Source organism: Prunus mume, linkage group LG5 (assembly GCF_029339155.1).
Source record: "Prunus mume cultivar Tortuosa linkage group LG5, ASM2933915v1, whole genome shotgun sequence".
Lineage (NCBI taxonomy): Eukaryota > Viridiplantae > Streptophyta > Magnoliopsida > Rosales > Rosaceae > Prunus > Prunus mume.
In genome coordinates this window covers 23,253,897-23,490,217 of record NC_142702.1, presented here as the reverse complement: position 1 = coordinate 23,490,217, position 236,321 = coordinate 23,253,897, and the positions used below count along the sequence as shown (strand labels likewise).

The 236,321-nt window shown below is 37.3% G+C and overlaps 27 protein-coding genes, 2 long non-coding RNA genes and 4 pseudogenes across 61 annotated transcripts; 20 read left to right on the top strand and 13 right to left on the bottom strand.

Annotated features, from left to right (window-relative positions):
• Positions 1-3,625: 3,625 nt before the first annotated feature.
• Positions 3,626-4,881, top strand: LOC103342388 (uncharacterized). The gene is made up of 4 exons (XR_016127202.1): positions 3,626-3,980; positions 4,113-4,291; positions 4,368-4,482; positions 4,705-4,881. It is a non-coding gene; the product is annotated as an uncharacterized LOC103342388 (long non-coding RNA).
• Positions 4,882-6,409: 1,528 nt separating this feature from the next.
• LOC103342340 (DNA replication complex GINS protein PSF3-like) lies at positions 6,410-9,259 on the top strand. Its single transcript, XM_008245962.3, has 7 exons — positions 6,410-6,570; positions 7,158-7,259; positions 7,364-7,432; positions 7,516-7,616; positions 7,955-8,047; positions 8,735-8,874; positions 8,980-9,259. The coding sequence occupies exons 2-7, from the start codon at positions 7,215-7,217 to the stop codon at positions 9,087-9,089; spliced, it is 558 nt and encodes a 185-aa protein (XP_008244184.2). The 5' UTR covers positions 6,410-6,570; positions 7,158-7,214; the 3' UTR covers positions 9,090-9,259.
• Positions 9,260-9,302: 43 nt separating this feature from the next.
• On the top strand, positions 9,303-12,883 carry LOC103342389 (uncharacterized). 3 transcript variants are annotated; one of them, XM_089052945.1, is made up of 8 exons: positions 9,303-9,440; positions 9,559-9,669; positions 9,792-9,861; positions 10,002-10,441; positions 10,552-10,821; positions 10,929-11,165; positions 11,272-12,233; positions 12,362-12,883. In XM_089052945.1, the coding sequence occupies exons 2-7, from the start codon at positions 9,580-9,582 to the stop codon at positions 11,443-11,445; spliced, it is 1,281 nt and encodes a 426-aa protein (XP_088909071.1). In that variant the 5' UTR covers positions 9,303-9,440; positions 9,559-9,579; the 3' UTR covers positions 11,446-12,233; positions 12,362-12,883. The 3 variants fall into 3 exon arrangements, with proteins under 3 accessions (XP_088909071.1, XP_088909070.1, XP_088909072.1); XM_089052944.1 differs by having other exon boundaries at positions 9,402-9,669; XM_089052946.1 differs by having other exon boundaries at positions 9,402-9,908.
• A 1,675-nt stretch (positions 12,884-14,558) lies between these two features.
• Positions 14,559-18,397, top strand: LOC148917377 (protein NTM1-like 9). 3 transcript variants are annotated; one of them, XM_089051544.1, is made up of 6 exons: positions 14,559-14,799; positions 15,327-15,949; positions 16,136-16,429; positions 16,540-16,632; positions 16,745-17,654; positions 17,789-18,397. In XM_089051544.1, exons 1-5 carry the CDS (start codon positions 14,610-14,612, stop codon positions 16,904-16,906), a joined length of 1,362 nt encoding a protein of 453 aa, XP_088907670.1. In that variant the 5' UTR covers positions 14,559-14,609; the 3' UTR covers positions 16,907-17,654; positions 17,789-18,397. The 3 variants fall into 3 exon arrangements, with proteins under 3 accessions (XP_088907670.1, XP_088907671.1, XP_088907669.1); XM_089051545.1 differs by having other exon boundaries at positions 16,133-16,429; positions 16,760-17,654; XM_089051543.1 differs by having other exon boundaries at positions 16,133-16,429.
• A 3,685-nt stretch (positions 18,398-22,082) lies between these two features.
• LOC103342391 (NAC domain-containing protein 59-like) lies at positions 22,083-25,732 on the top strand. Of its 4 annotated transcripts, none has more exons than XM_008246014.2 (7): positions 22,083-22,190; positions 22,286-22,482; positions 22,892-23,439; positions 23,550-23,774; positions 23,879-24,076; positions 24,183-25,098; positions 25,229-25,732. In XM_008246014.2, the coding sequence occupies exons 2-6, from the start codon at positions 22,302-22,304 to the stop codon at positions 24,354-24,356; spliced, it is 1,326 nt and encodes a 441-aa protein (XP_008244236.2). In that variant the 5' UTR covers positions 22,083-22,190; positions 22,286-22,301; the 3' UTR covers positions 24,357-25,098; positions 25,229-25,732. The 4 variants fall into 4 exon arrangements, with proteins under 4 accessions (XP_008244236.2, XP_088909677.1, XP_088909676.1 ...); XM_089053551.1 differs by lacking the exon at positions 22,083-22,190 and having other exon boundaries at positions 22,207-22,482; positions 24,183-24,233; positions 24,746-25,098; XM_089053550.1 differs by lacking the exon at positions 22,083-22,190 and having other exon boundaries at positions 22,207-22,482; positions 25,233-25,732.
• Positions 25,733-26,966: 1,234 nt separating this feature from the next.
• On the top strand, positions 26,967-30,692 carry LOC103342341 (protein NTM1-like 9). Of its 2 annotated transcripts, none has more exons than XM_089053620.1 (6): positions 26,967-27,388; positions 27,798-28,423; positions 28,569-28,814; positions 28,925-29,017; positions 29,106-29,999; positions 30,138-30,692. In XM_089053620.1, exons 1-5 carry the CDS (start codon positions 27,193-27,195, stop codon positions 29,253-29,255), a joined length of 1,311 nt encoding a protein of 436 aa, XP_088909746.1. In that variant the 5' UTR covers positions 26,967-27,192; the 3' UTR covers positions 29,256-29,999; positions 30,138-30,692. The 2 variants fall into 2 exon arrangements, with proteins under 2 accessions (XP_088909746.1, XP_088909747.1); XM_089053621.1 differs by having other exon boundaries at positions 26,978-27,388; positions 28,572-28,814.
• Positions 30,693-38,294: 7,602 nt separating this feature from the next.
• Positions 38,295-45,259, top strand: LOC103342342 (NAC domain-containing protein 68-like). Of its 3 annotated transcripts, none has more exons than XM_016796755.2 (4): positions 38,301-38,648; positions 39,113-39,741; positions 39,851-40,752; positions 40,888-41,784. In XM_016796755.2, exons 1-3 carry the CDS (start codon positions 38,450-38,452, stop codon positions 39,995-39,997), a joined length of 975 nt encoding a protein of 324 aa, XP_016652241.2. In that variant the 5' UTR covers positions 38,301-38,449; the 3' UTR covers positions 39,998-40,752; positions 40,888-41,784. The 3 variants fall into 3 exon arrangements, with proteins under 3 accessions (XP_088908686.1, XP_016652241.2, XP_088908687.1); XM_089052561.1 differs by lacking the exons at positions 38,301-38,648; positions 39,113-39,741 and adding exons at positions 43,834-44,435; positions 44,548-45,259 and having other exon boundaries at positions 39,823-40,752; positions 40,888-43,084; XM_089052560.1 differs by lacking the exons at positions 39,851-40,752; positions 40,888-41,784 and adding an exon at positions 44,548-45,259 and having other exon boundaries at positions 38,295-38,648.
• On the bottom strand, positions 44,945-47,016 carry LOC148917376 (uncharacterized). Its single transcript, XR_016127050.1, has 3 exons — positions 46,747-47,016; positions 45,348-45,418; positions 44,945-45,241 (listed from the first exon to the last, which is right to left on the bottom strand). It is a non-coding gene; the product is annotated as an uncharacterized LOC148917376 (long non-coding RNA).
• A 945-nt stretch (positions 47,017-47,961) lies between these two features.
• LOC148917375 (uncharacterized) lies at positions 47,962-52,487 on the top strand. Its single transcript, XM_089052562.1, has 7 exons — positions 47,962-48,685; positions 48,957-49,441; positions 49,539-49,760; positions 49,858-50,154; positions 50,258-50,305; positions 50,507-51,775; positions 51,910-52,487. The coding sequence occupies exons 1-6, from the start codon at positions 48,046-48,048 to the stop codon at positions 50,630-50,632; spliced, it is 1,818 nt and encodes a 605-aa protein (XP_088908688.1). The 5' UTR covers positions 47,962-48,045; the 3' UTR covers positions 50,633-51,775; positions 51,910-52,487.
• Positions 52,488-53,221: 734 nt separating this feature from the next.
• Positions 53,222-60,858, top strand: LOC103342394 (uncharacterized). 3 transcript variants are annotated; one of them, XM_089053245.1, is made up of 8 exons: positions 53,234-54,041; positions 54,311-54,795; positions 54,893-55,060; positions 55,168-55,335; positions 55,443-55,610; positions 58,500-58,992; positions 59,105-59,152; positions 59,267-60,858. In XM_089053245.1, the coding sequence occupies exons 1-6, from the start codon at positions 53,378-53,380 to the stop codon at positions 58,692-58,694; spliced, it is 1,848 nt and encodes a 615-aa protein (XP_088909371.1). In that variant the 5' UTR covers positions 53,234-53,377; the 3' UTR covers positions 58,695-58,992; positions 59,105-59,152; positions 59,267-60,858. The 3 variants fall into 3 exon arrangements, with proteins under 3 accessions (XP_088909373.1, XP_088909372.1, XP_088909371.1); XM_089053247.1 differs by lacking the exons at positions 54,893-55,060; positions 55,168-55,335 and having other exon boundaries at positions 53,222-54,041; XM_089053246.1 differs by lacking the exons at positions 58,500-58,992; positions 59,105-59,152 and having other exon boundaries at positions 53,231-54,041; positions 59,267-59,630.
• A 738-nt stretch (positions 60,859-61,596) lies between these two features.
• On the bottom strand, positions 61,597-63,949 carry LOC103342344 (protein ARV 2). Of its 2 annotated transcripts, XM_008245965.3 has the most exons (9): positions 63,784-63,948; positions 63,634-63,681; positions 63,456-63,545; positions 63,280-63,325; positions 63,099-63,181; positions 62,870-62,964; positions 62,465-62,531; positions 62,284-62,356; positions 61,597-61,923 (listed from the first exon to the last, which is right to left on the bottom strand). In XM_008245965.3, exons 1-9 carry the CDS (start codon positions 63,868-63,870, stop codon positions 61,823-61,825), a joined length of 690 nt encoding a protein of 229 aa, XP_008244187.2. In that variant the 5' UTR covers positions 63,871-63,948; the 3' UTR covers positions 61,597-61,822. The 2 variants fall into 2 exon arrangements, with proteins under 2 accessions (XP_008244187.2, XP_088907608.1); XM_089051482.1 differs by lacking the exon at positions 63,456-63,545 and having other exon boundaries at positions 63,784-63,949.
• A 2,469-nt stretch (positions 63,950-66,418) lies between these two features.
• LOC103342345 (B3 domain-containing transcription factor NGA1-like) lies at positions 66,419-68,819 on the bottom strand. Of its 2 annotated transcripts, XM_016796775.2 has the most exons (3): positions 68,682-68,819; positions 68,327-68,486; positions 66,482-68,237 (listed from the first exon to the last, which is right to left on the bottom strand). In XM_016796775.2, the coding sequence occupies exon 3, from the start codon at positions 68,097-68,099 to the stop codon at positions 66,795-66,797; it is 1,305 nt and encodes a 434-aa protein (XP_016652261.2). In that variant the 5' UTR covers positions 68,100-68,237; positions 68,327-68,486; positions 68,682-68,819; the 3' UTR covers positions 66,482-66,794. The 2 variants fall into 2 exon arrangements, with proteins under 2 accessions (XP_008244188.2, XP_016652261.2); XM_008245966.3 differs by lacking the exon at positions 68,682-68,819 and having other exon boundaries at positions 66,419-68,230; positions 68,327-68,615.
• Positions 68,820-78,916: 10,097 nt separating this feature from the next.
• Positions 78,917-88,717, top strand: DCL1 (dicer-like 1). The gene is made up of 20 exons (XM_008245969.2): positions 78,917-80,186; positions 80,301-80,414; positions 80,576-80,786; positions 80,914-81,308; positions 81,388-81,619; positions 82,149-82,321; positions 82,451-82,573; positions 82,675-82,835; positions 83,040-83,273; positions 83,363-83,513; positions 83,597-83,779; positions 84,181-84,342; positions 84,427-84,522; positions 84,627-85,255; positions 85,933-86,033; positions 86,128-86,327; positions 86,402-87,313; positions 87,474-87,638; positions 87,762-88,135; positions 88,256-88,717. The coding sequence occupies exons 1-20, from the start codon at positions 79,065-79,067 to the stop codon at positions 88,431-88,433; spliced, it is 5,916 nt and encodes a 1,971-aa protein (XP_008244191.2). The 5' UTR covers positions 78,917-79,064; the 3' UTR covers positions 88,434-88,717.
• Positions 88,718-89,468: 751 nt separating this feature from the next.
• Positions 89,469-91,712, bottom strand: LOC103342348 (soluble inorganic pyrophosphatase 1). The gene is made up of 9 exons (XM_008245970.2): positions 91,571-91,712; positions 91,015-91,136; positions 90,890-90,918; positions 90,691-90,756; positions 90,489-90,596; positions 90,277-90,342; positions 90,055-90,175; positions 89,876-89,957; positions 89,469-89,693 (listed from the first exon to the last, which is right to left on the bottom strand). Exons 2-9 carry the CDS (start codon positions 91,130-91,132, stop codon positions 89,651-89,653), a joined length of 633 nt encoding a protein of 210 aa, XP_008244192.1. The 5' UTR covers positions 91,133-91,136; positions 91,571-91,712; the 3' UTR covers positions 89,469-89,650.
• A 1,316-nt stretch (positions 91,713-93,028) lies between these two features.
• On the bottom strand, positions 93,029-95,473 carry LOC103342349 (soluble inorganic pyrophosphatase 1-like). Of its 3 annotated transcripts, none has more exons than XM_008245972.3 (9): positions 95,428-95,473; positions 94,701-94,827; positions 94,534-94,562; positions 94,374-94,439; positions 94,182-94,289; positions 93,928-93,993; positions 93,720-93,840; positions 93,519-93,600; positions 93,029-93,387 (listed from the first exon to the last, which is right to left on the bottom strand). In XM_008245972.3, the coding sequence occupies exons 2-9, from the start codon at positions 94,825-94,827 to the stop codon at positions 93,345-93,347; spliced, it is 642 nt and encodes a 213-aa protein (XP_008244194.1). In that variant the 5' UTR covers positions 95,428-95,473; the 3' UTR covers positions 93,029-93,344. The 3 variants fall into 3 exon arrangements, with proteins under 3 accessions (XP_008244194.1, XP_016652253.2, XP_088909699.1); XM_016796767.2 differs by lacking the exon at positions 95,428-95,473 and adding an exon at positions 95,209-95,230; XM_089053573.1 differs by lacking the exons at positions 93,029-93,387; positions 95,428-95,473 and adding an exon at positions 95,209-95,314 and having other exon boundaries at positions 93,515-93,600.
• Positions 95,474-96,319: 846 nt separating this feature from the next.
• On the bottom strand, positions 96,320-99,374 carry LOC103342350 (Protein kinase superfamily protein). Its single transcript, XM_008245973.2, has 3 exons — positions 98,470-99,374; positions 97,769-97,852; positions 96,320-97,549 (listed from the first exon to the last, which is right to left on the bottom strand). The coding sequence occupies exons 1-3, from the start codon at positions 99,245-99,247 to the stop codon at positions 96,477-96,479; spliced, it is 1,935 nt and encodes a 644-aa protein (XP_008244195.2). The 5' UTR covers positions 99,248-99,374; the 3' UTR covers positions 96,320-96,476.
• Positions 99,375-101,703: 2,329 nt separating this feature from the next.
• Positions 101,704-107,246, top strand: LOC103342351 (Protein kinase superfamily protein). The gene is given in 14 exon segments (XM_008245974.2): positions 101,704-102,330; positions 102,483-102,600; positions 102,942-103,000; positions 103,365-103,432; positions 104,140-104,233; positions 104,326-104,406; positions 104,549-104,660; positions 104,828-104,882; positions 105,012-105,151; positions 105,154-105,321; positions 105,397-105,758; positions 106,083-106,371; positions 106,458-106,528; positions 106,651-107,246. Coding segments are annotated over 14 exon segments (2,106 nt in total). The 5' UTR covers positions 101,704-102,078; the 3' UTR covers positions 106,888-107,246.
• A 611-nt stretch (positions 107,247-107,857) lies between these two features.
• Positions 107,858-115,100, bottom strand: LHY (Homeodomain-like superfamily protein). 4 transcript variants are annotated; one of them, XM_016796765.2, is made up of 9 exons: positions 114,766-115,099; positions 114,381-114,412; positions 113,956-114,147; positions 113,757-113,868; positions 113,510-113,571; positions 110,288-110,521; positions 108,929-110,194; positions 108,613-108,804; positions 107,858-108,531 (listed from the first exon to the last, which is right to left on the bottom strand). In XM_016796765.2, exons 3-9 carry the CDS (start codon positions 113,992-113,994, stop codon positions 108,127-108,129), a joined length of 2,310 nt encoding a protein of 769 aa, XP_016652251.2. In that variant the 5' UTR covers positions 113,995-114,147; positions 114,381-114,412; positions 114,766-115,099; the 3' UTR covers positions 107,858-108,126. The 4 variants fall into 4 exon arrangements, with proteins under 4 accessions (XP_016652251.2, XP_016652252.2, XP_088907750.1 ...); XM_016796766.2 differs by having other exon boundaries at positions 113,956-114,412; positions 114,766-115,100; XM_089051624.1 differs by lacking the exon at positions 114,381-114,412 and having other exon boundaries at positions 114,766-115,097.
• A 4,018-nt stretch (positions 115,101-119,118) lies between these two features.
• On the top strand, positions 119,119-122,519 carry LOC103342354 (protein LATE ELONGATED HYPOCOTYL-like). Of its 6 annotated transcripts, none has more exons than XM_089052728.1 (9): positions 119,120-119,325; positions 119,684-119,738; positions 119,834-119,945; positions 120,145-120,206; positions 120,704-120,937; positions 121,030-121,071; positions 121,162-121,809; positions 121,892-122,083; positions 122,180-122,519. In XM_089052728.1, the coding sequence occupies exons 2-9, from the start codon at positions 119,700-119,702 to the stop codon at positions 122,288-122,290; spliced, it is 1,440 nt and encodes a 479-aa protein (XP_088908854.1). In that variant the 5' UTR covers positions 119,120-119,325; positions 119,684-119,699; the 3' UTR covers positions 122,291-122,519. The 6 variants fall into 6 exon arrangements, with proteins under 6 accessions (XP_088908852.1, XP_016652256.2, XP_016652255.2 ...); XM_089052729.1 differs by having other exon boundaries at positions 121,030-121,345; positions 121,589-121,809; XM_089052726.1 differs by having other exon boundaries at positions 119,119-119,325; positions 121,030-121,809.
• A 2,866-nt stretch (positions 122,520-125,385) lies between these two features.
• On the top strand, positions 125,386-127,842 carry LOC103342356 (protein DMR6-LIKE OXYGENASE 2-like). Its single transcript, XM_008245981.3, has 4 exons — positions 125,386-125,769; positions 125,851-126,098; positions 126,315-126,636; positions 127,481-127,842. The coding sequence occupies exons 1-4, from the start codon at positions 125,563-125,565 to the stop codon at positions 127,733-127,735; spliced, it is 1,032 nt and encodes a 343-aa protein (XP_008244203.2). The 5' UTR covers positions 125,386-125,562; the 3' UTR covers positions 127,736-127,842.
• A 3,062-nt stretch (positions 127,843-130,904) lies between these two features.
• Positions 130,905-132,880, top strand: LOC103342357 (isoflavone 3'-O-methyltransferase 4-like). Of its 2 annotated transcripts, none has more exons than XM_089053537.1 (3): positions 130,905-131,394; positions 132,289-132,353; positions 132,467-132,601. In XM_089053537.1, exons 1-2 carry the CDS (start codon positions 130,940-130,942, stop codon positions 132,320-132,322), a joined length of 489 nt encoding a protein of 162 aa, XP_088909663.1. In that variant the 5' UTR covers positions 130,905-130,939; the 3' UTR covers positions 132,323-132,353; positions 132,467-132,601. The 2 variants fall into 2 exon arrangements, with proteins under 2 accessions (XP_088909663.1, XP_088909662.1); XM_089053536.1 differs by lacking the exon at positions 130,905-131,394 and adding an exon at positions 132,025-132,183 and having other exon boundaries at positions 132,467-132,880.
• A 12,701-nt stretch (positions 132,881-145,581) lies between these two features.
• On the top strand, positions 145,582-147,328 carry LOC103342359 (caffeic acid 3-O-methyltransferase-like). The gene is given in 4 exon segments (NM_001293251.1): positions 145,582-146,036; positions 146,429-146,745; positions 146,855-146,919; positions 147,032-147,328. Coding segments are annotated over 4 exon segments (1,134 nt in total).
• Positions 147,329-153,906: 6,578 nt separating this feature from the next.
• Positions 153,907-156,892, top strand: LOC103342358 (isoflavone 3'-O-methyltransferase 4-like). Its single transcript, XM_089052418.1, has 4 exons — positions 153,907-154,376; positions 154,854-155,165; positions 156,537-156,606; positions 156,719-156,892. The coding sequence occupies exons 1-4, from the start codon at positions 153,922-153,924 to the stop codon at positions 156,890-156,892; spliced, it is 1,011 nt and encodes a 336-aa protein (XP_088908544.1). The 5' UTR covers positions 153,907-153,921.
• A 12,502-nt stretch (positions 156,893-169,394) lies between these two features.
• On the top strand, positions 169,395-170,383 carry LOC148917374 (isoflavone 3'-O-methyltransferase 4-like; annotated as a pseudogene).
• A 5,414-nt stretch (positions 170,384-175,797) lies between these two features.
• On the bottom strand, positions 175,798-176,641 carry LOC148917373 (uncharacterized; annotated as a pseudogene).
• Positions 176,642-184,073: 7,432 nt separating this feature from the next.
• On the top strand, positions 184,074-185,782 carry LOC103342360 (isoflavone 3'-O-methyltransferase 4-like). The gene is made up of 4 exons (XM_008245986.3): positions 184,074-184,599; positions 184,807-185,123; positions 185,223-185,287; positions 185,402-185,782. Exons 1-4 carry the CDS (start codon positions 184,130-184,132, stop codon positions 185,696-185,698), a joined length of 1,149 nt encoding a protein of 382 aa, XP_008244208.2. The 5' UTR covers positions 184,074-184,129; the 3' UTR covers positions 185,699-185,782.
• A 2,800-nt stretch (positions 185,783-188,582) lies between these two features.
• LOC103342362 (isoflavone 3'-O-methyltransferase 4-like) lies at positions 188,583-190,714 on the top strand (annotated as a pseudogene). Its single transcript, XR_514836.3, has 4 exons — positions 188,583-189,247; positions 189,707-190,025; positions 190,124-190,190; positions 190,307-190,714. The product of XR_514836.3 is annotated as an isoflavone 3'-O-methyltransferase 4-like (transcript).
• PSI-P (photosystem I P subunit) lies at positions 190,700-192,464 on the bottom strand. Its single transcript, XM_008245987.2, has 6 exons — positions 192,067-192,464; positions 191,748-191,851; positions 191,565-191,651; positions 191,337-191,399; positions 191,165-191,202; positions 190,700-191,033 (listed from the first exon to the last, which is right to left on the bottom strand). The coding sequence occupies exons 1-6, from the start codon at positions 192,230-192,232 to the stop codon at positions 190,976-190,978; spliced, it is 516 nt and encodes a 171-aa protein (XP_008244209.1). The 5' UTR covers positions 192,233-192,464; the 3' UTR covers positions 190,700-190,975.
• Positions 192,465-199,287: 6,823 nt separating this feature from the next.
• LOC103342363 (transcription factor bHLH70) lies at positions 199,288-202,083 on the bottom strand. The gene is made up of 4 exons (XM_008245988.3): positions 201,591-202,083; positions 200,466-201,182; positions 199,904-200,359; positions 199,288-199,654 (listed from the first exon to the last, which is right to left on the bottom strand). The coding sequence occupies exons 1-4, from the start codon at positions 201,621-201,623 to the stop codon at positions 199,568-199,570; spliced, it is 1,293 nt and encodes a 430-aa protein (XP_008244210.2). The 5' UTR covers positions 201,624-202,083; the 3' UTR covers positions 199,288-199,567.
• A 4,551-nt stretch (positions 202,084-206,634) lies between these two features.
• ZAT (zinc transporter) lies at positions 206,635-210,296 on the bottom strand. Its single transcript, XM_008245989.2, has 2 exons — positions 209,960-210,296; positions 206,635-208,356 (listed from the first exon to the last, which is right to left on the bottom strand). The coding sequence occupies exon 2, from the start codon at positions 208,354-208,356 to the stop codon at positions 207,115-207,117; it is 1,242 nt and encodes a 413-aa protein (XP_008244211.2). The 5' UTR covers positions 209,960-210,296; the 3' UTR covers positions 206,635-207,114.
• A 4,285-nt stretch (positions 210,297-214,581) lies between these two features.
• On the bottom strand, positions 214,582-215,580 carry LOC103343787 (Late embryogenesis abundant (LEA) hydroxyproline-rich glycoprotein family). Its single transcript, XM_008247424.2, has one exon. It carries the CDS (start codon positions 215,426-215,428, stop codon positions 214,733-214,735), a length of 696 nt encoding a protein of 231 aa, XP_008245646.1. The 5' UTR covers positions 215,429-215,580; the 3' UTR covers positions 214,582-214,732.
• Positions 215,581-216,649: 1,069 nt separating this feature from the next.
• Positions 216,650-221,221, bottom strand: PRR9 (pseudo-response regulator 9). 6 transcript variants are annotated; one of them, XM_089051490.1, is made up of 10 exons: positions 221,035-221,221; positions 220,682-220,954; positions 220,279-220,440; positions 219,991-220,121; positions 219,735-219,860; positions 219,144-219,318; positions 218,645-219,044; positions 217,986-218,151; positions 217,443-217,751; positions 216,650-217,126 (listed from the first exon to the last, which is right to left on the bottom strand). In XM_089051490.1, exons 2-10 carry the CDS (start codon positions 220,899-220,901, stop codon positions 217,013-217,015), a joined length of 1,803 nt encoding a protein of 600 aa, XP_088907616.1. In that variant the 5' UTR covers positions 220,902-220,954; positions 221,035-221,221; the 3' UTR covers positions 216,650-217,012. The 6 variants fall into 6 exon arrangements, with proteins under 6 accessions (XP_088907616.1, XP_088907615.1, XP_008245648.1 ...); XM_089051489.1 differs by having other exon boundaries at positions 220,682-220,875; positions 221,035-221,219; XM_008247426.3 differs by having other exon boundaries at positions 217,443-218,151; positions 221,035-221,217.
• An 8,428-nt stretch (positions 221,222-229,649) lies between these two features.
• Positions 229,650-232,848, top strand: LOC103343790 (beta-glucosidase 12-like; annotated as a pseudogene). Its single transcript, XR_016127060.1, has 13 exons — positions 229,650-229,838; positions 229,960-230,029; positions 230,127-230,185; positions 230,298-230,373; positions 230,662-230,739; positions 230,853-230,940; positions 231,032-231,287; positions 231,376-231,491; positions 231,597-231,814; positions 231,897-231,928; positions 232,036-232,138; positions 232,256-232,364; positions 232,489-232,848. The product of XR_016127060.1 is annotated as a beta-glucosidase 12-like (transcript).
• Positions 232,849-236,321: the final 3,473 nt, after the last annotated feature.

The window sequence follows — 236,321 nt, the reverse complement described above, 5'->3', positions numbered from 1 at the left end:
AAATTAGATATTGAACAACTGAACAACCAAAGGGTCGATTTGTCATCTGTCACGAATAGACCTCCACAACCTGTTCGTTGGGGACCAACATGAAGGTGGTCAGGTCACTCTTTGGAGACTCTGGCTTTGGTTGATTGTTTTGATTGGGAAGGAACAAGTAATTTTTTTAGGGTAAGGACAAACAGAGCTACTCTGGGATAGAACTGGGACAAGAATATTAAACATGAATAGAGAAAGCTGCAACAAACTCACAAGGCTATCAAATCCAATATGGACAGGCTGTTCACCAGCTTCAAGCCACTCCGCACAAGTGAATCTGGGGGTTCATAATTTGAAGCAAGGTCAAGAAAACAAAAAACAACAACATCAACCTTCGGTCCCCAATCTGCCAAACAAGTAAAACGTAGAGCATATCAGCAGAGATCTAGTAGACAGTAGATTGTGAAATTAGTCACATACATTTTTAGCCAACGATATTATCAGCATACTTTAAAGTGTCTACAAGGAAAAAAATAGTAAAGAGCTCTCATAGCAGATGCTGCACGTGCCCTGGACAAAGCAAAAATGATGCCGCACGGCTATACTTTCTAATTACATTCGAATATTTTAAAAGTACAGCCGAACGGCTATACTCTTTAGAACACGAAGCTTGCACTCGCAGAGGGCGGAACTTTCTCTCTCCACGCTTCGTCCTCTGGGTTCGGCACGAAAAAGATCCAACAAGCCTAGGCACCCGCCTAGCGCCCGCCTAGCCGCCTAGCCGCCTAGCGCCCGCCTTAGCTACCGCCTAGCGCCCGCCTGGCCGCCTAGCCACCTCCTATCCGCCTAGCCGCCCGCCTAGGCCGACTTTTCAGTTCTCGCTCTCCAGCATCCAAACGCATTCTCTCTCTCCCCTTGTCGAGAGCCTAATTTTGTTTAAACAAGGTCTTGAATTTTGTTTAGATTATAAAAGTCTCAACTCTGAAGTTGACTTCTTGTTTTGAGTTTGTGGACATAGCACAGATAATAGTATTTGTGAACAGAAAATAGCGATCTAAATTCCAACTACCAAGTGAGAAGAAAATCTGGGAACTTAAGAGGTGAAGACCAAGAGTGATTGACAGTGGATCATTATCTAGAGATCTTTATGATTTCGCCTACATTGCAGGCAGAAAATAAAAAGGCCAATCGTATTGGGAGAACCATGCATGCCTCAAGCCTGGCCAGGTGTCTCACATAATGAGTGATTGTCCTTTCCTCAGGGATGTTGATAGCTAAGCCTCATCATCGTACATGCCCTTATTTATCTTAACTAGTCTTCCTTCGGTTATAGGTACATTTGGTGGTCTATGTTGTACATGTTCCTATCACATTAACTTTCTGTTAACTTATCACTAACAGGGTTCACTCCCAGTGTTTTTCCGTTGTATTGATTTTTACTTGTCCTTTTCAAGTCACTCCTACCATCCATATTAATATTTTCATTCCCGCTACATGGTTGTGTTGCTCTTATGTGTGTCTAACACTTTGCCCCATAAAACTAGCTACTAAAAGAATTCAGAATTTATGATATCAGTCAGAAAGATTATAGAGTCTCCAAATCAGTTTTAACAGATGCCCTCCTTACCAGCTCTAAAACTGCATGAGTTCTCGTAGATGACATTAATAGCCACTCCGATAGGACAACTGAAACTTGGGCTATTAATTTTCTCTTGCTATACTTGCTAGATGATCTATAATAACAATCACAGAATCTATGTAGAAATCCTTTGCTGCAAGAGTTGATGACAGGAAGCTTTTGATAGATTTGATCCTCTTGGATATCCAAGATTTTACCGCACATGGATTAATCTTTTGCCCATCATGTAACTTGACTGTTTTATGGAGTTCCTGTATTTCAAGAGAAGCTGAATTTTGATTTAAGGGGAAGTTTAGGTGGGTTTTTAAGGGTAAATGACATTTCTGGTGGTTAAGTTAATAATGAGATAAATGTTAAAAAAAATTTGAGAATCCCTTGATGCGGTTTGTAGGTTCTTCCTATGAAAAATTCCTATAACCTTAGAAGGGATAAGATCAAACCATCAGACAAATCATATCTATCAAAATTATTTTAGCTTGACACTCTAGCAAAGGCTTTTTTAACACTTTGACACATGTTCAGTGCACTTTGACACAACTACTTTTCAGTCACTATTTCAGAGTATTGCTACTCGTAACTGTATTAACTATATGAGTCATGACTTGCTATTTAGTAATTGGATATTCTTCCTTAACATATGCAGGTTTTTCTGTGTTGAAATGAGACTGAACATGGTGGAACAAAAACAAATTTCATGTGAATAATGCCGTCCAAGTGTTCGGAATTGCAGCAAGATTTCTTTTTGAAAGCTTAAATGTCGGGAAGCGAAGTGTTGCTAACGTATAAGCGAAAGCGGCAATCAAAACAAATCCTGTACAGGGACATGAGTGCCGTAATTCACTTTTTGTTGCTCCCGATGATACTTCTTTAAGCAAACCACTAGACTTGCAAGTTCATTTGATTGATAAGCATTAATCAGAGCGGTGAGATTTTAGAAAGTTGGAACCTCCTGTTCACTTTTTTTAGTTTGTTTCATAGGGATATATGTTGTATGTCAATCATCTTTATGTAGATAATTTAATAATCCATCCTTCCCTATTTTTCCACTGAAGTTATGGTCTAGAAGAATGTTAGAAGACTTGAAGATCGGGGATTGAAGCTGCAGAGTGCATATATGATACTGCTCCGGCAACTTCACAGGCAATCCTGAAGCGATGGTCCCATGAAAGTGCTGGTGTTTCAATGTGCTTATGCTGGATACAGTATCTCTGTGCGGCTTATACTGTATAAATAGAAATTTTAAAAGTCTCGCCACTCGGCTATACTCTATAAATAGAAAATTTTCCCGTAAAGCCAGGTAGCTCCATAAATAGAAATTTTAGAGTATAGCCGACCGGCTATACCCCATAAATAGAAATTATAAGAGTATAGCCGCTATACTCCCTAAATACGATATATTAACAGTATTGCCGCTATATTGTATAAATAGAAATTTTAAAAGTATAGCCGGGCGGCTATATACTCTATAAATAGAAATTTCACAAGTTTAGCTGCCTTGCTATACGCCATAAATAGAAATTATAATGATATAGCCGCCTGACTATTCCTGCTAAATACAATATTTTACTAGTGTAGTCGCACGGCTATACTCGTGAAAAGTATAAAATTAGTTTCTTTACTTTTTTTTGGGCCCAGCTTCTATTATTTAATATATGGAATTAAGTGATATCTTAGTCTTTTTTAATTACTTTAATTATTGTTTCTTTGGTGAAAACATGGAATATTTTAAAGGATAGCCACATGGCTAGAACCCATAAATAGGTATAGCCGCGCGGCTATACTGTTTAAATATATTCGAACAAACGCGACGCTTGCACTCGCAGAGGACGGAACTTTCTCTCGCAGTCACTGCTTCGTCCTCTTGAGTTCGGCACCGAAAAAAGACCCAGCTGCCTAGCCACCCCTTAGCTACTACCTAGCTGCCTAGCCACCGCCTAGCAGCCTAGCCGCCTAGCCACCGCCCGCCTAGCCACCGCCTAGCCGCCTAGCCGCCTAGCCGCTTAAGGAGCAGAACATGTCATCAGATCATTTTACTTTTTACTAATATTGCTTACGCTTCTATCACTTATTGTTCTTTCTACCAAGCTTCTATTTTTGTGGATGGGAATCAATTTCATTGCTACTTGCAACTACACGCTAAGTGATCAATCTTAATATAATTGTTGTTTCTGCAGACTTTGAATAATGGCGATGTCTGGGCTCTTGATGTTGAACATGCCATTGGAAGGTTGCTCAATGCTTTCATTGTGACAAATCATAAAAACTCTCGCTTCTTCACATGCTTCCACAAACAAGGCACCCAACTACTCTTTCTCTTCTTCATTCTGAAATTCATGCTGTTTTAAACGTGTTGGTAGATATGGTAAGTTTACAGGCTTCTTCTGTTCGTGTACGTGATTAATATTAAATTGTTACTTCTATTAGTTATTGATCTTGCCCGACTTCACATTTACTTATTTTTCTGTGTTCAACTATGGTTAATTTTCCTGGGAAGTGTTGAAAGGCAAGTTCTCGTGAGAGATTATGATGCGGGAAAAGCAATTGTTTTTTACCAGAGGGTTTCAAATTTGAAGGAGGTTTGCACTTTAGATGGCAGTAGGATGTAAGCTAGAGATCCATGCCCTGTTCGGATGTTCCTGCATAACTGTTGATGAGCTGTATCAAGAAATTTCGGTATGTTCCTTTATACATTTGACTCCATAATGTATATTTTCGAAGATAACACCATCCTATTTTGAGTGACTACCAGAAAGTCCAAGTGGAGATTCAAGAAAGGGAAATGTCGCTGGAAACGTTTCAAGTCAGAATTGGTGAAGCTGAAGCAAAGACCAATGATCTCAAAGCATCATTTGAGAATCTGTGGGGTATGGTAACACTGTTCACCTTTCATATTAATTAGGTTCCACAGCACATTCTTCCCATCTTATTTGATTCTTTTTGTGATACTCATTTTATTCTTCTTTTAGTAGTTTAGAATTTAGATGAGCTATGTATATGCTTGTGGATACCTGGACAGCTTAGCGTTTTCTTTTGTTAGTCCCTTTTTCTCTTTCCAAGACTTGAAGCTCTGTGAGCTCCTTTTTTAGGTAAAGATGCCCCAGGATGCATCAAGCAGCACTGTTCGTGACACTAGAGGGCTTTCCGGTTTGATAGAGGTGTGCCTATCTGGCACATAATCAAACCCTTTTAAGCAGACTTGTGACCCTTCTTTGATTCAGTTGTGAAGAATGTTTGTTTTTCAGTCAATAGCTCATACAATATTATTTGATCCATCTATTTGAGGGAAGAAAATGTTTAATGTCCTCTCTCCAGAGAGAAGGCTTCATTCTTCCATCCGTCGTGGGTAACTTTCTCAAGATCTTAGGCCTAGGATTTTCTTTAGGAAGCAATGTGAAGTCGGGATGAAATCTATTGACTGCTGTTAAGATATCCCTTTGAAGGTGTCATTATGGACGTTTATACTGAACTAAATCTATCAGTTAATGTTTCACGTAGTTTCAATTAGTATCTTATTTCCCGGCATAAAGAAACTCAATTGCTTATCTTTCCAGAGATGGGATTCATTTACCTGCTGAAGGGAGCAAAATAGTGGTGGAAGAGATACTGAAGGTACTGAGGGAAGCTGACTGGAAGCCAAGCTTACACTGGAAATCCATGCCATTAGAATTTGCAGAGGATTCACCATATGATCTTGTTGCTGCTGATGGAAAGACAACATTAAATCCCTCCAGCTGGACATTTTATAGGGTGATTCAGTGGGACTAGTTTTGAGATTCAATGTTCCACCTGTGCTTGAATAGAAGATTGAAGTATCTATTGTTGCATGGAACACTACACTAATGAAAGAGCACAAAAAAAAAAGAAGAAAAAAAAAAAAAAAAGAGTGGATGTGATGAAGGGTCCATGATTTTATTTTTTATTTCCTTTTTTGCAATTGTTTTAGTAGCCTCATTGTTAGCTATAATTTAGTAAAAGACTTCGTTTGTAAACTTTGGCCTTTCTCTATCGTTTAACACATTGATAATTGTTTCTAGTAGCCGTGCGGCTATACTCTGTATAGCCGCCTGACTATACTCTTTAAATATATTCGAATATTTTAATGATACCAGTGCTACTAGAGAATAGTGATTTCCATAATTCTATTTTTTCTATTTTTTTTCTTCCAGTTTTTTGCTGGTGAATTCTATTTAATTATTCTAGTGAAATGTGAAGCAACGACATTACAATCTTCTAACTTACCTAGAATGGATATTATAATGATTCCAATACCTTCTTCTTCTATGTTTACTAATACACACACACATATATATATATATATCCTTTATTATGTATAACCCTCTCAGAATCACATTGATCATTATTTAAGCTGTTTCTTACTTGCTACATTCGTCAATTATTTTTATTCAATAAAATTCGTAATCAAATACCCTTAAAACTAGGAAACCGATCAACTAGGGGAATAGTTATCCGAGTACGTAAACATGCAAAATCATTGGGAATCACATCGAATGCAAATTGTAGACATATTACAATAATGGATAGTTAAAAATTAAAATAAATAAATAAATATAAAAAAATAAATAAATAAATAAATAAAACCCTTTGGGAACACTTACTATCATTTTTCTATGATTCAAAATGAAACAAATATTGTCTATATTAATATGCAGAATTCAATTCATAAACCAAAATAATAATAAATAAATCAATAAAGAAACCATAAGGTCTTCGTAACTAGATAGATACGTGCTCAGTTAAGCTAATCGGTGTCTGATTCGTGAACTTTTTGCAAATATGGTACACTGCGTTACACACGAATACCCCCTTCTTCTAATATTTTTGAGTTTCCCTCCTTCTCATTTTTGGATCTTCTTCCCTCCGTTTTAGTTAAATCTCTCTCGTCGGCCACAGATTTCACCCCCGGAAAAAGAAAAAGGGAAACAAGAACTCAGGTAATTCTGAACTTCGATGTAATTAATTTCAACTCTATATCGTCATTTCAGATTGGATTTTAGAGAATTTTAGTTCCATATTTTGGCTAGCTATGCGATGCTGTAGATTCATGGTCGGCTTGATCTGATTCTTGCTTTTAAACTTAGGATTAGTTGGATATGTATGTTTTACCAATTGAGTATTTGTGGGTTTTATCTCTTTTTTTGAGTTTTTAGTCTTTATCCTATACTCAGCCAGAGAAAGAAAGAAAATAATTATATACGCTTCTTCTATGAAATCAATAAGGTCTGCTTCTTGCCTGCAACTTGTTTGTCAAAATGCTTCATAGAGTCATAACTTGTTGATATCGGTATCCTATCAGTTTGAATTGCATAAACAAGAAATCTTGAATTCGTTGGTTCGATATCTCTGTAGAATCCAATTACACTTCGTAAACCCAAATGCAACTTGTGTCACATAAATATGGGAAATCCTAAGCAATTTAGAATGGTTCAAATACCTTTTATTGAACTACAATGTCAAAATTTTAGCCTTATATTCTGTATGTCATTTTGGGTTTTGGTGGCTCATGGATCCGTTGCTGCAGGATTCTGTCCTGGAGAAGGCAGGGAGCATTGTACGGAAAGTGGGATCTTTTCTGAAAATGGCAAGTTACTATGACATTGATGATATTCTTGTGGACGAACAGGTTAATTCCCGTCTCTTTGTATCCTCGAAATCTAAACTCCATTTGCTTTATTTACTTAGTCATTTTAATTCTGTATTCTAAACATGTTTGCTGTTTCCAAGCAGCGTGTCCCAGTTGTTTTCCAGCAAGCAGTAAATGGGGTTGATATTGATCCTAGTGCTGAAACCCATTGTGTAAGTGACCAGAGTGGATTTGGAGTGAATGGTTTTTGTTCAAAGGATATATTTTCTTATATCTTCTTGGGGCTGTATTTCAGGTTGAACCCGGTTCAAAGGTAGAGCTGCCTTACTGGCTTGCCCATGAGTTACACCTCAGAAAAGTAGCAAAGATGAAGGTTCCTGCATGTTTCAATCAAAGGTAATGATCTGTATAGGTTTATTTAAAAATAATTTATGGCCATTTTTTAGGGCTGAGTTGCAGGGAGATTCATTGTGGCAAGTGGTCATTGATTTTCAGTTATTTCCGTCTTTGAAATCTGATGTTCAGACATTTCTTCTCTGCATTATATTATGTTTTAATTGTCATATCATTGAATTTATTAGTTGGTACTGATCAAGCATAGTTGCTGCCAGCCTCCAGGCATGTGTTAGATTTTGGGGAAGGCATAAAGAGTGACTTATGTGATTCAAGTTCAAAGTTCAAAATTAGTGATTGGTATTACATATTTAACTCTTGTAGATTTCTTCTTTTGTCAGAACAAAACTGGAACTTGGGGCTGATGGTGCATCTGTGGATTTAAGATCTCGATGTCTATACTTCTATGAATTTGGATGCAAGATAGCACCGCTGTGAGTCTCTCTCCTACCCATTTCTTGTATACATAACTTGATCGGTGTGTTCTTTTTATGCTTTTCTTTGAGTTATATTCTAATAGGTGGATATTTCATATAAATGAACCCTAGTGTGGTAGAGGGTTGAGAAAATGGTATATGACAAGACTCCCATTCTGGATAAACTTTTTTCACTGTGAATTGTCATGATCTTGTTCTTTGTCAATTTGAAAATGAAAACTATCCCTGAAGTTCTATTGAAAATTCTGGTCAAGGGATATAAAACCCTGAGTTTCTCCTATGAAAGTCAGGTCTATACAATAGATTAATGTGTATACCTGACACACATAAGTAAATGAGAAAAAAGTCAAAAGCGAAAATAGAAAAAGAAAAACCAACATGTATAACGTTGAGAATTGGACATTTATTGATTGGCTTGGCACTCTTGGTTTAACATTTGGACCTTCACTTTGTAGACTTGGCCTAGTGTGGTTTATGATCTGGTAGGAGGGTATTTAGTGTTGACTTATGCTTCTTGTCTGAATCCAAAGAAATACAACCGGATGATTTGTTATCTGTTCTTGTTTTTGGGTGGTAAATTGGACACTGAACAATCTGCGCTGTTCACATGTACTATTTGTGGCCAGACAAACTGATTCTAACTAGTTTTTTCTTTATTTTTGTTTGAATCATTTGGATGGATAGGGTTGGTGATAGAGACATGGGATCATTCCTATTATCTGCATTTAGGACCAGGTATCAGAAAATCCTGGCAAAGGCACATAACGCAGCATTTACAGCACATTCAAAATTGCTGTCGTACTTAACAAAAGAAGAAACCAATCGTAAGATTTATATCACCCTACATGTTTTATCATATCTTTCATCACTGTCTCTCAAACTTCTTCTATATGAATGTTGACTCAAAATGGTTGCACACTTGTTTCTAGTGTATGAGGCAGCTCAGTCGTCAATGGCGGCCTTTAAGAAGTGGCGGATAGGTGGCCCCCGATTTGAGAGAGCTTCTGTACTTGGGAGGAAGAGGAAGGAAGCCAACTGACTAGTTGTATTGTACCCTCTACGCTACCTCTCATCTGATCCATCCTTTCTGAATCGTTGTCCCAATTTGTAATTTTTCCTACATTGGAAAAGCTAGTTGGTAATTTTGTTGAAAGTTAATGAGATCATTGTAATTTTAATTAAACATCATTATATAAATATTTGCACTTAGCACTACTAGCACGCACCTATTCATTTATCATTTTATCTTTAAGGCAAACAAAGAGTACGGAATTTATTCTTGATTATAATCAAAGCAAAGGGGGAAGAGGAGCATAAGAAAATAAAAAAGAAAGGCATCATAGGAAGTGGCTTGGGACGAAAAGAATAAAGAGACCACAAGCCATGAACAGTAAGTCCACCAAGAGTCAAGAGACCTCGGTCGGGAATTTATTAATACAACCTCACTGCTCTGCTGGATCTTCTCTGAAGCCAAAACATTTTATTATAATCTTATTCCAATTTTCCAGAACAGTTGAATTGAAGGAGGGATGAGCAGCAGTAGCAGCACAACGACAACAGAAGCATGGGTGCTGGACTTGCTGCCTGAGTTCAGATTCCGTCCCTCTGATGAGAAAATGGTGAACCTTTTGTGGAAGAAGATAAATGGCAAGGACTACCAAGTCATGCCTGAAATCAATTACAATCCTTGGGATTTACCTGATAATGAATCTATCCCACTTTTTTTCGCTTCTTGAAGCAGCTGATGCAGGGCAAGGCCTCCATCATTCCTGAAATCGATTTCTACAAGCACGAGCCTTGGGATTTAGCTGGTAATCTGTCTCTCTTTCTCTTCACTGCCCATTTTCTAATTTCCAAGGTATGATGTTTGTTTATACATAATCTTGATCAGTTGTTCTGTTGAAATATGTTGTTCATTACTTCAAGACCTGTTTTGTGTTGCATTTTGCAGGAGCAGGACTCATGTTCCCAGATTCTCCATATCAAGCTAGGACGTGGTTCTGCTTCAGCCGACCTGATTACAAATACGTCCACAGTCCTCGCCGCAACAGGCTCACAGAGAAGGGATTCTGGAAAATCACAGGCCAGCCACGAGAAGTGAAGTCTCGACAACTCTCCAAATCGCTCACTTGCAAAAAGAAGACCTTGACCTTCCATTTAGGTCGTCCGAAAAAGTCGAGCAAGACCGACTGGGTCAAGCAGGAGTATTATCTCACTCCAACTGACCCGGGTTCTAACCCCAATCAGATGAGTGGCCTTGTTCTTTACCGGGTCAAGTATAGGTCAGCTGACTATGAGTCTTATAATAACTGTGTGCTTGGAACTGGAAATCTTAATGATGGTGAACCTGGTGGCTTTGTTTCATCTGATTTTGATGATATGATTCAAGAGGTGCGTATGAATGTGCATTTTCAACATTTCTAATGTAAAATTGTAAATGCGGAGCACAAGAAATATGTCAACACTTAACCTTTGCTTGTTTGTGATTCTTAATCTGGCAGCCATGTGATCAGCAAGAACATCTGGATTCACCTTCTCCTCCTCCTGAGCCGCCTCGGCCACACCAGCTACCTCAGTTGGGAAATGTTCATGGTAGTACTGGTGACTACATTGCCTCTAATTCTGATAACCAAGCTGCTGCTATCCATCATATGATTACAGACGAAGAAGAACTTCTGGCCTACAAAGAGCTAGAACGTGTTCTTCTTGGCAGTGGCAATCCTGATGATGGTGACCTTCGTACCTGTGTTTCATCTGATATGCTTAGAGAGGTGAGACTTTTTAACATTTTCTGATGTGAACTTTTGATATGGAGCACAGGAAGTATATCAAAACTTAACCCTTGCTTGTTTTGTGATGCTTAATCTGGCAATGGCAGTTATGTGCTCAGCTAGGAGAAGATCTGGATTCACCCTTTCCTCCTCCTGGGCCACCTGAGCTGGGAAATGCTCCTGATGTCTGTACTGATGAATGCAGTAGCTGGCCAACCCCAATTGAGGATAATGATTCTTCTCTTCCAAACAAGAATAATATTCCAACCAATTATTACAGCAAACCAGTTAGCAACACAGCCTCTGACTTCGAGAATCAAACTAAAGATGAAAGGATTCCTGAGGTGAGAATCAACATGCTATTTGAAATTTTCATATATATACTTCTTAATATGGAGCACAATAATGACACCCAAACTTAACGCTTGCTTGGAATAATTCTTAATCCAGGTTTATTCTCAATCAGAAGAAAATCTGCAATCGTTCTTTCGTTCACTTGAGGAAGAGGATTACACATTGCCTTCCCCAATATTATACGTGGAACAGGGAGATGTTCTGCATGCCAATAACTATATTGGATGCAATGAGTCGCAATATGCGGCTCTTTTCCCACATAGTTCTTGAGTAACAAAAACATCATAAACTCTTTCCAATGACTACAACCTACCAAAATCATTGGAAGGGTTTATGATGAGGATGGTGGAGTACAACAGTGACACAAACACTGAAGTACTCCATGTAAAGATTATTTGCATTAGCCACTCCATTATGGTTAATGAACCAGAACATTTTATTTATAGGAGAATATCAAAGGGGACTTATAAACAACAAGAGCCCTTGTAAGAATGTGTCTCAAACTCACATTATTACAGACTGATATTCTCCTACAAATATTTCACAAATGACTTAAGTTACTAGTCTGTCACACACAGCAAGGGTTTTGGGCAATTATGTCCAAAATCTTTGATGTGTGTGTAACCCCAAAAAAAACAAAAACAAAACCAAAAAGAAAAGGGAAAAAAGAAAAGAAAAGAAGCAGCTGTGTCCCAGCATTCCCAAGTTTTGGAAACTTCAACCTTAATTGGTAGGTGAACTTGTTGGTACAAAGAAAGACCAGCAAATGCAACTGGTTGAAATGCCATCTGGAACTCTCTACCTTTCTCCGAATGCAACAAGTCCAGATGAAGTAAAGATGTCTTTTCTCAGAAGCAGTCTTTTGGAGATGGCACTTCCTCTATCAACACAAACTACAGATATTCCTCAGATCAGTAGTCTTCTTCAACTAGTATATCTATCCTACAAGTCGAAGAACACACAGCCTCCATATCAACCAATATCCATTCACGTCTTCGCTGCACACATGGGAGGTGCTCCTAGAAGAATCCAAGTGCAGAGTAGTATCACAACACAAGGTGAGAAGGAATCAAGCTGAAAACATGACTTTCTCACAGCAGTTAAATGAAATATGTTATAATGAAGCTTTGACATTGAGGAGGCCATTTGCTATTCTCACTCAACTGAATTTGATTTCTGTTTGCAGGTCAGGAAGCTGCAGCTCATTGTGTTGCTGTTCAAACCATTTGAAGCGGGCATGGAATGGGCAGCTGGCAAATTGAAGGGTTCTTTTACGTTCCTGGAAGCATCTCCTTCAAGCCGTAAACCAAGTTCCCCCATGGTACAATAATATTTCAATACCAAGTTCTAGTTGTATAGTCTTATAGGCTTGCTTTTGTTCTACAGTCATGATCATTATAGAAGTGGCGCTATACACAGAAGCTTCTGCTACATGGATGCTGGAGTCTCAGGTTACTATATTGGTATAACCAGACACTAGTGTGATGTTCTGGTTACTGATATAGAATCTTTGAACTCCATCCTTACTGGAGTAGTAGTTACTAGATACAGTCATTTCGAAAATGTACGATTATTTTTGTATTTGGAAGGTCTTAAACCTATCAGTGACCTCCTACCAAAAATTGTATCCTGAATATTGTCCTTGTGAATGTTGTTTATTTCAAACATTACAATGTTGAATGGAATATATTGTGAATTACTTCCTCTATTTTCGGTCTCATAATGTCTACTTGCCATTGCTCAGTGCAAATTTTGTCCTCTTTTCTGCTAATGTAGAACAAATGAATTAGCATCTTCCTTCCTCGCTCCAAAGGTCTGGATAGTCATCCGTTGGTAAATCTAATTTTGGTTTATTATCCTGAATGAAAAAATATATATTGGGCAGTTACTCCAATGTGATTGTATTGTAGGATAGTCGCAACAATATACGAAGATTTTGTTTTTTGTTTTTTTTTGTTCAAGCTCGTTTGATTCGAACCAGTTGTTACCACCGGCCAATGTCAAATTGTTGTAAATGAGTTTTGCCTTGGGACAATATTTTGGCTCCAAACTAATTTTGTCTAATTTGAGCTACTAATTTAAAGGTACTTCGCTCAACCTTATTATTATAAAAGTGCAACAAGATTTTGGCTCCAAACCAGTTGTTTCTGATTTGCTTTAGTGAACTAGTTATTAATCTAATAATATTTCTCTCAACTTTCTTATAAAATTCTTTAAAATCATCGGTATCTCAAGTTGTTTCTCTAATAAAAATTCTCTTTCATGCGAACATGGTAAGAAATCTAAATAATCATCTTATTTTGTGTGACGATAAAATCACGTGGGTATTTGATATGAGAAAACACTACTATAAAGCATATATAATTATTAATTATAACTAAATCATAAACTTAAGGACAATACTTCCCTCCTTATCATATGTGCATTTTTTTTCCCAAAAATATTTTTGTTTCTTACCTTTAATTATTCATAACTGAATTTTTTTTTTTAAAATTGGTTTCATCTATCCAGCAAACCACCTCTTTAGTTTTTCATAACTAGGCAAAGGAGGCATTATAGATGCATATTAATTTCGTATTCTAAAGTCTCTACAACTCAAAGTTTGCTTCATTCAAAAATGTGTATATCCTTTTAAAGAAAAACACCTCTATGAAGAAACTATGCCTACCAACATTGCCAATGGTAATTTTGGATGAAGGTGAATTGTTGGGGTTGGAGTTAGAAAAGTCCACAATAGACATAAAATTTAACTGAGGTATGAAATAAAAAAGGAAATTAGTTATGCTAATGAAAGAAAAGGTAAAAACACTTTTGAGGCTTTGAATAAAAACAGGACACATGTCAATTTATGGTTAGGCCACATTACTAGGTAAGAAGGAGTTCCTAAAAAGGAAGGATTATCCCAAACTTAAATAGATTTTGAACACCGCAGCGAACATGGAACGTGTAACGATGTCACGAACAATAACTTATGAAGAAGGTTTTGACCCATGTATCAAGAGTCTAGAATGTTCTTCTTCCCCCCAAAACAATGATTAACTGAAGAATAGAAACGTACTAAAGCTCAACTTACAAGAGGGGTCGATGAGATTCCCGCAAAAGAACAAAATATAAATTATAAAAACTAAAAATTAACGCGTGAAAGGGAATGAGTGCGTGGGGGCTGCCCTTATATGACCCAAGCCATGTCCTTCTTCAGTCAGGTAAACTTGAACTTGTATGAGAAGCTCATGGACTTGGGATCAATCATCAAACACATTGACGAAAACAATTATATAAAAAAAAAAAAATCATCAAACAAATAGTCAAAAGGACTAGTGCTTTGAGCTAGTGGGACCTGGTTAGTGTTTAGTGTTTATAAATACTTCACTCTTATTACTGCTTCCCAAAACATTTGAAAATCACAGTGCCAAAGTTCATAACAAGAAGGAGAGATGAGCAGCATCAGCACAATGGAAGAAGGGGATTCAATTCCTGTGTTCCTACCTGGGTTCAGATTCTACCCCACTGAAGAAGTGCTGGTGAGCTACTACTTGAAGAAGAAGATAGAGGGCAAGGACTCTAACTTCAGCCACATCATCCCTGAAATCGATGTCTGCAAGCACGAGCCTTGTGATGTTCCTGGTAACCCATTAATCTTTCTCACTTCTTCTTCACTACCCACTTCCTCATTTCTACTGGTACTATGCTTTTGTTTATATAAATTTATGATCATGATCACTTCTGTTGTCGGGTAGTTCAAGACTTGAAGTGGGTTAGTTTCAATATCTTGTTTTGTGTTGCATTTCGCTTTTAATCCTCTTGAAAGATCCAACCCACCTCACATTTCTGTTGTTCTGTTTTGTTGTATTTATGATCTTGTTCAGTTTTGTTGTATGAGTACTTCTGGAAAGAGCCAACCCATCTCACATACATTTCTAATGTTCTGTTCTGATTTTTGTTTAAAATTTATGATCATGTTAAATTTTTGTTGTCTGAGTTCTGGACTTGAAGTGGATTGGTTTTAAAATTTTCAATACTTCGTTTTGTGTCGCATTTGGATTTCAATGCTCTTGAAAATTTTGATCATGTTCAGTTCTTCTGTTGAGTACTTGAAGACTTGACGTGGTTTATTTGAAATTTTGAAAATTTTGTTGTGTGTGGCATTTCAGCGTTCTTTGAAGAGGCAGACTTTCCAGATCAAGAGATGGAATGGTTCTTCTTCAGCCAACCTGATTATAAGTACACCAACAGCACTCGCTGCAACAGGGCCACAGATCAGGGCTTTTATAAAATCACAGGCAAGGTTCGTGAGATCAAGGCTGGACGATCCAAAGTTGTGATTGGTAAGAAGAGGACCTTGACTTTCTACGAAGGCCGTGTGCCCAAAGCAAAGAAGACCAACTGGATCATGCATGAGTATTATCTCACCAACACTGAACTGGCCCAACTTGGTCCTAATACCAATCAACAGAAGGACTTTGTTCTCTGCCGCCTGAAGAATAAGTCAGCTAATTATAAGAAGCTGAAGGATGATTCAATCTGTGATGAATTAGCTGATACTGGTTCTGGTGGCGGCATTGCCTCTAATTCTGAAGATGATCAAGCTGCAGGAGCCGATATGATTTCAGAGCCATTAGAACATCTGGCCTCCCAAGAGGTAGGAGATGTTCTGAATGGTAATGGTTCTGGTCTGATAGAAAACAATGATATTTCAATCTGTGATGATGATCAAATTGATGCCTGGATTTTCTCCGATTTCGATAGTCAAGCTGCATATGATTTGCTTCAAGAGGTGAGTGTAATAGTGTTTTTTGACCCTTTTTTTATATGAAGTTGCTTATTCATGCTTTTTGAGCAATTTTTATATGAACTTGTTTATTCATGCCTTTGAACAATTTTTATATGAACTTGCTATTTTGGAGCAGCAGAAGCATATCAAAACTTAGCACTTGCTTGTTTGTGATTCTTAATCCAGCAGTATTATGCTGAGCCAGGAGAAAATCTGGATTCACCCCTTCCTCCACCACAGCCACCTCAGCCACCTCTGCCACAGGATTACTGCTTCTCCACACAGCAGTCACCATTATACACAAATCAGGGAAATGTTCCTTATGTCTATGATGCTGACTGCAATAGGCAGCAATCTCCGATTGGGGATAGGAATTCTTATCTTACACATAAGAATAATATATCAATGAATAATCAAATTGAACCAGTGAGCAACATTACTTATGGTGTCCAAAATCGAGCTACAGGTGGAAGTAATTCAGAGGTGAGAATGAGCGTGCTCTTTGAATTATGTTTTTTACATATGAACTTCCTTATATGGCAGAAGAATGACATCCAAACTTAACTCTTGCTTTGTTATGATTCTTAATCCAGGTTTATAATAATTCAACCAATGATTTCGAGGAACCAGTTAGCAACATCACTTATAATTGTAACAATGGAGCTCCAGATGAAAGGATTTTAGAGGTGAGAACGAGCGTGCTATTTGATTTATTATTATTTTAGAAATGAATTCTTAATACGTAGCACAAGGAGTACATCCGAACTCAACTCTTGCTTGTTCTGATTCTTATTCCAGGCTGTTAAATTTCAGGGCGACGGGCCAGAAGAAAATCTGGGATCACCCTTTGATCCATTTCAGCTACTGGATTTCACACTGCTGTCACCAATGAACTCAGAACTGGGAGATTTTGAGCATGGCAATAAACTATGTTGGCATGCAATGAGTTGTAATCTCTGATCTGGAGGTTATGACTCTTTTCCCTCAAAGTTCTTATATACAGTTATTGTTGACAAAGAATATTATTATCCTGTGAAGAAACAACCAACACTACTTTCAATGACTCTAATCTATCAGAGTCATAAGGAAGATTCTATAATAGCGGTAGTGGAGTGAGAAGTGGAAGGAAAAAACAGTGAATTACTAAGGATGGGTATTAGTTTTAATCTGCATTAGCTATACAAGAGACAGTGCAACATAGCTAGTGAATCGCAATATTTTACTTTTAGGAGAACATCATTAGGCCTTGTATACCCCAAGAGGTAACATCACCCTTGTTTACATTTCTGGAACTGGAGGCTTTGGAAACTTCTTCCTAGTTATGGACATCTATGTCCAGGACAAACGAATCAGGTTAACTAAGTCTGTTCTTGGTCTTTTGGGCCGTTGCTGTGTGTCGTCACAGCATTCCCAACTTTTGGAAACTCGAAGCTTGTTAGGTGAACTTGTTGGTCACTGGAAAGTGGCAACTTTTGAAATGCCATCTGGAACTTTATTCTCCTCTGGCGAGTCCAGGCAAAATAATTTGGAGACCATGTCTCTCCTGTCAACAGAACTACAAATGTTACTCAAATCAATCGTCTTCAAATAATGTACTCTCTTAATCAAAGGTCACACCATGCCTCATTATAAACCAACATCCGTTCATGTTCACTCATGGGAGGTGCTCTGAGAAGAATCCGACTGCAAAGCTGTATCACAAGACAAGGTGAGAGAATTAGACTAGAACATGAATAGAATTCTCGCTTTCTCACTGTAAATAAAAGCTCTTTTATTGAAGCTTTGAGGAGGCCATTTTCTATTTCACTCAACTTAACGTGATTTCTGTAACTCTGTTTACAGGTTAGGGAAGCTGCAGAGTATTGCATTGCTCTCCATCTGAAAACCAAGTCTTGGAAGCATACGGTTTGAAGCAGGCAACAATAGGGTTCTTTCATGTTCTTGGAAGCATCTCCTCAAAACAATTAATCAAGTCCCCAATGGGGCATGGTATAATATCTCAGTACCAAGTTCTAGTTCTAGCCTTATATTCAGGCTTTCGTTCCACGCTGCATTGTTCTGGAAGTGGCATTATACAGGTTCTGCTGCTGCATGGCTGCTGGAGTCTCGATGTATGTTACAATAACCAGACACTAATGTGATGTCTGTGGTTATTGGAATGGAAGTTTTGAGGTTCCATCCTTAATGAAGTAGTAGTTACAATCATGGTAAAACTGTATGATTATGATTGGTTTAAAACCTATGTATCACCTTCAGGCTGAAACGCCCAAACCCTAAGACCAAAAATTGTATTCTTGTAAATGTTGTTGATTTTGTTTTTGTGATTGGCCGGGCCTGTATCAACTGCCGCGGTCCTGTGCAGCATTCCTGCTCCCCTTTTCTACTGTGTCAGTGTTAATATTGTATATGCAGAACCTTTCAATGTTTGAATGTAATTGTGTATTATATTCTCTTTTTATATTTCAACACCCCAATGTTTAATATGTCTCCAAGTTGCAGAAACTTTGGGTTTTTCACAAAGTTATGGTGTTCAAGACTAGTTTTGCCTCCGAAAAATTATGTTTCATTAGGTAACCTATTACAAAAGGATGTTTCCATAAAATACTTCAAATCGATACAAGTAACATTTATGGGTTTTAGTCACATACGCGCATGGTTTTTCAACGTTGATTCATACAATTTCTAGATTTTCAAGATCAAAACTTAACAAAACTTTGAAGGCTTATTACTCTTATCAAATGAGCATTAAATTTTAAAAAATAGATTTAGAACTCCAAAAATTGTTCATCAAAAACCCGAAACTCATTTTAAGTAGAAAAAGACAAATAAATATTTTGAACTATGCTTAAAACTAAACTAAAATACTGAACACATTTTATAATTTAATGGTGTGTTTACTAATCAGGAATTGGAATTCTCATCAAGAATTGAATTCCACCTATGGATAATTCCTGCTTTTACTTCACATCAAGAAATTGAAAAGTAAGTGGGGCCCACACAAAATTAGGAATTGAATTCCTGATTTTGGAGGAATTCAATTCTTGGGTGGGAAGTGGTATTCTAATTCCTAGAGAAATAATCCATTAGGAATTCATCTTTTTTACTCATTATATCCTCACACAATTTTTAAAATTCCAAATATGTCATATACTTTAACCCAACAATGAGGACATTTTAGTAATTAGAACAACTCATACTCGAATTCCATATGATTTAATAAACAACTTCAATAGGAATCTGGAATCTAACTCCTCTTAATCCATGTGGTTTAATAAACAACTTCATTAGGAACCCGAAATCTAATTCTCATCATTCCAACTTATCCTCAATTCAATTCATCATAATCCAATTATGAATTAATAAACATGTCATAAATAGATTCTTAACATCTCAAATAATAATTTATGTATTAAGCTTTGATCCATGATCAAGCAAGAGCCCAAAAGGGTAAAAGCTCTCGATCTGATCCATGTATCAGAAGTCTAGAATATTCCAGAAATCTCTCGATTGCATTTTTTCCTCATAAATTCATGAGTAACTGAAGAAAAAGAAGATTACTAAAGGTGAACTTGCAAGAGCAGGTCGACAAGACTCCTCCAAGAATCAAGAGGACATAAACAAATATAAAAACGCGGGAAAAAACCGGATGGGACCCACTGGTGTGATAGATTGCAACACAAAACAAAGTTTGGTGCCACATTGCCAAAATAAATTTTCTAAAATTCGGCTTTATGAATAAAGCTTTGATCCTTCAGGCCCATGTAGTCGTTCGTTGCTACTTTTGGGTGAATAAAGCCTCTCTTTATGAATAACTCTTTACTCGTCCTCTCTCTCTCTCTCTCTCTCTCTCTCTACTTTTGTCCTCCTGAAAATGCTCTTCTTATTTTGGCTATCCTCAACTTCAATTCCAAAAACCACGTTTGGTATCCTACTCCCGTTTTGTATCCTACTTAAAAACTATAATTACTTTTAAAACACGAGTTTTCAAATATTGATTTTAATATTTAAAAACTTATTTAGTATTGAACTTTAAATTATTTTTAAAATTTAAAAATAAAAAATAAAAAAAATCAGAAACTCTAGATTCCCAAATTGAAATTTACTAAATTTGCATAAACTTTGGGGTTTTCAAAACAAAGTTATGGGTTCAAGCATAGTTTTGCCTCCAAAAAATTATGTTTCATTATACAAAATTATAGGTGTTTTAAGATTTGTGGATTGGTAAACTATTACAAAAGGATGTTTCCATAAAATACTTCAAATCGATTCAAATAACATTTATGGGTTTTAGTCACATACGTGCATGGTTTTTCAACATTGATTCATACAATTTCTAAATTTTCAAGATCAAAATTTAACAAAACTTTGAAGGCTAATCACTCTTACTTATCAAATGAGCATGAAGTTTAGAAAAATAGATTTAGAACTCCAAAAAATGTTCGCAAAAAACGTTAATATATATAAAAAAACGCCGGAAAAGACCGGATGGGACCCACTGGTGTGATAGATTGCAACACAAAACAAACTCTTGGTGCCACATTGCCAAAATAAATTTGCTAAAATTATCCTTTATGAATAAAGCTTTGATCCTTGAGGCCCAAGTTGTCGTTCGTTGCTTGCTACTTTTGGGTGAATAACCCTTTGGTCTCCTCTTTATGAATAACTAACTATTTACTCATCCACTCTCTCTCTCTCTCTCTCTCTCACCCTACTTTTCTCCTTCTGAATTTGAATGCTCTTCTTATTTTGGCTGTCCTCAACTTCGGTTCCAAATGGATAATAGGAAATTTAAGTACTCGTTTGGTATTCTATTCAAAAATTATAATTTTTTTTTTAAAAATATGAGTTTTTAAATATTGATTTTAAGATCTAAATACTTGTTTAGTATTAAACTCCAAACTATTTCTAAGATCTATAAAAAATTAAATAAATAAAAATCAGAAACCATAGATTCCAAATTGAAATCTACTATAAATTATTGACCTTAATCCACCTTGACAATGCTTAGCCACAGAAAGAACACCTTCACTTTGATGCCCAGTGAGAGAGAGAGAGGGAATTGTAAAACTTCCGTTTTAAAGTTGTTTTGGAGAAGAGCTCTGGGCTCTACCACATGCGAACTATGGCTTTAGATTCAAAAATTATTTTTGAATTTAAGAAAATGAATCCAAGTAGGATATCAAATGGCCCAAAGGATTCACTCATTTTCTTTTGGATTCTTATGCATGTCTTAGGAATTATTTAAGATAAAAGTTACTATGGGAAGAGAAGGAACCTTTTAAAATATTTTGAAGTTCTCTTAATGGAGAGAAAACTTAAAAGGCTCTGAAGTTGATCCATACATATTATACTTTAGGAATGTGCCTTGCTTTTTGTACATAAATAATCCATGTCCTTCCTTCTTCTGCACGATGTAGTAAAGCAAAGGGAAGAGGAGGATACAAGTCAAAAATTTCTAAAGTATATTATTATTTTTCTCACAAATGGATGAAAAGTTAAAATGCTTATTTATTGATATGCTTTATGTGCTTTGCTTATCATCTCACACAAAAAAATTTACAATGAACAAAGCCCTCCTTATCCTCTCTCTCTCTCTACTCCATCGCTTTATTCTACCAAATTCATCATGGCTTTTTGTTGCCCTCCTATATTTCTATTTGTTCCTGCATTCATTTAGGCTTCACTATTTGTCAAAGGTTTGTCTTCATTTCAATGGAAGTTTGCATATCATAAAGAAAAAAAAAATTCAGTCTACAATTACTCTCTCTCACCCTCAATCCAGCAAATTCAAAAAATTTAACATCAAAGCTAGAATTAAATTTTGTAACTTCATCATGGGTTTTGGGAAGGAATTAATTGCATTCCTAGTATATATAAATATCCCAAAAAGGTCCTAAACTTAACAGAAATTTTAACGGAGTTAGATGGAGGTGGATTACAACACTTTACAAAGTTCAGGTATTAAAAATAAAAATTAAAAGTTCAGTGGTAATGACGCACATATCTGAAAGTTCATGTGGTATTTATGTAAATTTCCCTCACAAAAAAGTTTTTGAGTGCTGTTAAATATTTTAATATTAATATTAATTTAACTTGAATTTTAAAATTTTATTAGATAAAACTACTAAAACGTCGATAACACGCCAGCAACTTAATCTTAAAGCCATGTACAGTAGAAGTCCACAAGAGTCAAGACTCCAGAGACCTTGGTCGGGAAGCTCAAGACTTGGTTTGTTGTGATTGGGTGAGTTTGTTTATAAATACAACTTCACTGCTCTGCTGCTTCTTCCCTCAAGACAAAACATTTGATTATAATCTTATTCCAATTTTCCAAAACAGTTGAATTGAAGGAGAGATGAGCAGCAGTAGCAGCACAACAACAGATGCATGGGTGCTGGACTTGCTGCGTGGGCTCAGATACCATCCCCCTGATGAGGAAATGGTGAACCTTTTGAAGAAGCGGATGGAGGGCTCCCAAGCCCGCCCCATCATCCCAGACATTGATTTCTACAATTACGAGCCTTGGGAATTAGCTGGTAATCCATTAATCTGTCTCACTTTCTCTTCACTGCCCATTTTCTAATTTCCAAGGTATGATGTTTGTTTATGCATAATCTTCATCACTTGTTCTGTTTATACATGATGCTTGTTGATCTATCTCACTTTTTCATCACAACCCATTTTCTCATTTTCAATGTTTGATTTTTGCGTATGCATAATCTAAGATCTTGTTCAGTTGTTCTGTTAGAATCCCTAACCCTAAACCCCAAATCCTAAACCTGATATAATCCTTTTATGTGTCTCAATTTTCTTCACTACCCATTTTCTCATTTCCAATTTAAAATTTATATCTATACATAATCTTGTTCAGTAATTTAGTTATTCATTACTTCAAGACTTGAAGTGGGTTGGTTTCAAAATCTTGTTTTGTGTTGCATTTTGCAGGACGCATGTTGCCAGACTCTCCATATCAACCTAGGATGTGGTTTTCCTTCAGCCGACATCATCACAAATACGCCAACAGTCCTCGCTGCAATAGGCTCACAGAGAAGGGCTTCTGGAAAATCACAGGAAAGCCACGAGAAATCAAGTCTCGACAACTCTCTGAATCGGTCACTTGCAAAAAGAGGACCTTGACCTTCCATTTAGGTCGTCCGTCTAAGCAGAGCAAGACCGGCTGGGTCAAGCAGGAGTATTATCTCACTTCAACTGCCCCGGGTTCTAATCTGAGTGGCCTTGTTCTTTTCCGCATGAAGAATAAGTCAGCTGACTATAAGTCTGATAATAAGCAGCAGCAGGATGTTGCAATCTATGATGAATCAGCTGATCCTGCTATTGGTGGCGACGTGGCCTCTAATTCTCAAGATGATCAAGCTGCTGCAAATCATAAGATTCTGGAGGCCGAGGCCGAACAACATCTGCTTGGAAGTGGCAATCATAATGATGGTGAACCTGGTGGCTTTGTTTCATCTGATTTTGATATAATGCAAGAGGTGATTATGAATGTGCTTTTTCAACATATCTGATTTAAAATTGTAAATGTGGAGCACAAGAAATATATCAACACTTAACGCTTGCTTGTTTGTGATTCTTAATCTGGCAGTTATGTGCTCAGCTAGGACTTGAGCCGCCTCAGCTGGGAAATGTTCCTGGTACTGGTGACTACCTCGCCTCAAATTCTGATAACCAAGCTGCTGCTATCCATCCTATGACTACAGAAGAAGAAGAACTTCTGGCCTTCAAAGAGCTGGAACGTGTTCTTCTTGGCAGTGGCAATCCTGATAATGGTGAACCTCATAGCTGTGTTTCATCTGATATGCGTCAAGAGGTGAGACTTTTTGAGCAGTTTCTGATGTGAAATTGTTGATATGGATCACAAGAAGTATATCAAAACTTAACACTCGTTTGCTTTGTGAAATCTGTCAATGGCAGTCATGTGCTCAGCCAGGAGAAGATCTGGATTCACCCGTTCCGCCTCCTGGGCCACCTGAGCTGGGAAATGCTCCTGATGTCTATAATGATTCTTCTCTTCCAAACAAGAATAATATTCCGAACAATTATGACAGCAAACCAATTAGCAACACAGCCTCTGACTTCGAGAATCAAGCTAAAGATGAAAGGATTCCCGAGGTGAGAATCAACATGCTCTTTGAAAGTTTCATATATATACTTCTTAATATGGAGCACAAGAATTACACCCAAACTTAACTCTTGCTTGGAATAATTCTTAATCCAGGTTTATTCTCAATCAGAAGAAAATCTGCAATTGTTCTTTCGTTCACTTGAGGTAGAGAACTACACATTGCCTTCCTCAATGTTATACGTGGATCAGGGAGATGTTCTGCATTCCAATAACTATATTGGATGCAATGAGTCGCAATATGCGGCTCTTTTCCCACATAGTTCTTGAGTAACAAAAACATCATAAACTCTTTCCAATGACTACAACCTACCAAAATCATTGGGAAGGGTTTATGATGAAGATGGTGGAGTACAACAGTGACACTAACACTGAGTACTCCATGCAAAGATTATTTGCATTAGCTATATTAGAGAAACACTCCATTATGGTGGAGTACAACAGTGACACTAACACTGAGTACTCCATGCAAAGACTATTTGCATTAGCTATTAGAGAAACACTCCATTATGGTAGAGTACAATAGTGACACTAACACTGAGTACTCCATGCAAAGACTATTTGCATTAGCTATTAGAGAAACACTCCATTATGGTGGAGTACAATAGTGACACAAACACTGAGTACTTCATGTAAGAATGTGTCTCACATTACTACAGAGTGATATTCTCCTACAAATATGTCACAAACGACAGAAGTTACTAGTCTGTCACCCACAGCAAGGGTTTTGAGTAATTATGTCAAAGATTAACCCCCCCAAAAAAAAAGGAAAAAAGAAAAAGAAAAGAAGAAGCTGTCTCCCAGCATCCCCAAGTTTTGGAAACTTCCGAATGCAACGAGTCCAGATGAAGTAAAGATGTCTTTTCTCAGAAGCAGTCTTTTGGAGATTGCACTTCCTCTATCAACACAAACTACAGATATTCCTCAGATCAGTAGTCTTCTTCAACTAGTATATCTATCCTACAAGTCGAAGAACACACAACCTCCATATCAACCAGTATCACAAGCCAAGGTGAGAAAGAATCAAGCTGAAAACATGACTTTGTCACAGCAGTTAAATGAAATATGTTATAATGAAGCTTTGACATTGAGGCTATTTGCTATTCTCACTCAACTGAATTTGATTTCTGTTTTCTGGTCAGGAAGCTGCCGCTCACTGTGTTGCTGTTCAAACTGAAGGGTCCTTTTACTTTCCTGGAAGCATGTCCTATGGTGGTATAATATTTCAATACCAAGTTCTATTTGTATAGCCTTAGAGGCTTGCTTTTGTTCCACAGTCGCTATCATTATAGAAGTGGCGCTATACAGAAGCTTCTGCTACATGGCTGCTGGAGTCTCAGTTTACTATATCCGTATAACCAGACACTAGTGTGATGTTCTGGTTACTGATAGAGAATCTGTGAACTCCATCCTTAATGGAGTAGTAGTTCCTAGTTACAGTCATTTCGAAAATGGACGATTATTTTTGTATTTTGAAGGTCTTAAACCTATCAATGACCTTCAGTCTGAAACATCCTACCCTTTTACCACCAAAAATTGTATCCTTGTTAATATTGTTTCGATTATCAGTGTATCCTTGTGAATGTTGTTTATTTCCAACATTTCAATGTTGAATGAAGAATATTGTGTATTATTTCCTCTCTTTATTTTCGGTCTTAGAATGTCTACCTGCCATTGCTCGGTGCAAATTTTCTCCTCTTCTGCATATAGTCATCCCATTAGATTTATCATCCTGAATGAATATATTTACACCCTTATACAATTATCAAAATTTATTAAAGAAAAATAAATAAATAAAATAAATATATATATATATATATATATATATATATATATATATATACAGGGCAGTCACTCCAATGTTATTGTATTGTAGGATAGTCCAAACAATATGCGCAAAAAAAAAAATTTAAAAAAAAATCGTTCTAACTCAGTTTGAATTGTATCGTTCCCACCTCGAATTGTTGTAAATGAGTTTTGCCTTGCATCAAGGTTTTGGCTCCAAACTAATTGTGCCTTATTTGTTTAGTGAACTAGCTATTAATTTCATGTATTTCATCAAATTGCTTTGTTATAGAAAAGCTTAAAATCTTCCCCATCTCAAATTGCTTTCTTAGAGCATCCACAATGATGCTCTCTATTTATTAGCTAAAATTTGGCTAAGAATATAAGAAAGCTATTTTTTGAGCTCTCTAAAAAATTTTAACTTCAACCATACTCCATAATTTGGAGAGTCATAAATGCTATAACTCTTTTTTGATTGGTTCATCTATATTAAAAAATAAAATAAAAATAGTTAACATTAAATATATGTTTGAAATACTCATTAAATAAAACAACATTAAATTATAGCGAGCCAATAGGAGTCCTTTCTCTCTCCTCAGATTTAGAGCTCCTAGAGCACTCTCTATTTTAGGAAGTAGATAGGGAGCGTGGTTGGAGTTGCATTTTTACGATTTCTCCCTAAAATTTGTCTAAAGAGATAATTTAAAAGCTCATTGTGGATGCTCTTATATCATGATAAATAATTTAAATAATCACTTTATTTGTATGATGATGAAATCACGTGAATACGATAACATGTCGATTGTAACTTAAATATGTTCTTAACACCGCATTGATATGGATGGAATGGAACGTGCAACGGCTGTCACAAACAATAATTTATTTTATATGAATAAGGTTTGACCCATGTTTATCAATCACCAAAACAATGATGAATTGAAGGATAGAAGAGTACTATCGCTGAACTTACAAGAGGGGTAGTAGATGCATGAGATTCCCACCCAAAAAAAAAAAACAAAATATAAAAATTAAAATTAGCGCGTGAAAGAAAATGCGTGGGGGCTCCCCTGCCCTGACCCAAGTCTTTGTTAAACTTGAACTTGTATGGGAAGATCAGACCAAAAAAAACATAAACTTGTATGGGAAGCTCAAAATCTTTGGATATATATATATATTATAAAATTCATCAAACACTAGTGAAAAAAAGACCAGTGCTTTGAGATTGTGAGAGCTGGTTAGTGTTTATAAATACAACTTCACGCTTATTACTGCTTCCCAAAACGTCTGAAAATCAGAGTGCCAAAGTCGATAAGAAGGAGAGATGAGCAGCATCAGCAGAACCACAATGGAAGAAGGGGATTCAGTGCCTGTGGTCCTACCTGGGTTCAGATTCTATCCCACTGAAGAGGTGCTGGTGGGCTACTACTTGAAGAAGAAGATAGAGGGCAAGGACTCTAACTTCAGCCACATCATCCCTGAAATCGATGTCTGCAAGCACGAGCCTTGTGATATTCCTGGTAAGTTGTAACCCATTAATCTTTCTCACTTCTTCTTCACTACCCATTTCCTCATTTCTAATGTTACTTTGCTTTTGTTTATATAAATTTATGTTCTTGATCAGTTCTGTTGTTGGGTAGTTCAAGACTTGATGTAGGTTGGTTTCAATATCTTATTTTGTGTTGCATTTCGCTTTCAATTCTCTGGAAAGAGCCAACCCATTTCACATTTCTAATGTTCTATATTTAAATTTACGATCTTGTTCAGTTGTGTTGTGTGAATACTTCTGGACTTGGAGTGGATTGGTTTTAAATTTTCGATTTCGATGCTCTTGAAATTTGTGATCATGTTCAGTTGTTCTGTTGAGTACTTGAAGACTTGAAGTGGTTGGTTTGAAATTTGAATGTTTTGTTATGTGTGGCATTTCAGCGTTCTTTGAAGAGCCAGACTTTCCTGATCATGAGATGGAATGGTTCTTCTTCAGCCAACCTGATTTTAAGTACACCAATAGCACTCGCTGTAACAGGGCCACAGATCAGGGCTTTTATAAAATCACAGGCAAGGTTCGTGAGATCAAGGCACGACGATCCAAAGCTGTGATTGGTAAGAAGAGGACCTTGACTTTCTACGAAGGTCGTGTGCCGAAAGCCAAGAAGACCGACTGGATCATGCATGAGTATTATCTCACCAGCACTGAACTGGCCCAACTTGGTCCTAATCCCAATCAGCAGAAGGACTTTGTTCTCTGCCGCCTGAAGAATAAGTCAGCTAATTATAAGAAGGTGAAGGCTGATTTTGGTGGCTGCATTGCCTCTAATTCTGAAGATGATCAAGCTGCCGCAACCGATATGATTTCAGAGCCATTAGAACATCTGGCATCCCAAGAGGTAGGGGATGTTCTGAATGGTAATGGTGATCATGATGAATGCACCGAGTCTCCAAATGGTACTGGTCTGATAGACAACAATGATATTTCAAGCTGTGATGATGATGAAATTGATACCTGGATTTTCTATGATTTTGATAATCAAGCTGCATGTGATCTGTTTCAAGAGGTGAGTGTAATAGTGCTTTTTGATAATTTTTTATATAAAGTTGCTTATTCATGCTTGTTGAGCAATTTTTATATGAACTTGCTAATTTGGAGCAGCAGAAGCATATCAAAACTTAGCACTTGCTTGTTTGTGATTCTTAATCCAGCAGTATTGTGCTGAGCCAGGAGAAAATCTGGATTCACTCCTTCCTCCACCGCAGCCACCTCAGCCACCTCTGCCACCTCTGCCACAGGATTACTGCTCCTCCACACAGCAGTCACCAATATACCCCTGTAGCTCGAATTCTTATCTTACACATAAGAATAATATGTCAATGAATAATCAAATTGAACCAGTGAGCAACATTACTTATGGTGTTCAAAATCGAGCTACAGGTGAAAGTAATTCAGAGGTGAGAATGAGCGTGCTCTTTAAATTATGTTTTTTACATATGAACTTTCTAATATGGCAGAAGAATGACATCCAAACTTAATGCTTGCTTTGTTATGATTCTTAATCCAGGTTAATAATAATTCAACCAATGATTTCAAGGAACCAGTTAGCATCATCACTTGTAACTTTAATAATGGTGCTCCAAATGAAAGGATTTCAAAGGTGAGAATGAATTTCTTTTAATTTTTTAATACGTGGCACAAGGAGTACATCCGAACTCAACTCTTGCTTGTTCTGATTCTTATTCCAGGCTTGTTCTCAGCCAAAAGAAAATCTGGGATCATGTTTTGATCCATTTCAGCTACAGGATTTCACGCTGCTGTCACCAATGAACTTGGAACTGGGAGATTTTGAGCATGGCAATAAACTTTATTGGCATGCAATGAGTTGTAACCTCTGATCTGGAGGTTATGACTCTTTTCCCTCAAAGTTCTTATATACAATTATTGTTGATCAGGAATATTATCCTGCGAAGATACACCAAACACTATTTTCAGTGACCCTAATCTACCGGAGTCATGGGGAAGATTCTATGATAGCACTAGTGAAGTAAGAAGAAGTGAGAAAAAAAAAACACCGAGTTAATGTATGGATGGGTAGTACGTTTAATCTGCATTAGCGGTACAAGAGAAACCTCAACATAGCTAGTGAACCACAATATTTTACTTTTAGGAGAACATCAATAGGGGCCTTGTATACCCCAAGAGGTAACATGACCCTTGTCTACATTTTTGGAACTGGAGGCTTTGGAAACTTATTCATAGTTGTGGACACATAGACATCTATGTCCAGGACAAACGAATCAGGTTAACTAAGTCTGTTCTTGGTCTTTTGGGCCATTGCTGTGTGTGACAGCATTCCCAACTTTTGGAAACTTGAAGCTTGTAAGGTGAACTTGTTGGTCACCGAAAATTGGCAACGTTTGAAATGCCATCTGGAACTCTATTCTCCTCCGGCGAGTCCAGACAAAATAATTTGGAGACCATGTCTCTCTCCTGTCAACAGAACTACAAATATTCCCCAAATCAATTGTCTTCAAATAGTGTACTCTCTTAATCAAAGGTCACACCATCCCTCTGTTCATGTTCATACATGGGAGGTGCTGTGAGAAGAATCCAACTGCAAAGCTGTATCACAAGACAAGGTGAGAGAATCAGCCTAAAACATGAAGAGAAACCTTTATGGCCTTCTCACTGTAAATAAAAACTCTTTTATTGAAGCTTTGAGGAGGCTATTTGCTATTTTGCTCAAATTAACGTGATTTCTGTAACTCTGTTTACAGGTTAGAGAAGCTGCAGAGTATTGCATTGCTCTCCATCTGAAAACCGAGTCTTGGAAGCATACGGTTTGAAGCAAACATCAACAGGGTTCTTTCAAGTTTGGAAGCATCTCCTCAAAACCATTAATCAAGTCCCCAGTGGGACGTGGTATAATATCTCGGTACGAAGTTCTAGCTCAAGCCTTAGGCTTTCGTTCTGCTCTCTATTGTTCTGGAAGTGGTATTATACAGGATCTGCAGCTGCATGGCTGCTGGAATCTCAATATATGTTACAACTTACAATAACCAGACACTAGTGTGATGTCTGTGGTTATTGGTATGGAAGTTTCGAGGTTCCGTCCTTAATGGAGTAGTAGTTACAATCATAGTAAAACTGTATGATTATGATTGGTTTAAAACACCCAAGAATCGTGTTCTTGTAAATGTTGTTGATTTTGTTTTTTTGTAATTGGCCTGTATCAACTGCTGCGCTCCTGTGCAGCATTCCTGCTGTATCAGTGTTAATATTTCTTTATTTAGAACCTTTCAGCGTTGAATGGAATCTTTTGTATTATATTATCTTTTCATATTTCAACCCCCCAATGTTGAATTAATATTGCTAAAATATGAAAACTATAAGAGAATATTTGTTTGTGGGAATTTTCTATGTATTCTTCTCCTTGTAGGAGGTCATATTTATAATACAACAAAACCTGAATGGGCAAGTAAATAATAAATTCCTAAATCTATTTACAGTAGGAAATCAGGAATTAAAGTAAATCAATTACAAATAAAATAGGAATCCTTGGTGTGTAAGGAAAGTAAGTCAATATCCACAAGTCACGCCAACACTCCCCCTCACGTTGGTGCATAGATGTCTCCAATGCCCAACTGATCTAGTGAATTGTGGAATGCTTTACTGGAAATCGCCTTTGTCAAAATATCCGCCAATTGATCCTCGGATTTCACAAAAGGAAACTGAAACACTTTAGCCTCAAGCTTCTGTTTGATGAAGTGTCGATCCACCTCAACATGTTTAGTACGATCATGCTGAACCGGATTCTGTGCAATGGCTATAGCAGCCTTGTTGTCACAAAAGAGATTCATTGTTGATGTAGGTTTATACCCAAGTTCAGTAAGCAACTTTCTTAACCAAAGAAGTTCACATATCCCTTTAGTCATGCCTCTGAACTCGGCTTCTGCACTGGATAAAGCTACTACATTCTGTTTCTTGCTCCTCCATGTCACCAAATTACCTCCCACAAATGTGAAGTAACCCGATGTGGATTTTCTATCTGTTACATTACCTGCCCAATCTGCATCCGAATAACCATCAATATTTAGATGACCATGCTTTGAGAACATAAGTCCTTTTCCAGGCGCAGACTTCAAATATCTAAGTATCCGAAGAACTGCATTCATGTGGTCTTCACTTGGAGAGTGCATAAATTGACTGACAACGCTCACTGCATAAGCAATGTCAGTCGAGTATGTGACAAATAGATCAATCTTCCCACTAACCTTTGGTATCTTTCTTTGTTAGTTGGAACTTGATTCGGATATTCTCCAAGATGATGATTCTGAACAATAGGAGTGTCCGCAGGTTTGCAATCTAGCATTCTGTGTCATCAACAAGTCCAAGACATATTTCCTTTGAGAGAGAAATATGCCTCACTGCGATCGAGCCACCTCAATTCCCAAGAAATACTTGAGTCCACCTAGATCCTTCATCTCAAACTCTGTAGCGAGATAGTCTTGTAGCTGTGATATTTCCTGTTTATCATTCCCAGTAATAATCATATCATCAACATAAATTATTAATGTCATACCTTCCCTTTCCGATGTTTCAAGAACAAAGTATGATCTGAGTTGCACTGTTTGAAACCATTGTTCTTCATTGCCATGGTGAACCGTCCAAACCATGCACGTGGTGACTGTTTCAACCCATACAATGCTTTGTAGCCTGCAAACTGTTCCAGTCTGAGTAGTATTATAACCAGGAGGAATGTCCATGTACACCTCCTCCGTGAGTTCGCAATGTAGAAAAGCATTCTTTACATCAAACTGGTGTAGTGGCCAATTCAAATTAGCTGCAAGGGACAATAAAACTCTGACGGTGTTTAACTTTGCAACTGGAGCAAAGGTTTCTTCATAGTCTATACCATAGGTCTGTGTGTACCCTTTTGCCACAAGTCTTGCCTTGTATCGCTCGATAGATCCATCTGCATTGTGTTTTATAGTAAACACTCATCTACATCCGATAGTCTTTTTTCCTCGTGGTATAGTCTCCAATGTCCAAGTCTGATTTTTCTCAAGAGCTTTCATCTCCTCTTTTATAGCTTGGACCCACTTAGGATCTTTCAATGCTTCAGAGACCTTGGTTGGAATATGGATAGCAGACAACTGATGCACAAAAGCCTTGAGTGGTTCAGACAGCTTCTCAGTAGATACATGATTTGCAATTGGATACTTGGATGTCTTGCTAATATCAGGTGAATAGCGATTTGGTGGCTTCCCACGATTTTGCCTGAAAGGTAATTGATATCCAATAGTTTTATCCTCTAAATGCACAAGTCTAGTAGGAGTACTTACCTCAAGGATATTCTCAGGAGATTGGTCTGTTGGTACTGTTGAGTTAGAGGGGGGGTCTTCATCTTGTTGTTCTGTATTGTCTGTAGGTGTGAGACTCGGATCAGAAATATCTTCGTATGGATCAGGTGGGTCAGGTAATTGATCGCTATGAATGGGCGATTGGTCGCTTTTCGGCAGAGAGTAATCTTGTGCTCCAGACTCGGGATGATCAATTATTTCTGTACATAGGAGAATTTCTTCGTTTTCCAAGTTGCTCCAATTCTGCTCTTCATTTCGTATCTCCCCCTGAAGCGTAGAATTGGATGATGGGTCATGGAAGAACAGCTCAGATTCCAGAAAGGTCACATCCAAAGTGACATAGGTACGTCGGGTAGGAGGGTGATAACAACGGTAGCCTTTCTGATGAGTGGCATAACCCACAAAAACACAACGAAGCGCACATGGATCAAGTTTGCTACGTTGATTTTTGTGGAGATGAACGAAAGCCACACATCCAAAGATTCGGGGTGTGAGTACCAAAACAGAGGGCAGAGGTCTGTGTTGCGCAAGCACCTGTAAGGGAGTTTTAAAAGTCAATACACCAGAAGGCATGCGGTTGATTAGGTGAACTGCAGTGACAATAGCATCATCCCAGTGATGGCGAGGAACATGAGCGCCAATCAGAAGTGCTCGGGCGGTTTCAAGAAGATGTCGATTCTTTCGTTCAGCAACACCATTTTGTTGCGGTGTCTGAGGACAAGTCGTCTCATGGATAATTCCATGTTGTTGGAAGTAAGTCTGAAAGTCATGATTGACAAATTCTCCACCATTGTCGGAGCGAAGAATCTGGATTTGAGCATTAAACTGAGTTTTCATCTGTTTGTGGAATGATTGAAACGGGAAAACACTTCGTTTTTATTCTTCAGCAAATAAAGCCATGTCATCCGTGTACAATCATCTATGAATGTGACAAACCATCTAACACCAGAGGGAGCAGTGATAGGTGAAGGTCCCCAGACATCAGAGTGAATTAACGTAAATGGAGTAGTACACTTGTTCGTACTCAACGGGTAGGGCACACGGTGACTCTTAGCCAAAATACAAGTATCACATGTGAAGTCGGAGTCCTTGAAACCTGAGAATAAATCTGGTATAAGATGCTTCATATAACTAAAAGACGGATGTCCCAATCGACGGTGCCACAACCAAATTTGCTTTTGTTTGCTATCAAAGGGATGCGTCACACTGTTAGCTATGCCAGGACTGAAGTCATCGACATAATATAGCCCCCCTCTCTTAGTACCACGACCAAGAATCTCCTTAGTGTGAATATCCTGAAGCAAACAAAAACTCGGGTAAATGAGTACACAACAATTCAATTGTTCAGTAAGCTGACTAACGGACAACAATTTAGTAGATAAAGATGGAACAAGTAAAGTATTAGACAGTGTGAGAGAGGATGAGAGTGCAATGCCACCCACAGGATAAGTAACGCCATTGACATTTGCAATACAGAGTTCGTCGAGGTTGTGTAGTATTCAGAAAATCATCGGATCAAACGTCATATGATCAGTTGCACCGGAATCAATTATCCAACTCCTGGAATCAATCTTATCGGAAGTATGGAATCCATAACCAGTACCATTACTGGTCGTATTGCATTGTCCTCGATCTTTAAGAGTAGCCCACCAATCGGGGTAGCCATGCAATTTAAAACAAGTCTCACGAGTGTGTCTCGGATCACCACAATATGCGCAATCTAGTCCATGTGTCGGTGTCGTTAGTCGAGAAGTCATAATCTGTGCAGCGGAAGATGCATAGGATATAGGTAGAGTAGGAATTCGGATCGGGATCTGAGCGAGTCGGGGCTAGAGTCGAAGTCGAAATCGGGATCGAGGTCTGAATCATAGACAAATTCGGGTTGTGGTCATCATCGGAGTTGGGGTCGAGATCGTCTTCGAGTCGGGTCGGGTCGTCGTCGTCATAGTCGAGGTCGGGGTTGGGGTCGTCAAAATAGGATCCTGATTCAGGATCAAATTCGGGGCCAAAGTCTGCATCTGTAGGAGCTGAGCCATTTGGGCACTCAACTCGGTATGGTTGGTTGAGAAGGAGAAAAGGAGTCGGCGGTGCTACCTCCATGAGGGTTGAAAAAATCATCAACCCCATAGCGGCGGGGGGGTTTGAAACTAGAGTCAGCAATTCCAAGATCGCCGCTCTGATACCATGCTAAAATATGAAAACTATAAGAGAATATTTGTTTGTGGGAATTTTCTATGTATTCTTCTCCTTGTAGGAGGTCATATTTATAATACAACAAAACATGAATGGGCAAGTAAATAATAAATTCCTAAATCTATTTACAGTAGGAAATCAGGAATTAAAGTAAATCAATTACAAATAAAATAGGAATCCTTGGTGTGTAAGGAAAGTAAGTCAATATCCACAAGTCACGCCAACAAATATGCCATTGTTCAGTTTTAAGAAAGAATGATCGGAAAAAAGTTGAGCTAAACGTGGCTCCAAGTTGCAGAAACTTTGAGTTTTTCACGACAAACCTATGGTGTTCAAGCCTAGTTTTGCCACGGAAAAATTATGTTTTCAATATACAAAATTATAGGTGTTTTAAGATTTGAGGATTTGTAACCTATTATAGGAGAAATCGAAGCTCAAAAGTGACAATTACAAAAGGCATTTGTGGATGTTTCTATAAAATACTTCAAATCAGTTTAAATAACATTCATGGATTGGTTTTAGTCATGGAAGATTCTCCAATAAGTATTTTAGTCACGAGAAATTCTCCAATTATGAATGCAATTCAACAGCCGAAATTAGAAATATATAACTAATTTTTAACTTAAATACATATTGGAGAATCTCCCTTTTGTGACATAACGCCAATACGTGCATGGTTTTTCAATGTTGATTCACACAATATCTAAATTTTCAATATCAAAACTTAACAAAACTTTGAACATGAAAATTTTAAATTAAAAAATATTTAGAAACAACTCCAAAAAATGTTCGCAAAAATCCGAAACTCATTTTAAGTAGAAAAAGACAAATAAAGATTGAATTTTTCAAATAAGAATGAACGCTTAAAACTAAACTAAAATACTCAACCTGTTTTATAATTGAAATAGATTCTTAACATCCCAAATAATAATTCTTTATGCATAAAGCTTTCATCAAAACAAAAGAAATTAACTCTTTAAAATAAAAAAAGATAATAATAATAATAATAATAAAGATCCAGCCGTGCGGCTATACTCTTTAAAAACAAAAAAAATAAAGTACCGCCGGGCGGCTAAACTCGTGAAGGTGTAAAATCAAAACTGTATAGCCGCGCGGCTATACTATTGGAAAACTGGAAAAAAATTAAAAATGTATAGCCGGGCTGCAATACTCTAAAAATAAAAAATAAAAAATAGTATAGCACAATCAAGTAAAATAAAAAAGTATAGCCACGCCATACTCTTGGAAAAAATATATTAAAACATGTATCGATACTCAATAAAAACATATAGCTAAAGATACAAATTTAAACGTATAACGCTTAGTATAGCCATTCAGCTATATGCTTAAAATAAACGATAGCCAATACGATTGGTTTTAGTCACGGAAGATTCTCAATAAGTATTTTAGTCACGAAAATTCTCCAATTATGAATGCAATTCAATTAGAAATATATAACTAATTTTTAACTTAAATACATATTGAGAATCTCCCTTTTGTGACATTACGTGCATGGTTTTTCAATGTTGATTCACACAATATCTAAATTTTCAATATCAAAACTTAACAAAACTTTGAACATGAAATTTTAAATTAAAAATATTTAGAAACAACTCCAAAAAATGTTCGTCAAAAATCAAACTCATTTTAAGTAGAAAAAGACAAATAAAGATTGAATTTTTCAAATAAGAATAAACGCTTAAAACTAAACTAAAATACTCAACCTGTTTTATAATTGAAATAGATTCTTAACATCCCAAATAATAATTCTTTATGCATAAAGCTTTCATCAAAACAAAAGAAATTAACTCTTTAAAATAAAAAAAGATAATAATAATAATAATAATAAAGATCCAGCCGTGCTATACTCTTTAAAAACAAAAAATAAAGTACTGCCGGGCGGCTAAACTCGTGAAGGTGTAAAAATCAAACACTGTATAGCCGCGCGGCTATACTATTGGAAAACTGGAAAAAATTAAAAAAATGTATAGCCGGGCTGCAATACTCTCTAAAAATAAAAAATAAAATAGTATAGCCGGTCGGCTACAATCTTGAAGTAAAATAAAAAGTATAGCCACGGCCATACTCTTTGGAAAAAATATATTAAAACATGTATCGTATACTCAATAAAACATATAGCGCTACAAGATACGCTTAAAGATACAAATTTAAACGTATAGCCGTGATGCGCTTAAAAACGTATAGCCATTCAGCTATATGCTTAAAATAAAAACTTATGACAGTATAGCCGCTCGGCTATATACGATTTAGATAATATTCTCTCTAACTCGTCATCCAATTTTCTTTTTTCCCTTGGCGAACTTCCAATGTGAGCGAGCGAGAGAGAGAGAGAGATTGGAAAACCTCAAGATAAAAAATGAGAATCCAGATATAGATAAATTTAATCCATCCAAAGCTGCTCCATCAAACATGCAAGAGCAGTTTCCCCTAAACCCTAAATCACATGCCATTAACCCCACTGTTAAAATGTATATCACATTCAAACACTTAAAATTCACTTTTTTTTATTTTTTTTAAAAAATCAAAACTTAAAATTCACTTTAAACTATCACTGTAAATTGAATTTAACAAAAGTATAGCCGATCGGTCATAACTTATAAAAAAAAAAACAGAACTATACGCTGCAAAATTAAAAAGAAAGTATAGCCGTGCGGCTGTACGCCTTAGAATTTAAAAATTAAAAACAGTATAGCCGGCCGGCTATACGCTTTAAAAATTAAAAAAAATATATAGCTAAGCAGCGATACACTTTTGTTTTCCCCTCAGAAGTCTAGAATGTTCCAGAAATCTCTCGATTGCATTTGTTTTCCCCTCAAAAACAAAAGCAATGATAAAATGAACTAAAACTACTGAAGCTGAACTTGCAAGAGCAGGTCGACAAGATTCCTTTCCACAGGACATAAACAAATATAGAATACAAAATTGAAGGGAAAAAAAGGACCGGATGGGACCCACTGGTGTGACGCAACGCAAGCCATGCCATTGCTGGTCACTCACTCGTTGCCAAAAATAAATTTTCTATGTGGTATTTGCACCCACAGGTGGCTTTATGAATAAAGCTTTGATCTGATCCGTTGCCTACTTTTGGATGAATAAAGCCTTTGATCTGATCCATGTGTCAAGAGTCTAGAATGTTCATGAAATCTCTCGTCTCTCGATCGTATTTGGTTTCGCATCAAAATCAATGGTAAAATGATGAAAAGAAAATTACTGATCCAAAAAGGACAGAAACAAACATAAAATACAATGAAAACGCGGGAAAGGACCGATGGGGGACCCACAGTGAGAGATGAACTTGTATGGGAAGCTCAAAGACCTGTGGAAAAAAAGAACAGCAGTAGTCAAAACCCTCCACAGTGCTTGCTTTGAGTGAGTGGGTCTTGTTTTTTTTTCTATTTTTTCTTTTTCTTTTTTTGGTCAATTGGGTCTTTGTTCAGTGTTCATAAATACAGCTTCACTCTGGTGCTGCTTGCTCACAGAGACAAAAACATTGATTGATAGGAGGAGGAGAGATGGGCGGCGGCGGCGGCACAACAGATGAAAGAGTTTCAGTGCCGATGGGCCTACTACCGGGAATTAAATTCTCTCCCACCGACAAGGAACTGCTTTCCTTTTACTTGAAGAAGAAAATAGCGGGCGAGGACTCTGAATTCAGCAACATCATCCCTGAAATCAATTTGAGGGAGCACGAGCCTCGTGATCTGCCAACTGGTAACCCATTAATCTTTCTCACTTTTTCTTCACTACCCATTTCCTCATTTCTAATGCTACTATGTTTTTGGTTATAAATTTATGATCTTGATCAGTTCTGTTGTTGTTACTGAGTGGCTTGGTTTCCAAATTTTGTTTTGGGAGATTCACTATTATATGCAGTTCGATTTCAATGCTCTTGAAAAGGCCATCTCTTTTCTCATTTCTAATGTACTATTTTGTTGTATGCATAAATTTATCATCTTGATCAGTTCTGTTCTTGTTGAGTAACTTGGTCTGTTATGTGTTACATTTCGATTTCAATGCTCTTGAAAAAAAAAAAAACCTAACCCTTTTCTCATTTCTAATGTACTGTTTTGTTGTATGTATAAATTTATGATTTTGTTTAGCTGTTGTGACTCACTTCAAATACTTGAAGGGGGTTGGTTTCGAATTTTCTATATTTTGTTTCTTTTGCATTTCAGAGTTCTTCTTCAGCGAACCTAATTACATGTCCCCCAACGGCGATAGTTGCTACAGGACCACGAATGAGGGCTTTTATAAAAGCACAGGCAAGCCTCGTGAGATCGAGGATGAACTATCCAAAGCTGTGATTGGTGAGAAGAGATATATGCCTTTCTACGAAGGTCGTGCGCCCAACCACAAGCTGACCAAGTATGTCCTGCATCAGTTTTCTCTCACCAAAACTGAACTCGCCAAACTGGCTCCTAATCGGGAGTTTGTTCTAAACCACCTAACAATTAAGAAGGGTTCAACTAAGGCGTGTAACCCTAAACCCAATTGTAAGAAGCGGAAGTATGATTCAAATTGCGATAAATTAGCTGAGCATGGTATTCCTGGTTACATCGCCTCCAATTATAAAGATGATCAAGCTGCTGCTGCTGCTAATATGATTCCAGAGCCTGAAGAGCATCTCGCAGATGAAGATGTTCTGCTTGGCAGTGAGAATCGAAATGAATGTGCCGAGTCAGAGTCTGCAAATGGTTCTCGTCTTATAAACAATAATGATAGTTCAACCCTTGCTGTTGGTTCACCTGGTGGCTGCTTCCTATCTGGTTATGGTAATGTAGCTGCATATGATCCTTTTCGTGAGGTGATAATTATCCTGCCTTTTGAACAATTTTTTTTCAATATGAACTTTCTATATCAGCTCAAGAATCTCATCAAACCTTAACACTTGCTTGTTATGACTTTTAATGCAGGTTTCCTTTCAGCCAGAAGTAAATCTGATATCACCCCTTCATCCATCTAGCCTACGGGATATTCCTCTGAGGTCACCAGTGCACACAGGACTACCGGGAGATGTTATGTGTGCCAATAACTCTATCCTTATTGGCATGCAATTATGAGTCGCAATCTTCAGATAATCTGGAGTTTACGATTCTTTTTCCCACAAAGTTCTCGAATAATTTCATTGGTGACCAAGATTATTATCCTGTGTAGAAACAACATGCACTATACTTACAGTGACTCTGATCTACTAGAGCCATTGGGAGGAGTGTATGATAGCTATAGTGGTGTAAGAAGTGAGAAGAACACTGAATTACTCCATGGATGGGTAGTAGGTTTTTTCTGCATTAGTACTGCAACATAGATAGTGAACCGCAACATTTTAGTTATAGGAGAACATCGATAGGGGCCTTGTAAACTACGAGGTCTTGGAAGGGTAGAACATCACCCTTATCTACTGGAGGATTTGGAAACTTGTTGATAGTTGTAGAAATTTACGTCGGACAGGACAAACGACACAGGTTAAGTCTGTTCTTGTTCTTTCGGCCATTGCTCAGCATTCCCAAGTATTGGAAACTTCAAACTTGTTAAGTGAACATGAGAACCACCGGCAAGTGCTAATGTTTGAGATACCATCTGGAACTCTACTCTTCTCTTCTCTGATGAGTCAGAATTTTTTTTATTAAAAAAAAAAAAAAAAGTCTTTTCTTAGAAGTAGTACTGTGGAGACCGCATCTCTCCCAATTGTCTTCAAATAGTACTCTCTTACTCATAGGACACACATACCTCAATATCAACCAGCATCCATTCATGTCTTCACACACAGGAGGTGCTCCGAGAAGAATCCGACTGCAAAGCTGTATCACAGGACAAGGTGAGTGAATTTGACCTGAAACATGAAGAGACGCCTTTATGACTTTCTCACAGTAAATAAAAGCTCTTGTATTGAAGTTTTGAGGAGGCTATTTGCCATTTTTCACTAATGTGATTTCTGTAACTCTGTTTGCAGGTTAGGGATGCTGCAGAGTATTGTTTTGCTCTTCATCTGCAAACCAAGTCCTGGAAGAATACGGTTTGAAGCAGGCAACAATAGGGTTCTTTCATGTTCTTGGAAGCATCTCCTTGAATCCATTAATCAAGTCCCCGATATTTTGGTAACAAGTTCTATCTCTAGCCTTGATACCCAGGCTTCCGTTCTAGCTCTAGCCTTAATACTCAGGCTTCCGTATTAGCTCTAGCCTTGATACCCAGGCTTCCGTTCTAGCTCTAGCCTTAATACTCAGGCAGGTTCTAGCTCTAGCCTTAATACTCAGGCTTCCGTTCTAGCTCTAGCCTTGATACTCAGGCTTTCATTCTAGCTCTAGCCTTGATACTCAGGCTTCCATTCTAACCCTAGCCTTGATACTCAGACTTCCATTCTACCCCTAGCCTTAATACTCAGGCATTTGTTCTAGCTCTAGCCTTAATTCTCAGGCTTTTGTTCCCAAGTTTCTAGCTCCACCCTTGTACTCGGGCTTTCGTTCCGTCTATTATTCTTGAAGTGACATCATACATGATCTGCTGCTACATGGCTGCTGGAGTCTCAATATACAATACAATAACCAGATGCTAATCTGACGTCGTGGTTAATCGTTTGGAAGTTTTGAGGTTCCATCCTTAATGGAGTAGTAGTTACAATCAGTGTAAAACTGTATGATTATGATAGGCTTAAAACCTATCTATCACCTTCAGGTTGAAACACCCAAATCCTACAATCAAAAATTGTATTCTTGTAAAGTTTGTTTTTGTAATTGGCCTGTATCAACTGCTGCGGCCCCTTTGTGTACTGTATCATCTGTGTTAATGTTGTGTATTTAGAACCTTACAGTGTTGAATATAATTTTGTGTGTTATATTTCTCTTTTTCATATTTCAATCCCTCAATGTTTAATATGTCATTGTTCAGTTTTAAGAAAGAATGATGGGAAAAGAACAGAAACAAATATAAATTACAATAAAGAAAACAAATAAAATCTCTGAGAATTTGGGAATGGGTTCTGCCGAAATGGAAGAGGGTTTGGTTGATTAGCCCAAAACTTGAAATCGCAATAGTAGCAAGAGATGGTAGAGAGACGAGGAGGCGATTATGGGTTTGATTTGAGTGGGAGTGAATAGGTAAAAGATTGTGATGGGTTTGAGTTAGACTTTTTGTGGAAGCCATGGAAGCCACTGTGCTTGCTTGCCGAGGAAGGGAAAGTAAATGAAAGGATTATTGGAATGAAAAATTTAGTTAGTGGAACAAAAAATATTGGAGCACTAGTTGAGGGACAATTTCGGTCGAAAACCTAAAAATAAATTTAGAACTCCAAAAAATGCTCTTGAAAAACCCGACAATCATTTTGAGCGGAAAAAAAAAATATAACAAAACTGAAATTTTCAAATAAGAAAGTGCACACTAAAAAAAAAAAACCTTCATTAATGGATTAACAACAAATGCAAATAACTATATAGACAAGACGAGTAAAAACTTGTAAGAACTACAATAATGATTGCCAATTTGAAATCTAAACCTGTTTTATAATTTAAATAGATTCTTAGCATCCCAAATAATACTTCTTTATGGATAAAACTTTGATCAAGAGCCCAAAAGTGCTTACTCAACTTCTTGGTGAGTAAAGCCTTTGATCTGATCCATGCATCATAAGTCTAGAATGTTCCCCTCAAAATCAAATGAGAAGGAGAGAAAATTACTAATCTCTCTGACCTTCCAAGAGCAGGTCCATTGTATTCCTTCAACAGGACATAAACATATACAAATTACAATAAATAAAAAAGGAGGGAAAGTACTGGATGGGACCCACTGGCGTTACTCAAGCCATGCGACGTCACTCACTCAGGTGAACTTGTATGAGAAGCTCAATTGGTTGCCTATAAATACAGCTTCACTCCGGTGCTGCTTGCTCACTGAGCCAAAAAACATTGATTGATATAAATCTTTTAGTTCACTAGGAGGATAAGGAGGAGGAGGAGGGATGAGCAGCAGCGGCGGCACAACAGATGGAGGGGTTTCAGTGCCGATGGGCCTACTACCCGGATTTAGGTTCTCTCCCACCGAAGAGGAACTGCTTTCCTTCTACTTGAAGAAGAAGATAGCGGGCGAGGACTCTGAATTCAGCGACATCATCCCTGAAATCAACGTGTGCGAGCGCGAGCCTCGTGATCTGCCTGGTAACCCGTTAATCATTTCAAATGTTACTCTGTTTTTGTTTCTATAATTTATGATCTTTAACTTGATCATGATCTTGATCAGTTCTGTTGTTGTTATTGAGTAGCTTGGTTTCCAAATTTTGTTTTGTGCTGCAATTAGATTTCAATGCTATTGAAAAAGCCAACCCTTTTCTCATTTCTAATGTACTGTTTTGATGTATGCATAAATTTATGATCTTGATGTTCATCAGTTATGTTGTTGTTGTATGAGTAGCATGGTTTCCGAATTTTGTTTTGTTCTGCATTTCGATATCAATGCTCTTGGAAAAGCCAACCCTTTTCTCATTTCTAATGTACTGTTTTGTTGTATGCATAAATTTATGATCTTGATGTTCATCGGTTATGTTGTCGTTGGTGTATGAGTAGCTTGGTTTCCGAATTTTGTTTTGTTCTGCATTTCGATTTCAATGCTCTTGGAAAAGCCAACCCTTTTCTAATTTCTAATGTACTGTTTTGTTGTATGCATAAATTTATGATCTTGATGTTCTATCAGTTATGTTGTCGTTGTTGTATGAGTAGCTTGGTTTCCGAATTTTGTTTTGTTCTGCATTTCGATTTCAATGCTCTTGGAAAAGCCAACCCTTTTCTTATTTCTAATGTGCTATTTTGTTGTATGCATACATTTATGATCTTGTTTAGCTGTTGTGTTGTTGAGTACTTGAAAGGCTTGAAGTGCGTTGGTTTCATATTTTCTATATTTTGCATTTCAGAGTACTTCTTCAGCAAACCTAATTACATGAACACCAACAGCAATCGCTGCAGTAGGACAACAGATGAGGGCTATTATAAAAGCACAGGCCAGGTTCGTGAGGTCAAGACTGAACTATCCCAAGCTGTGATTGGTAATAAGAGGATTTTGCCTTTCTTGGAAGGTCGTGCGCCCAAAGGCAAGATAACCAAGTATGTCATGCATGAGTTTTCTCTCCCCAAAACTAAACAGGCCCAACTGGGTCCTAATCCCAATCAGCAGAGGGAGTTTGTTCTAAACCACCTAACAACTAAGTCAGTGAATTATAAGAAGCGGAAGTATGATTCAATCTGCGATAAAGTAGCTGAACATGGTATCGCCTCCAATTATAAAGATGATCAAGCTGCTGCTGCTGCTAATATGATTCTAGAGCCCAAAGAGCATCTCGCAGACAAAGATATTCTGCTCGGCAGTGAGAAATGTAATGAAGGCGCCGAGTCAGAGTCTGTAAATGGTTCTTGTCTTACAGACAATAATGATATTTCGACCCTTGATGTTGGTTTACTTGGTGGCTGCTTCTCGTCTGGTTCTGATAATCTAGCTGTCAATGATTCGTTTCATGAGGTGATAATAAACTTGCCTTTTGAACATATTTTTTTTGTCAATATGAACTTTCTATATCAGCACAAGAAGCTTATCAAACCTTAATGCTTGCTTGTTATGATTTTTAATGCAGGTTTCCTTTCAGCCAGAAAGAAATCTGATATCACCCTTTCATCCATCTAGCCTACGGGATATTCCTCTGGATATCACCAGTGCACACAGGACTGCTGGGAGATGTTGTGTATGCCAATAACTCTATCCTCATTGGCATGCAATGATGAGTCGCAATCTTCAGATAATCTGGAGTTTATGATTCTTTTTCCCACAAAGTTCTTGAATAATTTCATTGGTGACCAAGATTATTATCCTGTGTAGAAACAACATGCACTATACTTACAGTGACTCTGATCTACTAGAGCCATTGGGAGGAGTGTATGATAGCTATAGTGGAGTAAGAAGTGAGAAGAACACTGAATTACACCATGGATGGGTAGTAGGTTTTTTCTGCATTAGTACTGCAACATAGATAGTGAACTGCAACATTTTAGTTATAGGAGAACATCGATAGGGGCCTTGTAAACCACAAGAGGTCTTGGAAGGGTAGAACATCACCCTTATCTACTGGAGGATTTGGAAACTTGTTGATAGTTGTAGATATTTATGTTGGACAGGACAAACGACACAGGTTAAGTATGTTCTTGTTCTTTCGGCCATTGCTCAGCATTCCTAAGTATTGGAAACTTCAAACTTGTTAAGTGAACATGAGAACCACCGGCAAGTGCTAATGTTTGAGATGCCATCTGGAACTCTACTCTTCTCTGACGAGTCTGAATAAATAAATAAAAGTCTTTTCTTAGAAGTAGTAGTGTGGAGACCGCGTCTCTCCCAATTGTATTCAAATAGTATACTCTCTTAATCATAGGACACACATACCTCAATATCAACCAGCATCCATTCATGTCTTCACACGCGGGAGGTGCTCCGAGAAGAATCCGACTGCAAAGCTGTATCACAGGACAAGGTGAGTCAGTTTGACCTGAAACATGAAGAGAAGCCTTTATGACTTTCTCACAGTAAATAAAAGCTCTTGTATTGAAGTTTTGAGGAGGCTATTTGCTATTTTTCACTAATGTGATTTCTGTAACTCTGTTTGCAGGTTAGTGATGCTGCAGAGTATTGTTTTGCTTTTCATCTGAAAACCAAGTCCTGGAAGCATACGGTTTGAAGCTGGCAACAATAGGGTTCTTTCAAGTTCTTGGAAGCATCTCCTTGAATCCATTAATCAAGTCCCCGATATTTTGGTAACAAGTTCTATCTCTAGCCTTGATACCCAGGCTTCCGTTCTAGCTCTAGCCTTAATGCTCAGGCTTCCGTTCTAGCTCTAGCCTTGATACTCAGGCTTTCATTCTAGCTCTAGCCTTAATACTTGGGCTTCCATACTACCCCTAGCCTTAATACTCAGGCTTTCATTTGTTCTAGCTCTAGCCTAGCTAATTCTCATGCTTTTGTTCCCAAGTTTCTAGCTCCACCCTTGGGCTTTCGTTCCGCAGTCTATTATTCTTGAAGTGGCATCATACATGATCTGCTGCTACATGGCTGCTGGAGTCTCAATATACAATACAATAACCAGACGCTAATCTGACGTCGTGGTTAATCGTATGGAAGTTTTGAGGTTCCATCCTTAATGGAGTAGTAGTTACAATCAGTGTAAAACTGTATGATTATGATAGGCTTAAAACCTATCTATCACCTTCAGGTTGAAACACCCAAACCCTACAATCAAAAATTGTATTCTTGTAAAGTTTGTTTTTGTAATTGGCCTGTATCAACTGCTGCGGTCCTGTGCAGCATTCCTTCTCCTTTTTTTTCTACTGTATTATCAGTGTTAATATTGTGTATTTACAACCTTTCTGTGTTGAATGAATTTTGTGGATTATATTATCTTTTCCAATTTTTATAATTTTGAGATGAAGGTAAAAACTCGTAAGAACTACAAAAATGATTGCCAATTATGAAATCTAAAACTGTTTTATAATTTAATCAGATTCTTAACATCCCAAATAATAATAGTTTTATGATTAAAGAGTCTAGAATGTTCCTGAAATCTCTCGATTTTATTTGTTTTCCCTTAATAAATGAACGAGAAAATGAAGAAAATAAAATTACTACAAGAGGGGTGGATGAGATTCCTTGAAAAGAACAGAAACAAATATAAATTAGAATAAAGAAAACAAATAAAATCACTGCTATCAAGCCTACGTTTTGCTTCACAATAATAACGCTATGAGAATTTGGGAATTGGTTCTGCCGAAATGGAAGAGGGGTTGTTTACCAATGAAGGTTGGTCAGAGTGGAAGGGGCTCTGGTCGCTTAAGCAAGTGGTCTCGGGTTCAAGCCCTTGTGGATGTAGAAAATTTTCTTGGGAGAGGTCCCCGCATATGCGCCTGACAGTACCTCGGAGGATTAGGTCTGGGCCATGCCTGGGGATACCTTGGGAAACCAAAAAAAGAAGAAGAGGGGTTGTTTGAAAGCCCAGAACTTGAAATCACAATAGTAGCAAAGAGATGGTGGTAGAGAGATGAGATCATGGGTTTGATTTGAGTGGGAGTGAATAGGTAAAAGACCGTAATGGGTTTGAGTTAGATTTTTGTGGCAGCCATGGACTGCTTGCTTGCTGAGGAAGGGAAAGTCAGATTATTTTTTTGGGGGGGTTTTAGATGATTGGGCATTTGAGTTTTTAATTTTTTAAATAATAATATTTTACTTTTTTTTACCTCTCTATTTAACAAAATATTTGACAGACTTTGATTGTATGACTGTTTTGATACCAAATGAAAAGTAGAAGGACTATTAAAATGAAAATTTTAGTTAGTGAACCAAAATGATACTGGAGCACTAGTTGGGAGACCATTTCGGTCGAAAATCCGAAAATCAACTTAGAACTCCAAAAAATGTTCTTCAAAAATCCGACACTCATTTTGAAGCGGAAAAAAAAATATAACAAAACTAAAATTTTAAATAAGAAAGTACGCACTAAAAAAAGAAAGAAAATTCAACTTAATTAATAGATTAACGACAAATGCAAATAACTAAATAGACAAGACAAGTAAAAACTTGTAAGAACTAAAAAGATGATTGCCAATTTGAAATACGAACCTGTTTTATAATTTAAATAGATTCTTAATATCCCAAATAATACTTCTTTATGGATAGAGCTTTGATCATGACTCATGAGCCCAAAAGTGCTTACTCAACTTCTTGGGTGAGTAAAAGCCTCTGATCTGATCCACGCATCAGAAGTCTAGAATGTTCGAAGGAAAGAAAATTACGCATCTCTCTGAACTTCCAAGAGCAGGTCCATTAGATTCTTTCAACAGGACACAAACAAATACAAAATACAATAAAAAAAAGGAGGGAAAGTACTGGATGGGACCCACTGGTATGACGCAAGCCATGCGACGTCACTCACTCAGGTGAACTCGTTTGAGACGCTCAGCTCAAATTTAGTCTTTTTATTTTTTGATCAAATTACAATAGGTGGCCTATAATTACAACTCACTCTGATGCCTTGCTTTCTCACTTTAGTCTCCTCCTTTCTGGGCCTCTCGCAGAGCTTTCTTCCATTTCCGCCATGGCTGCCACCACTGGATCTTCTTCAAGCTTTGCCGCTGCTGCTGATGACCCAGCTCTTGCTCTGCCTTCTGTCCTCAATGTGAAATTGGATTCTACCAATTACACCATTTGGCTGGCGCAGATCGTTCCTCTGCTCAGGAGCCGCCGCCTGATCTCTTTTGTCGACGGCACCAGCATTTGTCCTCCTGCGTTTCTTCCCGGCGCCGACGGAAAACCCACTAACGTGATCAATCCAGCTTGTGAAGACTGGATTCAGATGGACCAGTTGGTGCTTTCTTGGATCAATGGCTCCCTCAGCCACCCTGTCCTTGCTACTGTGGCTAGTTCTATCTCCGCCCGTGCTACCTGGCTTGCTTTGGCGGCTCTGCTTTCGACTCCGGTCCCGGTTTCTGATCATGGCACCGCTGCCATGGTAGGTTCTGGTGGGTGTGGCTCAGGAGGAGGAGAGATGAGCAGTAGCAGCACAACAGGTGAAGGAGATTCAAAGCAGATGGACCTGCCCGGGTATAAGTTCTCTCCCACCGGAGAGGAACTGGTTGGCTTCTACTTGAAGAAGAAGATAGAGGGCAAGGACGCAAAATTCAGGCGCAGGATCCCTGTAATCGATGTCTACAACCACAAGCCTAGTGATCTGCCTGGTAACCTATTAATCTTTCACATTTTTTCTTCACTACCCAGTTTTGCTATGTGTTTTTGTTTATTTATAAAGTTATGATCTTGATCGCTGCTGTTGTTGAGCAGTTTGGTTTCAAAATTTTGTTTTGTGTTGCATTTCGATTTCAACGCTTTTGAAAAGGGCAACCCATTTCTCATTTCTAATGTACTATTTTGTTGTATGCGTAAATTTATCATCTTGTTTAGCAGCGGTTGGTTTCAAATTTCCAATATTTTGGTTGCGTTGAATTTCAGCGTTCTTCTTCAGCCAACCGGATTACAAATACAAAAACAGCAAGCGCTGCAACAGAAGCACATATGAGGGCTTTTATAAAAGCACAGGCAAGGTTCGTGAGATCAAGGCTGAACAATCCCAAGCTGTGATTGGTAATAAGAGGATTTTGTCTTACTACGAAGGTCGTGCGCCCCAAGCCAAGAAGACCAAGTATGTCATGCATGAGTATTCTCTCACCAAGACTAAACTGGCCCAACTGGGAGCTCAAAACAATCAGCAGAGGGAGTTAGTTCTCTGCCACCTGACGAATAAGTCAGCAAAAGTTGCGAAGCTGAAAGATGATTCAATCTGCGGCGATGAGTTAGCTGAACCTGCTATTGTTGGCGAAATCGCCTACTCTAAAGATGATCAAGCTGCTGCAACTGATATGATTCAAGGCCCAGATGAGCATCTCGCAGACAAAGATGCTCTGCTTGGCACTGAGAATCGTAATGAATGCGCCGAGGTGAACTTCTGAACATTTTTGTTTATATGAACTTGCTGTATCAGCACAAGAAGCACTTCAAAACTTAACGCTTGCTTGTCTGTGTTTCTTATTGCAGCCGTCCTGTGCTGATCTTGGAGAAAATATGAATTCAACCTTTCTTTCACCTGAGCAGCTAGCAGCCACATCAGCCACCACACCCACCTCAGCCACATCATTTGGCGGCTTTGGTGTTGGTTCACCTGATGGCTTCTTGTTGTCTGATTTCGATGATGGCTTCTTGTTGTCTGATTTCGATGATGGCTTCTTGTTGTCTGATTTCGATGTTCTGTTTAAAGAGGTGAACTTTTGAACATTTTTGTTTATATGAACTTGCTGTATCATCACAAGAAGCACTTGAAAACATAACGCTTGCTTGTCTGTGTTTCTTAATGCAGCCGTTCTGTGCTGATCAGCCAGATCAGCCACCACACCCACCTCACCCGCATCAGCCATCACCCGCACCTCAGTCACATCAGCCACCACCCCCATCTCAGCCACAAAATTACTGCTCCTCCACACTGCCTTCAGCATCATGCACCAAGCAGGGAAATGTTCCCGGTCTCTATAATGATGACTGCAGTAAGCAGCTATCTCCAACTGGGAATAATATTTCTACGAATTATCACTATGAACCGGTTAGTAACACCGCTTATGGTGTTCAAAATGGGGCTACTGATGAAAGGTTCTCAGAGGTGAGAATGAGCATGCTCTTTGAATTATTTTTCTCATATGAACTTTTTAATTATGGAGCACAAGAATTACATCCAAACTTAGTGCTTTCTTGTTATAATTCAGGTTTATAAAACTTCAACCAACGATCACAATGAATCAGTTAGTTCAGAGGTGAGAATGAGCGTGCTTTTTCAATTTTATTTAATATTTTTATATGAACTTATCAATATGGATCAATGTTTTCAAAGTACATCCAATCTTAACGATTTTTTATTGCTTGTTATGATTCTTAATATATATATATAATTCCAGGCTTGTTAATATATTAACTTAGAAAAAAAAAACAAAAAAAGTAAGTAGAAAACAGAAAAGGCAAATATTGAAGAAAATCTGGGATCAATCTTTCATCCAATTCGGCCACAGGATTACACACTGCTGTCACCAAGGAACACAGAACTGGGAGATGTTATGCATGCCAGTAACTATATTGGCATGTAGTGGTGAGTCGCAGTCTCTCCAGATAATCAGAGTTTACGATTCTTTTCCCACAGTTCTTGAATGATTTCATTGGTGACCCGGATTATTATCCTGTCAAGAAACAACATACACTACTTTTAGTGACTCTACTCTACCGGAGCCATGGGGAGGAGTCTATGATAGCGACAGTGGAGTAAGAAGTGAAGGAACACTGAATTACTCCATGGATGGGTAGAAGTTTTATTCTGCATTAGCTGCTGCAACATAGATAGTGCAACATTTTAGTTATAGGGGAGCATCGAGGTCTTGGAAGGGTAGCACATCAACAAACAAATTAGATTCTTTTATTCAAAGCAGTACTTTGGAGACCACATGTGATGTAGAACAGCTTAGATTAAGCACTCAAACAATAGAACAAGAATATCAGAGGTCGAGGAGACGAAAACACAGCTTAGATTAAGCACTCAAACAATAGAACATTAGAACAAGAAGAATATCGGACGTCGAGGAGACGAAAATACAGCTTAGATTAAGCACTCAGACAATAGAAACAATAGAACATTAGAACAAGAAGAATATCGGACGTCGAGGAGACAAAAATACAGCTTAGATTAAGCACTCAGACAATAGAAACAATAGAACATTAGAACAAGAAGAATATCGGACGTCGAGGAGACGGAGACGAAAATACAGCTTAGATTAAGCACTCAGACAATAGAACATTAGAACAAGAAGAATATTGGACGTCGAGGAGATGAAAACACAGCTTAGATTAAGCACTCAAACAATAGAACATAGAAGATTATAAGAGATCAAGGAGACGAAAATATAGATCGAAGTTACGAAAGAAAGGGCAGAACAGTAGAACAAGAAGAATATCGGAGGTCGAGGAGACGATAATATAGATCGAAAGGACGAAAGAAACGACCGAAATCAGAGAACTAAGAAGGAAGGACAGAAATCACATGGTTTTAAGAGAAGGTTTACTCAATATCCAAATCTCTCCTGTCAACAGAAGCACAAATATTCCTCAAAGCAGTAATCTTCAAATAGTGTACTCTCTTAATAATAGCACACTCAATACCAAGCAGCATCCATTCATGTCTTCACACGTAGGGGGTGCTCCGAGAAGAATCCGACTGCAAAGCTGTATCACAAGACAAGGTGAGAGACTTTCAATTGAAAACGTGAAGAGAAGCCTTTATGGCTTTCTCACGGTAAATAAAAGCTCTTGTTTGAAGTTTTGAGGAGGCTATTTGCTATTTTCACTAATGTGATTTCTGTAACTCTGTTTGCAGGTTAGGGAAGCTGCAGAGTATTGTATTGCTCTCTTCACCTGAAAACCAAGTCCTGGAAGTATACAGTTCGAAGCAGGTGACAATAGGGTTCTTTTGTGTTAATGGAAGCACCTCCTTGAAACCATTAAGCAAGTCCCGGATGGGGCATGCTCAGGCTTATACTCAGGCTCAGGCTTTCGTTCCGCACTCTTCTGTTCTGGAAGTGGCATTATACAGGATCTGCTTCTACATGGCTGCTGGATTCTCAATATATAATACTGCCTCAGTTAGGGGGATTCCAAGCTAATCATTGACTGTGTAAACAAAGATGCCTCAGTTCCTTGGAGTATTCAAGTTCTCATCCAAGATATCAGTTTAATGCTCCATTTGTGAGGAGGTTTATGTGAATTATTATGTGTTTAGAGAGACCAACTTTAATGCTCTTGCGAATTTGGGTCATAGGCTTTTGCCGTCCAATTTGTGGGAACATTTTCCCTTTAATTTTGATCTTTTCGGGCTGGCGTACCCGAGAGGTTTCTGTTTGTAACTTCCTTTTACGAATGAAAAAAAGAGTTGAAATGCATTAAAAATTCTTCAAATTGAACTTGTTTGCATCAATGGGTTTGAGTCACAAATCGCCAAAATACACATAATAAACTTGTAATTTGGTTTTCAAACTTTGACATGCAACTTCCAAACTTTCAAGATGAATACCTAACAAAAGTTTGAAGATCGATCACTCTATCTTATGAAAATTTGAAAATAAATTTAGAACTCCAAAAAATGTTCTTCAAAAACCCGAAACTCATTTAAGGAAAACAATTCAAAATTGAAATTTTCAAACAAGAAGGTACGCACTAAAATAGATAGAAAAATCAACTTGGTTAATGGATTGGACTAAAGTGGAAACATAATGACACTAACATAAAATACAAAAACAACATAATGAAGGTAAATACTCGTAACAACTTCAAAAATGATTGTCAATGATCAAATCTAAACTATAAACTCAACCCGTTTTATAGTTTACATAGATTCTTAACATCCCAAATAATAATATTTTTATGAATAAAGAGTCTAGATTGTTCCTGAATCTCTGGATTGTATTTGTTTTCCCCTCAAAAGCCAATGAGAAAATGAAGAAAAGAAAATTACTACAAGAGGGGTGGATAAGATTCCTTGAAAAGAACAGAAACAAATGTAAAATACAATAATAATAATAAAAAAACGCGGGAAAGGACTGAATGGGACCCACTTCTACTCGCTCAGGTGAGCTTGTTTGGGAAGCGCAGCTTAAAGACCTGGAAAAATATGAAGTTTTAAATTTTTAAATAAATAAAAAATACGAGTCAAAATTAGTCTTGTTGTCTGATCAATTAATACAAGTTACTTCCACTCTGATGCTTCCTTCCTCACTCACTCACTCTGCCCAAAATCTCCTTTTTTCTTGGTGTCTCCTCCTCCTGCAGGCTTTCTTCCATTTTCTGTCATGGCCATGGCTGCTGACAAGCCAGCGCCTGTACTGCCGCCGCTCACAGTGAAATTGGATCCTACAAAGTACCCCCTTTGGTTGGCGCAGATCATTCCTTTCCTCAACAGCAGTGGCCTGATGTCTTTCGTCGACGGTACCGCCATGTGTCCTCCCGCCTTTCTTCTCGACGCCGACGGGAAACCCACCAACACGACCAATCCCGATTATGACCACTGGATTCAGATGGACCAGTTTGTGCTTTCTTTGATCAATGGCTCCCTCAGCCACTTTGTTGTTGCTACTCTGGAGGGTTCTCTCTCCGCCCGTGCTACCTGGGTTGCTTTGGACGCTCTGCTTCTTGGTGCTGAGCAGCAGGTTCCCACTCCGATGGTCTCGGTTTCTGATCATAGCACCGCTGCCGCCGCGGCTTCTCCTGGCTGTGGCTTTGATCATGTTGCTTCAGGAGGCAAGATGAGCGGCGGCGGTGGCGGCGGTGGCGGCGGCGGCACAACAGGTGAAGGAGTTTCAGGGAAGAAAGGCCTACCCGGGGTTAAGTTCTTCTTTCCCACCGAACAGGAACTGGTTGGCTACTTGACGAACCAAATAGAGGGGAAGGACTCGGAATTCAGGGACTTGATCCCTGTAATTGATGTCTGCGAGCGTGAGCCTCGTGATCTGCCTGGTAACCTATTAATCTTTCTCACTTTTTCTTCACTACCCATTTTTGCTATGTATTTGTTTATTTATAAAGTTATGATCTTGATCGATGCTGTTGTTGAGCAGTTTGGTTTCAAAATTTTGTTTTCTGTTGCATTTCGATTTCAACGCTTTTGAAAAAGGCAACCCATTTCTCATTTCTAATGTACTATTTTGTTGTATGCGTAAATTTATCATCTTGTTTAGCAGCGGTTGGTTTCAAATTTCCAATATTTTGGTTGCGTTGAATTTCAGCGTTCTTCTTCAGCCAACCGGATTACAAATACAAAAACAGCAAGCGCTGCAACAGAAGCACAGATGAGGGCTTTTATAAAAGCACAGGCAAGGTTCGTGAGATCAAGGCTGAACAATCCCAAGCTGTGATTGGTAATAAGAGGATTTTGTCTTACTACGAAGGTCGTACGCCCCAAGCCAAGAAGACCAAGCATGTCATGCATGAGTATTCTCTCACCCAGACTAAACTGGCCCAACTGGGAGCTCAAAACAATCAGCAGAGGGAGTTAGTTCTCTGCCACCTGACGAATAAGTCAGCAAAATCTGCGAAGCTGAAAGATGATTCAATCTGCGGCGATGAATTAGCTGAACCTGCTATTGTTGGCGAAATCGCCTACTCTAAAGATGTTCAAGCTGCTGCAACTGATATGATTCAAGGCCCAGATGAGCATCTCACAGACAAAGATGCTCTGCTTGGCACTGAGAATCGTAATGAATGCGCCGAGGTGAACTTCTGAACATTTTTGTTTATATGAACTTGCTGTATCAGCACAAGAAGCACTTCAAAACTTAACGCTTGCTTGTCTGTGTTTCTTATTGCAGCCGTCCTGTGCTGATCTTGGAGAAAATATGGATTCAACCTTTCTTTCACCTGAGCAGCTAGCAGCCACATCAGCCACCACACCCACCTCAGCCACATCATTTGGCGGCTTTGGTGTTGGTTCACCTGATGGCTTCTTCCTCTCCGATATCGATGATCTGTTGAAACAGGTGAACTTTTGAACATTTTTGTTTATATGAACTTGCTGTATCAGCAAAAGAAGCACTTCGAAGCACTTCAAAACTTAACGGTTGCTTGTCCGTGTTTCTTATTGCAGCCGTCCTGTGCTGATCTTGGAGAAAATATGGATTTAACCTTTCTTCCACCTGAGCAGCAAGCAGCCACATCAGCCACCACACCCACCTCAGCCACATCATTTGGCGGCTTTGGTGCTGGTTCACCTGATGGCTTCTTGCTCTCCGATATCGATGATCTTTTGAAACAGGTGAACTTTTGAACATTTTTGTTTATATGAACTTGCTGTATCAGAACAAGAAGCACTTCAAAGCACTTCAAAACTTAACGGTTGCTTGTCCGTGTTTCTTATTGCAGCCGTCCTGTGCTGATCTTGGAGAAAATATGGATTCAACCTTTCTTCCACCTGAGCAGCTAGCAGCCACATCAGCCACCACACCCACCTCAGCCACATCATTTGGCGGCTTTGGTGCTGGTTCACCTGATGGCTTCTTGCTCTCTGATATCGATGATCTGTTGAAAGAGGTGAACTTTTGAACATTTTTGTTTATATGAACTTGCTGTATTATTGTGAATTTTAGACAACCTAAAAAATGGAGATTATAAAGATTAGTCTAAACATAAATTATACGCGCAAGTGCACAAGGTAATCGTAATATAGTATGACAAATAGATGGTCATTCCCATGAGAATTGAGTTCAACTTCCAATTAGTCTAACCTAATTTACTTCACAAAATACTTTAACTACTCTAATTATATAAACAAGAAATTAAACACACAGCATGCTCACGTAAACAAAAAAGGGGTTTTTGAAAGAATGATTTAATTAACAACGAAATTAAAAGACAAAACAAGTAGAAAGTCATGAAACATAAAGATGAGAAATTCAAATTGATAAAAGCATTAGGACAATGAATTCACCACTAGTAATCTGATCTAGCCTCTTATTCACCTACATGTTGACGGAACAATATAAAGTATGAATTTAGATTATAATAATTCTCAACAAAATTGTTATACAACAAATTCACGTGAAATTAATGTAAATCAACAAACACAAATATGTAGAAATACTGACAACTTTAGTGATTGAGGCTCGCAACATCCTAAAGACAGATTCGCCCTTGCCCTTGGCGTCTATCTCCCTAAATTCAACAATCGATAATCCTAAATTGAAGCACTTCAATTTAAGACTATGGCGAACCAATTATAGATTTTGGGATTATCGATAATCCTCCATACGTTTTGCAAGGACTTACGAAGTAATTTACCAACTCTTCAGTAGACCTCCCCCACATTTAAGGTATTTGTAGGGTCTTTAACCTTTTTATACCTTAAAATAAACGTTACTCATCTATTTTAAAGAGCAAATTACTTGTCCATTCTTACACAAATATGAGATTACAAAGATAACTAAGCCACCCCCAACAATTCTCTTACAATTGTAATTGCTATTAAACTACCAATGAATTTTCATACCTTAAGAACTTAGCAAATTACATTTAGTGCAATTTTGCAATAGACCCCCTCATTTTCGGGTTCTCATCATTTGTGTAATTTTGTTACACATGAATATCCTCTAGGAAATTTCGAAGCCACTTTACTCGCCCCACCACCCTTGTTAAGGCTATGGATTCACATCCCACTGCAGATCATGCCAATCACTTTGTGGACTTCTTTATCTCAATTGAGAAATTCACTTAGGTACTTTGTCTCTGTCAAAGAACTAAAGCATTGTTTGAATCCTTCACGTACCACATAGTTCATGATAACGTACCTCAAGTACCTTAAAGTCACGACTAACACATCTAAATGGCCATATATCCAGGTTTGCCTGCGAAATAAAGAAACTAGATACAAGTGTTTCCCCACGCTTTTCTCATCATTTCCATTTAATGGAAAATTTCCCTTTCATACAAACCATTGTAGTTTGAAGCCTCACAATTAGAAACTTAATTCTACAAAATAGGGCTTTACCCCCACCATTTCAGTTGTTGTCTTTGTAAGACACAGAAATTTACCACGTTTCTGGTCATTTCAACACTACTTCTCTTCTTGGAATGCAAAATTTATATGAACAGCCAGAAGCCCAACGAATGGATTTAACAGCCTAATTTGGAGATTTTCCCAACTGTAAACCAAACATGCAGACATGATTCTAGATTGTGAAAAATTGACAGCCCACTTGTTTCAAGGCATGGCTATCTCATAATTCGAGTTTATCCTTCACATGTCGACCATGAATTTACCAACTAGTGAAACAGATACAATAAACTGATGTAATTCATGCTTGCAAACATCTTAATCACAACCCGGTACATGGGATTCAGCAGACACAACGGTTAACAAAACAAACAGTTAACTTGTTCAACGAGATGTGACCACATGCCCTCATCCTCAAAGTCAATTTGAAAGTCATATCAATTGTACTATTATGTATACTGTATATACATCATTTCGCATAACATCCAGCCCCCACCAAAATGTAACTTCCCATAAATAAAAAAAATCATAGAAACTGCGACAGTATGAAACTGTTCACTTATTCTGCTTATGTGGTTGGGTGACTTGGTTGAAATTTCAAGCCCAACAACAAACGTTGTAATATTTGAAGCATGCCTCAAATTAAGTATGTAAAATAAGAAAACTAGATTGTCATACTAGGGCTACATCATGCCTTAGCAACAGAAAATTAGTTACACATAATCATAGAATTCGGCATAAGTAAAAATATAAGGAAGTAAAAATAAAACTTAGTCAAATGTGGTACTCTTCCGACGTCTCCGATCTCTCTAAGTCTTTGCGTAACCCCCGAAGGAGTTGTTTCTCATGCTTAAATAAAACACCAAACATCTATTCCTACCCTAGCTGGGGATTTTACAGCAGCCCAAAAATAAAGAAAAACTTAATTAAACCATAAATCCAAAATGGGTAAGTAATTGACTCCTTTTCCTACTTTGACTGGGATAACACGTCAATTACTTTGAACACACACGCCTTGAGAAAAAAATCAGGAAAGTCTTGAAATAATCATTCTTCCACAGCAGCACAGTTTTGACGGGATTGCATCTTATGCTGACTTAACTTCAAAGACTGCTCTCATTGGCTGCTCCGAAAATTCTAGAAAAATTCCACAATCATCTTCAAGATCTTAGCTTTCATCTCCAATTGGTCTTGTACAAAAACTCCACCAAAAAGTCGTATTTCAGTTGAAAATCAATTACTTGCACTGGAAAGCTGAAAATTGAGAAAATAAAGTAATAAATCCTTTTTAAAGCAAATTCTCCTACAAAAACTTAGCATAAAGAGTACATAAATGTATAAATTTATGTGTAAATTTATGGACTTATCATGTATCAACACAAGAAGCACTTGAAAACTTGACCCTTGCTTGTCTGTGTTTCTTAATGCAGCCGTTCTGTGCTGATCAGCCACATCAGCCACCACCCGCACCTCACCCGCATCAGCCACCACCCGCACCTCACCCGCACCCACCACCAGCAGCAGTCGCATCAGCCACCATCCCCATCTCAGCCACAAAATTACTGCTTCTCCACACTGCCGTCAGCATTATGCACCAAGCAGGGAAATGTTCCGAGTCTCTATAATGATGACTGCAGTAGGCAACTATCTCCAACTGGGAACCCACCTCACCCGCATCAGCCACCACCTGCACCTCACCCACATCAGCCACCACCCCCATCTCAGCCACAAAATTACTGCTCCTCCACACTGCCGTCAGCATTATGCACCAAGCAGGGAAATGTTCCCAGTCTCTATAATGATGACTGCAGTAAGCAGCTATCTCCAACTGGGAATAACGTTTCAACTAATTATCACCATGAACCGGTTAGCAACACCGCTTATAGTATTCAAAATGGGGCTACTGATGAAAGGTTTTCAGAGGTGAGAATGAGTGAGCTCTTCGAATTATTTTTTTCTCATATGAACTTTTTTAATATGGAGCACAAGAATTGCATCCAAACTTAGTGCTTGCTTGTTATGATTCTTAACCCAGGTTTATAAAATTTCAACCAATGATCACAATGAATCAGTTAGTTCAGAGGTGAGAATGAGCATGCTCTTTCAATTTTATTTAATATTTTATATGAACTTCTCAATATGGATAACAATTAGTACATCCAATCTTAACGCTTGCTTGTGATGTTTCTTAATCCAGGCTTACTTTCAGCCAGAAGAAAATCTGGGCATTCTTCATCCATTTCGGCCACAGGATTACACACTGCTGTCACCAAGGAACACAGAACTGGGAGATTTTATGCATGCCAATAACTATATTGACATGCAGTGGTGAGTCGCAGTCTCCAGATAATCTGGAGTTTACGATTCTTTTCCCACAGTTCTTAAATAATTTCATTGGCGACCAGGATTATTATCCTGTGAAGAAACAACATACACTACTTTCAGTGACTCTAATCTACCGGAGCCATGGGGAGGAGTCTATGATAGCGATAGTGGAGTAAGAAGTGAAAGGAACACTGAATTACTCCATGGATGGGTAGAAGTTTTATTCTGCATTAGCTGCTGCAACATAGATGGTGCAACATTTTAGTTATAGGGGAGCATCAGTAAACCACAAGAGGTCTTGGAAGGGTAGCACATCACCCTTATCTACAAAACAAATTAGATTTCTTTGATGTTATTGGAAACATCTCCCTAAAACCATTAAGCAAGTCCCCGATGGGGCATGGCATAACATTTCGATTCCAAGGTCTAGCTCTAGCCTTATTCTCTGGCTTTCATTCCCAAGTTCTTGCTCTAGCCTTATTCTCTGGCTTTCGTTCCCAAGTTCTTGCTCTAGCCTTGTTCTCAGGCTTTTGTTCCAGCTGTAGCCTTATTCTCAGGCTTTTGTTCCAGCTGTAGCCTTATTCTTCCAAGTTCTTGCACTAGTCTTATTCTCAGGCTTTCGTTCCCAAGTTCCTGCTCTATAGCCTTACTCTCGGGCTTTCGTTCCCAAGTTCCTGCTCTAGCCTTATTCTCAGGCTTTCGTTCCCAAGTTCCTGCTCTAGCCTTACTCTCGGGCTTTCGTTCCCAAGTTCCTGCTCTAGCCTTATTCTCAGGCTTTCGTTCCCAAGTTCCTGCTCTAGCCTTATTCTCAGGCTTTTGTTCCAGCTGTAGCCTTATTCTCAATCTTTCGTTCCCAAGTTCTTGCTCTAGTCTTATTCTCGGGCTTTTGTTCCCAAGTTCTTGCTGTAGCCTTATTCTCAGGCTTTTGTTCCAGCTGTAGCCTTATTCTCAGGCTTTCGTTCCAGCTGCAGCCTTATTCTCAGGCTTTCTTTCCCAAGTTCTAGCTCTAGCCTTATACTCAGGCTTTCATTCCACACTCTATTTTGTTCTGGAAGTGGCATTAGACAGGATCTGCTTCTACATGGCTGCTGGAGTCTCAATATATAATACAGTGACCAGACGCTAATGTGACGTTATGGTTATTGGTATGGAAATTTGAGATTCCTTCCTAAATGGAGTAGTAATTACAATCATTGTAAAACTGCACGATTATGATTGGTTTAAAACCTATCACCTTCAAGCAGAAACAACAAACCCCTACAATCATTGTAAAACTGTATTATTATGATTGGTATCCTTGTAAATGTTGTTGATTTTGTTTTTGCAATTGGCCTATATCAAATGCTGCGGTCCTGTGCAGCATTCCTGCGGCCCTTGTGTACTGTATCATTGTCAATCAGTATTGTTTATTAAGAACCTTTCAGTGAATGGAATTTTGTGTATTATAGAGATTTTCTATTTAAACTCCACACTTCTCTTTGTTCACCCAAATACTTAAATCATTAAGCTGTAAGTTTTATTACAATGTAAAAAGACAAAAAAGGTCATCCAACTTAGTACTTAACACTAGTACATTTATTCACACACCACACCACTCTACATATTAAGTTTTAGAAAAATACAAATTCCTCACCACTCTTGATATTCTTGAGATCCGATGCATTGAAGCACCGTGTGCGACTAGACGATTAGGTTCCACAAAAGATCAATCGTGACAAAATCTCATGTATACTACAAATACTTTTGTTTCAAACTGATGCCTAGCACAAGAAGAAAATCTCATGTATCAGCCTTCAAACCGTTCCTTAAACTAATGCCTAGCACATACTTTTGCTTCAAACTTTCACCCCAAACAAAATCTCATGTATACTACAAATATTGTTTAATGATTTAAATATTGGGATGAACAAAGAAAATTATGGGGTTTAAATAGAAAATCTTTTTTATTTCTTATTTTTTTAGCTTGGGATGTATTTAAGGGTAGTTTAGGAAGATAGTGGGGTTTTTTTAGAAATTGAGAAAATTTAAATTAAAAGTTGGGGTGAACTAAGAGAAATGTGAGGTTTAAATAGAAAATCTCGTATTATATTCTCTTTTCATATTTGAACCCACAATGTTTACATGCCATTGCTCAGTTTTATGAAAGAAAAAAAAACGTTTTCTCCTCTTTCCTTTAGTTAGGGAGCAATTGGAGAGGAAAAATAACAAGAGTACTGATTTATGCACAATTCTATTTCATAACAGGGAGGAGCATACATCTTGTACATTTACACCATCACATTTTACAGCAGTCATACTCACACCAACACTGCCTTTGGAGGAAATGTTGATCTGTTTCTTCAAAAACAATTAATTTGAATAAACCGTTCAATACAGAGAGAGAGAGAGAGAGAGAGAGAGATTTTGAAAACAACACTGATCATCGATTTCAAAGTTCCCAACTCCAGCACCTCTGTGTGATCAAAAACTTTACCACATGAGCAGTGAAGCAGGCTGCTATACATCTACTCATAGCTGACTGAGTTATCACTGTTTCAAACAAAGAAGAAGAACAAAGGATATTCAGCTGCAGTCAGCTATCCATAGTTAAAGAATCTCCCACACAATAGGATTTAAGAAATACTAAAGAAAGCTAACATTTTCTAATGCAAACCCTCCACATCAAATCAAGGCTAAGCATCTATTTACATCATCATGAAACCATGTGTGTTCCTCAAAACTAAAGTAATCGGTTATATGCCTCTAGCAGAAAGCACCTTGCCATAACAAGTTGACTTGATATTTCATTGGTAAAAGTTGACACACATACCATTCTTAATTAATGACATATGCATTGATATTGCAAACTGTAAAAGGATGTCAAGAACTGTAAATACTTTATTATCTGACCTTTGAGTGCCACAGTGTTCGATGATAAAACAAATAAATCAATGATGAGAATCACAGAAGGACATTCCCAGACCTGTAGAACACCTGCTTAAATTAGATATGCTTTGAACCTAACCATGTATTCTTCAGTAGAGTAAAAAGATGAGATAAGGAAAGAAACTTCTGTATTTGCAAACCATACCATCATTGCAACAAGAAACATCTTGAAGTAACTTGAAATAAATATTGCGAGCAAAAGGTCTTTATACCTGTGCCAGAACAAACAATATAACACCTGCATGTTTCTGTGTGAACATATGCATATAAGTATGTATGCATGTATTGATTTGAAACAAAACGTTATAACACTACTAAAGGTCGGCTAAAAGAATCCTCTTATTAATCATTTAAGCCAGGACTCATGGGTGATCATAAATTGTCTTTTTCCTTATGTATTCTATATTCTTCCCTAAACTCCAAATTGTGGTCTCGAACCATATGATCAAACAGGCATGATTTCTCAGTAAGTGGTTATAAAGGGATGTCTCAATGAAAATTTTATGGAATATATACTGCCATCGTGAGAAGTATCCATAAGAAATGTTACCTGAGTGGTCTAGGGAATGTACTGAAAAGAACCCTCATAGAGAGCAAAAAGGTAGAAAGAAACATGATATTTCCAAAGACAACGTCCATCAGCATCTGAAATGGGAACAAATTTTTTTTTTTACTGACTAAAAACTGAAATGGAAACATTTTCAACCCATCCGTTACAACTTATCACAGATCGTGTTAGATGCCTGAAACCCAAGAAATCCAATAAACCTTCCACCAACCTTTTGAAATCTCCAAAGTAATGACGCGAAGCTCATGGACAAGCCCCACTCTTCCTTACTTCTTTCCAGAAAGAGACTCCTATCTTGAGAAATGTTAAGGCACCCAAATATGTATGTACATGTATATTTTCTAACAACGAATTTAAATAAATTTCCAAAAACATAATCCTGATATGGATACAAGCATCCAAAAGAAGAAACCCAAAAGTAGACTTCCACAATAAACCCTGCAAAGCGTGTCAAGAAAACAAATTACCAACTCTTGGGATTGAAGTTTTGAAGGCAAAGCATAAAACCCATAAACAAAAAGCTGTCTAGAGTTTTAGATAATGAGAAAGGAAGCATTTTTTTCAATACCTGAAAAGAAGGAGCTTGTGGGTCTATCACATTATAGAGTAAATGTGTATAAGCTTTGGTCTTGTGCAGAATTAGATCAATTAGAATAATCTGGCAGTGCCAACAACAACAACAACAAAAGTTTAAATTTTGTTGAATTTTAAAGAAGAAAAATGAAGAGATTCAGATATAAGCTTACTATGGGTTCGCATTCGATGTACTCATCTGCAACTGCCTTGCAGTTTCCCTATCAAAAGAAAAATCAAACTAAATTTTGTAGCAGCAGCAAAACTATAAATAAAAAATTAAATAAAAAGAAATTAAAACAGAAAAAAGAAGGAAAATTTACGCATTTCATAAGCCGAATGTTGCCAGGTGAGTATTGGACGAACAGAGTCGTCATGCGACCCCCGCACTCTACACATCTGTATTCCATGGCGCGCTCTGGCTTGCTTTCCGCCCCTTTTGCTCTGTCTCTCTCTAACTCGGAACACTTCACTTCTTCTTCTGTTACCAAGTTTGGGCTTTTGCTGATGTCTGTTTTGTGTTTGCGCTTAAGTCCAAGTCTTTAGGCCCATAGCCCTTGTTGACCTGTTTTCCTATTTCCTTTTTCCGAAACGGTGCCGTTCTGGTTTTATAGTGCTACATAAATCTGATCACAACCCTCTCTTCTCACCTTACATAATTACATTTTGATCTTAGTAAACAATCTTAAAAGAGAAAGCTGGCTAGACCCTATGTGGTCCATGCAATTTTTGCCTAATTAAAAAGTATTATTTTGTATACGTCTCAAGATAGATGAATATAATTTAGGCAAATGCGTGACAATTGTCTAGAATGAACCCATACGACAATCAATAGTCGATATAGATAAGTATGGATAATTGTGCTTGTGCATGTATATATACACCAGAGTTTTTCTTTCTACCTTAGCCATGTGACATGTTCATCATCATCCATTGTGCTTCCTAAGCCTAGGTTATAGGCCATAGGATGGGCACTCCCTGCAGGCCATTGCTATACTTGTTTACCAACTGCTGATGATGCATTTTCATAAATTTACCATGCTATATATATATATATATATGCTTTCCCTTTACATATGTCTCTCTAGATGAAGATTTTTGTACTTCTAAATTTAAACCCATTGCTTGACTTGATTTCCAGTTGAATCTCTTCATGTTTTTCCTCCTTCAACAAAAACAAAATTAGGGTTTTGATTATCATGTTGTTTGACTGGTTAATCCCATTAAGTGATGGATCATGAGTAACCCAGCAACGCTAATCCATGTTGAAGATTGAAGTTCAGTAAGATTAAAAACTGCATGCACATATTAGATTGGAAGAATATGTAAATAAATTTCTTCTGATATCACTGCAGCTGTGAAGATATAATCAAACTCAGTCGTTTCAATTATAAGAGTATTAGGTTATTTTGTGGCATCATACACAAGAATATTGTTAAAGTTACACTAGGATTGATCTTCATCGAAACCAAATTGAAATCTGAAAAATAAAAAGTAAAGAAATTCTATTATTTTATGACAATTAAGATTAATTTGCTGGGTTGCAAGCTTGCAAGTGAAGGCACATATTTATGTCAAACATTGAAGCACTGCTATCATCCCTTGGTATCATGTTCCAATTTCCTGTTAACTAGTGTAGTGAACATTTGATTAAGAACTTATTTCCAGGAAAATCATTGTTAAAGAGCAGTACTATCTGTGGTTACTGATAAACAGTAATTCTATTGATTACAGGATCCTGACTGACAGTACTAGTACTCTTTCAGAGTATAGAAGTTAATATTTACCCTTCCCATGCCTTTTATTTTTTATACAAGCGATAATCTATTTTAATCTAATCTAAATTATAAGAAGGGGGATTCGAATTTGGATACAGAGTGGGGAGCACATCCGCTCTATCCAACTTGGTTCAGCCCATGTCCGCGGCTTCCCATGCATTTACATTTACTTAATAGTTTGATCCTGTGGCAGTTTTTACAGATCAACTATTCTTTTACTACATTAATTAATTCATCTCTATGGTTCTAAGAAACGAAAAGATACAGGAAGTTTTTTAATAATCAGTAAATGACAGCTGCTAATTAACATGTGAAAGTGCAGGAGATGTAATCAATTAGTAGCTGATTTGACAAATTCAAAAGTGCATGCACTGTCAATCTCTTTCTATGTTGATCAAAAAAGTCTATATATAGTACAAATTCATAAAGCACGAGCTGCCTTAGTTTTTCTTTGTTCATTCATATTAATTGCTACTTCTGTTTCCACATCACAACTAATACACAATATATGATTAAGAAGTGTTAAGAATTACGATCTAGGAATGAGAAGGGGATTACTGAGGGGTGTGTTATAATTTACACCTAAAATCTACTGCAGTATCAAAGATAAAGTCAAAACTGGCTGCATGCTAAAGAGAAAAACATATGAATTACCAAGGTAAAAAGTAGGGTAATTAACGACTTGACCATAATGTTACTAGAAATTTCAATGAAGATAAAAGAATGTGGACTCTGAACACAGACAGATAGATATATACATATATGCCTTTTTACATCGCTGAGCTTTCTGCGCCTTACCTGTAAAGGGTGTGACTAATTGAGCTGCAGCTGCTGCAAGCAAGCAAGAAAACTAGAGACATTTTATACGGCAGATCATAAGAAACAACTTTTAAATTATTCATATCAAGCATATGCCGCAGTAGTGTGCTATATCTATGAAACAGTATAAGCAAGAGTTATCTTGTTTTGTAATAAAATTGATGAAAGATTTTGCCTTTCGAACTTGAACTTCAACCGTACTCTTTATGTTCTTTTTCACAACCAAGTAAATGTACAATCTTTGAAGCGGATCGAAGACTTTATAATCATCGACAAAATTATCAGCCTCCAGTCTTAGATGTGAAGTAGTGATGATCAAGCTAAGTTGGAGTTAATAATATAGATGTAAGGCAAAAGGAAATGCAGGTCCAATCAATTCTCCAATCAATTCGATTGAACTGCAAATTGACTACTAGTACAATGCTGTAAGAAAATGCTTGTTCACTTCGTTTGTAAAATATATTGTGCCAATTCACAGAAAATGAACTCGGCTAGCCTATAGCTTCTGATATATATATATTTTCCAAATAAAACGACAAGGAAAGTAGATTTTCCCTTTCTTTGAAAGGCCCTCTGCAGACTGCAGCTACACCATGTGAGCAGTAGGGGGCATCATTTGGGTAGCCTTAGCTGAAGAGAAGAGAGTGAACCCACCATGACTTATAATCTGTTCATATATATTTTCCTTGGCAGCAAATCATCAACTCTTCTAGCTAAGCTAGATATAGATAGCCTAGCTAGGGATCCAAATAAAACGACAAGGAAGTAGATTTCCCTTTCTTTGAGAGGTACTGATCTGCTGCACCTGTATTGGGCAGTGGTATTTGGTTGGCAACAATAGTATTGGGCAGCCTTAATTCAAGAGGAGCAGAAAGCGAAGAGGAAGGAAGATGATTATATGGTATTGCTGTTGAAGGCAATATCTGGTATTGATGTTCATCTGTTTGATCTTCTTCAATGTTTGGAGAACACTCCATGTTCACACCGAATAGCCTAAGCCGCTTACCGGTAGAGGCACCAGCGCTAGCTCCACTGGAACTCATCTTCCCATGTTGAACAAACGGCACAGAATCAATCACCATCGGATACTGATGGTGATGATGAACCACTTGATCCCTCTCCACTTGCAATTGATGATGAATCTGATGCTGCAAATATTGATGGTTCATGATCTGGTGGTGATGATGATGGTACGGATGATGAACATTATTGTTGCTTGGATGAAAATAGTCATGGTGTCTAAGAGGCATGGACATCATGGATGGAGGCGGCCGCTGAAGCGGGGAGTATAGCCTGCCTCCGCCTCCACCACATCCACATCTGTCATTGCAATTACCAAATTGTCCATGGTGGTGATGATGTGGCGGAGGAGGAGGAGGGGGAGGTCGGCGCCTCCAGTCAATGTACAAGCGGTCCTTACCTGAGTCCCCAACCCCGCGCTCAAACGACACAATGTCACCGGCATCCAGCTTCTTCTCCTTCACAAAACGGCTCCACCCTTTGGTCATCACATAGCTCTGGCTGCTGTTCCAGTAGGAGTACCTAAACCGCCACGGCTTCCCGGTCCGGTCTTGGAAGTTCAAGAGGAGGCCCTTGTCGTTGGCTGTAGAGTCTAGCGGGAAGTATCTCTCGGCATGTTGCTTGGGTATGACTAGCCGGTTGAGTTTTCCCACATCACTTGGCGTGACAACTTTGTCAAACATGTGCTCTCTTTCAGAGTTTGGAGGCCAATTGTTGTTGTTATTGGCTCCATCAGCTGCTGCTTGCTCATGGTTTAGTGATAGGTCCATGAAGTTGATGGCTTCTGGAGACCCATGATTATGTACAGCCCATGGCTTTTGCTGCTGGTACTGATGATGATGAGGAAGAGGAGGAGGAACAAAAGTGGCTTTGTACTTTGGTGATGACCCATAATTGCTGTTATTATAATTATGAGATGAAGAAGAGAACTTACTGGAAATTATATCCTCTTCCTCTTGATCTTCTTGATCTTGATCTTCCTTATCTGAATACCCTTTTTGATCTCGTTGCACAAACTCCATGATTGTTGATGATATGATGAGTTGAAATTAATTTGAATGAGATGGACTTGAACCTCTCCAATTTGATGATCAGCCTCTCTCAGATAAATTCACAGTGGATCATGATCTTATCTCAATCCAAACCCTACTGCCTGTTTACTAAACAAACAAAACTAATTACTAGTCAAATTATCAATGAGAAAATATATACAAAAAAATATATCATTATTGCAAGCATTTTTCTTCACCTGCAAATGCCCTTTTGAAAATTGTTATCTTTTAAGTACTTCTCAGATCTCTAGCTGAGGCCCTAAAGACCCAAAAGGGAGGAGAGAGAGGTCTCATTCTGAGCAGCAGACTGTAAAAAAGGGTCGGTGCCTTCCTTGACCAGGACAGAAAACTCAAACCCTAAACGTGACAAAATTAGCCATGGACGGCTTAACAAGGTCAGGCTACTTCTTGGTATTTATGTTGTCCAAGATAGCTAAAGCTATAGCATGTAGAGAGAGAGAGAGAGGGAGAGAGGGAGAGAGAGGGAGAGAAGGAGAGAGAGAGAGAGAGAGATGGATGTATTGGCCAAACACTAATTGAGTAGCTAATTACCTTCCTTGAAGCTTCCTTACAAGTATTTAGCAGTTACAAGAGAGAGAGGGAAAGCAAACATCAAATTCCGTCTACCATTTTTCTTCTTCAGAAGAAAGACTACTGGGAGAGAGAGAGAGAGAGAGAGAGAGAGAGAGAAGAAGAAATTTTATACGTAGGGGCCCATGAAAGGATGAGGTTTTGGGTCATGTGAGCTTGTCCTTTTGTTCAATAATTTTTTGGGTGCAAACTCTCTCTCTCTCTCTCTCTCTATATATATATATATATATATGTGTATATATATATATGTGTGTGTATATATGTTGTATCTTCTATGCTGCAAGCTAAAAGACCCAGAACCAGAGAAGAGCTCAATTTAATTACTGTAATGAACTTGACAATATTAATAATTATAAAGAGCTATTAATTATTAGCGGTATTTCTACTGTTGCTATAGGCCACTTGTACAAGTAGAGAGGACACGTTTGTGTATATATAGCTAGAAAGTTAGGTTTGGGTTTTTGACTTTTGGTGTCATTGATTGTGTGCTGGTCCTGCCACCCGGTGGGAAAAAAGCTTCATTAGCTAGCCAAGCCCCCAGGGGATGATCAGCGACACCACACTTGCATTGCATGCGCCTCCAAAACTTACACCATGTGGTCGGATAGGGATAGTCTCCTAATTGCGTACTAAATGCTTCATGACTTGTTTGTTCGCATCTATGAAACATAACTGGAATGTGATTGATCAGTAATTATACTACACATAATTTTACTCTTGCAAGGGACTCGCTAGTATAGTGATTTGGAGCAATTGTCGTCCCATGAAAAGTTAGTCCAGATCCGTCAGTGTAATGTGTGTGAGTTTACTATATTATCACCCCTCTCAATAGGAAAGATCTTTTTTAAAAAAAATGTGGTAAACCAATGGAAAAAGGCATTGATTGCAAACCAGTGATATCATTGAATCCCCATAACAGCTTGATAATGTGTGTGTATGTGCAAAACTCCTTTCATTCTTGTAGTTTAGACTACAATACTAACAAAACTATTAACTAACTATTACTGTGATCATTGATCGTATTTGAAGGAAAAAAAAGCGCGGCATACCAAATTTAGGTGCTCTTAATATAATTTACTTAATGGCTGCTTAAGTCAAATTAGACTCATAGCTAGCAATCTGTTGGTTTGGAAGCAGGTACAATGATCGCTTGAATATTTGTGACATATGGTCCAACTTTTCCAAGACAAAAACATATACATATATATATATATATGCTTTTGTGATATTAAGCAATTCCTATAAGTATATTCTTTTTAATTTTCAAATTAAAAGTCATCTACTAATTAATAGCAATAAAAGCACAATTAGATAGGAACTAATTTAATCTACAAATACATATATAACCATACATTTATTCTCTTATCTAGATGTCTGTACGTTATTATTGTACATATGCTATTGTAAATAGGTATGAAAGCAGAAAGAGATAGTACAAAATACATAGCGTCTACACGATAATAATGTCTAAATGTCCGTATAAAAGAATTTATGTATAACCATATACTCCCAATTTAGATCGGGAACTATATCCAGGTACGTGCCCATATTGGATTTTTGTGGTCCAGTTTTATCTTCGACATTATGGCTTGGACAAAACTTTGGGGTACCACATATATATATATATATATATATATATACTTTGTTGACCTTGAACTCGATTTTTCAAATTTCTTACTTCACCTTCCAACTCACATTTATAATGACCAGCCCCACTTCTTACTTCTTAGACCGTTGAAATTAATTTAGTCATACCCATCTTAATTTGTATGTTATAAAGTTTGGGCGTGTTCCCTGATTTGAAGTAAAGGAGAAGTTTGACATTTGTTATGAAGATGCAAAGTTAGAATCGACTTCTTCGTAATTCCTATTAGGCAATATACATGAATGTTGTTGGTTCAATATTTTAAATGTGATACATAAAAATCCCATTTCTGGTGTGATGAATTTGGAAAGGTCTAAAACCAATCGAATATTTAGGGTTGATTAAAGCGCTTAAGTCTTATCATATTTTTATTAATGGTCAATAAAGTTTCTTTCGTACCTTCGAGATTTACTAAAAAAAATAAAATTATATATTCTTAGAATAGAGATAAATAATTTTATTCCTATGCTAATATTCTTTTTTTTTCAAAAATAAAAAATAAAAGTAAACGCAAAGTACAAGTACAAGCATGTATATATTTATGGAAGTTATGGATGAAGGACTAGCCATAGAGCTAGCTAACCTATAGCATGTGCATTGTAGATCGCAGCACAAGAATTTTTCTTTCAAAATATCCGATAATTTTATATATGTAAAGTTATTTTGTTTACATAGAAACAGGTGGTGGTAATTAACTTTTACCGAGAATTTCTGAGGAAATGTCACAAGTTTCATCAAAGCTAGCCCGCCCAGAGAGAAGAAGAGGGTAGGGATGGTTGGTCATCTCTCTCTCTCTCTCATTTTTCTCTCTCTTTAAAGCTAAAGGCTATGAGAAGGCTATTGGAGTTGGGGACCTCTCTGCTTCTCTTCTTTTCATTTATTCATATATATAAGTGCACCTCTTATCTTATATATGCCGTGATGCTTTTAGATGTAGCTAGTTGTTGCTGCTGCTGCTCTCTTCTTATTGCACTATTTACCATTACTGTGTATGCATCTTTTGGACTTTTTCTAATTACAGTGATAATTATTAATTAGGGTACAACTGGGCATGCATATAACTTTTCTATCTCTACTGTACACTGCATCATCTACTGATATATATAGCTAAGCTTTCCTGCTTTAGCTAGGTTGAGGGCCTTTCAGAAGGCCTAGGGTTTTTAGGACCACTTGCATGCAGCAACATTACATGCCCCTCTCTCTCTCTCTCTAGCTACAGATCGACCAAACGAAACCAGAAATGCACCATATATATGTATGTATATATACAGTAAGGTACTCTGACTGCCTTACATATACAGTTGGCGGTTACCTTCCTCCATCATAATTCTGGTGCTGGCATTTTGTCCCCCCACTCCCCCCTCGGTCCTCACACTCATGTCACAATTGTCCTACATACTTATCCTCCTCCATCATTATTGTGGCTTCTGTATGTTGTTCAGCCTTGAAAACCTGTTAACCCATATAATTAACCTTCTTACTCTTTCATAATTTTTGTATCTACACGCCATCGCAATTTATAAATACCAGCTAAAATTAATGTGGTAGGTAAAATTCGACTCTCGATCATGAGAAGACCACTTGGTTTTATTCCAATCATGCCGCTCTCTAATGATTTAGATTTAGCATAATTAACAATATCCCAGTCAATAAGGATCGTTGCATTTTCTAAGGATTTAGTGTTTAAGCTATTACTCATGCACCCAAAGTACTGTGTTCGATTTTCTTCCTCTCCCAATTCTTCTGCTTGTATAAACATTACGTCCTATGATCTGGAATTAATCAAGATGCCCAATCAAGTTAGGGCCTCCTACATAATCAAGGAACTCATGATACATTATACTCAAAAGTCTATCATTTTATATATGGTTCCCTTTTGGGGACTCATTAAGAAACATCACCATTGATCGGTCTATTCATCGGTGATGATTCAATTGACCTCATTAATTTTTTTAATAAGGAGTTTTAGGTCTTCACCCTTATCATTTTCTGTTTTGTTCCTTAAGAATTGGGGGTAGAATGTTTGATAAAATACATGAAATAGGAACATCTAACTCTTCCTACGGGCAAGTCGTTATCTTCTTCATCACACCCTCAAATAGAAAAATTCCTCAAATCACCACTGAATTACCTCGTTGATCTCTATACCTTTCCTTTCTTAATCTTGTGGGACACTAAGTTTTTCCACCGCAACACACAAATATGAATAGTTTCTGTAAATTGTTGGCATTTGAGAGTGCAATTATATCCAAAATCTCATTCATATTAGAAGAAGTCTTGAGTATTTCTCTAGCTAATTAACTAATAACATATGGATTCTAAACTAGATGGTGTTTATTTATTTTATTTGAAAAAGAATGTCACCGCCAAATTATGCATCCATATATATATATATATATATATATATCCACATGATGATGATGATGATGATGAAAATGGGTACTGAAATATTGATGAAAGATCATGCCCAACCCAAGAGTCGATCAGTAGGGCTAGGAGGAGACCTCGAGGATGCTATTGAATAAAACAACACATATATATAATTGCTTAATGGGAGACACCATGTATGAGGCAAAAGTGGGACCCTATGTAAGGCAAGGGGGACACAACCGAATCAAACCAAAGAGGTTCTCAAGTGAATGGAAGGCGAGATTACCCAAATAATTCCTTTTAGAAATGTAAAACCCAGTGGGGCTGCATTTATAAATTTGCCGGCACCACACCTACAGCAGCATACAGCAGCAGAAGCATCAACTTTCAAGCAGCAGCAGCATATTGCTGTGCTGAATATCAGAACCCAGCCACCATTCCTTTCCTTTTTTTTCTCTTTAATTCTCTTTCTCCTTCTACAAAGTAAAGTTTTAACCCCACTCTAATACTCTATCTATCTGCTATATATACCTACTAATAATAATACTGTTCTCTCTCTCTCTCTCTCTCTCTCTCTCTCTCTCTCTCTCTCCACCCTGCCTTCTGAGAAACCGTTGGGCCTCTCAGCAGCTCTCAGGCTGTTAAGTCGCTTTCCTCTTCATTACATATGGCATGGCCCCTAGCTATCTAGCTAGGCTCATAGCTCTCCCTCCCTCTCATTTATTCATGTTTAATTAATTATGTGGTTATGCACGTTAATACATAATTATATATAATTAATTATCTGTAGTAGCAGTACTTTTGTATGTCATGCATGAGTAGTGTATATATTTTGACATCTTTTTATGTACCTTTTTACAGCATCAATTTTATATGTGTAGGGGAGCAAAGTTAATAATATATAGCACTATCTGCCAACCTGTGATCCTCATCTCGAATAAGGCCATGCCTTTTAGTTTCTTTCTTTATTCCAACTACTTGACTTTATATACAGTTCTTCCTCTACTGTATTAGTTGAAGGCTAACAACCCAACACAAACAAATATCACTGCTCCGATACATACAAGCATATATATATATATATCTGTCAGTTAATCAAAGTGTACCAAATCACATTATTGGTTTTGTACTCTTCGCAAGTTTATTTAAGAGTTCTTTTTAATACAAGCGATATTGGAGAGAGGGTTTTCACACAAGACTATGGGTCTGCAAATCAAGACCCTTTCACGCATCTGCAAATAGAGTGGTTAATATATATCTTTTTCTTTTTTCTCCATCCATGTCTTACAACTAATATTTACATACGGAAGCTAGCGAACCCAATTTAATTTTCCACGGCTGTGATTAATTGGTGGAATGGTGCAAAATTAATTAATTTACTGCGCTTAAAGGTAACAAATTAATTAGGGTTTTTAATTGTATAGGTCTTTGAACTTTACCTCTTAATTTGTCCCCATATTTATGTTCCTTGTGTGTGTATATATGTGGACATAATTAATTGGGTTTTTAATTATATAGGTTCCTGAATTGATTTTTTTTTTTTTTTGACAATTACATTTTTAACTCGACATGTAGTTGCAATGCCCTTCAATCTGACTGTTAATATAATAATTATAATTAAATTAAAATATTATAAAAAGTAGAAAATTAAAAATTAAAAAATCTCTCACCTCCCAAACCCTCAAAATTATAGAAGCCGATGATGTTCCTTCTTCTTTTATCCTTAGCTGCTCCTCTTGCTGTTGATCTCCATCCTCAGTGGCTTTTGCTTTTTTGGACTAACCTTCGTTACTTTTTTTGGCTTTTACTTTCTCTAAGGACTTGTATATTTGACCTGCACCTAGATTCTGGAAGTCCCATTAAAATCATCTCTTTCAGTCATATCCAAGACCCAGTAAAAATCGACCTCCCCTATACAACAAAAGTATTCATGTTATGTGTATTTTTTATGGCGAAGAAAAAACACAGGTGGAACTGTGGAAGAAGGCTTCCACAGATCTGGAAGCATGTGGAGTAAATGAAAATAGACAGATAAAGGTAATACAAAAAGGGTCTGCAATATGAAAAATCAACTAAAGACAGATGGAAATGAGGTTTGTGTTGTCAAAAGTCTGAATTATCCTTCTAATAAATGACTAAATTTAAATAAATAAAAATATTTGTCGAGTTAAATGATGTAATTGTAAAAAATATATATATATATTCAATTCAGGAACCTATATATTTAAAAACCCAATTAACTTTTGTCCACATATATACACACGAGGAACATAAATAAGATGACAAATTCAGGTAAACATATATAAACATATGAGGGGGTGCCCTCCAGCAGTAGGGTAGCTGCTGGCCCACTAAGCCCACCCAGCTACTTCCTCCTACTTAGTATCATCCTATATATACATTTTGATGTCCGCCAAAGTTTAAAGATAGGTAGGTCATGAAAGTTGAAATGATCACATCTATTATGTTAGCAGTGGTCCAGTCCAAGCATACGTATTTATAATGCTACTAAATTAATGCATGTGGATCCCAAATGGATGAAAAAGTGTACCATCATTATGAATAAGTCTATGGTAAGAAATTAAAGTGAGCAGCACCTGTAGGGAACAAGAATATATATATCATGTACAAAATATGCAAGATCAATCTTATTCCTCGTTCATGAAGTAGAGGGTAGCAATTTTCCCACTCTTGTTTTATTCGTTTGCACTTTTTTGTCTCGTTTTATTCCTTTCTGTCCGTTCAACGGAAATGTGAAAATTGTATGTCTTTTTTATAAAACACACATTTTTTTCTTTCCGTCCAACGAAAATGTGAAAATTGTATACCCTTTTCATAAAACACACATCTTTTTCTTGAGGTAGAAAGGGAAACTCAATTTGATATTTGTGTGGGTCTGCAGAGTTGCAGTATTAATGGACTTTGGTGGTCACCTGAAAATTGAACTTAATTCAATTCTATGACTACTATGTGCAATGAGAGCATGATCCATATGCAGGGAATTTTGAAAAAGTGGGTTGGGTGGGGCATGTAATATTTGGTTGGTTTCTGTCTCATGGTAAAGATATACCACCAAATTTTCTTTCAGCCTTTAACAGTACATAATATAAGAATAAATAAAGAATGTGTATAGTTTGTATCAAACTCCATTGTCATCTTAAGTTCCTTTTCAACTAGAAAAAGTAAACTAGAAACCGTCACAGGATTAATTCCGACATCCACCAACCAAAGTGCCTAACTTTTGGTTTTCTCTTCTCACTAATTGTTAAGTTTCTTTTTTTTGCTAATTTTTTTTTTGATGCAGTTAATATATAAGGAACTCTAGAGATATTGGACCTAATCATTAATTTTTTTTTATTATAAAAGAGATAAGTTTAGGAGAATGAGAAGCTACCTCATCCCAAGGCCGGGCATACCTTGAACCTAATTATTTAATTTGAGGTATTTGATGATATTGCGAAGCTTGTTTTGGATGCAATTAAGGATGCTAATGAAATATATGTAGAGATTGGGTCTTTTTAGAATTGAAGGAGTGATTAATTTGGTGGTGTGGCAAATTGAGTGTTTTTGGTGGGGTATGGGTGTGTGAGGCAGAATTATTATAAAGTTGAATAAGACTACGTGGAGGGATAATTTGGGGCTTAAATCATTGGGTTTAAATTCCGCACAAGAGAACAAAATATGTTAACACGTGTGAAATATTTTGCCTACTTACAAGTAAAAAATATATAGAATGAAGTGAATCTCCTATTTTCTTCAGTATGAGAGTAGTTATCTATATGCCAACGGTATCTGGTCCAGTAGAAAAGGATCTTGATTGGCATACAAGAGACCGCTGGTTTTAAACTCCCACGACACATTAGTAATGTATACGTGAGAAATCTCCTTGTATTCAACAAAACAAAACAAAAAAGCAGTTATCCATATAACTGATGTTATGTGTTCAAATTCCTCCTCAATTTCCCTGAAGGAAAAAAGAAACATATATCAAGATTTTTGAACCCCCGTGACTTTCAGGTGAACTTCCTCTTTTAGGTCAAGTGCCAAACATTTGGCCAAGAAACTTGGATTTCAAGACTTGGAACCATGTCCCTGTAGACAAAGATTTTGGGCCAATCTAGAGCGTATACATGCCGCCCAATTAAAGAGAGATATATGATGAAAGGCCGACTTGTTACCATATATGATGCAGTTATCCATGGGCCTCAAAAATTGTATATGCTCTATATATCTTTTAGGTGTCCAAAACTTAATGATCCAAAATAAAAATTAGTTCTAATTCTTTGAAATTCCAGGGATTAAAGGTAAAAAATTCATTAGTTTTCTTAGGTGCCATGTTTTTCTTGTTTTGTTGGCCTTTTGCGGGTGCCTAATGAGGCTTTATTGACCAAAAAGAAAAAGAAAAAGGGCATGTATAACCTTTTATGTATTTAATTTAAGCTAAGGTGTGATCAAAGATATGTATTATGAATTGCATGATTTAACTATAATTTTATCTTTGTAGATTTGCATTGTATCATCCTCTGTGCAATAAGTTTCGGAAAGCAAAGCTAGATTAATCAAAACTCTGCAACATTTATAGAATTTTTTTTCTTGTTAAATATTGTTTCTATACAAAGGAGACGAGCCTCATTTTAATTTAGGGACATTTTGGAAAAAGCAAAAGGAGAGAGAAAAATTTTAAAAGAAGCAAAAATGGACAAAAATGCCCTTATTTATTTTTATATTTCCTAAGGAATCCAATACATTTGCATGTCTTTGATTTGAAAGTTGAGTGGTTTTTTTGTCTTTTTGAAAAGGTTTGGCTTTTTCCAAAAGTGAAATTTTTTTTATGTCTAAAACCTAAAAAACCTTTTAATTTATGCCCTCAAGCCATACAAAAGTCAAAGCCGACTTTGATATGATGTGACTTCGAATGAAGTATAAATTTTAATTTTTGCCATTAAACATTTGATATCGATGTGTGGCATGAAGCATGATAATGACTAGTATATTAAAAAAAGTAAAGTTTAACATAAACAGTTTATTTTGATTTAGGCAGTTCCAAAATAGGCCAATCAAAATCCAACAAAATTAATTGCGTGTTGAATTCGAATTGGTAAAAGGATACACTTTATATTCTTATTATTATTTTAATTATAACTAGTTAGGAAATTAATTAATTTGACAAAAAAAAAAAAGAAGAAGCAAGAAATTAATTAAAATTAAGCTAATGTTTTAGTTGAATTCATATTTATTATAGAATAAATAAATAAATAAACAAAATAAACATGGAATCATAATAATGCCATAAAGATAGTGTAGATATTCCGGGATAACACTAGCATCCACTGCACAGAGAGCCTAGTCACGACCAGTCTGATTTGGGGTCCCACGACACAAAAAATCTGATGGGATAAAAATATTCAACCTGATCTAGGCAAATTATTCCCAGCTCCCCCACTATCTAAAACATACATCCGATCCGACGGTCAGGAAGTCCCATCGCCTTTGACTTTCTGAAGAAACAGTGCGGGGGCTTTAGCTTTACCCCCCTTGTCCGGTCCTCAATCTCCGGGTGGATTCCACAGACCACTGGACTTGGCGAGTGGTAAGTACAAAGTAGTGGAAAGTGTTGTCCAACTCGCCAACGAATCAGAACAACGTTGAATGTCCACGTGGCAAGTCACAATGAAAAGAGGAGGAAGAGGGGCAAAAAGGGAATATTAATTAGAGAGTAGAAAGAGGGCATAAAGGGAATTTCGAAAAGCATGAAAAGGGAAACCGTGTGTCTGTTGTCTCTGTGTCTTTGGCTTTGGCTACTGTCCTCTCTCTCTCTCTCTCCTCTCTGCTCCACTTCTCTCTCTAAATCTGAAAGCAGAGCAAAGAATCGAGAGCGAGAGAGCATGGAGCGAGCGTGAGGGTTTATGGTCTCCGGTCAAAGAAGGAAGAAGAGAGATAGAGAGAGCATAATAGGCGTAGATAGACCGTGGAATCTCAGAAAGAAGGAAAAAAGAATCCCAAAATCCAAAAAAAAAAAAAAATCGAAAACGAGAACAAAAATTGGTCATGGTCTTAATTAGGGTTCCTTTTAAAACAAACCCATCTTCTTCATCATTCATTCTGCGTCTCCGTACGGTCTATCCACTCCTCTCTTACTCTCCCTCTCTCTCTCTAACACTTTTTATCTTTCAATTTCAATTTCAATTTAATTGTTGTTGTTATTGCTAATGGGATTGAGCTTTTCATAGATTTATATACAATTTTACTATATAGATTGCTATACTTATAGATACTGATTATAGTCTGATAGATATAGCTTTAGTAGATAGCAGAGCTGTGAGCTTAGAATGGAGGAGGAGGCTAGGGTTTCAGGGAACACTGGGACTGGGAATGGCTCGGAGGCCATTCGAGATTCCTCCTACTGGCTCGATGCTTGTGAGGACATATCATGTGATGTAATTGGTGATTTGGTTGATTTCTGCGACGCTCCAATTGGTGGCCCTCCAGTGTTGGCTAACGGCAATGGCTGCAGCCAGGAGGAGGATGGTCTGGTGAGCGATTTTTTCGGGGGAATTGATCACATTCTTGACAGTATCAAGAGCGGAGCTGGCCTCCCCGGCGTGATTGATCCGAATTCGAATGCCAATGCCAATGGTGTTATTGGCAATGCTGCTGTGGAGGGTTGCTTTCAGAGGGAGGCATCCGGGGTTTCAAAGACGGTGGAAGTTAATGGCTCGGTTGGGCTCAATGGTGAAACCGGTGGGAGGAATTTGGATTTTGCTAATGGAGACACTAAGGGTGATCGAAATGGTTATCATAAGTATGAGAAGGGTAGGGGCAATGGGGTTGTGAGGAGGAGAGAGATGAATGGTGAAGATAGATGTCCCAAGAGGGTTGCTTTGGATAATGGCAGGAATGAGAGGTATTTTGCTTCAGGCAGAATCCAACATCACATGAGGGAGAATAGTTATAGTAGGAAGAGGCCTCGTGATTCAGAGGATATTGATTGGAGGGATAGAGATAGAGATAGGGATAGAGATCGGACTAGGAGAAGAGAGAATTATGGTAGCAATAATAGGAGGGAAGGTGGTAGAGATAGGGAGGCGAAGGGTTATTGGGAGAGGGATAAGTTGGGAACGAATGATATTGTTTTTCGAATAGGGCCTTACGAACCTGATCATAACAAAGAAGGGAAGATTACTGATGTCAAAAACCAGGAATGCAATGGGAAGGCTGAGAAGAAACCCGAAGAGGTTAAAGAAAAAATTCCTGAGGAGAGAGCCAGGCAGTATCAATTGGATGTTCTTGAACAGGCAAAGAAGAGAAATACAATAGCTTTTCTTGAAACAGGGGCGGGAAAGACACTCATTGCCGTTCTCCTCATCCAAAGTATTTGCAATGATATGCAAAAGCAGAACAAGAAGATGCTCTCTGTATTTTTAGTTCCTAAAGTTCCCCTTGTTTATCAGGTAATGCATGTGTAAGTTTAAAGACTTGTTTTCTGTTTATGTGTGTTACTTTCTTTGGTGCAATTTGCACATTTTGAGTTTATGCATTTTTTTTTCCTTCTTGTTCAATTTCAGCAAGCAGAAGCTATTCGTGAGCGAACTGGTTATGAAGTGGGCCATTATTGTGGTGAGATGGGTCAAGATTTCTGGGACACCCGAAGATGGCAGCGTGAGTTCGACACAAAACAGGTAGGTCTTACAGTTTCTGTTATTAGAACATGTAGTTTTCTACTCTTCTCATGTTCTGAACACTTTCACTTCTAATGCCTTTTTTGGGTATCATCTGTTGCTTAGGATAGTTCCTGCTCGGGCCTTGATTCTTGTTTACTATTTGATATTTTTCCCCCCAGGTTCTGGTGATGACAGCCCAAATTCTGTTGAACATTCTGAGGCACAGCATTATAAAAATGGAATCAATCAATCTCTTGATTCTGGATGAGTGTCATCACGCTGTGAAGAAACATCCATATTCTTTAGTGATGTCTGAGTTCTATCACACAACCCCAAAGGAGAAGAGACCGTCTGTATTTGGAATGACTGCTTCTCCTGTTAACTTAAAGGGTATTTTTCTTTTGTCAAGTTATGACATTACTTAAGATCGTGCATCTTAAATTCAACTCTAATTTTTTTCATGGCAATGTTTTAAATCACAATATATTGATGCTTCTTATGACTATGTTTGATTCAGGTGTTTCCAGCCAAGTAGATTGTGCAATAAAGATTCGTAATCTCGAAAGTAAACTAGATTCCATCGTTTGTACCATAAAAGACCGTAAGGAGCTTGAAAAGCATGTTCCAACGCCCTCCGAAATTGTGGTGCAGTATGACAAAGCAGCCAGCTTATGGTCCCTTCATGAGCAGCTAAAACAAATGGAAGGGGAAGTTGAAGAAGCTGCAAAGTCTAGCTCTAGAAAAAGTAAATGGCAGTTTATGGGAGCTAGAGATGCTGGGGCTAAGGAAGAGCTGCGCCAAGTTTATGGTGTTTCCGAAAGAACAGAAAGTGATGGGGCTGTGAACTTAATTCAAAAGTTGAGGGCTATCAATTATGCACTTGGTGAACTGGGTCAGTGGTGTGCTTACAAGGTACCAATTATTAATATATGTGTCAAGATTAGCTATTTAATCCTTTGTGAAACTGTTGCTCAGTCTGTTATTTTCTCAGGTTGCACAATCTTTCTTGACAGCTCTGCAAAATGATGAGAGGGCAAACTACCAGCTTGATGTCAAGTTTCAGGAATCCTACCTGAGTAAAGTTGTATCTCTCTTACAATGTCATCTATCGGAGGGAGCTGTTTCTGACAAGGAAGCAAAAGTAGCAGATTCTGGAAGTGCTGTTTCTTGCGATGAAAATGACCCTGATGAAATGGAAGAAGGAGAGCTAGCTGATAGCCATGGTTAGTCGGGCTGTTAACTTTTGTTAACTGTTCAGTATTAAGTTTTAAGAAATTAGATTTCTCGAGCTGCCAAAAAAATCGTGCTGGTCCTCTTTTGGGAGTTATTCATGACTTATGACAAGTGGAAAGTTAAGGAAATTTGTTTTCAAGCTATTAATAGAAGAAATAAAGTCATTGGTTAAAGTTAGACTACAGAATGTCAAATTATGGAAAATAATTTCTGTATGCTTGAAATTTAGAACGTATCCTGGACTGTTTTGGTGGAGGAGAGTTTTCTATCATCATTCTGCACATGAAATGCCCCACATCATTGAAGATCATGCATAAATAATTCTTATTTACCATGTAAAGCATTCAAGGGAAAATTACTTGAGCTGGATGAGCCTTCAATATGTTCCAGGGTTACGCAACTGGACCACAAACACGCTACGCATTTGCTGTGCCTATTTTTTGTCGACCATGCTCTTGATCATTAATGAGTTCATTTGATTGGCATTTCTTCTAAAGTTGCCTACTTGGTGTGGTGTAGTTGTCTCTGGTGGGGAGCATGTAGATGTGGTAATAGGTGCTGCTGTAGCTGATGGGAAGGTGACTCCAAAAGTGCAGTCACTGATTAAAGTACTTCTCAAGTATCAGCATACAGAAGATTTTCGTGCAATCATCTTTGTGGAGCGAGTTGTGTCTGCTTTAGTCCTTCCTAAGGTTGTATTTGTAATAGATTTTGTTCTTTTATTTTATTTTATTTTTAAAAATAGAGTTCATAAACATTGTTTCTCTGTCTTTATTGAATATTTTCAAGTTCCTCACCCTATAGTGTTTCCAAGCATGCAGGTATTCGCAGAACTTCCTTCTTTAGGTTTTATTGAGTGTGCAAGCTTGATCGGGCACAACAATAGCCAGGAAATGCGAAGTTGCCAAATGCAGGATACTATTGCCAAATTCCGGGATGGTCGTGTATGTATAAACGCCATGCACTACACTTTTGGACTAAATTGAATGGAAGGCAAAACTTTCATGGTTAGATGTTCTCTAATATAAGAATTTCTTCTATGTAGGTCACATTATTAGTTGCCACTAGTGTTGCTGAGGAAGGACTTGATATTCGGCAGTGCAATGTTGTTATTCGCTTCGACCTTGCAAAAACTGTTTTGGCTTACATTCAGTCTAGGGGTCGTGCTAGAAAACCTGGGTCAGATTACATCTTGATGGTGGAGAGGTACTTAGTTGCTTGGTATCTATATCAACATTTATATCAGTCATGATGATCTGTTTATGATGTTTCACATAAAATTGCTCATATTACTTGAACCTAATTTTTTTAAATGTGTGGGGTAAATTTGTCACTATACTTAAATCTTTTCATTATCTTTCATATGATATCAGATTACAAACTCTCTTTTCTTTTTTGGGTTCCTTGTAGGGGAAATCTGTCGCATGAAGCATTCTTAAGGAATGCCAGGAATAGTGAGGAGACTTTACGGAAAGAAGCAATAGAGAGAACTGACCTGAGTCATCTGAAGGATACTTCTAGGTTAATTTCAGTGGACACAACACCAGGTACAGTGTACCAGGTCGAGTCAACTGGTGCTGTTGTAAGCTTAAATTCTGCTGTTGGGCTCATCCATTTCTACTGCTCTCAGCTTCCCAGTGACAGGTTCTTCTTTCGTCAGAGTAATGTTTATGCTGGAACATCCAAGAATTGTAGCTGCATATTACTGATTTTTCCTTAAATCTGTTATTCAGGTATTCAATTCTTCGTCCTGAGTTTGTCATGGTGAGGCATGAGAAGCTAGGAGGTCCCACAGAATATTCATGCAAACTTCAACTCCCTTGTAATGCACCATTTGAGACACTTGAGGGTCCCGTGTGTAGTTCAATGCACCTTGCACAACAGGCATGCTTTTGTTCTTCTACGATCACGATACCTTTGCTTCACATCATCCAAGGATGTTGATTTATATTTTCCTTATCATGCAGGCTGTTTGTTTGGCTGCTTGCAAGAAACTCCATGAAATGGGAGCATTTACCGACATGCTCTTGCCAGACAAGGGAAGTGGGGAAGAAAAGGAACAGGTTGACCAGACTGATGAAGGAGATCCACTTCCTGGGACTGCTAGGCACAGAGAGTTCTATCCTGAAGGCATAGCTAATATTCTACAGGTTCGTTCATTCCGTACGCCATATGCTTTAGATTATCTTTGCTGATATTTGGGTAGGCCAAGCAATAATTTTTTTTAAATGTTTTAATTTCTTAAGGTTTTTACAACAATTCTTAAAAATTCTCTTCCTTCTTGTTGGGTTCATATTAATATATGTGTTCTGAAAAAGCAATCTAAAGCTTGGGACTATGCACTAATTGATTCGAAATATAAACCTCAAACCTGTAAAATGATCTGATTTGGAAGATATTCTTACTATACTAGACACTTAATTCTGTCTCTCTAGTAAAAAGCTAAGTATGGCAGTATCTGTGTTTAATACTTGCTGATTCTTGGTTGGAGGTTCCTCATTCTTACGCAGATGTGTTACATAATTCATAATTTTACTCTCTGGCATTTCAGGGAGAATGGATCTTATCCAGAAGAGATTTGGGCAGTGACTCCAAATTGGTTCATGTTTACATGTATGGTGTGAAATGTGTAGACGTTGGCTCTTCAAAAGATCCATTCTTGACTCAAGTTTCGGATTTTGCAGTTCTAGTAGGCAAAGAACTGGATGCAGAGGTACCTTATTTCCATTTGTACCATAAGCGTGATGATATTAATTTCTCCGCCCCCTTTCTTTGTTTACTTATTTTCTGTTAATAGGTGTTATCGATGTATATGGATCTATTTATTGCTCGAACCATGACTACAAAGGTGTCCCTTGTCTTCAAGGGTTCAATAGATATTACTGAAAGTCAGGTTAGTAATCTATTACCATTCTGGAGTGTATTTATTTTATAAATGGTTTACTGTTAGACTTAGAGTTACTGATGTTTAAACAAAACTTCAATTTTTGTGTACAGTTGGCATCCCTTAAAAGTTTTCATGTGAGATTGATGAGTATTGTACTGGATGTGGATGTTGAACCTTCCACCACTCCTTGGGATCCTGCAAAGGCTTATTTGTTTGTTCCTGTGGTCGGTGATAAATTTGTAGATCCTATGAAAGAAATTGATTGGGATCTGGTTGAAAATATAAATGGTGCAGATGCTTGGAACAATCCCCTTCAAAGAGCTCGACCAGATGTTTACCTTGGCACAAATGAGCGTACACTAGGTGGAGACAGAAGGGAGTATGGTTTTGGGAAATTGCGTAATGGCATGGCTTTTGGGCAAAAATCCCATCCAACCTATGGTATCAGAGGTGCTGTGGCACGGTTTGATGTTGTTAAAGCTTCTGGATTGGTACCGGATCGGGATGCCCTTGAAATGAGAAAGCATATGGATTTGCCCAAAGGCAAGTTAATTATGGCAGATACTTGTAGCAGTGTCAAAGACTTGGTAGGGAGGATTGTGACAGCTGCTCACTCAGGAAAGAGGTTTTATGTGGATTCAATATGCTATGATATGACTGCAGAAAACTCTTTCCCAAGGAAAGAAGGCTACCTTGGCCCTCTGGAGTACAGCTCATATGCTGATTATTACAAGCAAAAGTATGATACTCATTGCCATTCTAATTTGTCTGATGTTATTAGTTACTTTATCATGCCTTTCTAGATTTATTCTTCTAAGCCTAGAAGTTGGTTGATTCCTAATTGATAGCTACAATGCGCCCTAGCTTACGTGCTTGAAGAGGAGGAAAGCTAAGGTTGTGTTTGGTTCATGAAAGCATTCAATTTTCAGTTCCCATTTTCACTAAAAACTGAAAATCAGTATTTAAAAAACTTGTTTTCTTGTGTGAAAATGAAAACTGTATCCTAAAAACGAGGAGTAAGCCATTTTTGGGAAACTCTCAAAAGAATTTGAGAATTCTAGTATGGTTGGAAACATGCAGTTTCAGATAAAGACAGTCCCTTTAGTGTTCTTTAGTTTTCTTTTTTACCAACCAAACTTGTTTTAACAAATTTTATAGAAGTTTATGACAACATTTTTCTTTTTCACTTCTCTGGGTACTGAAAAAGGTTTTCATTTTCATGAACCAAACACCACCTAATCGTAATCTGGAAGGAAGTTTATTATTGTCAGGTGGAAAATTTGTGGGTTCATTAAAGAAATGTTCCAATAAATTTTCCAGTTACAATAGTTGTAAACCCTTACAGATTGGAAAAGCTTTCTTCTTTCTTCTTGCACAATAAAGGGTGCATTTGGCTATTATATCTTCTTTATATAGGTATGGAGTTGAGTTGGTTTATAAACAACAACCTCTAATAAGAGGACGTGGTGTCTCATATTGTAAGAATCTCCTGTCTCCTCGATTTGAACACATGGAAGGTACATGCTACTCTTTACCATTAAATTAGTACCTGTTTCACCTCTTTTTTTTTTTTTTTCCTCTCTTCTTTGAACTGATGAAGCTTTTATGTAGAACACGATGGTGAATCAGAAGAGACTCTTGACAAAACGTACTATGTTTTCCTCCCTCCTGAGCTGTGTTTAGTACACCCACTGCCCGGATCACTTGTCCGTGGAGCCCAGAGATTGCCCTCGATAATGAGAAGGGTTGAAAGCATGCTGCTTGCAGTTGAACTTAAAGATATAATAAATTATCCTATCCCTGCTTCTAAGGTATTTTATCATCTCTGGTTATTTATTTTAAGCGGCCATTAACTACTTGACTGATGTGTGCTGCCTATCTACAGATCTTGGAAGCCTTGACAGCAGCTTCATGCCAGGAGACGTTTTGCTATGAAAGAGCAGAGCTTCTTGGTGATGCTTACCTGAAATGGGTTGTTAGTCGATTTCTCTTTCTCAAATACCCTCAGAAACATGAGGGTCAGCTTACTAGGATGAGGCAACAAATGGTGAGTAACATGGTTTTATATCAGTATGCATTGAAGAAAGGACTTCAATCATATATCCAAGCAGATCGCTTTTCTCCATCTCGGTGGGCTGCTCCTGGGGTCTTGCCTGTCTTTGATGAGTATACGAAGGATGAAGAATCATCCTTGTTTGATCACGAGGATGGGCCTGTAGGTGAAATCAATTGCTCTGGTGATGCATATGAGGATGATGAGCTAGAGGATGGTGAGCTTGAGAGCGACTCAAGTTCTTATAGAGTCCTCTCTAGCAAGACACTTGCAGATGTTGTCGAAGCACTTATTGGAGTTTATTATGTGGAAGGCGGGAAAAACGCTGCTAACCATCTCATGAAATGGATTGGAATTGAGGTAGAGTTTAATCCTGATGGGGTAGAGAGCACACCGAAATCATCTACCGTTCCAGAGAATGTACTTAGGAGTGTCAACTTTGATGCCTTAGAGGTTGCTTTGAATATCAAATTTAAAGATAGGGGCTTTTTGGTAGAAGCCATTAGTCATGCGTCCCGACCATCTGCTGGAGTGTCCTGCTATCAGCGATTGGAGTTTGTTGGCGATGCCGTCTTAGATCATCTCATTACAAGGCATTTGTTCTTCACGTACACAAATCTGCCTCCAGGCAGGTTGACTGACCTGCGAGCTGCTGCTGTTAACAATGAAAATTTTGCACGTGTTGCTGTAAAACATAAACTCCATCTACACCTTCGGCATGGGTCAAGTGCCCTTGAAAAACAGGTTCTTCAGTTTCTTCCTCACCTTTAAAATTTTAAATTCTCGTTCTTGAATGGGGGAGCTGATAGTCTAGCATGGTTATTTTGATTTGTTATGGACTAGGCAGGTTAGCAGCAACTATGGATCCTAAATCCTAACTAGCGTTTTTGGATTGCGTTTACAGATTCATGACTTTGTGAAGGAAGTGCAAAATGAATTATCAAAGCCAGGGTTCAACTCCTTTGGTTTGGGAGATTGCAAAGCTCCAAAGGTTCTTGGGGACATTTTTGAATCTATTGCGGGTGCCATTTTTCTTGACAGCGGACGTGATACTGCAGTTGTTTGGAAGGTAGATCCCCAGTAGAGGCACATAGCTTGTTCTACATTTTATCTTTTCTATTTTCTTTGGTTATGAGTTGGGGGAACTGATACAGAGAATTTGTTCTCTTTCAATCTCTCTATATGTTTATAGGTCTTTCAACCTCTATTGCACCCAATGGTTACTCCAGAAACACTCCCAATGCATCCTGTGCGAGAGCTGCAAGAAAGATGCCAGCAACAGGCTGAAGGCTTGGAATACAAAGCCACTCGAAGTGGAAATTTGGCTACTGTCGAAGTTTTCATTGATGGCATCCAGATGGGAATTGCTCAGAATCCGCAAAAGAAGATGGCACAGAAACTGGCTGCTAGGAATGCACTTGCTGCTTTGAAAGATAAGGAAACAGCTGAAGCAAATGAGAAGGAGGAGGAGAATGGGAAGAAGAAGAAGAATGGTAGCCAAACATTTACCCGACAAACCTTAAATGACATCTGCTTGCGAAAAAATTGGCCCATGCCATTCTACCGGTAAGAAGTTCTGAACACATCTAGATAGGAGTAAAACAATTTGGTCATATTTTAACATTTTCTATCACTAGAGTCAAGTAGGTGGAATTCAACTGAATTAGTTTCCTGTTTCATCTTTAGGTGCGTGAATGAAGGTGGCCCTGCACATGCAAAGAGGTTCACGTTTGCTGTACGTGTGAATACCACCGACAGGGGACAGACAGACGAATGCGTGGGAGAGCCTATGCCCAGTGTTAAGAAGGCCAAGGACTCGGCAGCAGTTCTTCTCTTGGAACTTTTAAATAAGTTATACTCGTGATGGCATTGAAGGGTGGTGTTTGCAACTCTAGCATTGCTTTTGCCATTTTACCAGGAGCAAGCTGTAACTTCAACCTGATATGCCATATTTTCTGTATCTCAAGTGTTTAAAATGAACTCAACACATTACACGTGCAAGTCCAATCGAACAAAAGGTAGCAACTGCGAGCAGATTTTTTGTATCAACAACAATGTTTCGTATCGCTGTTAAAATGACTTTGGTATTTTATGCTTGTGATTTTGCCTATCCGGACCATGAAAGTATATGCCAACTGCTTTGAAGAATTTTAGTCCTTTTTCTTTTTCGATTTTCAGAATTTTAATCATTCAAGGGGTTTTGCACTGCTCGAGGGTGTTCAAGCACTACCTAATGAGTCTTGAAAATGCCTCAAGTGACTATATTTCTAAATCTTGAAAAAGGGAGCTAAAAAGTATTTCGTGTGAAAAAAGAAAAAGAAAAAATTCTAAATTTCCTGTGAGAGAGTTGGTGTGTAAGAATTTGGATAAGACTTGGTATTTGTCAGAGTGTCACATTACTCCCAAACCGCACCAAGATGGTGTAAAAACTTCAAATTGACAAATAGTACGTGCACTTTGACTAGGTAGGGACTTTTACTGCTTTTATGTGCTATTTTATTGTCAAAATCTGCTAGGATGGATTTTGACTAGCTTTAGCTGTCGCCAGCGCAGATTGATTTTCATGAAAGTTAATTCTCCATCAAACATAGGGAATTAGGAAAGGAAATTAATTGTAACTGTTAGACAAATTCTAAATCCAAGAATATTTCAAGATGATACAGTTCTTTTTTAATAGAAAATAAAAAATAAGGGATGGGGAGGGCAAGAGCTGAACTCTTGTCATATTGGGGTAAAATGCTTCAACCACGGAGCAATATATCCAAAACCCGTAACGTAAAGATGGATCAACTAACTCTTAGTTTTGTGGTACTTCTTCTCCCAATGTTAATAAAGAAAAAAGTCCATAGTGGATTGGAAAATACTAGTTGTAAGATTGATATCATAATAGAATACCCAATTTAAACAAATGAAAACAACATCCTCTAGCCATTTCCTTTCACTTTACTGATCAACCAAACAAGCATCAATCATAATCCAAAATACAAAAAGTAAAATTGGGGAAATTCTGCATAAAATCTTCCTCCTCTGCCATTGATAAAAATGACTTATTGTAATTAGTGGAAAATGCAGCCTGCATGTTTACCGCCTTAAGGTGTGCATTATGTACTCAGCATAAAGGTCCCTGTACCAAAACATACAGGTCAACAACTTCATCAAACTTGGGAAATGGGAAATGACAGGTAAAGGAGATGCTTGAATGATATGTTTGGATGCAGAACTTTCATCTCTTTCTTAACGAACAAGAAACATTAGAGCTTGGACCACCATGGCTCAAAAACTTGTGGTTCCTTAAGATAGACTTACATTGAGTACTGGATAGCTTCAAGAGCAGCGGATGCAGGCAAAAAGGCGTTTACTGCAACCTCTTTGTTCTCATTCTTCTTGTCTATGCAATATGTTAAGAAAAAAATGGTACTGTTGTTCAAATAGTTCAAAAACCTGAAGTAATGCATTAAGTTACAAAGTAAGATTGTGAAGGATACAGTCTTCAAAGAAGCGACGGATCTCAGAAAGGCGATGAGGGGGAAGGTCATTGAGTTCAGTGTAGTGCGTATACTCTGGATCATCAGCGCAGACTGCAATAATCTTATCATCTTTCTCTCCCTGGATTAAAAGCATAAAATCCATGCTTGTTAAAGTTTAGGGACAAAAAATTCAATGCAAAGAAATGGGAGAGGTTCAAGTTGAGAGGTTCGGAAGAGTACCTGGTCAATCATGGGCATTACTCCAATGGCTCTGGCTCGCAGAAAACAACCAGGAAGGACAGGTTCCTGTTTAATTCATCAATTTAAGTCAATACTTAGGCTCAAGAATTTTGTCCCTTTGACATAATGTTCCAACTTCCATCACCACTCAATGGAATTTGGCTGACAGAACTTTCTTAAAATTAGATGGCTATGAAAATCTGGCAAATCACCTGCATGATAACTAAAACATCCAGTGGATCATTGTCTTCACACAAGGTGCGAGGGATGAAACCATAATTGTGAGGATACACGACTGACGAATACAAAATCCGATCAACCTGAGAATTTATTTAAAGCATTAAGAACAATCTTAATATCAAAGTTGAGAAGATATGCAGAAAGTAATTGTGGAGCTGTGAACTTGTTTCATACCTTAATCAGTCCTGTCTTCTTGTCAAGTTCATATTTGACTTTGCTTCCCTTGGTTATCTCAACAACCTAAACCAATCCAGCAAACAGTTCAATATGCAGTATTTTATTGACAAACTTTTATGAATTCCCTCTTCTCACTAATTTTGGCTTAATGCCAAGTTTATGCTCGTTACTTGATGAAGTTTGAGGGGATACATACAACGTTGAAAAGGTGGGGTGCAGTAGGTCCTGCAGACAGCGATTTTACAACATGATTAGTTTCTTCCAGGACAAGAAGATAGCAAAGTAAAAAGTAGAGATTTATCATGGTCAAATCATATGTACCAATTTCAAGATCATGCCAAGGATGTGCAGCAACTGATCTCCTTGACAAAGATGAAAGAATCCTCTCATTTAACTTGGGAGCTCTTTGCGGTTTAGGTTCTTCGTTTCCTTCAGACATCTCTCTAACCACAGGCAGGTAAAAGGGTAAAAGGTAAAATGTCAAATGCAGCAAGCAGTAAATCAAACATGCAAACAACAAATAGGATACTGATCGAGAAACAATGAACACTTCAAAAAATAAGGAAAACTAAATTACCAATCTAAATATTGTAATTAAAAGAGAGATTATGCAGTGTGATTAGAGATTAACAGGTCAATTTAAATCTCTGTATCCAATCAAAGACACGTTTTTTAGATGAAAAATGTGTTGAACAAAAGTCCAAGCTTCATTCATTCATAATTTCGTTTCTTCCCAACAACCCATAAAAGACAAGATCGTGATTTACAAGATTAGGAAGCATAAACAGAAGACCTTAAAAAAAAAAAAAGGGTTCTGATTATAATCATGGTATATGACAGAACAAAATACAGAATCAGTTGAAGCGCAGAAACACACCTTCAGTGGCTGTTGCTGTTGGGGCTGCTGGGGTTTGATAAAGAAACTTGAAATTAAGAAAAGGGAAGATGGAATGAGCAAATGAGAAGTGAGAGCTATAAGGTTGGAGTGATTGGATGAATATAATAGTTATAGTAGGTGGGGAGGTAAAAGAGGAGAGAAAGGTGGGGTTGGTCAAAACTTTTGAGGCATTTTGCCTCGTGTCTGCCCATGAGGGAAGGTAGCTGCCCCCCTCACGTTGAACCTTCAAGTTTGTTGGTGATTATTATTATTATTATTTATTATTTATGTTATATATGAAAATTAAATTCATTAAGTCAAAACGAATCTCAGTATTTATCTAGCTAGTAGCATGAACATAACATGAGGATGTGACGCAGATTATAGCAATTCAGATTGGATCATTGGAAAGTTTCAAACGTAAAAATCCTCTTTTTAATTTTAATATTTGCACTACTTTTGGATTTCTATATACTTGTTTGCTGCCTATGTCTAGACTCTAGATCCACTGCTTTTTTAAGGTTCAGAAATCGAGCCCAACAGGCATTCTTTGGAAGGGGCTTGTCTTGCAAAAGAAATATTGGAACTTTGTTGTATATGGTTTAACACTTTGTGTCACTAGAGAGTCCAATACGTGGAGATGAACATGATTTTGGAGGTTATAGTTGTTGGGATTCTAAGATCACTACTTTTGATATCATTTTAAATTTAGTCGGTTAATCTTGCTATTGTGTCCAAGAGTTTGATGTATTTGCATTTTAGGGTGTGGGAATTAGGGTGGGTGGCCCGGCCACTAGTAATACCAAAAGAGATTGGACTTTTGCTCTATGAATGTCTTAGAGAGCCTATGCCAAGTGTTAAGAAGGAGAACTTAAAACAGCGTTATTCTTGTGATATAAAAGTTTTTCTCGTTAAGAAGGTCAATAATACATTATACACTGATATATTAACTAATTATACCAAATTTTGGACACCAATTGATGTTTTAATGTTTCATTTGTTGAGCTTTATTTATTCATAGCAAATAAGAACTTGTCACATTAGTTGGTGTCTGAAAACCGTATCTCTAGCATTATTGTTAAGATGTACATAGTGCTTGCAAATTTGTGCAAAAGTAGAAAAGGCAAGCAATGCTTTTTGTATTTTGTAATCTTCAGCAACATCAATGCTTTATTTAGCTGGTAAATGCGATTTTGGCCCCTTTCTATGCATTGGATTGTCAATCTGTTAACCAGATAGTCAAGATATTGAGTCTACCTTTCTGTTTTCCAACTTGTGTCTTTGATTGCTTATAACTATCTGTTGGATTTTTGCTTTGTGGGTTAGTTTATTGTCAAAATCTAGACTCCTGAAAGTATGAGTCTACCAGAAATTTTAACAGCTTTCCATTAATAAGTCATCGATTTTAAATTGGATCTCGAAATTTTCCTTCTCTAAACTACAAAACACAAAAGGAGATAAGCAAATTGAGAAAAGGAAATTGATTATGATTGTTCTTATAAGCTGCAAACATTTGAACATGGTACTGCTTTGAGTTGTCTCTAAACCACATATAATGGAAAGTACAGAATTGTGATTATAATTTATAATACAATCAAATTTAAACATGTAATGTAACAAAAATTGTCTGGTCATTTTGATTAATCAACCGAACAAGGTCAATCATAATCCGAAACACGAAAACTGAAACTTGAAGTTTCATTGCCTCAAATCTTCATCTATCATTGATGAAATGACTTATTGTAATTGGTGGAATATTGTAGCCTGTGTGTGTTTATCGCCTTAGGGTGAGCATTATGTACTCTGCATAAAGGTCCCTGCACCAAGAAAATTACAAGTCAGGAGAGTAAAGCACGGTGTTTTTTTGGGCCTAATTGAATGATTTGTTTAGATACAAAAGTTGTATCTCTTTCTTGACTGTATATTTCCCCTTTGTAGAAAGTCTTACATAGAGTACTGGATGGCTTCAGCCGCATTGTGGGAAGGCAAAAACTGGTCAACTGCAACCTCTTTGTTCTCATTCTTCTTGTCTATGAAATATGTTAAGAAACCACTGTGCAGTTTTTCTCAAATTGTAACAACTCCCAAAGAACATTTAAACATCTATAAAGTAATGCATTAAGTTTCAAAGCAAGACTGTAAAGGATACAGTCTTCAAAGAAGCGACGAATCTCACAAAGGCGATGAGGGGGAAGCTCTTTGATGTCAGTGTAGTGATTATAAGCTGGATCATCGGCACAGACTGCAATGATCTTGTCATCTTTCTCTCCCTGGATGAATCCATCAAAGTCAGTGCTCAAAATTCAATAAAAAGTAGCAGTTGAGTTTCAATTTGCTAGAGAGCTGTGGAAGAGAACCTGGTCAATCATAGGCATTAGTCCAATGGCTTTGGCTCTCAGAAAACAACCCGGATGAACAGGTTCCTATTTAAGTTCAAAGATACAAATTAATGCCTATGAAATTCAATATTTGTACTCAAGATTTTGTGAAAAATATATGCATTCAAGCATTTTGTCTGTTTGGCAATCTGTTCCAATTTCCATCGCCGGTCGAAGGAATTTGGTTATCAAGAATTTGCAGAACAGATGAATATTACAATCTAAAAACTCACCTGCATGAGAACTAACACATCCAGTGGATCATTGTCTTCACACAAGGTGCGAGGGATGAAACCATAGTTATGAGGATAGACCACTGACGAGTACAAAATCCGATCAACCTGAGAATTTACTTAAATATTAAGAACAACAATCTTAACATACATATATATATATATATATATATATACCTTGTTTTTTCATACCTTAATTAGTCCTGTCTTCTTGTCAAGTTCATATTTGACCTTGCTTCCCTTTGTTATCTCAACAACCTGAACCAACCCAAAAAACAATTCAATTTGTAGCATTGTTTTGCCTCAATAGCAATTTATGCTAGTGACTTGATAAGTTGGAGAGGATACATACACAATTGAAAATATAGGGAGCTTTAGGTCCTGTAGACAAGAATTTGCAGCATGATTAGTTTCTTCCTGTTTAAATGGTACCATACCATGGCACCAGGGAAAAGAAAAAGAAGAAGATAAAAGCAAAGAAGATGTTGCAGGGATATATCATGGTAAAATTATAAGTACCAATTTCAAGATCATGCCACGGATGTGCAGCAACTGATTTCCTCGACAGAGATGAAAGAATCCTCTCATTTAACTTGGGAGCTTTTTGGCGTGGGACTGGTTGAACTTCACTTTCTTCATCAGCCATCTAACCGTAGGCAGGCAAAAGGTAAAATGTAAAATGTCACATGCAAACAACAACTAGGATATTTATCTCCTTTGCTCTGTCCATGTTTAGCAATATGTAAATAGAAAATTTTGACCGTACATCAATAAATCATGGTCTAGGATTATCCATTTCCATTCTAGATATGGTAGCTGAAGGAGAGGTGACGAAGATGTAGGCATCAAGATTACTAGAAGATTTGAGGTAAATCAACATGTGCAGCCCCTCATAATTTTACATTTTCGTACAAAATTCCAGCTTATAAGATAGCTACTTAGCTAGTTTAGTTATGTTCATTGTCGTTCAAAAGGTGTTTAACAATTATTGGACTTCAAAAGCTTAATTGGTAATGAATAGACTAACAATGCATATCGAGCTAACGCCCTTTCTCACGTGCAACCTCATCCTAAAGATGCAAAGGCGAAGAAAGATCGGAGATTTCGAACCCAAGACAACGTCTTCGGTTTACAAAGATTGACATAAAAAAAAAAAGGATCTATGAGATTAAATAACATGAACCCCAAAAAAAAAGTGTGATAGTGATTGTATGGTATAATAAAGAATAGGTTGAAGCATACGCACCTTAAGAATGGTTAGGGGTTGAGATAGAAACTTGTAAGAAAGAAGATAGTTGAGCAAATAAGTGTTAAGATTAGAGTCTTTGGATGATATTCATATTTATAGTAGGTTGGGAGGGAAAGAGAGGCAGGGATTGGTCAAAACTTTGAGGCACTGACACGTGTCTATCTGAGAGAGAAGGTAGCTGCAGACCCTACCTGTTAGGCTGAACCTTGGAAGTTAGTTAATTTTTCATGTTAGTTATAGGACATTCTAGCTTTATTTTCTCAGATTCATGGTGATGGTGTTGCATGCTACTTACTAATTTCTGCTTCTTGAGGGTAACCATGAGGCCATATATAAGATTGCTCTGGTTTGCAGCCAACGGGCAATGCAATGAAATTTGAACTGCTAAATAAATTCAGAGTTTTGATTTTGTTTTTTAAAAAATAAAATAAAATCATCCCATTGTCCAGAACTGGTGGATTAACAATTCCTATTGGATCATTGGACGATCTCCCCAATTAATTATGATAATATAATAATTAATACCACTTTTGTATACTGTTTACGTTCGATTTCTATGAATTAGCATGTCCAAATCCACTGCTTCTTAGACTCAGAAAGCAAGCCCACCAGTGTTCTTTAGAGACATTTGTCTTGCAGAAGTAATATTTATATAAAGTCATAATTCTGTTTTTCTATTATAAAAAGAAATATTTATATGTAATCTTTTTTTCTTATTTCACAAATTTAAGGACTGATCAAGGCCTCTGGCAGAAAGGTAGATAGAGACACCACTGAAAGAGAGTAAGTTTTGATTAGGGTTAGACTTTCTTCAACTCTGTATATTCATTAAATGATGAGACTTTCTGTTGATGCACATAGGCATGCAGGCAGGCAGGTATATTATATATGCAATGCAAAGTTTTGAAGTTTTGATCTATTTTGATTCACTTCAGCTGATGTACAACACATAGAAGTAACAAGAGTGCATGTAAAACTTCCATGGAAAGTGAAAATGAACAGCCAAATTTGTTGAGCAGCAGTTTCGAGGACTGATCTGAACAAATTCAAGGCACATATGTTGAATCAGGAGACATGGATATCATCTGAAGTAGGCTGGAGTTTGAAAATGTTTCCTCTAGTGCAGGCCCCCTCTTGCTACCTCCATCACTGCTGTCTCTTCTAATATGTACTAGTTCCCTGGCAACATCATACATTCCCAGCTTTCCATCTCCACCAAACAACAGGCACCTCATGGCAAGGTCTGCAACAATCTCTATCTGCTCACGCCTATATGAAGGTTGCTCGTGATAGTAAAGATGTGGATCCACTATCTCTTCTAGCTTGCCACTCCTTATCTTTTGCAGGGCTAATGTAGGCAAGTCCAAGCAATTTGAGCCTGCAATAATCTCAAGAAGCATGACACCAAAAGCATACACATCGTTTTTGTGAAAACGCGAATCTTCATGGTTGTGTGACTGAGAACCATCTCCAAGACTTGAAATCAGTAGCCCAAACCCAGCAACTTTACTGGAAAAGTTTTCATCAATGAAAATGTAAGCAGATTTGAGGTCACAGTGGAAAATGGGAGGAGAAATCTCATACTGCAAAAAGGCAAGAACACTAGCTGTTTCAGCAGCAATGCTCAGCCTCTTGTACCAGTCAAGAGCAACATTTTGTCCTCCTCTCTGATGTAAATGTTCCTTGAGGGTACTGTTTGCAGGATATTCATATACTAGTAGTGGAGTGTAGGCCAAGTCAATACAGCATCCAAGTAATCGGGCTATATTCCGGTGTAGAACAGCAGATAAAACCTCGATTTGTGATAGGACTTGAATAAGGTCTTTTTCATTCTCACATTCTACCTTGTGCACAGCAATGTGCGATCCATCCCCTAGAACCCCAGCAAAGATAGTGCCATTATTTCCACTTAAAAGTTTCTGACCCTCTTCGAATCCTTTGGTAGCTTCCTCTAGCTCATGGTAAGTGAATAGCCGGGTCCTACAAGCTTTCCGGAATGATATGGTGCTTTGAAAGTGGGGTTTCTGAGCAGGATCAAATGTCCCCGGTTTAGCAGGACGCTTTAGTAGACACAACAGTGCAATCAAGGAGGCTACGATGAAAACTGGAGCAAGAACTCCTGCAGTTCAAGATGTCAAGATATTATACTCAAAGGGAATGATGAGACAAATTTAGGGAAATTTATGATTGATTATGTCATAATTCATTTCTTCAAAGAGAGGAGTTGATACGATTGAAAATACTTTTTTTTAACTGCTAGATTAAGTAGCCAAACAACAATGCATAGGAAGATTTAATGCAGACATGGGTTTATTTTGCTTATTTTGTTGTCACTTACCAGCTAAAATTACAAGTTTTTTTCCACCACGCTTTTTCTTCAAGCAATCATTCCCATATGCTTCCTTTCTGTCCTTGATGCAGGCTGTCAAAGGCATTCCAAATATAAATGATGCCGCCGTAAATATAGTGGCGGCTTGGAGTTTTCAGCCACACCAACAATGTGAAAAGAAAAATTAAACAAAACAATTATTCTGAAGGCATACAATTGATTAAAGAATATCAAACTGCTTTATCTTTACAAAGATTACAAATCACACATAGGCTTTTTTAGGATGATCTAAAGAAATGCAGAAAGCAAGAGTCTCAACCTTTGCTTGTGATACATAGGATCTTTTATGAAATAAATCTGCAGAAAGAAGGATATATGGAACTTTTCTTTAAATAAGTTATAGTTACCTCCATCATCACGATGACAATCATGTCATATACAGAACTAACATAAGATAATCATATGCACTAATTAAGTACAATGCACCAATAATGACTCAATAAGCTATGTATTACAGAGTAATTCAATCTGATAGATTGTCAGAATTTGTTTCTTAAAGTCAGAAGTGGAAAGTTCAAGCCCACATGACATCAATCGTCTATGGTAACTATAACCTAACAGGCAGATATAATCATGCCCAAAATGAAGCTACCATACAAACTTGATGAGAAAAGCTTGATGATTTATAAAATGTCCTAATAAATACTCACATTTGATGCATCCTTCCCCAGTTGCAAAGCCATCTCCAAGGAAACCATCTTCACAGATGCACCTCACCCCTGCTTCAACCACTGTGGCATTGTTAATGTAAGCATTGCTAGCACAAACTCCCTTGGATGAGTTCTTTGGTACTGCCCATTCCAATTTTACCCCTCGTTTTCCCAAGTTGGACCCTCTTTGAACAACCCAACTGGAAAATCCTCTGCATCCAAACTTGGAAAACACCGAAAACTTTTCGCCGAAATGCCACACACTATGATCAGAGAGAGGGTAACAGCAAGCAGGAGAACCATTCACATTGCCGTCACAACCAGGCAAATCATTTGTTTCACATTCTGTCTTGCACAGAGAAGAGTCCTCACAATCATACAAACCAATTACATTCTCAACTGAGACACCAAAGTGGTCATTTCCCAAGAAATCAAAGGAGTTCAAGTCATTGTACTGACGGCAAGAAGATGAGCCCGGAAAGTCCACTAGTAGACCATCAGAGAAGAATTCTAGCACCCGGTAGCTTTCGGAACCAATGTTGAGGAAAAGGGCAGTTGAGTTTAGGCATGAGAGATGGAAAGCATCAGAGACTGAACTACAAGACTTGTTCAAGTGAAATGGAAATGGTAGTTGAAGTTGTCCACATTTTTCATGGCACAGCTGGTTGTGAAGCAAATTGGGTTGTTCTAGTTTCTGGAGTTCATGGAGGGAATGAGAAATTGATAAGAAATTAAAGAGTCCAAGGAGGAGAAAGGAAGCCAGATACAGAGGTAACATGGCCAGTACTGAAAGTGCTGACCAGTGTAGAGAATATTTGGAAGGAAAAAGATATACTAAAGGAAGAAGAAGACTGAAGGCTTGATGAGACTGTACCTAGTAAATAGCCATTTGGTTGCAATGCTTATATGTTAGTGGCGGTTGAATAATGAGAGAGTTTTGATAGTGTAAACTCATACATATATATTCAATACAAACTGAAACTCATGTTCTGCCATATCAAACAACCACGTGACAATGATGAGTGACAGAGTAGTTCAATTAAAAGATGGTGCTTATTAGATTGTCTTACCACTCGGCATTGTCATGTGACAGAAACAACATGTAGAAGTTGTTCTCGTCTCGAGAGGGCCCACGGAGACTAAGGGCTAGGTGATGACTTGGCAAGATGAGGAATGTAAGGGGGGGTTTGAGGGTAGTATAGCTTAGGAGTTTGAAAAAGAGGAGACGATTTATGGTCTGTGGAATGGGCTACAGTTCGTACTGTATCTTCGTATGGAATGCTGTGCATTCTTTGAGCGTGGCCAAAGTGTGAGCTTTCCGATTCACTTCAAGGGCCTATATAAAAAATAAATAAAAGATTTGAAGATATTTATATAATATTTGCATGGGCTTCGAGATTTTGGTATTATAATGGCATTAACGTACAATTAAGTATGTAGTTTGAGAATTACGGAATGTCAGATCCACACAATACAATATCATTATAAAATTAATATTATCTTAATGCAAAATTAATAGAAATTAATATTATCTTTGCTCTTAAAAAGAGGCTAAATTATGTATCTGCTGCTATATACTATGCAACCAAGTTGTGATCTCAAGCCCCAATGCCACGCTTGGTGGGTTTTCATAGCCGCGTTTCTTGCAACAAGGCTGTGACATCTGTGCAAGCTCACAGTTGAGTTGAGTTCACTCTCTCAGCCAAACTTTTGAAATTTTGGTCAAAAATGAGAAAATAATTTTTTGGGTTTAGCATTCTTTCTTGGTACTCATGTTCATGTTGTGAGTTGAGTTGTGACCTAACTCTTTGTGTTGGGATGACAAAATTTGGGTTGGGGGTACGTGGCTCAATCTTGTGTGTGTTCTCCAGCTCAAATGTGTTTAGGCTGAGCAAAGAAACCAAGTTGGGGGCTGCTAGAATAAGTGTACTTAGTTTATATTGTAAAGTGTAGAGGTCTTTGTTGCCTCATAATTAATCCCCTAAAACCTCAAAAACACTTAAAAAAAATCAGTTTGGAGAAAAAAGAAATTCATGAACTCAATTGTTATTGCACTTAATCACTGTAATAACGGTTGATAAGTAAGGGATAATTTTCTTGTTGATGACGGAATAGACTTGTATGGAGGTTAGGATGTCATGGCAACCTCAGGCCTATACCTAGCTCTGTCGATGTTTCTTACTAACATTAACAATTGTAGGGGGACTACACTAACTAATTAACAAATCAAATAAAATTTCCCTTAAGCTGGCAAAGAGATCAATCACCAAAGATTAGTAACATTAAATCGTAACATTAGTGTATCATATAGCCATGAATGGTTATCAACTCATCCATTGTTATGTAGCTTCGACCTTTTTGGGTCCTACTACAATCCATTTGGACATGAACAATCCCATGGTTAATAAACTTCTTCAATTTGGGCTTGGTAAGTGACCCTGCCTAGCCCAACCTCTTCAAATGGTCTCAAAAATCCCTAATGGTTTCAAATTTGTCATCCTAGCCTTTGTTTTCACATAAAAATACAACTTTTATACATTGTATAATAAAACATCCCATTGTTGGCTAGGTAAATTGTTCTCCTTTCTTTTCTTCTTAATTTTTTTTTTCAATTTAGGCTCATTAATTTTTATTTATTTTTTGGTTCTATGCTCATTAATTTTCAACAACCATCTTGTGGGTTTTTCTCTCTTTTAGTTATGTAAATTGAATTGCATTGTTCCAAAACAAAATCCACTACAACATTCAGGTCTCCTGGGAATCCAAAACTTGATGTTCCTTTCCTTGCAGGTCTAATCTTATGAGATCTTGATCTGGACCAGGACACATGTGGGCCTCTGAATTTGTATATTTGTCTAAGATATGGGCAAGTGCACTGAGCTCACACCAATACGCAAGAAAGTTAAAATCAAACCTGTTTTAGCATTTTGTATTCATATGACCAGAGGGATTTCCAATCTGGGCCAGGGTCCCAATCACATAGGAATTAGGGCTGGACTAGGATTGAAAATTTGGTCATGGTTGGTTTCTAGCCAAAATAGCTACTTAATTTTTGAATAATTTAAATTTCTTGAAATTATTTAGCTCTGAATGAGGTAAAATCTCAAAACAAATACAATTGGAACCCAAAGCAAATACAATTAGAAACATAAACAGAGCATTTACCACAGTAAGCAAACTTCAAAACCTCTGCTGATATTAAAGCCATCCACTCAGCACTCAGCACTCAGCACTCAGCATCTGTGTGTGTGTCTCTCTCTCTCTCTCTCTCTCTCTCTGTTGTGCTGTGCTTGAAGCGCTCATTGACAATCGGCGTCGTTTTTCCACGCAAAAAGTAAATAAAGTCTCTCTCTTCCTTTGGTTTTGGTTTTTGGTTCCAAAAATTCCAATATGACCATTGTTCCCTTTATCCTCTTAAATACAACAAAACCTCCACTCCCACTTCCGCAACAACCTGCATCATCATCGTCGTCATCATCAGCATCCATCTGCACCGTTCTCATATCAAGTTCATAGCTTTACTCAAAACCCACAATTGAAATTGAAATTTTGACAATGATCTTCTTCTACAGCAAGCGTTAGACAGACTCTGTAGACTGTACGGCACACATGGATTTTCGGGACCCAAACCCGAATCAGTCTCGCCTTATCGGAGACTACATACTGGGCCCAAAAGTCGGGTCGGGTTCATTCGCGGTGGTTTGGCGCTCAAGGCATCGCCAACTGGGTATTGAAGTTGCTGTTAAAGAAATTGACAAGAAACAGCTGAGCCCAAAAGTCAGCGACAGTTTACTCAAAGAAATTTCCATTCTAAGCACCATCAACCACCCCAACATCATTCGCCTTTTCGAGGCCATCCAGGTACCTTTTTTATTTTTAATTTTTCGAGGAGGTTTTTTTTTTTGTTCTTAGTGTTATATATATATATATATATATATATATATATATATATATATATTATTTATTTATATCTGTGTGTAATGTCGGTGACGGTGGTTGGGGTTCTTTTGTAGACCCAGGACAAAATTTACCTTGTGTTGGAGTACTGTGACGGCGGTGACCTGGCTGCTTATATTCATCGACATGGGAAAGTTTCGGAAAATGTTGCCAAGCACTTTATGAGACAATTGGGTAATTTTTTTTTTCCCTCTGCTCAACTGTACTTTTAATTTGAGTTTTTATTCAAATTCATCTTTTTTTAGATGATTGGGTTTGTGCTCAATGACTTTTGGATTAAATTCCGGTTCGTTAATTGGAAATTTTTATAGACTTTTTAAATGGTTGGCCAGTTTGGTATCTGTTCTTTCTTAGAAATAATCTTTGGATGATTGGATTTTCATTTATGATTAGGCTAATGGGAATGTTCTTAAATGTGATTGTTTGCCTTTTCTGTTCTGTTTTTGGCCTCTGTTTCTTCTGATAAGTAGATACTAATGGACTTTAACGTGTTTAATTTGGATTTCCCTGAGCAGCTGCAGGATTGCAAGTGCTTCAAGAAAAGCACCTCATTCATAGGGATTTAAAACCACAGGTACTGTGTTTTCATGATGAACCAGAATTTTATATGTTCTCCATAAAGTCAACTGTAGGTGAGCTAATCCTGAGGGCGTTTATCATAGGCACATTAATCAGCATAACTTGCAAAATTGTCTGGGAATTATGCTTTTTTGTTTGGTCACAAGTCGTGACTCGCTAGAAGTTTGATATGTTAATGACGTTTGATATATTGTCGATTACTGTCTTTCTTCAGAAGATTTATATACATATATAGATATAGATATATTGTCAATTACTGTTGACAAATTTGGCGTTATATTGTCGATTACTTTCGACAAATTTGGCGGTTATTCTGCTTGGTTAGTGACTTACTTGTCGATTTCTGGTAAAACTTGCAGAACTTACTCTTGTCAACAACCATTGAAGAAACCCCACTACTGAAGATAGGGGATTTTGGTTTTGCGAGGTAAAAGTTTAATAATCTTTTTGCATTGGCATTTTCCATATTGATTGTGAACTTAATGCTGCAACTGAAGTAAAAAGTCTGCCGTCTGTATAGTAAATGGTGTACTTATTTAGTTTACTGGTGTTTTTATGAGGTCTTGCTATGACAACTGTTTCATAATGGAGTGGTCCATAACTAACATATTCAACCAATGCCAGTACAGCATTATCCCACTTATTTGGCTTGCCGAGAAGAACCCAATAAAAGTTTTCTTGTGTCATTTCCTTTTACATTGGTAGTGTGATGCTTAGCCAGAAGCTCATTCTATTGTTTGACCTTCAACTTGACCATGTGATAAGAATTTTTTTTTTGTTGAACATCAGCCTCTGAGTTCTCTTTGTTATTCAAACCTTTCGTTCATAACATGTGGTTTATGAAAGTAACATCTACTACTGAGAGATGCAGATATCTTACTGTAACTTGTGAGAAATTTGAGACGGCATGAACTGTTTGGATGTTTATGTAGAGAAGTTTATTAAAATTACGCAAATCCTATCTAAAGCAAAAATTCGATTTGCTAAAAATTATCTGAAGCAGTTGAGTTCACAGGAAGAGTTTAAAAGCTTTGGTCACTTCTTTCTAGCAATAATTGAAAGTAAATTATTGGTGAGAAGTATTTCTAAATATGTTTTGCACTTGGGCATTGCCTGGATGCATCTGTCTGCCAGATCCCTCACGCCCCAAGACTTGGCTGACACACTATGTGGTTCACCATTATACATGGCTCCAGAGATTATTCAGAATCAAAAGTATGATGCAAAGGTGATAGAATGTGAAAGTGACATTATTGACAAACTTGTAGTATCTTTGCCATTTTTGTTGTCATCTTTAATTTAACATTATGGTCTTTGCAGGCTGATTTATGGAGTGTTGGAGCAATTTTGTTTCAGCTGGTGACTGGGAAGCCGCCATTTGATGGGAATTGTCAATTACAGGTCAGTGGAAATCTTAACTTTTTTTTTTCTCAGTTGTAAAGATTTAGAATTTTCCTAACTTTTTCTTCCCAAATAAGGACTAGTAGTGTGAAATATTTGAAAGGATTATCTTGTGTCTTTTAATGATTTTTGCTATATACAGCTTTTTCAAAATATTCTGACATCTACTGGGGTGCGGTTTCCACAAGGTGCTTTGGAAGAATTGCATGCAGATTGTGTAGATCTTTGCAGAAGCCTGTTACGTCAAAATCCAGGTCATGATTGCTATATTAAGGTGTCTCTGGTGTTATGCTTGTGTGTGTTTAAAATTTACAATCACAGCTCAAGAGTGAGAATTTACTCATATTGTCATGTGAATATCAAGAATTTAGTTTACCCTTCCACAAAACTACAATGTAAAAGTCAAAACTTGAATTTGCAGTTGAGAGACTATCATTTACGGAGTTCTTCAATCACAAGTTTCTTAGAGAAGCTAGGTAAAGCATTCCACAGCCTTCAAACTGTGTTATTCATTGATTATGGTACATTTGACATTATGTACAATTTGGGTATATGTTAAGTATGATATGATATGTACTTATATACTCATATATATATATATGCAGTCAAACTGAATCAGCTCCTCAGAATGTTGAACACACTTCACTACTTCCACCGCTTAAATCGATGGTTGAACAGTCTAATTCCTCTGTCTCCGATAAGAGGTTGCAATTGAATTCCAAGCATTCCATAAACTCATCTAGCAAAATCTGAGTTCAGATTTTCCATCTGCACATGACAGAAAAAAGTTACAAAGAAAAGATTGTGGCAGTACATCCAGCACTAGGAGTGTTCAAGGGCTTGTGCAAGATGTTGCATGTGATAGGCTGAGGAAATCTATTAATCAAGATCCAAACATACAGGATCACCTTCGAGGTTTGTATTTCAATTTGTAATTCCTTTGAATGCTTGTGCTTTGTTTCAACTATTTATTTTGGTTTGCCTCTCCAGTTTCTGATTCAATGGAGTCCATTGAGAAAGATTATGTTATGGTCAATCCTCATTTTGCGTCAATGGAGAGTTTCTCTTATTACCTTGAAACATCCCTGCAACTTAATTCCACTACGAGAGCTTCTATCAGTGGTTCAAAGCAGAATGATCATGATATATCAGTTGCAAAGAAAACAGAGGAGCAGGCAACTAGTTCTATTGGTGTGGAAAGTTCACAAACTTGTGGATCCGCTAAATCACCAACATCTTGTGGATCAACCCTGTTACTGGAAGTGCAAGGACTATCTATACTGCATCCTTCTACTAGGCTCCATCTGTTACATCAGTACGCTCAGGTTCTTGCAGATCTGTCTCAGGAAAAGGTGCATCACTCAGTTCTCCTGCACCAAACATAATTTACTTAGTTCAATATCATGATGTTTTATTGTGTTCTAAAAAAAATATCATGATGTTTTATTTACAGTAGTGTACTTTCATTTTTCTTTTGTTTGTACAGAACTCCCTCTCTCTCTCTCTCTCTCTCTCTCTCTCACACACACACACACACACACACGCGCGCACAAACATACGCACATGAGTGCACACAGAATCCTCACAAGGAGTCACTTAATTATATTAGCATGATTAGACAACGGCTCTTGACTTTTTCTGGAATTTATCAAGGTAATTGTTACTTTTGGTTGCAGGATAAGGCAGGACTGTTTCTAGACTCATTTTCAGTTCAACTGGTTGTTTTGGCCATATGGAAGAAAGCTCTTCAAATTTGCAGCACTTGGAGTGAAGCGAAGGAACTACCCGAAGGCAGTTCAGCGAATGAATCCTCACGTGTGCAGGGAGGTGCTGGTTTGTCACCAAACGCCTCAGGAAGTGTAGATTTTAGCAGGCCTTCATCTGTTTCAATGTGGGCAGGGCAAGGTTTTATTGGTGCCTTTGATCGGGCAGAGAAGTTATCCTATCGTATCCAAGATATGGATGGTTAGGCTGTCAAGAAACTATCTGTGATAATGCTTTCTAGTTTTCCATTTGAACTTTTGCTCCTTAATGTGTGATATATATTGCAGGTGCTGCTGAAGTGCCAGACGCGATGGAAATTATTTTCCAAAAAGCACTAGTAGTTGGAACAGATGGTGCTGTAAGTAAACTTCCTTGTGTGCTTCCATCTTTTTTTCCTTTTTTTTTTTTTTCATGTTACATCTGTAATCTTGTTTGCAGATTACAAAATCTCTGACCAAATAAATTTTGCCTGTGTTCCAGGTAGACGAGTACATGGAGAACAAGGGTAGTGCAGAAGCATTGTACTCGAAGGCTATGCTTCTGCTTTCTTTTATTGCGGGAGAAGCAACATCCCTGCCACTTAACCCACCATTTTCGTTGACTCCTGCCAATAAGAAGCGAATCCAACAGTACATTGTAAACTTGGAGTCCCGTCGTATCAACTTTCTCAAGTCGCAGCCTGCTCCTGTGCAATCTCCACACTCCCGGACTAAGTAAATATGACCCTCCGTGTACAGCCATTGACAAAACCGGCTTTTTTGTGTGCATATTACGGGTATGGGGTAAATCACGGCAAGATCAGCAAGCAGTTTTGAACTTTGGGGGGATGATAATGAGACATCACTTTATTTACATGAGTGATGATGATTAGCATTGACATATATTATATACATATATATATATATATATATATATCAGCTAAATAGGAACGTATATAATATAGCCTGCAGGCACTGTGGACACAAGATCACCCTTATTGCATGAATTCCTGTAAATAAATTTCTCCATTCTTTATATGGGAAAAACTGTAAATATGGATGGTGATGGTGGTCAGTAAATGCCGAATTTCACGTTTATTACTATTTTTTTTTTATCTTTTTTTTTTTTATCTTTTTGTTTACAATGGGAGTTTAACTTAAAATATTTTTCTCCATGTAACTTGAGTAAGGCTCATAATAACCGAGGGGAGCTGAAGCCCCACAAACAAGAAGAAAATAATAATTAGGCTTCGAAAAGAAAAAAGAAGAAGAGAGATTTAGTCATATGCTCATTCTTAGCATTAAAAAATGAACAAATCCAAAAAATGATAGTCGGACTTATTGAATTTAATTTTGATTATTAAATTACTTTGATGTCCTATTGAGTGTTTGAAACTTTTTTATGAGATTTTGGAGTTGAGTTTGTTTTAAGAAATCAATGGTAGTTTTGTAATTTAAAATAAGTTAAAAAAACATTTTTGTTATGTTGTAAATGAGTTTTGAGTGTGTTTCTAAAGTCCATTTCATATATGGATTTTTTATAATTTAGGCTCCTATATTGGGTATAACAGTGAATTTCCCATAAAAAGATCATGCATGCAAAAGCTTCTAATCACATCACAAAATGTGTCATAAGTTGAACTAGCAAGAACAACAGGGGTTTCTGTGCAACCTGCAGGTTCTTCTAGAGTAAAATCGTTAGACAAGAGTCCAAGGAAACTGGGCATATCAAGTCCCATCAAATACTTAAAATGTTTCTTAGCTAAAGTCTAATTAAGGAAATCTTTCAAGCGCAGTTCCAAGGGTTCAAGATAGTTAATCAGCAAATGTAGATTATATATGGTACACACCAAGGCAAGTTTCTGATCTGCTGGACTTGAAATGAAACACAAAAGAACAATATATAAATAAAGGGGAAATAGATTAGATTGCATGCAACAACAAAGGTTTCCTTTGATTTGCAATGCAATGCCAAATGTCAATTTTGAGCTTCCCCTTCCAAGCGTAACCTCTTGGGACCTTTCTCTTCACAGTGGCTGATGGAATTGGCTGCCCTGTTCTCGTTGGCCTCTACCGAGCACCTTTTGTAAGGCTTGAATCCTGTTCGACGAGCCTTAAGTTTTCCCTGGCTAAGTCCTATTGTCAGCAGCCCCTCTGCATTGTTGTCTCCTACGGGTGACACATTTTTCTCCACTTCCGGGTGGCACGAAAATGGCACCCATGTCTTTTTGTTTAGGTCTAATAGCGATGCATCTTCACCTTTGTCCTCAGCATTCTGCTTTCCTTCTTTTGTGGTGGTCTGATGCTCTTTGTCCTTGGGGGGAGGTGAAAAACTTTGGGGCAATACCTCCCTCGAGAATAGTGCTTGAAAGGCCATACGCCCCTAACAAAGGTAGTTAACATGATCAGATAACAATTCATTCCAAAAACAGATTTATCAAAATCAATCCCTATGTTGGGCTACCTCTTCGGAAACCTCCTTCCATGGATCACTAATGTTGATGATACTTCGACTGCGACGATAAGTAGAGTCGGAAGCTGGGTGATTTAGATCAGGTTCTTTCAGTTCTTCCTTCCCCTTCTCTTGCTTCTCTAATGCATCTGTCTCTACTTCGCTGCTGGAAGGTGTGTTGGAACCACACGAAGAACGGTCAACCTGTTTTTTTTTTTTTTAAAATAAATAAGAAACAAGATTTTATTGAAAATGGAAGAAAAGTACAAAGTGATGAAAGCAGGACTAGTAGTCCATCCTATGCGGACTGAACAATATCAAAGAAAACCTGTTTTCTGCTCTTTGCATTGTTTGAATCATTAACTTCTTCGGTTGATGCTACCACCTTCTCATCAGCAGCAGCTTTAAGTACAATATTAGGTTCTGCACCTCCGTTATCAGAGTGTGATGATGACACACTTGGTGATTTTGAAGCTGGATCTTGAGCTTCCACAGCTTCCAAGTGTTCTGGGTCCACTTGTTGATCCTGCAAAGAAGGAATTTGAAGAGAATTCTCTCCTCTCTCTATATTGGCTGCAGGAGCTTCACCAATATCCATTGATGGAACCCCAGTCATGGACTCAGGAGGACAGCTAAAAGCAGTTTGAACAGGAGCGCACAAGGGAAGCAATCCATGGGATGCCCACCATGCAGATGCAGCAGCTACGGTGGCAGCAGCAATTGCTGCCATACTTGGAGGGGAGTTCATTTGCCTAGATAGAAAACCTCCCGGGGGGCATGCCGGAGAATCTTCTGTATTTTCTGCATTTGCACAAGGCCAAAATGTGGCTGCAAAGCTAGCTGCAGCATGGGCTGCAGGGTTTTGTAACAGAGAAGACACAATAAGACTTGAAAATGTGGAGGACATGTGCAGAAATGACTGGTAATCCTTTTGACCATGGTGTAATGGGGTGAAGGGAGGGTGAAAAGCTGGAAATGATTGGTGAACAGAAGATCTTGATGCATTACTTTCATGTTCAGTAGTAGTAGATGCAGTTGGATTTGCAAAAGGGTTAGGCTGTCCATGAACCCTGCCCATAGGATGAAAAGCAGTATCCGCGAATGACATATCTGCTGGAGTAATTTGATTACATGCTCCTAGGCTCCCATCCAGTACGTGTACAGGAACATTCCTCGGGTAGGTCTGAGTTCCTTGCATCCCATCTGTTGGCAATGCACAATTCAAATAATCTGCTTTCTCACCTTGAACCAACTTCTTATGAAAAGCATTAGTGTTCTCTGACTCTGAGGCTCCACTTGTACCATTATCTTGAACTATCTTTTTGGCATCATTTTTCTTCAAATTCTGATTTCCATTAAGTTCAGTAGTGACATAAGAATCATTTGTTATATCTTGACTTATTACCTCTTTCAGGGAAGGCACAAACTCCCTAAAAGTGCGAGCATTTCTTAGTGCCACCTGTGTGGGTATGGAATTTTTGTTTGCAGAAGAAACAGAGGAACAATGATCTTCTAGGAGCATAGTTAAGACTTCTGAGCAGTTTTCATCCTGATTTTCTTTTCCATTTCTTGGATTTTCTTCTTTGATAGGTCTCTGATAAAGAAGTCACAGGTTAAGTACTATTACAGGAATTGCAAGAACATGAAATGTATTTGGATCAGAAAAATATATAATAAAAATAATAACCTCATCAAGTGGTTCTTTCTCCAAGTCCACTACTTGTTTACAATGCGAAGATGATGTTGATGATAAAAGTTTTCCATCCTTTGCTGCCACATGCGATGTGGCCCATGTAGAAGCAGCTGAACAAGACTTTCGAGGATAAGGATTGCTTGGTTTCCTTTTGGGGCGTGGAGGCGGAATATCTATGTCAATTGATTGTCCTGCCGGAACACCTTTATCGTGTGCCTCCTTCTCCAGCTGGAAGCAAAACCTTCTTTGTCAGAATTCATATTTGAAGTTAAATACAAGTTTTATTGGGCACCAAATGCAGTGGTCAGATGCCAAAAGAATTGAGTGAAATGTCTCAAATAGTCTGATGAATTTGGAAGATCTCAAGCATCGTTAATTGAACCTATATGAAATGAGGACCTAAAAAACAGTGCAGAATTTGTTAAGAGAAACCAGTGCATATCAATGTAATGTGCTGTTTGAGACATCTGTACTCTAGGAGGGAAAGGAGAAAGAAAAGGATAATCACCTCATGGTATGGTCTAGTAGTGTTGATATGAAGAGGATGGTGGTTGGAAACTGAAAATTGTTTCGAACTTTCCATGACTGAGCCACTAAAAAGGTATTACACTGGAAACTCATGCATAAGTGCAAAAGCTTTTCGCTCTGAAGTTCCAAGCAAGACCATTATGGAACCACACCATTGTAACGTAAAAAGAATGATGTCTATTGATCCCCTCAAGAACTTGTGCAAAGTTAGCCTCACTCTATGTTGCCAATGAGAGATTCCAATAAGGACCATCAATCATCAGCAGAACTCGATGGCATATTAATTCATTGGGACTAACCTATCTAAGACAACATCTAACATGGTCCACCTGAATATACTGTTGTATATGACCTTTTCTTTTCTTTATATTTTCTATAATAAGTAAACCAAACAAATAGCGACTTAAGATTCAGAGTACAGATAAAACATTACAACCAGTAAACCATATTTACTCTTTCAACCAGATTTGGGGTGGCTATGAAATCTAGTATAATGATGGTACTACAGTAAAGATTTTTCTATTTACGCCTGCTGCCTTGACTCCAAATGCCTCAATCCCCGATAGAATTTTAAAATAAAATAAAATAAAAAGGAACAATAATTTTGCACCAGTAGAAACTAGTGGAATCCAGTTATTTTCACCCTCCACACAATAAAGTTCTTACTTACGGAGTTTTAGTTCTGTTGTATTAGCCACATGATATAAACAATGAGTGAAACCCATCAACCTCTGGTGGAGGCATGGTTCAGTTCCAAGCACTACAAAATGCCAACTTCATCACATATCTAGCTTTTAAGAGATAATTTGAGCTTTGAAATCAACTTAATACAAGAAATACATCCTTCTTTGGGTGCAAGTACTACAATCACCCATAATTTCTCACAAATTTATTCCTTCAGTATTTCAATATTTACTCTATTGCAATATCAATCCATTGTCTTTTGAAAGGAAGCAGCCAATAAGCGAACTCTATGTAACACTCTGAAAACCTTAAAAACCCAATTGCGATCAGCCATAATTTCTCACAAATTTATTCCTTCAGTTTTTCAATAAGCAAATCCCTATGTATCACTCTGAAAACCTTAAAACCCCTACCTTGGCATGACACCATCTTTTCTCTATCAAATTTCAACCAGTTCCATTGCTCTTTCATTATTAACAGCACCTGATAGCACCAAGTTCCACACTTTTCCTAGCCGTACCTAAACCAAAATTCTCTCTCCTATACAGTTATACCCATAAAATGCTCAAAATACCTATATGCTCCAGTCTGTAGCCTCCATTTCACCTTTAAACCCAACAGTAAAGTTTTCTTTCTTTCAAGCCTAAGAATATCCATTGAAGTCGAGCCACTATATGTCTTTAAATTTAAGCTACTCACTCAGAACTGCAGTTAGAGTGCAAAATCATGTGCCCTTCCATCCACACTAATCCTAAAATCAAATTTTCCTAATCAAAGTCCTTGTAGATGATGAATGATGATCAATCAAAGGCCTAGTAGACAAGTCAATCTCAGCTAATTCATCTAACAAGTGCAATAATTTTCTAAAAACATACATCATTCTGAGTATGCTGAGAAAATAAATCAGTGTACATACTATAGTCCACAATGTGGGCCTGTCACATAAACGGTATGTTGCAATAACTTTCCCAGTTACTGATCTATACGGATGCTACACTAGGTATAATCATATGAGAGCAGCCAATATACCTTTCAAAACTCCCAAAGGCGCCCTTTTCTATAAGGTCAAGCCCTCCTGTATAATGAATGGCTAGGAACCATTTAGTAAGATCATGACTGACATCTTGAAATTATGAAAGAACCACACAACTCATCTATTGATATTTTCCTAACTGAGAAGGCATGTACATCTTTTCCTACAGATGAAATTGGCCCTATCGTATACTCATGAAATCTCCTTGACAGCATCATAACAATAAACCAACATTTGCTACCACAAATTTCTTCCCAAACTTTCTGTTGACATCTACTTTTGGGCATATTCTACAGGGATTTCTTCAGCCAAAGGATAGGAACCAGTAAGAAACCCTGCAGCAAAACCGAATTCCCTTACCCATTTTCTATAAAAACAAGCCTTCACAGAAACTTAATAAATTAGTAACTGCATTTGTGTTCAAATTTGAAATTATATTTCAGTCACTTCCGCATATACATTTGGTTTTTCATGCATAACATTGAAAATTTCAAGATAAAATAATTTCAGCCAGTTCCATGTATGGCTTGCCCCAAACAACTTGTGGTTGCATGTTTTAGTCGTGGAAACATCCTCTTTGAAAACAGTGGTATGGGTGGGTACATCTTACCCTTTCCAGACCTCGCATTGACGGAACCTCAAGCACAGGGCCATCCTTTTTATCGAATTTAGTATGGCTAGCAATCATATGAAAGAACAAATGCATTCTACCAGAGTAGCATTTACAAGAGTCTGTAAAAGGCCTCATAGTTTTTCATAGCTAAATGAGATGACATCATGGTTATAGTCACGGCAACGGAACTATAATGCACCTGCTATGATAGAATAAATTACCAACAGCATTTCATAAAAAATAAAAACCTAGAAACGCAAATTAAAGGATCAATATTTTGGAAAACCAAGCAATAGGACGGGGAAAAAAAAAAAAACCACATATCAAATAAGCATAAGGTGAGAAGGTACCAATTGACCTTTGAAAAAAATTTCTGAGCATGACTTCTGATCTGCACAGCAGTCTTTGTTCCAATATGTTCTGCAAACAAAAAAAGATGTAAGAAACAGCATTTCAATTCATTGCTAACAAAAGATACTTGGCAGATTCAGCTGAAGACTAAAAAGAAATTGACACTTATATGCAAACAAATCCACTTGGAGCCCTTTCTCAACATATATATGTAAAGAAATGAACCAAAGGGATAATACAAAATTCAAACTAACCTTCAATGCGCTGCCATGCTCGGCCATAGAGCTTCAAGGCATCAAGAAACCTGTTATGCTCCTCCTCTGTCCATCGCTCTCGTTGCTTGGTAATAGTATATGGCTTTCTTGCCTACCAATAACAGGAACACAGGAATTCAGCTGCTTAGACCTCACTAGGCAATTCCAAATTTAACAAAAGAGAGTCCATCTGTGTTACCTTAATGACCAAATCTTCTCCAGATGACTGTGTGTCCATTACCGGACCTGCGCAGCTTGCGCTGCTTCAAATCCTCTCTGACGAGCAAGGGATAGAACAAGGACCTTCTCTCATTTATGAAAGCAGCGAGCTTTATAACGAGTAAAGCCGTCTTGGTTGTCCTACTAAAGAAGAGCTGAGAAGGTGATGTTACTGCAAAAAGAAAACAAGCCACAGCAATCGGTAGAGATCCGTCTCTGATTTTATAGCAGCAGAATTAAGCAGTCCAATTTCATATGCACTGAAGCTAACTAGATGATACTTATAGAAACCAATAATCGAAAACAGAACTGATCTATGAAAATTTCAGACTCCACCGCGCATCACAGAGAGAGAGACGCGTCACCGAAAGAACTAAAATAAATTTCCTTATTCAGAATCCTCACCAAAACGAACCGGAACACGCCAAAACCTTTAACTACGAAAAAAGGAAAAAAGGCGAACAAGAAGAGAGAGAAAGTTTGATCAGTAAACAACATCCATTTCTATTACTGACTCAGACAGACCTTGTTCTGCAATCTTAACCATCTGTTTGGTTGCCGAGAAAATGAAAACAACAAAATTTAGAAAATTAAGTTTAATTGTCCAAACATGAGCTTTCGCCACCACCTCCTCAGCTGAGATGAACTTTATCAGTCCTCTTCTTCATCCTTAGCATGTATAGATTTATACTTTGAACTTTTTTTAGCTCGTTGAATTTTCTGATCAGCAACCAAACGGAGAGTGGAGAAGAACAAGGCCAATCAATCCCTGAGGAAATCGAAAGCGTACCTTCTGAGAAAGCCATGGTGGACTGAGAGCTTTCGAGACGAAGACAGCGACTGGCTTCAACTTCAATCAACTCAACGGACACTCGCCGGAGAAGGCATAGTTTCCAGCAATGGCAGCTGGATCCGAATGGCTTCGAAAAATCGATTGGCAAAAATCAAAGATAGTTTCACAGGCTCTCAATAGAAAAGAGTATATTATAGAAGGCAGTGAGTTTGGCTTGACAGAGGGAGCTGTGCACAGAGACCTAATACCAAAGCTCCAACACACCAGAAGTTCCAGTTGTTGTGAGCAAGGAGCAATCTCAGCCACTACTATTTCCCCTCCATTTTCTTTTTTCTTATTTAATTACTTGAGGCTGTCAAAGCCTTAAAGCCTTCTACTTGATACGAGAGTGCCTTAGGATCACGCCACGTGTCGCAAATTTAGCGGCTGCGTTAGTTGTAGCCCACACATGCGCTTTTTCCTTTTCTTTTTTTTAAAAATTAATTATTAAAAAAAATATAAAAAAATTCACCGTCGATTTTCAGCCACAACCACAAACTCCCCGCGCTGAGGCTATGTTCGTAAAAGCGCATCCAGCTGTGCGCTGTGGGCCCTCCGGTGACGTGGCGTTTGAAATGTGTGGGAGGGGAGATAAAAACCGGGAAACAGTTGATGTCCGGTTCAGATACGGCACGGACCAACGGACGAGGACGATGGATTTTAACGAACGTGATTGCCACATGGAAAGAGATCAGACCGTTGGTGTGAAAGCGCACAGAGGCACACGGTATGTACGGTTCTCACGTGCGGCTATGATCCAAAACCTTTTTTGTATTTAAATAAACGACCCGATACATTTCTGGTAAATCAAGAGGATCGTGCACGTAACACAGTTGATCATGGCTGTTACTTTGTTAGGCCACCATTTTTTTTTTTATAATCAAATTTTTAGGCCACCATGCTCAAATTTTCAATTCTAATTTACGGACTCGTTGTTTTAGCCAATTGACTTAAATTTCATAGACTATAAATTTGACTTTAAAAACAAAAAAACAAAAGCATAATACAAACGCTAGTAGGGTATTGAGTTCTTCCACTTTATTCATGTGAACAGAGTTTCGAAATCATTTGGCACCCAATGAATATTAGTAAATTTAGGTTTAAGCCACACAAAAACTTTTACTTTTGGAAAAAATCAAATTTTTTCAAAAAAGATATAAAAATCAACTTTCAAACCAAATACTTGCAAATATAAAAGATTCTTTAGAATTCAAAAATAAATAAAGACATTTTTGTTAATTTTGGCTTCTTTTAAAAATATTTCTCTCTCTTTGGCTTTTTCCAAAATATCCCTTGAATATTTGTATAGACTCCCATATCCCAATCACTGGTACTCAAAAAAGCATAATACAAACAATAATGTAGACTACGATGTAGAGAACTGAAACTTGAATACAAGGAACAAATTAACTGCTCTAACCAATTGCCACAAGTTTGATTTTTTTAAAATAAAAAAAATTTATAATAACAAAAGTATAAGTCTGAAATGAGTTTGGGCGGGCATGTGACATGTTCCCCTCTTGCATTGAAAAAGAAACAATACAAAAGATTATGCACCCACTGAATTGATATGGACACCAACACGAGGAATTTCTCTAAGTGGAAAAATCTTGCTAACTTTTCATCTCTGTACAATTCATAACTTTTACTAAAACAAAAGGCCATTAATTTACATATAATGTGGTCTGTAGGTCCTCGCATGACTGAGAAAGAGCTACTTGGCAAAGGGGCAAAAGAGGTATTATCGGCCATAACAAAAAGTGATTAGAGTTGGGTTTAGGGTTTTTAGCAGAACCAAACCACATGCCATGGAAGAAAAGGTGAAGATAGGGTTGAAGCTAAAAGCTGAGTAAGCTAAGTGTCACTTAAAACAAGCTCATTTTCCACATGGGTAATGAGGAAAATGGGTGGTCTAGTCACACCCTTAATCCGGTATACCAAACACTCCCAAAGATCTTTTTATTTTTTATTTTTTTAAAACATGACTAATTAAACCTAACGGAGGCAGGTCCCTGGATAAACCTTGTACATGATTAGTTTCTCTAACATTTCAAGAATGCTGAACTCAATTGTGTTTTGGACTAGCCAATGGGTCCATAGCTCAGTCGTAAGGTAAAAGATGTATTCTTGACTTCCTAAGTTCTCGTTGGGATTAATTATTTACATGAGTTACAAATTTCGCATTTGAGAGCTATGACTAGAAATTCAAAATGAAAGAGTACTGAAATGGAGAGTTTGGTCAAAAAGAAGTGATACACATGCATCACATCTTAGCATGATAACTTTCACATTTACGCACTTATTTTCGTGTTAACAATGTCATCATCATGTAATTATAATTACATCTCTCACACATTTGATTAGCTTGAATATAATTACATTTTTACAAAAATTTCAAATCAAATGGAGCGACTAACGAACAGAAATTAAAGGCTTAACACGACATCTAACAACCGAATGCTTAGCGAAGTGAATGATTTAATGGGAGACTGGGTAAGGGTTTCCAAACTTGTTAGGTAACTTGGATTGGAAGTTTCAAATAAAAAAGTTCGAGTGTGAGAGCAGAACACTGCTATGTCGTGATATTAGTTCACATAATGGTAGGGTACAGTAGAGAGAGCGTTTTTGCTCTTGGTATAGTAACGTACCGACATGAATGTGAAACAGAAGCTTTCCTCTTTGAAAAATTCCTCGTGGTCAAATTGCTGCGGCAAAGCAGGAGGAGAGGAGACTTGGCTGCCAAACAAACAAACGGCCACGATCAACTCCACGACCTGCACGGCATGGACCTGATTTACCAAAAAAGTACGGAATCGGGCCACCGTTGTTTTCAGTAAAATGTACCGGGCTGTAACCGCAGTGTGCGAACCGGTGCTTCGTGCGGTTGGGTCTCTCCCCACGTGGCGGATCAGAAAGATGCTACATGTTTCTCGTTCGTTGGTCCATACCATACGACCGGACCGGACCGGACCGGACGTTCCCTTCTTTCTTCTGGAAATGTCACGTCATCTGGGACCCAGGTCGCACGGCTAAGAGAGTTTGTGGATGAGATTCAAGGCGAAAATAAATAAATAATAAAAATATTTAAAAAGATTGAAAAAGGTGCAAATGTGAGGGAAAAGCAACTCAGCCGCAACCTGTGGGACACCTATCGCGATACCTTGGCGTGCTGGTCTCGTGAGGAGGCTTTAGCAGCCTCAAATAATTTGATTGGAAAAAGTAAAATTCACAAGAAATAGTAGTGGATGTGATGTAGGTACACATGGTTATTATTCTTCAGCAGCAAATGTTGAATGACTTATTGCTTGAAGATAAATGAAGTTATGGTTTCATTTGTATTTATCTATAGAGGATTCCTTTTCTCGTTTTTATTAATAGAGTCGGGGAGATTCGAACTTAAAATCTCTTTTAATATTGAAAAGAAAGATGTATAACACTCTCTCTACGAAGTATTTTTATTAGAATGTTTAACAAACAAAATTTTAGAAGTTGAAAAGACACACTTTTACCTATTACACAAGGCGGAGTTCATCTTCTTAATTCTTTATCTTCTGGTTTTCATATTTCATGCATATATGTGATTCTTCAATGTGGTTAACTGAACTAGTTCAATCAATTTATCGACAGTATATCAATACATGTTTGGTCCAATATCAATAATGTATTAACCGCATGTGCATTAGTGGACCCAAAATTTTGTCCATGTTGTGTGAGCTTGGCGGGTTCTTAGTAGCCCAAATGGAGCTCTGTGAAAACTTTTGAAGTATCAATCGATATCATTATCATGCATTTAGTACCCTAACTACCTTAAGCTTGAAAAAAATTATGCGGTGGAAGCGACCACCTACACTTGGAAAAAAACTTTCTTGTAATGGGAATAATACTGTTTGTTATTTTTATTAATAACACAATGACACATAAAAAAATTATCCCACAAACCCACGCGTCATTGTATTATTGACCGTAATAGTAAAATTTGATATTCTTGTTGCATGAGAGTTCATCTCCTAGTGCACATATGAACATCTCAAGGAACAGCACTACAAGAAAAATTCTATAAGATTATAATGATATTATACTAATATTTGCCTAAATATTTTGACATATATTTATGTGATTCCTTCAATGTTTTTCGTTATCAGTGGTGGATGTTGATAAAATTAGATTTTTTTAGCACTTATCAAAATTAAACCAAATTTTAAATTTTTGTTGTTGATAGTTTTTGACTTTTAGGCTCTGGAATCGGTTGCCAAACTCAGAAAAGTTCGTTCAATCCGTCTGTTTGGTTTAGCCGAACCAAATGACGGGCCTAAGGCTGAGATGGTTCCCCCAGCCAAACTCAATGCCTCTATATACTCTTTCTGTGGAGTTTGTGCGATTGCCTTCGATTTTTGAACCATTCCCATCCACTAACGAAAACTATGCCTCCTCCGGCGAGTGGCCGGCGAGCTATTGGAGTCTCAGTCACCATCCATCGTCCTCTCGAAAGCTCTCAATCCGCCATGGCTTTCTCAGAAGGTACGCTTTCGCTTCCCTTGGGGATTGATTGGCCTTGTTCTTCAATCTCCGTTTGGTTGCTGATCAGAAAATTCTAAGTATAAATAAATAAATGTGTAATGATTTTGAGCTCTTGAGCTTCGAATTTGATGAAGAAGAGAACTGATAAACTTCATCTGAACTGAGGAAATGATGAAGAAGCTCATATTTCAACATTCAAAATTAATTTTCTTTTATTGTTTTCATGTTCTCGGCAACTAAGCAGATGGCTAAAATTTGCACTAATAGCTTCAGTGCATTTGAAATTGAACTGCTTAATTGTTACCAAAAAAACAAAAACAAAAATCAACTGCTTAATTGTGCCTTGGTTTCTTCTCAGCTGTTTTTGACTAGTAATGGAACCACACTCATCTAGGGAAGATTTGGTCATCAAGGTAACAGAGCTGGGACTCTCTTTTTGTTAAACTTAAAATTGAACTTGTTTAGTAAGAGCAAAGTAGCTGAATTTCTGGATTTTTGTTGATGGCAGGCAAGAAAGCCATATACAATTACCAAGCAGCGAGAGCGATGGACACATGAGGAGCATAATAAGTTTCTTGAAGCCCTGAAGCTCTATGGCCGAGCATGGCAGCGCATTGAAGGTTAGGACACATTAGCTTTGATTTTATCTTAGCCCATTTGTTCATTTCTTTACTTACCGCTATTGTGAAAGGGTTGGAAGTCGATTCGTTTGCATTTATAGTCTGAGTTTCTTGTTAGCCTTCAGCTGAATCTGCTAAATTTATCTTTTTACCAATGACTTGAAATGTTTTTTTTTATACTTCTGTTTTTGATTTGCAGAACACATTGGAACAAAGACTGCTGTGCAGATCAGGAGTCACGCTCAGAAATTCTTTTCCAAGGTCAATTGGTCTCTTCTCACCTCTTGGTTATTTGAGATGTCTGATTCCGCCGGCCTATTGCCGTTTTTTCCAAAAATATTGATCCTTTAATTTGCACTTTAGGTTTTGTACTGTTTACTTAATGTTATATCCTTACTATGAATCTCATCGCCATTTGTTTCATATACAAAGTTAATTGGTAATTCAACAACACTAAATCTGGTGGGCTAGGTTAGATGCCAATCAAGTTCCACTGATTATGGGCGCACCTCATTTGGAACCTCTTTGCCACTGGCAACCTATAGTGAGGCTAACTGTGCGCAAGTTCTTGAGGGTATCAATAGACATCCTTCTTTTTTTGGGTACATAATATAGGTTTAAGTTAACTAATGATGCTTGAGCTTTCACCAGAGTATCTGAGATATTCCACTCCATTCTGTCAGACCACTAGTTTTGGTGTCCGGTAAATCTTATATAAATTAAATATGAAGACTGACAAGAAATTGTTTCACTACCAGCTGGAGAAGGAGGCACACGTTAATGGCGTTCCCATAGGACAATCAATTGGCATTGATATTCCGCCTCCACGTCCCAAAAGAAAACCATGCAATCCTTATCCTCGAAAGTCTAGTTCAGCTGCATCGACATGTGCCGCATTGCATGTGGGAGCAAAGGTTGGAAAACTTTTATCATCAGCGTCTTCTTCATGCTATAAACAAGTAGTGGACTTGGAGAAAGAACCACTTCATGAGGTTATCATTTTTATCATATATTTCTCTCTTGTTCTCGTGCTTCTATTCTTAAGCATGTAATATTACTTGACCTACGACTTCTTTATGATCAGAGACCCTTTGGAGAAGAAAAGGCAAATAATGCAGAAAATCAGGTAGCCAACTGGGCAGAAGTCTTCACCTTGCTCCAAGATGGTCATTGCTCCTCTGTTTCTTCTGCAAACAATAATTCCATACCCTCACAGGTAGCACTCGGAAATGCATGCACTTTAAGGGATGCAACAAATGAATCTCATGTCACTATTAACCTTAAAGGAAATCAGAATTTGAAGAAAATTGATGCCAAAATGATAGTTGGCGATAATGGCACAAGTGGAGCTCCAAAGTCGGGGAACACTAATAATGCTTTTCATAAGGAGTTGGTTCAAGGTGAGAAAATTTCAAGTCTTATTGTGTCTTCTCTGTTACAAAATCCTGCAGCCCATGCTGTGGCTAGCTCCACAGCCGCATTTTGGCCTTACGCAAATGCGAAAAATAGGAAAGACCCCCCAAGTATGGCAGCAATTGCTGCTGCCACTGTAACTGCTGCAACTGCTTGGTCGGCAGTCCATAGACTGCTTCCTCGTCAAACTGATTTTAGATGTTCTCCCATCTCTATGACCGGGGTTCCAGTTCCATCAATGGATACTGGTCAAGCTCCTCCAGCCAAGAGAGAGAAAGGAGAGAGTTCTCTGCAAATTCCTTCCTTGCAGGATCAACAATTGGACTCAAGACACACGGAAGCTGTGGAAGCTCAACATTCAAACATTGCAAAGGCTAATACTGATGATGAGAAGGACGTTGCGTCAACTGAAGAAGTTCATGATTCAAACCATGCAAAGAGCAGAAAACAGGTTTCCTTTTATATTGTTTGGTTCTACTAGTATTTTTTCATCTATATTCAGAGCTTCTTATCAAACCAAAAAAGAAAAGCAGGTTGACCGTTCCTTATATGGTTCCAACACACCATCCGACAGTGAAGACGAGACAGCTGCAATAGAGAAGAATGAGAAAGGGAGGGAAGAACTAAAAGAGCCTAATACAAGTCACCCAGCTGCTGAGTCTAGTCAACGTCGCTGTAGATGTGTCAGCAACATGTATGATTCATGGAAAGAGGTCTCTGAAGAGGTATTTGAACATATATGTTTTGTAATCAGATCGGTTTTGTCCAATCTGTTTTTCGAATTCATCTTTCTCTTATCATGTTAACTATACCTTTGTTAGGGGCGCCTGGCCTTTCATGCACTATTCTCAAGAGATGTATTACCCCAGAGTTTTTCACTTACACAGGACCTCAAGATTAAGGGGCATCAGAATGACGGTATGGAAGACTGAAAGAAAAGTTGAAACGTAAATTACCCACACAAAAAAAGTTGAAAAAAGTTCTAACGTTGTTGAATGGGACCTGACTTTTTTACCATTTACTAACCATCCAGAAAAGTTAATGTTCTAGGTAGTGCCACATCAGCAATGTTGAAAATTGGTTTATGTTGAAACCAAAAGTTTAAGCTTGACCTTTTATGAGATATTGAAGAACATAAAAGTGGAATTCGATTCCCGCAGATGTCATAGTCCTCCAATTTCTTGGCAAATTTTCACACCTTCTTTATCAGAGGGACATAATTAGTTAAATTGAAAACAAAATAATGAAACTAGGAATTTTCATAAAGGGACTATTTTGGTCTATCGTGTACGGAATGGGGTGAACCACATAAAAACCAAATAGAATACCAAAACAAGTTTTTGAATCTTAATGAATTTTAGAACTCCTTGTTTTTAAGAAAAATCATAGTTTTTGAATTTCCAATTTAAATAGGATACTAAACGCCACTTTAGTTGGTCAAATCAAAGGAATAGTTCTAGCATTTAACTCAACAAAATCAACAACTATGGTAAAATGTTTGAAGATACTTGTAGTATTTTGAAATTTCGACTGATTTTTTAAGTTTCGAGGAGTTGATGTTGCAGACGAAATGAAACTTATCTGGTTGGAAGGTTCCTACCACAAAGAAAATGTATATATATCTAAAGAAAATGTGTTACTGGGAAGGTCTCTTATGGTAATCAAGTTGTTAGGCTGATGCTAGGGATGGCAACAGGTTGGATAAGGGACGGGTATGACAATACCATTCTCGTCCCTGCTCTCCATCCCCGTCCCCGTCCTCGAACCCATCCATGTTTAATAGATTTCGGGGAATCTCCATCCTCGTCCCCATCGAGGGACTATTTCCCAGACCCGCCCCAAATCCCCCATGTCTTTTTTAATGCATAAAATCAAATGAATACAAAGCAGGTGGACAAGATTCTCTTGAGAACAAATCTCCACCAAAGGCCTCTCTATGAATTTGAGACTTTCAACTTAGACAATATTCTCTCTGCACATAAAGAAGCCGTTTGCCAAGCACATATATATAATATAGAGAAAAAAGATTACGGTGGACTTGTAATCAAGACTTGAGATACAATTTAAATACAGAGAGACTTGAGACTAGAGATATAGAGAAGATTAAGAAGAATTAGGAGTAGAGAGAGGGGGAGAGAGAGAGAGGTGCGGCTGGAGACCAAAGAATATTAGGAAGAATTAGGAGATGAAGGTAAACTTAGGGTTAAATATAAATATTATAATTATATACTAGCTTCTCCGCAAGTGCTTCCGCGTTTGCAAGAGTTTTTTTTTATAAATTTTTTAAAAAAAAAATTTATTTTAGAATTAAAAAAGATAATGGGTAGTTGTGTTTCATAAAAATAGGATCCATTATCTGATTTTTCTTTTAATTTTAATTTTTTTAAATATGAAAAAGTGTGAATTTACCATATTATCCTCATTTAATTAATAATTTCAATTCTTAATGTTTGGATTAACTAAGGGTATTTTCTGGTATTTTAAATGTTTCACTATTATCTGTCTTTTGCTTTATATATACTAGCCTCTTTGCATGCGTTTTGTATGCGAGAGGCTTTTTTTAAAAAAATTTAAAATTTATTTTAGAATTAAAAAAGATAATGGGTCGTTGTGTTTTATAAAAATAGGATCAATTATATGATTTTTCTTTTAATTTTAATTTTTTTAATATAAAAAAATATGAATTTACCATATTATCCTTATTTAATTAATAATTTTAATTCTTAATGTTTGAATTAACCAAGGACATTTTCTTTCATTTTGAATGTTTCATCATTCTCTGTCTTTTGCTTTATATATATATATTATATATATTTATTTAAATATAAACATATATATATTTGGGTCGAGTTTGTTCACGGGGATGCCAATACCATCCCCACCCCATACCCGTCGGGGATTTTTCAAGTTTGGAATTCCCGTACTGGATACCCACCTTTGCGAGGATTTCTACCATCCTAGCTGATGCCATGGACTATTTGAAGCAGCTGAATTGAATTTTCTTTTACTATTTTTAGATGCTTCTAAAATAATTTGGGTCAAAACGTGCGAGCGTACTTATGTGGTCGAAATGTAGAATAGGTGGAGGAAGTGTAAAGTGCTGAAAAACAGGATGTTTTTTTTGGTCAAATAAAAAACACATGAAGTTGAGACAGATGAAGTGCGATTAGAACTTGGAAAGGGTCTTTGGAGTTAGTGTTGAATGGAAAGGCGGAGTTAATTAAATATTTCGTAATGTATGTCAAATAACTCTATATAACACACCAAAAAGATATTTTAAAAAAAACATTTGATTTTAGGACAATACCATCCTGTTTTGATTTAGTCATAATCATTCATTCTCTGAGCTGCCGTTTAAAGATTATTTTTGCAAGTGGAGATTCGTTAATTACAACGAGTTGGATAAGAAAGTGCACTCAAAGAGGCGAGATTTACAAAGAGTAATTCACACAATGTGGTACATAAAGATGGTAAGAGTAGCATTATTCATTTAGATTTTACAAATTGCGAATTAATAACTTTAAAATAAGAGCTATGAATAAATAATTAAAGGATAGCTCATGAATTTTCCACAATTATAGAATAATTCTAAAACAGATAGGATAGGCTCAAAGAAACAGAAACTAAAGTATTAAATTACTTGTAAACTCGTTGAAATATTCTCTTACTAAATTCTATAGCAATTGAAACTAAACTAACAAATTACCTAAAAAGATCATTGAAATGTTCTCTTTCTAGATTGTATAGCAATATTAAATACTTACGCTGATTTTGTATAGAGACATTGCCAAACTTGTTCATTCATTCATGCCTAAGGTTACATATAAAATACAATATTCAGATTTGGCACGCCAGTGATAATGCGATAATATCAAAGAATAAAACTCTACTTTGTACCATTAATTCAAAATCTAATGATATCTTATATTTATCAGATTTTGAATTAATAGTGGATTCGATCAGTAAATATGATATATGTAACATTATATCTCAGCGTGGACAAAACACACAAGAGGATCCTGTAACCTTCACTTATTTTTCTTGTCTTTTTCTTTATTCTCTTTTTTTAATCTTTTTTTTTCTCGTTTGAAGATATTCACTGACCACCTTATATATTGGTAAAGCTTAAAGAAATATTTGGAGATCAAAGCGCAAGCAGCAGCAGGGATCCTTGAAAACTTTGAAAACTTGTAGTTTTACAACAATGGCTGCCAAATTATTATCCGATCTTGCCTCTGGTGTGACTTGTGTTCCCTCCAACTATGTCCGGCCTGTACATGATCGTCCAAGTCTCGTCATGCCCCCCGATCACTCTATCCCTCTCATCAATCTCCACTGTTTCGACGGTTCGAGGCGCCATGAAATAATCAACCAGATAGGCCTTGCCTGTCAAAATTATGGTTTCTTTCAGGTAACACACAATTAATAAATTCTTTTTAATTAAGGCAAAAATGTATTTTAATTATTTCATTGTAAAATTAAAATATTTGAGGTCCAAAACCACGCAATTGAAGAGGCCGTGATCGACAACATGTTGAAAGTAGCAAGGGAGTTTTTTCATCTGCCAGAAAGTGAAAGGCTCAAGTGTTTCTCCGACGACCCGTTGAAGACCACAAGACTGTCCACCAGTTTCAATGTCAAAACTGAGGCGGTCTCCAGCTGGAGAGATTACTTGAGACTCCATTGCTACCCTCTCGAGGACTACATGCATGAATGGCCCTCCAACCCTCCGTCTTTCAGGTCGGGCGTTCGAAATTTATGTTGTCAGACAAATACTTATGATAATGTAACATACACTTAATATGTTAATTATGTTGCGAGACTGTTAATCTATATTGATTAGGTAAACTTTTGTTAGAATATACGTACAATCCATATATACAACCTAATATGTCAAATATCTGGCAAATTAATTAAGATTAAGAGCCTTCTCTAATTAGATTTGAAATTTTGCAGGGAAGATGTGGCTGAGTATTGCAGGAATGTGAAAGGATTAGCAGAGAGACTTCTGGAAGCCATATCAGAAAGCTTAGGCTTAGAAAAGGATTACATGAACAGGGCCTTGGGGAAGCATGGGCAGCACATGGCCATCAATTACTATCCGCCTTGCCCTCAGCCAGAGCTGACCTATGGCTTACCTGGTCATGCTGATCCTAATGTCGTGACCCTTCTCCTTCAAGATGACGTGGCAGGCTTGCAGGTCTTCAACAATGGCAGATGGGTTGCAGTCAAGCCCATGCCACATACGTTCATTGTCAACATTGGTGATCAAATCCAGGTCAGCAAAATCATCCCCATTTATTGACCCTATTCAATAATTTATAGGAAAGAATTCGACCCGTGATGCAATCTCAACCACTGATGATGAGTTTCGTATATGCTGAATTACGCCACGCTCTGACACACGACTCACACTACAACTTGCAAGGTTAAATTGACGCGTATGTACCATTGGCTTGCATGACTGACAAGTGTGGGTAGCCATTAAAATGATTAAGGGTCGAGAATAGTGTTTAGGGCAGGAAGTGGCAGAGATCTATGTCACAAAAATAAGCATATACAATACAGCCAGATCCAGGCAGATAAAACTGCTTAAAAGTGCATAAATTATCAGCCTGCGTACGTGTTTTTTCTTTTCTTTTTTTATAAGCGATACTCTAAATGATAAGATAAGGAGTTTCTCTCACACACACAACTAATATGTCATGGGAGTTCGAATTTGAAATCTCAGATTTGCAAAGCAAGGTCTTTCTTCCCTCGGTTAGACCCCATTACAATATTTTACGTGTTTAAGTAGGTCTTCATGATGCCTGAAGCAAATCAATTTCAACAAATTTTTGGGTTGGACCACATAGAAGCTTCTTCACGTGTATGTTCCCTATTAAGTATATAAATGTTCCAGTAATTTGCATTGGACCGTCACTGATTGTCATGGCTGTAGTCAACTATGAATAAAGAAATAGTACCAGCCAACACCATTTACTTTTTTGTTTACCCAGGGCAAGTTCTAGTTTACTGTCTTATTGGAAAAAATCTTTCTTAGCAATTGTGTACTGTTTTGTTATCCTCGAATAATAACACAATAAAAAATTCACTAAATTTTATGTGAATTTTTTGTTCAGATTGTTAGTAATGATCGTTATAAGAGTGTACTCCATCGAGCAGTGGTGAATTGCGACAAGGAAAGGGTCTCCATCCCAACATTCTATTGCCCATCGTATGATGCTCTGATGGAGCCAGCCCCCCAACTTGTTGACAATCATCACCCTCCCCTCTACAGGAGCTTTACCTACGCAGAGTTCTATGAGAAATTCTGGGACAGAGGCCTCAACACTCGATCCTCTTTGGACTTGTTTAAGACTACCTCTCATGCTTAATCATTTCATTAAGCTCTCAATAATCTCGTCCCATGCTGTTGTTGTTGAACCCTCTCAGACCTTCTAATTACTAGTATTAATTAATAATAACTACAATTTCAGTGCTTTGTGGCTTCGTTATCATAGCCATAGATATGGTCCAATAAATGCCAAGCTCTCTTCAGAGGCTCTACAGCCTTAACCTTACTGAGGCCCTTGTCATGGCAGTGATTCTGTTTGGGCCTTAAGACTTTAATTCATTACCCTGTCAACATTTTATATGGTACCCTGTCAACATTTTATATGGTCCAAGCATTTCTTTTGATTCCCCTCTAGTTGAAATTTTTTAATATGAAATTTTTTTTTGGGGTCAAGGGTTTCGGGTTTAGGTTGACGGGATGCCATTTTCATGAAGGTGCCATGTTGCTTAAAGTTGTCGAATATGAACATCAAACTGCTATAACCTTAATATTTAGTAGCAAAATCTGCAGACTATATACATCACAGCGCTGAGATCATGTATTGATCATATGGGGTTCATAATTTAGGCGTTCATCATGCTATGGGGTCCTTTGGCACTGCCACTTTGTCGATTCATCACTTCAATCACTCAACACCAACAACTTTCGGAAAAGTCGTTTGGTGGTACTTACCATCCTTGATACATTGCCACTTCGGTAAAAATTATAATAAAGACAACATATTAGGCAGTCCCTTTTTATCGAGGATTCTCGAAATAACTTGATGTAATGGACATTTGTGTGGTATGCTACGAATTTAACTTAAAAGATAAAAATAAATAAAAAACATTAAGATATGTAATTGTGATCATAATCTAAAATATCGATAATATTGACGAAATGTTGAGGATATTATCGTTTTTTGGAGTCATGGATATCTCGGAACGTATCCATTCACATATCGTATAAATATCGACAATAATATCGGAAATATAGATGTCGATAATTTCTCTCACAATTCAACAATATTTTGTCAAAATATCGCTATAATATCACCATATTATCAACATATCGATGTAATGGAAAAAAAAACACACACACACACACACACACACACACAAAGTACACACCCAAAGGGGATTCAAATCAAGGTCTAAAATATCGTTGGTATCAGAAATATCGATAGTCCAAAAACATGGAAATATCGGGATATTATCGATATCGATAAAAATTGAATAAAAACCACGAAAATTGTAAGAAAAACTTGGAAATTTTTATTGAAACTTTGGAGGATGTTTATTTAGTCAATTATCTATTAGTTTATCACAAAAAATTGGAAGGAAATGCATTGCATGATGGGTTTAACTGATTTAAATTGATTATACAATGAGCTTATAAACATTGTGAGTGTAGAAAATATGTAGTAATTAATGAAAGAAAATTAAACACACCATAATCATTTATATATAATGATTTACTATAATATTTTACACTTTATACATTGCATGGTAAGATACATGAGTGATTTAGTACCATACAAAGTTTCTATGAGATTCAAAATTTTCACTATTTTTATCATCTCTATGTGTAGAGTAAGTGTATTGTGAAGAGTAGTCAACAAATGATAAATCCCAAAAATAGTTTTGCATGTAATTGTTAACATGCCACCTATATGAATCCGAGATTGGTTGACGTTGTTCATAAACAAAATCATTGAAGATTGGGTCTCGGATTCTTTCCATGAGCCGCTCGATTCCATCCCAAAAGGGAAAGGTCAAAGACTCACATTTTCATGTGTAAATCTAATTTTTGCAAAAACAATTCAAAACAAAACAATAAAAGTATACATATTTTAGCATATTATCACAAAAACATAAGCAACATGGTGGTTAAGGCATTGGAGGAGTGAAATGGCAGGGGTTTGAATCCCATGTGTGTGTGTGCGTGTTTTTTTTTTCTTTTCACTTTTTCCATTACATCAATATTTTTGATATTTTTGATATTATAGTGATATTATGACAAAATATTGCTGAAGTGTGAGCAAAATTATCGATATCAATATTTTCTGATATTATCGTCGATATTGTCGATATTTATACTATATGTGTATGGATACGTTCTGAAATATATGCGACTAAAAAAAACGATAATATCCTCAATATTTCATCGATATTATTGATATTTTAGACTATGATTCAAACCCTTGCCATTTCACTCATCCAACGCCTTAACCACCATGTTGCTTATGTTTGATAATATGCTAAAATATGTATACTTTTATTGTTTTATTTTGAACTATTTTTGCAAAAATCATATTTTCACATGAGAATGTGAGTTTTTGACCTTTCCCTTTTGGGATGGAATCGAGCAGTTCATGAAAAGAATCCGAAACCCAATCTTCAAATGATTTTGCTTATGGCCAACGTCAATCAATCTCGAATCCATATGGGTGGCATGTTAACAATTATATGCAAAACTATTTTAGGAATTTATCATTTGATGGATACTCTTCACAATACACTTTACTTCACACATAGAGATGATGAAGATGGTGAAAAATTTGAACATTATAGGAACTCTATGTGGTACTAAATCACTCATTTATCTTACTATGCAATGTATAAAGTGTAAAATATTATAGCAAATCATTATATATAAATGATTGTAGTGTGTGTAATCTTCTTTCATTAATTACTACATATTTTTTACACTCACAGTGTCTGTCACTCACTGTATAACCAACGTAAATCAGTTAAACCCATCATGAGATGCATTTCCTTCCAATTTTTTGTGATAAACTCATAGATAATTGACTAAATAAACATCCTCTAAAGTTTCAATAAAAATTTCTAAGTTTTTCTTACAATTTCCATGGTTTTTATTCAATTTTTATTGATATTGATAATATCCCGATATTTCCATCGAAATTTCCACAATTTTGGACTACTGATATTTCCAATACCATCGATATTTTAGACCTTGATTGTGATCAATAAAAATAACATTAAAATAACAACTATTTAATTAAGTGTTTGAATTAATAACTACGAAATCAAGTGAGTTTTTTGCAAAGATAATCTTTGAGGAAACACCTAAAATATAGACGGTCCGAATAATTCAAATAAAATATTGAGTCTCAACTCAGCTAAATATTTACAATATAGTACTAAATTGGTATTCTAATTTTCCTAATGTTATGTTTCCTAGCTATAAGTAAACCCATTCCACTAGCAATGAGTTTCAGAACGTAAATATAGACAGTTCAATGGCTTCTTCATTGGAGAGAAAAAGCCATCCCAAAATAAATCATGCTGAGCCTGAGGATGAGATTACAATGGAAGAGGACGAAGAAAGCTTCTGCTATGCCATGCAGCTGGCGACTTCTTCTGCGCTGTCCATGTCTCTGCAATCAGCAATTAAGCTTGGGGTTTTTGACATCATAGCCAGAGAGGGTCCGGGCGCCAAGCTCTCTTCATCTGATATTGCAGCCAAGATTGGCACCAAGAACCCTGAGGCACCCATGATGGTGGATAGAATCCTCAGGCTCCTCACCAGCCACTCTGTTCTTAATTGCTCTCCCGTTGCTGCTAATGGTGGGTCTGATTTTCAGAGGGTCTACAGCCTTGGCCCTGTGTCTAAGTACTTTGTGAATGATGAAGAAGGTGGTTCTTTGGGCCCCTTGTTGATATTGAATCAAGACAAGGTCTTCATGGAAAGCTGGTTAGTTTAAGCTCTCTTGAACCTACCACTAATTAATTATATCCTTTATCCTTTCCTCCTTTATTCTTTTTTATTTTATTTTATTTTACTTATGTTTTTATATATTTACGTTTGATTAACATATTGGCATTACACATGATTATATTAAAATCAGTATAATGGGGAAACCAGAAAAGTACTTGGGAATGATCGAACTTGGGTGTAAGGGGCGGACTCACTCTTATACCCACATTTACAGACAATCTCACTCCTTAAAATGGCATAATTAAAGTCAGTCTGGGAATCTTGGCTAGGGAAGTAACTATTAAAATTATTATAATGGTCCAGCCAATAATAGAAGAAAGGCCCTATATAATTCAACTTTTATTAAGTTCCCCAAATCAAAGAAACAAACCGCTTAGTTTGTGCTAATTATAATACAAATAGCCAATAGGGTATCTAACTCCAACTTTCTACACATAATAAATTCACAGGTGTCAACTGAAAGATGCAGTTGTTGAAGGAGGAATTCCATTTAACAGGGTCCATGGCATGCACGCTTTTGAGTATCCAGGTTTGGACCCAGGTTTAATCAAGTGTTCAACACAGCAATGTTTAACCACACCACCATTGTCATCAAGAAACTTCTTCATATTTACAAGGGTCTTGAAGACAAGAACCTCACACAACTTGTTGATGTTGGTGGTGGTTTGGGTGTGACCCTTAATCTGATCACATCTAGATATCAACATATAAAGGGTATCAATTTCGACTTGCCCCATGTCGTAAATCATGCCCCTTCCTATCCTGGTAGGACTTTAATTTATTTGATTCAATGTGAAATCTTAGTTTTTGCTTCATCGGAAGTGGTATGCAGCATATATAAAATGGAAGTTAAATATTTTTTTTTTGCAGGTGTGGAACATGTTGGAGGAGACATGTTTGCTAGTGTTCCAAGTGGGGATGCCATTTTTTTGAAGGTAATTTTTGGATTTCTCAAGCATTAAATTTTTGGTTTTCTTGTTAGTAGTTTAAGAATGGTAACTAAATATATGAAGCTGTTCTACTTGTCTTCTGACACATTTGTTTGTAGTGGATACTTCATGATTGGAGCGATGAGCACTGCCTAAAGCTGTTGAAGAATTGTTACAAAGCTATTCCAGACAATGGAAAAGTGATTGTTGTGGAAGCACTTCTTCCAGCTATGCCAGAGAATAGCACTGCTACGAAAACCACTTCCCAACTTGATGTGGTGATGATGACACAACATCTGGGAGGGAAGGAGAGGAGTGAACGAGAATTCACGGCCCTGGCAACTGGTGCTGGATTTAGTGGCATCAGATATGAATGTTTTGTCTGTAACTTTTGGGTTATGGAGTTCTTTAAGTAACCAAGGCATATGAAAACTTACACTAAAATGAAGGTGTTAGTCTCCAAGCCTAATAAAAGACTGGCAAATGTTTCTTATCTACAAGCAAGAAAAAATATATATATATATATATATATATAGTCTCATTCTATTGAGGGATCCCTTAAATAATTTTATTTGAGGGACGCCCTTTAGGGTATCCTACAATTTTTTTTCCAATGATCCAAACCATATATTTTTTAGGTCTTCATTCATAGATCATCCTTACAAAAAATTAGACAAATCGGAAATCGTTTCGACATCCAATTGTGTCTTACAAAATCAATGAACACGGTGCTTCAAGAAAGTACTAAAATTTCAATAACTCAATTGAGTGGTCAAATGATATCGGATTCAAGTGATTTTTTGTAGAGATAATCTTTGAATGAGTATCTACAAAATAGACGGTTTGGATTAGTGAAATACAATCCATAGTGGGGCCTACAAGGTGTGTCCCTCAAATACGCTTATTTGAGGGATCCCTCAATGGAAGTCTCTGATATATATATATATATGCACACACTAGGGTTCCTTTTTTTTATTATAAATATTTTCTTTTATCTATAAGATTAGTTTAGAGCATTATCCATTACTATTAGGCCATTATCCCGAGTCTCTATTGTCTCTTTTTGAATTTTTACTTTCTAGAGTTATTACCTGTATAATGAATTTAGCATTTTCAGATTAAATACTCATATTATACAGATACATACGTATTTTTCAATGATATATCCATTTTCCGTACACGTCTTGAAGACTCTGTAAAATACACATTTTTTAAAAAGAAAACGTACAATACTCACATTTTCCACTTGCAAATGTATTTTTCATGTTTAATACATGTGTTTTTTTTTACAAAATTTTCAATAATAAATACAAAATTCACATATTATACACATAATTTTCACATATTATTGATAAAAATAATATATATTAAATTATTATATAGTGACCGAACTTTTCAATTGTAACTTGTCAAAATTTTACCAAATCAAACACATATGTATTTTATTCATATTTTTCCCGTTCAGTATTTTATGCCCAACTACAAACAAGTATATACCAATCTAAAATCTAGAAATAGTAAGAACCCTTTCTTTCTTCCTCTACAGAATTTCCTCTCTCTACATTTCCTCAGAATCCTTTCTTTCCTTCCATTTTCTTCAATCAACCACAACTAAAAAAACATTAGTGTATGTGACCTTTTCTCAAATGATTCATTTTCTCCGCTATTGCGAAAATGTGACCTTTCTTCGTCTAGAAAATAAATCATTTGATTAACACTATATAATCGCGGGTATGTGACCTTTTTTCCCCTCTTACAAAAAAAATAACATTAAAGCACAAAATAACAACACAACTACTCCACCATACTAAAATAGTTCATTTTGATCTTTCAACTACGAGAAAAATGAAATAACCAAAGTATATATGCACCAAAATATGTTTCAAAGAAGATATTCTTAAGGGTTTTTTTTTTTCAAATAAATAGTATGGCCGAGCGGCTATACCGCGGTGTTTTTTTTTTTTAAATAAAATTTTATATTAATTAATAGATAGCCGCCTAGCCCTAGCCGCTAGACGGCGCCTAGGCATTAAGCGGGTCCCTATTTATATATATATAAAATAAGTAGTATATTTAAAGATTATAGCCGAGCGGTTATACTGGGGTCCTTTTTTTTCTTCATTTTTTTTAGTTCAATGAATGATATTGGATTCGTATTCAACAGAGAGTACATAATCGAAGGTTCCATAACCATGTTTAGCAAAAAAGGGAAAAAAAAACACATGTCGAGCCTTTTTAAAAAGTATATAAACAGTATAGCCGCATGGCTATACAATATTTTAAAAACATACAATACAGCCGCACGGCGATACGTTTTAAATATTCGAATATATTAAAAACGTATATCCACTACTTCCAGCTATGCCAGATACTAGCACTGCTGTGAAAAGCACTTCCCAACATGATGTGATTATGATTACTCAAATTCCGGGAGCGAAGGAGAGGAGTGAACAAGAATTCATGGCCCTGGCAACTGGTGCTGGATTTAGTGGCATCAGATATGAATGTTTTGTCTGTCACCTTTGGGTTATGGAATTCTTTAAGTAGCCAAGTGATATAAAAGCTTACACACTAAAATGAAAGTGTTCCGAGCCTGTGCTCACATCGCATCAACAACAAAAACACTCAATTCAAGCCTATTAAAATATTCGCAAATGTTTCTTGTCTGTAAGCAAGAAATTATTTAAGACTCAGAACATTTTGTCGGCAGATTATTTTACTTTTATCTTTCCCTTGTAAAGTAACAGAAGAGACGTAATGACCTGAATTACAAGGTGCGGAAACAAATTATTGTACTATAGTTACATGTATCTCGCAGACAAAGTGAAGAATGTTCACATATTTATCAACAAGGAGTTTTTTCATCTGCCATGAAGTGGAGAGATTACTGGAGACTCTCAGACTCCATTGCTATCCTCTCGAGGAGTACTACATGCATGAATGGCCCTCCAACCCTCCATCTTTCAGGTACATAGAAGTATACAAGAAAGAGGTCAACATGGATTAATTAAGGTTGATTTACTCTTAATTACTCTACAATGGGGATTAATTAAGGTTAAAGGTTAGGAAATTATGCATTAAGAGAAGACAATGAAAGAGATCAACTATCCAGTAGAACAAATCTTTCATTCTGCTTTGGTCAACGAGTAAAACAAATCTTTCTAATCTTCCTTTTCTGGACACAAAACACAGAGTTCAAAAGTTAAATTGAGATATGCATTTTTTATATATCTTAGCCAAAAAGGCTCTACAGCTTTAAGCCTTTAGCCCTGGTGTGTGTCCAAGTACTCTGTGACAAATGAATGGTGCTTCCTTGTGAAATTCTATAGTGAGGGTGCTATATATGGACTTTCATATTAGTCATATGATCATTTCATTATCTTAAGTAAGGTTACTATTTAGATGAATCGTGTGATTAATTAGCAATATATTGATGAAAATGTCAAACATCATGTCTTGATCATATCAAGATTTATATTGGTGAGCATGCAAAATTAGCCAATTAAGTAGAGATTAAGAAAAACCATTTTCTAAAATAGCCAATCAGCAAAACCAATTTACTAGATTAGTGCAAAAGATAATCAATCTTCTTGATTAAGAGCCTTTGTCTAATTCACAAATGAATAGGTCACACGCGGTATGCCTGTGTAAAATATCATATTTCCAAATTCCACTAATAAAGTAACATAATTTTAGGCGTTCATCATGCTACGGGGTCCTTGTCGATTCATTAATTCAATCACTCAACACCTACCACTTTTGGAAAAGTTGTTTGGTAATTGGTACGTACCATCCTTGATACATTGTCACTATGGGAAAAATTATAATAAAGATAACATATTAGGCAGTTTTCTTTCATCGAGGATTCTCGAAATAACTTGATGTAATCGGCATCTTGTGTGTCTTGTTACCAGAATTGTTACGGGTGGTCAAAACAAATTAAAAACATTAAAATATGTCCAGTGACCAAGAACATGAAAATGACAACTGTATTAGTAACTTTGAAATCAAGTGAATTTTTGACGTAATTTTTGCCAGCTAATACCTTAAAGCTGCTGATCGACTCGGATGGTAGAGTGTGGAATCAATATAGAGTCTTGGGCTACTCCTAACACTAAATTGAACAACTGTTTTATTATGATGATTGCTCTTGGGATGTTTCCTAGCTATAAGAATCCCATTCCACTGAAGTGTGTGAACGAAACATGGCGTTGAGTCCAATCGCTTCTTCACTGGAGATAAAAAGCAGCCCAAAATAAATCATCTCAGCCTGATTTCGGATGAAATTACAAAGGAAGAGCGAAGATGAAAGCTTGCTGGTCCATCTCCTTACGTAGTGCATCCTCGAAATTTTCGCCGGTCTTCAAGTCTCGAAGTCAGATTATTCACAAGCTTCTCAACGTCTTCCGCACACATTGATGTTTGGTCACTTTGGCGACCTTGTGTAAGAGGGAGAGAGAGTGGCGCGATTTGAGCGATGATGATTTAGACTTCCTCGTTGATTTGCCACCTAGGGACCTCGACTTTCTCATTAGGTGGCATGTAACATTATAATTAAGCACACATTATTAAATCAAATTCCCAATTTTTAATTAAGTTAAAAATGTAATTTAATTATTTCATTGTAAAATTAAAATATTGGAGGTCCAAAACCATGCAATTGAAGAGGCCGTGATGGAGGATGTATTTGACAACATGTTTGAGAGTAGCAAGGAGTCTTTTCATCCTTACAAATGAGATCTTCCAAGGCTATTCTTCAATCACCAGTGTTTAAGCTTCCAATTTCGAGTGAGGGAGAGATAGCTTTGGAGAATTATTCCCGCCTTGAGAGACCACAAGGTAATATGACTGGGAATTTTTTTTTTCCCACTTTTGGCAGCAAACTGTCAAATGGGGTGTGGTTGGAGGTGTGCTCACAGACTGGAGAGGCTGGAGACTTAAGGGCTTGCACTATTGGGCTTACAAAAGGAAAAAGAAGAGCGCGAATGGGCTCAGGCGTCTGCGCATGCTATTCGCATTGGTTTTGGAGTGAGCGGGCCAAAGGGTGAGACAGGCGTCATGATTGCGCCTGAATGATGTGTGTTGTGCGAGGTGCCTGGGCCGCAACGACCGCTCTATTTGGGTGTCAAACTACGACGGCTTTTCACCGTCGTTGTTTATCTGTAACCACGATGATTTTTAAAGAAAATCGCGTTGTTTAGAGGTCAAGATCGTTAATTATAGGAGAAAAGACAACTGTTTTTAATAAAACCGTCGTGTATTGTATTTAAAGAGGACAATTCTTTATGAAAACCGTCATGGATTGTTTATAAAGACGACGGTTATTTTATAAAAACCGTCATCTTTACATTCAATAGACGACCCTTTTTTTTTTTTTTTTTAAAAAGGGTCATCTTTACATATATTAGACGATCCTTTAAAAAAACCGTCATCTTTACTTCATAATAGACGACAGTTTTTATAAAAAACGTCATCTTTACATATAATAGACGACGATTTTTATAAAAAGTGTCATCTTTACATATAATAGACGACGGTTTGTATAAAAATCGTCATCTTTACATATAATAGACGACGGTTTTTTTATAAAAAGCGTCATCTTTACATATAATAAACGACTTTTTTATAAAAAGAGTCATCTTTACATATAATAGACGACGGTTTTTTATATATAAAAAGCGTCATTTTTACATATAATAGACGACTTTTTTTATATATAAAAATCGTCATCTTTATATAATAGACGACTTTTTATAAAAACCGCGTTAATTATCTGTAAAGACCATGATTTATTATAAAAACCGTCGTCTAATAAGTTTCAAACTGCTACATTTTAGTTCTTTTTGATTTCCTATGATGCTATACAACGATTTTAACTAGAAAACCAACCATAATGCTTTATTAATGAATATATACACTCAAAAATAATTTTTTTTCATAAAACTTGAAGATTCAATAGTTATTACATAGTTAACCAATCTTTATTCTACAACAAACATAATTCCTAACAAGACCTACGTACTCTTAATCTAAGCATTCCTCATCCAAACATACAAATGATGCACAATTGAATTCTCCTCCATCATCCCTGTAAATAAATTAAAATGACAAAGAGAGAAAAAAAAAGAGCTAAGATTATAAACATAAAAAATTAGGTGGAAGAGAAATTTGACAATTGGTCCATATTTCCATAGAAAACTTGTAAAATGAGCATAAAAAGACCATCGAGAACTTGCAAATTTTCAACAACAAAAAAACATATGACTCACATAGAAAACCTGCAAAAGAAAAAGTTATAAATCTGCAAGCTTCCTCCTCATCTCCTGATAACCAAACCAGAAAATCTAAAAAGAAACCAGAAATATAAAAAAATATGTAAGTAAACCAAATAAATCAAGAGAGACAAAATCTGAAATTAGGGAGACAAAGAACATACCAGAAACGCAAAGAGACTAATCCAGAATTCACTAGCAAGATATAGAAGGGTATTAAGAGATTAGGTGACTTTCAAATCAAACCTTTCAACCAGCTTTGATTGTCAAATACAGAACATCCCTCTACATCTTATGGATCTGCGAAGACCTCAATCTCTCAACTCCTTCATTGATATCGATTTTTTGATGATTTTGTAGAGAGTTTCATGAGGGTGTTTTAGAGAGTGCAGGAGGGTTTCAAGAAGGGAGAGATAAGGTTTTGAGATGGGGGAAAATCTGAAAATTTGTCGAGCGCGAATTCACTTAAGTAGCATTTTTTTAGCGTGCTTTAAAAGACGACGCTTGTTAATGAGAGATAATGTTTTCAAAGACGGATGAAAATTTGAAAATTTATCGAGCGCAAATTCACTTAAGCGGCCATTTTTAGCGTGTTTTAAAAGACGACGCTTTTTTAAAAAATTGTCATATTTACATATAATAGACGACGGTTTTTATAAAAAAGTCATCTTTACATATAATAGAACGACTTTTTTTATAAAAACGCATCTTTACATATAATAGACGACAATTTTTATATATAAAAGCGTCATCTTTACATATAATAGACGACTTTTTTTATATAAAATCGTCATCTTTACCTATAATAGACGACCTTTTTTATATAAAAATGACGTTAATTATCTGTAAAGACCATGATTTATTATAAAAATCGTCGTCTAATAAGTTTCCAAACTGCTACATTTTAGTTCTTTTTGATTTCCTATGATGCTATACAACGATTTTAACTAGAAAACCAACCATAATGCTTTATTAATGAATATATACACTCAAAAATAGTTTTTTTTTTTTTTTTTCATAAAACTTGAAGATTCAATAGGTATTACATAGTTAACCAATCTTTATTCTATAACAAACATAATTCCTAACAAGACCTACGTACTCATAATCCAAGCATTCCTCATCCAAACGCAAATGATGCACAAGAAGTCTCCTCCCTCATCCTTGTAAATAAATCAAAATGACAAAGAGAGAAAAAAAAAGAGCTAAGATTATAAACATAAAAAATTAGGTGGAAGAGAAATTTGACAATTGGTCCATATTTCCATAGAAAACTTGTAAAATGAGCATAAAAAGACCATCGAGAACCTGCAAATTTTCAACAACAAAAAAACATACGACTCACATAGAAAACCTGCAAAAGAAAAAGTTATAAATTTGCAAGCTTCCTCCTCATCTCCTGATAACCAAATCAGAAAATCTAAAAAGAAACCAGAAATATAAAAAAATATGTAAACAAACCAAACAAATCAAGAGAGACAAATCTGAAATTAGGGAGACAAAGAACATACTAAAAACGCAAAGAGACTAATCTAGAATTCACTAGCAAGATATAGAAGGGTATTAAGAGATTAGTGACTTTCAAATCAAACCTTTCAACCAGCTTTGATTGCCAAATACAGAACATCCCTCTACATCTTATGGATCTGCGAAGACCTCAATCTCTCAACTCCTTCATTGATATCGATTTTTTGATGATTTTGTAGAGAGTTTCATGAGGGTGTTTTAGAGAGTGCATGAGGGTTTCAAGGAGGGAGAGATAAGGTTTTCAGAGACGGGGGAAAATTTGAAAATTTGTCGAGCGCAAATTCACTTAAGTAGCTTTTTTAGCGTATTTTAAAAGACGACGCTTGTTAATGAGAGATAATGTTTTCAAAGACGGGTGAAAATTTGAAAATTTGTCGAGCGCAAATTCACTTAAGCGGCCATTTTTTAGCGTGTTTTAAAAGACGACGCTTTTTAAAAAAATTGTCATCTTTACATATAATAGATGACGGTTTTTATAAAAAGCGTCATCTTTACACATAATAGACGACGGTTTTATAAAAAACGTCATCTTTATATATAATAGACGACGGTTTGTATAAAATCGTCATCTTTACATATAATAGACGACGGTTTTTATATATATAAAAAGCGTCATCTTTACTTCATAATAGATGACCATTTTTTAAACAAACCATCATCTTTACATATAATAGACGACACTAGTGGATACCACAAAATCTTATGTTATATTTAACGAAAGTATAAATAAACTCTTAATTGTTAGTGAATATATTGTTTTGATGGCATATGCATTTTAAGAAACTAGTTTCAACGAACCAACCATCAAACTTGTTTGTTTATACTTCGAGATCATATACGCCAAAAATCGGAAAAAATAAACATTCAGAGATCAAGTAACGGGACAAAAAATTTCGACGGTTATAAATGAAAAATCATGATTTAAAGGTTATTTTAACTCCGATTTTGATGATTTTTTACCGCTACACTCCTTGACCCTATATGAATACAATGACTGAATTTGATCTTCAATTTAAAATATTTACACTAGTGGATACCACAAAATCTTATCTTATATTTAACGAAAGTATAAATAAACTCTTAATTGTTAGTGAATATATTGTTTTGATGGCATACGCATTCTAAGAAACTACTTTCAACGATTCAACCATCAAACTTGTTTATTTATACTTTGAGATCATATACACCAAAAATCGGAAAAAAATAAACATTCAGAGATAAGTAACGGGACAAAAAATTTCGACGTTATAAATGAAAAATCATGTTTAACGGTTATTTTAACAAACCATCATCTGTATATATAATAGACGACCTTTTTTATTTATAAAAAGCGTCATTTTTACATATAATAGACGACCTTTTTTAGAAAAAGCGTCATCTTTATATATAATAGACGACCATTTTTTTAAAAAAATCGTCATCTTTACTTCATAATAGACGACGGTTTGTATAAAAGCGTCATCTTTACATATAATAGACGACGGTTTGTATAAAAATCGTCATCTTTACCTATAATAGACAACGATTTTATAAAAAGCGTCATCTTTATTATAATAGACGACAGTTTTTATAAAAATCATCATATTTACATATAATAGAGGACGGTTTTTATAAAAAGCGTCATATTTATATATAATAGACGACGGTTTTATAAAAAGCGTCATCTTTACATATAATAGACGACGGTTTTTATAAAAATCGTCATCTTTACATATAATAGACAACGGTTTGTATAAAAATCGTCATCTTTACATATAATAAATGACCTATTTGTAAAAAAAACTGTCATCTTTACTTCATAATAGACGACCCTTTTTTAAACAAATCACCATCTTTACATAAAATAGACGACCATTTTTAAAAAAAACCGTCATCTTTACTTCATAATAGACGACCCTTTTTAAAAAAAAACCGTTGTCTTTATGTTAATTATGATAATGTAACATACACTTAATATGTTAATTATGTTGCGAGACTGTTAATCTAAACTTTTGTTAGATATACGTATGCATATTTACAACCTAATATGTCAAATATCTGGCAAATTAATTAAGATTAAGAGCCTTCTCTAATTAGATTTGAAATTTTGCAGGGAAGATGTGGCTGAGTATTGCAGGAATGTGAAAGGATTAACAGAGAGACTTCTGGAAGCCATATTAGAAAGCTTAGGCTTAGAAAGGATTACATGAACAGGGCATTGGGGAAGCATGGGCAGCACATGGCCATCAATTACTATCCGCCTTGCCCTCAGCCGGAGCTGACCTATGGCTTACCTGGTCATGCTGATCCTAATGTCGTCACCTTTCTCCTTCAAGATGATGTGGCAGGCTTCCAGGTCTTCAACAATGGCAGATGGGTTGCAGTCAAGCCCATGCCACATACGTTCATTGTCAACATTGGTGATCAAATGCAGGTCAGCAAAATCAAATCCCCATTTATTGAACCTATTCAATAATTTATAGGAAAGAATTCGACCCGTGACGCAATCTCAACCAGTGATGAGAGTTTCGTATATGCTGAATTGCATCACGCGCTGACACAAGACTCACACTACAAGGTTAAATTGAAGCGTATGTACCATTTGGCTTGCATGACTAACAAGTGTGGGTAGTGGGGTGAAAAACGACTTTAATTTTTCAACCCTTGTCCTACACTTAGACTCCTCCTAAGTCAGCCTTCTCTTCACCTCCAAACCTGTGAGGCTTCAGAGTGCACGCAGCGGAACAAGTGATACCAACGCACACAAGTGAGACTTGCCTCACGCAGGAAACTTTTGCACACACATATACGGGAAAGCTCCCAACCTTCTATTCACAATAGCAAAGGATTACAAGTTTTCACTTTCAGCTGGATTACCACATTACTTGGTATCTCAACCACACACCTTCACAAGGTATTTATAAGCCTACACTATGTAGATGACACCCCTATCTACTTATGAAACTTTGCCAACCGTTAGATCAGCCACCTAGACACGTTTTCCCCCACTCAAAACCTGTCTAGCACTCTCAAGCCGCACCTTGCAGCCCACTCATGTCATGGGGTAGATTTTTCTCCTTAAAAATCTTCCCACTCCTTGGAACAATCTGCCACTACCAAGTAACCGCCCACTAATGCTCCAAGATAAGCCACAACCCGAGTTTTAAGCATGTAGCAACTCTAGCCATGCCCAACCACCCATGGACTGCTCAAAAACCGTTTTGCCACGTCCTAGACCCACTATAGCACGTTTCTAGCCAAACAGCCACGTCCAGCCACCAGCTGCCTACGTGCGCTGCGCAACCTGCCTTGCGCATTGCGCATTGCGCTGCGCATGTCTGCCTTGCGCACTACGCTGCCTTGCTGCTATGTCTTGGCTGCCAATTCCCAGCCCCAAACACGTCTTCCGACCTTGTGTTGCTTCACGAGTGCACCTCCTACGTACCCATGGCTTGCCTTGGCATGGAACCATGCCATGGCCTATGCCAACTTGTAGCCTATGCCAACTTGTAAGGGTCTTACATGTAGCCATTAAAATGATGAAGGTCGAAAATAGTGTTTAGGGCAGGAAGTGGCAGGGATCTAAGTAACAAAAATAAGCATATACAATACAGCCAGATCCAGGCAAATAATCGACCCAAAAAAGAAGAAGATCCAGGCAGATAAATTCATATGATGTTGATCAGTTACATGAGATGAGATCATCACCAATATCATCAGCCTTTTTACGTCTTTTTTCTTTTCTTTTTTGTACAAGCGATACTCTAAATTATAAGGGAGGGGTTTTCTCTCACACACACAACCAATATGTCATGGGAGTTCGAATTTGAGATCTCAAAGATGCCAATCTCCTCGTTGATTTCAAAGATGTCAAAGATTCCATTAGTTGGACCATCTTTGGCTATGATATCAAAGATGCCAATCTCCTCGTTGATCTCTTTCATATTGTCTTCTCTAACCACAAGTTAAGGGAAATTAATAAAATTAAAGGGGCTTCTGAATAACATTCACCTCTAAATGAAGAGGTTTTTTTTTTTGGTTGGACAAATCTAAATGAGAGTTCGAACCTTCTTTTGGTGGTTGACATATTTTTTTCATTGACAAACTTCTTTTGTTGTTGAAAATTAGCGATAATTGTACTCAATAATTAATCACCAAAACCAAATACCCATAAAAGATTAATACAATCTGGATCTACATGTTGTCTATAACATGTCATTGCCACCTCCTTAACCTTGTGCTGTGTCCAACTACTTTGTGACAATGAATGGTGCTTCCTTAGGCTCTTGTCATGGCATTGATTCTGTTTGGGCCTCCAATCGTTTTGGGTAACAGATTCAAGACAGCTCTGGTTTGATTTTTCAGACATTCAATTCTTGATTGAATTGGGTTTGTATGTGTACTTTGGTTTTTGGTACAATCAACTTATCACAAACAAATAAATAAATAAAAAGTCATGGCCTATAATTAACAATACTAGGTATCGTCAATCATCATTTGGTCTAGTGTCGCTGAATTTTTATGTTGGTTTGAAGAAGTTTTGAGTTCAAATTTCATGAAGAACAATTGTTAATATTAAAAACTAAAATAAAATGAGTAATGCGGTAACTCTACTGATCTTATAGACATATTCAAGGCCGATCTTCCTAGATATATATGCTCTATTTTCATCGAAGTCTTGATTGAATTATTAATTTGCAGGTGTAGAACATGGAGGAGGTGGCAATGACATCATTTGACAACTATATCCTTATTTCATAAACTAATATTCTTTTACACTATTCATTTATGCTTCTTGACTCAGAGTCTTTGTCTAATTCACAAATGAATAGTTTATAACATGCATGTGTAAAATAACATGCACGTGAAAGAGAGTTTTTAGGCGTTCATCATGCTATGGGGTCCTTCGGCGCTGCCACTTTGTCGATTCATCACTTCAATCGCTCAACGCCTACCACTTCTGTAAAAGTTGTTTGGTAATTGGTTACCATATAGGTATATATGATATACCATCCGTGATGATACATTGTTGCTTTGGGAAAAGTTATAATAAAGATAACATATTAGGTAGAAGTCTCCTTCTATTCAGGGATTCTCGGAATAACATGATGTAATGGACATCTTGTGTGGCTTGCTACAAATTTTACTTAAAAGATTATAACAAATTAAAAACATTAAGACATATAGTTGTGATGAACAAAAATAACATTAAAATGACAACCATTTAATCGAGATAATCTTTGAGGAAATACCTAAAACATGGATAGTCCAACTAATTAAAATACAATATAGAGTCTCAACTCAGCTAAATATATTAACAATATAGTACTAAATTGGTATTCCAACTGTCTTAATATTATATACTAGAGCCACGTGAATTGTATGTTATGTTTCCTAGCTATAAGTAAACCCACTCCATTAGCAATGAGTTTCAGAACGTAAACATAGACAGTCCAATGGATTCTTCATTGGAGAGAAAAAGCCATCCCAAAATAAATCATGCTGAGCCTGAGGATGAAATTACAAAGGAAGAGGAAGAAGAAAGCTTCTGCTATGCCATGCAGCTGGTGGGTTCTTCTGCGCTGTCCATGTCTCTGCAATCAGCAATTAAGCTTGGGGTTTTTGACATCATAGCCAGAGAGGGTCCAGATGCCAAGCTCTCTTCGTCTGACATTGCAGCCAAGATTGGCACAAAGAACCCTGAGGCACCAATGATGGTGGATAGAATCCTCAGGCTCCTCACCAGCCACTCTGTTCTTAATTGCTCTGCTGTTGCTGCTAATGGTGGGTCTGATTTTCAGAGGGTCTACAGCCTTGGCCCTGTGTCTAAGTACTTTGTGAATGATGAAGAAGGTGGTTCTTTGGGCCCTTTGATGACACTGATTCAAGACAAGGTCTTCATGGAAAGCTGGTTAGTTTAAGCCCTCTTGCCCCTGCTACTAATTAATAATCCTCTTTCATTTTCTATATTTTCTTCATTTATTTTTAATCTTTTGACTAATTATTATGATCATTATTTAAGTTTGATTAATATATTGGCACATGCATTACACATGATTATATTAAAATTAGTATAATAGGGAAACCAGAAAACCACTCGGGAATGATCGAACTTGGGTGTAAGGGGATTGACTCACTGTTATACCCATATTTACAGACAATCTCACTCCTTAAAATGGCATAATTAAAGTCAGTCTGGGAATCTTAGCTAGGGAAGTAACTATTAAAATTATACATGGTCCACCCAATAATAGAAGAAAGGCCCTATCTAACTCCAACTTTCTACACATAATAAATTCACAGGTCTCAACTGAAAGATGCAGTTGTTGAAGGAGGAATTCCATTTAACAGGGTCCATGGCATGCACGCCTTTGAGTATCCAGGTTTGGACCCCAGGTTTAATCAAGTGTTCAACACAGCAATGTTTAACCACACCACCATTGTCATCAAGAAACTTCTTCATATCTACAAGGGTCTTGAAGACAAGAACCTCACACAACTTGTTGATGTTGGTGGTGGTTTGGGAGTGACCCTTAATCTGATCACATCTAGATATCAACATATAAAGGGTATCAATTTCGACTTGCCCCATGTCGTAAATCATGCCCCTTCCTATCCTGGTAGGACTTTAATTTATTTGATTCAATGTGAAATCTTAGTTTTTGCTTCATCGGAAGCAGTATGCAGCATATATAAAATGGAAGTTAAATATATATTTTTTTTTGGCAGGAGTGGAACATGTTGGAGGAGACATGTTTGCTAGTGTTCCAAGTGGTGATGCCATTTTTATGAAGGTAATTTTTGGATTTCTCAGGCATTAAAGTTTTGGTTTTCTTGTTTTAGTTTAAGAATGGTAACTAAATATATGAATCTGTTCTACTTGTCTTCTGACACATTTGTTTGTAGTGGATACTTCATGATTGGAGCGATGAGCACTGCCTAAAGCTGTTGAAGAATTGTTACAAAGCTATTCCAGACAATGGAAAAGTGATTGTTGTGGAAGCACTTCTTCCAGCTATGCCAGAGACTAGCACTGCTACGAAAACCACTTCCCAACTTGATGTGGTGATGATGACTCAAAATCCGGGAGGGAAGGAGAGGAGTGAACAAGAATTCATGGCTCTGGCAACTGGTGCTGGATTTAGTGGCATCAGATATGAATGTTTTGTCTGTAACTTTTGGGTTATGGAGTTCTTTAAGTAACCAAGGCATATGAAAACTTACACACTAAAATGAAGGAGTTAAGTCTCCAAGCCTAATAAAAGATTGGCAAATGTTTCTTATCTATAAGCAATAAAATATTGAAGACTCAGAGTACTGCACATAAAGTCTGCAGATTATTTTACTCTGTGGAACACTCTGCTCCATAAGCCCTATTTGATAACTATAACAGCACAAACTACAAAAGCCATCAAAACCATCTTTGGAGGTGTGTGTCTCACCATTCCCAGAAGGAATAGTCTAATGAAACTAGCAAGTACTTTATAAAAGATGCTATGAACTTTATACCTGGGTAACACCATTTGTCTTGCATTGAAATTTCAGAGGCCACAGCTCATAGAAGTCCTGTGAAAGAGAAGAGGTGTCAGATGACCTAATCTAAGGTATCATAAGAATTTGGATATCTTCAACTTTGTCATAAGCCAAGGGAAAAGACAACAATCCAAGGAACACATATATAGTACCTTGAATAATTTTGCTTTTAGCAATTCTGGATGTACTTTGGAAACACCATTCACAGTATGCGAGCATACAATCACCGGGTTTGTCATTCGGATACTCTGTCAAATCAAATGGCAATTAATGGTCAAATTGCTAAACATTTTGTCATCAAGAAGACCAAAGAATCCTTAATGAACACCTTAAGAATGTACTTTTGAAAGGGGAAAAAAAGAAGCCAAAAACTCAATTTGCAGAGATTTCCAAATGCCCCTTTTCTTCTATCCTCTTCTTTTGTTACGTCATCATTTAAGAGAGGATTATGCATAGGAGACATAATATGATTGCAAGAATAAGCACAATGGTGTATGGATTAACTGTAGAGCTTACAAAATACTACAGATAATACCAGACGCCAACCACAACAATTGGAAGCCCAGAATCATATATCTACCACGAATACAATCAAATATATCTATTGCTTCAGATAAAGGAAAGCATAACAATCTGATGGAAATAGAACTCTAGGAGTAAAGATGAACTGGTGCACGAATTGATAAAATCAATATAAGAAAAAACATTGAATTCGGATCGTACAAGGTCGTTTCGTTTGGGAGAGAGCGAACAGAGAAGAGAATAAAGGGGGAGAGAGAAAGAAAACCTAGGTTTTATGCCTAACTACAAACGAATATATACCAATCTAAAATCTTGAATAGTCAGAATCCTTTCTTTCATTCTCTAGAGAATTTGGCATGCACATGCTCCTCTATGGATGAAGGCTCTTTCTTCCTCTCTCCATCTCCTCAGAATCCTTCCCTTCCTTCCATTTTCTTCAATCAACCATCGGCTATACCGGGGTTTTTTATTTCTTTATTTTTATGATAGTATAGCCGCACGGCTATACTTGTTTTGACACCTTCGCTGGGCAGGTCCTCTTTTTTTAATTTTATCTTATTAAATAGTATAACCGCCCGGCTATACTTGAGTAACTTTTTTTGTATGAAACTCCCAAAATGGAGGTTGAAATTATAAAAAAACCCAACACCCAAAACACTTTATAAACACACCCAAAACCCATCATTATACACACTCAAAACCCATTTATAAACACACCCAAAAAGTTGACTTTGGGGTTAATTTTGGGTGTGTTTCTATGTTTAAATAGTGCTTGGGTTTTTTTATAAATACATGTCTAGGATTGGGTTTATTTATAAATTTGTATTTTTAAAATAGTATAGCCCGGCTATACTAGGTTTTTTAAAAAAAAATTGTATAGCTGCTCGCTATACCTGTTGAGCCTGGGGATGAAATTACGAAGGAAGAGAGAAGAAAGCTTCTGCTATGCCATGCAGCTGGTGGGTTCTTCTGCGCTGTCCATATCTCTGCAATCAGCAATTGAGCTTGGCGTTTTTGACATCATAGCCAGAGAGGGTCCAGGCGCCAAGCTCTCTCCGTCTAAGATCGCAGCCAAGATTGGCACCAAGAATTCTGAGGCACCCATGATGATGGATAGGATCCTCAGGCTCCTCACCAGCCACTCTGTTCTCCATTGCTCTCTTGTTGCTGCTAATGAGGATGAAAATGGTGCGTGAGTCTGATTTTCAGAGGGTCTATATCCTTGGCCCCGTATCTAAGTACTTGTGAATGATGAAGAAGGTGGTTCTTTGGGCCCCTTGTTGGCATTGGATCAAGACAAGGTCTTCATGAAAGCTAGTTAGTTTAGTCCTCTTGGTCCTGCCACTAATTAAGTTATACTATTTTCTTTTCTCCTCTATACATTTGTTACTAGTTTTTTATGGAGTCTCGATGGAGGAATACACAAAAAGCCACACTTGCGTAGCACATGTGGCCTATTTAATGTTGGGAAATAGCTCTAAATGCCATCCTTTTTATAATTTTTTTCTTCTGAAAATACCACCTCTCCCCAATTTTTTTGCAACTATCACCTATAAATATATATTTATTGTCCACTTATTGCACACATATCACTTTTCTCTAAAATTTAGTTCTCTCTCAGCTCGCTCAGCTCCCTATTCACTCTCTCTGTGGTAGCTTGCTCTGTCTCTCTCTCTCTCTCTCTCTCTCTCTCTCTCCATCTAGCTAACTACACCTTTTCTCACGAAGAAGAAGATCAAGGACAACCTACAAAACCCACAGCTTTGCCCTCAAAACCCAATTCTTCCTCTTCCTCTCTGTTTTCTTCTCTACCCAAATCCAAACCCCAACTTCGTCTCTCTTCGAATCCCTTTTGCAACCTAAACAAACCCAAACAAAACCATCTTTTCTGAATATGACAGTATGTCTTGGCATTAGGTGGCCATTGTTTGAGCATTTTGGTCCAATTTTGGGGGGTTTTGAAGTTTGGGTTTACATGCCCTCTTCAAGAACAGCTTCTCCAGAAAATGAATTGTTGGGAATATGTAAGTTTTGATGTTAAATTGAATTTGATAACTGAATTTGGAATTGTGATTGATCTTCGTCTGTATTTTGCGTAGAAAGTGAAGTATTGGGATTGATTTTGTTTGTCTGAAACAACAAATGTGTTTGTTCTTTGTCGATTGATTCTTGCATTTGGTATTGGGATTTTCTATGAACTTATAATTATATCATAGTGAGGTAGCATTGTTGATTTGCTATTGCAATCATATTGTGATTTTATTGCGGTTGTATTGTATAGCTTTTGTATTGCTATGGTATTGCTGTTATATTGATTTTTTTTGGTGTTTTATTGATATGTTGCTGTAATTTAATAGGAATATATGTTGATATCATTTTTCTTTATCTGCTTGTGATTTGAGTAGGAGTTGAGATTATTCTTGGCTGAAGTATTATTTACAATCTCTCTCTCTCTCTCTGCTCTTCATATTTTTCTCAACATTTATGTGTTAATTTAATGTATGGTGTTGTTTTGGAACCATAATCATTGTCAATCTCATTGTTTCTTTAAAAGATTGTTGTGAATTGTTACTTCATTTTCTTCTTTCCTTTGTTAAGATATTTTTGTTTGGAGAAAAAGAACTCTGTTTTTGTAATCTAAAAGACTAGGTATCGATGTCCCACATCTTGGGACTAATTGAATGTGCTTTTTGATTGAAAGGAAGCTGGCATTTTTGGTTGAAAAAATGAAGGTATAATTGCTGAAGTAATTTTTACTTGATTTCAATTTGCCTATAAAACTTGTTGACTAGTGCTCAACAAGTTGGGTTTTTGTAGCTTGAGTTGGCGTATAATTTAGGTTCATTTTTTGCATGTGAGTGTTTTAATGGATTGGATCTTCTACCTTTATGTTTGTCAAATCTCAATCATGTTTATGAGATGAGTTGTGTAGTAGTGTTGGTTGAAATTAATATGTTATTTATTCATTGAAAGCATATTGTTTCCCGACGGTGAGTACTTGACCAAATTTTAATTTGCCGCAGTTTTGTCTTGACAATTTATGTTTCTTTCTCTTTTTCTTTTCAAATTGCACAAGGAAAAGAAAAGCCGCACCCAACTCGTTTCCTAATGAAGAACAAATTTGAGGTTAACAGTTACACAATGTGTTTTAGCTAGTTTGTGCAGACACTGATGTGCAAGTCATACATTGGCATTGGAGACCATTTTCTGTATAATGTAATGCGTAGACAATGAGTTCTTTGAGATGCCCTCTGAAAACAAAAGCAAAGCTTCTATTATGAAAATCCTAAGCAAACTTGTAGCAAACTGTACACATCATTGATTATGCTTGTTATTAGGCCCCAAGAATTAGTAAGGACATCTAAGATATTATGTATTCTTCTTGTGGAGTTGTATGTTTCTAATATTTGTGTAATGTGTTTGATATTGTTTTTGAGGTCATTATTATAATGATATGAAATTTTCATACATGGTTATTATGTTTTATGTACTATTTATTATCTGTAGCAACTAAATATTGTAATAGTTCAACAATTAGAACATTATATAATATGGGAAAGAGAGAACAAAGACATCCATAAAATATTTGTTTATTGCCATTTTATTGCTTTTGCAATGGTTGTCTATTGCCGCTTTATTACTTGTTTATTGCTTTCATATTGCTTTTGTATTGAATGTCTATTGCCACTTTATAATCTACATGACATTATAATGGAGTGGAAGCAACTATGGATATCGTCAAAATTAACCATTCTTACATTGTCGTCTTTTATGTTCAAAACTGTCGTGTACGTGACTGCCGTCTCTTGCTCAAGATCCCAAAGTTTTCAAGGAAATTGAATTAAAATTTCATTTAATGGTATCAAAATAATTACATGGTCTCCTATACAATAATATTCAATACAAGTTTTTTTTATTTCACGTAATCTTAAAAAATGACCAAGTATCTCAAGACTTAACAAATTGAAAACAAAAATCTCCTATTTAATTGTTGAATTTACATGAAGCATCATCCCTTTTACTCTTGCAGTTGCTCAAGCCTAGTCCCCTCTCAAAAGTGATGATCCAAAATCCACTAGCTGACTAGTCTCTCCAATCTACCAAAATATTTCATTCATTTATAGAATATAAGATACTTGATAAAACAAACCAAAAAACCTGAAGCTCTCAAAGGCAAATATTTCTTTCATTGATAGAATCTAAGATATTTAATGAGTATACTTCCATACAAAGTCATCAATTATTTTCATCAAATGAAGAATGACATATCAACCATTGTGCTTTCACCCCACAAATTTTCTAATTTGAAGCATAATGACATCTTCTAAATATACACTCTAGCTATGTACAACTATATGTCTATTATGTATAAGCTATTCATAATTTCTTGTCATTTAAAAACTTTTGTCGGTATTGAACTCAAGACACCAATGAAAACATTTTGAGGCAGTTTGAATACGTACAACAGAGCAAACTATCACAATTGAAGAATACCTCTTACCCAAGATGTGTGACATAGATCCCTGCTGGCATACAAGACTTTTCAAATTTTAGACAACCAAAGTTTAAGTGCAAAAGTAGAAAACTGACCTACATAAATCCTGGATCTTGTTGATAAGAAAACACTCACCATGAGTACCTAGTCTTTTAGATTACAAAAACAAAGTTCTTTTTCTCCAAACAAAAATATCTTAAAACAAAGGAAAGAAGAAAATGGAGTAACAATTTCATAGTAATCTTTTAAAGAAACAATGAGATTGACAATGATTATGGTTCCACAATAATACCAAGCATTAAATTAACACATAAATGTTGAGAAAAATACGAAGAGCAGAGAGAGAGAGAGAGATCGTAAATAATACTTCAGCCAAGAATAATCCCAACTCCTACTCAAATCACAAGTAGATAAAGAAAAATGATATCAACATATATTCATATTAAATTATAGTAACATATCAATAAAACACAAAAAAAAAAAAAAATCAATATAATAGCACCATAGCAATACAAAAGCAATACCACTACAATATAACTGCAATAAAAATCAATATAACAGCAATACCATAGCAATGCTATGGGATCCTTTGGTATTGCCACTTTATCGATCCACCACTTCAATCGCTCAACACCTACCACTTTGGTAAAAGTTGTTTGGTAATTGGTTACCATATGTGACATATACCATCCTTGATGATACATTGTCGCTTTGGGAAAAGTTATAATAAAGATAACATATTAGGTAGAAGTCTCCTTCTATTGACGGATTCTCATAATAACATGATGTAATGGACATCTTGTGTGGCTTGCTACGAATTTTACTTAAAAGATCATAACAAATTAAAAAAATTAAGACATGTAGTTGTGATCAACAAAAATGACATTAAAATGACAACCATTTAATCGAGATAATCTTTGAGAAAATACCTAAAACGTAGATATTCTGAATAATTGAAATACAATATAGAGTCTCAACTCAGCTAAATATTAACAATATAGTACTAAATTGGTATTCCAACTGTCTTAATATTATATACTAGAGCCACGTGAATTGTATGTTAGGTTTCCTAGCTATAAGTAAACCCATTCCGCTAGCAATGAGTTTCAGAACGTAAACATAGACACTCCAATGGCTTCTTCATTGGAGAGAAAAAGCCATCCCAAAATAAATCACACTGAGCCTGAGGATGAAATTACAAAGGAAGAGGAAGAAGAAAGCTTCTGCTATGCCATGCAGCACTCCAATGGCTTCTTCATTGGAGAGAAAAAGCCATCCCAAAATAAATCACGCTGAGCCTGAGGATGAAATTACAAAGGAAGAGGAAGAAGAAAGCTTCTGCTATGCCATGCAGCTGGTGGGTTCTTCTGCGCTGTCCATGTCTCTGCAATCAGCAATTAAGCTTGGGGTTTTTGACATCATAGCCAGAGAGGGTCCAGGCGCCAAGCTCTCTTCGTCTGAGATTGCAGCCAAGATTGGCACAAAGAACCCTGAGGCACCAATGATGGTGGATAGAATCCTCAGGCTCCTCACCAGCCAATCTGTTCTTAATTGCTCTGCTGTTGCTGCTAATGGTGGGTCTGATTTTCAGAGGGTCTACAGCCTTGGCCCTGTGTCTAAGTACTTTGTGAATGATGAAGAAGGTGGTTCTTTGGGCCTCTTGTTGACATTGATTCAAGACAAGGTCTTCATGGAAAGCTGGTTAGTTTAAGCTCTCTTTAACCTATCACTAATTAATTATATCCTCTTTCCTTTCCTCCGTTATTCATTTATTTTTAATTTTTTTTACTTATGTTTTTATATATTTAAGTTTGATTAACATATTGGCACATGCATTACACATGATTATATTAAAATTAGTATAATGGGGAAACCAGAAAACTACTGGAAAATGATTGAACTTGGGCGTATGGGGACAGACTCAATGTTATACCCACATTTATAGACAATCTCACTCCTTAAAATAGCATAATTAAAGTCAGTCTGGGAATCTTGGCTAGGGAAGTAACTATGAAAATTATACATGGTCCACCCAGTAATAGAAGAAAGGCCCTATATAATTCAACTTTTATTAAGTTCCCCAAATCAAAGAAACAAACCACATAGTTTGTGCTAATTATAATACAAATAGCCAATAGGGTATCTAACTCCAACTTTCTACGCATAATAAATTCACAGGTCTCAACTGAAAGATGCAGTTGTTGAAGGAGGAATTCCATTTAACAGGGTCCATGGCATGCACGCTTTTGAGTATCCAGGTTTGGACCTCAGGTTTAATCAAGTGTTCAACACAACAATGTTTAACCACACCACCATTGTCATCAAGAAACTTCTTCATATCTACAAGGGCCTTGAAGACAAGAACCTCACACAACTTGTTGATGTTGGTGGTGGTTTGGGAGTGACCCTTAAGCTGATCACATCTAGATATCAACATATAAAGGGTATCAATTTCGACTTGCCCCATGTTGTAAATCATGCCCCTTCCTATCCTGGTAGGAATTTAATTTATTTGATTCAATGTGAAATCTTAGTTTTTGCTTCATCGGAAGCGATATGTGAAATTGGTACACAGGTGACGAGGGGTAAATTTAAATGTTATTCAAGTAGACACAATGATCTTCACACACTTTAATCCTTGACCACATATACTTATGATTAGTGAACTGCTAGTCATGAGAAACCATAACGAAGAACAGCACACAACAGATAGTGATGACTAGTCAACTGCAAGAACACAAACCCAGAAATGCATGAACATCATGCGATGACTAGTCAACTATCGAGAACACATCATAATTAAATAAACAGAACACAACATAGTGATGACTAGTCAACCGCATGAACACAAACCCAGAAATACATGAACATCATGCGATGACTAGTCAACTATCAAGAACACAAACCCATAAAATTACAGAGCTGCAAACCAAAATTGTTCAACCCAGAAACCCACCATTGGGAAAAACTGGGGATCATCAACCGACCAGGCAATCCATTAAGCAAAGAAGATTCTTACAAAGAAACACAAGCAAGCTCAAGAAATCCTAGATCTATTTAGAAAGATAAGCTATACCTCCTTTATGCAATCTTTTTCTCCAACTTAGCAAAACTAGCAGCTTAGTCTTTCATGGCAATGACAGCTTCTTCTTCAGCTCTTTCATCCCATGGCACCAGCTAGCTAGCTCCAACTCAGACAGAAACCAAAATTTGGATTCAAGGAAGAATGACCAATTTATTCAAGAAACCAATGGCGAAACCAATTGAATCTTGATCTAGATATATATATATATATATATATATATATATGAGAATGTGTTTGTTCTAGCTAGATGCAGATTTCATATTTCTAAAGCAGTTTTCGACAATCAATTTAGAAAACTCATAGATGAAATGGTGGTTTTGTCTTGAGGAAAAAGAAGCAAAAGGATGGAGGAAACCTTTTCAAAACTTCTCCTAAAAATGATGGCTGCCAAATGAGGAATTCTTTGGCTTTTACCCAAAAATTCCTAGGTCAGAATAGACACATGACAACTTAGAAATTCGCAAAGTATGACAAAAAAGATGGATAGGATCTAGCTGGAAATAGTGAGCTGGAAATCCTACTGATGCAAAGGTTGACAAGTCATACGAAGGAAGGATGACTAGTCATAATCTTTGTCAAACACATTGTTGTCCATCAGAATGTAGCTAGATAAGAACACCTAGATAAGTAATTCTTAATCTAAACCTAGAGCTTGGGAAATTAGCATGATTGTCCTATTACAAAATTGTCAAGGAAAGCCAAAAAAAAAAAAAAATTTCACAAAATGCATACATTTACAATATATATATAAAATGGAAGTTAAATATATATTTTTTTGCCGGCGTGGAACATGTTGGAGGAGACATGTTTACTAGTGTTCCAAGTGGGGATGCCATTTTTATGAAGGTAATTTTTGGATTTCTCAAGCTTTAAATTTTTGGTTTTCTTGTTTTAGTTTAAGAATGGTAGCTAAATTTATGAAGCTGTTCTACTTGTCTTCTAACACATTTGTTTGTAGTGGATACTTCATGATTGGAGTGATGAGCACTGCCTAAAGCTGTTGAAGAATTGTTACAAAGCTATTCCACACAATGGAAAAGTGATTGTTGTGGAAGCACTTCTTCCAGCTATGCCAGAGACTAGCACGAAAACTACTTCCCAACTTGATGTTGGAATTTTAAAAAGGTTTTAAAAATTTAACCGTTTTATTTATTTAATGATTTTGGCTGTTTTATTTTATTTATGATGGGGGTTATAAATATTTAATATTCAGGTTTTATTTCTATATTAAATGCCTTAATTTTCTAGTTAGTGAACTTTTCTGGTTGGTGAAGGTTACATGTTATTGGATGCCTATAAAAGGCCACTACTCCTTCACATTTGAACAACCACTATGCACCATCAGAATATCACATACCACAATCACAATCACCACCACAAACTAATTCTCTCATTTCCTACTTTTATATATATTATCTACTTTATATTATTATTGTGACTTGGATACCTATATCCGTCTATGAACGTGCTCATAGCGGATCTTGAGTTTGTGTACAAGGGGTTGTATCTTGGAGTTTTGTAGACCGTCAGTACCTGCACGTAGGAAGGCTACAAAGGCTTTAGGACAACGTCTTTGACGTGCTTCACCGTACCAAACTCACCTTCTTACTTATTATTTATTTTGCTTTCACTTACCTATTATTTTGTTTTCTTAAATTTCATTGTACCTTAAAACTTTCCAATTTGTTTATAAGTTATTTATAATATAAATATTTTTGTATTTGGCTTTACAGAAAAGGAAAACTATATTTTTTATAACACTTGATGTGGTGATGATGAACTCAAAATCCGGGAGGGAAGGAGAGGAGTGAACAAGAATTCATGGCCCTGGCAACTGGTGCTGGATTTAGAGGCATCAGATATGAATGTTTTGTCTGTAACTTTTGGGTTATGGAGTTCTTTAAGTAACCAATGCACATGAAAACTTACAGACTAAAATGAAAGTGTTCCGAGCACTTTTTCATTTTTTCTTTAGTCCTCTAGGTAGGAAGGTCCTCTTCTTTTTATTTAAAAAATCGTATTTGTAAAAAATAAAATTTGTATAGCTGCTATACTTGTTTTGACATGGGGGGCCTAGTTGCCAGGCCGATTTTTTTTAAGTAACTAGTATAGCCGCACGGCTATGCTCTGGAATGTTTTAAAAAAGTATATCTGAGCGGCTTTCTGGGGTATTTTTTAAGGCTTAATTATGTACATGCCCCCTGTGCTTTCCAACTTATCTCAGATTACCACCTGTGTTTGCAAATGGCTCAAAGTACCCCCAATATTTAAAAAACCGTCTCACGTTACCCTTTCCATCAGTTTTTGAAGTTCCGTTCTGAGCGTTCTGTTCATCTCCCCAAATTTCCAGAACGCAACCCATCCCTTTGTTACTGTTCATCCGACCAGTTTTTGGGCTGCCATCTCCTCCTCCGGCCACCCCAAGCGACGACATGGGTATCAAAAGAACCAGCACGTTGTCCTCTACCACCCTCACATCTCATCCGCTACCAACTGCCGTCGGATCGCCGAAAAAGCAAGAAATTGGCCAATTTTACCCAAAATCTCCATCGCTCGTTCGGGCGATTCCGAGCACCATTTGCTTCGATCCAGGTATGGTTTTTCAACCTCTCGAGCTGTTCTTGCTGCTAGTTGTGTTGGTTATGAGACATTTCTGAGTTTTGGAGGGTAAATAAGCGATGAACAATAACAAAGGGGATGAGCTGCTGTTCTGGAATTTGGGGGATGAACGATAGCGTTAAACGGAACTTCAAAAAAACTGGTTCATTTTCTTGTCAAATTGCAAATAAAGAACAAAAACTGACTTGTTATAAATATCAAAATGATGGGTTTTAAAGAAAACGTCGTGGTATTAAAATAAAGAAATTATATATTAAATTTTACCTTCTTCTCAAATGCTAGGCCTGGATCATGAATTATATCTCTCATGAAACGCATCACGTAATAGCCACACTCTATTTGTTGGTTGTCTAGGAGTGCCGTGTAGATTTTTCCATATAGGTGATTTACATGATGATTTTTTGCCTGTGTGGGAGTTATACATTTTGATTGAACTGTTTCAAGAAAACAAAACTGTTAGTGACAAAACTAAAAATCAGCATAAAAAATATTTACCGTCGTGGTATATAAGTGAAGACGACGGTGTTGTAAAACAAATGATGTCATATTTTATTTCAAACGTCGGAAAATAAGAACTGTCGTTGTGTATCATTCTAACGTCGATGACGAAGAAAAACGACGTATAACCAAAGTTTTTTTAAAATGAAAGTTGAACAGAAAAAATTAAAACGGTTCTAAAATGAAAAACACAAACGATGTGGTATTTCAATGAAGATGATAGTTTCAAGAAAATACTGACATTGTAAATGATTTCCAACGTCGGTTATTATATACCGTGGTTGTGTTTTCACTACAATGTCGGTATTTAAAAAATCCGTCGTATCATTCAAATGCATAAATAAAAAAATTTAGTTTTTCATTAATAAACTTACGTATTCACTATATTTCTCATGTCCTCGTCAGTAGAGCAGTTTGGCAATGAATCCATGTAATAGATAGTCTCTTTAGCTGGTCTCACAATTATTAACACCAAATGACCCCTACACAAAAGGATCCATACATATTAAATATACTGCAAATATATATATATATATATATATATTACAAGGGATCAATATTGCAAGTATATAGAAGGGGACTAACCCTGGATTATAAGGCACCAAGTAAAATTGATCCCTATCTACATTTTTTAGGCGTTCTGAGAGATGTTTTGAATGGTGAGATAACGTTCCAGATTGAGAGCTGACTTGTCTAGGGTCCACGAGGCCAACAAGGTTTACCATATCTACCATTTTTAAATAGTCAAATAAATACCTAATTAAATATATGAAATTCAATTAAATTTAAAAGAAAGAAAATGTAAAAAATTAAAAATTAAAAAAAATTGGATTTCTAGAATTACCTCATGTATACTGCAATCACTGTGGATCCAATCTCAACCATGGAAGCAAATTGTAAAATGTCTTCACTCAAGAGCCAGGTATCATGATTAGAGCCAAACATTTCCTCTGGCATGTGAATTCTAATGGTCTCGTTAGAAGGCTTCAACTTGGTCTCGACATATTGGCATAGGGCTAACAGAGGAGCTGGCATGTCAAGCTTTGAGAGATCCTGTAACAATAAATAAATAAAAGTTAGTTTGTGCATGAAGTAAAATAAACGACTCCAACAAATCAACAAAAACGACGTAGTATATAAGAGCTACTCCAGCGGTAAGCCCAGCTGAGGCTAGGGAAAAAAATTGCATTCTAGTGGAGCAAGGGGCGGGGTGTGGGACCCACCAACCGGGCTGGCCGAAGGCAACTTCAGCCGAGGTCCAAAGCGCGGGGTGACGTCGGTGGCGTCGACACGCGATAATCAAATTTTTACCGTTGGCGCGTGCAATGTAAAAAATTTGAACCAACATGCGACGTCGGACGCAGCCCAACGGAAGCCACGTGGCACGCCGCTCCGATTTGATTCCAAAGCCTTCATCCAACCGCTGACGCGATTTTCTAGCAATAAAATTATGGAAAAAATACTATAAAATACTTTAAAATTCTGATTTTTTTTTTCCTATAAATACCTATAAATACCCTTCACTTTCAACACCAATTCTCATACATTTTATTCTACTTCTACAATTACTCAACAGTTTTTTCACTCTTCACTCAACATTTTCATCTCTTTCACCTTGTATTTTTATTTCTTATTTTTGTGGCTTCTTCTATTAAAACCGGAGGGGCATGGAGCACCATGGAAGATGTTTCTTTGTGTGAGGCTTGGCTCCGAGTTTGTCATTGTCCCGTGATAGGCAATGAGATGAAATTTTCCCATATGTGGAAAAAAATTCATGCCGAATTTTGCGAAAAAATTCAGTCGCCTCGTACGGAAATGGCATTGTCGAGTAGGTGGAAACTTCTCAACAAAGAGATGGCAAAATGGAGAGATGCCTTGGCAAAAGCGATGAACTTGTATAGAAGTGGGGAAAATCGTAGTAACGAGGTAAGTATTTTGTAATTTTCGTTTTATTAAGTTTAATGTCCTAATATATATATATGTTGTTAATATTTATTGCATTTTCAATATTTTGTTAACATTTCTTGCATTTCAAATATTTTGTTAATATTTCTTGCATTTCCAATTGTTTCTTCGTATTTCTTGCATTTTCAATATGTTGTTAATATTTATTGCATTTCCAATTGTTTCTTCATATTTCTTGCACTTCCAATTTATTTGTAAGGTTAATTGCATTTCCATTATTTTTATTTTGTTACTTGCATATCCAATATATTTTAAATATTTATTGCATTTCCATTTTTTTGTCAAATAGCTCATTCAAGCACAGATGTGGTTCGGTGCAACCGGGGGTGGCAAAAATAGTTTCACCCATTATGAATGTTGGGAGGTGGTGAAATATTGTAAACGCTTCATAATTATTCTCACGGGTCCCGACGTTGTGTTAAACAAGACACCTCTCCGTGATTCAACGACATCGGATTCATCTCTTGATTCCCCTATGAGTGAAGACTCACCCATTCAAAAGGAACCGAGGCTCATTGGCCGAAAGGCTGCGAAGGCAAAGAAAGCGGGTAATTCAAGCAATCATAATTCAAAGTTTTTGGAGGAAATTGCAAGGCAAAACACCATAAGAATTGAAATGGAGCAGAAACGCCAAGATATGGAGGTGGCAATTCAAGCCGAGTGTGCACGAGAAAATGAGTATTTGCGCAAAAAAGATATAGAGAAGACGGATAGGGAAACCATGGCGATGGATACAAGTCATATGTCCCCTAAAACAAAACAATATTGGAAGCTAGAACGAAGGGATGTTATGAGAAGAAGACTTTTCCAGGATGATGGGCCTAGCAACACAGATTTGTTAAATGATCAAAACCATTAAATTAGTTGGCATACCTTTTATGTATTTTTATTTTTCATGTTTTCTATTAAAGTTGGTGTACTTCATGTATTTTATTTTAGTAGTAGTAATTCTTAATGACTTGTATTGGATTTCTTTATTTAATAAACAAAGCATTCAATAAAAGACCATTTTATTCAACATATTCCATACATCAAACAAAACATAATTATAATTAAAACAAAAACTACAAACAAGGCACAATAATAAATAAAAAAACAACACAACCAAACCATAAGCAATAAAAAACAACACAACCAAACCATAAGTAAATAAAACATAACCAAAGCATCTATGATCCATCATTCATCTTCATTCCCTCTCACCACCCATAGATGCTCTATCAAGTCAAATTGACGCCTTTCATGAATATACAAAGATTACATCTCTATATATCGATCTATCATCCGGGTCATGATACGATCGTCCCTCACCAACGGTTCCGGCTCAAAGGGTTCTCCATTTGGCCCCATGGGCCTTTCATAAATTCCGGGTTAAGGCCGTGTTTATTGGATCTGGTTCATAGACCTCTCCAACATCATAATCGTACTCATCCTCCACAATCATATTATGGAGGATGATGCAAGTCATCATAATGCTTCGGAGGATCTCCTCATCAAACATACGGGCCGCACCTCAAACAATCAACCATCGAGCTTAAAGGATGCCAAAACACATTTCGACATCTTTCCTGCATCCTTCTTGATAGTTAGCAAATAATTTTTGCTTCTGGGATCGGGGATTCTGAATGGATTTGACAAATGTGGTCCACCTTGGGTAGATACCGTCAGCTAAATAATACCCCATCTGGTAGACTGTATTGTTGACTTGATAGGTAATATTGGGGCCTTGGCCGCTCAAAACATCGTTGAAGACCGGAGATTGACCAAGACGTTGAGGTCATTTTGGACTTCGGCAACTCCAAAGAAAGCATGCCAAACCCATGCGTCGAAGCCAGCAACGGCTTCCAGGATGATACTTTTTGGCATTTTCTATTTCCGTAATCACCTTGCCAGCAGTTGGGCAATTCTTCCATTGCCAATGCATGCAGTCGATGCTACCAATCATTCCCGAAATCCTCGAGCTTCGGCTTTTTGTAGAAGCCGTTGGAGGTCCCTGGGAGTAGGTCTACGCAGGTAGTCCCTAGTGTACAGATTTTCAACTGCATCACAAAATCTTATCAAAGCCTCCAACGTAAAGGACTTCCCCATTTGGGCAACCTCATCCACTTGATCAGCAGATGCTCTATACGCCAACATTCATATAATAGTTGTAAGCTTTTGTTCCGGAAGAAGGCCCAAAACCTCAGTAACATCACACTTTTGAATAAAGTATGCATCATAATTGCAAATATCATGCATGACTTTATTGAACAAATGAGGTTGCATTCTAAATCGCCTTCGAAAATCAACATCAGAGTACAAAGCAGTTGGGATAAAATAATCTTCCAAAAGATTCTTACCCCGAGAATGCCTATGTCTGTCCACATTCCGGCGACGGCCGACTTGTGAACCACGGCGGCGACCTTGGTTCTCTTCTTCTTCCATTGCCACTGCTATGAGAACTTGTTCATCGACTTGTCTCTGCAACTCATTGATTTCATTGACTCTACAGTTTCTCTCCTTTCTTTCTCTCTCTTGCCTCTCCAAGAATCTCCTATATTCTTCCATTGAGAATAAATGGAGTATGAATTCTAAACTCTAAGAAATGAAAATATTGAAAGATGTGGTGTGAGAGGTATGAGGTGAGCCTCTGATTTTATAGAAAAATTTGGCAAGATAGAGATGCCACGTGGCTTGATTTGATTGGATGAAAATCTTATCTGAAATTTGAAATTCATCCGAAATTTGAACCCAAATTTATCTGAATTTTGAATTTTGAAATTCATCCGAAATTTGAACCTAAATTTATCTGAATTTTGAATTTTGAAATTCATCCGAAATTTGAACTCAAAAATTTATCTGAAATTTGAATTTTGAAATTCATTCGAAATTTGAACCCAAAAATCTTATCCGGAAATTTTATCCGATTATGAATAGTCTTGACACGTAGGAATCCGGAAATCTTATCCATAAATATTATCCAAATTAATTATTGAGGTAAAAAAATTTGTGAATAAAACAAAAAAATAAATAGTAACTGCCCTTAGCAAGGGCAACGAATGGAAACACAAAATACTATTTGCAAGGGCAACCACTATTCACGTGAATAGTGGCTGCCCTAGCTCCTTCCTTGCCATGGCTAAGGGCAAATGGGTGGAGTTGCTCTAATATCAACGATGGTTTCTATAACATACTGACAGGGTAGAGGTTATAGACGACGGTAAATACATAACAGTCGTTGTGTAAATGTTATAACGTCGCTACATAATAGAAAGGTCGTCTAGGTTAAAATAGACGACGTGTTGTAAAATAAAACCCGACGTCTATTTAAAATTTAAAAATCAGAAAAAATCAAATGTCAGAGATTTTACCATTTCATCTTGACGGTTTTCAGGAGCATCAGCATCAGCATCATTCGTGGGATTGTCTTCATCCAATTCAAGGGCTCTCACATTAGAGCAACTTGCTTTGTCAGACATTGGATATTTTGGGCTTTGCTATTGAGGAATTGGAAGAATTGGGGAAATTGGTGTAGTTGGAGTTTTACCGAGCAAGTTGGGATCAAAGTTGGGAATTAGTTGACTGAATTGTTTCAACAAAATTTCCCTCTCTGCTCTGACTGCCTCCTTAACACTTTCCTTTGCCCTGGCCTCTATCTTTTTGGTTTCCTCTCTCACTACTTCCATAACACTTTTCTTCAATTTGTCAGCAATCGACATTATTAATAGAGTTTCTTTTCACGAGTTCTTTCATTTTCAGTTTTCAATTAGGGTTCCAACTTCTTCTATCTCACCTCTTAGGAGGCGATTGTTTGGATGTTGATGTGTGTGTATGTTTGTGTATCTGAAAGACACAAACATACATACATCACCAACGTCCAAAAAATTGTCTCTCTGAATGCAAATCTGTTTTTGCAGTCGTCAAATTTTAGAGGCAATTTGTTTGTACAATATCTGGCCAAGCACTCCCAAGCCAATCCAACAAAAGGGAGGAGAGTCTCACATCGACAAAACACAAAAGAGGGGACTCTCCCTTACTTATAAATGGAGACTCATCTCCTTCAATAAATGAGAGAGTTAGACAGGCTACTAGGGCATCATATAGCTCATAAGGGCCTCATGGGCTTACTCTTAAGCCAATTTACAAGCCCACTGATCATTTGCCTTCAGCCAAATCCTCAGCCTTCTACCCTCCGCCTTGGCCCTCGGCCTTGGCCCTCACCCTCCGCCTTCTCGCCTTCTTTCCTCCTCTTTGGGTCTAACCCTATGTGCAATGTATACAGTCTTTATCATAATGAGAACATACTTCTCCGCCTTGACCCTCAGCCTTGGGCCATCAGATTCGGCCCTCCGCCTTGACCCTCGCCTTCAGCCTCCAGCATTCTTCCTCCTCTCCTTGGGTCTAACCCTATGTGCAATGTATACAGTCTTTATCATAATGAGAACATACTTCTCCGTGGACGTACCCCATTATTCGGGTGAACCACTTACATTTGTCTTCTGTATGCATGCCTATGTACTTACCGAATGCTCTCACATACCGAGGGTCCTCACCTTCATCATCCTCTTCCTCATCTTTAAGTTGGTCTAATTACTACTGTCTAGTTTTTACCTCCAACACAATTATTTGGATGTTGATGTGTGTTTGCGTTTGTGTATTTGGAGGACACAAACACACACAAATCATCAACTTCCAAAAAAATTTCTATCTGAATGCAAATTTGTGGCTGCCTTCGTCAAATCTTGGAGGTAAATTTTTGGATGTTTATGTGTATGTGCTTTCGTGTATCTCAAAGACATGAAGACACACACATCATCAACATCTAAAATATTGTCTTTCTGTGGTCCGATTATGATGAGGAATAGAGTTCCATCTGGTAAGATTTCGTAACTCTTGGGATCTCAGAAAAATCTTATTTTGTCGGCAATTTTCTATATAAACCATAGTGGTTATTCTCAATTCTTGTCATTAAGTTGATCTACAGACGTGGGATAAAAAAATTCAAGAAATAAATAGTTTAAAAAAATACTATTGAGATGATGGTTTATATATAAGGTGAGACGTATAAAGTGAATAAATACAACGGTAATTTTAACTTCACGACGTATCTCTTGGATCTCAGAAAAATCTGATTCTGTCGGTGGTCTTCTATATAAACCGTCATGGTTATTCTCAATTCTTGTCATTAAGTTGGTCTACCGTTGTAGGATACCAAAATAAATAGTAAAAAAAATAAAATTATTAAGACGACGTTTTAGATGTAAGGTTAGACATATAAAGTGAATAAATACGACGGTAATTTTAACTTCACGATGTGGTAAATTTTATTATACAGCGTTAATTGAACAAACCAATGTGGTAAGAGTTAAAGATACCGAGTACACTACAAGAAATAAGTCGATAAATTTATCTTGTCGTGTACATTTATTTAATACGTATTTTGTAATATACCGACGTGGATTCTTTTGACGGAGAAAACTTGGTCGTGTTTATTACGGAGTAAAAACGACGGCTATTTCTTTAAACCGTCATCTTTACTTTCAACGTCTGTGGATTCATACCTTCTACCATTGTTTGTGAGCTCAGAGTTTACTCTGAGGAAAACCTTTTTCAATAAGATGTCGCTTTTTTAATTAGGTGTGTCGTTTTTTAAAAATAATTTCCATCGGTTCGACGGTTGTGTTGAATGAGACGCCGCTCCAAGATTCTCCCAATTCGACATTGGACTCCCCAATGGATCAAGACTCACCAATCCAATGTCAGCCGAGACCTATTGGGAGAAAGACGGCAAATGCCAAGAGAGGGAGTACTTCAAACAATGAATGTGCACAATTTTTGGAGCAAATTGCTAGGAATGGCGCACTGAGAATTGAGAGAGACATGAAAAGAGAAGAAGCGGACAAGGCACGACATGAAGCATTTGCAATTTAAAGGCAGCATGCACAAGAACATGACATGGAGGACAAAGAGATGAAAATCATGGCCATGGATACAAGCCATATGTCTCCTGAAACAAAGTCCTATTGGAAGCTAAAATGAAGGGATGTTATGAGAAGAAAGTTTTTCCATGTCGATGGACCTAGCAACTCAGATTGGTTAAATGATCAAAACCATTAGGTTGTATTGAAAGAGTTGTCATATATATTAATGTGTTGTATTGTTTCCCTTTTATTCAATATGTATTAATTTTTTGTATGTTGTCCCTTTTATTCAATAAAGAAAGCATTAAAAAAATATAGCTATTTATCAAAAACATTTTATACATCAAAACTTCACATAATTAAAAACAAACCTTAATTCATTACAAACCACACACAAAACAAAGCATAATTAAAAAAAAGCATAATTCCAAACAAAGCATAATTATAAATAAAGCATTAAACTTCACTTCATCCACTGTGATTGCCTTTCATCTCCCACAAGTGCTTGATCAAGTCAACTTAATGTCTCTCGTGAACATACGCAGATTGCATTTCCTGATAACGATCAATCATGGGGTTGTTGTATCGACCATCCCGAATTAACGGTTCGTGCTCCATTGATTGTCCATTTGCTCCCATCGGCCTTTCATAAATTCTAGTCAATGTCGTGTTCATGGGATCGAGTTCGAACACCTCTGTAGCATCATAATCATACTCATCCTCCACAATCATGTTATGGAGGATGATGCAAGTCATCATAATGCTCCGCAACACCTCCTCATCAAGCATCCAAGCAACACCCCTGATAATTGCCCAATGAGCTTGCAAGATACTAAAACACCTTTCCACGTCTTTCCTATAACCTTCTTCAAAGGTAGCAAAGCTTTTTTCCTTCTCGGATTGGGGATTCAGAATTATTTTCACTAATGTAGTCCACCTCGGATAAATTCCATCGGCGAGGTAGTATGCACTTGAGTATACGGTATTGTTGATTCTGTATGTGATTTGGGTGGAATGACCTCTCAAGATATCGTTGAATACCGGGGATTAACCAAGCACATTGAGGTCATTCTGTGATCCGGCAACTCCGAAGAAGGCATGCCAAACCCAAGTGTCGAATGAAGCTACAACCACCAAAATTATATTTTTTGGCCCTTTCGATTCCCATAATCTCTTTGCCAAAGCAGTTGTAAGTTTTTGCTCCAGGAGAAGGCCCAAAACCCTAACAGCATAATACTTCTGAACGAACTCTATGTCGTAATTGCAAATATCATGCATGATTTTTCGGAACAAACAAGGCTGCATTCTATATCTCTCTAGAAAATGAGAAACATGATATAACGAATTTGGAATAAAGTAATATTCCAAGAGATTTTTACCCCGAGACTGCCTATGTCTGTCCATGTTCGGGGCATGACGACGGTGGTGTTGCCTTGATTCATTGAGCATACATACCGCTACAACCATTTCTTCCTCCTTTTCAACGACCTCACGATCTTCTTCAGCACGTCTGCGCCTGATTTCTTCCTCTTCATGCTCTTGCCTATCCAACACCCTCCTCAGGTTAGACATTGAGAGTAGAATGTGTTTTGTAAAATCTGAGAAATGAAAGAATAGAGAAGATATGGTGTGAGAGGTATGAGTTAAGGGTGTAGTTTTATAGAGGGATTGAAAAGATAGAGATGACACATGGTGCAAGATGGTGAAAATCTTATCTAAAATATGATATTATAATTCTTTAATAAATATCCGAAAATCTTATATAACATGGGACACGTGGCGCAATTTTAGAGAGTGAAAATCTTATATGAAATAAGACACGTGGCAACCGAGAATCTTATATTAAATTTGATGGACACATGGCAACCGAAAATCTTATCCAAAAATTTAATCTGAAAATTTTATCCGAAAATGTTATCTGAAATTTTAGGCAAGAATTTTATAATAAATAGTGACATGTGGCAACCGAAAATAAATTAAAGTGAAATAGTATTTGCCCTTGCCCTTGCCTTTGGGGTGGAACCAAAAAGGGAAGGCTGCCACTATTCATGTGAATAGTGTCAAACCTTGTCTTGCCTATGCCTTGCCCTTACCCTTTGGCGTGGAGGTGCTCTAATGTAGAGATAGTCTTGTGCTGTGTGCAATGGGTTAATGACACCAATAAAATAATAAATGAGCTTCGAATATCAGATGTGTTTTCAACTATTGGATGAAGAAACATCCAAAGGCTAAGGTGTGTCAAGAAGTGTAGCTTTTTGTGTGTCCCGATCTTGACTCTTTTTATCTATTTAAGTTTGATTAATGTACTGGCCCATGCATTACACATGATTATATATATATATATATAATTAGTATAATGAAGAAACTAAAAAACTATGGGAGAATGATCGAACTTGGGTGTAAGGAGACACATTCACTGTTATTATACCCAAATTTACAGACAATCTCATTCCTTAAAATGCCATAATTAATTAAAGTCAGTCTGGGATCTTGGCTAGGGAAGTAACTATTAAAATTATAAATACCCTATATAATTCAAATTTTATTAAGTTCCCCAAGTCAAAGAAACAACTCACATAGTTTGTGCTAATTATAATACTAATACGGTATCTAACTCCAACTTTCTACACATAATAAATCTACAGGTCTCAAATGAAAGCTGCAGTTGTTGAAGGAGGAATTCCATTTAACCCATGGCATGCAAACTTTTGAGTTTCTAGGTTTGGACCCCAGGTTTAATCAAGTGTTCAACACAGCAATGTTTAACCACAACATCATTGTCATCAAGAAACTTCTTCGCATCTACAAGGGTTTTCAAGACAAGAACCTCACACAACTTGTTGATGTTGGTGGTGGCTTTTGAGTGACCCATAATCTGGTCACATCTAGATATCCCCATATAAGGGGTATCAATTACGACTTGCCCCATGTCGTAAATCATGCCCCTTCCTATCCTGGTAGGACTTTAATTTATTTGATTCAATGTGAAATCTTAGTTTTTACTTCATTGGAAGCAGTGTGCAGCATAAAATGGGAGTTAAATTTTTTTTTGCAGTTGTGGAACATGTTGGAGGAGACATGTTTGCTAGTGTTCCAAGTGGGGATGCCATTTTATGAAGGTAATTTTTGAATTTCTCAAGCATTTATTAAATTTTTGGTTTTCTTCTTTAGTTTAACAATGGTAACTATATATATGAAGCTGTTCTACTTGTCTTCTGATACATTTGTTTGTAGTGGATACTTCATAATTGGAGCGTTGAACACTGCCTAAAGCTGTTGAAGAATTTTTACAAAGCTATTCCAGACAAGGGAAAAGTGATTGTTGTGGAAGAACTACTTCCAGCTATGCCAAATACTGGCACTGCTGTGAAAAGCATGTTATTAAAAATTGTGTTTTCCTTTTCTATAAAATTTTTATTCAAACTTTTAGATATAAATAATAAATAAAACAAAGCTTAAATAGTAAAATAAAAATAAAGAGACAAATAAATAAATAAATAGAATAAGTTAAGATTAAGAAAGCAAGTCTGGTATAGTGAAAGCACGTCAAAGACGATGTCCTAAAGCCTTTGTATTCTCCTTACGTGCAGGTAATGACGGTCTACAAGACTCCAAGATACGACCCCAATATGCCGGCTTAAGGTCCGCTATGAGCACATTCACAGTCGGATGGAAATCCCCAAGCCAAAGAATCGTTGCCCAAAAATAATATGGAAAGTATGGTATATATGAAAGTATGAGAATAGAGAAATTAAAGACACTACAACAGGGATTAATTAAGGTTAAAGGTTTGGAAATTATGTATTAAGAGAAGACAATGAAAGAGATCAACTATCCAGTAGAACAAATCTTTCATTCTGCTTTGGTCAACGAGTAAAACAAATCTTTCTAATCTTCCTTTTCTGGACACAAAACACAGAGTTCAAAAGTTAAATTGAGATTTGTTGTGAAGTCAAGAATGTTGAGACCAAAATGATAAAGCCCACTACCTAATTGATTGAAGAAGAATAATGGTGAAGTTTGTCTGCCAACACCCACGTGAAGCCAAAGAAATATGAGTAAGCAGCCACAGAATTCTGCCTACAAATAAGGCTTCCCCCTTCCTTTGACACACACACCATCTCACACACCATCTGAGAAGAAATGAGAGCCCAGACAGAGAGGAAAGAAAGGAAGGAAAAAAAAGAGGGTGAGTGAGTGGAGAGCAAAAGAGAACAGAGAGAAATAACTTGATGTAATCGGCATCTTGTGTGGCTTGTTACGAATAAAATATAAAAAAGACCTGCCTAGCAATCACCAACCCCATGTGTCAAAATAAGTATAGCCGACCGGCTATACCAAGGTATTTTTTTTTTTTAAATATTTAAAGAAAATGTATAGCTATACTTGTTTTGACTGGGGCCTAATCGCTAGTTTTTTCTGTGCGGCTGTACTGTATAAAAAAATATATATAGTATAGCCGTTCAGCTATACGTTTAAATATTTTTTTTTTCCCTGACTTTAGAGAAAACCCAAGTTTTATGTCTAACTACAAACAAGTGTATACCAATCTAAAATGTTGAAATAGTCAGGTTTGTCGTCCGAGGCTACTAGGGGACTATGAGCACTCTATTCGCATTGCCTTTGTTGAGTTTGTGATGGTAATTGCTTATTTCTCAATGCTTTGCATGCTGTATCTTTATTTTCTTAGTATTGTTACATGGTCACCTGTTTAGTAGTTTAATCACTACACTAGCAATGAGTTTCAGAACGTAAAAATAGACAGTCCAATCCAATGGCTTCTTCGTTGGAGGGGAAAATCCATCCCAAAATAAATCTGAGCCTGAGGATTAAATTACAAAGGAAGAGGAAGAAAGCTTCTGCTATGCCATGCAGCTGGTGGGTTCTTATGCGCTGTCCATATCTCTGCAATCAGCAATTCAGCTTGGCTTTTTCGACATCATATCCAGAGAAGCTAAATCTTCGTCTGAGATTGCAGCCAAGATTGGCACCCATGATGATGGATAGGATCCTTAGGCTCCTCGCCAGCAGGTCTTCTCCTTTTTATTTTTATTCAATAGTGCGGCCGCGCGGCTATAACTCGGGTATTATATATTTTTTAAATAGTCTAGCCGGGCGGCGATACCTGTTTTGAAACCTGGGGCAATAATCGCTAGCAGGTTCTTTTATTTTATTTTTATTAAATAGTATAGCCGATCGGCTATACTCGAGTAATTTTTTCGAAATAGTATAGCCGGGCGGCTGTACTGATGTATAGCCGCCTAGCTATACTTGTTTTGAGACGTGGGCTCGTAGTCGCTAGGCAGGTCCTCTTGTTTTAATTTTATTAAATAGTATAGCCACACGGCGTTACGTGGGTTATATTTTTAAAAAAAATCGTGTAGCCCCCCGGCTATACTTGTTTTGACACAAGGGCAATAATCTCTAGGCAGGCCCCTTTTTTTATAATTAAATCGTATACCCGCATGGCTATCCGCGAGTATTTTTTATTTTTTTAAAATAGGATAGCCGTGAGGCTATATTTGTTTTGACACGTGGCCACCTAATCACTAGGCAAGTCCTCTTCTTTTTATTTAAAAAATGGTATAGCCACTATACTTGTTTTGACACGTGGGACCTAATCGCTAGGCGCTTTTTTTTTTAAAAATAAATAGTATAGCCGGGCTGCTATACTCGGGTATTTTTATTATTATTTTATTTAAATAGTATACCTGGACGGCTTTACTGGAGTATTTTTTTATAATTATTTTTTATAAATAGTATAGCCGAAACAAATTACAAGGTGCGGAAACAAATTATTGTACTATAGTTACATGTATCTCGCTGACAAAGTGAAGAATGTTCACATATGTATCAACAAGGAGTTTTTTCATCTGCCATTGCTACCCTCTCGAGGAGTACTACATGCATGAATGGCCCTCCAACCCTCCATCTTTCAGGTACATAGAAGTATACAAGAAAGAGGTCGGCTGTTTGGAAATTTATGTTGTCAGACAAATACTTATATGTAACATGCACTTAGCATGTTAATTGTGTTGCGAGACTGTTAATCTATAATGACTCTACCTTGATCCTCTTTGAAATTCTGGGACAGGGGCCTCAACACTCGATCCTCTTTGGATTTGTTTAAGACTACCTCTCATGCTTAATCATTTCATTTAGCCCTCAATAATCTCTTATGCTTAATGCTGTTGTTGAACCTCTCAGAGCGTCCTGATTAGTAGTATTAAATTAATAATACAAAAAATATTAGCAAAACGATCTCAAGGTTTAGTCGACTTTCATTTAGTGGGTAATGTTGAATCAAATCAATTAATTGTTCAGCACCCCCTTAATTTATTGAATTACACTTAATTACTCTACAACAGGGATTAATTAAGGTTAAAGGTTTGGAAATTATTTATTAAGAGAAGACAATGAAAGAGATCAACTATCCAGTAGAACAAATCTTTCATTCTGCTTTGCTCAACGAGTAAAACAAATCTTTCTAATCTTCCTTTTCTGACACAAAACACAGAGTTCAAATGTTAAATTGAGACTTGTTGTAAAGTCAAGAATGTTGAATCCAAAATGATAGAGCCCACTACCTAATTGATTGAAGAAAAATAATGGTAAAGCTTGTCTGCCAACACCCACGTGAAGCCAAATAAATATGAGTAAGCAGCCACAGAATTCTGCCTACATATAAGGCTTCCCCCTTCCTTTGACACACACACCATCCGAGAAGAAATGAGAGCGCAGGCAGAGAGGAAAGAAAGGAAGGAAAGAAAGAGGGTGAGTGAGTGAAGAGAAAAAAAGAGCAGAGAGAAAAGTCAGTGAGCCACGTATATTGTAAACACTAAAATTGTAGCCTTATTCTTTTATATAGTGGAAAAGTTACTGCTACTGTTCTCCAAGGACATAGGCAAGGCCGAACCTCGTTAAATATTGTGTCTTATTTACTTTACGTACAACTCAATATTTTAGCATATCCCGTTCATTTTACAACAAGATGGGCATTTTTTTATATATCTTAGCCAAAAAGGCTCTACAGCGTTAAGCCTTTAGCCCTAGTGTGTGTCCAAGTACTTTGTGACAAATGAATGGTGCTTTCTTGCGAAATTCTATAGTGAGGATGTTATATGTGAACTCCTCATGCAGACCTTCATATTAGTCAAATGATCATTTCATTATCTTAAGTAACATTACTATTCAGATGAATCATGTGGTTAATTAGCGATATATTGATGAAAATGTCAAGATGTTTTAAATTATATCCTTATTTCATACAAAATTAGCCAATTAAGTAGAGATTAAGAAAAACCATTTTCTAAAATAGCCAATCCGCAAAACCAATGTACTAGATTAGCATGAAAAACATGCATTTGCAACAGAGCAAAAGATTGTCAATCTTCTTGATTCAGAGCCTTTGTCTAATTCACAAATGAATAGGTCACACGCTAGTAAAGTACCACCACATGTAACATAATTCTAGGTGTTCATCATTCTACGGGTGGGTACGGGGTCCTTGTCGATTCATTACTTAAATCACTCATTTGCAACAGAGCAAAAGATAGTCAATCTTCTTGATTCAGAGCTTTGTCTAATTCACAAATGAATAGGTCTCACGCTTGTAAAGTACCACCACATGTAACATAATTCTAGGTGTTCATCATTCTACGGGTGGGTACGGGGTCCTTGTCGATTCATTACTTCAATCACTCAACACTTACCACTTCAGGAAAAGTTGTTTGGTAATTGATACGTACCATCCTTGCAGGGTCATCCCTGAGATTTTGAGGGCCCTGTGCGAAAAACCATTTTCTAAAATAGCAAATCCGCAAACCAATTTACTAGATTAGCATGAAAACATGCATTTGCAACAGAGCAAAAGATAGTCAATCTTCTTGATTCAAAGTAGTCAATCTTCTTGATTCAAAGTAGTCAATCTTCTTGATTCAGAGCCTTTGTCTAATTCACAAATGAATAGGTCTCACGCTTGTAAAGTACAACCACGTATAACATAATTTTAGGTGTTCATCATGCTAGGGGTACAGGGTCCTGGTCGATTCATTACTTCAATCACTCAACACCTACCACTTCTGGAAAAGTTGTTTGGTAATTGGTACGTACCATCTTGCAGGTGTACCCTGAGATTTTAAGGGTCCTATGCGAAACTTAAATTGGGGCCTCACATAATCTAATACGAAAATGCTATAAAAACTTGTCATAACTTAATGTCATACACAATTTTTTTAGAACAAAAGTCACCATCAATAAATATGTAATGACAATCAGAAATCAAATTCATAAAAATTTAAATGTTTCCATTTGATAAAGTTAAATGTTTGGTACAAAAATAAGCTCCTTGTGCCCCTATAAGGTCCCTTTCTTATGGCTGCTGCAGATTGGACACAGGCCAATATGGAAAAAACTAGAAAACCCATCCGCTCTCTCACTGCGCTTTCTTGGCAATATCCGAATGAAGGAGTGATTAAAATAAATACCGACAGGTGCATAAAAGGTGAGGATGGACGCATTGCTGCTGGGGGTGTACTATGGGATAGTTCTAGGCAGTGGATGAGAGGCTTTGCTGTCAATCTTGGTGTAGGACAAGTCTTGGAAGCTGAGTTATGGGGCATCTATCTTGGACTAAAACTTGCTTGGGACATAGGTTGTAGTGCAGTTGTGCTTGAGTCTGACTCAGCGACCGCGGTACACCTTCTTAACAAAAATGTGGAAGACCTTCATCCTCTTGCTACTATGTTGTGGGGATGCAAGGACTATATAAACAAAAACTGGGTTTGTTCTATTCATCATGTATATCGTGAGTGCAACATGGTTGCAGATAAACTAGCTGAATTAGGTTCATGTCTTGAGTTGGGTCTGTCAACTTTCCAGGACCCTCCTGACAGTATTAGGTCCTTTCTTAGTGAAGATTTACTTGGAGTTTGTAGGCCTCGAGCCATTGTTTAATTTCTTTGTTGGTCATTAGCCCCGTTTCTTCACCCAAAAAAAAAAAACTATTACGAGAGCTTTTTCCCCAAAAGAAAAAAAAAACACAGCCAGTACAATACTAATGTCTGAAAATTGATCTTCTTGAATTTTTAGAAGAGAAATCATCAATCAAATGTTCATAATCAAGTTTTTCTAAAAGTTCACTTTCAATTGAAATCAAAGCTAGTCCGTGTAATCATTCTTGAGACATAGTTGATCACAAGTATGATTTTAACATTTTTAATTTTGAAAAATTTATTTCTGCAGATGCAACAGTAACAGGAATAATCAATAGGATTCTATATGCAATGAATGTATTTGGAAAACAATTTAATCTTTTCAAGAAATTTAATATTGCAGTGGCTGCGATATTTTCTTTTGGTAAAAGCTCCCGTAAAACTTTCAACTCAACAAATAAATCCTCCCCATCAACATCAGAAAACTTGTCATTTTTCAAAATGCTTTCCAGATGACTGCAACTATTCTTCAAATCGCAATCATCCAATGAATTTAACTTCTCTGAAGTAAACAAAAACCCAAAAATATTTTCATACTCTTGATATTGTTGAAACCTTCTCCGTAAAGAACCAATAGCTTGATCTACTAAATACAAGAAATAATCAATTCTAAACTTTTCTTCAGCTAATTCAGGAACTAATTGGGATGGCTCACAAGTATTCTCATAAAAAAAAATTTCTCTACGAATTTTTCGCTTCTCAAGAAACACCGGGTCAATTCCCATGTCAATAGCAATTTCTTTAGCAGTACTCATAGCTTCTGTAAACCCATTTTCTCTATACTTTTCAAAAAAAATTAATCAACCCTTTCACTTTATCAATAGCAACATCAATAAGCATGTCTTCAGATTGTAAGTTTTTGCTAACTACATTGACAGCATCTAACATATCATACCAAATAACCATCCCCAATAAGAACTCAAAATTTCCAAGTTCGTATGTTGCCAAAGAATTAGTTCACTTGTTATTTTGGAGTCACCGTCACTTTCTGCTAGTTGAAGTAAAGCTTCTCTTAAATATGGAGCTTGGAATCTTATTGCTCTTACACTTTCAATACGACTTTCCCAACGTGTAACTAACAATGATTTCAGAGTTTAGTGTTTAACATTATCTTTCAATATCTTCCACTGCTTTGTAGAATTATCAAACAATGTATAAATACGTTGTATGACTCCAAAAAAGTATTTTGCTTTTCCACAAGAGTTTGCAATAACACAAAGTGTTAAATTAAGACTATGACAACCACAAGGTGTGTACAATGCTCTAGGATTTACATTCAAAAGTTTTCTTTGGACACCTTGGTATTTCCCACTCATATTTGATCCATTGTCATAGCATTGTCCTCTCACATTATCAATATCAAGCTTAAGTTGTTGCAACTCTTCAAAAAGTCCTTGTCCTGTTGTATCATTCACAAGCAAAAATTCCAAAAAGAATTCTTCAGTCTTTATTGGATTAGTAGAGACATCCACACATCTTACTATCAAACTCATTTTTGTTCTTGGTTGCTAGCATCTGGAGTACAATCAAGAATCACAAAAAAATATTTAGCTTCTTCAATCTTTTTAATTATTGCACTTTTGAGTTCAAAAGCTAACAAAAGTATCAATTCATTTTGAATCTTATGACTAAGATAATGATAATGAATCTCTTTATCATCCATACATCAAATATGCTCCTTCATAACTGGATCCCACTTTGCAATCATTTTCACTGGGCCCATAAAATGTCCATTGTTAATATCATGGATCTTCTCATTACTTCCACAAAAAGCCAAACTATATTTTCCAATATATTTCACAATTGATCCTTGATACATCATCACTTTGGGAGAAGTTATAATGAAGTGAACATAGTAGGCAGTCTTCTTTTCTCGAGGATTCTCGAAATAACTTGATGTAATCGGCATCTTGTGTGGCTTGTTACGAATTTTACTTAAAAGATCAGAACAAATTAAAAACATTAAAATATGTAGTTATAACCAACAAAAATAAAATTAAAATGACAACTATTTAATTAAGTGGTTGAATTAATAACTTCGAAATCAAGTGATATTTTTGCAAAGATAATGTGGGAACCTAATTTTAAGCAAACCTTAGGTCAAATATTTCCTTCCATTTGGGGAATATTTGATTTGGGGATTCTTGCCTTGATTAGGGATTTGATTCGCATTAAATCCCTAGTTGATTTGAATCTCCTAAAATCAGAAAAATAATTCCTTTTCCAACAAGGATTATTTTTCTCCAAACCCTAACCCTCCGAGACCACTATAAAAGGATGGCTACGCACAAGGGTTGAGGTACGTCTAAAATCTCTACTGAGAGCACGAGATATACTCAAAGCGTGCTCCAAACCTACTTTTTCAATCCACCGAAGCCTTCCAAACAACCATGGTTGGAAGCAAACGCCTTAGGAGCAAAACCACGGCGACGGCGCACTCCAAAAAGGCCGAAGCCTCGCTGCCACCACGAGGTACAGCTGCTGCCAGCGATTTGCAGCAACCTCCCATCGCTGCCAGCATGTTCCAGCAGCTTCCCAGTGAGATCCAGCAACATCCCATGGCTGCCAGCGGGTTCCAGCAGCTCCCCAGCCAGTTTCAGCAGCCTCCCATGGCTGCCCCAGGGATTTCCAGCAGCGTCCCATGGCTGCCAGCGCGCTCCAGCAGCCCCTCGTGGCTGCCCATGCTGTCAGCTACGCAACCTCTCCAAACAACTGCTATAGCAACCAGAACGCAGCAGCAGCAGTGCCATGTGGCTGCTGAAATTGCAGCGCAGCCACACAGCCCTGTGGCCTCCTCCGTCGTGCAACCGCAAGGTCTAGGTGCCGGTGCCGCCACCCATGATAGTGCCGCCATTCGTAACCACCTCAATGCCATCTCGGACCATTCCTCAGTCTTGGAGCAAATCCATTCACTCCCTCCTTTGCAACCACACTTGACGTATGCACCTGTGTACACATCTAATGGAGCCCTAGCCCATACGTCATTGGGCCCGATCCACACCTCTTTACCCGACCTATGCAGTCAAGTGGGCCTTAATTCAAGGGTTGATCAATTCGCGCAAAGGGTCGATGACCAAAACAACCTAATTGGCCAACTTCTCAGGCAGATCAACTTGAATCAAGGCCCTAACTTTGGAGCCCATAGCGAGAAGAGAAGGATCTGCGAGCATACTTGGCGAGCATTTTAAGGATCGGACTAGTCGATCGAGACGGTGGCGGGGAGAGAACAAGATCAGCCGTGACAAGACGCGACATCGCAAGCCATACTGAGTCGATCGATGATCCATTCAAGATTGGGCTCACAAGGGGCACGATTGTGTGACGAATGCAACAACCGACGCTCACTAACCCGCTCAAGAACCAACTTGCGGTGACAACTCGTGGAGGAATCTTTGCAAGCTCAATCGCCTCACGGGCAGGGCAACAAGGAGGTCAACCTCTTCAAATCGACAAGGAAGTCAACCATCCCCTCCGAATCACGAGGGTCGCCAACGTGATCGGCAAGCCATGTCGCGGAGGAAGTCGAGAAGCCCGTAAACGACCGACCGTAACAAAGATTGGTGGAAATTTCGAAGATGCTCTACGCAGGAGGTGGACCAAGCAAACTCTACGCCTTTCGCCAAATCGAGCAGGTGCTCCCCAAAGAAATTCTCAACTCCTTCATTCGTTCATTTCAAGGGGGATTCTCGATCCGAGAGCCATCTAAAGCAGGTTCAAAGTGCCATGATCTTCTACAAGGCCAACGATGCAGCTGATGTGCAAGGTGTTTACAATGACCTTGCTAGGAGTAGCCCAAGACTGGTTCTACACCGCCATCCGGGTCGATCAACAGCTTCAAGGAGCTAGCTTACGTCTCCACCAAAGAATACACTTCTTACCGGACAATCAAGAAGAACCCTGACCATCTGTTCAACATGCGCAAGAAGTACGATGAATCCCTCCGAAATTACATCAAGAGGTTCAAAGCATATAAGGCAAACATCATTGGATGTGACGATCGAATCGCGTCATCGGCCTTCAAAAGGGGCTTGCCAATTGAGTGTGAGCTGTATCGCGAACTGACCATCTCTCCCTGCCAAACACTAGGAGAAGTCTTCACGACAATAGAGCGTTATGCACTTTGGGATGATGACCGAACCGCCTCAAAGAAAGCTGCCAAGCAAGCCGATTAACCGGTTGAGTTGGCAAGCCAAAGAAACTGCATGATAAAAGACAAGGATGGAGGCAAGCGCGGATTATAGCCTCGGGAGGTGCTCAAACAGCGGTGAGAGCTACACCAAGTTCATTATCTCAATACAGCAGATCCTAGCCCAAGTAAAGAACATGCATTGGTTAAAGAAACCATCGCCTTTGAAGGGAAACCCAGCCAAGAAGGATACCAGTAGATACTGCAAATTCCATGAAGGGCACGGTCATTACACAAATGACTGCTTCACTGGAAAAACACCTTGAAGAACTGGTTGGAGACGACCATTGTAAGGAATTCATCGCAAGAGGGGCTATCCATCAAATCAAAGATCGCGACGCAGCTACCAACGAACCTCCACGAAAAAATTCATACGGATCGACGATCCTTACCGACTCTAAGAGCCCGAGCTGACCACCGAGGAACAAGAGAGAAAGATCATGCAAGCGACAAGAGTAAATCTCCCAAGCCGTCACCAGCTACCCAGTCATGAAAGACGATCTTGGCATCATCTTTTAAGGGAAGGAAGTTCAAGACAATGGAATGCCCATCACCTCCGAAGGTACTATCCATGAAGCTCTTCGCCTACCAACTTGGCTCCAAGCAGGCGGCCAAGCCTTTCGCACCTCCATTGAAACAAGTTACTTTTGATGTTACTCCTGCAACTCATCTTTTTAGTTCAATAAAACAATGTAGTCACACAGACATCAATATAAGTTCAAGCTTTTCTTTCCAATGGGGTGTTCACAAATGCAATCGACATGTCTCCGGACGTAAGCCAAACAGGCCACACTCATCGACACGTCTCGGACATAGGCCAAACGGGCCATTCTCGCCGACACGTCTCCGAGCGTAGGTCAAACGGGCTCTCGTCGACACGCTCTAGGTCAAACGTGCAACTCTCGCCGACACGCCTCGGCGTAGGCCAAACGGGCCATATTCATCAACACGTAGGCCAAACGCAGGCCACTCTCATCGACACTTCCAATGGGGTGTTCACAAATGCAATTAACACGTCTCGGAAGTAGGCCAAACGGGCCATACTCGCCGACACATCTCGGACGTAGGCCAAACGGGCCACCTCATTGACACATCTCGACGCAGCCAAACGGGTCACACTCATCGACACGTCTCGGGCGTAGGCCAAGCGAGCACACTCATCGACATGTCTCGGGCGTAGGCCAAATAGGCCACTTCATCGACATGTCTCCGGCGTAGGTCAAATGGGCCACTCTCGCCGACACATCTCGGACGTAGGTCAAACGGGCCACACTCATCGACAAGTCTTGACGTAGGCCAAACGGGTCATTTTCATCGACACGTCTTGGACGTAGGTCAAACGGGCCACACTCATTGACACGTCTCTAAACGTAGGCTAAATAGGCCACTATCATCGACACGTCTCCGAACGTATGTCAAACGGGCCGCTCTCATTGACATGTCTTCGGACATGGGCCAAACATGCTACAACCTAAGAAAAACATCCTATGAGATTTGCAGAGCATGCCCGGAGTCCCTTAAGAGGGACCCGGCACTTACAAATTTCCCGAGGGAGACACATAATCAAGATCTTGGCTGGTTACTCAAGCGGTTCACAAGTCAATACGCAAATTGAAGTTGAAAAAATAACTGAAATTTCGAAAGCAAACTGACCAACCGGCCAGTTCAATAAAAAGAAGATGGTCAGATAAGACCAATTATTCTACACAAGAAAGCGACTACAAAAGCTGAAAAGAAATAAAGAGTTTTCATCTACTCTAAGGTGCCAGCAGAGATCCACAGCCTCTGACCTCTTGACGCGTCACTGATCACCACATTCTCGCATTCCACACGATCCGCGATGTTGGCCACTACCTCATCTGTTGCATCCTCCTCTGATTCATCCTCTTCAACTACCATCTTTTCGATGCCTGCTCTTCAGCTCCTCTCATGTTCACGACATTAACCTGCTCACTTTGCATAGGGAGCAAGTCATAATAGAGCATCTCGATGTCTTCATCTCCAATGACATAGAAGAGATCATTTCCATTTGTCTTCATCTCCAATAGCTCTGAACTTGGACTTTTCAGCAGACTTGTTATAGGCGTTAAATCTAGCTAGAAGCTTGTCATAACTAAAGGAGACGTCAGCATTCTTGGGCTCAAGACGAAAGTAGGCATATTTTCAACTAACCAAGTCAATAGCAGAAGAGGGGGCAACAGCAGACGAGTTTCGGATAATTCAAAGACAAGAACTACTCATTTTTCAAGCAAATGAAATATTGCTTCCCTTTGTTTTTTCCAAGGAAAAACTTGAGACTGTCTCAAGATCACCAGCCTGATGGATATGATCAACCAGCTTGAAGCAAACAGATGGGCTTGACAGGAGGTTCATCTTCGCAGATCGACACGTCGCATCTCATGCAAGGTCGGACTTGTGCATCTTGGGGTCACCACGACGCTTGTAGAAGAACCTTTCACCCGCATGATGACTCTCTCTTCTTCTCAACCGCCGTCATCCTTAATTCCCAAAGGAGTCGACGATCTGAATCAACTCCACGCTTGATTGCTTGTGACTCAACAATGGATCGCTATAATTGAGCGAATGAGCACACCTCCCATTCGATCTCTATCCCTTGACTAGTGTAGATGACTCGAACTTCGAGAGGAATACCAACATCTCTTTACTTCTCGGCAAGCAGACCACTTCACGAAGCAAATCACAGTCTCCAAGCTTGTATGTAGGAAACTCAAGTGGAACGTCCCGAACATTGCGTATACCGTCAATCTTCTTGCTATCTGCACCAACAAGATGTTTAAACCTTGTTGATGGCGGCTCTTACTTGAGTCTTCTCACAGTGAAGGATCCTTGGCTTTTTCCTCAGCGAGTCACATCTTTTGCCAAAGTCGTGGCTTCATTTCTTGAAGACTTGACATATCGGCCTTTCTTTTTAAAAGGAGTCCGAGAACACTCCTCCACCGGCGGATCATCGAGTCTAGACCATTCGCTTCCATCATTCAACATACTCGGGCGGACCACCAACTTCCTCCCAGACTCACTCAACACCACCCACGCTATCTCCAATTGACTTAAGCCACCAACGACAACAACCAGCCTGGTCCCACCTAGCTAGTCCTCGCCGCAAAAAAGAGAAAACGAAGAAAAAATATACGTGCTCGACTTACCTTGGGATACACGACAACTCCTTTCTTCAACAACCAGTACAAATTCTCCAAGATCTCTCTCAAGCTAGAAAGTAAAGAAGTCAAGTTTGCGATGTGAAGAAAAGTGAAGAGAAGCCCTGCATTTATACAGGTTGGGCATCCTAGGTCAAGAAAGAATCGCAAGCCCATTCCTACTGGGAACCCAACTCCAAAAACAGCTAAAAGCAGACTCAATTGGGAGCCCAAATCCAAGAAGGAAGCCCGATTATGGACAGCCCAATTAATTCACACCTCCTCCATGCCACCGCGCGCTATGCAGAATCTGGAGGGCATTTGTGGGAACCTAATTTTAAGCAAACCTTAGGTCAAATATTTCCTTCCATTTGGGGAATATTTGATTTGGGGATTCTTGCCTTGATTAGGGATTTGATTCACATTAAATCCCTAATTGATTTGAATATCCTAAAATCAGAAAAATAATTCCTTTTCCAACAAGGATTATTTTTCTCCAAACTCTAACCCTCCGAGACCACTATAAAAGGATGGCTACGCACAAGGGTTGAGGTACGTCTGAAATCTCTACTGAAGCTCTGCAGAAAATTCCTCTCAAACCCTAGCCACCTCCTCTCTCCCTCTCTTTTACATACGGCTCTGGCCGCCCGGTTTACACCTTAAACATATCTCCGTACCCTAGATTAGCTAGTGTTTTTCTTACAAACTTTTGAACTAATTTAGGCATCAGGCCTTTGGTGTGGCCCTCTTATTTGTTCTATTTTGCAGGGAGAAAGAGGCGGCAAAGAAGAGAGGGGAATTTTTCCAATTGAATATTCTTGTGGAAAAATTTGCTCCCACATATAATATTTGAAGTAACATCTAAAACATAGACAGTCCGAATAATTGAAATACAATATAGAGTCTCAATATATTAACAATATAGTACTAAATTGGTATTCCGTCTTAATATTATATACTAGAGCCACTTGGATTGTATGTTATGTTTCCTAGCTATAAGTAAACCCATTCCACTAGCAATGAGTTTCAGAACGTAAACATAGACAGTCATTAATGGCTTCTTCATTGGAGAGAAAAAGCCATCCCAAAATAAATCATGCTGAACCTGAGGATGAAATTACAAAGGAAGAGGAAGATGAAAGCTTCTGCTATGCCATCCAGCTGGTAGGTTCTTCTGTGCTGTCCATGTCTCTGCAATCAGCAATTGAGCTTGGCGTTTTTGACATCATAGGCAAAGAGGGTCCAGGCGCCAAGCTCTCTTCATCTGAGATTGCAGCCAAGATTGGCACCAAGAACCCTGAGGCACCCATGATGATTGATAGGATCCTCAGGCTCCTCACCAGCCACTCTGTTCTCAATTGCTCTCTTGTTTCTGCTAATGAAGATGAAAATGGTGGTGGGTCTGATTTTCAGAGGGTCTACAGCCTTGGCCCTGTGTCTAAGTACTTTGTGAATGATGAAGAAGGTGGTTCTTTGGGCCCCGTGTTGACATTCACTCAAGACAAGGTCTACATGGAAAGCTGGTTAGTTTAAGCCCTCTTGCCCCAGCCACTAATTAATTATCCTCTTTCCTTTTCTATACATGGTCCACCCAATAATAGAAGAAAGGCCCTATATAATTCAACTTTTATTAAGTTCCCTAAATCAAAGAAGCAAACCACATAGTTTGTGCTAATTATAATACAATTAGGGTATCTAACTCCAACTTTCTACGCATAATAAATTCACAGGTCTCAACTGAAAGATGCAATTGTTGAAGGAGGAATTCCATTTAACAGGGTCCATGGCACGCACGCTTTTGAGTATCCAGATTTGGACCCCAGGTTTAATCAAGCATTCAACACAGCAATGTTTAACCACACCACCATTGTCATCAAGAAACTTCTTCATATCTACAGGGGTTTTGAAGACAAGAACCTCACACAACTTGTTGATGTTGGCGGTGGTTTGGGAGTGAACCTTAATCTGATCACATCTAGATATCACCATATAAAGGGTATCAATTTCGACTTGCCCCATGTTGTAAATCATGCCCCTTCCTATCCTGGTAGGACTTATTTGATTCAATGTGAAATCTTCGTTTTTGCTTCATCGGAAGCGGTACGCAGCATAAAATGGGAGTTAATTGATTTTTGTCTTTTTGCAGGTGTGCAACATGTTGGAGGAGACATGTTTGCTAGTGTTCCAAGTGGGGATGCCATTTTTATGAAGGTAATTTTTGAATTTCTCAAGCATTAATTAAATTTTGGTTTTCTTCTTTTAGTTTAACAACGGTAACCATATATATGAAGCTGTTCTACTGTCTTCTGATAAATTTGTTTGTAGTGGATACTTCATGATTGGAGCGATAAGCACTGCCTAAAGCTGTTGAAGAATTGTTACAAAGCTATTCCAGACAATGGAAAAGTGATTGTTGTGGAAGCAATACTTCCAGCTATGCCAGATACTAGCACTGCTGTGAAAAGCACTTCCCAACTTGATGTGATGATGATGACTCAATATCCGGGAGGGAAGGAGAGGAGTGAACAAGAATTCATGGCCCTGGCAACTGGTGCTGGATTTAGTGGCATCAGATATGAATGTTTTGTCTGTAACTTTTGGGTTATGGAGTTCTTTAAGTAACTAAGGCATATGAAAACTTAGTTACTAAAATGAAGGTGTTAAGTCTTCGAGGCTAATAAAAGATTGGCAAATGTTTCTTATCTATGAGCAAGAAAATACTGAAGACTCAAGAGTACTGCACCTAAAGTCTGCAGATTATTTTACCTAATTTACTTTGATATTTCCCTTCTAAAGTAACAGAAGATTGTAACAAGTAGTTTTTACGGGTATGTTCCTAGGGGGACGGGGGGGTACTCTATCGGTGGTTAGGTTCCTGCTCCTGCTTGTAGTTGAGCGGGTAAGATTACTCAGTTAGACCGATGACCGAGCCCATATGTGTAGAGAAACTTACCTAATCCCCGACGACATTGCCTCAAAAAAATCCTATCGCTATTCTCTCAAAAAAAAAGAGAGCTTCCATTGAGGATCCTCAAATAAGCTTATTTGAGGACACCTTGTAAGGCCCACTCCGGATTGTATTTCACTAATCCAAACCGTCTATTTTGTAGATACTCATTCAAAGATCATCTCTACAAAAAATCACTTAAATCTGATATCATTTGACTATTCAATTGAGTTATTGAAAATTTAGTACTTTCTTGAAGTACCGTGTTCATTGATTTTGTAGGACACAATTGGATGTCGAAACGGTTTCCGATTTGTCTAATTTTTTGTAAGGATGATCTATGAATGAATATCTAAAAAGTAGATAGTTTGGATCATTAAAAAAAAGATTGTATGGTATCCTAAAGGGCGTCCCTCAAATAAAATTATTTGAAGGATCCTCAATAGAAGACTGTATATATATATATATATTTAAACCATATAGCCGTCCGGCTGTATTATTTATTTTTTTAACATACAGAATATCCGCATGACTATACCTTTTAAATATTCAAATATATTTAAAATGTTTTTAATTTATTTATAAATTCTCATATAAATGAAAATGCTAGTAAAAACAAAAGCATCACTCGAAATAATAAAAAGCCTTCTCTTTCATTACCAGGCATGAGCGGTTTTATTGCCGAATTGATAGTTTTTTTTTGGAATACTTACTAGCCAAAAAATATCTTTTAATGGAAAAAAATACGGTACAGCCGTGCGGCTGTCCTGGTTAAAGAAAACCCAAGTTTTACTCCTAACTACATACAAGTATATACCAATCTAAATGTTGAAATAGTCAGGTTAATCGTCTGAGGCTATCAGCACTCTACTCGCATTGCCTTTGTTGAGTTTGTGATGGTAATTGCTTATTTCTCTATGCTTTGGATGCTGTATCTTTATTTTCTTAGTATTGTTACCTGGTTCACCTGTTAATGAGTTTAATCACTACACTAGCAATGAGTTTCATACCGTAAATATAGACAGTCCAATCCAATGGCTTTTTCATTGGAGAGGAAAATCCATCCCAAAATAAATGATGCTGAGCCCGAGGATGAAATAACAAAGGAAGAGGAAGAAGAAAGCTTCTGCTATGCCATCCAGCTGGTAGGTTCTTCCGTGCTGTCCATGTCTCTGCAATCAGCAATTAAGCTTGGGTTTTTGACATCATAACCAGAGAAGGTCCAGGCGTCAAGCTCTCTTCGTCTGATATTGCAGCCAAGATTGGCACCCATGATGATGGATAGGATCCTCAGGCTCCTCACGAGCCACTCTGTTCTCCATTCCTCTCTTGCTGCTGCTAATGAGGATGAAAATGGCGTGGGTCTGATTTTCAGAGGGTCTATAGCCTTGGCCCTATGTCTAAGTTCTTTGGGCCCCTTGATGGCATTGGCTCAACACAAGGTCTTCATGGAAAGTTAGTTATACACCATTAGTGCCACTAATTAAGTTATCATCTTTGTATTGGATACTTCATGATTGGACCCATGAGCACTGCCTAAAGCTGTTGAAGAATCGTTACAGAGCTATTCCAGACAATGGAAAAGTGATTGTTGTGGAAGCACTACTTCCAGCGATGCCAGATACTAGCAATGCTGTGGAAGCACTTCCCACTTGATGTGATTATGATGACTGAAATTCCGGGAGGGAAGGAAAGGAGTGAACAAGAATTCATGGCCCTGGCAACTGGTGCTGGATTATTCATGAATGATGAACCATAAAAAGAAAATAAATTGGGTTGACTGGTGCTGGTGGTGAGCAGGCATTAGTGAGTGAGTAGTGACATACATATTATTGCATGTACCACGCTCATTAAATATATTAGAGAGTAGATTGGGGTACAAGAAGGAGAAATAATTTAGGGTAAACTGCCGACTTACCCTTGAACTTGTACATAACTCTCAATTTACCTGACCTTTTTATTAAGGGCTCGAATTAAATATTATGGTAAATTACTCAAATGATCTTTATTTACATTTGGTCCTAAATTAAATTATTCGTTCAAATAGTCTACCAACTCTTTATTAATCGGCACTTTGGTCCTATCATTTTTAAATTTAGTCATGTGAGCCGCTACATTTGTGAAAATAAGACTTTTGACCTATGTATCACCCTTTTATCACCACTATATCACAAATGTATCACTACTTTATCACCTATGTATCACTACTTTATCACCTATTTGGGAACATAGGACGGTTATGGACTGTTTTACCCTTACATTGGACGGCAACATTAACATAATGTAATGGGAGAATCAATGGAGCGATTAAGATAGAGTTGATGGACCTTTTGAACGAATAATTTAATTGATGAACCAAAATATAAATTGGGTATAAGTTTGAGGACCATTTGAATAATTTACCCTAAATTTTATTATCAATGTTCCCCCACCGTCAAAATTTGAACATTTCATCCATTAATCCGTCCATTTGAGGGTTATTTTGGTCATTCCCAGTTTGGTAAGGTTGGACAGCCACCATCTCCATGTCGATATCTCCCTCAGCCCCCTTCCCATTCTTGGACTTGCAACAGCCCCACCCCACCCACCCTCTGCACCATTGCCTATCCCTCCTAAAAAAGTTTCGCAGCACACCCATCCTTCCCACAAAAAACAAAAAAACAAAAAACAAACAAACAAACTATCAGCCAAACCCATACCTGCAACCCACGACCACCTCAAGCACAAAATCAAACCTGATATCTCCCTCAGCCCCCTTCCCCTTCTTGGACCTGCAACAACAATCCAATGGCTTCTTCATTGGAGAGAAAAAGCCATCCCAAAATAAATCATGCTGAGCCTGAGGATGAAATTACAAAGGAAGAGGAAGATGAAAGCTTCTGCTATGCCATCCAGCTGGTGGGTTCTTCTGTGCTGTCCATGTCTCTGCAATCAGCAATTGAGCTTGGCGTTTTTGACATCATAGCCAGAGAGGGTCCAGGCGCCAAGCTCTCTTCGTCTGAGATCGCAGCCAAGATTGGCACCAAGAACCCTGAGGCACCTATGATGGTGGATAGAATCCTCAGGCTCCTCATCAGCCACTCTGTTCTTAATTGCTCTGCTGTTGCTGCTAATGGTGGGTCTGATTTTCAGAGGGTCTACAGCCTTGGCCCTGTGTCTAAGTACTTTGTGAATGATGAAGAAGGTGGTTCTTTGGGCCCCTTGTTGGTCTTCATGGAAAGCTGGTTAGTTTAAGCTCTCTTGAACCTACCACTAATTAATTATATCCTTTATCCTTTCCTCCTTTATTCTTTTTTTTTTTTTTCACTTATATTTTTATATATTTACGTTTGATTAACATATTGGCATTACACATGATTATATTAAAATCAGTATAATGGGGAAACCAGAAAAGTACTCGGGAATGATCGAACTTGGGTGTAACGGGGCGGACTCACTCTTATACCCACATTTACAGACAATCTCACTCCTTAAAATGGCATAATTAAAGTCAGTATGAGAATCTTGGCTAGGGAAGTAACTGTTAAAATTATTAATGGTCCACCCAATAATAGAAGAAAGGCCCTATATAATTCAACTTTTATTAAGTTCCCCAAGTCAAAGAAACAACTCACATAGTTTGTGCTAATTATAATACTAATAGGGTATCTAACTCCAACTTTCTACACATAATAAATCTACAGATCTCAACTGAAAGATGCAGTTGTTGAAGGAGGAATTCCATTTAACAGGGTCCATGGCATGCAAACTTTTGAGTTTCTAGGTTTGGACCCCAGGTTTAATCAAGTGTTCAACACAGCAATGTTTAAACCACACCACCATTGTCATCAAGAAACATCTTCACATCTACAAAGGGTTTTCAAGACAAGAACCTCACACAACTTGTTGATGTTGGTGGTGGCTTTGGAGTGGCCCTTAATCTGGTCACATCTAGATATCCCCATATAAGGGGAATCAATTACGACTTGCCCCATGTCGTAAATCATGCCCCTTCCTATCCTGGTAGGACTTTAATTTATTTGATTCAATGTGAAATCGTAGTTTTTGCTTCATCGGAAGCAGTGTGCAGCATAAAATGGGAGTTAAATTTTTTTTTGCAGGTGTGGAACATGTTGGAGGAGACATGTTTGCTAGTGTTCCAAGTGGGGATGCCATTTTTATGAAGATAATTTTTGAATTTCTCAGGCATTAATTAAATTTTTGGTTTTCTTCTTTTAGTTTAACAATGGTAACTATATATATGAAGCTGTTCTACTTGTCTTCTGATACATTTGTTTGTAGTAGATACTTCATGATTGGAGCGATGAGCACTGCCTAAAGCTGTTGAAGAATTGTTACAATGCTACTCCAGACAATGGAAAAGTGATTGTTGTGGAAGCACTACTTCCAGCTATGCCAGATACTAGCACTGCTGTGAAAAGCACTTCCCAGTTTGATGTGTTTATGATGACTCAAGTTCAGGGAGGGAAGGAGAGGAGTGAACAAGAACTCATGGCCCTGGCAACTGGTGCTGGATTTAGTGGCATCAGATATGAATGTTTTGTCTGTAACATTTGGGTTATGGAGTTCTTTAAGTAACCAAGGCATATGAAAACTCATACACTAAAATGAAAGTGTTAAGGCTCCAAGCCTAATAAAAGATTGGCAAATGTTTCTTATCTATAAGCAAGAAAATATTTCAGACTTAGAACTGCACATAAAGTCTGCAGATTATTTTACTTAATTTACTTTGATCTTTCCCTTCTAAAGTAACATAAGAAACGTAATGATATGAATTACAAAATGAAGACAAAGTACATTTATAACCGTGGTTAGAATAAGCTTATGCAAACAAAATGAAGAATGTTCACATATTTATGAACAATGCTGCGAGATATACACGTATGTATAAGCTTCAAAAACCAACCACAAGTTCTTCTCCTATCTCAGCAGCATTACTTTTCGGGTTTGCTCTAGCCGCTTCCGATTATATCTTTGTATGTGTCTTTAATCTTCTGCGTCAAAGCTTCCCTGAAATTCAAACAGCAGATGTGCCATGGAAATTCTATATGTTACTATGGCAAATCTTTTTTGGACCAATTAAAAGAAATAGAAACTACTTATATACTCCAATAAAGGTTTTTGTAGCAAATTGTACTCACCTGTCTGGTTTGAAAACAAGGTTCTTGTATGCAAACCACTGCAAAGATACATAAGAAAGGCAGGTAGTAAGAGGTAGGAAAGTGCAAGAAGTAGTGAATTGGGTTCTTTTCTGGCATAATCTTAATTGAAAAGTTTCTAAAAGAATGCAAAAGCAAACAAAACCCAACTTACCCCAGTGTAGCCAATGCCTACAAGCTCAAGAACACCAGGGACTAAAGGAAGCCTATCAATTGCCTGTTACAAACATACCCATCAAGCAGATTAACCAGTCAATAATCGAATAATCGAGTAAGAAATTAGCTACTCAAATCTACAGAAATAAAAACACAGCAACTTAAAAATTTTAATTTGGAAACTATGGGAAGCTAACACAGAATGTGGATAAGGAGAGAGACACACCGAGATCAATCCAGTGGAGCCCCATAGTGCAACAGCACCAGCCACCGCAAGTGAAGACACTGCGTACTTATCTTCAACTTTTTCCCACTAGAAAGCAAAAACAAATCATTTTGTGTCATCTAACTTGCTGAGCTCCTTCATACAAAAACACTAGATAGTGACATAACTGAATGACAGGCTTACAGCTTCTTGAACTGTCTTCACAATCTCTGGGAACTCAGTTGTTGCCACTTCTGCAGGTGCTTCCCCTGTGGCCATGGCCATGACATTGCGTGCAATCTTACGACCTAAAAGAAATAAAAAAGAAACATCAGTATATATGCATTTTATATTTACACATCTAGGATGTTATGTTACTAGATTGTCAATCTAAACGATACGTTGAATAAAATTTCACTTGATCAATCGTCTAGATTGGTCAAATTGTTTGGAAAAACAAAATTTTCATCGAACATATAAAGTACTTTGTAAATACTAATGATAGTAATCATGGATGGCTCACAATAGGCAGTAGTCTTCCCTGGGCGGTTCTGAGACTGAACCGGGGGTGGAGGAAGCGTAGGGAGGGTCACACATTGCGGCGATGATGCTGCCGAGTGGCGGGGAGCCTTGGTGTCAACAAGGGTGGATGAGGAGGAGATGGAAAGTGTGGAGGAGCTAGAGGCCATGGCTATTGAATCCCCTACAGGTTATTTAAGTCCTATGATAGATTCTGAGGCCACCAAGGATGAGAAATTTGATACAGTAGTGTCTGATGAGTTTCAACTTATCTTTCTTGTTATCTTTGTTCTTGGTTTGTAATTTTGGAGGGGCTTGGATTATTTTGCAATGGACAGTGGAGATGGTGTTCTCTCAAGTTTGGAGATGGAGAACCACCCATTCCTCTTCATGTGGATAGTGTGATGACATGGCTTGTAGGATAGGCATTTTGTGGTGTTTGATTTGGATAGGAAGCTGCAGGTTGGATCTCTGTTGTTGTGACCCAAAAAACCTCTCCATTATATTATCTTCCTCCAAAGGGCAAACTTTGTTTTCAAATTACCTTCTGTTTACTCACCTGTATGTCAATCTATTCTTCTAATAAAATTTTAGAAGACGAGTTTGTAACTTAAGTGATTGAGAGCTTCGATTTCCCTTTCCTACCATATCTTTTATAACGTAAAATAAAAAACTTACTAGTGGGGCACAACTGAGAGAAAACATTTAGCAAAATATTTCAAACATCTCCATCATGCTTTGATATGGGAAAGGTCTAAAAGAGTGAAACTATCTACATGTGCATATGTGATAGGCTGTTCACCACCACCCAATACCCTTTTAGTAGGTGTTAAACATTTGCATTCTCTATCCACTACTGGCATAAGCCTCTCATTAATATTGATGAAAAAAAAATCCTTAAAGAAAACAAACCATCATCATGTAAGCCTACTTGTAAGTCGTCTAACTAGGGGATGGGTAGCAGAGATTCCATAGGCATCAAAGAACAAGTTTCTTTTCACCTTTACCTATATTGTTGGTGGTAAATGTTAAAGTAGGGATGGTTGAGGTTGAGGTAAAAATGAGTTACGAGAATAAAGAAATGGTCAGCTTGCTTCCGAGGCTAAGGCCCCGTTTAGGATTGCTTTTTAATTAAAAACCCTTCACTTTAAAGTTAAGCTTTAAAGATTTAGTAAAAATAAAATATCCCGATTATTTTAAAAGAATTACTTTTGTTTTAAAAAGGCCTTGTTTTTCAAAGCTACTTTTAAAAAAAGTGAGATGAACCTTCAATGAATTTTTTAATTACCAAAATATCATCATTCATTTTTAAAAATGACACCACCACCACATTCACTACCTCCACAACCACCGCTAGCACCACCACATCCTCCTCCTCCTCCTCCTCATCCACCGCCACCACCACCACAACCACCACCTCATCCACCACCTCCTCCTCCACATCCACCTCCACCACCATCATCACCATCACCACCTCCTCCAAAATCTCCACATCCACCACCACCACCACCATGCTGCCACTGTTACCACCACCTCCACAACAGCCATCCCCACCACCACCACTACAACAACCACCAACTCCATCTTCTTCACCACCACCACCTCCATTCTATCACCACCACTACCACCACATGATTAGTACATAACACTTTCAATATCATGTCTATTTTAGTTATTATTCACAGTTACAACAATTTTATATTAAAATTTACCAAACGGTTTTGACACTTTTTGTACTAACAGCACTTTAAAAATATTATTTACAAACATTGAGCTGCTTTACTTTACAATAATTATTTTTAAAGACAACATAAACAACTTTTTTAAAAGTGACAAAGAATCCCAAACTGAGCCTAAGTGATCTTGTCTTCTTTGGGCCTTCGGCCTAGTAATCTTAAACTTCAGTATATTTGTGTGGACCAAATCCAATATAAGCAGGCCACACAAGGTAGTAAGGCACTAGCCCATTTTATTTTAGATGGTCATGCAAGGTTTCTTTTCCTTTTTTAAAATAGAGGTTAATAGGCTAATATATAAGTTATAGACAAACTTAGTAAGGTGGCACTATTTTTTTTTCTTTCTAATTAGATGTGACAGTTACGGCACAATCGCCTCCTTAAATTGCACATTTGTGCTTGTGGCATCGAAGCTTGATTTGTAATAAGCAAGCCTATAGGACAAAAGTAAGTTTTTGTCGTTCACACGCATATTGATGACTGATAGAGTCGATATGCCTAACAATCATTGAGTTAATGTATTTCAGAATAATAGTTAATCATAGTATTAAATTATAATTCTAGTCTATTAACGATTGCTAGTCATTGATAATTTGAACACATCTCACATCATCACATGTAGCTATATAGGTCAGATTCTCCATTGGAGAATCAAAGATGTGGTAGAATGATAGATGTAGGAGAGTAGGGTTCTTTTTTCCTTTGATCTAACATGCCAATTCCCGCGTAAATCTAAACAAACCATCGTACGAATGCTACATAGTATGCCTATGCTTCTTTTTACGCTACAGTGAAACGGTAAAAACCCCAGTTGATAAAAGTGAAAATAATTGAAGGGAGTTGATCTCGAGGTGAATAATTTGCTCATGGTTAGAAGGGGATGGACAAACCATGGCATAGGAAAAAGGCTTTGTTTCTTGGATCGGAAACCGAAACAAACCCATGTAACCCCTCCGACCCCCACACAGACGCATGAGAGAGAGAGAGAGAGAGAGAGATTGAGGGAGGTTAAGCTTAGACTTCCCTAGTCCCCACACTACCATATACTATGACTCATTTTGTCTTCTTAGCCAGCTTCTTTCAATATAATTTGAGCTTTCATGCATTCGTCCCACCACCTGTTTGGTAAAATGCCTCAAAGTGGCATTTCACACTTTTCACCTTTATACACGTAGGAGCCCACAACCCAAATCCCATATATGATTCTATCGTAAATTTGCATATAATTATGTGTCTATCCTATATATTGTTTCTTCAATTATTGATTGCATATCACTATGTGTAATGTGTATATTCTTGATTCACTATCCATTATTTCACGAATAATATTTTTTTTTAAATCATAGTTTATGTACATTATGTATTGATTTCGCATTATATTTTACAATCGAAAGCGACTAGACCAACAATTAAATAGAATTATTGATAAAGAAAAAAGCTCCTACTTCACCACATACAATACGTTGATACAATATCACACTAACCCTAAACATGTACTAGAAAAATAAAGGGAGATATAGAAAGCTAAAAAAGAAGATGTCCTTGAAGAACATGAAGAAAAAGGCCTTGTTTCATGGTGTGGCCGAAAAGCCACTTGGGGACAACTCGGAAGCCGAAAGCTATGTAACAACAAACAAAAAGAAAACAATAGATTATAGGCCTTTCTGCTGCCGATCGATCGTCACAGACTCACAGCCTCTTCCCAACTTCTTTCGTGCAACCGTGCAATAATCATGTAACATAGAGAGAAGAAAGAAAAGAAAAACGTTGCATTAAAAAAGTACGCAGAAGCAGGCACACATGCGCAGGCTGTCAAAGACTGATTGACTGGACAAGCCCCTCACCTCATCAAAGAAGTTTTACTTTGAAATTTACTTTGACCCCTTTGAAAATTTTGATTGATTGATCCCTTCTTCTTCTTCTTGTGTTGACTTCAAAAGAGTAAGGAAAATGAGGGGCGACCATAGGTCAAAGCATGGCTGGTATGATGAAAATTTGGGTTTGGGGATTCTGATTTTCTGATTTTCTATGATCTGATTGATTGTACGGTGGTGATGGGGGTGCTATGCTATGCCTATGATCTCTAGGTTAAAATGAAAGCTTAAAAAGGTAGATCTTGAAATTTGGAGGTGGTGGGCCAACAGAAAAAAAAATGTGGGTCTTTTTACAGAATCTCCAAGGAGATTTCTGGCACTCTCTTGAGATTTGGATGCCATACAATGAGGAATCTCTTGTCCTCTGATAAATCTCTGACCCCAACCTTCTCAACCCACCAAACCCACCAAGCAAAAGATATATATAATTGATTATATATATAAGATACAATTATATTATTGATAATGTTAACAAATAAAAGTGCATGTCAGCTTTATATGGACAAAACCCAGTTACCCAAGTTCAGACTCAACACGAACAGAGGAAGTGAGGTGGTTTTGGCTTGGTGTTAATTAGGAGAAAATAAAAAATTTAGATTTGTTGTGGGGTGTTTTTAATTTGGGATTAGGGCCAACTTTTTTTGCATTTCATGATGGACAGTTTTCAGAGCCTGAGCCTGCAGTCATTAGAGAGGACAGAGAGGTTCTCTTTGGAATTTGAAGTGTGAAGACTCTGGCTGTAGTAGAAGTAGAGTGTGTACAAACATTTGCAGCATCTGAATCACAACCCCATTTTTCTTCTTTGGAACTTGGAAGATTTTTGTGGAAGGTTTTGTCTTTGGATAAGAACAGAGAAGATTGAAGCCTCTTTAATAACAGGAGAAATGGTATTTTGCCTTACAATCTTGAGATTATAAAACACACTGAATTGTTAATTTGAATGGATCATTGTTTTGAATGTGTCTCTAAATCATCAATTAATAACAATGTTTTAGTAGTATTTTTCTCTATTTTGTTGGAAGAGATCAAAAGTTCGAGAGTCTTAAAACCCAAAACACTTGAAAATTTGAACTAATATCATTTGCAATTTCTTATAGCATTTCCATTCATTTGTCACGGCAAAAGGCAAAGGGAGACAAGGAATGTTACCATTCACATGATTAGTGCTTGTGTTATCAATTTTTTTTGTTGGTTTTCCACTCATTGACATGGCAATCCAAAGGCAAACACTATTCACATAAGATATGATGAGAGAAATTTGTATAGAATTTTAGCGTGGAAAGTAAAGAATATAGTTAGGTATTTATTTTCAAAAAATTATAAAATTTTTAGTTTTTTTTTTAGTTTTTTTTAGTTTTTTTTAGTTATTTAATCTTGTCCAGGCAAGTCTTACATTGGGTCTTACTCCACCCAGCCTAGTGGCTGGTGGAGCCCAACGCTTGCCTTGGCAAGCCTTGACCGCGCTAGAAACTGGATTGACGGGATTGGGGGCCTAGGGGGCCTCTTGCCCGTGGTTGTCTCTCCAGCTAGAAATGCTCTTAGAGGTGGGAAAAAATGAATAAAAAGGAAATTGAAATGCATTGTCCCATCAAACCATGGTGAACGTAGTCACACAGACATGTCACCTGCCAGGTAAATTTAAAGCTGGTCTAATGTTGGAAAAGAACCAAAAGGAGAAAAAACAAAGGAACTGTTAACCAAAATGATGGAATCTCAAAACCCTTGGCATGCAAGTATGCAGAACCCTAACTAAACCAGCTGACGGCGTTTGCTTTGGTAAGACCAACCACATTGAGACTCTCAATTTTCCTCTGCCATTTCAAAGAAGGAGAAGTGATTAAATTAAGCTAAATATGCTTTATTAATCTAATCCAAGGACAATCTCTGGAAATGTGAGATTTGTAGAATTAGATTATAGAATTAGAGGCTCGTTTTTCCAAATAAAACAAACACTTACTTTGATAATTTCAGACAAATGTTCCTTTTTGGGTTCCATTTGTTATTGAAGATAGAGTTGCCCTAGGGCCTTGGCAAAGTTTCTCTATTTCTTAATTTTGGGTGCCTTCTCTCTCTCTCTCTCTCTCTCTTCTCTTCTTTCTTTTTTTTTTCGTTTTGCCTTTTAATCGCATATTATTATTGTTAATGAAGTTAATTACTTGGAATCTGAATTGGTTAATCATGACACTTAGGCTAAATGTCCACAGAGTTTAAGGAAATGATTAAAGATTGACTTCAAACAAAAAGTGAGAAAAAGAAAGGGAAACATGGAGGGAGGTAAAAACCAAAAACCAAATGATGTAGATTGAGACTGAGCTTGAAGAAAGGCTGTGGGAAAGGAATATGAAATGCAGAGGCAAAAATGACTAAGACTTTGGCTTTTCACATTGGGATATGTGGTGCAGCTTTGCACACTTGCCTTTGCCCTCTCCAGTCTTCATCATCCATATATATGACAATTTTCAGGCAACTTTTTAGTGGGATTTCTATTTTTTTTTCTCTCTTTAACCTCACCACCATTTTGACTTTGCCTTTCCTCCATCCCATTTCAAACCTATGTCCTCACACAAAATCTTCTGCCCATGTCTCCCTTAAACTTCAATTCATCATGTCATGAATTATATACAATGTGTAAACACAAAGGGAAAGCTACAAAAATATGCACAAAATATTTGTAGCTTAAAATCTTAAAGCATATATATATAGGACATTGACAGCCTTCCTGGACATGCCTTTTATTTGGTAGGTGAAGCTACTGTGAAAGCTACGACCTTAGAAACTTAGAAATGGAGAGCAATTTGATGAAATGATCTTGAACATTGTATAAGTCCAATAAACTTGTAGCTATCCTTTTAAGAAAATGGAATTATTGGGTGGCAAAAATGAATTTGAAGTATGGGGAAGTAATGTTAAATATTCCACCAGCAAGAGCAGCAGGTGCAATACATGTGGGTGTGGTACCACTTCTTTCTGGCCACAATATATTTATCTTTAGCAATAACAGTGAGCATGAACTTATTTGGCAATAACTGTAACAAGTTCTTTTCACAAGCTTCCAGAGGGCACATGGGAGTGAGCCAAATTCAGCTGCATATACTGCCAACTTGGGTTCACATTTCAAGTTTCTGTAGCCTACCTCTCTCTTTCTCATGTCATTTCTCTAGGGCAATTTAACTAGCACAAGCCCTTAGGTTTAGGTCCCAGAACAGTAAAAAAAGAGGAAAATAACTGAGCTGGCTGGGCTTGGAGCCTTTGACTAATTGTACCTCCCTTCCCAAAACTATATAATTTGGCAATTAGAAGGGTGTTTCATGATTCAAGCTTGAAATTTGAAAGATTATCATGTCATCCATGGAAGCTGAAGAAAAATGTACAGACTTCAGAAACCCAAGAGGCAGGTAAGAGTGTTGGCTTAAGGACATGCATAAAGCCATATGCAATGATGAAGCACCTTACGGACTCATAGTCCATATGGATTGCCCCAAAAGTCAAATATAGAAAGAGAAGCATCCTTTGCAAAGCTGTAATGATGATGAGAATATCAGATATTCAAAATGAGCCCTCAACTCTCCAGCAAGCATGGTGGGCCCCCATTATAAAACAAAAAACAAAAAAAGAGAGAGGAAGAAATAGACATCATCTGCAGCATTGTCGCTACAACCTCAGCGGGTAAAACTAAAACACACAAATTTACATCCTAGGAGATGGAAACAATTTTTAAAGTGGAGGTTCCCTCTGCTTCCCCATCTCCATCCCAATATCCTAAAAGAGTGAAAGACCACCTTACATTTTTCATTTCATGTGGTCACTTTCTTTTTCCTTTCCTATCCCTACTCTCTCTAAGAAATGAAATAGGGTTAGCTGCTTTCTGGAGCACTGCCTTGACTCATTAAACCAATCAGCTGCAGCCGTTGATGAAGCTGAATATTTGATGTACAGCTCTAGCAATCTCATCTGCTGATCCTAACTTGCATCCTTCCTCTATCTGCAGTAACACACCAAATTTAAATTCCAAACTGTGTTAATATTATATTACATCCATTCACACCTCTCCTCAAAACAAGAGCAATAAAATAACAAATTAAAAAGAAGCTTTACTGGGGTGCTGTGATGTTATATCATATATGCTAGCCTGCTAGCTAGGGTAGCTTGAGATCCAAGTCAGAATGTTTGACTAGGAAAAAACAAACAGATAAGACAGAATGAAAAAAAAATTGTAAAAGATAAATAATACCTTGAGATTGAAAGAGTAAAGAACAGTATCTTGTGAAGAAGTAATGTTGAGGTGCAAAACTGCGAGCCTAAGATCTTCCAATGCAAGAATGGCTTTCATCAACTGCCCAGCTCTTCTTTGGCACTGGATTTTTAAGTTCACATGGGTTTGGATCACTGTGACATCTATGTCTGCAGCCTCAGACTTGTTCTGTGCTGTTACTTCATCCTCAAGGGGGGTGGTGGTGGTGCCTTCCTCATGAGACCCAATTCTGCATTGGGACAGAGACATGAACATTCCATTGGATGGCATTGCCATACTGGCAGAGGAGGATGATGATGATGAGCTAAAAGAGTTGTCACCATTGCTCCCTTGATCAGCTCTTCTCATTCTCTTTTGGGCTTCAAGGGATTGAAGCAGCTGCTCCAATTCCTTCACAAAGTCTATTGCACCCCCCACAATAGATGCTTGGTCACCCTTTGAAAAACAAAGCTTATTTCAATAAAGAACATTTCATGGCTTCTTCAAGCTAACTCATGAAATTGTAAGAAGCTAAAGATTAAAAATTCATATATATGCTTACCCTTTGAATGTAGGAAGTGGGCATGAGGGACCTGAGAACATTGAGATGGTCATTCATTTGGCGCCTGCGGTTGCGTTCAACAGCAATGTGAGTCATGCGCTGGCTCTCTACTTCTTCTTTGTTCTTGGTTGGCCTTGTTCTCTTGCGCTTTCTTCTTTCTCTGGTGACTGGAGGGGATTTGGGGTACTGGGTCTGCTCAGGTTCATTTTGTGCTTGAGCCCAGGTAGGTGGAGGAGATCCTGATGAGTTATTGCCTTTCCTACGACAGTTAATTTCAGCTGAGTTGGGCTGTTCCTGGTCTTGGATGCACTCTGAACTAACAGCCTCCAGATTACCAGCAGAAACTGAATGTGGGTGATTATGAAGGTCCTTGGCTTCTGATTTAACAGGTGAATGCAATTCAACCATGTCATGGGTCACACAGCTCTCAATCTCTAGTGCTGTCTGAAGTTGGGTCTCCATTTCAGGCATGTAGGCTTTGCCTAACTCCCATGGATTCTTTAGGTGCTGTAGTCTCAAGAGTGCCTGAAAGCTTGGCTCTTTCAAGGGAAAGTAAGGTGGGGGGGAGTTTACAGTTTGTAACATCTGAAGGAATGGCATTTTGTCTTCCAAGCTTGGTATTGAGAGATGTGCTGCTTCTTCTTCCTCAAATCTCAAGCTTTCTGTGGTGCTTAATCCTTGTCCTAAGCACTGAAAATCCAAATGCTCACCAAAAAACTGCAACAAACCATAAACCCAAAAATAATTATAAAAAATGTGAATAAAGAAAGAAAGAAAGTTCGGAAAAGGGAAGAACTTTACTGGGCTTCACACCTAACCTTTTTCTATTAAAGAAAGCAAGAGAAAAATAAAAACAAAATTGACATGGGTTTAGTGGGGGGTTCAGTTTCAACTTTCAACAAAGGAAAGGTAGAACAAAAATGGAATGAGAATGGAATGTGAAAGAGGAAAACAGTGTAGCACGGTGTTATTATTTCCAGAAAAACAACACACATTGCATTGAATGCAAGCATTTTGAGAAGTAAATGCAGTGCATTTCTTGAGGCTAGGGAAGGGATTCTAGAAAGAGGAAAGAGAAAAAGAAAGGGCAGTACAAACAAATTGAACAAAAATAACATAACATACACAGGGATCAATGGGTCCTTGAAGCCTCTCCATTGCAGCTGAGCTGAGCAGTTGTTGGGTGAACTGTGCCTTAAATTGTTCTCTCTCTCTCTCTCTCTCTCTAGATATATTGGCTATACCAAGTTACCAACATTCCATTGTGATGCTAACAGAACAATTGCAATAAATGTAAGAAGCCCCAGCAATAAGAAGCAGAATGAGACACCATGAATCCAACGCCATAAAATAAATATATTCCTTTGTTTTGTGATGGGTGTAATGATGCTTCTAAATAGAACAATATTTAATGCTCTGTGCGAGCATTGAAGAGCTAACAAATTGAGGAGATCAGAAAGAGGTAGAGAGTACTTGACACAAGAGGTTGAAATGGGCCTCAGAGAGAGAGAGAAAGAGAGAGAAGTGAAGATGGGTTAAAACAAAGGTGGGGCGAAGAAAATGGAAATGTACTAAGGACGGGTGTGGTAAGAAATGAAGGGTGGAAAACTCTCAAACTGATTTTGAGAGGATATGCTAATAGTAATGCTTAGATATACATGAAACTGAGAGAGAGTTGGTGAGAGTTAGCAGGAGAGAGAGAGAGAGAGAGAGAGAGAGAGTTGAGAAGGCTATGGTTGTCTGGTTTACAAGGTCCCAAGCATTATTGGCGGTGGCAGTTTTGTCCAGCTGCGAGGACAGACAGTTGTGGGGACTCTCTCTCTCTCTCTCTCTCTCTCTCACACACACTCTCACTGCACAGGGAAGAAAGAAAGAGAAAAGCTTTGGAAAGTCGTTCGATGGATTGAGTCACTTGTCTAACGATGGGTCATTTCCCATTTTCACACATGTCCAGCCAGCCCTTCAGCCCAACCCAACTCAACGCCCAACCCAATCTCAATTTTACCCATACTTCATCACTTATTTACTGCTTTACCTGTACCCTCCGCAAATTCCTCCCGAGTTGCATTTGGGTTGAAATTCTTAAAAAATACGTTGGTGTTTTCTGGAATTTCTTATTTTATTTTAATTGTATCAAATTCAAGAAATTGAATGACTTTGTCAAAGAAATTACCCTTTACATGCATACTTAATACAAAAACTAAGTTTGTTTTTCCTTAAATAACTTGGAAAACTAAACATATTTTGAATATGAAAGGACCGAAATAAAGTTAATGCACATTAGCAAGGCGATAATAAGCAATACGGTTATTTAAGCCCCAATAACTTTTTTATTTGCTCTTCCATTTAGTAAATTTGCAATTTGAACCTAATTAGTGGAATTTTTCTTTCAAGCGAAGAGATAATGTGTTCGACGAACAAGTTTTTGGCTCCTCTGCCACTAATACATGAATTGAGCCCTCGTGTTCCCATCTCAACCACTATTTTAGTTCTGTCTCAACTACGTCACTGTCATAGTCCAAATTGAATTGTTTTTGAAGTTGTGTAAAACTGGTTTAGGGCTTAAATACCTATGATTGTGTTTTTTTTTTTTTTTTTTTTGGCTGGGCCTAGAGCCACTAGCTGTGACTCTGTGAGCATGTTTCGCAATAAATATGTCGGGACACAGATTTTGTCTCTAAGTAAGTACTGATGGGACCGAATCCTAGACTCAAATCATATATTTCCCGTTGCATTTCCTCCTTTTTAATCAAATTTGAAGTCAATTTTAATGCTACAGCATTGTCACAGCATCACACACATAGATCTAAATAAGATTAAATGTCCATGATGGCAGATTGGCTACCTAATTAAAATGAACCCTCTCTATATTCATATGAAGAAAAAGAAAAGGGAATTATTTGAGGTTTTAAAGGAAACTTTATGTGCTTTGTTTTTCTAACTTGTTGCTTTTGTTTATAAAAAAGAAGGTTGCTTTGTGTTTCTAATGTTTTTCCTTAATAAAGAAGGGAAATTTGAACATTAGGAAAAAGATGTCTCTGTCTATATATATAAACCAAAAGACCATATGGGTCAATTTTCAAATAACTCAAAATGATGCTTTTTGTCAACACGAGTTGGTTCAGTTGATAAGGTTCCTGTATCGTGTGTGCTCCATCAGTATTCGAGTCTCCTTGCCAACAGTTCCGTGTTTGATGGGTAATCTATAAAATTCCTCTGTAAATCCATACAGGTGGCTGCAAGACGTAGAAGCCTTTGAGTAACTCCTTCTTAGTAAAGGCCTAGGGTTTGTCCTAGCCCTAGATGTGGGGGTAGCCTCTCCTTCATTAAAAAAAAAAGATACCTTTTAAGAAAACTCAAAATTATCTTTATTTAAGAAAAAATAATAATAGTATCTCCACTCTGCACCTAAAGTTAATCCCCCTCCTCATAATTTAGATTAGATTAAAGTATAATATCTTTTGCACTAAAATATGATATAATTTTCATAAGTTACAAAATCTAAGACGGTTGCACCACTAGGCTTCCCACAAGGTTGGCCGAAGCCAACCCATATGGCTTTTGTTTCAATAGAAAGCTCTATACAGTGCTGTCGATCTTGGACAAGGGTGGTCAGTGCAACTGCCCTGGGCCCACTGTCTAGGAGGTACAAATTTTTATTTATTTTATAAAGAGGTATAGTATATTTATTATATATTATTTTAATATTTTTTAAAAAGTAACATGGGGTGTTTCAACACTTTTAAGCTATAATTGATTGCAAATTTGGAAGTTTTAAGTTTGTTATTGTGAAGAGAGATTTCTCAAATTCCAAGTTATATTGTTCTTTGTTTATTATTTGAAAGTATTAAAATTTCATTGGATTTCCTTGTACTGTTTATAATTTCAAGTAGCAATGATTCCTGAAAAAACAACAATCTGGAAGTAAAAAAAGAAAAAAAAAAAGAAAAAAAGATTGAATTGTTACAAGTATTTATCTTGTTTATGCATTATATTTGAATGTATATCAAGTGTAGCCTCTTATTTTAGATTTTTATATATTGAAGTTTGATTTTATAAAATTTATTTGTCTTGAATGTTAAATTTTCAATAAATTTGAATAAGTTAAATCTCAATCGAAAAATGAGAGTTACTCTAGCACGTAAATGAAAAAAAAGAATTATATATATAGAGGCCTAATTTTTTACATTTGCCCTGGGCCCGGCTCCATATCAGACATATTATTTCGTCTAGCTTGTGGTACATAGTGATTGAGATACCTGTCATAGCTCAGGCCTAAGATTTTCTAAATATGTTCCCATTTTTGTCTTCATACAATACAAACCAAAAATAACCCAAATTAAATCATGCATTCACATGTATACGTATGCGAATGGTTGTTTTCAAGTTTCTGTAACATTTCCTAGTTCTCAAGGCACACTACAGCTCTAGTACCCTTCTCTGCCATTTGCTCAAGATCCTAACATCGATATATATGAATTGAAAGGCAACCTCTTATCATGTTTCTTTTTTCTTTCTAGGGTTGCTTTCAGACCACTCACACTGTCACCTGTTCGCTAAGCATATGTACTCTGTCCTCTGAGGTGATTTATTTTCTTCTCCTGGCTTTTCTTTCTTATTATTGGGTAAAGTATAGATCACGGATGTAAACTAACAGCTCACTTAAAGCTTTCATAAGCGCCACGACAACTTTTCGGATATATAGTACGCACATACTAAAAGTCGTGACACGTAGTATCAGAACTAATTAACCTCATACAATCTTAACTTACTGTAGGAATATGATTATGCTAAGATATTAGGAATATGAGTGTGGAAGATTATGCCAACAGCTGACTCGGAACTCCATTTTTTGCAATTCATAAGTGGCAAGAGAACTTTTCGGGTATATAATACATACATACTCAAAATCGTGACAATTAGTATCTGAACAAACCTCATAGGATGTTATCGTAGGAATACGTGTATGGAAGATTATGCTAAAATATTAGGAATATGAGTGGAAGATTACGCTACTTCAAATCGATAATTAAGCTAGATACTTGGAATCCCAGTGTCATGATCTAGGATCTTTTTGAAATATTGTCTGGCCTCATTTGTCACTACAAACAATTTTAGGCATGGAGGATATTGATGAGTGCATATGCAGAGAATGACAAATTCAATTTAATTCATAAGATAAAGTCTATCTTATCCAAGCCACACTGCCTCTATTCTCCTCACATTAGTTTATATTGCAGATCTGTAGCCACACAACCAGAAGCATATGCTTCAAGTCCTAAGATATATGGCAGAATTTAAAATTCCTTTGTCTTCTTCAAGCTTGGCATTCCTAAGCAAACAAACATAAAAAATAAAATAAAAAATTTATTGAGAAGTAGCAGCATTCAAATATTATAACAGCAAATAAATTTTAGCATTATCCTGCTATCAGTTGAGAAACTGGTTGTGGATTGTAGAGTCTCCTGAAACCCCAATACTTGGAAGTTGAAAACCTTATCTCCTATGACTTGCAACTTACAAGGTCAAGCTTCGCATCGGCAGGCTTTGGCCCCTTTCGGCCTTGCAATTACACATACTGCCAAATCAATCTACTGTGCCTGCTTTCATATGTATATATTGATTAACAAGAGATATCTGGCTATGTATTTCAATTCGTGACGAATGTTCTCTTGACAGACTGTTTGATACATAATCATAATCATTTTGTAGTTAGACCATGACATAAATGTTTGGTTGAAGTTGATAGTCTAGTAACTTAATATACTTAATGATACCTCCTCAAAATTGACAAATTACATAATGGTTCATAACAGTAGCAAAGCTATCTCAAGGACAAGTAAAGTTGTACAGGCAGCTTCTAGCTCAAGTCAAGATGACAAAATCCTGTCACGCCAAATGCAGGCAGGTACCTGTTGATTAGGCTAAAGAACACCAGGCTAAATGCATACCCAGTGTCCAGCATAGACTCTTAGCTTCGACGTGGCGGCCGACACTCGTCACACATGCATCTTCAGTCCAATCCAATCCAATCCAATCCAATTTTCATTGATTTTGACAATATTGGCAGGAAATATTACATCGATTGAGTTGAGTCCTCATGGCGCATTGAGTGGTACATTTGGTCTATTGAATGGTACATTTGGCCAATTGAGTAATGTAACGCCACTTTAAAGGTATAATACACCATCTGATTGGTCATTTGTTGCCCTTCATACTTAGTTTGTATGTGTGCCGTAGAAAAATCGGCCACTCAGATTGTAGGACAGACATTACAAAGCTACACAAACTGTTACAAACCAATCCAACTGTTGTGCACCGTACTATTATTGTGCATTATTTACTTCTTCAATATATCAGCTAACTGAAAGAGAACCATTACCCCCTTGTAAGCTTGTGACAGTAAGGCTCCAGGAAATGCTCATAAAACCAATCACTCTATTGCTTGAATCCCAAATATCAAGTAGTTAGGAGCACCAAACATGCAACTTTCTAAAGAAAAGAAGAAACATGTGAGCAGTGTGACCACTGTCCTGCCTAAATACAATCTTGATGCTAAAACTCTAAACCCCTTTTAAGAAGAGAATATGCAGCCATATAACCAATTTAAAGACCTTTCCTCTATGAGCATCTTGTCCAAACATCCCTCTTAACGCTCAATTTGTATGGTCACATGGCTGATGTTATGCTCCCTTCTGATATAATCTATAACATCGTCCAGCACCATGTCTGCATTTGCTTCTGGTCTGATTTTCACATGGCAAGCCAGCAGGACTTTCCCCACTGTGATAGCCCATATATGCAGCTCATGGATAGCCACCACGTCATCCAGCTCCAGCAACCCCTCTTCAAGTTTTGTCGCATCAATCTCTCTCGGCGTGCTCTCCATCAGCACATCAAGTATGTTCCGCATCATATTGATCGTTGTCCCCAAAACAATGACCGAAAAGATTAGAGTGCAAATCAAATCGACTATCTTCCACTCAGGCTTGTACCATATGATTGCCCCTCCAATCATTACCCCGATACTTTGAACAGAGTCCCCAAGCACATGGAGATAAGCTCCCTGTAGATTTATGTTCCTGTGCTTCTTCTGCCCAAGTCCATCTTTTGGCTTATCCAACAGTGGCTCAGCATGAGCTTCATCAGCATGATGGTGTCCATGATCTTCATCAGCATGATGATTTTCTTGATCTTGATGAGTGTGAAGATGCTCATGTTCATGTGAGTGTTCCTCATGATCATGAGCATGATGATCATGAGTAGAAATTGTCATTCCATGACTGTGACCGTGATCATGTCCATCATGTCCATCATGTCCGTGCCCATGCCCATGCCCATGATCATGGCCCAACAGAATGGCCATAGCTATATTAACCACTAGACCAAATGCAGCAACAAGAAACATTAGAAAGCCATTCACCTCAGATGTCGGATGAATCATTCTAACTATGGCTTCATACACCAATATCCCAGCAAGTAACCATATCATCTGGATGGAAACCAGGGCACCAAGAATTTCAATCCTAAAAAACCCGTAGGACTGACGGGGAGTGGCTTCCCAACCAGCAGCCCACATAGAGAACAAGGATATGGCAAAGGCTGCAACATCCGAGAGCAAATGTGCTGCATCTGTCAATATTGCTAAACTATTGGCTTCAATGCCACCAGCAATCTCAACACCCATGAACAGAACACAAAGTACCACTGCAATTAAGAGCTTGCGCATGGAGGCTGATCGCTCTTTGGCATCTTTAGAGATGGATCTAGCATCCGAGAGTCCACATGGTGCTTCCCCACAAATCTTACTCCCACCAACACTCGTTTCACCATCATGACCATCTCGATGGATCTCAATAACCTGTGCATGATAAGCATTTTGTGCTTCCATCTGAAAATTCACAAAAAGAACCCATTAAAAGAATGCTTAATACTGTAAGTACAGAAAGTAGCAAGACAAAAGGTTTTGAAATTGGACAATCAAAAACCGCAATAAGATTACATTATCTTGCTGTCATCTTAGCTAACAAAAAATATGCATCATTTATACAAGCATACGCTTAAGAAGGAAATGTTCATTTGTAACACAATACAGAAGAACATTTTGACTAACTTAGAGTAGCTTTATGAGCTTGATAAGGCCAGAGCACTATAAGGAGAACAGAGCATACAAGTGTATTGTTAACTCTATTGAAAATAACTACAATTTCCTGCAACCTCATATCTCTTTGAAAACAGAAGTGCAATGAAGACATGCTAAAACAAACAACTCAAGCTATTGAAAAAACCAGTAAAAATGAAGAAGAAAAGATGCTAATCAAGGGAAGGAATTCTGGTAATCATTTTTCTGGCTGCACTTGAAATGCCTGCAGCCACTACAATTTGTAGACTTAACAATCAACCCTGGCAATTCCTTTTAAATGACTCATCCCATAGAATACAAAACAGTCTTTACTGAGACAGACTTCTAGAACCCCATTAACTCCGAAACTTTAATCTTTCTCAATATCCCTACTTTTCCAAACACACAATAAGGATGTTAAGACTTACTGGGTGAAATTAAAGTATTGGCTTTCTCAAAGAAAAACTGCTATTTTATATGCCTATCCACTGTCCTTAGTAACCTTAGGAGGGAGCAAGGCTTGCCAAATTACTTTTATGAGAATGAAGCTTACGAAGTTTCTAATTAGTAGCTTCCAAAACTATCTCATCCTCCATATTTCTATTCAAAATATGGAAATAGAAATTAGAAAGAAAAAAAGAATGATTCTCTCCTCCAACTCCCAATTTCTCACATCCCTAACGTAATTCGAAAAACTATTGAAGCTCAAGTGTACCCAAACTACCAGCTACAACCCTGACATGATTCAAAAAAACTAGTGAAGCTCAATTGCACCCAAATTAGGAGGTACAGTTGCATTTTCATCATGGGATATGGACTCAAAAACTCGGGATCCATGAAACTACTACAAGAAGGCAATTTAGCCAAACCAACAAACATAGGAGCAGGTTTGAAAATAGTATCTTCGAGTGTGTTAGGGTTGTCAGGAGGAACTCAGCGTCAAATCAGAACCAACAAAAAAATAACAAGCTATATGATCAGACCAGATTTATTGATCAAAATGACAAAATTGTCACTGCAGGTACACTGCAAGCAGAAATGTTGATATGCCAAAACATTTATCTCAAAGGCCTTTTACAATTGTGCAAGCAGACCCCAATCAAATATATGATCAACACCAAAGTAAATATGCAAATCACAATCTAAAAGAAACCCAATAAACTATATAGCTTTGGTGTAAAGCCTATAAGACGATCAAACCATCTCAGCCACAGCTCTCTCTCTCTCTCTCTCATGAAAAAAATTAAAAAACACAAGCTTTATGAGTTCACAAGAATGAGAAAGAACATCCATAAAAAAGATGAAATACAGAGGAAGTTGATGATCAGGATATTAACAGAAAGTAAGAGGTTTTAAGGACTCAGAATCTTACCTTTTAGTCTTAGCTACTTTCGGCAGTGGCAGTTGCTGCGGCGTACGAAAAAAGACTGAGATGGGCACCAGCAGCAGCTTCTGCATCAAAACCTTGTGGCCTTGAGAGTACTATATATATTTAGGACTAGCTTCAAATGGAGCTCTGCAGCGTCAACAATTTCAACTGCATCCGTGGAAACTACCCTTTTAACCTCCACCAGATCTTCCAAATGCAACTACAAGTATTTGTATAACAACCGACTGAAAGGTCAAAAACTCAGATCAAGTTTCAGTCAACGCTGTATTTGGAGTCGGTGGTGGAGCTCACACGGGTCTCAAGGTCGTGGCTTTGTCGAGTCTGTTAACGTCGCAGGCAACAGACAGATTAATTTAACATAGACAAACCGATTCACAATAACAATATTCTACTCTACAGTTTGTTTCTATATTCTGATGAAATTCACATTAGAATACAGAGTCATTAAGTAGGCTTTGTTGGATTGTAGCACCTTAATTAATGATGCTTGCTGGTTATGATTTAGCAATCTGCGTCTCATCATGAGTGGCTGTTTTTAAATGTCACTGCCATTTTGACCATTTCTTTACTTCCTCTAGAGGGTGTCTATAGATTACAATGGAATGACGTTTTGAAAAGAGTAACATCCAGATAATCAAGTATTTTTCTTTTTAATATTGAAAGAGGTTTTAAGTTCGAATCTTTCTTCTTGATTAATAAAAGAAAGTTGTACATAAATTTTTTATATTTAATTAGTCCTTTCTGTGTTTCTGATTTTGGTAGCCAATTCGAATATTTGTTGGTCAGTTTGGGCATCCAAAAACCAGAATGTTGGTTATTTTTTTGTCCTCCTTTAGTTTTTTGTAATTTTGTTAATCACGTGTATAATTACGGTCTTGTATTGCATTGTCAAATTCAGGTTACCTGGGTGGATAAGATAGAGATTCTATCTTCCAAACGTCAAAACGACAAAGATTTTTGGGCGGACTTGAGATTCTATTCAAAAGCTCATAATGACAAAGTTTATGGGCCCCAAAACAGAGCACCCAACCCAACACAAGAGCACTACAACGACGTAATAGAGTTATTTTATAGGCTTATTTGTTGAAATACCCATGTGGTTTTCAAATCTTCTCAATTTGCCCCCTGACATTTTAAATGACTCATTTTTCCCCATAAACTTCCATTCTATGACTAAGGTTGCCTATTCTATTAGTTTTTAGATAAAAATAGTTAAATTTGCTGACGTGGCATAGGTATTTTAATAATTTTAACTATTAAAAATTGAAATATTAAAAAATTACTTGAAATTATTCAAAATCAAATATGTAAAATAATAAAATAACATACAAATTTAAAAAAAAAAAACAAAAAAGGAATGAACACAACCCCAAAGTTCTGCATCATCTTATTCAACTCCATCACACCACCACCCCACTGTACACCTAACCACATCAGCAGCCGGCCACACCTCCCATCCCTCCCACACAAACCCAGTCGTCTCCTCTCCCTCTCCCCCTCTGTCTCTCTCTAAAGCTCTCTTTCTTCTTCAACCCCTCTCTCTCATTTTCTAAAACTTTTGGTTTCCAGTATCAAAAACCAAGAAAATAAATTTCCAAAATGAATTAGCGTCTTTGTCATCAAGAACAACGAAACCCATCATCAACCCAATTATTCAAAGAAAAGCAAACGAATTTTGAAACATGGTTGAATGTGGCCCATCTTCATCCCCAAAACTCTTGCAACCTCAAACACCAACAACATTGACCAAACAACAACAACCGCAAACATTATAATTAATCAAAACCCATCAAACTCTTCCTCAAATCCACCAATTCTATCCCCTTCAGCTCTCTCCCAATCTCCTTAAATCTCATCCCCTATTTTGCTCAACATATCTCTCACACAAAACCAACATATTACACTCACTGTTGGACTAGATTACACACAAAGTGATGGACGAAGAAGATCACCAATCAGAGTTGGCTATTTATCAATGGATTAAACCTCTAAGGTTTCGATTTAGGCTGACGGATGAAGAGCTCATCAAACACTACTTGAAGCTTAAGATCAACAGTCGTAATTTCAAGATGGGGTGACTAGATCTCACAGCTCAAGACTTTCTTTTTTGTTTTTTATTTATTTATAATTTTACATATTTGACTTTTGAATAATTTCAATCTTTATTTATTTATTTTATATTCAATTTGATTTTTTTAATTTTTAATAGTTAAAATTAACAACATAACCATGCCACATCAGCAGTTTAATGGTTTTTAATCTAAAAACTAATGGAATGAGGCAATCTTGGCCACGGAATGGAAGTTTAGGAGGGAGATTAAGTTATTTAAAATGTCAGGGGGCAAACTAAGAAGATTTGGAAACCACAGGAAGCATTTCAACAAATAAGCCTATTTTATAATTAGGGCTTTGTCTATAACCTTTAGATGATGTCCTATCTCTTAATCGTTAGATTAGGCTAGTTAATTTGATTCAATGACTAATCAATTTGATCCAACGATTAAAAAATAAGATCTCACCTAAGAGCATCCATAGTGGAGGGATGTATTTTTGGGGGTGTAAAGCCACTTTTACATCCCCTTTACACCTCTTGAGGTTGTAAATATGGTTTTTGCTTCAATAGGGAAAATATAAATATAAAAATGTATAATTGATTTTGCTCACTTTTGTCCACCATTTTTCACTTTTTCTAATGTAGGCCCCACCTGCAAGAGATGTAAAAAAAAAAGTACATATGCATCTAAATTTGCATCTCATGGTTGTGATATAAATTTATCATTTACACCTCTCCATTATAGGTGATTCCGATCACAAATGGAGTATATTTAACATACACACAACCCCCCAGTGAAGATGCTCTAAGGACCACATATAAAGCCCTCATTATAGAATTCTTGCGACAGAAAGACCTATCAAACAAGACTACAATACAACCCAAAAACACTTGGATCCCTCCCACAATTTCTTAAACGAAAATCACGTCAAACCAACAATTTTAATGAAACCAAATTAGTAAAACATGCAACCCAGGTTGCATCTCTGTTTTTGGGTTTTATTCTAAACATTTATAGGTTATACAACCAATAAAAGAGTTCTGAATTGCTGGTATATTTTTAGTTTTCTTGGTATAAATTAGACCAAAAGATCTGACAAGAAAAGAGGAGAGAAGAAAAGGTTTCAATTTTGATCTTGGAAGTTGGATATTATTAATCTCTTCGTGTGTTGTGAAATTGTGAGTGTTGAAGTTATGGGTAAGCTTCAACCGATAAAATATGGAGAGGGAAATAGTAAATTTCAGATGGGTTTCATTACCAGCACGTACACAAAAGTTGTCATCTTTTTGAAGCAAAAGAACAAAGTCTTGAAGAAAGCAGACTGATCTGCTCTGCTGCATGCACTGCAATTTGCATGGAATGGATCACAGAGAGCGCATGTGGTCCATAGATAGGTGGATCGTGGATGGGTCATGATGAGTCACGTGATAGGGCGTCATGTGTGTAGGCTAAGCCCATTTGCTGATCAAAAGGGCCTATAAATACTTGTTGTAGTTTTTCAGCAAGGCCCAGATTTGCCACTTGAATTTTGTCTGCAGACTTGTGAAATTGGAAGCAGCTCAGCATTTGATTGTAAACCGGTCGAGACTACTGTATTAGGGGTAGAATTTTATAGTGAGAGTCTTATTTAAGGTCTTTAGATGATACCTATCTCTTAATCGTTAGATCAAATTGGTTAGTTTAATCCAGCAGTTAAGAGATCTAAGGGTCTTAGATAAGAAGCTCAATATAGAATGACTCATGCAAATTAAACGAGAATCATTTATCCAAGCAAGTTGATTAAGTTCACATATATCTTTTTCTTTCTTTTGTGCTTTTTCTTTTTTTCTTTTTCTCCTTCCAAGTTGAAAAGTAATCCCATGTTAAGTTCTCGTTGATTGGTTTAGGTTCAAGATTGATTAATTGAGTAGCTAGCTACTTTAATTAAGATGTGAATCTGATGCCCTTAAGCTCTGCTGCATGCTGCATGCACTACTACTAGACACCGAGAATAAATAAATAGTCAAAGCATCGATAGATGCATGGAATAGGGAATTTGGAGATTTCGATTCGATGCCCATTCAACTCAACCAGAGTACATACATGCAGATGCAGATAATTGCAAAAATATGCCCATTCATGTTATAATATGTGAACCAAGCCATGCCATTGCCATACCTCCATTGTCATAGATGGACCTCACTTTATTATACATGCCCCATGTCATGGTCCTCCTTTCACTCCAAGAAACTACAATACCTCTAGTTGAATTATTTTTGCAGATATATACGTGATTTGCAGGAAATCTCCTTTCGAAAAAAGAAGGCAAGCAGTATCCTTAAATGCGTCATCTAAACACAAAAAATAATAGAACTAAAAGTAGGATTTATATATTGCTCCACCTTGAATGTTGTTGTTGTTATATGAATTAAAAAAATGCTCCACCATGAATATTAAATATTTAAAGAAAAAAGTATTTTTAGAGAGTAAAGACAAATGTTACCTAATCAACTGCATGGAGCACACACCCATGCCATGTGGCAATGCCAATAGTGAACACTCAAACCAAAATGAAAGCAAAATTGAAGATATGTAGAGCTCAAATTGATTAATTACTCTTACAGATTCAAAGGGAAATGAAGAACAAAAAAACTTGGGATGATCATAAGTACAATAAAAAGAAAAGAAACATATTCAAGTGACATGAAAATTAAACAAGTTATCATATATCAACTTGACATGAAGGATTTCCAAGCAAAGGAACTTGACCCACAAACCCTCTCTTCAACCCAACCAAAACATCACACTTGACATAAACCCCATAATGCGCAGTCCTTATCGCACCGGCCTTCCACCGCAGCCTCCCCATCACCACCACCCTCAGCCCCACCACGCCGTACGCCTCGTCCATCGTCAGCCCGTTCACAACCTCCAACGATACCGGCACCGCCCTGCCGCCCAGGACCGGCGACACCGCCACCGTGCTCCGATGCTCGTGCACCAGCGACGGCAGGGCCACCTGTGGTGTGATCGCCTGGTTCTTGTACGACACGAAGGCGTAGAGGCGGTCGTAGTAGATGGACACGCGGCGGTTGGGGTTGTGGGTGACGAGGGTGAACTGCATGGTGGTGGAGATGAGGGGAGGGGAAGTGGCGTTGAGGTCATAGACGGCGGCACCGACGACGGTGAACTGGGGTTTGTGGGGGCGGTAGACGAGCCAGAGGGTGAGGGCGGTGACTCCGGCGAGGAGGAGGAAGATGGAGAGGCAGGTGCAGATGGATCTGTAGGGGCCGCTGGGGTAAATTGGTGAGGAAGCCATGTATCGTTTTTTTGTGGTGGGATTTTTTTTATGATCTTCTTCTTCGGTCATTTTAGGGAGGTGGTGATGGGTTTTATCTGGAGAGTGCTCCTTTGTCATGGATGTGGCAAGTGCTGGAGAGAAAAAGTTGAAGGAGGAAGAATCTGTGTGACAATTGGAACAGAAAAGGTGATGGAAAAAGAAAGGGAGAGAGTTGGGTTTTGCTTTCTAGAGAACTATTCTCAGTCTTTTTCTAATTCGATTTGAAACCATGGGTGCTTTGTTACTACTTCTTGTGCCCTTTATATTATTCCTTCGGATAATCCCCATGTTTTACCACATAGTTTATGTTTTTCTTTTGAACTTAAATCCGTTAATGTGGTCAACAAAAAATAGGTTAACTAGTTAATTTTTAAATCAACATTTTAGTGGTTTTATGGAACACATTATATTTCTCTATTTATTTAAATTACGAGAAGAGATATTTAAATTCGGATGCAGAATAGAGAGCACATCAGCTCTAACCAACTTTAATTTCTTTTTCTCCCTTTTCTTGACTGGTAATGGCAATAGCTAAGTTGCTTTGTGGTTAAGTATTAGCCCAAGCTCCCAAAAGCTTTTCAAAGAAACCAACTTCAAGTGAAAGTTGGAGATTTCAAAAGGCCGACCCACTACTGCTTGGGACGGTCCTTTTTACAATTTTATTCCCTTTTTGTTTCCTTTGTTTCTAAACTAGAACAAAAATAAGCTAAGCAAATTCAACAAGAAGAGTAAGCGAGCAACTTAGCCATTTTAATTATCTCCACTTAATATATTTTTGTTTTTCATGTATATAACTTGAGATGGGGAAAGCTTCTGTATCTCTCTAGAGAGGAAGCCTTAGCTTTAGCTTACGTACGTACTGCACTTTGCCAACATAAGGATAAGTCCAGGAAGTTGTATGTATCTGCATGGAGACAGTAGGTGGCTCTGTTTTGCCATCACCACATGCTTGCCTTTTGTTGGGTCTTGCCTCGTCATCCCGCGTGTTACATATTGCAGACACGTCACATGGGCCCCCATGATCAGATCAAAAGTAAATGTTGACCTTTCATGCATTTGTCTCAATTAACTTAAGATTGAGCTCCTGCTTTGACTGGGTATCAAAACAACATTGGTTGGTGGTAAACCAAGCTTTTTCCTTAACTTAATTGGTGTAGCGGTTAGTGCTATACAGCCGTAAAAGCTCCTTTTTCTCTCATTATTTTTTCTGGGAAAGGCATGGGTACAAGACTCATAATCTTTCCCACAAATGTGGAGTGCAAAGCAGAGAAAGCAAGAGAGGTAGAGAAAATATCCAACTGGCAAAACAACATTTTGATGCAAATTATTACACCATTCGACCAAAAAATATATATATTATAGCATTAAACCTCTCTAACTACAATCACTTATATGAGGTGCACGCATTACAAAGCATACTATGTAGAGATAAAACCGATACTTAATTACAGCACTACCTCTTTTCTAATCCCAAACTAAAACAAAAACCCAATGGCAATTATGCCAAAGAAACCTGCAAATTGTAGTCTTCAGCATTCACTGCATCATTCTGTGCTTCTTTACAAAAGCTTCAAGAATATAGAAGGAATCCTGCACCACACAAACCAAAGATTCTTCGCTTTAAACTAACCCATGTTCAGTGGAAGGCGCCAGAACTCAGTGTTATAACTCAACAGCAGCATCTGCAGTTGGAGAATCAGTCTGCGCCCGATGCACAAACTGACCTTTCACCCGGGGCCGCTGCTCTGCCAGTAGTTTCCGGCTTTGGTATCGGACCTGCATATAAACATGAGATGTTAAGGGAATGAAAACATCTTATGATGATATGAGTTATTGTGTGTGGTTTATTAGCAGCTCAAAAATTGGAGGTTTCCAAATCTAGGTTTATCGGAGCCGTTATTCAATCTAAAATGTAAAATGGAAGTACCCAAGTTGGTACTTGGTACTACTAGTAGTAGTAAGAAGCCTAATGTAGAAAAAGAATAATTGCAATGCAGCTAAACCAGACTTTCCCATAAACATGGGTTGTGTACAGCCTCAAATGCCAACAAGCGTCAAGAATGATGGCAAAATTTAAAGATGACGATAATACCTTCTTCTCAAAGCATCGATCCTTCCGCTTCAGTCGGAACTTAGTCAGAGCTGCTTCCCTTTGGCTGGAACGAAGAGAATCAGCTCCTCCAAGTCCCTCATGAACATAGCGACCACTGCCATTCAAGCTCTCAGAAGCCGCGGTAATCTCACTAGCCACAGCTAAGGCATCTCCATCATTGCTAGTACAATTGCTTCCATATGTGCCGCTACCAATATTATTGCCAACAGCATTGCCCAAACTACTACAAGCACTCGGCCCAGTAGCAGGAGAGCCAGGTCTAGATTCCTCCATGCGCTCCAGTTTGTTCTGTTCATGCATGGTTTGGTCAATAGATTTATAGGTAGTTTTATCGGACAGGTGACAATCTTGTTCTGAGTGGTGAATTTCAGGATTTGAATGATTTGAAGTATTCACAGGGAAGGAGGACTGTGCTCCATGGCAAACTGATTTGGTACTCCATGTTGGGGTTAAATCTGATTGTCTAACAAACAAGGATGGGAAAGAATGATCGTATCCAGCACAAATATTATCAGACCTTACCCCAATCATCCCAAGTTGAGGACCTGGCAAAGATATATCAGCTTGGGCAGTTTGACGGGATACCAAGGTAGACATTTCTTGGCTATCATGGGATTTACTTGCAACCTCTGATTTAGTACTGGGAAATGTTGGGAAAAGGGATTGCAGTGTCTTGCTATTATTATACCTGCATGCACATTAATTTGATCAGAAAAATCAGTGATATAACCACTAGTTTGCGTTTAAAATTTGAACAAGTTACAAGTTATTCAAATTTTGTTTTCTTTCTTAGGGAGGGTCATAGGATTCTATATTATTGCAAGCAACAAATACAGTAGGGTACTTGTTTTATTACTATTTAATTGATCATCCTTTCATTGTAAATGAGAGGTCAATTAATTTATGTCATTATTGCAACTCTCTGAAATCTCCGAAATCTCTATCATTAGCTTTACTGCTACCCAACAGCATTACCACTGTAATAGTCACTATTACTGATATATGATTTCTCACATCAAAATCACTATCATATATATAAATATATATCCTCATTTACCAAATTGATAACTGCATTTCAGAGAAATAAACAGGGAGCCAAAAGAAAAAACCACAAACGCATGCTTTATTTTTCTATCATCATCTCTCAAGTTTAACAACGGACAGGGAACAAAAGTACTCACCATGAAAAGGCAGAAGCATCAGAATGGTTCAGCAAAGGCCTTTCGTCACTCACTTGCTTTTTTGAACTACCCAAACCACTTCTCAAAGAAAGTTCCAATTGGGGAGCACATCCCATGTGCTTTGTACCATCCTCTCTACTCTTAGGGTGTCCAACAGTGCACTTGGGTGGATTGTCAAAGGTGCCAATGAAGTCAATAGCTCCACTGGATGGTTCATCCAGTTCATAAGAGCAGCTGTGAGTTTCACTAGAGATGTTAGCATTTCCTTTGTAACTTTCTGGTAGGATACCTTCACCTTCAACCATTTTTATAGCAGAAGCATGGTCCTCTCTCAGTCTTATAGCAGTTGAGGTATGACCATTCAAAGGTGCATCATCTGATCCAAATGTACCCGACTTCTCTGCAACCAATGCTTGTCAGATACCCCATGCTAAAAAATTACTGAAAGAAGAAAAAACTACAAACAAAAATAGAGAGGAAGCAAGAAGATATGGCGTACCTTTTGATTCACTCTCATGCATAACAGATTCCTTCGCTAGCCTAGCACACTCTTCAAGCCTTTCCATATCTGTATTGCTCAAATTAGAAGCACTCCCATACTTTAGTTGTGAAATATCCTGCATATTTTGCATGTATGCACTCTCAGCTCCCAAGAAAGGTGTTGTACAAGAACTCTGCACAAGAGGTAGACAAACATGCCGTTTGTATATGAAACTCCATGGAACCAACCTATTCTCGAAGTAGGAAATTTTCTCAAGCAACAACTGACCTCACATATGCATAATCCTGGATACATACTTCTAAAAAGTTATTATTTTTTAATTCAATTAGGCAAGTTAACATGGGAAAAAAACAATTGATACTTATTGACATATTATCTGAGATGTACTACATTTGACAATTGATACTTTCCTTATCTGAGATGTACTGAATTTGTGATGAGAAACTGGCATACATTAGCAATACAACATTTATGCGTACACCTAAAAGCATGACATGTATCATGAAAGAGATTATAGATTCAAACAGAATTAATGCCCTTGAACAAATGAGAGACGGAAAAATTGCTATATTAATTAAATATACTTACTTGGGCTTCACTTCCTTTCTCACTGCATTCCTTATTTCCTCGCATAGAAACTGCATAATCATTTGAATGTTTACTTGCTGCATTATTCTCAGAAGTGGCTTCAGCTTTATGCTGTGGAACACCAATCTGTTGATATAAAATATAAAGAAAGAAGAAGATATGTATAATTTAAACTGTAATAATCACTGCAGAAATTAAATAAAGATAAGCAATCCAATAAAGTACTAAAAGGGCAAAGTGGAAAAATGGAACATACAGTTTGCCTTCTCCAAACATGCTGCCAAAGGTTCCTCAACTCATTCCTCCTGACAGGCTTAATGAGATAGTCAGCTGCACCTTTTAGCATGCATTTCAAAACCGTGCTAACAGCATCCTGAGAGGACATCACTGCACGGTCATAAAAAAAGGTTAGCTTCGCATACCATTTTCGGACCAACAACTATAAGTAAGAAAGAGAGGACATTAAAAGGACTGTTTCATAATTCATGTTCAGACCAACAACTATAGGGAAGAAAGAGCACATTGTTAGGTAAGAGTAACATACTTATCACAGGGATGTTCTTGCACATGTCATGCTCCATGATTAAAGTAAGGAGCGCAAATCCGGATATTGACGGTAGCTCTGCTTCAGTTAATATAAGATCTATCTTATGATGTTTCCCCTTTATGACCTCCCATGCCTTTAATCCATCGCCAACAGCAACAACTGCTTAATCCAAACACACAGACAGTATATTTTCAGAAAGTGAAGATCCACACTTTCTACAAACATTTAAATGACTACAAACAACCACAATTATATCATTTCAACACCTTGATTGTCATAAAAAAATTCACTAAATGAGAAAAAGAAGGAAACTTTATATCAAAATTAAGTCAAATCATCGCATTTTTCACAACCAAAAAACGGAAATTCAAATACAGAAAGAGGGAACAGAGCAATCAACCTCTGTAATTGCATTTTCGAAGAAGCGCAGAGATGATCTGACGCGTCGAATCATCGGCTTCAATCAGAAGAACCCTGAGCACCATTTTCGGCAGATAGCTCCCCCAGCTCACCACCTCTGCAGAGCCACTACCAACACCACCACTCTCTTCTTCTTCCATGTTCTTCTCGTTCTTCACAGTCTCCATATCCTCACTAACCACAAATTCACCCATTTTCATGAACTCCACCAAAAACCAAAGGCACACGGCTAAATCCTCACAATTTCACAGAGCTAAGCTAGAAAGCAAAAGTCAAAGTGAAATAGGGTTTAACACTTCCAAGTTGCAGAGAACAAAAAGATTCAAACTTTACCTCATCCTCTTCAGCTCAAGAAGAAGAAGAAGATGGTAGCCAAAAAAAAAAAAATCTAAAAATCTTCCTTGAAATTCGCCAGAGAAGCTTAGGATTAATATTGTGAGAGGAAGGAGCTTTTGCTCACAGCCGCGAAAAACCTGAGTAAATATCTTTTGCTTTGCTCTCGATGCCCCGATCAAAAGGAGGGTCGTCATTGGCTTCTGGGTGGAGAGCTGACGTGGAGCGTTTTCGGCCACCGGTTTTGGTTTATTCTCGCTTGTGCTGATCATCTACGGCGTGCGGGGTCCACACGGGACACATGTCCGAGAGCCTGGGGCTTCGCGGGCTGGATATTTTTTAGGAGCGTTGCCACGTCCGCTTTGCGCCACCACAAGTACTTGGGATCTCATGGTTGTGAAGGTCGACACGTGGTCGCTTCCAAGGCAATCGTGTCTCCGACCTTTGTGATCCATTTTTCTCTGTCATTGCTCTGATGATTGATCCCCTATATATTTGGCTAAAATGTTTTGGAACGCCGAAGGTGTTTCAAAAATAAAATAATCAGAATATGAAAAGTATCATTGAATATTGGGAGTAGAATTATATTTGCTCTTTTGGTATTTATACTGATAGAATTCTCTCGGATAAAACTCACTAACACTCAGATTTCACACTCTCTCTTCTTTCCTCTCACTCTTCCTTTCTTTCCTCTCTTCTCTGTTGGTTTATTTTGTTAAGTAATGGGAAGCCTATTTATAGGCAAATTGGATGGTTTCCAACATCATCATTAAGCTTTTGAATATTATTTCCTTTTTTTCTTTATGTGGGCCCCACCACTTTCTTTACAACACTTCCCTTTGGAGACCACAATATATGAAATATGCATCGTTAAAAATCTTGCTAGTAAAACCCAGTAGGACAAAAACTGGTCGAAGGGAAAAAGAGTACATAACCCTGTGTAACTTAAAATTCTGTATATATTGACATGCGTACGACATTGCCTCGTTAAAACCTTGCCAGGAAAGTGAGATAAAAACATGGACGAAGGAAAAAGAGTACAGTGTGTGAATATTTTTATTGACAGCATGCTCCCCATGATGCTTCGCAAAATATATTTTAAGCCATACTGTTGATCATATTTCTGAAGGTCATGATTGACACTACTTCTGCGAGTCAATATTGTAATATTGTTAGATGCTCCTCCTGAAGAATATCTCTTCCTGATATCTTCTTGACTATCTTTCTAGAGGGAAGATCTTTCGGACTGAGTGAGTGATGTAGCCATCAACAATTCATGTAGTTGAGTAAGCAAATATATTTCTAGTGAGCTATCTTTATATAAATTATAGAAATTTCTAGAGTCCGCGAATCAAACAAAAACCTGGGCTATTTGTAAGTTCACTTGAAAAGAATATGCCCATATATTATTTTATGCAGAGATGGCATCAAATATCTCTAACATCATCCCAAAGTGGTGGTGATGAAGCTGAGCTCTATTTGGAAAATACAATGTCCTGTCCAGTATATTTCCGGAAAAATCATTTAAATGCTCAACAAATAATCCACATAAAAATGTTTCAATACTTTCTTAGTATAAGCAAGAATCTCATTGGCCTAATTCTCGATCTTCAGGCCGAGACAAATATTTTTTGAACTCTTCAGGAGTTTTAATGTATTGCAACCATATCATAATTAATGTACTCACTGAGGCAATTTATACATATTAATATTGAGTACAAAATTTGTGCTAAAGGCACATGTCATTCAGAGACTTGCTTCATGTGATTACAATCCTTTATGGATTTTATTTAAGAGATTACACTTCATGACACATTATATAGCTTCATATCCAGCTATTTGTTCTGCTTATACATCTTTAGGGAATCACTTCTGGCGATATGCTCTGTGCATTTAATAACTCTTAAAGATAACATGTTGGTCTCCATAATTGTGCAATAAGAAGGCACGGTTGCATTTGTAAATATGGAGAACCTCAACATTCCTTGTTTCTACTAGAGACATTGTGCCATATAAATTGAGTAGAATCCTTTTTTATTCCAAACACCCAAGTATAACTTTCAAGGTTAACATCTTTTGGGGTTCGTACTATGGGTTTGTTCCTTCACGTTCATTCTCATCTGTAATGGAATTGCCTCTTTCCATTTTTTGGCCAATGATATTGTCGACATTTAATAATAGAACGTGGTTCCAATCAACACAGTCCATTGATGATTTGAGTAACTACTCCAAAATCAAAAATGGTCATTCATCAATTCGTGATCCCATTATTCTCATATGCATGCGCATGCATTAATTATAACATTTCTTTGCTTTCAGGTACCCAAGTCACTTCAGGGGCTTTTATTGTCTCTTTCCAGACATACATCTTTTATAGGATGAATTATGTGAGAATGTGGATCTTAACCTCCAATAAAGCGTTATTTTATAGTAGAGTGTGGATAATCTCTATTTAGGGAATTAAAACATTTAGAACCCATATATTTGTCATGCTGCAGGCATGCCATAGATTAATACATACATGTCAATTAATTGTCCTTCTAGGACTTTAAACCATATAATTTGCTATGCATTAGGCGTGCACCTTATTAATATTGATATGTTAATGGATTGTCCTCCAGGACTTCAATCCATATCATTTGCTACCCAATAGGCATGCATCATATTGATCACTGCTCTACCCATGTTCTATTCTTATGAGACTTTAATCTATGCAGTGTATTATCAATGTATTCAACTTGCAATCTGTGAAATTTGCATTAATAATTCATGAATACATATCAGAATGATATAAGCCAATTTTATGGAATGGTCATAATACAAGTCATTCTTCTGGAACGATCTATAATGCAAGTCATTCTTCTAGAATAGTCCTTTGCATGTCGTTCTTCTAGAACGACATTATCTCTCCATTTGGTTACCTTTAAGGATGTCGTACAAAATATCAAAATAAGAGTACAAGTATGAAATAAAATAAGTATTGCTTACATCCTTAGGTGGGAGAAACTTTGCTCAAATATCATTCAAGCTCGTATCAGCTCAACAAATACAATGTAATGCTTGATGATCTAGTTATATCCTGCAAGAGCAAAAATCACAATTGTTCTGTCTATGTAAAAAAAAAATAACCCTCAGTGTTAGGTTCACTATATGGATTTGTTCTTCGATGTTCGTTCTAAAGAAACAAAATCCCTTATGAACAGAGAGTTGTAAAAAGAAAGAAAAGACACAAAGAATTGTGATATTGATTGCAAGGTAGGTAAGAAATCAGGGAAGGAAACTAGTGAGATAACGGACAACAAACTCTCATTTCTCCTAACCTAGAAGAACTTCAGGAGATTAGATCATGTGATCGTCCTTACAATTCCTTGATCTAGCTGAAACTTGATCAGGGATAGTCTCGCTTCCTGAATGGATGATCAGAGATAATCTTTCTTCTCAGGCACATCGAGTGCTCACTGATAAGGAAAACAAGGGGATAGTGCATCACTAGATATGGAGAAAACTGGATGTATTCTGCAAAGAAGATTTCGTTAGTAACATATTTATACACAAATTAGAGGAATATGTAGATCTGGTGAATTTCAAATTAACCATAGAAATTTGTGAGGTTCTCGAGATTTCTTTGAAAAAGTAACTCCGTGAAATCCTCAAAGCAAGATCGGCTTTGGCGAAAATAGTCCTTGAAACCCTTCAAGTGTCGATAGACATTAATGGAGGCAGCGTGAAGTTTTGAAATCTGGACAAGAAAAAGAGAATATGGGGATCTAAGAAAATATTGGGATCCTGAAAACGGTGCCACATTTTCATCTATAAAAATTGCCTCTGCAAGGCCTAATTGGAGTAACTGCGCTTCAACTCAACTTCCTTCCATTTTTTGAAAATTGAGCTTTTCTAAGACTTTCCTTGAAACCATTTTAAAATGACTTCCTCTTCTTCTCCCCCAAAGCATCTCGATTTAAATATTGCTCCCAAAACAACCAGTAACGCCAAAGTCTGGCGTCCATCCTTTGTATCCCAAAATCGTCATCTCATGATTAATGATTCTGTGATGATGAATGATACGACTGATGTCATAGTAGCTAGGAATTTCCTTACTCCTATGGATGAAATACTGTTAACAGGAATGTCTGACGAAGAGGCTATTGATGACTCAATGGCTTTTAGCATTCCGAGTGCTGCTTTTGTTTCTAACATGGTTGATTGTTTATGTGCCAGAGCAAACGAGATTCAGGAGCTGAATACTAAAAATTGGTCTATTCAGAGAATGATTCATGAGTCTCAACAAGAGGTTGAGAAATTTAAAAGAGGAAAATAAGGTCATGTTGAAACTGGTGAGTTCATACTCCATTGATATGCAGACAAGGCTTGACATGCTGCAGATTTTCAATGAAAATATTTTGGGAGACCACAAGAGGCTCATTGGCTAAGCTTAAGAGGTATCGTCCTCAAGAACACATCTATTCTTTCAGAGCTCATAAAAAACCGCAACAACCGTCACTCGCTCTCACCCTTCCACCAAAACCCCCACCCTTCTCCTCCTGCATTTATTCTTTGTAGGAGCTGCATATTGCCCCTTTGGTGGTGCACTCTAGGTGTTCGACAAATTGCCAAACCTAAATTGTAATATGCTTAGTGCAACGCCTATTTTTTTTTTTAAAAAAACATTCTAGGGCCTGCTTTATAAATGATAAACTTTGAAAAAATGGCTTTAACCTCTAGGGCTTTTAACAATTTAATTTTTAATTTTTATAATATTTATTTTTTAAACAAGGATTAAAACAACAATTATTTTTTAAACAAGGTTATTTGTAATACTATTTTTTTTTTCTAGAACTTATGAATGACACTGGTATTGTTTAAATTATAAGGATATTTGGTTGTCAAATTTTTTTTTTTTAATAAAGCTTTTAGCCTTTCAAAATTGCACATTCACTAAAAAATTCATGGATTCACCAGTGCTTGTGCTTTCATTCTCCTTGCAATTTAAGTGTTCTCCTCCCCTCTTCTTCAAGGGGGAAGGAGGAGTGAAGAGGATATGTTTCTCTTTCCCTTGAAGATATTGCATATTTCTTTACTCCAATGACCTCTTCTCTTCAGGGGGAGTGAAGAGAAGTTGTGTCTGCGTGAATTAGCTATAGTTGATATGGAAGAATTTGTCGTTGTGGTTGCCACTACTGTCGTCGTTGATGTTGCCTTTGCCCTTGCCTTTACTTTTGCCTTGTCTTTGCTTTTGCTTTGCCTTACCTTTGCTTTGCCTTACCTTTGCCGTGTTCACAGGGTTTCTGTGTTCTGCCTTAACTATTTTTTGGGGTTGGTTTTTTCTGGCCTTTGCTTTGCCTTGTCTATGCCCTACCTTGCTTTGCGTTTGTTTTCAATTAGGATTCTAGAGAGTGTAAAAAGATTTTAAAAATTCGGATGTACTCAATTTGGATTTATATAAACTTTAAAAGAGTTTCTATAAGTCTAGGTGTATTCAATTTAGACTTGTATTATCTTTTAAAAAGTCCATAGAAATATGCGTGTATTCAATTAGGATTATAAAAAAGTTCAATAAAATCTAGGTGTATTAAAAAATTCATATATTTGGAAGAATTTCATTGAGTGATAAATTTCGGTAGGTTTTAAGATAAGAGGTATAAATAACAAAGACCATAATAAATCCAACCTCCCCCAAAAGATTTCATCATACGCTAGTTTTTCTTTTTGCATATGCCCTAACTTTTCTCTCTGCAGAAAACAAACAGTTTCCTCCATCTGTGAAGGTACGCTACCTATCTTTTCTTTGATCAATACCTCGTTGGGTTTTCTTTTTCCATGATTTTTATTCATCGTACTTGTCCACTTTCCCCTTTGGTAAGTTTTGGATCAAAACACATAGGCCTTTTGTTACGCCCAACCTTTTCTCCAAGTCCCCAGAGTAGATCTTGTTGCTGAATGGGACAAGGTTACCGAGTGAGTTGACTTCTTTTTTGCTGAGTCTTAGGTATGCTGGGCTGCCTCTGTCTCTCTTGTTGATCTCATACACATGGAGTTCTTGAACTTTTACTGAAAATGGAAAAGGAAATAAAAACAACATCTGGGTAAGGATGCCAAAGTTAGCATTCGTCTAAAGAAATATGTTAAAGAATTATGGAAGTTTGGAATAAAAGCCATACAAATCTTATAATAAAATTATAGAATTCTTCTCAAGCCTATGAGAAATCTAAGATTCCATAAAGTTCCATGAAATTTGGCACTTAAAAAAATTCTTTTAAAATGCTCTAGAATCCTAATTGAATACACCTTTCATATTGTAACAAGCATTCTAAGAAAGCTGGAGAATAAAACACATATGAGCATATATAAAATATCTGGACATATCTGAAAAATACTCATATACTTTGTTTGACACCAACCACTTCGTTCACTATCTCTTGCCCTGTAAACAAAGTACACAAATCTATAATAATGGAACACAGCAGCACTTGCAGCAAAACCCTACAAATTCTTATGCTCAACTTACAAAATTCAGAATCTGTCAGGCATTGGGATTGGATGACATGACCCCTTAATAATTTGGCAAAGAATTTGGTGAGGCATGTGCAGGGATCAAAACTTTGGTGAAGGGTAAGTCCTTTCTGGAAGTCCTCAAACCTATTCTCTGCGACCACAAAACTCCTGCAATTTTACAAAAAATTTAATACAATACAAAATTCGTGTATTATACACATAATTCTCACATATTATTGAATAGAAATAATATATATTAAAAAAGAAAAGAAAAAGGAATAGCCGCCCAGCTATACTCAGTTTGTCCCTAATTGTCTTTAAACATAGTACAGCCCTACGGCTATTCTCCTTTTAAAAATTTTTAAAACAAAAACAGTATAGTGGGGCGGCTGTATTTGTTTGACACGTGGCGCATAGGCACTGGGCTATATATATAGTATAGCCGGCCAGCTATACTAGATTTTTTTTATTTTTTCACAGAAATAGTCTAGCCGGGCGGCTATACTCCTTTTTCCAAATTAAAAGAACAAGGGTATAGCCAAACGGCTATACTCAGTTTTTGTTCTTTAATATGTGATAAAGATGTTTTCCTTGAATCATGTGAAATATAAGGAGCTAAATATCGTATGCTATACATGTCCACTAAATTTACCTTCTAACGTTTAGGGAAGATCCCAAAGGAAGTGTCACAAATGATATTAGACGTATAAATAACATGATCAATAAAAGCGTATTAAAATTTTGTTTAAATAATTATTTATGATTGCATGTAAATGTTATTGTATAGATGATTAATCATGTAAGTCACCATTGCGAATTTAGATCTAATTATGAATCCAACATCAGAAAATGAGAAAATAAGTGAATTGATAATTAGAAATTAGAGAAAGGACCCTAATTGCATTGCCATAACTTGAGATGTTTTTTTTCGGTAATCTTGATAAGTATAAGTTGACTCTGGTTGGTATGGTGAAATAAATTTCTTTGCAAAACAAGTGCATGCCATTAGAAGGGTGTTGAGGGCGCAAATCTGTAGAATGTCATGGTACAAATGGTGTGAGTAGTTGCAAATTTTGATTTAGTCTCCTAATTAACCACATGGGTCAAATTTTGAAAAGAATTTGACGGACCATTATTTTCTTGACACTGTCAATGTCATTACTTTGACCATAAATATGCAAGGATGAGTTTGGCAATTACGTTATTTTTCTTTCAGCGGTTATAAAGTCTTCACAATGTTTTTTTGTTTTCTTTTTCTCTTTTACTCTTTTGACGGTTTCAGAGATAATAGATACACAATCTCTTTTTTCGCAACTTGAAGATAATAGCTTATTGTTTATAAATCAGACCATGTAACTTTTAACAATTTGATTCAAAATTAGACAATCTATCATGCATGCATGAATATTTACAAAACAGGCGCTTATATCACAAAAATTAAATGTGAAGTGGGCCCTATAAGGTATTCTTCAAAAAAATTGCTGAGTGAACCCAACAAAGTATCTATCATCTACCCATAAATGGACTTTCTTTATATACATATATATATATATATATATTTAGGGTTTTTGATCGAAATGTTCCCCCAACCATTGCTCAAGTTCCAACTAACCTCAAGATCGTTTGTGAAAACCCCACCAATTGGACGTGTTTTCCTAATGTTTAAAAGAAATAATAAAAGTTAAAATTCAATTATACACTTCCTAGTTTATCAAACACAAAAGAGAATCACATATTATGCCCAAGAATTTAAACAATCTACAAATTTACATTGTGAAGAAAACAATTCTGTGTCAAATTTCTTTTCACAGTTTGACCCAAATGGCTATGAGGAGACTCAATCAGACTTTGCTGCTACTCACACATATGCACCAAATATTTACTATATTGCGTGTTTGAATATAGCAGTTGAGTTTTGGGAGGAGACAAACTCATTCAAATATGAAACTTGCCATTTCCCTTTGTACCATGACATTCTACGTAGTTGCCCCCTCAAACCCATTCAATGCCCATGTGTGTTTACTATTCTCATGCGCAGCACGTACTTCCTCCTCCATATAAAGGCCATGCAGCATGCCAGCCAGAGCCAACTTATACTTCTCAAGATTATTACCAACAACAACAAAAAACCTCAAGTTATGGCAATGCAATTACGTTCTTTTCTCTTAGGCATACTGCTACTAATTGGCTTTGCTTTCACAAATAGCGAAGCTGATATTAGAGCTCCACCCACACATTTTGACACTGCTTCTCTCAATAGGAGCAGTTTTCCAGAAGGGTTCATATTTGGTGTAGGTTCTGCATCTTACCAAGTAAGTCCTTTTCTGGGCTTTAATTTGAGTTTTGATTAGGGTTTTCTTTCAAATTCAGACCAAGCATCGATCCATGCAAGAATATTGACATCTTCTTCATTGTGTCTCTTGTGTATTTCAGTATGAAGGTGCTGCAAAGGAAGGTGGTAGAGGACCAAGCATTTGGGATACCTTCACCCACAAATATCCAGGTTTGTCCAGTCAAATCATCAATTAGTTAAAATAACAAAATCGTGCTACTTTTACTCTTATGCTCTAAATAAATAAATTTTCTATGATTAATTGCAGAAAAGATTAGCGATAGAAGCAATGGAGATATCGCTGTTGATCAATATCACCGCTATAAGGTTCATGACCCAATGTGCACACATTAAATTTTGAAGCACGAAGAAAACTCATCACATTGAAGAAAAGCTCCCGATAATTTTTACCTGATATCTTTTTTGTTATGCACTGTAGGAAGATGTGGGAATTGTGAAGAATATGGGGTGGGATGCTTATCGATTCTCTATCTCATGGTCAAGATTGTTACCAAGTAAGTTCATTTGTGACCAATCGTCAATGTTTCTGCCTTCATGGTTTTCGCTTAAGTAATGTGTCCAAGTTGTCTTCCTAATAACATAACAAATTTTTTTTTTGGTTACAATTAAAATACTTAATTGAAATAACTTAAGCAAAAATTAAATTTTTTTTTTTTCCAAACATAAATTAAATAGAAGCGAAGTTCAAGTTCGATAACATATAGCCCCACTTTTTTAAAGTTCAGTTTAAATGTTGTCGGTGCACTTATTTTTTTATTTTCTGGTTTTGTTTTAATTGTTAGATGGAAAGTTAAGTGGAGGAGTGAACAAGGAAGGAATTAAATATTACAACAATCTCATCAATGAGCTCTTACGCAATGGTGAGTCATTCAACCTTACATGATCAATAATTTATGCAATAGGAGTTGCACTCGTAAAAAAAATTCATTTTGTCAAACATATAACTCACTTTTATTGATGATGCTATTTATAGGTTTAACGCCATTTGTGACACTCTTCCATTTTGATCCTCCCCAAACTTTAGAAGATGAATATGGTGGTTTCCTAAGCCCTCATATTGTGTAAGTGAAGAAATTAGTCCTTTGAATTGTATTGATAATTTAATTAATAAATACAATTATGACATTTACATTCTGAAATGTGTATATACAGCAATCATTTTCAAGATTACGCAGAACTTTGTTATAAGGAATTTGGCGATCGAGTAAAGCATTGGATCACACTGAATGAGCCGCATACCTTCAGTAACTATGGTTATGCAACCGGGTCCCAAGCGCCGGGACGATGCTCCACTTGGCAACAACTAAACTGCACCGGCGGAGATTCATCTACTGAACCATATTTGGTAACACACCACCAGCTCCTTGCTCATGCAGCTGCCGTAAAATTGTACAAAAATAGATACCAGGTACAATTAAGTAGTTTGTTGCAACAAGAGAGCGACTACTTTACCTTTTTGTGACTCTAAAACAAACAAACTAAATGTTCTTGTGCAGGCGTCTCAAAATGGAGTGATAGGGATAACACTGGTGTCAGATTGGTTTGAGCCCCTATCGGAAGAAAAAGAAAATAAAAACGCTGCATTACGAGCTTTGGATTTTATGTTCGGATGGCAAGTGTATTTCAAATTTGCTTATGAATATAATGTTTGCTACTTATAGCGAGCAATACATAATATAATGTCAAGTTAATGCTTGAATTTTTTACATTCTTATAGGTTTGCTGAGCCATTGACAAGTGGTGACTATCCGCAAAGCATGCGATCTCTTGTCGGAAGCCGATTACCAAAATTCACAAAAGAACAATCCAAGTTGCTAATTGGTTCATTTGATTTTCTTGGACTAAATTACTATACGGGTTACTATGCAAGTGATGCACCTCGAAATAACTCGGTATACGCAAGCTACACAACAGATGCCGGCGTTAACCTTTCATGTGAGCACAAGTTCAGAATTTATTTCAAGCAATTTAAGTTTATAGACTAATTAGATTCTGATATTGATATGTGTTGTGGCAGCTGAACGTAATGGGGTCCCCATCGGTCCAAAGGTACACATCAAATTACTAGATTAAGCCTTTATGATTTCGACCATTAATCGTTTTGCACTTACAAATTTGACTCCTAAAAATCTAAAGATCTTCAAATTTTGATGCAGGGTGCTTCGGAATGGTTAAATGTTTATCCACAAGGAATTCAACATCTTTTACTCTACACAAAGAAAAAGTATCACAATCCAATTATTTACATTACCGAAAATGGTAATTTTTTCTAGCCTTAAGTAATTCCATGTGTTTCACATATTTTTGGTGTAAAACACGCACAAGTGGTACAAAGTCTAAATTTGTAACTACATAATAATGTATTATATATTGTAGGTGTGGATGAGTTGAATGATCCGAAATTATCACTTGCCGAAGCCCTTAATGATACCCATAGAATTGACTACTACAATCACCACCTTCAATATGTTCAAAGTTCTATTGAGTAAGTGTATTTAAATTCATTTATAATATTTGAATATAAATGTATATGGTATAGCTTTTGATTTTGAGTTATTGATTCATATTGTTGACATTAATATATTTAATTTCCTTTCATTGCTTTTTAGCAATGGTGTCAAAGTGAAGGGATTCTTTCCGTGGACGTGCTAGACGACTTTGAATGGAGTTCGGGATTCAGTGTTCGATTTGGTATCACCTATGTAGATTACAACGATGGGCTTAAAAGGCACCCAAAACTCTCAGCGCACTGGTTCAAAAGTTTCCTTAGAAGTATTGAAAACTTCCGATCATATTAGTCATTCAATATTTGTATTTAATTCAATAATGTGAATTTTATGTATGTAAAATAATACTAGGGATTCCAAATTTGTGTACATTCAATAATTTCAATTTTAGTCCTTGTATAGGATTTAAATTGCATTCAACCCCCTTGTAAAATTAAACATTTATTTTTAGTCCTTTGATGAGTGTCAACATACACATAATTATATGAAACTCATTTGTTTGTAGTCCTTTGATTGACTGTCTCGAATTTGAGTTATTTATACTGATCCCTCTTGAGCTTTTTCGTGTTTACGTAAAACCCTCTAAGGTCTTGGAAATTACACAAACACCCCGTCAGGTTTCGAAATGGTTTCACATAACTCCAAAAGTAATGGAAGAGATGGAGAGGATGAAGGAAAGCGTACGTCTTTTTTTCCTTGGGACAAGCGTACAATGCGTGTGTGATGGTTGGTTTTCTTCTTTTTACTATTTTATTTATAGTACAATATTGGGGATTAGGGTACAATAATTCTATCCAAACAGTATTCTAATAACATGAAGGGTATTTTAGTTTATGCAGAAGTATTGTTATATTTGGTTTTTGGTTCTTTTGGAATTTTGGAGTTATGTGAAACCAATTTGAAATATAAGGGGGTGTTCGTATAATTTTTAGGACCTCAAGGAGTTATGTGAAAACACGAAAAACCTCAGGAGGTGTGAGGATAAATAAATCCCCGAATTTTCACCTATCCTTTAAATTCTATTGTACTTTGACCATACGACGGTGACAAAAATTTTGAAGTTTAGTAGCCCACTATTTAGAGGCGCTATAGTACGGCTCATGATGTACGGCTCATGAAATGAGCGCATATGCGCAAACTGACCTCTAATCGGACTTGAGGCTCAACTTCAATGATCCAAATTGTCTATTTGTTAGAATCTCAGAAAAAAATCATCTTAACCAAAAAATAATCAATCAAATTGGAAATTATCTAATTATTTAGTTATGGTCAAATAAAGAAACCAACACAATTATGAAAAGTTGAAAAAAAAAAATTTGGGTGATAATCAAGAGCAGAGTCTGTGACGAGGGAGAGGAGGATATTGTTGTAAGCTTTTGATAGAGAAGTTTCTATTCTCTTTGTTTTTTTATTTATTTAGGGGGTAACCATGCTTAGATGGGTTAGAGATCATCACAGTGGTTGCCCCTTTTTTTTGTCAATCTGTTTATATGATCATTAAAGCAGGGCGAGGAACGAATACCATTTACAAAAGCACAAGTCTAAAAGACAAAGGAGCAATAAAAAACCAGAAGCCTGTGACGATGCGAAAGCAAGCAGAAGCCTGTGACGATGCGAAAGCAACCAAAAACTAACTGGAATTGGCCGAATCGAAGCCGAAACCGTCGGCCAAAAATGGGTTTAAGAATTGATCTGTAAAACCTTAAAATTTACCCAAACCAAGCACATAAACAGGTACAGCACGAAGAGTAGATGAAGTTTCATACCTGGTTCGACAATTTTAGTTGCCGGAATCGCCGAAAATAGAATGAACAGTTCCGGCGACGAACGGGAGTTTTGGGCTGGGTTTCAGTAAAAAATCGAGACCAATCTGGGAGTTTCGAAGGTGAAAATGGGTATGGGCGTGTAGCGGCGGAAGAGACGAAGATTTTACAAGTCGTTTCGTCGGAAACAGTGGCCAGACGAAGCTGGAATTGACACCGGAAAATCTGCATGGCGCGACGGAAAGAGAGAGGTCGTCGTGGGAGAGAGAGAGAGAGAGCTGACTGGTTATTTAAAAATCGGAAATTGAAATATTAACGGTTGTGCCACTACACTTCCGTTTACCGTAACTTCTTCGTTGAAATTCCGATTTTGGCCCAATACGTGTCTACGAACTCATATTGACTCGCTCTACGCAACCGTGCCAATCAAATCCCAAAAATCCTTATGGATCGAAAAGTGACTATCGTGACCTTACTTTGAGGGTAAAATTGTAATTTCACAATTTAAGTAAATCGAGTTAAATTGAATAAAATGATTAAATTGGGTCGGGGTGTCACACATGATGCACGGCTAGTGCCATGAGCGCATATGCGCAAACTGATCTTTAATTGAACTTGAGGCTCAACTTCAATTACCAAAATTGTCTATTTGTTAGAATCTCATAAAACATCATCCTAACTAAAAAATAATCAATCAAATTGGAAATTATCTAAGAGACACAAAAAAAAAAGGGATGATAATCAAGAACCAAGTTTGTGACGAGAGAGATGAGGATATTGTTGTAAGCTTTAGATAAAGAAGTTTCTATTTTCTTGGTTTTTTTAGGGGGAACCATGCTTAGATGGGTTAGAGATCATCATAGAGGTTGCATTTTGTTTTTGTTTTTGTTTTGGTCAATATGGTAATATCATCATTAAACCCGGGCAAGGAACGAATACCACAAAAGCACAAGTCTAAAAGACAAAGGAGCAATAAAAAAAAAACCAGAAGCCTGTGACGATGCGAAAACAAGCAGAAGGCCACAGTGTTTCAGAGTATTGATCTTATAATTGATGATGACAAAAATATCTTAAGTTATTCGAGTCATGCATGTTTGATTTTACACTGAATTACGTACGCAGAAATCTAGGCAGCCAAAAAAAAAAAAGAAAAAAGAAATTCCAATGTTTCAGTATATAATGGTAAGATGTGAAATTGAGATGGAATATGAAAAGAGAAGAGACAACAATACGAGAAGAAGTATTTGTAGACAATAAAGAATTTGTGCTTTAAACAAAGAGAAACAAAGAAGTCAAACACCTGGATTACTGCAGCGGCTCCCAATGTTCTATTGGCGCTCTAACATTTAAAATTTTAACATTAACAAAATGAAAAAAAGTCATTCTTGGGCCTTGTAGTTTAACATTAACAAAATACAAAAAGTCATTTTTGGGCCTTGTCATTTTTAACATTAACAATTCAAGGACAAGACCTATTTTTTTTTTTTTTTTGTCAAATTACTCTAATATAGAGGGGCATTTCTGTCCAATCTTGCATCCCCTTCACAACCATTCCCCAGCCTTAGAGAGAGAGAGAGAGAGAGAGAGAGAGAGGTGGGGTGGGTGGAGGAGGGAAATAGGTGGTTTTGGAGGGAGGGAAAAGGTGGTTGGTTGTTGCGATAGGGTATGGAGTGGGTTGAGTTAAGAGAAAGAGGTTGGGTGGGAGGAGGGATGGGAGAAGGTTGTTGGGGAGGGGTGCGAGGTGGCTGTGGGGTGGTTGTGGACCTGTAAGTTGGACCGAAATGCCCCATGTTAGTGTAATTTGACAAAAAAATTGGGATTTTTTTTGCATTGCTCAGAATTAAAACTACATGGACCTTAATGTTAAAAGTGATAAGCTACAGGGGCCAAAATGACTTTTTGTCTTAACAAAATAAATTTATTCTACATGTAGATGCATGTCAAAATTAATAATAGCACTGATTCCGTATAAAATTCTAGGAGATTACAAAAAATATTTAAAAAATGATTTCGAAAGGTAAGTTTCAATTTTAGAGGAAAGAAGAACGTGAAGAACTGATAATAATTTTCAGATGTGCTTGGACAAGTCTGTAGCTAGCGTAGGTGGAAAACTCATCCTTTGCATATTTAGAGTCCAATAAGATAAACATGCAGAGATGACTTTTTTTTTTT

Coding starts and splice junctions, on each gene's coding strand:
- LOC103342340 (XM_008245962.3), top strand. CDS start 7,215: ATGGCAAGTTACTATGACATTGATGATATTCTTGTGGACGAACAG. Junction 7,433..7,515: donor CTAGTGCTGAAACCCATTGT/GTAAGTGACCAG, acceptor GCTGTATTTCAG/GTTGAACCCGGTTCAAAGGT. Junction 8,048..8,734: donor GGATGCAAGATAGCACCGCT/GTGAGTCTCTCT, acceptor TTGGATGGATAG/GGTTGGTGATAGAGACATGG.
- LOC103342389 (XM_089052945.1), top strand. CDS start 9,580: ATGAGCAGCAGTAGCAGCACAACGACAACAGAAGCATGGGTGCTGGAC. Junction 9,670..9,791: donor GTCCCTCTGATGAGAAAATG/GTGAACCTTTTG, acceptor TTCTTGAAGCAG/CTGATGCAGGGCAAGGCCTC. Junction 11,166..11,271: donor AAGATGAAAGGATTCCTGAG/GTGAGAATCAAC, acceptor TTCTTAATCCAG/GTTTATTCTCAATCAGAAGA.
- LOC148917377 (XM_089051543.1), top strand. CDS start 14,610: ATGAGCAGCATCAGCACAATGGAAGAAGGGGATTCAATTCCTGTGTTC. Junction 14,800..15,326: donor CGAGCCTTGTGATGTTCCTG/GTAACCCATTAA, acceptor GTGGCATTTCAG/CGTTCTTTGAAGAGGCAGAC. Junction 16,430..16,539: donor CAGGTGGAAGTAATTCAGAG/GTGAGAATGAGC, acceptor TTCTTAATCCAG/GTTTATAATAATTCAACCAA.
- LOC103342391 (XM_008246014.2), top strand. CDS start 22,302: ATGAGCAGCAGTAGCAGCACAACAACAGATGCATGGGTGCTGGACTTG. Junction 23,440..23,549: donor ATTTTGATATAATGCAAGAG/GTGATTATGAAT, acceptor TTAATCTGGCAG/TTATGTGCTCAGCTAGGACT. Junction 24,077..24,182: donor AAGATGAAAGGATTCCCGAG/GTGAGAATCAAC, acceptor TTCTTAATCCAG/GTTTATTCTCAATCAGAAGA.
- LOC103342341 (XM_089053620.1), top strand. CDS start 27,193: ATGAGCAGCATCAGCAGAACCACAATGGAAGAAGGGGATTCAGTGCCT. Junction 27,389..27,797: donor CGAGCCTTGTGATATTCCTG/GTAAGTTGTAAC, acceptor GTGGCATTTCAG/CGTTCTTTGAAGAGCCAGAC. Junction 28,424..28,568: donor CATGTGATCTGTTTCAAGAG/GTGAGTGTAATA, acceptor TTCTTAATCCAG/CAGTATTGTGCTGAGCCAGG.
- LOC103342342 (XM_016796755.2), top strand. CDS start 38,450: ATGGGCGGCGGCGGCGGCACAACAGATGAAAGAGTTTCAGTGCCGATG. Junction 38,649..39,112: donor GCCTCGTGATCTGCCAACTG/GTAACCCATTAA, acceptor TTTGCATTTCAG/AGTTCTTCTTCAGCGAACCT. Junction 39,742..39,850: donor CATATGATCCTTTTCGTGAG/GTGATAATTATC, acceptor CTTTTAATGCAG/GTTTCCTTTCAGCCAGAAGT.
- LOC148917375 (XM_089052562.1), top strand. CDS start 48,046: ATGGCTGCCACCACTGGATCTTCTTCAAGCTTTGCCGCTGCTGCTGAT. Junction 49,761..49,857: donor TCGATGTTCTGTTTAAAGAG/GTGAACTTTTGA, acceptor TTCTTAATGCAG/CCGTTCTGTGCTGATCAGCC. Junction 50,155..50,257: donor CTGATGAAAGGTTCTCAGAG/GTGAGAATGAGC, acceptor GTTATAATTCAG/GTTTATAAAACTTCAACCAA.
- LOC103342394 (XM_089053245.1), top strand. CDS start 53,378: ATGGCCATGGCTGCTGACAAGCCAGCGCCTGTACTGCCGCCGCTCACA. Junction 54,042..54,310: donor TGAGCCTCGTGATCTGCCTG/GTAACCTATTAA, acceptor GTTGAATTTCAG/CGTTCTTCTTCAGCCAACCG. Junction 55,336..55,442: donor TCGATGATCTTTTGAAACAG/GTGAACTTTTGA, acceptor TTCTTATTGCAG/CCGTCCTGTGCTGATCTTGG.
- LOC103342344 (XM_008245965.3), bottom strand. CDS start 63,870: ATGGAATACAGATGTGTAGAGTGCGGGGGTCGCATGACGACTCTGTTC. Junction 63,546..63,633: donor ACATCGAATGCGAACCCATA/GTAAGCTTATAT, acceptor TGGCACTGCCAG/ATTATTCTAATTGATCTAAT. Junction 62,965..63,098: donor TACTTTGGAGATTTCAAAAG/GTTGGTGGAAGG, acceptor TTCCCATTTCAG/ATGCTGATGGACGTTGTCTT.
- LOC103342345 (XM_016796775.2), bottom strand. CDS start 68,099: ATGGAGTTTGTGCAACGAGATCAAAAAGGGTATTCAGATAAGGAAGAT.
- DCL1 (XM_008245969.2), top strand. CDS start 79,065: ATGGAGGAGGAGGCTAGGGTTTCAGGGAACACTGGGACTGGGAATGGC. Junction 81,620..82,148: donor AGAGCTAGCTGATAGCCATG/GTTAGTCGGGCT, acceptor GGTGTGGTGTAG/TTGTCTCTGGTGGGGAGCAT. Junction 84,343..84,426: donor GCAAAGAACTGGATGCAGAG/GTACCTTATTTC, acceptor TTCTGTTAATAG/GTGTTATCGATGTATATGGA.
- LOC103342348 (XM_008245970.2), bottom strand. CDS start 91,132: ATGTCTGAAGGAAACGAAGAACCTAAACCGCAAAGAGCTCCCAAGTTA. Junction 90,757..90,889: donor CACCCCACCTTTTCAACGTT/GTATGTATCCCC, acceptor GGATTGGTTTAG/GTTGTTGAGATAACCAAGGG. Junction 90,176..90,276: donor TAATGCCCATGATTGACCAG/GTACTCTTCCGA, acceptor CTTTTAATCCAG/GGAGAGAAAGATGATAAGAT.
- LOC103342349 (XM_089053573.1), bottom strand. CDS start 95,250: ATGAGGTTGCACGTGAGAAAGGGCGTTAGCTCGATATGCATT. Junction 94,563..94,700: donor GTGGCATGATCTTGAAATTG/GTACTTATAATT, acceptor TCTTGTCTACAG/GACCTAAAGCTCCCTATATT. Junction 93,994..94,181: donor ATGTGTTAGTTCTCATGCAG/GTGAGTTTTTAG, acceptor GAACTTAAATAG/GAACCTGTTCATCCGGGTTG.
- LOC103342350 (XM_008245973.2), bottom strand. CDS start 99,247: ATGTTACCTCTGTATCTGGCTTCCTTTCTCCTCCTTGGACTCTTTAAT. Junction 97,853..98,469: donor TGGGGAAGGATGCATCAAAT/GTGAGTATTTAT, acceptor TGCCTTTGACAG/CCTGCATCAAGGACAGAAAG. Junction 97,550..97,768: donor AAAACTTGTAATTTTAGCTG/GTAAGTGACAAC, acceptor CTTGAACTGCAG/GAGTTCTTGCTCCAGTTTTC.
- LHY (XM_016796766.2), bottom strand. CDS start 113,994: ATGGACACACAGTCATCTGGAGAAGATTTGGTCATTAAG. Junction 113,869..113,955: donor GAGAAGATTTGGTCATTAAG/GTAACACAGATG, acceptor TGTTATTGGTAG/GCAAGAAAGCCATATACTAT. Junction 110,195..110,287: donor AGAAAGAACCACTTGATGAG/GTTATTATTTTT, acceptor CTTCTTTATCAG/AGACCTATCAAAGAAGAAAA.
- LOC103342354 (XM_016796769.2), top strand. CDS start 119,700: ATGGAACCACACTCATCTAGGGAAGATTTGGTCATCAAG. Junction 119,739..119,833: donor GGGAAGATTTGGTCATCAAG/GTAACAGAGCTG, acceptor TGTTGATGGCAG/GCAAGAAAGCCATATACAAT. Junction 121,810..121,888: donor ATGCAAAGAGCAGAAAACAG/GTTTCCTTTTAT, acceptor AAAAAAGAAAAG/CAGGTTGACCGTTCCTTATA.
- LOC103342356 (XM_008245981.3), top strand. CDS start 125,563: ATGGCTGCCAAATTATTATCCGATCTTGCCTCTGGTGTGACTTGTGTT. Junction 125,770..125,850: donor AAAATTATGGTTTCTTTCAG/GTAACACACAAT, acceptor AAAATATTTGAG/GTCCAAAACCACGCAATTGA. Junction 126,099..126,314: donor TCCAACCCTCCGTCTTTCAG/GTCGGGCGTTCG, acceptor GAAATTTTGCAG/GGAAGATGTGGCTGAGTATT.
- LOC103342357 (XM_089053537.1), top strand. CDS start 130,940: ATGGCTTCTTCATTGGAGAGAAAAAGCCATCCCAAAATAAATCATGCT. Junction 131,395..132,288: donor AAGGTCTTCATGGAAAGCTG/GTTAGTTTAAGC, acceptor TTTTTTTTGCAG/GTGTGGAACATGTTGGAGGA.
- LOC103342358 (XM_089052418.1), top strand. CDS start 153,922: ATGGCTTCTTCATTGGAGAGAAAAAGCCATCCCAAAATAAATCACGCT. Junction 154,377..154,853: donor AAGGTCTTCATGGAAAGCTG/GTTAGTTTAAGC, acceptor ATAAATTCACAG/GTCTCAACTGAAAGATGCAG. Junction 155,166..156,536: donor GTAAATCATGCCCCTTCCTA/TCCTGGTAGGAA, acceptor TATATATTTTTT/TGCCGGCGTGGAACATGTTG.
- LOC103342360 (XM_008245986.3), top strand. CDS start 184,130: ATGGCTTCTTCATTGGAGAGAAAAAGCCATCCCAAAATAAATCATGCT. Junction 184,600..184,806: donor AAGGTCTACATGGAAAGCTG/GTTAGTTTAAGC, acceptor ATAAATTCACAG/GTCTCAACTGAAAGATGCAA. Junction 185,124..185,222: donor TCATGCCCCTTCCTATCCTG/GTAGGACTTATT, acceptor GTCTTTTTGCAG/GTGTGCAACATGTTGGAGGA.
- PSI-P (XM_008245987.2), bottom strand. CDS start 192,232: ATGGCCTCTAGCTCCTCCACACTTTCCATCTCCTCCTCATCCACCCTT. Junction 191,852..192,066: donor AGGGAAGACTACTGCCTATT/GTGAGCCATCCA, acceptor TATTTCTTTTAG/GTCGTAAGATTGCACGCAAT. Junction 191,400..191,564: donor GCTCCACTGGATTGATCTCG/GTGTGTCTCTCT, acceptor TGTTTGTAACAG/GCAATTGATAGGCTTCCTTT.
- LOC103342363 (XM_008245988.3), bottom strand. CDS start 201,623: ATGGAGAGGCTTCAAGGACCCATTGATCCCTGT. Junction 201,183..201,590: donor AAGGACCCATTGATCCCTGT/GTATGTTATGTT, acceptor GGTTTGTTGCAG/TTTTTTGGTGAGCATTTGGA. Junction 199,655..199,903: donor TTTACTCTTTCAATCTCAAG/GTATTATTTATC, acceptor GTGTTACTGCAG/ATAGAGGAAGGATGCAAGTT.
- ZAT (XM_008245989.2), bottom strand. CDS start 208,356: ATGGAAGCACAAAATGCTTATCATGCACAGGTTATTGAGATCCATCGA.
- LOC103343787 (XM_008247424.2), bottom strand. CDS start 215,428: ATGACAAAGGAGCACTCTCCAGATAAAACCCATCACCACCTCCCTAAA.
- PRR9 (XM_008247426.3), bottom strand. CDS start 220,901: ATGAAAATGGGTGAATTTGTGGTTAGTGAGGATATGGAGACTGTGAAG. Junction 219,861..219,990: donor ATGTTTGGAGAAGGCAAACT/GTATGTTCCATT, acceptor TTATATCAACAG/ATTGGTGTTCCACAGCATAA. Junction 219,045..219,143: donor GCATGAGAGTGAATCAAAAG/GTACGCCATATC, acceptor CATTGGTTGCAG/AGAAGTCGGGTACATTTGGA.